General features: G+C 36.8%; 10 protein-coding genes and 1 long non-coding RNA gene across 26 annotated transcripts in view; 6 read left to right on the forward strand and 5 right to left on the reverse strand.

Annotated features, from left to right (window-relative positions):
- Nucleotides 1-3,662, forward strand: part of LOC127503988 (uncharacterized) — an 8,174-nt gene extending 4,512 nt beyond the window's left edge. Inside the window, exons 1-5 of one of the 3 annotated variants that reach the window (XR_007927269.1) lie at nt 1-165; nt 596-753; nt 1,142-1,184; nt 1,308-1,598; nt 1,705-3,662. The exon at nt 1-165 is cut by the window's left edge and continues 4,512 nt beyond it. This is a non-coding gene — a long non-coding RNA (uncharacterized LOC127503988). Of the gene's footprint in view, nt 754-1,141; nt 1,185-1,307; nt 1,599-1,704 lie in introns of all 3 variants that reach the window. The other 2 variants (XR_007927270.1, XR_007927268.1) reach the window with 2 other exon arrangements.
- scamp1 (secretory carrier membrane protein 1) overlaps nt 1-15,861 on the reverse strand; it is a 31,127-nt gene extending 15,266 nt beyond the window's left edge. For both annotated transcript variants that reach the window (XR_007927263.1, XM_051878275.1), the window contains exons 1-3: nt 15,677-15,861; nt 5,379-5,456; nt 3,682-3,792 (exon numbers count right to left, since the gene is read on the reverse strand). Coding sequence is in view for 1 of the 2 variants with exons in the window: in XM_051878275.1 (XP_051734235.1) it covers nt 3,682-3,792; nt 5,379-5,456; nt 15,677-15,733 (246 nt within the window). In the remaining variant the exon portion in view is untranslated. The remainder of the gene's footprint in view (nt 1-3,681; nt 3,793-5,378; nt 5,457-15,676) is intronic.
- Nucleotides 15,862-18,044: 2,183 nt separating this feature from the next.
- tor1 (torsin family 1) lies at nt 18,045-23,650 on the forward strand. 2 transcript variants are annotated; one of them, XM_051878277.1, is made up of 5 exons: nt 18,045-18,420; nt 19,267-19,532; nt 19,650-19,825; nt 21,302-21,429; nt 22,538-23,650. In XM_051878277.1, the coding sequence occupies exons 1-5, from the start codon at nt 18,234-18,236 to the stop codon at nt 22,780-22,782; spliced, it is 1,002 nt and encodes a 333-aa protein (XP_051734237.1). In that variant the 5' UTR covers nt 18,045-18,233; the 3' UTR covers nt 22,783-23,650. The 2 variants fall into 2 exon arrangements, with proteins under 2 accessions (XP_051734237.1, XP_051734236.1); XM_051878276.1 differs by lacking the exon at nt 18,045-18,420 and adding an exon at nt 18,663-18,962.
- A 2,611-nt stretch (nt 23,651-26,261) lies between these two features.
- Nucleotides 26,262-31,067, reverse strand: nsa2 (NSA2 ribosome biogenesis homolog (S. cerevisiae)). The gene is made up of 6 exons (XM_051878280.1): nt 30,891-31,067; nt 29,327-29,514; nt 29,093-29,243; nt 27,603-27,782; nt 26,636-26,828; nt 26,262-26,550 (listed from the first exon to the last, which is right to left on the reverse strand). The coding sequence occupies exons 1-6, from the start codon at nt 30,891-30,893 to the stop codon at nt 26,483-26,485; spliced, it is 783 nt and encodes a 260-aa protein (XP_051734240.1). The 5' UTR covers nt 30,894-31,067; the 3' UTR covers nt 26,262-26,482.
- Nucleotides 31,068-31,228: 161 nt separating this feature from the next.
- On the forward strand, nt 31,229-39,795 carry spout1 (SPOUT domain containing methyltransferase 1). Its single transcript, XM_051878273.1, has 12 exons — nt 31,229-31,337; nt 31,507-31,546; nt 32,193-32,318; nt 32,746-32,905; nt 34,801-34,890; nt 34,970-35,019; nt 35,095-35,225; nt 35,292-35,364; nt 37,285-37,383; nt 37,477-37,579; nt 38,530-38,677; nt 39,519-39,795. Exons 1-12 carry the CDS (start codon nt 31,281-31,283, stop codon nt 39,591-39,593), a joined length of 1,152 nt encoding a protein of 383 aa, XP_051734233.1. The 5' UTR covers nt 31,229-31,280; the 3' UTR covers nt 39,594-39,795.
- Nucleotides 39,796-39,850: 55 nt separating this feature from the next.
- Nucleotides 39,851-55,658, reverse strand: st6galnac6 (ST6 (alpha-N-acetyl-neuraminyl-2,3-beta-galactosyl-1,3)-N-acetylgalactosaminide alpha-2,6-sialyltransferase 6). Of its 6 annotated transcripts, none has more exons than XR_007927266.1 (9): nt 55,523-55,658; nt 55,360-55,441; nt 54,874-54,929; nt 47,344-47,541; nt 44,450-44,859; nt 43,771-43,878; nt 43,556-43,667; nt 43,238-43,457; nt 39,851-43,132 (listed from the first exon to the last, which is right to left on the reverse strand). XR_007927266.1 is itself a non-coding variant. In XM_051878278.1 (7 exons), exons 3-7 carry the CDS (start codon nt 54,889-54,891, stop codon nt 42,946-42,948), a joined length of 921 nt encoding a protein of 306 aa, XP_051734238.1. In that variant the 5' UTR covers nt 54,892-54,929; nt 55,360-55,441; nt 55,523-55,658; the 3' UTR covers nt 39,851-42,945. The 6 variants fall into 6 exon arrangements, 2 of the variants coding, with proteins under 2 accessions (XP_051734238.1, XP_051734239.1); XR_007927265.1 differs by having other exon boundaries at nt 43,238-43,460; XR_007927264.1 differs by having other exon boundaries at nt 43,238-43,667.
- Nucleotides 55,659-57,366: 1,708 nt separating this feature from the next.
- On the reverse strand, nt 57,367-64,246 carry st6galnac4 (ST6 (alpha-N-acetyl-neuraminyl-2,3-beta-galactosyl-1,3)-N-acetylgalactosaminide alpha-2,6-sialyltransferase 4). Of its 2 annotated transcripts, none has more exons than XM_051878643.1 (6): nt 64,171-64,246; nt 63,757-63,828; nt 63,520-63,660; nt 63,014-63,423; nt 62,821-62,928; nt 57,367-60,086 (listed from the first exon to the last, which is right to left on the reverse strand). In XM_051878643.1, the coding sequence occupies exons 2-6, from the start codon at nt 63,766-63,768 to the stop codon at nt 59,900-59,902; spliced, it is 858 nt and encodes a 285-aa protein (XP_051734603.1). In that variant the 5' UTR covers nt 63,769-63,828; nt 64,171-64,246; the 3' UTR covers nt 57,367-59,899. The 2 variants fall into 2 exon arrangements, with proteins under 2 accessions (XP_051734603.1, XP_051734602.1); XM_051878642.1 differs by having other exon boundaries at nt 64,086-64,236.
- A 694-nt stretch (nt 64,247-64,940) lies between these two features.
- miga2 (mitoguardin 2) lies at nt 64,941-82,716 on the forward strand. Of its 3 annotated transcripts, none has more exons than XM_051877401.1 (16): nt 64,941-64,991; nt 65,857-66,132; nt 67,428-67,635; nt 67,958-68,073; nt 68,175-68,295; nt 69,880-70,010; nt 70,149-70,266; nt 71,270-71,376; nt 71,460-71,572; nt 73,237-73,309; nt 73,396-73,482; nt 74,300-74,398; nt 74,758-74,892; nt 75,293-75,346; nt 75,504-75,620; nt 78,520-82,716. In XM_051877401.1, the coding sequence occupies exons 2-16, from the start codon at nt 66,037-66,039 to the stop codon at nt 78,742-78,744; spliced, it is 1,800 nt and encodes a 599-aa protein (XP_051733361.1). In that variant the 5' UTR covers nt 64,941-64,991; nt 65,857-66,036; the 3' UTR covers nt 78,745-82,716. The 3 variants fall into 3 exon arrangements, with proteins under 3 accessions (XP_051733361.1, XP_051733360.1, XP_051733362.1); XM_051877400.1 differs by having other exon boundaries at nt 64,980-65,039; XM_051877402.1 differs by having other exon boundaries at nt 64,980-65,039; nt 71,300-71,376.
- Nucleotides 82,717-85,214: 2,498 nt separating this feature from the next.
- dolpp1 (dolichyldiphosphatase 1) lies at nt 85,215-98,713 on the forward strand. The gene is made up of 8 exons (XM_051877403.1): nt 85,215-85,624; nt 88,827-88,927; nt 89,050-89,134; nt 90,845-90,944; nt 94,048-94,146; nt 94,408-94,536; nt 94,655-94,744; nt 96,695-98,713. Exons 1-8 carry the CDS (start codon nt 85,549-85,551, stop codon nt 96,729-96,731), a joined length of 717 nt encoding a protein of 238 aa, XP_051733363.1. The 5' UTR covers nt 85,215-85,548; the 3' UTR covers nt 96,732-98,713.
- Nucleotides 98,714-100,825: 2,112 nt separating this feature from the next.
- setx (senataxin) lies at nt 100,826-121,064 on the forward strand. The gene is made up of 26 exons (XM_051878853.1): nt 100,826-101,041; nt 103,903-104,103; nt 108,169-108,376; nt 109,293-109,402; nt 109,511-109,730; nt 110,115-110,225; nt 110,325-110,499; nt 110,937-111,030; nt 111,183-114,701; nt 114,836-114,932; nt 115,071-115,241; nt 115,321-115,544; nt 115,886-116,038; nt 116,159-116,315; nt 116,410-116,511; nt 116,608-116,720; nt 116,917-116,988; nt 117,071-117,220; nt 117,559-117,666; nt 117,896-118,071; nt 118,185-118,277; nt 119,375-119,467; nt 119,550-119,708; nt 119,913-120,008; nt 120,094-120,186; nt 121,040-121,064. The coding sequence occupies exons 2-26, from the start codon at nt 103,909-103,911 to the stop codon at nt 121,062-121,064; spliced, it is 6,714 nt and encodes a 2,237-aa protein (XP_051734813.1). The 5' UTR covers nt 100,826-101,041; nt 103,903-103,908.
- Nucleotides 121,065-126,369: 5,305 nt separating this feature from the next.
- Nucleotides 126,370-206,523, reverse strand: ntng2b (netrin g2b). Of its 4 annotated transcripts, none has more exons than XM_051878043.1 (8): nt 206,210-206,523; nt 203,675-204,392; nt 186,448-187,091; nt 157,288-157,460; nt 154,939-154,974; nt 137,043-137,210; nt 133,925-134,059; nt 126,370-127,533 (listed from the first exon to the last, which is right to left on the reverse strand). In XM_051878043.1, exons 2-8 carry the CDS (start codon nt 203,894-203,896, stop codon nt 127,316-127,318), a joined length of 1,596 nt encoding a protein of 531 aa, XP_051734003.1. In that variant the 5' UTR covers nt 203,897-204,392; nt 206,210-206,523; the 3' UTR covers nt 126,370-127,315. The 4 variants fall into 4 exon arrangements, with proteins under 4 accessions (XP_051734003.1, XP_051734004.1, XP_051734006.1 ...); XM_051878044.1 differs by lacking the exon at nt 206,210-206,523 and adding an exon at nt 205,851-206,195; XM_051878046.1 differs by lacking the exon at nt 206,210-206,523 and adding an exon at nt 205,765-206,195.
- Nucleotides 206,524-258,419: the final 51,896 nt, after the last annotated feature.

Consider the following 258,419-nt stretch of genomic DNA (forward strand, 5'->3'; position numbering starts at 1 on the left):
TATGCCACCTACAGCTAATAAACGGACAAAATCTTTTTCATCTTTGATCTAAGCATTGTTATGTGGATCTCGATTGTTTACGCTGACGAGCAACACTCCAATCTGCAAACAAAGAGCTGAGGAAGATGATGATGACGGTCCTGCATACACGAGAAGAAAGAGCAGGTTTGTTTGTTTGGTTTTTAGTTTCCACACTTATATAGGTTTTATAAATGCAATTGTAATAAGCAAAAGTTGTTTTATTCCATGTTTCTTCAAGAAGGTGAGTGAAGAGGATTTGTTTATAGCCTACTATCATAGAAGATCATTGTTTTCAAATAACCTCAATTAACTAAATACATAAGCTAGTTTGACTGATTTTTTTGTTATGATGAGAATGTACTGCAATCCTATGCATTAGTATGTCTGAGATCATCTTCAGTTGCAGATTTTACATTTACAGATGCTCATGACTGCTAAAACATGGACAACACAAACACAGCATCACAGCTTTTGTTGCTACTAGCTGCTTCTTCACTCAGCATGTTAAGACGCAAAGGAATAAGTGATTATTTCTCATAACATAAATTGCTTTTAATATTTCTCTGTTTTGTAGTAATCAAGAGAAATGTTATCATTGCTGAAGAAATGGCAGATTTTAATGCCCAGACACTGAGCAGTGCAAGCCCTGAAGAAATAAGACTATGGACATCATCTTTATTCTACTTCTCTGACTGAACTAGTAAGGAGCTGTTGGAGCCAATGAGAAAGCTGGTAAGTTAATGATTATTTCTAAGTTTACTGAGCGATGTATTTACTGAGTGATGCATCCACATCACATCATTGCCCTAACTGACATTACCAGAAGAATCCTTTCAGCGTGGCAGATATTCGCAAGCGTCTGGTGCGAACTTATGTAATTAAAGCAAAACATTTCCGATTTTTTTTTTTCTTATTTGCTTTTGTAAGGATATCTTAATGAAGAAAATGTTAGCTACCATTTTTTCCCGTCATCGCAGTCCTACATTTTATAAGTGTGTTTCTGCTTTTTGTTAAGCGCACTGATCTGAGAAATGTGATTTTATTCCTACATTCATGTGAATAAACTAGCAGTAGCTTTATCTACGATTAGTAAACCTTTACAATCTTTCTTTATTTGCAGGCTGAACTGTATGCTTACTGAAGAGTGAGCCTCAAAACTTAAGGTAACTTCAGTTGAGTTGAAATGCAAGTTGTGTGATGTCTCCTCAGATAACTGGACACAGACTTGACTTTCTCTTTTCTTCATCCACTGTTAGTTATACACTTGTGTGGTTTTGGTTTTCTAGGTTTGTACAAAGTTACTCCATATCGCTGAAAATGGCACACATCAAGATTTCAGAGACTCTGCGTGACATTTTAAATGTTTATGATCTTCAGGCGAGTTGAAATTTGTCAACAGTAACTACTTCCATCACTGTCTTCACTGTATATAAAATTAAGTTGGCTTGCTTGTTTAACATGTTAATTTTTGCTTGAGTTTGAAGGGTGTGCATGATGTCAGCATGAAATGCACTGTAGCCCTCCATGCTCCTCAGTTTACCTGTGAGGAGGACCCACAATTCTTCAAGACTTGAAGTGTAAGTATTCAATGCATTAACAGAATTGCTAGTGTCTGTGAATGTAACTGTCTACGTTTAGTCTACTAAGTGAAACTTACAGTTGGGCCCTCTATGTTTATTTCAGGAGGTGTTGGGAGAGCCAGACATCACTGATTTTGTCATTGTGGTCAACGAAAGAACAAGTCCTTCAAGCACTGCAGTTGTTATAGAAGATGATCTTTAGTTTTAGCATGTTCGGAAGCACTTCTTCACAGTCACAGGGTTTTAAAAATAAAAGACTAATCTTCAAAAAAAAATCTTCAATTGTACAGCTTAAGGTTTATTTTATTTATTTTAGTCTTTTTGTTACTGTTGTTTGTTTGTTTTTTTAGTTAGTATTTTTAAGTAATAAAGTACTGCAGAGGTGCCCGATCCTGTTCCTGGAGATCAACCAGATTGCAGAGTTCAGCTAAGTTATTCAGCTAATTATTTTGCTAAGTACAAAATGTGTTTAACAGCAAAACTTTTTCCATTTAACAATGTGTTTAAAACATTTTTTTTTTTTTTAAGTATGCCTATACTTATTAAATTTTACAGTCTGTGTATAAGTAAATACTGGTGTATAATTTTTCAAAATGTGGTAAATATTTTATTTACAGTAATTGTATAACAACTGCTGTTATTTGATGTAATATAGTTTTGTAATTGTTTTGTAAATAAAACGTCTTCATGCCAACCAGATCAAGTGAGTTCTTTACAAATGGACATATATTTGCTTTCATAATAATGTGATGTTTGTATAGATTTAAGTAATGTTATTTATGTATTATAATTTATATAATTAAAATGTAAGTAAATGTTTTGGCTGGGTATCAAATTTAAATGAAAAATGTATGAACAGTATGGTAAACGGGGCTGGGCCGTGCCTGGCGTGCTGTGCGCATTAGTGACGGCCCGATACCGGCTTGATTGAGGCAGTGTTGGCAAGGTAACGGCTGCCGTGTCTGGCCCGATTGATTCAGGCCGGAATCGGGCAGTGAGTACACAAGCATCCGGCCCGATCACTGCAGACAGAAGCGGGGCGAGTGGTAAGTCTCCGGCAGGCGAGAATCTAACCGAAACTGGGCAGAGTGTATTTTGCTATCTGGGATTGTTTACAGGCTGTTTTATTGATGTCTTTGAGCGATGACATGAGACATGATGCAGATTTCGGTAAGTTGTACTCTATCTTTAAACATACCTTCTGATGTTCATTCATGTTTATTTTGTGTTGTAACTAGTAAAGCAGAATAGATAATCAGGTCAAGTGCCACTTCTTTTTAACTGAGGCGCTACAGCGATCTGTCACGCCACATTAAACAGCGCCAAAACGGTAATTATTTTTTTAATTTTGAAATAAAATTGACATAATTTGAAATCTGAGACATTGTTTCATTTCAAAAGTAACAAAGCACAAAGATTATTGCGATTTATTGGATGGGATGAGCGCTACAATGTTCCGTTCATTCATTAACTGAAAACAGGATAGACTAATCGATTCTTGGGATTTAAGAATCGATATCAGTTCATGAAAATGAGAATCGATTAAAATCAAGAAATCTATATTTTTACCCAGCCCTACAACTAGGGCTGCATGATCAGTGGAAATAAGTTGCAAAATGGCTTAGTGAGATCATGAAATCACAAAGACTGTGATTTAATTAAACACATGCACTGCATGTTTCACTGTGTTCTTTTACACGTGAGCTGCTCAGTTTTTTCAGTCTTCCACAGTGGTCTGATTTTTAATATATGCTGCTCCATGAACAATCTCTGCATTTGAGTTGCTTATAACGTGCAAAACAAGCAGTGCAAACCAGGAGAAAAATACATTTAAAATCACAATTAGATTTTTCCCCAAATCGTACAGCCCTAACATAGCAATATCAGGAAGGGACATGATGCAACTTTCTATAAAGCACTGTTCATCCCCTGAGGACATTAGTGCCATCTCAAACGGATGATTTAAACTTTTACAAGAATGCAAGCTTCACATTTCTACTTTTACACCCTTTTAGCTGCTACACTTCCATATTGAGTGTGTTAAGTTAATGAATTAGAAAAAAAAACGGGTTGCATGTACCTGTGTCTGCTGAGGTTGAGTGTAAGCTGGCGGTTCTTCAGTAGGTTTCATGATGGCCGGCTGTGTGTTGGCTGTGGGCGGGACTGATTTAGGGGCGGAGCCTGGCGGGACCTACAATGCCACAAAATAAAATGTGAGACACAAAACGTCTTACAAAACACCACACAATTTCATCTCAATCACAACACACACAATAACAACTTAACATCTTTTCCTTTCATTCATAAATCCAGACTGACTGAATGTGTTTGCCGGTGTTTTGAATGTTCTGGATCATTCAGAAATGAAGCAATTTCTGTGCACAATTAAAGAAAGAGAAAGTAAATGTAGTTTGTATGTATCTTCAGTCGACTGACGGGTTTGTGCGAGTGTGGGCTGTTCTGGGCAGCGAGCCCTACGCTGGTACAGCTTCACTAGTTATACCACACTGTGAATGATGTTTTTTGTTGGTACTGTATGTATGCTTGTTTGTTTCCTTGTCTGCATCTCTCTCTTTCTGTTTCTGGCTTTGTTCAGAAAAAATATACTATTCATCTACTAATTTTGAAATATGCAATATGTACACAGCACACCGTATACACACATTTGGATAACCTACTACACTTGGCAAAATGTACAGTATAAAACCGAGCACACCGCATGGAATGCTATATCCCACAATGCAATGTGCTCGACCTTCCATTACCAGCATGATGAAAGAAATGAACATCAGCCACATTCTCTGTTTTAGCGTTGTCAAAACAAAGTACCAACCACAATACCAAGTCAGTACTGAAATTTTAAAAATGTGATGCTTTGAGCACTGTTGAGCGGACACCTCTGATTGGCCATTGTGTTCACGAGCTCAACAGATATGTCTATCATAGACACCTGCTTTTAAACGCTCCCGTGTGTATCTGTGTAAGCGCTCGGTGAAGAGCGTCATTGATATCTATTTACAACATGTTTTTGAAGCGTTAATCATTGTAGCCAATCACAGACATATCTGATGAGTGCGTGAACACAAAGGCCAATCAGAGGTGTTTACGAATCCATCTAATAGCGCTCAAAGCGTCACATTTTTAAAAATTCAGTACTGACTTGGTATCGTGGTTGGTACTTTTGACAACACTACTCTGTATTGACTCATAGTTTGATTGCACAGAAGAAAAAAAAAAAATCAGACACTTTCACGCAAAAATTGGATTATAAATGCAAAGCAACTATACTGAAAAAACTGGGTGCAGAAACTGCTAGTAGATTTCACAAATAATGACAAAGCAAGTAACACGTTGAATTAAATGTGACATTTTGAAGCAGAAAGACTGAAACAGTATTTTCTTGTAAAATATACTCCAATAATTTAATTTACAAAATCCATTATAGAGTGTGTATTTATTTTTGAGATGGATATGTGAAAACAATGAGTTGACAACACTGTAGCAATATACTGTTTGAGATCTTTATTGCTGCATAATGCAAACTCTATTTTCAAAAAAAAAAAAAAAAAAGTAAAGTAGTATATAATGTGCAGTACGTACAAAAAAAAGCACTTCTAAACACAGATGCAGATGGCCAGCCAGAGTGCACTGGCAGATGGGATTTCCAACCTATTCTAATTATTACTGTCCTTAGAAAACTTGCACACAATAAGTTGTACATCTGAAGACAAAATTTACAGCATCTCATAAGTGTCAGTACACAATTGGGCATCTCACCGGCTTTGAGTCTGTGAAAGGGTTATACTCCTCCAAGCCAGGTGGGGCAGTCCGCGTTACTTGTGTCACCGATGGATCCTGCAGAGAACACAGAGGAAACAGCCTTTAAGTATTTGTCTGTTCAAAAAGAAGGAATTTTTAATAGGATTTTTTTTTATACACAATATGCACCAGTGTTGGGGGTAACGCATTACAAGTAACTTGAGTTATGTAATCGGATTACTTCAAGTAAAATTACTTTTAAACTGATATGCACACACTTGTAAAGGTTTTTGTTTACTCTTGTTGATTTTTACTAGTAAGCTTTAAATATGATTGTCAACCTGGTACTTTGCAAACGGACTGATAAAATAAACCTGTAAATTCGGCCAATCAGATCAGCGCTTACTAGATTGAGAAAGCACTCTACTGTTCTGCATGCAAAATGCATGAGACGTTTAGTGCACGGACTGTGGGCGGTCCATGGGTTTGCCGTCTGAGGCTCAGACGAGGCTTTGTGAGACTACTTGTTATGCATCTTCCTGCATATTTATGCAAGTGCTCAGAGTTCCTGTAAACCAAAACAAATTCCTTGTGTGTGAGATCGAATTTAGCAAATAAAGCGCTTTCTGATGTTTGGTTTGGCTTTATGAAACTGAAGAGTGTAGTTACAGTAGATAAAAATACTTTTATTTCCATGCTAACTGTACAGTTGTTTGGCTCATGTTATTTACACACATCAGCTGCAGGGTAAAAGAACTTCAAAGCAAGACCAACTCTTTCAGAAACCATTAGGATTATGACATAACATATGACCACCTACATAAACACTATTCAACTTTGATACAACAAACAGCTTAACTGCTGCTGTAAAACAACCATAAAACCTAGATCTAAATAACCGGCACTACACAAACTCAAACTTTGCCGTCACGTGATGCTGATAAGGGCACGATTATCTTGACTAATGTCACACAGATGTTGGAGAACCTCGGAGAACTCCAGAGCGAGCCAAACTAATCCTGACACCCAGTGCTGAGTCTGCATCAGATTAAAGCACAGAACAACAGAGAGAAAGCAAACACATGAGCTGAGCAACTCATTATGTCATGCTTCACTGAGGAAATACTACACATTCTGTCCTCCGTTTCCACAGCCCAGAACATCAGGAATATCAGACGGAACCTGTAATTTTCTCTTGCCTGATTCCAGTAATTTACGCAGAGCAAAAAGCTATAAATAGATGAGTGGGAGAGACCAACCCTGGTTCAGAGCAAAGATTACGAGAGATCGACCAATATTGCCTCTCTATAACCGATACCAATTATTTTTAAATATATATATCTAGGGGGTCTCGCAATATTAAAATGTGACGAGATTTCTCGTTGAGTGAAAAGCTGTCTTGTGATATCACCATGACGGAGCATGAGGGTGAAATTAGCAGCATAGAATATGCCACCGCTACGTTTACATTACATTACAGTGCCCACTGCGGCACCGCCTCCACTGTCGTTTTGATTTTTTTATAGAAATAAAAACCATTTAATTCAGTTGGATAATGGTTGCTTCAATTGTAAACTATTGTAAACGTCTGCTCTGCTCATCCAGCATGAGCTGCAGAGTTGCACACAGTGCAGCAGGAATCACAGCTCATTGATCACGTGACGAGAGTAAGGCGAGATGACTGACAAGACCATGGCGGAGGATTCGCCCAAGCATCTGATGAATCTTGTAGAATGCGTGCTCAGCACCGCCGTCCCCTATTCACACAGTACGTGTGATCGCAAATTCGAAAGAGAAAGTAAAACGCGAGCTCCCTGATGCACGTTTCACTCGTTATTGGCCAGCTCCTGCGTCAGTATCACATGTATATGTTGTGCTGCTCACGTGTACAGCGTTGGCCAATACTCGGTCAGCGTTCTGACATAGAAAACAGAAGTGATGCACTGTTTGCTACGTCAGCAGCGTAGGAGACTGAGGCCCTGTCCACATGAACACGGGTATCTTCAAAACCGCATTTCCTATGCGGTTTGGCCGTTCGTCCAAAAGCACATGATGTTGCTGCCTATGTGTGGTTCAGAAACCCTCGGATTTCATCAAAAATATCTTAATTTGTGTTCCAAAGATGAACGAAGGTCTTACGGGTTTCGGACGACAAGAGGGTGAGTCTGTATGTCTCCTTGTCAATTATTGTTTTTTATCATTGTCTACTTGTATTATCTCTTCCTTGATAATTGTACATTGTAAAGCGTCCTTGAGCCCTGGAAAGGCGCTATATAAATAAAACTTATTATTATTATTAATTAATGACAGAAATTTCATTTTTGGGTGAACTAACCCTTTAATTTCAAACACAGCAGAGAAGAGACCTTATTAAACTCCTGTTTCTCTATAGAGAGTTCACCACTTCCCCACTAACTAAACCAGAGATTCATTTAAAGCACAAGGTCCAAAGAGCGTTAACTACAATACCACACACACACACACACACACACACTAAAACAGCCCCTTGTTTCCATAGCAGCCCCAGTATGCAGCGCTCAGGTCCTGAGGCGGATCCGTTTCATACGGCTGGTGAACTGTCAGGACTCCAGAGCCATGAATATTTCAGTCTGTTTAATGATAAATGTTTAATGGGACAGTCATGCACACAAATACACATTTGTAGTAGCAGAATAACACTGTATCTGTGTCTTCAGTAATCTATTATCATATACACACACACTGTGAGACAGTGACGTCACACTCTATGATCACCTGACGCGAATCTGGCATGTTCCCCCTCTGTGGCTGTCTCTCAAAACCTAGTGAGCTGCCTACCTAGAAAGCATTTTAAGTGTGTCTGAACATTCAGACGCACACAGGAATACTATCTAGATAAGCAACACACTAGTGCTTTGCATACTCAAGATATAGTTTATAATATTAAAATAAAATATAACACAAAACTATAAATAGTAGGCTATAAAATAAAATAAAACGTTGAATAAAAATGTCTTTTAAATATATGCACCTAACAGAAAAGTAATAATTGATTTTTTTGGTAATCAATTAAGCTCATGCTGACATCAAAGTGGTTTGTGGTGTCATTTATCAATTTTATGATGTATGCATGACCTAATAGTGGTGTAGTCTAACGTATACACTTTCATCATCACCAACGAAGCACATACTTTTAGTGCATCACAAAAGTAAGCAAATTGGGACGGAGCCAAAGATAAGTTTGAACCAGTTGTTTTGTTTACCTGATTGTATGACACATTAATCTGTTAATCTGTTGATGATGCGCTTTACCCTGTAACCCAAACTGTGAAGATAAACTATTGAAAATGAACATTTACGTCACATCACTCTATATGCGGCTGCCCACATTCGCCGACCCGATTCTAAAGCGGGAAACTCAACCCCAGCAATGCGTTTGGGTTTGAGCTCCTTCAGTGCTGCGTTCTTTCAGGACTACAGATGATTTCAGGATGTATATGGGAGCTCGACACGCAAAGCAATCAAGTATTCACACAAATGAAAGCTTATTTTAGACAGTAACAAGATTAGGGTTGAATATAGCCGAGATGAAAATGGTGCAAATCAGATTAACGCAAACATAACCACTGCAAACTTTCCTGAGAAGATGCAGAATAAACCCAAGGTGTTAGGCTGGTTTGACATGACTGTGGTTTATGTGGAGAAGACTGTCTAAACAAGAGTTTATTTGTGTTGTAAAGGCCATCTGAACACTGACTGTATTGAGGATGTTCACTTTTAAGGTCAAATGTTGTTTTGGAAAGGACAGACAAAAGAAAGCAGGCTTGCGTGGGCTATAAGACATGTGAAACCTAAAATGTCACCTTACGGATTTGCACAAGTAAAAGCTACAAGACCACAAGTACGTGAAAATAATGTGATTTACAAAAAACAAAAAAAACAATATATAAACTGTAGTGTAAAATTGTAAAAAAAAAAAAAAAAAAAAAAGTACTAAGTAATAACCATGAAAATTAAAATGAATTATTATTATTAAAAAATTATTAATAATATGATAAAGATAAGCTAAAAGTAAAAGAATAAAATAGAACGCATAGCATTTGGGACAGGGCCTATATGATATGGATGATATGCAGATTAGTATGCCGTTTTCATGTTCTCCTATCTATCTCACAGGTTATGGTTTAGTAAAATATATTTCAGAAAACCTGTGTCCAAGTATCGCTGAAAGCAAATTGCAGAAACAAATCCGTCCGCCCACTCTATCGGACAAGAAAGTGACAAGACATCTTGATGCTGAGACACAAGGGCTCCTGACCGAAACTTAGTGAGCTGCTTACCCAGGGCTCCAGATTGCGCCTAAAAGGTCGCATTTGCGACTAAAAATATTAATTTGCGAGTGATATTTTTGCTGAGGACCATACAAACTCACACGTTATGACTGTAAAATTTACATGTTATTTGTGTGTTCTGTGACCAGTAGCCTATCACATCATTTGTTGTGATGACATAATTAAATGAGATGCTGCGTGTGAAAGTTTCACTGAGTTAGAGCGCCAAAATATGAATGGGTAGGGAAAAATATCACACACCAAACCGACGCCAAAGAGCTAGAGCTGATGAAAGCAGACTGTGGTATAACAAGAGTACTAATGATCATTTTAAGGCGTCTTATATTTTGTGGATGGAAAAACAAATCGCGATACTCCCTAATGTGATGATTAACATTAATTTCATTAAACAAATGTGAGTGCTGCACATTTTAAAGTCAAAAGATGGCGCTGTTGTGCGTTCTTCAGGCTCTCGCAACAACAGTGCTTCAGAGCAGCTCACGATCAATCATTAGTGCACATTTGTCAACCGATTGCTTATGAACTAATGATGATCAATTATCACAAATTTTACTTTATATTATTTATATTATAATGTGTTGTAAACGGTTGTAACAATGTAATTTTTTTACCTTCCTCATCTGAACTTGAATGAGCAGCAAAAGTAAAGCACAGACATTTCAAAATAAGAGTCCCGCTGTATTTCGGCCTGTTTATTAATCAACAAAGTCAAGTAGTATGTATATCAATTTCCCGTTTGTTATTTGGTTACACAAACCAAATGTAATATATTTATTTTCATTTGATTCAAAGTAAACTGTTGTAGCTTTAGGAAGGAAAGACTAAGAACATTATTTGACACATTATTCAATATAAAGATTTTACTAGCATTAGGGTTATTATAGTTAACTAAAACCATTAAAAAACATTTTTTCATTGCTTGAAATAAATGTTAATACTGAAATAATGAATACAAACTAAACAGACAAAAAATAAAACTAAAAACAAAACAAAAAACGTAATGAAAAATGAAAGCAGAAAATATAAAAATCTAATCGGATTCAAAATATTAACAAAAACTATAATAGTAATAAGTGAAAATAGTGACATTCATTTCCCAGAAAAATCACAAGATGAAAATGCTGAAACTGTAAAGGGGATATAAACAACAGGATGAGTAAAAGTACGTGATTAAAAAATTTAAGTTCCTAGCTGTGGGGCTCTTAAAAAAAATTATTTGGCGCCTGTTTCCCCCCCCATAGGAGCCAATGGCTCCTTTAATGAATTTTTTTGTCTGGAGCCCTGTTACCTGTCCTGAACAACATAAGGCATTATATAACCTGTATCTATTATATAAATATAAGCTCTGAAACTCTCATTCAGTGAAACCACCTCTGTGTCCCGTGACAATAACATTCCACCACTGATGACGGGAGTGACTAAGAAACTAAAATAAAATGACTTCTTAGTCACCACTCCCTCAGCAAACACTGTGAATGAAGGCAAACACACACACACGCACACACACAGTGACAGTGGCTCACTGTAATAGGTTCCCCTGCATCTGCAGAGCGGCCCAGATCTCCAGAAACATCCATCTAATCAGATCATTAGAGTTTTCTCTCTCTCTTCTCGTGTTCTCATTACGACCACTGAGTGACGGACAGAATCAGACGGACCTAGTCTACTTCCTTATGACAGTGGCACTGTACACACACATACAGCTAACTAGTTTTATGAGTCTGACAGTTGCTGCATTATGAAACCACTGTAATAAGGTAAAATCTGCTCCGTCAGAGCCACATGCATGCATGCGTTCAGTTTGTCTCAAGCACACACCCCGTGCACTAGTTCTGCAACATCCTGCAGCACGCCTACTTGTTGATGAGGCTGCATCATTTCAGACTGTTTCGGCATGACGCGAGACTCGTTCTACAAGGATCTCATCCAGGATAAAGACTATTTACTTTGTGGTTTAAATTCAAACTGCCTTCATAGTCACAAATGTTTAACCTAATGATTACCAAACAGCAAACTCTGGTGAAGAATGCTTCATCCTCCAAAGAGTTTGTGTTTTCTGAAGAACAAATGAAAACTGTCATCATTTGCATGCCGAGGAGAGCTAAGGTGGATGTTTTGATTAAATTAAATTGTGTTTCTCACACAAAGCTGTTGTATTACAAAATCATTACTTTATGATTTCATGGTGCTTGTGTAGTAGTGTTGGGTAAACTCTCTATTTTCAGTAGAGGCTGACCAATTGATCGGTTTTGCTGATTAATCAGCACCGATAACTGCTCGCTGGAACACTTGGTTATCGGCAAAAATCGATACTGATAGTTTTTCCGGGTTGCGTCCATTGTTGGAGTGGCTGAGAAAGGTCCACTGTCACAGTACGAGATCGGCCTCTAGAAGTGAAACAACTGACGCCTTGTGGAGTTTGTTTTGACACAGGAGTCTGTACGCTGCACACAGCAGGACAATTCAGACACGGATTTAAAACATAGACGGTGTGAATATACAGTACACGTTTTCATATCATTATAGTAATTAATTTGTTGACTAGATGCTGCATTAGTGAAGAAAGAACAGCAGTATGTTTGCCGTCAAGGCTGAGACGTAGTACACAATGTCCTACATTATAATGCATAGTACGTCATGTCATTGTGTACTACATCATGGAAGTTAACAATTTTGGACGTACGTCGATTAATGTGTATGGCTGTTGCGCCGGTAGCTCGTTATTTTACTTTATAAAATTTTAAATAAGTATATTTGTCTCACACAAACGCATTGATTCGCTTCAGAAGGCCTTTATTAACCCCCCTTAGCCACGTGGAGTACATTTTATGTTCGACGGATGCACTTTTTTGGACTTCAAAATCTCATCCTCCAATCACTCCCATTATAAAGCTTGAACGAGCCAGGGGATATTTTTTTATATATAACTCTGATTGTGTTTGGCTGAAAGAAGAAAGTGGGCGTAACCGCAGAAATACAGAACTTCTAACCAAAGTAATTTTCTCAAGTCGGTTATTCGAACCCCGAAGTGAGATCACTTTCACTTGCATCTTAACTAAACTTTGTCAATTGTAGGTGTTTTAAGGCTTGCCAGTTTGAACATTAAAGCGATTTTAGACCATTGGATGTGTATCATATTGAGCTACTGCACTGATGCATTGTGACACACGAACACTCATACAGACAGAAGCTGCACATAAATGTTCTGAACTAATTCCACCAAAATCTGGTATCATCACAGCAGGATTCAACCGAGCTTCTATACTTAAATGAAGGTGCCACTATCTGCATGATGATTGGCTAGGATGGAGCAAACATCTAACAGGTTTCCTGTCAATCAAACATGAGTTCTCGAAGCAAAAACCAGCAAATTAATCAACATCTACAAGCTCATTTCTAGCAAGACAGTCTATATGCACTGAAGACGTGAGTCAGAAACACAATGCAATCAGAAAGACGCATGAATTATTGAGACATGTGCCGCTACAGTCGGTCGACTACCGGTGTTGAGTTACCACGGCAACCCCATGACAGACTGCATACCATTACTGCTGATCACTTAACGAAATATCACGTCTGACCAGTTGAGTTTAATGATGACTTAAGAGGTATGCTTTAATAGAAACACTTCTGAGGAGGCAAAACTGCTGCTGTTACTGATGTGTGTGAGTGCAAACGTTTGTGTGGGTGGTTTGGTATCGGAAATGAGAAAGAGAGATCTGGGTGACCAAAAGAGGTCTAAATGATCATGTCCTATCCGGTCGAACAAAAGCCACAATCTGCTGTGCATGAATTTGCATTTGTCCCCCTGCACCTCCAGGACAGGTCCGATCTCACCTGTGAGTCTACAACACCTGTAATGTCAAACATACAGATTCTCCCCGGAGACTACAAGGGAAAGGAAAACAGCGGAGGACAAACTCCAGACAGATGGTATAAAATGTGTATAAAAGCCTGGCATATGAAATAATAATAGTCAGAAAAATCTAATTTCTTTACAAGAACAATCTATTGAACCTTTAGACAAAATGTATGCATATGTGACCCTGAACCACAAAACCAGTCATAAGGGTCTTTTTTTTTTTTAATTATACATAATCTGAAAGCTGAATAAATAAGCTTTCCATTGATATAAGGATATGACAATATTTGGCCGAGATACAACTGTTTGAAAATCTGGAATCTGAGGGTACAAAAAAATCTAAATATTGAGAAAATCACCTTTAAAGTTGTCCAAATGAAGTCCTTAGCAATGCATATTACTTACAAAAATATATTTTTGATATATTTACAGGTAGGACATCTTCATGGAACATGATGTTTTTGGCATAAAAGAAAAATCGATAATTTTGACCCATACAATGTATTGTTGGCTATTGCTACAAATAAACCTGTGCAGCTTATGACTGGTTTTGTGGTCCAGGGTCACATATGTGTGGGGGTTTTTTTCTTAATTGATTAATATTTGATAAATTTTCTGGTTCATATAGTGAGAATATGGACATCATATCAAAGGCCCAAACTGAGAAAAAAATACGCAATTTGGTGCAGATGTTGACATCTATATGGACAATAAGTAAGATGAAATTCTGATGCTTATAATGTAAATCAATGAGATCTTTATAACATTATAGCAGATACTTACATAAAATGCATATAAATATCAGGAGTCACTCTATATATGCCAATAATGTCTTGGTAAGACGATATTAAATGCTTAGTTTTAGTAGTTTTAAAACATCTAATGCAATGCAATACAATGATTGATTGAGAGATAACAAGTAAACCTTCCTCAAAAGCCTGATGATCATATTTGATACTCACATTTGAACATGAAACCTAAGTTGCTTCAGTCCAATTCAGTCATAACAAAATATACTAACAACATAAAAGTTATTCTTACGTTTACTTCATCAAAATCAGTAAAGACTTCACAGCAAATAGACATGTAAACCATAACCTGAGGGTGGACATTTTTACAACTACACTAAAAGGCTTTTACTTGCCAAAAAGAAAAAAAAGTGTAAACTATCAATCAGACGACTGAAGGCGTGTCATAGATTGTGTGCAACAGGTTTTTCAGAAAACTTTTGATCATGTTAGTATTCAGTAATGTAGACGGCTTAGAAATGAATGCATCAAATATATCAGAGCAGGCTTGATAGGGTTAACACATTTAGAAAGTGGTGTTATTTCTACAGAATTCACTAGTTTTGATGCATTGAGGTGCGACAATGTTTGGATCATTGTAGCTGCACAAAATGAAAAACAAAACAGGCTGCAGGGATCTAATTCCCTCAGCTGACCAGAGCCGCAAACACACAGTCATATCACTGATCAAAACAGGGCGGCCTACATCCATCCATCTATCCCAGCAGCCCAAACACACACACATCATCCTTTATTGACCCTAAACATCATTATTCAGAACCATTTAAATGTGCACAGACTTTAAAGGGACCATATTCATTTCAGACACTGACAGCTTCAATAACAATAGATAATTCACTAGTTAACAGACACTACATAAATATAATATAAAGCCCAAAACATGCCAAATAAAGCCCAGGTTAGAAACTAAACCTAGCCTCTGTCATCTTAATATATTAATAACAAAAATAAAGCCGTAAGCGATGAAATGTTGATATAGTCAAATGTAATTAATAGTTCATTAAAGTCTTGTTTTGGGCAGAATTCAGCTCATAATCCGAATCAGAAACCCAGTAGTAGTAATAATAAAGGTATTTCGATTATAATAAAAGCTAACAAACAAAACCAAAGACCCAAAAAATGGCATATTTTTACACAACCGACTGCTGAACAACAGGTTCGGTCTTTACACTGAATATATACGGATTAAATTACTTTATTTTACATAAAGGTAATCGAAATGTCTAGAAAATGTATTGACTCTATATGTAAAAACCACACAAAAACCTGGACACCGAATCACTATAATAAAAACAGGCAGTGTTGGGACGTTACCTGAAACGGGTTGCTGAAGTCCGGGTCCGCGAAGGGGTTGCTGTCAAAATCTGACATTTTTCCGGTTGAATTGGGCTGTAATGTTAGACTAAATTAACGGTATTCGGTAAGAAACGCACCAGCAGCTCAAGACTGATCCGCAACCGCAAAATGGCAGAACCGGAAATGACGTCATGCGTCAGCCGCACGTCTCACAATTCAGTGCGATTAAATACATGATTAAAATTATTTTCATTATTATTTTGAGCTTTTATGATTATTTTATTGCTTTATACTTTATTACACAAATTAAATCTTAATTACCCTTCATATAATTTGTTTCCATAATATTATTATTATTATTATTATTATTATTATTATTTCTTTCGTCATGCTGTACACCTTTATCTTATTATATATCTTTTTTTCAAGTCATTGGACAGTCAAAAATGCAGAAAAGAAAACGTTCATTTCACAATATATTGACATTTCTGCCACCTAGAGTGCATACATAATCATTACATCTAAGTATATTATTTATCCATCCATTCTTAAACGTTTCCTAAACATAAATAGTACTTCATATAAGAGGTTATAATGGGTTGAATATGAATTTCTAGAACAGCTTTTCATTTATTTATCCATTAAAATGAAGAGGTCATGATTTGGTTCCTTGGGTTTTGTATGATTTACCTAAAGTATGAGCAAAATATAAGATATAAAATATTATCCGGGAATTTGCTCTCAGTTAAATTGTGAATAAAGGATATTAATATTTTGGCACATCTACTAAACACAGCTGTATCCGTCAGACTCCAGTATCAGTCAGAGTAGCAGGTGTTTGAGTGACAGATGTCAACAATAGTTAGCATCAAAATATCTATTTTTAGGCATAATTTAATCTGTCTTCGCCGTTAGGGTCCCAGTCCCCCTCTGGGTGTTACTGTCTTAATTCTGTACAATTGTGCAACTATTGGTGAAATCTAGTTGCTGCCTGGTGATATATTTTCAGTATAGATGTCAATTTAATCTCTCATATATGGCATATATATATATACACGTCAGATGGTCCAAAGGGAAAAAAAATATTTTAAACTTTACCAGTTTTTAATAAAAATTGTGGATATTTTGGATACCTTTGGTGTTTCTGTCATACAAAATATGTATATAATAATCTTAATTTGACATAATGTAATGATAAAATATAACTAAAATATTTTTCATAAATAATCTAAATAAAATTGTTATATGCTTCTTATGCACCAAACATGATATAAATGTCAAAACCATTTTCCCCCATATGTCTCATGATATTTTAATTATTCAATAGCAGTGGAAAATTTAGAAACATGATATTTATCTTAGTGAAACCTGCCACTTTTCTTATTTTTTTAGTAAAGTAAAATAAACAGATTTTTCAGTTTCAATTGTTCAAGAGTAAAGAATTTGAGAATTTTATGTATAAAAATTATTATATAATCTACAATGATGAAATTGACAACATATTTCAACGACATATCAGGAGTGTAATTATAATAACTATTCTTTGAGAATGAGGACCGGATATTTTCTATTCATACACATGGAGACAGATTTTTATTTATTTATATTATCATAATAATATTTTTTGTTTTTAAAGATTTACAAACACAGACAGGGAATACATTTGGATCAATAATAATAATAATAATAATAATAAATTAAATCAAATGAGAGAAATAAACATAAAAAGTTATATAAAAACAAATATTTTAAAAATAAATGTGTAATTAAAATAAAGAACAATAAAGTTTTTTAACTGAAATAAATGTTTACAAATATTAATATAATTTTTTTTTTGTTTGATTTTTTTTTTAATTAATGCTTGAATGACATAACAAGACATAACATTGCCAAGGGAATGCATACACATACACACCAAATAATAATAATAATAATATAAATAAATAAATTCTACATAATACCCCCACACACACACATCTTACAACAAATTGAAAATAATTAAAATTTAATAAAAAATAAATAAAAATCTAAAAGCTGTAACAATATAACCAAAACATAAGTTGCAAAATGACAAGAACACAGACACTACAATTGTATTAATACAACAACATACACAGACACTGACACACTATGAAAGCTTCTAAATACATGGATTTTCTTTAAATAGCCTATTTTTTGTCATAATATTTAAGAAATCTTGTTTTGCTGTTCTGCTTATTAATTTGCAACATACTCCAGGGGTCTATTTAGCTAATTAATAATAAAAAATAATGTCTTTTAAACTGAAAGAGAGTGTAACTGCAACCAGCGCAACACAAATACAGATGTACAAATACAAATATTAGCTTTCTTATATTTCAAAGGTAATATTTTTGTATCATAATTAGCCTAGCATTTCATTCGGAGTACAATGACGCCACAGTGTGGAACTCCTCGCAGCGCGTGCTTGGTCTCAGCGGACTCTTTTGACTCTCGACACGGAAGTCGCTCATTATTATTTACTAAACCGCATTAGGACGATATCGATCTGCTGTTGATTTAGATCAACAGTTCCTCTCCAGTGTCACACTGCAGAATGCGGTTGACATGTTGGCTGGTGTTCGCTGGCTGTCTCTCGATCACGGCGGCGATAGAGCCGATCAGCACCAGCATCGCTGTCGGGATGGCCGCGGCTCTCACCGGGTTTCTGGCCAGTTATCAGAACGTGCTCTATTACTTTCACGAGTGCTGCAGACCGGAGTGGATCTCATACAACAAAACAGGTGTGTAAGGGATGCTTTGTCTTCACTGCTAGTTCTAGGAAGCAATATAGATGTGCGTATGTTGCAATGTTGGTCATATGGTAACCTATAAATCCACATTATATTAAAATGAATTAAATCCACATTTATCTTTTACATTAATCAATTCCCTGCGCTTGAATGCAAAACAAATAGGCAGCCAGAACATATGTATATTATCGAACCGGACGCTGCGCGCATGCGCTATCCGTCGCACGCAATTGGCGTCACTTTTCCCAAGTAGGAAGTGCGGGCTGTGAGTGAGTTGGAGCCTTCGTTTTGTTTTTTTTCCCCGTTTTCAATTAAAAGCATTGATGATTTATGTAGTAAAATGAAAGTTCGGCCGCCTCGCGCGTGGACAACCTTATTGCACTGCATTCTGGTCTCGGGGCTGATCGTGGAGGCCATAGAGCCCGTGTCCACCTCACTGCTGGTCGGGACAGGAGCTGCTTATCTGGGCAGAAAACTCTATCGCTATGTATATGAAACTTGTCATGAGAACTGGGTCAACTTTAATGCAACAGGTGAAAATGTGATCAACATGTGTATTATGGTTTGATTTGATCATCTTCTGATCATGGTTTTGTTCATTGTGTCCCGTAAAAGCACCAAAAAGCCACTTATCCCGTTTATTATGATTCTATTGATTTTTATAGTTTTTTTTTAAATACTGATAATAATTATTATTTTTAAAATATTGCAGCTAAATTGTATGTTTATTTTTAAATTATCATTGTAAACAAAGAAACTTGATGCATGTATCTATTTGAAGTGCAGATGTTACATATAAAGCATATGGTTACTGTGAATCTGTCCTCTCGTCCTCAGGACTGAAGTATGACCTTGACACCAAGCTGTACGGGCAGCACGTTGCTGCTCAGGTCATCCTGAAAGCCGTCACAGGCTTCATGAACAATGAAAACCCAAAGAAACCGCTGGTTCTGTCCCTCCACGGCTGGACCGGGACTGGGAAGAACTTCGTGAGCCAGCTCATAGCCGAAAATATATACGCGAAAGGAATGTCAAGCAGTTTTGTTCATCTGTTTACAGCAACGGCACACTTTCCTCACGAGATTCACATTGACACATACAAGGTAATGTTTGTTTATATATGCAAATGCATGGAAATGATATTATGTGTTTACTGCACCAACAAAATGCAAGTGTTTTATAGGCACATCTGTACAAAATGTATGTTTGCGATTGTTTAGTCCCAGTTACAGGAGTGGGTGAAGGGGAATGTTTCCATCTGCGCACGTTCCATGTTCATCTTTGATGAAATGGATAAAATGCATCCAGGGCTGATCGATAGTATAAAACCTTACCTGGACTTCTATGACAATCTGAACGGAGTGTCGTACAGACAGGCCATCTTCATTTTCCTCAGGTCAGTGTTTGCGTACTTAAGTAAACATAGAAAATTTCAATTTGTAAATCAGTAATTGAAAGATTAGTTCACTTTTGAATGATAATTTACTCACCTCCATGTCATCCAAGATGTTTATGTCTTTCTTTCTTCAGTCGAAAAGAAATTAAATTAAGGTTTTTGAGGAAAACATTCCAGGATTTTTCTCCATATAGTGGACTTCACTGGGGTTCAACGGGTTGAAGGTCCAAATGTCAGTTTCAGTGCAGCTTCAAAGAGCTCTACACGATCCCAGACGAGGAATAAGGGTCTTATCTAGTGAAACGATCGGTCATTTTCTAAAAAAAAAAAAGAAAAATTATATACTTTTTAACCACAAAGGCTCGTCTTGCACTGCTCTGCGATGCGCAATGCATTACGTAATCACGTTGGAAATGTCACACGTGATGTAGGCAGAAGTACCAATCCAATGTTTACAAAGCGAACGTGCAAAGACTAAACACCCTTTAAAAAGAAAGGTAAAACAACGATATTGGACGATTTTGTAGTTGGAGGAGAAAATTAGATGTTTTAGTTTTTCGCCCTACCACGGTACTTCCACCTAAGTCACGCGTGACCTTTCCAACATGATTACGTAATGCGTGGCGCATCGCAGAGCAGGGCAAGATTAGCATTTGTGGTTAAAAAGTATATACATTTTTATTTTTTAGAAAATGACTGATCATTTCTCTAGATAAGACCCTTATTCCTCGTCTGGGATCATGTAGAGCTCTTTGAAGCTGCACTGAAACTGACATTTGGACCTTCAACCCGTTGAACCCCAGTGAAGTCCACTATATGGAGAAAAATCCTGGAATGTTTTCCTCAAAAACTTTCATTTCTTCTCAACTGAAGAAAGACAGACATAAACATCTTAGATGACATGGGGGTGAGTAAATTATCAGGAAATTTTAAGTCTAAAGTGAACTAATCCTTTAATGCAATTGGTCATCATTGTACCGCCCATCAAGCACACTAAACAGACGACAAAATCTATTATGTGTATATATATGTATTTATTTGATCAAAAATACAGTAAAAATGGTAATATTGTAAAATATTATTACAGTTATAAGAACTGTTCTCTATCAGTTTTACGCAGAAAAACTGTTTTCAACATTAATGATGATAGTAATAAGAACCATTATTACTAATGAGCACCAATAATAATTGAGCAAATCATCATATTAGAATGATTTCTGAAGGATCATGTGACACTGAAGACTTTTATACAATATATTTAAATAAAAACAATCATTTCAAATTGTAATATTTTCAAGTATTTCTGATCAAATAAAAGCAGCATTGGTGAGTAGAAGAGACATTTAAAAAAAGTAATTATTCCAAACTTTTGACCGGTATGTATTTCCTTTGAAATGGCATAAAGGCTTCTTTTTTTTTTTCTTTTTTTTTGGAATCAGAAGACCCTTTTATACCCAGTTGTTTTTGTTTTTATAGTAATGCCGGTGGTGAGAACATCGTTCAGGTGGCTCTGGATTTCTGGAAGGACGGCAGAGAACGAGAGGAGATCCAGCTGAAGGATCTAGAGACGGCACTGTCACTGTCCGTCTTCAACAACAAAAACAGTAAGTGCTGAGGAAGACCCGGAGCTGAAATTTATGCTAATGGGAGTTTCATTTCCGACATGTGCTGTAAGTGGTAGACCAATCACAACAGACCGGGCCGTCTGACCAATCAGAGTAGAATAGGATCATGGAATAGAGGGTATGCACGTGACGTCACCGTCAGCCGTTATGACTGCGGTTACGCCCACTGAGTGGCAGCATTGGTTTTCAGCGTGAATGCCGCACACAAAACACACAAAACACACCCAAAACGGGAAAGAGCTTTGCGACTGACTGTACAAATAGATTTGACACAAAATCTGAGGTATATTTTTACAGACTGCTGAAAGCTACAGAAAAAAGAAGCAAATAGGTTCAATTCACAGAAACAGCTGGACTCCAGGCAGAGAAACATGTTTTGCAGTTATCATTTTGTGTCAAAATGTTGGATTTTGGGGTAAAATCATACCCTATATATTGTATTGTTATATATTGTGTTGACAATAACTCATCAATTAAATATTTACCATCTTATATTCTGCATAATTGGGTGTTTTTAAATAAACGCTGACAATTTTTGGGCTGGTTGATATGACGAAATATATAACATTGATATAAGTGATCACTCCGATTTACCTGTATTGTATTTATATAAAGCGTTCACAGCCAGATTTGCTTTATGTATTTCCCCGGCGTCGAAATCAGACACATATAAATGTCAGGAAACACGATTCCTAACTGCATGTCAATATCCATGGATTATGTTTCTTTGACATGTCATAATGAACACTTTCGAGGCCAACCTTTAGTGTAATCGTTTATTTTACTCGCGTTTTCGCAGTTTCCCCTATTAAATCCAGTCATGCTACAGGTTCTTTTGCCACTCAGTCCAGCTGAGGGAGCGTGTCTTCGCATACCCTCTATAGAGAGGTTTAGAGAGATTGAATCGTTGAACGAACCATTTTCAGACTCTTTGAGAAATGCTGCAATGTATATTATGAGAAAAATTCAAGTGTTTTTGACCTTGAATGCATGTAAATCTACTGTAGGAGACTGTAGGAACCTTTAAAATAGCATAATGGGGCACTTTAAACATTTACACATTTGTTTTTCTTCTCTCCATCCGCAGGTGGTTTCTGGCACACTAGTTTAATTGATAAGAACCTGGTGGATTTCTTCGTGCCGTTCCTTCCTCTGGAGTACAAGCACATCATTCAATGCGGTTTGGCCGAGATGGTCACCAAGGGTCACGCCCCGGATAAAGAAGTGGTTGAAGCGATGGCCCACGACCTGAACTACTTCCCTAAAGAGGAGCGCGTCTTCTCCATGCAGGGCTGCAAGGTCATCCCCAGCAGGCTGGACTTCTATGTTTGAACGAGAGGGAACAAAGAAAGACTCAAAAACAGCAAACTGGTTATCGCTTGTGTGCTTTTTTCACAGAAATCCCTTCTGTTCTTCTGCAGTAGAAAGAACTGGAGCAGAATTGCTCCTCAGACATTACTGCATTACATGATCTCTCTAAAGAGGGATGTTTTTTATTCAGTCACAAGTGTTTAATACGCTAATGGACTGTTTTATTGTTGTCAGATCAGCTGCTTTAAGTCCTTGTTTTCAAGGGCGTTTCTGTTGAAATGAAGTAGCAGAGGAACTTTTTTAAATGACTTTGCACATTGTGGAGCTACAAAAAAAGAAAACACTGGCTGTCGGCGATTTTATGTGTTGATCTGTATTAATTGTTATCATGAGAGAAAAAAATTGCCTTTATCTTGAAATATCACACACGTTTATTAATGCCATTTTATAATAAAAACAATGAGTTGGAACGTTTGGGATGAAGACGATCGTTAGCTAGAAGATATTTGTAGCTTAACCCAAATCTCATTTTTGCCTTTGAAACGTAATGGTCATTTGCTTTTCCAATTTGTCATTGTCAGGATTCAGATTTGTGTTGTCGATTTTAACTTGCAATGTCACAAAGTCTCTAATGCCACTGGTTCTGATTGAAGGTTTTGTTGAGTAAATCACAGTGCCTGGTTATCTTACAAGAATACAGTTTTTTTTTGTTTTTTTTTTAATCTATTATAGGCACTCATCATTATTAGATTTTTCTGGTTTAAACATAATTTCACATTTGAAACGTTTATGAAACTTGTTTTTGAGATGCACCAAGATAAAATGGGAAAAATACTTGAAAGATTCAATCTACACATTGATTTTGATAAAGCTTTATGACCTGAACGTACTCGATTGGTCTTGAGAATTTTATTTTTGTGCATGTTGGCAAGTTAATTTCTATTACTTTTTTATTGAGCCTCGCAGTGGTCCATGATAACTGGATAAGAAGTTTTAACATCATTACAGAGTCGCAGACATTGCTGGAATTTACTTTTTGTGGATCAGATAATCACAATCCTGGAAATGAACGGAGTGAAACAACGTCTCCAGGAAAACTAGACTAAGGGGCAGTTTACGCGACACCATTTTCAACTAAAAACGGAAAACTTATGCGTTTTGGCCGTTCATTTTCACGACAGCAGTGTTTTGGGGGCCTGGAAACGTAAACATTTGAAATCTATATCATCTCCGTGTAAACTACAGAAAAGCGAATTTGTGAAGACGGTGGCGTCCCTGACCTTTTGGGGCCTGAAAACGCAAACATTTGAAAACGGGTTTCAAAGTGTAAGTTTGTGAAAACTATAGTTATTGTCTTGTTGTTAACTACAGAAACGTGTATTTATGAAGACGGTGACGTTCCTGACTTGTGTGAACGGGGAAGGTTTTTAATAACGTTGTCTGTGAAAAACGAAAAAAAAAAAAAAAATACTTAAACGTACCCTACGTTTTCACTAGAACTTCCTGCCAATAAAGTACTTAGACCAGATCAAAGCTATAAAAATGTATTTATAAAAATCACAATTTCAAAATTCCCTGATATTTGTCAAATTAACAGGGTTTTCACAGAAGGCCATACTATTTAAACTGAGGGGCTGTTTACACGACACCGTTTTTAATTAAAAACGTAAAGCTTTTTTTCTATTCGTTTTGGCCGTTCATTTACACGACAACAGCATTTTGGTGACCTGAAAATGGGTTTCAAAGTGCAAGTTTTTGAAAACAATACATTTCCATGCAAACTGCAAAAACGCGAATCTGTGAAAACGGTGACGTCATGCACATATGCGTATTACGTTTTTAGTCTGTCCACCTTATTTTTCAGCATGTTTTCTGTGAATGTGCGAGACTTCCGATTTATTAGCCGCTATAGGAAAATGAGAAGAATATCAAAGTGCAGTAAACTGTAAAAATAAGGTGGATAGGCATGCGCATTTGATGCAAGTGCTCTGTAAAAGAATGCGTATATGCGCAGGCGCATAGTCTTTCTTTACAAAGTGACATCGCCAACTAATTGTCTGGCTTGCATTATACAGCGTTTTCATTTTCGCGGATCCGTGTGAACGGGATAGTTTTGATAACGTTGTCATAGAAAATGTTGTCAAGAAAAAACGTTTCCGTACATAATTTAGTACATAATTGTTGTGTAAACGTACCCAAATCGAAGTTTTTGAAAACGATAGTTATTATTGTCTCCATGTAAACTACAAATTTGTGAAAATGGTGACGGAAATGGTGACGTCCCTGACATGGATAATACGTTTTTAATCGTTTTCGCGGATCCGTGTAAACAGGGATCATTTTGATAACGTCGCCTACATGTGAAAAATGCAACAACAACAAAAAAAACTTAAATGTACCCTACATTTTCACTACAAATTCTAGCCCATAAAGTACTTAGAGCAGATCAAAGCTATAAAAATGTATTTATGAAAATCACAATTTCAAAATTCTCTGATATTTGTACAATTAAGCGTGTTTCCACAATCTGATGTGTAATTATGTTGGTTTGAGAAGGCCAACATACTATTTAAACTAATTCTTCTAAACGTCTTCCGTTTCTCAACGTAACTCTTCCTAGAGCTTTCAAGCTACAACCACCAAACTTGGCAGTGACAGGTCTAAACTACAAAATACTTCCATTCAGGGTGTGAAAACGTTTTCTAGCAATGACTCGTTTCGGGCATCTCCACCAAACTCGGCATACTTCTTCAGGCTGATCTGTGTGATCATGGTGTAATATTTCAAACCCGCTGGATTTAGAGATGATTCTGCAAAATTAAGGCGCAGCTCGATGGCGCCTTGATTTTGTGGAATCATCTCTAAATCCAGCGGGATTTTCGCCTTTGTTTTGAATAAGCGACCTCTAGCGGTGAAAACTTACATACTGTGCCTTTAACTGTCAAAACTCACACGCACAAGGCCTTAAAGTGTTAGTTCACCCAAAAATGAAAATTCTGCCATCATTTACTCACCCTCATATTGTTCCAAATCTGTATAAGTTGACAACTTCTGTTGAACACAAAAGAAAATATTTTAAAGATTGTTGGTAAGCAGGCGGTAGCCATTGACTTCCATATTATTATTTTTCTACTATGGAAGTCAATGGTACCGTCAACTGTTTGATTGCCAACATTCTTTGAAATATATTCTTTGTGTTCAAAAGAACAAAGAAACTCATTCATTTTTGGGTGAACTATCCCTTTAAGAACCCATTTCTCTCCCTCCCCCTCTCTTAAATGCCACGTCTGTAAATGATTACTTCGTTTCTTAATATGTTTATGGCATGCGATTGATAAATGGCAGGTGAGAAGTTCCCAGGACACCACATAAATACAGCTGTATCACTGTCTGATTAAATCAGTCTCATGGTACCACCATAATAAAATATAACAAAATTAAATATCAGCTCTCTTAACACAGAATGCAGAAACAATGAAAAAATAATAAATGCAAAGAGAAACAGCTGAAAATTTTATTTGAAAATAAACAGCACTTTATTTCTGATCCACGTGTTTTTGTGAGTCCAGATGAGAAGACAAAACTCCAACTGTCAGCAAATCATCCAGTCTTGTGATTTCAAGATCTCCGGTATTCTGACAATGACAACAGTATCCACGCAAGAGCCGTTCCCGGCTGTACTCAAGAGTCACAGTTCCATGTTAAACGCTTCAGGTTTCCATTATACAAGCAGCACGGCATTAATACAGCCATCATTTTCTGGGTTATTCGTCACCTGGGCGAATTTACCTGAAACACAACATCACATTTTATTTTTCATTCTGTGAAACATAAGTATTGCATAGCCAAAAAGTAAAGAGCCAATCAGACTGACCCCAGATGACCTTCCCGCCCTGCGTGACCAATCCGAGCTCACTGACGTTGACCTCAATGACTGTTCCCTTGGTGATGACGCCCAGCGTAGTGTACAGGGAGGAGGAAGGGTTCTTCTTCACCCCCAGGATGGGCAAACAGAACGTGGCCTTCAGTTCGGGATGAGTGACGTGTGCCTTCTTAAACCTCAGACCCTGGAGACATTTACAATTCACAACTCCGTTAATATAAACATCAAAATATTTGGTAACACTTTACAGTAAAGTTCCATTTGTGCTGATCTGTTTAATAATCTTGTTTATTTCAACATTTACTTATACATTACTAAAATCAAAAGTTGCATCTGTTAATATTATTTAATGGACTTGAAAACACTGAACTAATGTTAACAAACATTAACAAATAATGTAAAAAATGCTAATTGTTAATTAATTTTAGTTAATGCATTAACTAACGTTAACTTAATGGACCTTACTGTAAAGTGTTAACAAACATTTACCTATTTGTTGCATTTATTGTGTAATATGGCTTCTATTATACATATATATATATATATATACACACACACATACACATATACATGTATAGAATATGAACTAGAATATATATTAATATTATATAATATATATAAATAATAAATATTTGTTAGGTAAATATAGGATATATATATATAGGGTAAATAAAACAATGCTAATGTGTTTATTAATGTTAATTTTTGGGACCTTATTGTAAAGTGTAAAATATTTACGTATTTGTTGCATTTAGTGTTAATATGGCTTATATATGTGTGTATATATATATATATATATATATATATATATATACATATATGGTAATTAATATATTCACTCACACACACACATATATATATATAATATTAATGAATTTTTATTTGGCATTTCTATTCTCACAACTCACTCAATATATTATTTTTATCCATATCCAAGAGTGCATGTGTGATATTTTACCATAGGTCTGATGAAGCGCTCATATTTGGGCGGTTTTCGTGTGAAACCGTCTCCTACGAAACAGACTTTGGTCACCATTCTCTTCCAGGCCTTTTTCTGTCTTTTTCCTGTGCGGATGACTTTCAGAACCTCAGTTTCACCCTGGGCTCGGACCTTCGGTAAAGGAACCTCCCACTTTCCCTAAAAAAACACAGCAAACAAACCTTATATTTATAGCATGGGCACCTCACAGAAAGGGAAAAAACATGAAATGGCAGTTATACCTCTGTGATATGACACACTTCTAAATGAAACAGGATATTAAAGGAGAAAAAAAATAAATGAAGGATGTGACTTACAACTGACTGGATTGGTCTAAATTTATGTTTATTTTAATTTATATTTTTCTCTTGCAAGTTCCTTTGAACATCATCAAAAGATAAAGCAGAACCTTCTAGCTTTCACAATAGTTTCATATATTTGCTCCAAAGCTTTTTGCTCAGGTGCAAGTTGGTTATTATTGTTAACTAAAACTATTAACATTTCTGTTAATTGAAATAAAACTGAAATAAAATGATATATAAATATTAGTTGAAAAACTTTAAGCGAAAATTAGAAACGTTGCCTTGGCAAAAAATTAACTGGAAATAAATGAAACTAAAACTGAAATAAAAATAAACCTAATAGTAATATTTAAAAAAAAAAAAATTAACATGAAACTAAAAATCTAAAAATAAAAGATAATTCAAAATATTAATAAAACTAAAATAAAAACTTAAATAACACTGGGTACAACAGGACCAACTTTTAAAGCCCCCGTGCAGTCAATAATTTTATCCCTTGAAACTCAAATTTAATAATCAAAATGGCATATTTAAATGTTTTTTTTCCCTGTGAAAATAATTTATTCATGCCTTTAAACAGCTTGAATGTAACTCTACACCCTTGCTTCATTTAGTATACATGGAATCATGAATATGCAAATTAGTCTCCGCCTCCACTCATTCACACTACCTGATTCACTCGGTCAACTGTGGTAAACGCTGCACAATAGCAAGTGTAAATATTGGTTTAATTCAGCCATATATGTTTGAACCATAAACTGATTCAGAAGAAGACAAGGAAGAGTGAATTATACAGGCTCGTCTACAAGTCGATGTATCAGAATGGTAATGCGTTTTATGTATCGCTCTCTACAACACCGGACACATAACGTTAATTCACATGATTAGCCTTTTTGCTTGACTACGTTATCAAACAGTTAATAATGTGTGGCTAATGTTACACAAACCATGTTCCCGTTCGCCATCTCAGAGTCAGACAGCTGCCTTCTAAAAATCAGCATCCTTACAAACGCTTTGAACATCATAGAAAGTAAGTGAATAAAAACTCCGTCCCACTTGTGACAGGATTGGTTACAACATGTTTGTGACGGCAGAAAAAAGGTATGGTTTTCAAACCACTGCAGTTTTAAGGAGAAAATACTCAGCAATGTCTGATTGGATACTTACAGCCTTCTCTTTCCTCTTCTGTTTGATCATATTTGAGAGAACTTTGGCGCGTGATTGGCCCTCTCTGTCCAGCAGGTAAGCTGGCACCGCCCCTTCTGGTGTCTTGTCATCGTCCTTCTGCTTGCTCTTCCTCTGCTCGTGCATCTTAAGGCTGTAACGCAAATAAATATGCCACAGGTCATCAAAACATTATATTTTAGCCTATATCTATATCTGATGGTAAGTAAAGCTTACGTCTTCTTCATCTGGATCTTCTCAGCGTGTCTCTGTTTGTGGTAGAGTTTGGCTTTGAGGCCGATCATCTTTCTGGCTTTGTGTGAGCGCTCGTGTGCCTCACGGCTTTCCTTCTTCCTCTTCCTCTCGTGGTGGTCCAGGCGATAGCCATGACGCTTGCGGTGTAACTCGATGTGCTCGTTCTGCGGCTGTAGACAAACACAGGGAGTTCAACTACATTTTGTCTGTGGGGTTATAATAGTGATTATTAAATGTTTTCCCAAATATGAATCTACATCCATGTGATCATAACTGATCTTACTGATTCCACTTTTCTCCATCTATATTGAATGTGACAAGTATTACGCATCAAATCAAAGTGCAAGCAAATAGCCAGATATAAACACATAAAGATAACATGATACAAATCAACTGAGCTCTTCAATGCTGTGACTCACTGGGGGTTGTAATAACAATATCAGAGGAATCACAAATATTATAAGCTCCGCCTTTATAGTAATGAGCCACAGTTCTTGCATAATGTCACTAAAGCATTATGGTATTAACATATAAACAGAGGGAAAAATAGACCATAGAACAATTGGCTATATATATATAGACAGAGCTGGGTAGTAACGGATTACATGTAATCTGGATTATGTAATCAGATTCCAAAAATCAAGTACTTGTAATTAGAGTAAACTACTTTTTAAAATACTCGTAATCAGACTACAGTTACTTTTTTATGGATTACATGATTACATATTATTTACACAATGGCAGTAAGTTGTTCACAATTCACTGATTCTACTAATTTTTCATTTTTTTTTAATGTTTATTTTTTTTCATAATAAACCTGCCGCTTATATACATTCGTGATTCTTCGAGTTTTTCCGGCGGTGAGGGGGAAGGGTGTGGAATCGTGCACAGAAATCAGCAACAACAAGAATATTTGTTTTTATAATGTTGCTATCAGCAAACACTAACAGGTACATTAGTGTTAGTATTTTGAAGTATTAACTGTCCATACATTGCATTTTAAAAAGAATCTGTTGAGGCTGTTGTTGGTGAATAGAATATATTTTTTCTTTGTATCTGTCAAAATATTATCCTACAATATATGTGACATCAAATAAGGGTTAGCACAAAAGTAATCTAAATGTAATCCAAAAGTAGTCAGATTACTTTACCAAAAATGTGTAATCTAAGAGATTATATTACTGATTACCAATTTTGTCAAGTAATTTGCAATCAGTAACTGATTAAAATTCATAAGTAATCAACCCAGCTCTGTATATATATCTTTGATATTAAGTTTTATATATATATACATATAAATTTAATATAAAAATATATATAATTTAAACACATATAGGGAGTCATAACAAAAAAAAAATAGATTTTTAATAACAAAAAACATGCTGTTCTGTAGTTGGTATAGTATGTAGTTACGTATAAAATATATGTTAAATATTACGCACAGAAACGACTCAAACGAAACATAAACACACAGACAGCCACATGTCAGCCAGACTCGCACTAAACAAACACATTTACACGACACTGGCAGAATTTTTCTTCTCACCATGATGTGATCTGTGGTGTTGAAGTGTTTATAGAGCTCTCAAGTGTTGTTTAATCCGCTGTTTGGTGTCTAGCTCTGATATTTTGATGGTTTTATTTAAGACTCGAGTTCGCGATGTTCTTCACTCAGAGTCTGTTCTATAGAGGAAGCGCGTCTGTAAAAAAGCCTCCGGTCACAACATCCTCCTCATTCACAGCAATGCCTGCAAACATACGCCTGTTTTGAGTATTAACCACTCTTGATATATATTCTGAAAAGAGATATATTAAATATATGTTTCAGTTAATGTCCGTGGTGCTGAATAAACAATAATTCAGAAACATTAGGAACCAAATATTTGAGTCTTTGTTCTCTCTAGGATCATTGTAGACGTAACACACATAGGACAGCATGGCTGATGAACCTCCTGAGAAGAAAATTAAACCAAATAAACTCTCAAATAATGAGGTTTGAACTTTTTTTTTTTGTTTTACATTATTGTGCTTGTTATACATTTGAAGCTATAAAAATGAAGTTCATTATCAAGCTGTTTTGTGTCACATTAATGATTTAAAACTAGTAAATTCTCTGTTTATGTCAGTTTAATGTCACGTGTTTATAATATTTCCATTTGTAGGGTGAAGAGAGAATAAACTGGAGGAAACGGAAAGAACAAAGTAAGTGACAGCTTGAAAATATTCTACATTTAAAGAACAGTTTTTGACATCAAGCTGGGATTTCTGTTTCGTATAAAAGACGCATTAATAATAGTCAGGAAAAAAATATTTTTTGAAATAAAGCTGTTTATCAAACCTTTCGACTAAATATAAATGTTTGCATATGTGTTATGTTTTGTATAATATTTGATCCATCAAGACTTTTATGGCTCATATAGTACGGGTAGTATGGAGCTCATATTCACGGAGGAATAAAACACAGTTTTATTCAGAGGCTCAAACTGAGCAAAAATATTCAATTTGTTGCAGATGCTGATATTTATATTTACAAAAAGTAAGATAAAATTCCGATGATTCTATTGTAATTCAATGAGATCTTTATAACATACATAAAATGCATATAAATATCAGTCATCACTCCATATCTGCCAATAATATGTCTTAGTAAGATGATATTTAAATGCTTAGTTTTATGATCAAAGCTCTGCTGTTTTAAAACCTATAATGCAATGCAAAACAATGATGATTGAGAGATGAACAAATAAACCTTGTTCATATTTGATGCTCATATTTCAACAGTGTTCACCTTGAACTCTCACGATCACATTACACATGATGTGTGCTGAATCTGTGTCTTCATCCCCAGAGAAAGAGGAGAAGAGACGAAGGAAAGAGGGCAAACTCATCCAGCAGCTGGAGAAACAGGAGCAGAAACAGAAGAAAGAGGAGGAAAACAAGCAGCAGCTTCAGCAGAAAGAGAAGGAAAGTAAAGGTGAGCAACACTGCAGAGCTTTGGTATGTTAGAAATTGCATACTACCACTACTACATTGTGTACATCCCACTATAATGTGTACTATACCAGGGGTTTTCAATCTTTTAGCTGCCATACTGACTCTCAGAGATGATCATCCTCGTGCAAAGGACCCCGTGCTAAAATTTAAATAGCAGCATTATATTAAAAACCCAATTTAAACTGTGAATGAATAATATTATAAATGTCTAAATTTATTTTTATTGTTACATTATTATTTTTTTTCTATTTACGATAGTACTATATAATGCACTGTTTGTTTATTTATTTCAATTTTATTATAGTATTTGTTCTTTTTTCACCATTTTGCTCTAAACTTTTCCCTGGCCCCAGTTTGAACTATATAGTACTATAACAGAGTAAAACCGTCCTTATTTGTCTTGTCAGGTCGAGTGTATACGTTGAGCGTGGCTCTGCCAGGCTCAGTGATGGATAACGCTCAGTCACCAGAGCTGCGGACGTACCTGGCGGGTCAGATCGCCCGGGCGTGTGGTGTGTTCTGTGTGGATGAGGTGGTCATATTTGACGAGCTGGGCGAGAACGCGAAGTGAGTCGCTACTTTTATATTTTTTGTCATTGATTTACATAGCACTGCATCTAGACAACAAATTCTGTGATTTGGCCTAAAATAATTACCTAATTTGATTATGCGGAGTCCAAAAATATCAACAAAAGTCATTACGTACAGTTTACATCACAGTTGGAATTTTAAGAATGAAGATATTTCAACGTATTTATCATATGTATGTAAAGTATAAGTTTATGTGTGTGTGTGTGTATATATATATATATATATATATATATATATAAGTTTATCAAAATAACAGAAGGAGTCAAAGGTTTCGGTTTTAATTACAAAAAGACGTATTGAAAAAAAGTATCATTTAGATTATAATCTGCAAAATATTTTCAGTTTTAAAGGGGACCTATTATGCAAAATTCACTTTTATAAGGTGTTTGAACACAGATGTGTCCACAGTGTGTATAAACAACCAGCCTGTAATGGTAAAAATCACCCACTCCTTTTTTATAATCCCCATAATCATAAACAGTCTCTTCAAACACACGGTTCCAGATTTCCTCCTACACTTACCAAAGCCCCGCCCATGACTGGAGGCCGCCATTTCTGTTTACTCACTGTAGCTGCTGGAGATATACAATGTCTGTGCCAAAAAAACATTACAAATGTTTTGTTAATGGATGTATCAACAAACATAAGAGTCTCCATAGATCTGCATCTGAGTCATTTATAAATAAAATGTGCCTAAGAAAGTCTGTAAAGTGTTATATATTTGCGCAAATCATTTTACACCGGTGTGATGATTTGTGCTACCCGCTCAGATTTTGCTACCTCCCATTAAAACAGTAGGTAGCACACAATGCGAGTATAGTGTTGGTAGCACAATCTGATAGGTAGCGTTATTGAATCAACTCCACAGCAACTACATAAATTTATCCACTAATCGTTCAGAAACGTCCAGTTTCATTCTAAAAGTTGTAACTTCTTCCTGAGTCTCTCCATCAGTGTCGACTCCGGTTTGAACAATGTAAGGCTGAACACCGTTACTGACAATCCTCATTTTGGCTGCGTGAGATTCTCCAGCTTTGTTGTTGTTGAGCAACCGAAGCACAAGCTGTTAAAGCTCCGCCCTCTTCTGGAAAGTGGGCCGGGAGCAGCAGCTCATTTGCATTTAAAGGGACACACACAAAAACGGCGTGTTTTTGCTCAAATAGGGGCAAATTTGACAAGCTATAACAAATGATCTGTGGGGTATTTTGAGCTGAAACTTCAGACACATTCTGGGGACGCCAGAGACTTATATTACATCTTGTAAAAGGGGCATTATGGGTCCCTTTAATGTCAATTAAATTGCATATAAAATGTCCATTTTAATGTCAAAGAACTTAAATATAAACACAAGGTTATAAATATGCTTTTTTCACAAAATCTGTAATTTTCTGTCACTGTTTGGATGCAATAAAAATCCCAAAGATGTAGCCAAAAACATTGTGCACCTTTTGACGTCCAGAAAGGTAGTAAAACCATCAACGTGACTACAGTGGTGCAAACTTAATATTATGAAGTGACGAGAATACTTTTTGTGCGCAAAAACAAAACAAAATAACGACTTTATTCAACAAATCTGTCTGTCCTCTGTCATTCTGCTATGCTATTTTCATTGCAGAGCTTCCGTGTTTATGTCCAAACGGCAGCTCAGTATTGGCCGACAATAATGAGTCGGCGTAAAGTGTGATGTGCTACAGCAAAACAGGCACTATTTTTGGAATCAGCACCCCAAAATTAGGTAGAAACAAGTATTGGATATCATTCAGCAAATATGATGCAGTGTTATCAGGTGCTGACAATTTAAATGCATAGATATGCAGTTTTGCTTTTTGAATGCATAGTACAAGCTTCAAAACATTATCTTAATATTTCAGGAGCGTTGAGGGAGAGTTCAGAGGCATTGGAAAGAAAGGCCAGGCCTGCGTCCAGCTCGCACGCATCTTGCAATACCTCGAGTGTCCACAGTGAGTGCTGTTGCAATCAGATTTATGTCATATGAATGTGCATGTAGATGTTTAGGCATCATATCTGTGTTGTGTGCAGATATCTGCGGAAATCTTTCTTCCCGAAGCATCCAGACCTGCAGTTTGCTGGTGAGTTTCACATAATCTAATACTGATCCTGTTTTAGATCTGAATGTTTGCATAAGCAGTTTAAATGTGTTTCAGGTCTGTTGAATCCTCTGGACAGCCCGCATCACATGCGCATGGATGAGGAGGCGGAGTTTCGAGAGGGGGTCGTACTCGATCGGCCCAGCAAACCGGGGAAAGGGTCCTTCGTCAACTGCGGGATGAGGAAGGTGTGTGTTTGAAGACATGCAGACTGATCTTTCATTGAACAGGAAATGACCTTATTTTGTCTACAGGAAGTTCAGATCGATAAGCAGCTAAAAACAGGACTGAGAGTGACTGTACAGCTCAACAAGAACCAAAACAAAGGTAAACACACTGCTTACACTATTCACATTTTGAAATGGCTTATATTTTTTATTTTTCAGTTTTATTTTAATTTTACTTTTACTATTTATTAATTGATGAACTTTGAACATTGATACAGTTATTGAAATTAATATTGAACTGATTTGAGCTGAATAATGACACAATTGTCTTCTGTAGAGCTGCTTATCTGCTGAAATTGAATTTGTTTAATAACTGATGAATTTTGCAACTTTAACACAGTTATTTTCCTGTTTATTACAGTGAAACTGCTTTGAAACCATCTGTATTGTATAAAGGGCTAAACAGTATAAAAATGACCTTCAGCTGACTAGTTTTAGTCAACCTGATCTAACTGCAATTCGTACGTATTTTACGAGGTGGCTAATTCATACGAATTTGTATGAGCTCACTCGTATGAATTCGTACGATTTTTACTAAATCGTACGTATTTTATGAGTTGCCAAATTCGTATAAATGACCTACCCCTAACCCCGCCCCTAAACCTACTCGTCACTGGGTTTTAGACAAATCGTACGAATTTGTACCAGTGAGGTCATACGAATTTGTACGAATAAAAGTAAACTCTCTCTCTCTCTCTCTCTCTATATATATATATAAAATCTTAAATACACTGGTTTGTAGCGCAAATAGTTTTACAGTTTTCTGTACTTTATTCCAATAGTTATTTACTTACAGAGTGTAAGTAGACACTTCATTTTCTCCATAGGGAAATTGATTTTGAACACTAACTTTTAAAGACAAACCTACTGTAAGTTATGAGTTTGTTAATCAGTAGTATTTGCTTCTGTTGAAGCCGTCAGCCCTCATTATTTAAACTTGGTTTTAAAATAATCGTGTTTAACAGCAGAATTCGGGGTGAAAAACTACATTACCCATGATGCTGTACAGAAAATCCCACCAATCAGAGAGTCAAAACAAGCAAAACGCACCAAAAGTTCTCTTTAGCTCCGCCCACTACCATGAAGCACTGCGAATGATGTTATTGAGTTGATCTCTCTACACCAATGGGTTTTTACGCCAAGGCCCCCCTCCTCTCCGAATCAATACTGCACAACCCTTTTTTTTTTTCTTCACAAAAACATTTGTATTGTAGTGTTATTACTTTTCAACACCATGTTATTATTTCAAGATAGATTTAAACTATCTTATTTTTTGCAAACATACTTTGCAGACATTCTTTACAACTTAAAAGTACTTACTCTGCTCAGTAACACAGTAACTTAAACAAATAAGCACAAGTCAACCTGCCATACCAAACAAGATCACAGAGAGATACCAAAGGACTGAATTTAAATACTATGCGGATCCATTCAAAATGATTAAACACATATAACACCACTGATCCTCTCAAACTTCACCAAAACACACTTGTCCGGCGAACATCCATTATAAAACACTCACAGTACATTAATTTTGACAACTACGCGAATATTGAACTGAAATATGATGTTATAGCGATCAGTGACTCGAGCGCACGTTTGCGCATAATAATGGACTCGCGCATGCCTTATTAACGACAAATGTTGCACCTATCTGTTTGAACCGCGAGAGGCGTCTAAGCTTACGCTACTCCTACATCTGAGTCATACATCGTTATTTGACACTCTCGTGAACGAGCGGACGGACGTTACCAGTGATTCTAGTTTATAAAGTTATAAATATGGATATTTTTCTTACAGAAATGAATAGCTTTGCTTCGGAAGGCCTTTATTAACCCCCTGGAGCCGTATGGATTACTTTTATGATGGATGAATGCGTTTTTTTTGGGCTTCGAAATCACGCTTACTATTCATTCCCATTATAAAGCTTGGAAGAGCCAGAATATTTTTTAATATAACTCTGATTGTGAAAATAGTTTTCAAATCTGTGACATTTTTTTGAACCCTGTGTGTGTTTCAGAGGGGAGAGTGTATAAAGGTGCAGTTGTGGCTCCTCACGTCCCGAGGACAGAAGGTGGGCTGTACTGGGGCTACAGTGTCCGACTGGCTTCCTGTCTCAGTGAGTTCTTCCCATTTATTCATCTATTTCATCCTTTATTTCCCAGAAGCTAGTAGAACTGAAATTGAGTTCCTTTTATGTGTGTTTCTGTAGGCGCCGTATTCACAGAGTGTCCGTATAAAGGCGGGTATGATCTGACCATTGGCACGTCAGAGAAGGGAAACAACGCAGATCACGTCACTCTATCTCCATTCAAGTGAGTTTTGCATGGCTTTCTGCCGGTGTCTTTTTTTTATGGCTGATTATTAATATATTTAGAACTGTCACTGTCCCACTGGGACGTATTTTTAACAATAATATCTTATTCTAAAACTAAAGTAATCTTGACAAACTGTATATCATTTGAAAGCTTTCAGACTTTAGTTTTTTTAATTAAATTGTGACGAGATATTGGGGCCGTTAAATGAAGTATTAATTCTTAATACATGGCCATTTTTTTAACTCAAACAAGGGAATGAACTAGCAAATATTTATATTTATTTCATTTTTTTTTTTTTATATTTTTTGTCTGTGTGTCGTGCAGGGCTCTGTACGCTTTCAAGCCAAGTGTTCAAAACATCATGTTTAAAATATAAAGAAATATGATAAATTTTACTTTTCTGATCATGTCTTGAGCATGACCTATAATACATATCTGGGTTCTTTCCTCATTTCCTTTTACATATTTGGTAAAGGTTGCATTCAAACCAAATGCTGCGATACAGCCCATACTACTTCTGAATGTGATGTCTACTTCTTAAACGGTCTAAATTCATTGGTTCCTTTCACTACAATCATATGAGATGTGGGTGCATCTTTAAATGGATCATCGGTGGCGCTTGGAGGTCAACTAGTGGGGAAGTTTGGTATTACGCCCAAACAAATTCTTACTAAAAGCTCATTTTTTGAGATATCAACCTCAAATTTGGAACACAGCTTGTTTAGATTTTTAGGTTTTAGCATAAAACACGTTTTATAAAATATATACTTTAATAACTTTATTCACTTATAATCTGCCATGTGTCTGCTTTTCAAACTTCGGTCTCTATTTGCATCTGTAATTATGGCAATTTAAGTTGGAAAAAAGGTTAAAAAAGTTGAACTGACAGGTTTAAATATGCTGTTTTGATTTTCTGAGAAATAAAACTCAACTTCATTCTCTGTCAGGCACATGCTGGTGGTGTTTGGTGGACTTCAGGGGTTGGAGGCCAGTGTTGATGCCGATGAGAATCTGAACATCACTGAACCCAGCGTGCTCTTTGACCTTTACCTCAACACCTGCCCCGGGCAGGGCAGTCGCACCATCCGCACCGAGGTGAGAAAGAAAATGCATTTTTTGTAAAGGGCTCCATAGGGGGGATTAAAATTTCCTGATAATTTACTCACCCCCATGTCATCCAAGATGTTTATGTCTTTCTTTCTTCAGTCGAAAAGAAATTAAGGTTTTTGAGGAAAACATTCCAAGTTTTTTTTTTCCATATAGTGGACTTCACTGGGGTTCAACAGGTTGAAGGCGCATCGCAGAGCAGTGCAAGACGAGCATTTGTGGTTAAAAAGTATATTTTTGTCAGAAAATGGCCGATGGTTTCTCTAGATAAGACCCTTATTCCTCGTCTGGGATCATGTAGAGCTATTTGAAGCTGCACTGAAACTGACATTTGGACCTTCAACCCGTTGAACCCCAGTGAAGTCCACTATATGGAGAAAAATCCTGGAATGTTTTCCTCAAAAACCTTCATTTCTTTTCACCTGGATGACATGGGGGTGAGAAAATTATCAGGAAATTTTAATTCAGAAGTGAACTAATCCTTTAATCTGTTTAATTCAATATTTAATGTATGTTTGAATAAATCCCTAAATGGAGTAGAAGCAGTTATATGTTTAAAAAAGTTATTATAAAAACTGCCTTATGTGCAATTTAAATGTTTGTATACAAATCAATTTCATTTTAACCTTTAATATTACAGTAATGTAGTTGAGAGATTTTTTTTTTTCCTTGTGAAAAAATTACATGTACTGTACCTGATATATATCCAAATGAACCCAGCCCCAGAAAATAAACAATATTTTTTCCCCTTAGAAATGTGTGTTTTGAGCAAAGTTCAGGTTCTTGTTTAACTGCTGCAGTTCATTAAATGTTTTTATCCTTCATGCAGGAGGCCATATTGATCAGTTTATCAGGACTCAGGCAGAAAATCGCAGCTGTATTTCCTGACCTGTCCAAAGGATGACCACAGGAAGTGCATTTAAAGGACTATAACTGTCAGGAAGTGCAGCAACTGGATGAGCTGACCAAGTGTGCACTCATATCTGTAAAATCAAAAGCCTTTGAACTTATGAATTTAAAGTGTAAACAGCTTTTGCATTCTTTATCAATGTACATTTTGTGAATCATTTTGTATTGACTCTTTATTAAAATATTACTTTGTATCAGTGAACTGTCAAATTGGATATGTTAGAACCATAAACAAATTATGAAACTCATAAGTCTGTTTTTAAACGTATACATTTATTTTTTCAAGACAGGCATGTAAAGAACATTCATAATGAGCAATGAGCAAAACAATCCGCTCATATACTGTCATAATACTGCAACCATGAGTAATAATCATCATTATCATAATGGTACATACTGATTTCAGTCTGAAACCCTGTCCAGATCAGTTCATCTTAATACAATGCCCCATTACCCACAATCCCTCTGCTCTTGTGCTTGGGCATTTTAAAGAACGAAATGAAAGAAACAATGAGGTTTCAACATTAAGGGTGATAATTGAGATCATTTCGAGCAGGACTTGAAAATTAAATTTAAAAATTTAACGTTTCGGATGTTTACAGTGAAATTTGTCATTCAAATCTACGAGTTCTTCTCATGCTTGTTGATTATTTTCAAGATCAACTGAATTCTGTATGAACCCGAGCGGTTTTGTTATTTATCAGCTGTTATTTATGGGTCTTGTACAAATCGAAGGCAAGACATTCAAAGCAGCACGTAAGTTACCTGGACTACCTGTTACCAACAACAACTTGAGTTCTCCAATGCACAGTGCCAGAAAAGGCATCGTCCAATGAGAGAAGAGCATTTACAACAGTCATATGAAAATACTCATTTAGAAATAAAGCGATTCGGCGTGATATTTAAACGTGTGTGTTTTTACACTAACAGCTGTAGCCAGGAAAATTCAAACTGTACAACTGATCAATAACATCAGAACTACTTGTTAAAAAGGTCGTCATAAACCGAAAGGCCTCTACACACCGCTGACATCACTTTAAACGCAACACAGTATGTTTGTGATTGTTGGTGTTGATGAATATTTGTATATATTTTTCTTCTTGTTGGTTGAACTTCACAGAGATATGTCCAGGTCATATTTCACCCACAATCAAAAGAAAAGCCAATATTAGGTCCAGTAAGATGTTTTGTGATGCATTTAAAATTAAAATTATGTAATTTGCATTGCGGAAAAATCCCAACATTGTTATTTTAGTATTATTTATATACTATATATATAGCTTTTATTTTTATATTTTCAGTTTAAGATTTTGTTTTATTAATGTTATGTGCTTTTGTTAATTTTAGTTTAAATATTTTACATTTTAAATATAATTTTAGTTTAATATTATTTTAGTTTTAGTAATTTTAGTACTTTAACTTACTTTTTTTCAGTTTTAAATCTACATTTCTCATCTAATACTTTTATTTTATTTCAGCTTTATTTCAATTAATGGAATTTTTAATAGTTTTAGTTGATATTAACACTCCAGCATAATAATACAGTAATGAAAGTCATAATATATGGACACCAATGTTTTTTTGTTTTTTTTTTAATCGGCATATATTACATTTAGTGCAACAAATATGACAATGTATTATTTTTATTTTATTTATTTATTTGTAATTTAATGTGCTTTTGTCAATTTGATTTTAAAAATTATTTGGGTTTAGTTTATTTTAGTTTTAGTAATTTTAGTACTTCAACTTATTTTATTTCTTAATCTACAGATCTTATTTAATACTTTTAATACTTTTATTTTTTTTTTCAGCTTTATTTCAATTAATGGAAATGATTTTTTAATAGTTTTAGTTGATATTAACACTCCAGCATAATAAAAATCATAATAAATAAATAAAATAATAAATTTTTTAATCAGCATATATTACTTTCAGTGCAACAAATATGACAATGATGTATATATATATATATATATATATATATATATATATATATATAGTTAGATTTAATAATTTTATGTGCTTTTGCCAATTTTAGCTTAAAAAATATTTGGGTTTAATTTAGTTTTAGTAATTTTTTGTTTTAAATATTTTATGTGATTTTGTCAATTTTATTTTTAAAAAATTATTTGGGTTTAATTTATTTTAGTTTTCATAATTTTAGTACTTCAACTTATTTTATTTATTTATTTTTTTAAATCTACATTTCTCATCTAATACTTTTATTTTATTTCAGCTTTATTTCAATTATAGGAAATGATTTTTAATAGTTTTAGTTGATATTAACACTCCAGCATAGTAATACAGTAATGAAAATCATAATATATGGACACCAATGTTTTAAATTTGTTTTTAAATCAGCATATATTACTTACAAAAAATATGACAATGATGTATAATTTACATCATGTACACATACTGTACAATTGAAATCAATTTCCACATTTCAGTATTGAAATTGTCATAATGCAAAACATGAATGCTTCTAGATACTGTAGGCCCGGGATTCATAGATTTTCTTAGTTTTTCTTTGATTATGTGGCAAAAAATGACCCAGACATGTTCTTGTAGTGGATGTTTTAATCGTTATCGTTACTATATCGTTTTTTTAGATATAAAGGCATAAACAACTCCATTCCAACAGCTTCCCAAAAAAATACACAAAATGTGCCGTTCATCTGAAAACGATGTGATTTAAAAGGACCTTTTACTTGGTTGTTTAAAAGGTGTTTTTTAATAGTTTATGGTAATACTGTTTTGTTTAGGGCATTTTAAAACCATATAAACTTGTAAAAATATTTTTTGTTTGTTTTGGAATAATAATAATTTACATAGTTCTTATTTACAAAATAAAACAATCTTGTAAAGTTCTTTCAATTCTCATTCCTATACTCTGATACTTTTACATTCAACATTCAAATGTGTTGATTGTACCACAAGATGTAACTGAATCTTTCATTTGGCAACTGATACAAAGCATTTCTCATTCCAAAAGGCATCCATTCTCTGAGAAATTATGGATTATGGGTGAAAACCTGTGTAAGAGAAGGTGTACTTTATGGCAGTAATAGGTAGATGTCATGCTCAAGACAATTAAAGTTCAATCTGTTCATTTTCCAAAAGAAAACAAAGATTGTCCACCCATGTTCCTGGATCCCTGAATGGCCTCAATTTTGGCTCAGTTTCTAATCCAGATCAAAGAGCAGCCATACTGGATATGTTTCTGAGCAGGCAATGTGTTTGAAATGGTAGCCATTTTGGATCAGAAGGTCACCGAGGTACAAAAGGCGCCATGTTGGATCCAACTCACCAGGCTGGATGTGCTGGATTGTTTTCTCACGTGTTGTTCACCACGTTGGGTGGGCGTAGCTGATGTTGTACTGCTTGGCCCAGTGTGCAAACACCTGTTTCTCAGTGATGAAGCGATGGTGTGATCCCCAGCGCCCTCTCTCGTGCTGCAGGTACGTTACACACTCGTCTGGACCTCTGGGTTTGTAATAGTGATAGGGCATTCGTTTGGGCTGAGGGTGTTTCCTATAGGAAAAACAATTCAGGAAAATATATTTTATTGATTTAGTATTCTTAGATTAACATTTTTTATTGTTTTTGCCTTTATAGAGAGCAACAGTGCCCGCCCACTTTTTCATAAGCCATGAAGCAAGCCAATCAGCTACGAGGTGAATCACATTGCAAACTTCTTTGATTTAACTTTGAGAGCGTAGGGAGACCAACTCGATTACATCATTCACGGTTCTTCGTGGGAGTGGGTGGAGCTACAGAGATATTTTGATTTTCACAACTCTGATTGGTGGAATTTTCTGTACAGCATCATGGGTAATGTAGTTTTTCACCGCAGATTCTGCTGTTAAACACAATTATTTTAAAAATAAGTTAGCTCAGAGTAGGGCTGTCTTTAAAGGTTCACAAATTATCATTAAAAATCAACAGTATAGAGACCTGACAGGAAGTGAAGTGGGAGAGAGAGGGGGACAGGATTGAGAAAGGTCCCCCAGGCCGGGACTCGAACTCGGGTCACTTGAAGTTCAACCGCGCTACATATCGCCTCCGACTTAGATTAAAGTACGTTTTTTTTAATAATAAATATTTTTCACAGTGATACAATGAAATTTACTCTTGCCCAACTCAACACTAGAGTGAAACTTTCATCTTACCCACAATGGTTTGGCGGTACCATCCCATAAACCTTGATGTTATCACACATCTCAATTGCAATCACCATGGTAAACCAGCCCGTGCTTAACCAGGACTGAGACTTTTTTCTGTGAAAACAGGAAATGATAACAATCACTGAAAAATGTTTAATTAATGCAACAGAAAACAAATTGGGGTTGGGCGATATTATTATTTTAATTAATATTATACAATCAAGATATTTTTTTGAACCATGTTGTAATGCAGCAGGGTTATTATAGTTAACTTAAACTAAAACTGTAAAAAGAAATTCATTACTTGAAACATTACAACTGAAATAAAATAAAATATATATATAAAAAAAAGATTTTATTTCAGGCAACATTTCTCAGTTTAGTTTATGAAGTACTATCATAACCAAAACTAAATAAACTAAAAATTAAAACTATACAGACATTAAAATAATAGTAGTAAAAATGACAAAAACACAACAAAATTACTAAAATTATAATGAAAACAAGAAAATGTAAAAATAAAATCCTTCCCATTTAATGGTGTGAAATGAATATTGTGATACATTTCAAAAACAATATATATGGAAAAAAATATATTTAATATTATATAATTTTTGTAACAGCTACATTAAAACAATAAAACATGTTAAAAGTGCAGTACACATCTGGATCTGAAGGTGTTCACCTGTCTCGGCCGGTCTCTTTCTGAAAGAGCGTGTCAAACTTCTGCATTTTGCTGGGCGAGATGATGAAGAAGGACAGGTTACTGTAGGTCATACTGACTCTCTGGATCAGCCGGTACAGAGTTCCCTTCGAGTCATGTCCGATCTTTGACGACGGGCCCCAGAATATGATGGCGGAGATTTCTGAGCGATTGAGGAACTCCGCAGGTTTGCGGATGACCCGGAATACGCTGGAATGAGCCACGACGCGCACACTGGTCCGGTTCCCCACGTCTGATGCATACCCAGAGGTCGGAGCGTCATTCATGCGGATGACGCACTCCGTGCGGTCGATCTCATCTCCAGCGTGAGTCCCCAACATGTGACTAGAGCTGGTCACTAATGCACACTGATGGCAGTGCAGGTTCATGCTCTGAAACAACAATTCACCACACTGAGCAACTCTTATTATATGGGCAACTTTTATTATATCATTTCAAGTGACAACACTGAAGAAATGACACTTTGCTACAATGTAAAGTAGTGAGTGTACAGCTTGTAGAACAGTGTAAATTTGCTGTCCCCTCAAAATAACTCAACACACAGCCATTAATGTCTAAACCGCTGGACACAAAAGTGAGTACACCCCTAAGTGAAAATGTCCAAATTGGGCCCAAAGTGTCAATATTTTGTGTGGCCACCATTATTTTCCAGCACTGCCTTAACCCTCTTGGGCATGGAGTTCACCAGAGCTTCACAGGTTGCCACTGGAGTCCTCTTCCACTCCTCCATGACGACATCCCAGAGCTGGTGGATGTTAGAGACCTTGTGCTCCTCCACCTTCCGTTTGAGGATGCCCCACAGATGCTCAATAGGGTTTAGGTCTGGAGACATTCTTTAGCAATGCAGTGGTCGTCTTGGAGGTGTGTTTGGGGTCGTTATCATGTTGGAATACTGCCCTGCGGCCCAGTCTATGAAGGGAGGGGATCATGCTCTGCTCCAGTATGTCACAGTACATGTTGGCATTCATGGTTCCCTCAATGAACTGTAGCTCCCCAGTGCCGGCAGCACTCATGCAGCCCCAGACCATGACACTCCCACCACCATGCTCGACTGTAGGCAAGACACACTTGTCTTTGTACTCCTCACCTGGTTGCTACCACACCATCTGAACCAAACAAGTTTATCTTGGTCTCATCAGACCACAGGACATGGTTCCAGTAATCCATGTCCTTAGTCTGCTTGTCTTCAGCAAACTGTTTGTGGGCTTTCTTGTGCATCATCTTTAGAAGAGGCTTCCTTCTGGGACGACAGCCATGCAGACCAATTTGATGCAGTGTGCGGCGTATGGTCTGAGCACTGACAGGCTGACCCCCCCACCCCTTCAACCTCTGCAGCAATGCTGGCAGCACTCATACGTCTATTTCCCAAACACAACCTCTGGATATGACGCTGAGCACTCAACTTCTTTGGTAGACCATGGCGAGGCCTGTTCTGAGTGGAACCTGTCCTGTTAAACCGCTGTATGGTCTTGGCCACCGTGCTGCAGCTCAGTTTCAGGTCTTGGCAATCTTCTTATAGCCTACGCCATCTTTATGTAGAGCAACAATTCTTTTTTTCAGATCCTCAGAGAGTTCTTTGCCATGAGGTGCCATGTTGAACTTCCAGTGACCAGTATGAGAGAGTGAGAGCAATAACACCAAATTTAACACACCTGCTCCCCAGTCACACCTGAGACCTTACAACACTAACAAGTCACATGACACTGGGGAGAGAAAATGGCTAATTGGGCCCAATTTGGACATTTTCACTTAGGGGTGTACTCACTTTTGTGTCCAGCGGTTTAGACATTAATGGCTGTGTGTTGAGTTATTTTGAGGGGACAGCAAATTTACACTGTTACACAAGCTGTACACTCACTACTTTACATTGTAGCAAAGTGTCATTTCTTCAGTGTTGTCACTTGAAAAGATATAATATTTACAAAAATGTGAGGGGTGTACTCACTTCTGTGAGATACTGTATATATAATTTTTTTTTTTTTTTTTCATTTGTATTTTAACATTAGAAAATATAAAAAATGGTAATATAGATGGTCAAATATTTATATAAAAATGTATATTCCCTCATATATTTTTATACATTTTCGATGTAAATATATTTATATTGTCTAAAATATCTGAAAAAAATTACATTTTTCATTTATCCAAACTGTATCTTAAGATATATACAAAAATGCTACAAAAATTCCATCCAACAAAAAATATTTTAATTAATTTATTTATTTATTATATTTAATATTTAAAAATACACAAAAATGCTAATATAGATGTTAAAATATATTTATATAAAATGTTTTAATTAGTTTACTTGCTTATATTTACTCACATATTTTTGGCCGTTTTTATATATATATATATATATATATATTTTATCAATGTAAATATATTTATATTGTCTAAAATACATATTTTTAAAAATATATATATTTTGCATTCACCCAAATGTATTTTAAGATTAGAAAATATACAAGAATGCTACAAAAATTCCATCCAGCAAAAAATATATGCAAATGCTAATATAGATAAATATATTTATATATGTTTATATATTGTCCAAAATATTTTTATTTACATTTTGCATTCACCCAAAATCTATTTTAAGATTAGAAATGTATTTTCTTATATTTTCGCAGCATATTTTGGCATTTGAAGATTTAAGTTTTTTAAAGGTTTATGATTTTCAGTTATTCTACTTCATAAATACAATGTAACTTGCTGTTTCTTTGTAATTGTTTGCCAAAATTTTCTAGCAATTTCTGAGTGAAAATTCTAGCTACACCCATTTATATATACATATATATATATATATATATATATATATAAAAATGTATGCCATATAAACAGGAATTTCACACCTTGTTGCCGTAAACAGGAAGGTATCCCTCCTTCCCAGCCCATTTCTTGAGGTTGGTGTTTTTGACCTTGTGATGAAACTCACTGACTTTAAAGGAGCTGTAAAGATCAGCTGAGCTGTTCGAGCTGTAGAGGATGAGGAGGGTCGTGATGAGGAAGACCGTCCCGTAAATCACCATCCGCTGCCCCTGCTGCCATTGCTGAGTAAAACACAGACACATACAAACTCGACATTATTATAGACTTCTCCATAGGTTTATATAATACATGTAAAGTTCCTTGAACTTCAACTATAGCACTAGATGTTTTATAATGATTACTAATTGCTGAAAACTACATGCTGTGGGGCATCACCACACAGCCTGGTTTCTCCCAAGGTTTTTTTTTCTCTCCATTTTAACACCTGTTTGCCACCTGTTGGAGTTTGGGTTCCTTGCTGCTGTCGCCTTCGGCTTGCTTAGTTGGGGACACTTGACATTTGATATTCAACAGTGCTTTGCATCCGCCTGCATTGACACCATTTTCTTTAGAGCTGCTGTGCAGCCAAAATTATATACCAGTTATCACTGTAAAGCTGCTTTGACACAATCTGCATTGTAAAAAGTGCTATATAAATAAAGGTGGCACTATCTTGGTCACGGGCCACTTCCTCTGTAACTCAATTCCTGTAAAAGGTTTACTTTTATAGATTCAGGAGGAGTCGGGTAGGCTTATAATATTCTCTTCTTGTTTATATTATCTCAGGGTCTAGTCTGATCACTACCGTACCCCCTAAACCTAATGGACGGAGACAATATGCTGTTACACGTGCTGTTCACATTCACATAACCAACGCAAATATATGGCAAGACGGGCATTTTGACATAACTGTGTGTGTATTTGAACGTTTATGTGTAATAAACCGTGAAAATCTGACACTCGCGAGAGGCGGCTATCAGAGAGCGCGCACAGTTTTTTTTTCCCTAGGACATAGCTTACATTTTACCGTAATGTTCTTGCCTACCTGTGTCAAAAGTGAAGTAATTGGATTATTTCCATTCTGCAAAACACCCACTCGCTTCTGCCGACATCTTCATACAGCGACTACACAGCCAACTGGTGCGAAGTTGCGAACTCACGCGCAACCTGCACTACAGCTAACGATTTTAAAGAGACAGCGACGACAAATTTAGATTTTAAATTCAATATTGATTTAAACAGAACTGTTGAACTAATTTACAGTTTGTAATGCAATTACATTATAAGTAACTGTTATTAAATTACCTAAAAATGAACAGTAATCCCTTACTTTACTTTTTCAGTGGATAAGTAATTTAAAATAACAAGACGTGTCACTGGTATTCTTTTGAATGGGAGAATGTGCAACGCGCTATATGGCGGAATAAGTCCCACCTTTTAAATAAGAGCCAATCGCAGATTGGTAAAGTCATCGCATCACTGCAGTGGCCGTTAGAAGCTCCGGTTCCTATAGAAACAGTCAGACGCGCGCTTCCTAATACAGTTAGGACTGTGCATGCGCATTAGCTTGATCTAGCCTGAAAAAATGCCTTTTTTTGTCATGATTCAAGCGTTCAGAAACAAAATTTATGAGACAGCTGTTGTTAGATTTCATTGGTGATTTCAAATATTAAATTTAATCGAAAGCTTGGCAAACAGCTTTAGAGAATTTGATGTTTCCCCATTCAAAGAGATAGGAGCTACACTTGCATGCCCGAGAGGCGTTTCAAAGATGGCCGCTGAGTGAAATGATTTGTCTTAAAGGGACTTTGATTACAGTAATGCGTTACTTAGTAACGCGTTACACCCAACACTAGCAATAACATGGTTCTGTATTGTAGAGGTTTAGACACACAAAAGATAGATATAAACAAAAAATCACCACAAATGTTGGACGTGATCCTCCTTATGTTATGAAGAGGAGCGATTTTTCTACTGAATTGAAAGACTTTCCTGCCATCGAGACGGTAGATATAGAGAATGTGAAGCTGCCGTAACGTCATGTTCAGTTCTAGTCTTGTTTGTTTACATCGCGCTGCCTTTCTGCTAATGAGTTCAGGGCAGTATTTTGTTGTCATGATTGTGAAAAATGTCGCCACTGTAGGTCATTCATGCTGAATCGAGAATTGCAATAGGAACTCACATCATCGTTCAGGGAAAAAACTGGATGGTTTAATACAATTTTCACTTTTTCTATGTGTAAAAAAAACACTAAGGGAAGCAGGTTGAGGAGGTGTCACTGACTGAACCCACTGCCATTTACTCAAATATTCTCATATTCTCTAAGTGTTTTTGAAAGTTTTGTATTTTGTTTGGTTTAATAATTAACATTGCATTTGCGAGTATGACTCTCACTCGGCTTGTGAATGAGTATAACTTGCACGCAGCCACTTCAAAAATGTTCACGAGCTTCTATGGGTTTGATTTTGGTTGTCATATGTTGAATGATGAGGGTGAAGAGAAGATTAATGTTTATGTTTTAAAGGTGCACTATGTAGTTTTTCCATCCGCTAGGGGGCGCCTATTCAAAACAAAGGCGTAGCTTGATGACGCTAATTTTGAGCGCGGAATCTTGGGACATGTGGTCTTCACCTCACAGCCGGTGGAAATAAATCGGGATAGGACTTGGGAAGAAATCATGTTCATGGATGCGATTATTAACGTTACTGTAGTATGAAGCAGAGCAAGACCGAGTGTTGTGGGAGCTGAACGAGGCCGCTGGAGCGATTGTTGATGAGAGACGAACGCAACACACAGAACTTTTATTATGCCTCAGTCGCCGCTTCCACTTCTTCTGGTCATGAGTATGAGCAAAGAACTTATACTGACAAGAAGTGAAACTCAATAGAACGCAACACCAGCGCCCAGCAGCAGCCCTACGCTTCCGCCATTTTGGGGATGAAAGTGACTCGGCAGTCCACTAGCTTCTATGGCAATATCAGCTGCTTTGTTAAAAAAAACGGACATTAAAGCTGAAATCCAACCTGAATTATCACAACACAGAATAACATACAATCACTAGTGATCATCAAATCCTTTTAACAGTTTATTTTACAGACTTTGTGTTTGTCTTCCACTTTTTTTCACAAAACCTTTGTTCTCTAGAAACCCAGTCAGGATGCATCAGAAAAATTGGGAATGTTGGACAATAAATATATAACAGCTTGACAGTAATCTCTTTTTGTAGTGTTATCTTATATTAATGTCCGTTAAAGCAAGACTATGTAAACAAAAAAACACAGCCACTGTGTCCAAATGTGGGAATTATGGGATAACAGACAGCAATGCATCATGTTCTATAAAATTATTAAAACGTACAATATATATTTCAGACCTAGTGGAGTAATTTACTATTACTATTAGCCTACTCCACTAGGTCTGAAATATATATTGTACGTTTTAATCCCCTGGATCACGCTACAAACATGATGATCTTAACTTTATTAATTATTAATTTACTATTAATAGTAAATATGTAAAGTTGCATAAAATGGAAATACTCAATAAAGTAGGATAACTACGTTACCTCAGATGTGTAATGGTTGGGTTCCAAAACTGATAACATAAAACATATAGGCTAAGACAATACAACATTTACTGTAGGTGTCATAAAATTTACTGAATTTGAGAAATTTTCTATTGCATTTCTTGATTTGCCTGTGAGATTCGCTGATTTTGGGTGCGTAAGACGTGATGGATTCTGTTGTCCAGTTAGCATTTTCACCCCAAAATGGCTGCCGCGCTACCGAAGCGCCACCTAGTGGCTGTTACCCCAAAAGCATCAGAGTTTCGCCTCTTGGGGTAAAGCGGCTCTGTTTATCATATTAGATACATATGAGTGTGTTGAAAATGATGTTATAACGTTACTCTGAGCGTTCGCTCGGCGGCTGTTATGAGACACTTGTTGCACACTGCAGTAAGCTAGATCGATATTAGAATATCATATTAATAAATGCTGGATGGCTTGTCCTGATAAATGATGGAGATTCTGTATGATGGAGAAAATGCTCTATTACTGTTACTAAAAATAAAGCTGCATCTGATTATGCTATGTTAGCTACAAAATAGTGTTTTTCTCTGAGGCATGGTACTCGCAAAAAAAAATTAGATTTAAACAATAAGACTAAACGTGTTGAGCTATATAACAATTAGTTTTCTGTCTATAAATGTAACCAAACAGTTGTTCCCTTGTCTATTAAAACATGTAATATATTAAAGTGTCTTTATTGTTTCCATGTTTCTACAAAATAAAAATGGAAACCGAGGGTAACACGGGTATGACGCAATTGACAGGCGACTCCTCACACGTCCCGGAGCCTTGGTTAAAATTGCAATTTTCTTACGATTTACAAATAGTTGGAAACATTTGGGATATTGTAAGTACTCAACTGAACAAAATATATAACACTGGCCTAGTGGTTTTTGGATATTTTACCGCAAAAATTTTACATATTGCAGCTTTAACTTCTTAATTATATTTTTATAGAAATCATATATTTTTGAGTGAAGATTTAAAATGCAGATGTTTTTCTTGATTATAATCAATCATTTAATCAGTTATATTGTAATCATTTATCGTTTTATGATTTTATGGCAAATATACACTGTTTTTGTAAGTCTGCTGCAGTCGCATATGCACACAGTGTCTGAAAGTTTCCATTGGCTTATGTAAATACAAGGGTGATAAAGTACATATATTTTTAAAAGGCCGTGTCTGCAGAAGTAGACGTGCATGGGCCAAAGAGTACATTTTAACAGGTCTTTGTTTTCACAGATGTATCTGATTTCCAAGAAAAGGGGAACCGATACGTTATTTCTCATGTCTAGTACTACGGTCAGACTGTACTTTGGACCTGCAAAATGCTGTGACTCAATTGTATTATTTTTGATTCGCTTTAATAGCTCTTTAATAGTGGTTTACTGGTGCCCAAAAGAGGAACTCGCTGATGTCTAGCTTTAAGGTATAAAAAGGTCCCAATTTCCTGTATGTCTTAGTCTCTTCTCAGTCGTGACTCAATTTCTTGCTCTTTGCACTGACGAGATCTCGTCAAACTTTATTCTTCATAGGCAAGATCATTTCACTCAGACTTATAGATTATACTTAGATTTTTGATTAAGATTATATTTAGATTGGGTTAAGATCTTCGATAATACTTGTATTTTGGACTTCAATATTTCAGAGATATTGGAAGTTGATTGATAACTGTTTGTATTATTCTGTCATGATCATTTTCATTTATTAAATTTACATTTTTATCATTCCAAATGAATATGTTTATCATTTATTTTCTGATTATATTTTGACAAGCAATAAAAATCAATTTAATCATCCGACCTTGGATCTCCTAATTGCATCAGTTAAATGTTGAAATAAATACAAAAAATACAGTGTATCGTGTCTGTCTGCTCAATGTGACCCACCAATTCTCCTCCGTGGCCATATGGGAAAGTGAATATTTAAAAAGACATTAAAACTACTGTTACATTTACACCCTTCCCTTACACCCTCGACTTCTGTCAGCTTGTTGAACACATTGTTTTTGTGGACATTTCATACCATATGACGGCTGAAGCAGCAGCGCATGACACTGTTTCCACGGTAACCAGATTAACATTGTGAATGGAATTCTACAAAACTGAAGTGAAAACACCAAATGATCATGCAATGGGATAAAATAGCTTCTCTTCCCTGCAAACGAAAGAATGAAGAAATGAAGAATGTGAATATTTAACCAAGTCAAAAGCAGTATCCATATTAATTTCGGCAGCGGCTATTTGCACTAAGTGTAAATAGCAATTAGATGCTATTTACACTAAGTAAAAATAGAACATTTTCTTAGCGATAGATGCTATGTACACTAAGTGCAAATAGCTGTAGATGCTATTTACATTAAGTGAAAATAGCAATATATTCTATTTACACTAAGTGACAATAGCAGCATTTTCTTAGCGATATGCTATTTACACCATGTAAAAGTATCAGTTCTTTGCAATAAGAGTAAAGATACTTTATATCTGCAGATACTATTTGCACCTCATCATTTTTGTACATTAACAGGATGCAATAATATCATAGAGTGTAAATGATTATATTTATTAAAATTATTAAATGGATGCTGCCTTATTGGGAGAATAAAAACCGTCCCCACACCTTCCCCAAACCCTAACCAATAAACACTTAGCAGTTTATTTCCACTTTTAGAACATTATTTTAATTTTTATGGGATTCAAACCTGCGTCGATCACGCTAAAAGCCAGGTCTGCGAGCCCCACTGAAGACGTTCCGCGCGTCTTTTGTAAAACTTGAGTGGCCCAACCAGACATTAGTGGGCGGAGCTAATGTAAATAGCGTTTGCCAACAAGGGACGCTATTTGCACTTAGTGTAAATAGACACTCCGATTAATTTCAGTATCAGCAGACGCAAAACGCTATTAAAGGCAACAACTTTTAAAGTTAAAAAACGATAAAAGTTACGTAAATGATACGTTGGTTTGATGGATTTAAGCGACCATAAACAAAGCAAAACATAGGCAACAGATAGCGATTCCTATATAGAAAAATCACTTCCTGCTCTCCAGCCGCATTTCGCGCCACAGCAATGATGTCATGTGCAAATAATCTATTGCATTTTAAAGTTTACCCTCTTCTCTACTCAGTATACATTCTCTGTAAGAAATTCAGGTGTCTCATTTGATGGGATGTGGAACTGGCTTCCACTTGCTGCTTGCTTGTATGCTCTCTTTCTCTCCAAAAGAGAAACTACACCAGAGAGCTCTAAGGGCCCCTGTTTTTGTATTCACTTTTGACGCACATTATCTCTTCATTTACTTCTACACTGTATTTTCATGATTTGTTATCAAAACCTTTTTTCTTATGTCAAATCAACTTAATGTGGTTCAGATAACATAATATTTTGAGTTTCTGTTGATCACCTTCATTGTATTAACTCAAATTTTTAATTCCAATGAACTCAAAATTTTAAGGCAATTTAACTTACTTTTTTTAAGTTAAACCAACCATTCTTTTTTACAGTGTACTTGCGTTAACATATTACCTGCGTGCATCGATTGCTATGTTACTTGTGTCTATCACCTTATTTACTTGCATCAATACATTTCCTGTTTGTGTCAATGGCTTTAGCAATACACACATTTTGTATTGTACATTTTATCAGATTTCTACCTTGCTAGACATTTATTTCCTGTCCTGTCCCCAGAACTCATGTTCACATTCAAAAATGATTCAACGCACATCATCTTTACAGGATGTGGTATACTCTACACTTAAGTACACAGCATGTGTGTGTGATTTTACTGTATATATGCTTATGTAAACTTCAAGGCACCTAGAGATTTTCCAAGATCAACACTTTTCTGCTTTTTTGTTATATCTTTCCTCATGATTTAAATCTTTATCAAATTGTTTGGAAGAGAAAACTCATTTTTTCTTGACAATGCAATAATCAATATGCCCTTCCCCTCACTAAAATCATTACATCTCTGAAATACAAACTTTTAAGGGTTTTTCTACTCACTTTATCTACAAGCCTCATTCTCCTGCTTCCCTTCTATTAGGTTTCAGTTATCATGCCTAGAGAGAGAGAGAGAGAGAGAGAAACGTGAAATCAGAAAAATCAGTTTTCTGTGCCGTGACATGCACACCACCAAGCCTGTGTGTAAACAATATACCAATTCAATTCAAAATTATGTACAGAAATAACATGCACTGCTGATGCAGATATTTTCATAACCCATTTTCCATAATACAAACCACATGGCCAGAGAAAGACACAAGCCATGATGATTTAATCTGACAGGAGACACACACACACATTAAATTACATTATCCTTTAGGAACCTGACCTGTTCATTTAAATATGGATAAGACTATAATGGTATAAGATAAGCATTGAACAGCATTATGCAAAAATATTTTAAAATCTGTCATACCTCCAAGGGCCTCTTTTACCAGAAATAAACAGTACAAAATTACAGTATTATTATCAAGATGATGTTCATACATTGATGAAAGCCGTGTGTTTCCGCCGCTGGTGCGCACGAGCCCATGTAATCTGGTTTGATCATCAGGATAAAGCGTCTGATCTGCAGAATAAACCGATTCACGGCTCGTCACACCTGTGCGCTTATAGAGAATCAACGATGATGTTTGAACGCGATTCTTACCGATGCGTCAGGGTTTTATTCTGGATGTTGTTGTATCCGCGCAGCATCACCATCATCATCATTCCTACCGCTTGCTCAGGATCATCTCCGCTGAAGGAGCATGTGCGCATGCGCCGCACACCCGAAGACGCTACGAGCCAGAACGCTCATAACGTCAGCACCAAATCGACCAATAAAAATGCTCCCATACGCTCGCTTGTGTGATACCGTAGACTGAAACAGAAGCGTGATGCATGACCACTTACTGTAAATCCGTTTTCTACCGTGTATTTCCATTTTATGTTAAAAATATTATTCTATTTATATTAGGGTCAATGACCATGTCCAGAGGCCTTAATAATAATAAAAAACAAAGATATGACATCCAAAGTATGTAAGGTAGTACAACTAGATCTCTTTTATTAAATCCAAAATGTTTTAATTATATTTTGCTACATATAAAGGTATTTTAAAGATTTCGAAGTGTCAAAAGGTCATTCGGTTTAAACGTCCAAAGGCCAATACAGCCATTTTATTTGTGATTAAAATATCTTAAAATGTATATATTTTTTATTCTGGCATGATTTTATAGCATCATATATCAACAGTGCAAAATTGTATTAAAATTATGTGTAGAAGTCGTTGCTTTGTTATGAGAAAGAATGTCCGGAAAAATGAATTTAATTGATGTCATTCGGAGTAACCAATATAAAGGGGCCATTTTGGATCAAGTCATGCGGTCAATATCATGTGACATCATTCAGACACCTGCAAAGGACCACATGGTCATGAAGCAAAGTAACTAACTCTCTTTTAACTATTTGAAAAATTCATGTTTTCACTTGCTCATACGCATGTCCCGAAACATCAGGTCATTCGGTACAACCGCTATAAAACATGGAAAATGTTGTAATATTTTAAAAACTTGTACTAAATATAAAATATTTGATTGTCCTTTTGCTAGCTAGATAGCAAGCTAACTAGCTAGCTACCTAGATATCAGCCTGTTAGCATTGTTTGAAAATATCGTCATTCGGTATAACCAAAAGCGTCATTCAGTAAAACCGATATTTTAGTTAAACTGAATGATTTTTTTGGTGACAAATTTTGTCCAACTTGTAAAAAATGACAAAAGCAGTTTTAACTGATTATAAAAACAACATAATCTTATTGTTAACACTTAATAAAAAAAATGAATTATATCTCCATTATGTTTTTTTACACTTTTAAAAAACATATTCATCAATAACCCATTATTAGAATGTATATATTGATGCACCGATACTGAATTTCTCCAAAGATACTGATTATTCATAGTGATATCTGCCGATACTGATAGTTTGGGGGCTCTGCCTTTTATAGCTTCTTTTAAATTAATGATTATTTCATTATAATTAATCATTATATTTTAAAAAAAATGAAAATAAAAACTTTATTCTCTCCATTTCATAAACAAACACATTACTCAAATTAATATTAACACAAGTTAACTACATTCTGAAGATTAAATTAATATTTTGTAACTTTCTGAATGTTATTAATTCATATAACTACTATTAATATTGAACATCAAACTGGTTTCTTAGCATTTTCTTTACACAAAGCACAAATTCAGTGCATTTTACTGCCCTCTTTTGATTGACAGGATATATCGGCCCTATTGGCTGTTTTTAAACTATCGATAGTGTGAAAATTTGCTTTTATCATCTGATACCGATTATTGGCCGATATATCGGTGCATCTATAATATTATAGATATAATACATTCATTTATTATTAATATTTTTATATATTATTATACTATTACTATTAATGTCTTGATCAATTAAAATATATAAGGCAATACAAACCAGATACACATTAGATCACAATACTGAATAGTTTAATAACTGCAAATGTAAATGTCAGATATATATCAAGACAAACCTAAACTTTAGCCTGATTCATCACAGAATGACTTCAGCTGAATCACATATAAATAGCTGAAACTCCTGTGTGCAAGAATCTCTTAAATTTAAAAAGAGTAATGTAGTAGAAAAAAATGACAACGTAAAAAAAAATACACAGTAAACTCAATATCATTTTATGATATTAATTCATAATATGACCTTGTTATATAATAATTTACAAATCATACAGTTATATTCTCTGTGGTTAATACATGAAATAGATAAACATTGATAAGACAAGCACTAAGGACAGTCTTCAGAGAACATACGCATGCAGTACTGGAATACTGAAAATAGTACCATATGGATCCGCAGTAACATTTTGCAACTTTCAACTTTGACTAAATACAAAAATAAACTTATATAATCATAAAAACATGGTAACCTTTTCTTTCAGCTTTACAGAAAATAAAAATTGAGATAAACACAATTGGGTTAGTGTTGTGATCGTGGCAAATGATAAAATAGTTGAAATGACTTGCAGACAGTATTTATGCACACAGAGATGAACCTACCTGTACATACAGCCGCCATAACAGCTGATGTTCAGGAAAAATCAACATTTTAGTGGCTGAACAAGCACATTCCCTATGAACACACACACACACACACACACACACACGTATATGTGGTTTATGGGGACACTCCATAGGCATAATGGTTTTTATACTGTACAAACTGTATATTCTATTGCCTTACACTAACCCTACCCCTAAACCTATGGAAGCTTGTTTTCGCCTTGAAATAAAAAATAAAAAAGGTAATTGCAACTTTTTATCTCACAGTTCTGACTTTTCTTCTCAGAATTGCAATATAAAGTCAGAATTGCAAGTTATAAAGTTAGAATTGTGAGGTATAAATTCGCAATTGCGTGTTATAACATCCAATTGTGAGGGAAAAAAGACTGACGTTTTTTCTCAGAATTGCAAGTTTAGAACGAGCTCAATTCTGACTTTATATCTCACAATTCCGACTTTATAACACACAATTCCTACTTTATAACACGCAATTCTGACTTTATATCACACAATTCGACTTTATATCACAATTCAGACTTTATAACTCGCAATTCCGACTTTATAACACACAATTCCTACTTTATAACACGCAATTCTGACTTTATAACACGCAATTCTGACTTTATATCACACAATTCGACTTTATATCACAATTCAGACTTTATAACTCGCAATTCCGACTTTATAACACACAATTCCTACTTTATAACACGCAATTCTGACTTTATAACTCGCAATTCTGACTTTATATCACGCAATTCCGACTTTATAACTCGCAATTCCGACTTTATAACTCGCAATTCCGACTTTATATCTCGCAATTCCGACTTTATAACTCGCAATTCCGACTTTATATCTCGCAATTCCGACTTTATAACTCGCAATTCCGACTTTATAACTTGCAATTCCGACTTTATATCTCACAATTCTGACTTTATAACTCGCAATTCCGAGTTAAACGCATACAAACATTTTTGAACTGTCAAAAATGGCATAAAATGCAACAAATTTTGCTAAAGACATTTCACTAATAATTCCAATCTATGTGTAAAAATAAAATCATGATGCTGCCATCACTCTAAAATCATTTTACCCCCTGTAATTTGGCTGCAAAACTGTCATTTAATGGCATGGCAATTAATATTTTTGCTTTCATCACTCTTTCTTCAGAACAAATATGAAAAACATAAAAAATTTAAACCAGGGAAGTTTCTGAAATTTGGTTGAATTGAAATGAAATATTAAGAAATCACAGTGTTTATAATAAAAACATTGGTGTCAGTGTTGTGCAAGATTCTTACTAATAAATAGATAACTTAATAATACTTAAAATAAATTTATAAATGACTATTAGTCATCCTGACTACTGTTAAATGAGCTTCAGTAGTCTACAGTAGTAGTCTTGTTAAAGCAGATCAATGCATAGATTCATTCATGATTCTGCATGTATGATCAACGCAATGTAGAAATAATTCGATTATTTACATTTGATAGAAAGAGGTATTATGTGAACTGTGAAGTAAAGGTCATTTGTCTGCCATCATGAATATTCCTGATCCTGAATTCACACTATGAATTCAGATCCTCTCACACAGATGAGTTTAGCTAGTTCAGTTTACCAAAGATCAGACTAACATACAAAAGACAAACTGACATTCACATCTGTGACACTCTCAGTCTCAATAATATAAACATTACTGAAATACAAAAGGCTCATTATGAATACTATGCAAAATGAAGCTTAACACTGAAGGAATAAAATAAAACTACATAAAACAAAAATAAAAGCAGCATGATTTAAAAGCCAAACTGATTTACACACTAAAAGCACCACAGTGTTTTTTGATACGAGTATTTACATTGCGAAGAGAAATGTTTGCTGAAGACCGACCTACACCTTTACACAAAACCAGACTTGGTTCCTGATGTTACTATGGTGACCAGGGTGGGTAAACAAACCGTAGTTTCCCCTGAGAGGCCCAGCGGCTGTAAATGACTTTCTCTGTGATGAAGCGATGGCCGCCCCTCTTCGCATGTTCATGAACGCGGTACATCCGGCACTCATCCAGACGGGACGGCTCGTAGTAGTGGTACGGCACGGACGAGTGGTTAGCGAGACTGTAATCAAGCCAAAGCAGAGAACTTAGTGGACTGCAGTGCATTATGATGAGAAATATAATAAAAAAGGCCTGCAAGAATGCAGGAAAGCTTAGATATTTTGTTGACATGGTCCTATTCAAGCCCACGGGATGCTGAATTGGAAGTTTGTGGAAAAAATATACATAAATACGCTAGCAGCCAAAAGTTTGGAATAATTACAATGTGTTTTTGGAAGAAGTTCACACCAAGGACGATAATTATAATGATAACGATAAATAAATAGTTCTTAAAATCATTCTAAATATATAAGAATAGCAGAGTCCACACACCACAACTGTAACGACAACAACACAGAGGAACGATATCATTGGGATCTCTTTCAGAACGTTTTTTTCTGGCTGATTAACAATAAAAAACATTGACAGCCAATCAGAATCCATCCTGCTTTAAAGAGCTCGAGCATTTAAAGAGAGACGACAAAACTGCAGCACTTACAATAAACAGAATGATATCGTCCGCTGGTGTGAATGTGAATATAGAGTTATCATTCTTGGTGTGAACGGGCCTTTATGCTCATTAAGGCTGCATTTATTTGATCGAAAATACAGTAAAATCAGTAAGATTGTTAAATATTATTACAATTTAACAAAACCATTTTCATTGTGAATTTATTTTAACATGTAATTTATTCCAGATGCAAAGCTAAAAGCTAAAGCTTATTAACATAGCTCATTATATTAATTTTTACTGTTTATATATTAATTTATTAATTATATATATATATATATATATATATATATATATATACACACACACAATACTTAATTAAATCAATAATCACGTCAAAATATGAATCTGTCACATAATATATTGTATAAATACAGAAGTGTAAACATTTAAAAAGAATTGTACAGTACATTAATCCTGTAAATTGTTTATTATACTTTTTATATACTTTATAATTATATATATATATATATAATTATATATACTTCATAATTCATGTAATTTATTCCTGATGCAAAGCCGATCCTTATTAACATGACTCATTATATTAATTTAATTTTTATTGTTTATTATATTAATTTATTAATTTTATATAGTTGTGCCTACTTATATACAGTACTATATACACACACACACACACACACACACACAAATATACATTACAGTACTTGATTAAGTTAATAATCATGTCAAAATATGAATCTGTCACATAATATATTGGACTATAAAAACATATACAAATACATAAATACAGAAGTGTAAACATTTAAAAAAAATTCAACAGTACATTAATTCTGTAAATTGTTTATTATACTTTTTTATATATTTTATAATGATATATATATATACTTCATAATTCAATTAATATTCACTATGAATCTATCAATTACATAGTATATTGAGCTATAAATAATTATTGCTATTACAATAATTAAAAAAAAATCTGTCTAAATATATACAGTATATATAATATATATATATATATATATATATATATACACTACCGGTCAAAAGTTTGGAATTGGTAAGATTTTTTATGTTTTTAAAAGAAGTTTCGTCTGCTCACCAAGACTGCATTTATTTAATTAAAAATACAGTAAAAACAGTAATATTGTGAAATATTATTACAATTTAAAAGAACTGTTTTCTGTTTGAATATATTTTATAAAGTAATTTATTCCTGTGATCAAAGCTGAATTTTCAGCATCATTACTCCAGTCTTCAGTGTCACATGATCCTTCAGAAATCATTCTAATATGCTGATCTGCTGCTCAAGAAACATTTATTGTGTAAAATTGTACAAAATATTTGTGTACAATATTTTTTTTTCAGGATTCTTTGATGAATAGGAAGTTCAAAAGAACAGCATTTATTTGAAATATAATCTTTTGTAACATTATAAATGTCTTTACTGTCACTTTTGATCGATTTAATGCATCCTTGCTGAATAAAAATATTAATTTCTTTAATTTCTTTTCAAAAAAATAAAAATAAAAACCCCTCAAACTTTTGAACGGTAGTGTATAATGTTGCAAAAGCTTTGTATTTCAGATAAATGCTGTTCTTTTGAACTTTCTATTCATCAAGGAATCCTGAAAAAAAAGTACACAACTGTTTTCAACATTGATAGTAATTAGAAATGTTTCTTGAGCAGCAAATCAGCATATTAGAATGATTTCTGAAGGATCATGTGACACTGAAGACTGGAGTAATGATGCTGAAAATTCAGCTTTGATCACAGGAATAAATTACATTATAAAATATATTCAAACAGAAAACAGTTCTTTTAAATTGTAATAATATTTCACAATATTACTGTTTTTACTGTATTTTTAATTAAATAAATGCAGTCTTGGTGAGCAGACGAAACTTCTTTTAAAAACATTAAAAATCTTACCAATTCCAAACTTTTGACCGATAGTGTGTATATATATATATATATATGTATATATATATATATATATATATATATATATATATAATACTTCATAATTTATATTCACTATGAACCTATCGATTACATAATATATTGAACTTTAAATGCACAAGTATAAAAAAACTGTAAACAAGTTTAAAAATTCTACAGTGCAGCAATTCTGTAAAATTGGTTTCTGTACAGGTGAGATGCAATTCTCTCTCTCTCTCTCTCTCTCTCTCTATATATATATATATATATTGAATGAAATGACCCTACCTGTTGGTCTTTTATTTTTATTTCCCTACAATGAAACCCACAAGAACTCACCTGCAGTAAGAGCCGTCAATCATTCCGTAAACCAGAACACTGTCACACAGCTCCAGAGCCAAAATCATCGTAAAAAACCCGGTACTGAGAAAAGCCCCGGATTTCATCCTGACAGACACAAAGAAATCATGTCATTTTATAATCTGAAAATCCAATTAATTTTTTTACATGATATGCTAGAGAAAAAAATGACCTGTTTTTGCCTGTTTCGTTTTGAAACACACTGTCACAGTACTGAACCTTTTCTCTGGTGACGGTGTAAATGTGTGTATGTGGATACTTCTTGGCCAGCATCACTAGTGCATTGAAGATTTTCCCCTTTCCATCCTGCCTCATGTTTTTCTCAGGGCCCCAAACGACGTATCTAGTTCCCGCCTCTGGTCCGAAGAAGTATCCCTGCTGGCGTAGCAGGTGTGGCACGCTGGTGTGGGAGACGACACGCAGGCTGGTCCTGTTCCCCACATCAGCCCCGTATCCCACAGTGGGCGCAGCGTTCATCCGGATCACACAGTCCTGCTGGTCGATCTCGTGACCCCGTCCACCGCCCAGCATCTGCCCGGAACTGGACACCACGGCACAGCGGCCGCAGCGGAAGTCCAGCAACTGAAGTGTAAATAAAAATACATTATATGAACAAAAGTAAGTGTGTACAGTTTAAAACTGAATTGTATATCGGTTCAAAGGTGGAATGCAACTTACATACAAACTTGAGCGAGTCTTGGGATGAACCCTTACGTAACCACGGAGGCCTGTTTTCCTGGCAAGTCCAGTCCTGATCATATGATTGTACCATAGCAACAGACACACAGAGAGGAGGAGGAGGCAGATCCAATGAATATTCTGAGGGATGAAGGACATGAGAGAGTCATTCAGAGTCGATAATACACTATTTTCTGACACATTTCCCAGTCATACTATGGGATATGAAAGCAATACCAGGGATTTCATGTCCTATTGAGGCTGAAGCTCCAACCCAGGTGCTCAACTGGGGAGGAAACACTCATTTTCCTGAGAAAATATGGAAGAAAAAGTACTCTAATTCAATCAATCATTCAATGACAGTGTGCAAATAAAAACACTAGCACATACTATATATATATATATATATATATATATATGCTCAGTACTGTAATAACTTGATTTGATCAATAACAGTTTATTACTGTAAGAAACTTGCTGACACCATGAGAAACTTATATCACAGCGGAACGACAATAAACACATCAATAATCACATACAGCCCTTTATATAATGATTTTATTTACCTTAAATGTAATCGGTAATCAATATATGGAGAGTGTGAAAATCAATAGATAACCACATAATTAGCTGTAAGATTAGCCTTCTCACATTTTTCCTTGGCACGCTGATATTTACGTTCCGACAGGGAAACGCTGCTGTAACTTTAGTTCCGCTTCTGAGTGTGACGCTGGAGGAATAATAATAATAATATATTATATATGGAGGAATTAATAACAAAAAATAAATAAATAAAAGCGTAGATAACTTAACTTGGAAAAAATGGGAAAAAATTTGAATACATTTTATTTGAAAGATATATATATATATATATATATATATATATATATATATATAAACTTTTTTAACGAGAATAGAAACGAGACATTAATACGTTTAAATAACTTTACATTTTTAAAATTTATCTTGAAATATGAAACAACTATCTCAAATTTTAGATAAAAAAAAATCACCGTTATCAGTTTATCATAATCATACCCCTTTTTTTCATGATAACTGCAAAAATACTATATTACTACGGGCATTTTTAAAATTAATAAAATACCGCCTTGTTATTTTGTGTTATTGCCACTTTTTATGACTGTCGACCAAGTTCTTCATACTTTATCATACAATGTACATTAAACGTAATCGTAATATTTTTTGTTATTAATAATATTAATTAATTATTATTATATAAATAATAATAATAATAATAATAATAATAATAATATTATTATGTGCTCGATACAGTCAGACGTCAGTTCATGGAGAGGCAAGAGTCGCATCGCGACTGTTGATATCATTGGATAATCAACGCTTTACGTATCTCCCTCCTCTTTCCCGATTGGTTTCCGCTGAGCCATCTAAAGCCGTTATACGTTTTTCCAGCTGTCGCTCAAAACTCTGCCCCGCCTACCAGGAAATCACAGGTTAGTGTGTGAATGCGGAATGAAAATGTCCTTCCAAGCCAGGAGAAAGTGAGTGCGGGCTGCTTTTCAGTATTTCACTTTTAATATTGCAATTGAATCTGCTACTGGTGTCTGATTTTATCTCCGGTTCAAGCATATAAACATGTTTATATGACGGAGACACCACCTAAAAGAGCCTGGTGTATGTGTGTTGAGCTAAGCTAAGGACACATGGAAGCTCAGTTTATTTATGAATCAGTATAAATACAATAAGAATGATCAAATAATAATAAAATAAATCACCTTAAAATAAACAGGTCTATGTGGTTTTTGTTGTTGCCAGTGACTTCTGATATTCATGTAATGTAGTTGCAGGTAAATATGTTGTATTGTCAACATAAACCTTTATATTTCTGAGAAAAATGATTCCTCAAGAACCACTATTACTCTGCAGCAGCAGCAGCAGCAATGTTATAATTCATAAAATTATGTCTTGAACGGTCAGAAATGACTGAAGAAGGGGCGTGTGATATGCTTAGGTCTATCTATCCCCCCATTTTATTTAAATATTAGAAATAGGCTTCATTTTCTTCATGCAAAATATAATTTATTCCTTCCTTGTGTATATGAACCACGCATATTCCTGACAAGTTTTGTGAGATTCACCTTATTATATAGAGGCAGATTATTATATTAGATTTTTATAGGTCAAATTAAGCTTTTATTGTAGCGTGAGAATGCCATAATATGAGGTTTCCATCTAACTACATGTCACTGTGCCAGTATTGACACATATTTTGAATATGGTCTGTTTGAATCTGTTTATATAAGCAAAGCTTCTAATCTAAACCACTAAAATGATATGAAATGTTTTTTGGTCTCCAAGGCAATGAAAATGCGGAACGCTGCAACACTGAGACGTGGAACTCGAAGCTCTGTTTGTGGATGAGTCCTGCTGATCTCCAGTCAGTGTCACGTCCAGCCTAGAGGCCAGAACTGAGCTCCGGGATACGTTTGGAGCGACTCGGATGTGAAAGCATCTGCAGGAGGGAGGGGCGGAGCTGAGATGTCATTCAGAAGTGCCGAGGGCATGTCCATCATGCAGGCCTTAGCCATGACCGTGGCTGAGATCCCTGTGTTCCTGTATTCTACCTTTGGACAGGTACACAGCAGAACACGCCTCTGTATATCTGATCATACGCCACACAACTGCTCGATACATACACAACTACTATATATACCACAGTGGTCTTGGACTTTACATTGTCTGCTAACAAATAAAAGTGAAAAAAACGACAATATGTCTGAGGGAGTTTGCGAAGGCATTACTACAGCCCAGGTATAGTTGTAACAATGCTATCTTCTTCTTCAAAAAAATGTAAATATCTATTTTTTTCCTGTCCTTTACAGAATTTGACAAAATCTGATTTTGAAGGGTCTAAAAAGAGTTGATTATATATATTTTACGCAGAGCTGTCAACTATAAATGAAAGTTTTGCTGCTCTGATGACATTTAATAAAGAATAAAATTAAGCATGTAAAATGTAATAATATTGAAACTACCATATTTGGTACGTTTTAAAAATAAAAAATCTCCATTTTGAATAATCAGTTGCTGATTGATTCACATTATACAATTGTGGATTTCAACCAGTGTTATTTTAGTATTATTTATATACTATTATAGTATTTGTTAATAATTTGAATTATCTTCTAATTTTTATTATATTTTCAGTTTTCTTTTTAGTTTATGTTTTAGTATTTGTGTTTTGTGCTTTTGTCATTTTTATTAGTTTTTGCTTTTTTAGTAATTTTAACACTTTGTTGCACTTAATGAAACAAAGTAAAAATAAAAAGATGAATTTACGCAATTATTCAATTTATGCATATATTTTTTCTAATTTTTTAAAAATATTTTCGATGTAAATATATTTATATTTTCCAAAATCTTTGTAAAAAAAAAAAAAAAATAAAATTCATTCACCCAAAATGTATTTTAATATATATACAGAAATTCCATCCAGCAAAAATATAAATTTCAAAATATACAAAAATGCTAATATAGATGTTAAAATATATTTATAAAAAATGTTTTAATTAGTTTACGTGCATACTCTCATATTTTTGTCCATTTTTAAAAAAAATATTTTATATAATATATTTTAATATATTTTCAATGTAAATATATATTAAAATATTATTAAAAATGTTTATATATTTTTATATGTTTATTTTTATATATTTATATATGTTTATATAAACAAAATATGTTTTTCTTTCAGAAACTTTTGGACTTTTCAGCAATTTGTTTAAATAGTTTTTTTTTTTTTTTTTTTTTAAATAATGAATGCAAAGCGAAAACATCAAATAACTGATTCCTGTTTTTTTTCCCTCCTTTTCCCTTTTTCCATTCTGGCATTCCTCATTTCTGACTCAATCTCTCTGTTTCTCTCTCAGTCTATTTTCTCTCAGCTGAAGCTGAGTCCTAGTCTGAAGAAGGTGCTGTTCGCCACGGCACTGGGCAGCGTCGCTCTGGCACTGACCGCACATCAGTTAAAGAGGCGGGGCAGGAAGAGGAAGCAGGTGGCCAGTAAAGAAGCACAGAAACCTGTGGGCATCCCAGAACAGCTGCTCCGAACCAGCCGGCCGGCCTCGCTCAAGAGAGGTGAGCATATCCATGTATTTTGCTTTAATGTTATACAATTTTATAGTATTTAAATTTTTTTGTATGTTCATAATTTTATATTATAACATAACTTTCTCATTTAACACAATAATGACTTTAAAAGATCTTTTGGGGGTAATTTCTCAGCCAAATTTAATGTGCAGTTAATTTGCGATTAATTAATCGGCACATCATGTAATGGAATATATAAGAAAAAATATATATACAGTTTTTCATGATATGTCACCTGTAAATGCTATATACAAAAAAACATGGATCTCATATTCCTATTGTTTTTGTTTGTTCATTTGTCTGTGTTCAGGTCCGGTTCCAGGGCGGCAGATGATGAGTCCCAGCACCCGCAGTAATGACACGTTCAGCGGCGTCTCGTCTCTCGCACAAAGCAAACACTCCAGCTCTTCGCACAGCATCGCCTCTGTACGTAAATCTCACATTGTCTACCTGTTTATTTGTCAACAAATCTGCTGTTAAAAGGCTTAACTAACAGTTTTTAACCGTTTTGTTTGGATCTGCCTCAGATGCGAGTCCCCTCCTCTCCCAACCAATCAGTAAACACTGGGATGCCGTGGGAGGCGGAGCCAGTGGCGGAGGAGGCGGGAGTTGGAGAGGATGCCAATGCTGAGAACCTGTATCTCATGGGTAATGTAGTTTAGTGTTGTGATCTATTGTATTGTCTTCCATACTACATACTGTTCAAAAGTTTGAAGTAAGATTTTTATTTTTTTAAATTCAGCAAGGATGCATTAAATACATCAAAATTGACAGTAAAGACATTTATAATGTTACAAAAGATTTCTGTTTCATAAAAATGCTGTTCTTTTAAACTTTCTGTTCATGGTTTTCACAAAAATATTCTGCAGCACAACTGTTTTCAACACTGATAATAATAAGAAATGTTTTTTTGAGCAGCAAATCAGCATATCAGAATGATTTATGAAGGATCATGTGACACTGAAGACTGGAGTAATGATGTTGAAAATTCAGCTTTGATCACAGGAATAATTTACATTTTAACATATATGACCCATGCTGGCAAAATGAGTCGCAATGAGCAAATTGTCAAAAATTTGTTATTGTTATTTTCACAATCTCTATTAAATGATGTATGATTTGTTAAAATGACACCTGTTTGAAGTCAGTAAAGTCAAAAATACTATAGTAAATTATAGTAAATACTATAGTGTTTTTGAACCATACTATAGTAAAGTATTTCAATTAATTTGTTGTGGTAATTCTACAGTTGCTGTGGTTATATAACAACTATAGTAATATAAACAATTTTTATCCAATACTGTACTAAGTTTTCCACAACTATAGGGTATATACACTACAATACACTCCAGTTTACTGTACTAAAAACTAAAGTATACTACAGTATTTATTACAGTTTATCAGTTCACTATAGTTAATACTACGGTATGCTGTAGCATTCATTAACAAAGTGTTGTAAATACTATAATATATACAGTATACTACAATATACTATAGTATGGTTCAAAAACACTAACTCCTAATTTGGCGCACACACCTCGTCAAAACCAAATATATATATTCAACTTTTTTTTCAATATTTTACTTAAATATTTTGAAGTACTGTTTCTGTTTATATGTGTATATCGGGATCGCGCGCTGTCTGAGGCGTCTTTGTTCGCGCGCTTCGGATCTGTCAAGTCAGCGCGACTAAGATCGATTTGTTTACATCAGTATGAGTTTGAAAATCACATTTTATTGGTTTAGACTCATGCCATCGAGAATTCGCTATGAATATTCACAAAGTTGGAATAATGCGCTTTAAAACGATACCAAACTTGGACTAATGAGGAATTGTTGAGGGGGGAGCGCGAGAGGTGGGGGGAGCAGAGAAAAAACGGCATTTTTCTTGGACAAAGGAAAGGTACTCCTCTCAGAAAGCATACAAATAATGATATATTTAGATGTTTAATTGCTATTTGAAGCATTTGGATCGTTAGATGAGGGCTTAATGAACTAATTTTTGTGAAAACCCCAAATTGACATTTTTGACTTGTTTTGCCTGTAGCTCGTAATGCCAACACGGGTCACATATATTACAATAGAAAACCAGTTATTTTAAATTGTGATAAAATTTCACATTATAACTGTTTTTACTGTATTTTTATCAAATAAATGCAGCCTTGGTGAGCAGAAGAGACTTCCATAAGTGTAGAGATGTGTGCAGCTGATGGAGGTTTTTTCCTCCTGCAGGTATGGAGCTTTTTGAGGAAGCTCTTCGGAAGTGGGAACTGGCTTTAAACATCAGACACAAAGCTCACTCCGGTGCATCGGGCTCTAGCAGTCTCGCCCCGCAAGGATCAGAACTCGTTGAGCGTCATTCGGTAAATATCTCTTATTCATAAGCATCACTACAGAAGCAGCTGCTAAGTAAAAATACCAAGAGTCATGTGTTCATCTAACTCTTTTGAGAGTCCTTCTTTCTCTGTGTGATTTCTGTTCAACTGCAATTTGATTTTCAGCCTGAACTTCAGAATCATCAGTTTGCGGAGAAGCTGGAATCTCTGCTGCACCGAGCCTACCATCTACAGGAAGACTTCGGCAGCACCATCCCTCCTGACAGCCTGCTCGCTGATCTGGGTCAGACGCGCACCAACGCATGCTTATGCAGGGTTGCCAAATGTCTTTTGAGGTGCTGTCTCATGCTCTTACACCAAATAAAAAGACAGCTTAAAATAGAATTATCACACCAGCATGGGACTTGATTTGTTCAAAACATTTTTTAATCATATGAAGCGCCATACTAACCATTCAGAAACGTCCAGTTTCATTCTAAAAGTTGTAACTTCTTCCTGAGTCTCTCCATCAGTGTCGACTCCGGTTTGAACAATGTAAGGTTGAACACCGTTACTGACAATCCTCATTTTCGGCTGCGTGAGATTCTCCAGCTTTGTTGTTGTTGAGCAACCGAAGCGCGAGCTGTTAAAGCTCCGCCCTCTTCTGGAAAGGGGTCCGGGAGCAGCAGCTCATTTGCATTTAAAGGGATACACGCAAAAACGGCGTGTTTTTGCTCACACCCAAATAGGGGTAAATTTGACAAGCTATAATAAATGATCTGTGGGGGATTTTGAGCTGAAACTTCATAGACACATTTTGGGGACACCAGAGACTTATATTACAGCTAGTAAAAGGGGTATTATAGGTCCCCTTTAATAAAAAGATTAATTTTCTATCAATAATTAGTGGTGTAGTGGTTTAAAGATTAGTATGATTTAAAACTGCATTTCTGATTTCCAGCTGTGGACAAACAAGCCTTATGCAGTTTATATTGTAGCATAGGTTAGGTAACACTTTACACTAGAGCTGCACGATTAAAGGGTTATTTCACCCCAAAAATGAAATTTCTGTCATTAATTACTCACCCTAATGTCGTTCCAAACCCGTAAGAACTTCGTTCATCTTCAGAACACAAATTAAGATATTTTTATCCCCCAATAAAAAATTTAATTATTGGATCATAATGGGGACGTGACCGATTCAGTCATCAAAATCTCCCTCCAGCCAGGCAACCAAAGTTGGCAACCCTGGGATATGTCACCAGTGTGTTGTTTGTAACTTCCTTAACGAAGTAGTTTGTGTGCAGAGAGTGAAGGAACGCTGATTCTGCCCACAGTGGGAAGCTCTTATCCAATCCAAGACGACGATGCCACGACAGTCACGTCGGACGACTCGTTTTTCTCCGCCGCTGAGGTCAGGACACACACACGGTGTAAACAGACACGTGCAAGTTCTTCTGCAGGTATATGATGTCACTTCCCACTTTGTCTCTATAGTTGTTTGAGACGTTCTCACTAGAGGACACGTATCATCCGCTGAAGCCGGCAGCTCTGTACGAAGAAGCCCTGAGTTTAGTGAGAGATGGAGACGTGGCCTGCAGATCACTGAGGTAGTGCATACTACACACTGCATACTGACACCCTTCATGCTGCACGCTACATATTGACACCATAAATATTATATACTGGGACCCTTATCCTTAAAATACATAAATTTGGATATATATTATATCCCACTTTATCTGCGTACTATGGAAGCTTGTTTCCGTCATGAAATAAATTCGCAACCTTTTTTATTTTTTTTATCTCACAATTCTGACTTTTTTTCTCAGAATTGCGTGATATAAAGTTTATATCGCAATTCTGACTTTATATCTCACATTTCTGACTTTATAACAGTTCTGACTTTATATCTCGCAATTCTTCACTTTATATCACGCAATTCTGACTTTATATCACGCAATTCTGACTTTATATCTCGCAATTTTGACTTTATATCTCGCAATTCTGACTTTATATCTTGCAATTCTGACTTTATATCTCGCATTTCTGACTTTATATCAAGCAATTCTGACTTTATATCTTGTAATTTTGACTTTATATCTCGCAATTCTGACTTTATAAGACGCAATTGCAAGTTTATATCATGCAATTCTGAGAAAAAAGTCAGAATTGTGAGATAAAAAGTCACAATTACCTTTTTTATGTAAAGTGATATAAACTATATAACAAATATCAACTGCTTGACTTTTATTGCAAAATGTAACTGCGTCATCACCAGCTCTTTATATAGCTGTATATATATGTTCAAATTTATCCGCATACATACAATATACTCACATAAAGCGATATAATATAATATAATAAATATATATATATATATATATAATATATACTGTATATCAAATTTTAATTGCTTGTATCCTCACAAAACTATATTATTGCCCAACTTTAATCTGCTAACGCTATGAAGTGATTAAGTACTTGTGAACTTACTAGAGTAAATAAAGAACTGGTTGTTTCAGAAAGTACTGTACATGCTTCCTTTACTCTTTACTTTAAAAACTATGTCTTTAAAGGGTTATATTTTATGTATGTGAGGTCTGAGATGTGGGATGGGAGAAGATTGAGAGGGCAAACAGTTTGCAGTTTAGCTCAGTATTGCTGTCTAAGCAGCCAATATTGTCTTAAATAGCCTGCATAGCACTTCATCTTTTATAACATGAGATTTTGACCAAATGTATTCAATCTTGATTCAATTTGAAAATTGAAAATGTTGCAACAAAATGTTTTTTTTTTTGTTTTTTTTTCGTGAAAAATTACAGTTTTGGACATATAAGGTATTAATAATAATAATAATCCCTTAAAGTAACTACAAATGAGCAAGTAAAGCAGATATCTTTAAAAAAATACACAATGTTCACACCTTTTTTTCCCCTTACCTGTTTTCATCGCTGTAATTAAAAAAAATTGAAAATTACACCAGAAACAGCCTGTAACAGAGGCCTTTGAGTCAAAAAGTTTGAGAACTGCTGTCCTACACAATACATGCTAATGAATGAATAAAACAATGAATATTAATATCCTAAACCCTACACTCCACTCCATTAGCACTGTTTCTAAGATGAGATGAGACCATGTGTACGACTGCACATACTGTGCAGATGTTCCCCTCACGCATTCTCCTCTGGGATTTGAGGATTTCCATATTAGGTCAGGAAGCAAAGGCTGATGGGAACACACTCAGTGTCATTTTTGTGCCTCTGTTTTACAGAACTGAACTCCTGGAGTGTTACAGCGATCAGGACTTCCTTGCCAAACTGCACTGCGTTCGACAGGCCTTCCAGGTCAGCACACTCTCACACATGATTACACACACACACATGGGAACAGGGCTGTTGGTAAAATCTGTATGTGTTTGTTGTATCTGTAGGTGCTGCTGCTGGATGAGAGACACAGAATATTCTTCATGGAAACAGGGAAGCGGATGATATCTGGACTCCTGGCCAAAGCCAACAAGGTGCTTTAAAAATGACTTACAAATACAGATTTAACTTAAACCTTAACTTAAAGAGGACCTATTCTGCTTTTTGTACATGTTCAATCACCTCGTTTAAATAATTCCCGCCCAAGGCATATGCAAAATAAAGGGGCGGGGCCTGGTTGAGTTGAGTTAGTTTGTTGAAACTCGCGGCTGTGATAAGGGGCGGGACATTTCCCAAACACGCTCAAAGCGGTTGACCAATCTTGACACACTGCTCCAGCTGACCAATCAGAGCACATTGTGCTTTTCAGAAGGAGGGGCTTCATAGAGACAGGAACTAAACAGAGCGTTACTGACAGACTGCATTGTCATATGACAAATATGAGAAAATAATGCATTTTTTGAACAATCAAGCATGAAAATCTGTTCTTGTCGACCCAAAAACAAAATCAAGACTCTGTAAAAGGGCATAATATGTCCTATTTAAGTGGAATGTGACATTTCTGAATATACAGTGGTTAATAATGTATGCAGGACTGTATTATACATGAGAAGTATGGTGTGATATTATTGGTTAATAATAGTATTATTATTATTAACCATTTAACAGGAAGGAATGTTGTTTCAGAGGTGGAGAAAGTTACTACATTTTGATGAAAAATTATATACAATTTTATATATATTATATATATTTTTTCCCCATAAAATAACACGCATTAATGAATTGTGCTTAATAAAACCTGAGACTGTAAATAATAATATGAAAACAGTCATTTTAAAATTTTATGTCTGGATTTTTTGATTGAAATTATGGTTTTGTCATCTGCTTTTGAATGTGTGTGTGAATGTTTAGAGTCCAAAGGCGTTTCTGGAGAGTTATGATGACATGTTGCAGTACACGCAGAAAGAGGAGACGTGGCCGGTCACCAAGATGGAGCTGGAAGGACGAGGGGTGTGTACTATTTTGTCTTATTTATCTGTCTGTTTCGTTCCTAAACAATATTCTGTGTGTTCAAGTCGAATTTCAAGCAGCTATTCTTGACTGTCCCAGTGTTGTTATTGTTAACTAAAACCAAAACTATTAAAAAGCATTTTCATTATTTAAATAAAGATTACATGAAATAAAATATCAAATTACAAAACACATAACAAAATTACCAAAACAAACTATAATATAAAAATAAAAGCTAATTCTAAATATTAATAAATACTACAATAGTTTATAAATAATATTTAAAAAAAAAAAGTGACTTCCTAGCTCTTTCTTTAGACTTACAGAATTTAGATTTTTGACCTTTGATTGTGCTATAGGTGGTCTGTATGAACTTCTTTGACATTGTGCTGGACTTTATCCTGATGGATGCGTTTGAAGATCTGGAAAGTCCTCCGTCTTCAGTGGTCGCGGTTCTGAGGAACCGATGGCTCTCGGATAGTTTCAAGGAGACGGTAAGAAAACGTACTTGAGTCCAAACGTATTGGATCTACACAACTGAAAATAAAGGTTTCGTTTAGAACCAAAAAGGAGCGTGGGATAAATTCTTAAGTGCCACAGAGAAGATTTTATTCTCTAGTTCTTCAGGGACTATCTATGTTCTGGTGTTTTACAGAGCCCAGAATACAAAACCCTGATCTGAACAACCTAAAAAGAACCATATAGCAACCCAAGAATCCTTAAAAGTCAAACACTGGTTCTTGATAAGAAAGGTTATTTGCTAAAACAATGAGAAGCCTTTATTTTGAAGATCAAATATTGGTAAATTATATACATTCTATACTTTTTATGGTCTGTAATTTCTATGTCTTTGTATTTGTTTTATCTTTTTGTGTCTCTCTCTGTTTAAATAAGGCATTGGCTACAGCCTGTTGGTCTGTCTTAAAAGCCAAAAGGAGACTGCTAATGGTGAGTGTGAAAAACTGCAAACACATCTGATCTACATTGCTTGATTTGAGGAATCATATCTGTAGCACAAACTGTGAGGGTTGGATGAGTTACGTTTGTTAGGGGTTTCATTGATTCTGATTGTAATAGTATCTCTTGTTTTGTGTTTGTTGCTCAGGTCCCTGACGGTTTCATTGCCCATTTCTATGCCATCTCCGAACATGTGAGTCCAGTATTGGCTTTCGGGTTTCTGGGCCCCCGACAGCACCTCAGTGAGGTGTGCACCATATTCAAGGTAAGATGTTCTCAGTATTCTCCACACTCCTCCATTACACGTGAGACAAACCTCCAAGTAATCCAGAAAGAAGTGTAATCCAGATCAGCACATAATCTGATGCTAATCTGACCTCTGTGACACACTGATGTCTGCGATCAGATCATAAACCCTGTGTGTGTGTGTGTGTGTGTGTGTATATATATATATATATATATATACACAGTACATATGTATATTAGGGGTGTAATGGTACACGTATTCGTACCAAACGGTTCACAAGGAAAAATTCCAAATGGAAGTGATCATCCCTGTGTGAGCAGGGCACGCGCGTGCCGTATGTAGCAGTTTGGAATGCACTTGGGAAAGGGAGCGGCGTAATTTCCTCATTATCTTCAGCTGGGATGTTCCCGTGACAACGCAGCACAGTGTCCGTCAGCAGATGTCACTGTTTTAACGGCATAATTCTTTTTTCTTTTTTTAGCCTAACTGTTGCAAATAAAAAAACATACATTTTATATTTTAAATAGTTTTTAAAATACGCTATATAATATATAAAAAGTTATATATATATATATATATATGGCTTCCTTTGCCAAGGTCAAGGTCACGCACATGCCCTGCTCACATAAAGATGATCACATAGGGCGTAGGGATGATCACTTCCATTTGGAACTTGCCCCGTGAACCGTTCGATACGAATACACGTACCGTTACACCCCTAATAAATATATATGTGTATGTTCAACAGTAAAATTATTAAATCATATTAATTTTTGAAAATCGATAATCAGGGTAGTCTCTCTTACAACTGAAAACATACCTCAGAGAGCTACCAAGTGAAACTCCAAACAAAACAGAGTATTTATTCAGTTAAATCATACACATTCATTTTTCAGCAAACAAAGACTTTCAAAATCGATTGGATAAACAAATGAGTAAATTATCATAAGGCCTCCTACTTCCTTTTATCATATAAGTACATTTTCCGGTTTATCGACATCCCATAATAATCACCAACATCCCATGATAGTTGTGCCCACCTGACGTGCATAAATATTTTTAATTGGAAACATCTTATCTAACTCCCTAAACTTCTTCCCAGATAACTGACCTTGACTGCAGAAAGAGTCATTATTCTCACAGAAACTGTAGATTAGCTTTGACACATCAGAGAGAGAGAAAAACATAAAAAACAATATATCACTAAATGTATGACAGAGCCCATGATGTGACCCAATGCTTAGACATTAAAATAAAAAGGTAATATATGTATATCTCCATGCTCATCAATCAAAATCTAACCCTTACATGTTCGGCATAACCTCCGTTGGGCAGCGACCTGCTTGAAACCTTCGGTTCATCCCTTTACATTCTTAAACAGCACTCTTTTGAAACTCCCTCTGTCAGAAACAACATATCTTAGAAAACAATAAAGGTAGAAAATCTGTGCTGTGCTTACACACATATATCTATATGTCAAAAAACAAATTACATTTTCTAATGATTTAAAAGTTATGTAAGGATTATGTAAGGAAATCTATGTAACTCATATAAGATTAACAAAATTGATCATGTAAAAGCTACAACATTGATTGAATACACATAAGAAATAATATTTCTCTTGCAGAGGACATCAGCATGTCCTTATAATGTTGGGGGTGTGGCTTTTGATCACTTTTTAACAAATTAAAGCATCCTTGCTGAATAAAAGTATTAATTTCCTTAAATACATACACACTCACACACACACATATATATATATAAATAAATAAATATATATATATATATATATATATGAGAGAGAGAGAGAGAGATAGATAGATAGATAGATAGATAGATAGATAGATAGATAGATAGATAGATAGATGTATATAGATATATAGAGAGAGAATTTTTAGTGTTAATATAAACACTGAAAATTCTCTGAATGTCATTGCATTACATATGAAATGATCAAAACAAGTGTCATTTATTTTACATAAAGATGCACAAACATATCTTACATGCAAAACATTTGACAAAAATAAGTTTGTCTGATTGGAAATGTTAAAATAAAGCAATAAGCCCTCCGCTCCACGTCGTGCCTAACAAAGCCCCTTAGCTGTGATAAATTCACTGTAAACTACGGCTTCACGGGGCTTATTACTTTTATAAAATGGTTACCACACAATACAAATATTAAAGGCAAAAAATATGTATCAATGCAACTTTCATGAAGTAAAATAACTAAAAGCCTTCCATCCGCTGGAAAAAATAGTCCCTGACTGTGAACAGCAACAGAAAAAGACTGTCTTCATGACCGAGTTACTCGAGTTACTAGTCGCTATACAAGAAGCAAAAGGACAAATGCTTTGACTAGCACTGTCAGTGTCAGCAGGATACGGGAAAACCCATTAACTCTTAAAAGGACAAGATCGCAGCGTAAATTCAAACAGATTTTTTATTATGAACATGAAGGAAAATGCTAAATCTGAATGCATGTAATAAACTCGCTCACTCGATCCCTTTCTCACAATACTCTTCTACGTAATACAGTAAGCTTCAATGAACAATATCCATTGAGAACAAACAGTTTACGTTGCTAAGAGTGGCTGCTAAGGGTGTTGTGTACTGATACACAGAACCGTTGGGTGAAGCGGTCATAGCCGTGTTTTATCGTGAATAAAACACAGCTATTGACCAATCAGATAAAGGACTGGAACTAATCATTTTATAACATTAGTTTTGAACATGAATACAGTCAGTATTGTGTTTGTTTGTCATTAGTGAAATTCAGACACCGTTGTGAACTCGAGGAGAACTGACTTCATATATCCATTGAAAATCACCAATACACTAGTCAATTCAATACACACTGGCCCTTCAAACACGATGAAGTCAAGTTATTCCTAAATTCATTCTCCTTTGATCTCCACAGCAACAGATCGTGCAGTATCTGAAGGACATGTTTGACCATGATAAGGTGCGTTTCACATCCGTCCCGTCTCTGGCCGAAGACATCCTCAGTCTGTCCCACAGACGGGCGGATATCCTAGTGGGTTACCTGGGCATTGACAGTCTACCTGAGACCAATGGAGCTCTACCCAAGAGCCCTTGCCAAGACAACAGCGGTCATCCGGACGTCAGTGGACAGCAAGACTGAGGTGCAGAATGCTTGATGACCTAATCTAGTTTTAAAAAAGCCCAGGTCTCATTTAGCTATTCGTCACCGCCGACCAATCAGCATGACTGTAAAGAGTTCACAGAACTGCATTCGCTTAAATGGCGTTACAGCTACAGTCCCACTTCATCCAATATTTAGAGAGACTGACTCATCTGAGGTCTTTTCTTGATTGGCTTCTGCAAATTTGCGTTTGCCACTGAAAAAAATCCAGTGCTGCTATCTAGACACCTGAATTTTATGAACCGGGATTTGCCCAGATTGACGAATGCTTTGGAAATGGATTCTTTCTGAAACCACTGAGGAACTCGCCATGATCTGAAGGAACTGAATAAAAACCAAACTTGGTTTTAGCCAAACGTTCAGCCTCGTTTTGAGTTGCAGCTCTTCTGAATCGAACCCACATGCCTCTTTCGTCAAAAAACTAGCTTTTGTTTGTTTTACAGGCCGTTAGTGTGTTGTTGAGCGTTTATTTTTTGTGCCAATGGCCAAATAAAGTCTTGCACTGAACACAATGAAGAGGGAGAATCAAGACAGATTTATGAACTTTAGTGTAAATCTATCAGCACATTTTAGATGTGAAGGCAGTTTAAGAGATTTCAAAGAGAGACTCACACAGGAAGTGCGTCATTAAAACAGGATGTAGCGGTCCAGATCACATTAACTGAGCTCAATTGTGTCCTCTGAGAGTTGCTGTAGCCCTTGTGGTTTGTGCTGTTGGTTTATTCTCACCCTCACAATATATCAGTTACAGTGTTCATCAGAGCGTAATCCTCGGATATTTAAGTCAATGAAATGTAGTTGTTGGTGTGTTATATTTTCTGTCATCATATGTCATTCTTGATTTAAACACCTTGTTTTGTTCATCAATATTCAGGCGTGCTCATGGACTAAAATGGCTGATTATCTACTATTCTATTATATAGATATTCATTATGTATTATAAATTTAATACATTAGTGGTATTGGGTCAAATATGTCACAAATGTAGAGCCGTCACTATTAGGTGAGTAGGAATGATCAACTTCATATATGTGGCAAATAAATGTGCTTTATTTTTTTTTTTAGTGAGTTCAAACCTTCAAGCTCTGGTTCCTAAACACTATGAACTGCATCTGTGCCATTACGATAATTTCAACCACTACTTGATTTTGTGAATATAAACAAAAAGATGCGTTTACATATTGTGCGTATACACATTTGAAATATATGCTAAAGTGGATTTTTTGTTTGTTTTTGAGGGACATATACTATTTAATTGTTTATGTTTTTATATATATATATATATATATATATATATGCATATGCATATGTGTGTGTATATAAACATAAACAATTAAATAGTAAACCTAAACAATGGCACAGATGCTGTCGATTAGTTCAAAAACAAACAACAAAACACATTTGCTAGCGTCCTGCAGGTCTTTTGATTGGTCTGTTATATGGTAATAAATTTTACCTGCAATAACGTATAATATAGTCAAGCAAAACGTGTTAATTAAAGTTCTAATAATTTTAGAAAATAAGGCCAGTTCTGGTCATTTTAAACAGAATACTCATGAAATGTCTAAAACAATCCTCAAAGTCACTGAGCCTTGACAAAACTTGACCATGTTCCTTAAAGGATTAGTTCACTTCAGAATTAAAATTTCCTGATAATTTACTCACCCCCATGTCATCCAAGATGTTTATGTCTTTCTTTCTTCAGTCAAAAAGAAATGAAGGTTTTTGAGGAAAACATTCCAGGATTTTTCTCCATATAGCGGACTTCACTGGGGTTCAACGGGTTGAAGGTCCAAATGTCAGTTTCAGTGCAGCTTCAAAGAGCTCTACATGATCCCAGACGAGGAATAAGGGTCTTATCTAGAGAAACGATTGGTCATTTTCTAAAAAAAAATAAAAATGATATACTTTTTAACCACAAATGCTCATCTTGCACTGCTCTGCGATGCGCCATGCATTACATAATCATGTTGGAAAGATCACACGTGACAGAGGCGGAAGTACCGCGGTAGGGCGAAAAACTCCATCTCATTTTCTCTTCCAACTTCAAAATCGTCCGGCATCATTGATTTACCTTTTTTTTTTTTTTTTTTTTTTGGTAAAGACCGTTTGACTTAGTCTTCGCACGTTTGCTTTGTAGACACTTGCTCAGTACTTCCGCCTACGTCACGCGTGACCTTTCCAACATGATTATGTAATGCGTGGCGCATCACAGAACTAGTTCAAGATGAGAATTTGTGGTTAAAATGTATAAAATTTTTATATTTTTTTTAGAAAATGGCTGATGGTTTCTCTAGATAAGACCCTTATTCCTCGTCTGGGATCATGTAGAGCTCTTTGAAGCTGCACTGAAACTGACATTTGGACCTTCAACCCGTTGAACCCCAGTGAAGTCCACTATATGGAGAAAAATCCTGGAATGTTTTCCTTCTTTTCGACTGAAGAAAGAAAGACATGAACATCTTGAATGACATGGGGGTGAGTAAATGATCAGGAAATTTGAATTCTGAAGTGAACTAATCCTTTAATTGTGCACAGGAGGCATTTGAGAAATTAGATATTAGAATCATTATAGTGTTTCTTTTGTCCTCGTATTGACTATTTAAAACTGGCCTCGCCAGTGTTGGGTGTATTGCACTTTATTTGTTAAAAAAAAGAGAGATACAGATGTCCATTTTCTTTGTTTTTATCAAAATATACAGTGGTTAACTACCTTATATGTAGAGTATTTTTTAATTTTTTTCTGTTTTGCTATTGAATTTAATCTTGTTGGACAGATGTATAATTTATATGAACTGAAATGAAAAGGTATTTAAAACGTGAATGGATATGGGTTTTTCTCATTTAAAAATCGGTAAAAGACCTTGTTTCTATATAGTATAAAAGAAGACGTTGAATGACATACTTGAGCTTGAGCAACAGTCAGAATCAAGGTTATGAGTGTTGTCTTGTGCCTCTGTTTTGATTGATATATTCTTCTTTGTCTTTATGAAAAACACACTTTTAGATCTCTGCACTGCTTAAATTAAAATCGTACTTTTTTGTGATTCAAAACCATTTCCACCAACTTAGATGCAAAGATATAATTCTTAATAAACTTGCCAAACACATCTTTATTCCTCTGATCGATATTAATTATTGTTAATTGGATAACCAAGATTGTGCACCTGAAATTTCACTTAAATCATAAACAGGTTTTTCTAGAAAAACCGAAGGTTAATTTTTATTTTTAGTGTTCTAATGTGTTTAAAATAGACAGGCCAGACTGAAGGTATAAGTGAGGTTGTAAATGTTCATATCATTCCAAGGGGTTTCAGTGAATAAACTTTCCAACACGCTGTTTAATCTGCTGCATGAGTTTTGGGAGAAGACATCATGAAATAATGTTTTGACCTGTGCTGCTATATTGCTATTCTTTTTACTTTTTAAAGCTCTGAAGCAGTCACTTGTGTCCCATTTTGGAAGCATTGGTCCTTCTAAAGATTATTGATATTTGATGTAATTATTAAAGATTCACCAGTGTGCTAAAAGAGTTACTGACTGACAGTAACCGATTTTTATATTAGTTCCTGAATGCTCAAATAGATGTGCCGTTTCTCATAATAACCGAATCAAAACAAAGCACCAAGTAGAAGAAAGATAAAGGTGTCTATATGGAATTGTATGGGAATGTTTTCATTGAACGGAGTTGTTATTTCACTCCACAGCTGCTGTACCCAGATAATTCACTGTCTAAAATGTTAGAAATGTGTCTAATGATGGCCAAAGAGGACGAACCGGGGTGGTGGAAACAACTTTGAAAGTCTTTATTTCTTTGAAACTTTTTGGTGTGTGTATTTGTGTTCTTCAAATGCCTTTTTGTTCTTACAAATTAATGACGTTTCAATCATTGTATTGGTTTACTGTGTCATTTTTGCCTTCCCTAGCCAACATAAAGTCTTTCTTTTTTTCTATCTGTCTTTAAAACGTGTCATTATTGACAATTCATACCCTATTTATTAGGGATGCACCGATAGCAGTATCGGTATCAGCCCGATACCAAGCTCGTGTACTTGTACTCGCAAAAATCAAAGTCCCTTTAAGACAAGTTATTTCATTCGGCGGCCATCTTTGAAACGCCTCTCGGGCATGCAAGTGCAGCTCCTATCTCTTTGAATGGGGAAACATCAAATTCTCCAAAGCTGTTTGCCAAGCTTTCGATTAAATTTTATATTTGAAATCTGACAACAACGGTTTCATAAATTTTGTTTCTAAACGCTCGAATCATGACAAAAAAAAACTATTTTTCTGGCTGGATCAAGCTAATGCGCATGCGCAGTCCTAAAGCGCGCGTCTCTTGTCTTGTCACCTTAGCTTCTAACGGCTGCTGCAGTGACGCGATGACTTTACCAATCGGCGATTGGCTCTTATTTAGAAGGCGGGACTTATTCCGCCATATCGCGCGATGCACTTTCTCCCATTCAAAACAATACAAGACGATACCTCACGTAACGTAACTCAGAATTTTCTGACCGGCGGCAGCAGCAGAAACAATGTCAGCCTCAGGGGCGTGGAAATACTTCAAAATTAATGATGACAACCTACACTTTGCGAACTGCATGCTTTCAATCACCGTTATCAATTTCAATTCGTTATCGATTAGTGAAGGCGGGATAGGCGGAAGCGCGCTCTCTCTCTTTCTTCTTTTGATCAGTTCTTCTCGCGCCTGAATGGTCAAATGCACACGTAGTTGTCAAAATGTCCATCGTGTGGAGTATCTCTCGTAAATACGATGTAAACAGGTGGGTGAAAACAGGATATGTGTCAGTATCCGTGGATTCGGTCTTAAAGGGACAGTAGCCTATTAATGTTAATAAAACAAGATGTTAAATAAATGCATACATGGTAAATAAACATACTGTATCTGAAAAACAAGTTTATTTAATTTGTATCACTATAGTATTTGTTGTATTGTTAGTAATTTGTAAATTTCTTTTTATATAACAATTATCCACCTTATTCCTACGCCCCATGACGCTTTGCGCGAATTATGGGTGTAACTTCCGTTAAGCTGTAAACAGTCAGTGAAAGGCTCGCTCTATGAACGCAATAATATGTTTTTTTTTTTAAAACTGGGTGCAATGAGATAACATTATTTTACTCACCCTTCAACCAACGAACATTAAAAGGACATTTAAAAATGTAAAAGCATCAACAAGGTACTTTCAACAGGCCATGAAAAAGCGCGATTCTTTCCTCAGCAATAACGGACGGGTTAAATATAACTACAGTGATATATATCTGTATTATGTAATATACGTTGCCTTAATAAAAAATGTTCATGAACTTCAGCATTGTGTGATACTATTTCAGAGTGATTTCCATCATTTTTACAGATAATAAATTGTATTTACCTGTGAAAACAAACCTGGAAAGAGACGTGAGGCTTTGAGGAGAAAAACGAGAGATTCTTCGTGCATTCCAGTGAATTATTAATGGGATATATATCGTAAATTATATCGGGAGAACAGACCACAAATGTGCAGTATATGTTGTCCTTTTTCATACTATTACAGCGGTATGCAAAGGGACAAAAGAAAATCACGAAAATAGAAAGCAGCGACTGAAAAGAGCTCTTGTCATAGTCAAAGCTTTATTTGTAGGGCAAACTTACGATTTAAAACAATTCGTTTCAGTCTTTTTAAATGGAAGTTCCCCAAACCAGAAGTGCAACCCATAATTCAAAATGCAGTAGGCTAGTCAGGAATAAGGTGGATACATATTAGTAATTATGCCCTTTGAAGGTTATTAAACACTGCGAAATTTTTGTTCTTTAAGTTTGTGACAAGCACATAAAAATTTTACTTTTTTCATTATAGTAATAATGAAGAAGCTGTCCTACATTCATTAGTCTCACTGTGTTGTGCTTGGAAAACTGCCACATCACCAAAAGAAATTTAAAAAAAAGAAATAAATAAATGTATAGGCATCAGTATCAGCGAGTACCAGAAAAAAAAAATATCAGTGCTCGTTCTCTGCCCTTAAAAAATGGTATCGGTGCATCCCGACTATTTATTTATTGACCCCTTCTGCAACAGTGGTCACTAGAAGAAACCTACTGAATATGATTTTTTGGCCCATTTTAGTACCTTTTAATTATATTTTTTGTGCCTGAAAGGACTACAACGTGGTAAACTCACATCCTTGTGATATTTAGCAGCTTAAAAATGTACATTTGAGTTATGACTAGGTGTACTTTGTTGATGTAGAATAAAATGTAATGATAACCATAGACCTTATTTTACTCAAATACAAAAACAATATTCTAATAAAAACCCATAGAAAAATCTTGAGGAAACACTAACAAATTTTGTTTATTTCAATGTTGAAATGAAGGGGAAAAAATCCTTGAATTTTGCATATATATTTATTTATTATTGATTTTTTTTTTTTTTTTTTTTAAGTTTTTCAACATGTAATCGGCCAGAGTGAGCGTGTGGCGCTAGTTGCCTTCACATAGTAGTTGATATCAATTGAAGAGGATCTCCCCATTCACTTAATTTTTCTTCTTTCATTTGAATAAATCCAATTTTCATTTGTCCAGCCAAACGTCTTTGGATTGGTCCATTTTCTTAACCACCCGCCTCTGATTGGACGGCTGTTCCCGTGCAGATTTTTTTCCTTTGAGAGTGCGCTTGGTGAATGGCCGCGCGTCGTAGCAGCGTCCGGTGAATCTGATTGGTCGAACGCATCGGGGCGTTTCATTCTGATTGGTCGACGACTGATGCCCGGTGTCCGGGTAAGATGGCGTCGGAAGAGCAGTGCTCGGCACCACCTCGATGGCGGTCGATATCCTTAACCCACGTAGAGTATCCGGCTGGTAAGAGCATTTTTAAATTGTTGTTTTCCCCGCAAAGCAGTTCGTATCATCATACGCCACTTTATTCGGGCAGCGGCTTCTGTGGAACATCGCGCAGCTGAATGGACACGGCCAGGGCTGGGTTGCCAAATACTGCGCTCGCTCCGTAGAGAACGGAACGCCTGCTGCCAAATAGTGCGCTTGTTTTGTGCGCATGCGCTGTGCTCCTGTACGCTCACTAGTACACCACACTGGGAGACCCTTATTCAGTTTCTCAGTAATATTGACGGCTTATTAGTAAAACATTAATCTAATTCAGTGTCGAATCGATAATCCAGTGATCAGTACTAGCATTATAGGCAGGTGACTGCGTCTAATGGAAGCACATAAGAGCCAACTGCTCCTGTAAGTTTCATGAAAGACTCGTGGCTCAGTTGGGTTAATCCAGTTCATTCCCGGTTGCATCACACCCTTTCTGGGTCCTTTCGTTTGTGAGGGTCTCCCTGGGTTTGGAAATATATAAACTGACCCCAAAACGCTGGAATATGTTAAAGCAAGTCGAAAATGTACTATGCTAATGCCAAACACAGAGAAATGATGCGGAACATGAAGAAAACCACGAACATCTTCCGTGTTTTAAACTCCTGTCACATAGTTTGATGTGTTTGCATATGAAATTGTCATGCATGATGCATCATGAGGTGTAAAACATGCTAAGTATGCACGAGATAAAGCAAGACTGAAAGTACAGTTTGGCAAATACTTGTATGATTTTATATATATATATATATATATATATATATATATATATATATATATATATATATATATATATATATAAAACATAAACATTGCATTTGCCAAACTGCACATTTAGGCTTGCTTTATCTCAGTTTTGAAATGGCCTGCTTTTAATGCTTTATGCACAGGAATTTGTTTTTAAATATTAATTCTTTGCCATGCATGGAATAATCTTTAGTATAGTTCATTAGAAATGTCCATTAGCTCATGGTTGTGATGTCATAATCATTTTTGAATGAGTTTGCGGCATTACGAGATTCCAACTTTTAAAAAGCATTCACGTCATGGTTGAACTCTTAATTACAACTTGAACAATTCTCCCAGAGCTCTGACTTGTCATGCGTTAACACTTAAAATGCTAAGCAATTAATTCTTAAAGGGATAGTTCACCCAAATATTAAAATTTTCCCATGATTTACTCACCCTCAAGCCATCCTAGGTGTATATGACTATCTTCTTTCAGATGAACACAATCGGAGATATATTAAAAAATATTCTGGTTCTTCCAAGCTTTATAATGGTAGTTATCGACGCTCATGATTTTGAAGCCCAAAAAAGTGCATCCATCCATGATAAAAGTAACCTATACATCTCCAGGGCGTTAATAAAGGTCATCTGAAGCAAAGCGATGCGTTTTTGTAAGAAAAGTATCCATATTTAAAACTTTATAAACTACTATAGTAACTAGCTTCTGGAAAATGGCTGTAAGCATCGAGTTATAGTGGAAGTGTAACTTCTGACATGACGAATGGCGTATTGAAGAATGTGGAAGCTCTAAAAATCTCTAGTAGTAACTCTGCTACTAGATTTATTTATGGCGAATTAAAAAAAAACAAAAAACCTGTGTTTGGGTTTGGCTGAGATTTCAATGTTGTAACGGAAAGGGAGAAGCTTATTGGTTGGTTCTTGTCACATGATCTGCAGTGCGCTTGCAGTATTCTGCAAAGTTGGGATTTTTTCATCAGACTGGAAAAAACGACGGCGTCACCCTGTATTGAGAGCGCACTTGTTGTGCATCTGCATTTAAAATAACAAACTTGAGTGCGCAAAAGTTGTGATGTGAACAGTCCCTAAAGATTACAGGAGTCCTGCATATGTCACCGGAAAGAAGTCTGTCGTTTTCACGGGAAAATCCAGTAATGATGTTTTGATTAAATATTGAGGTCAAAATGAAAGAAAGAAAAGAAACATATGCATCGATGAATTGTTCACAGGCATTTAGTAGGGTGAAATTTCATTTCATGTCGACTTTAATAGTGTTATAGCTATTATAACGCATAAATCACAGTCTAATGATATGAACTACGTAGTATTAAGTTTTTAGTTTCATTGAGTGATAGGCTTGCTGTGATAGTCAATGTTATGCAATGTTCAGCCGCAACACCGATTACATCACTTGCCCACTGTTCCCACTGCTGTTTTGATTTTTTTTTTTTTTTTTTTAATGGCAATAAAAATAATTTAAGTTAGAGAATAGAGCTGCATGATTCTGGATAAAATGAGAATCATGATTTTTTGGTTTCAAATAGAGATCACGATTCTCCCACGATTCTGAATATACAACCAAACAAAATAACATGTAATTTACTAAAGGTTCTGACAAAATATAAATTGCTGACTCTAATTGCTGGAAAATGTTTGAATGAATTATTTAAAAAATGGTTTGAATTCAATGACTCATTAATAAATACTTGTTTCATTGCTGGATGAATCAGTGTTTTTGAACAAATCTTTTGAATGAACGATTCAATGACAAATACATTTTTTAACAGTCAGTTGTCGCCACCTAGTGTAATTGATACAACCGTTATTTGGTGTGTCAAGTTTGTTTCGAAAGGTAGTTTGCTCTATTTTGATCGCTATCGTAGAGATCGGTGTTTAAATACTAACTTAAAACTTGTATCTCAGTACTTCTGTGATAATGTGAATAATTGTAACAGAAATAACTAATATGTGATTCAAAATGGCTCTGGCTCTGGCGTTGTCGTTAATAAAGTAAGATCGCGTGGGTGCTTGAATCGAGATTGTGATCTTTTTACGATTAATCGTGCAGCTCTATTAAAGAACATTGTAGCCAAGCACAGCTGTATCTGTTGAGCGCGTGAACACAATGGCCAATCAGAGGTGTTTAAGAAACCACACAACAGTGCTCAAAATGCTAAGGGGGAAATTCTGGTATTGTCACATTTTTAAAATTTCAGTACTGACTTTTTGGTACTTTTGACAACACTACTATTGAGTAGTCCATTTCTCATCTTATCATCTCGAAAAGAAAACATTTTAATTCAAGTTGTAAATATGTCTAACCTTAACAAGTCTATATAGAGATTGCATACTGCAGAGTAGTAAGGCAATACGCTATTCTGAACAGTCTGGCTCAGTGTGCAAAGAAGGAGGACTCTTAATCTGTTTGTTTGTCCAGGTGATCTGACGGGGCAGGTATTGGCCTGCATGAGTCTGCTGCCCATAGCGATCCTCGTCGGATTTGTCACTCTGATCGTCTTTAAGAGAGAACTACATACGGTGAGTCACATGATGTCACAAACCAGCAGGGTATTGGGTCAAATCCCAAACCACAGCACATACCACCGTTTTCTCCATTACGCTTTTCATCACTTGTGTGTTTTTCTCTCTCTCTCTCTCAGATCTCTTTTTTTGGGGGGTTGATCATGAATGAGGGGCTAAACTGGCTTCTCAAACACATTCTACAGGAGCCTCGACCGTGTGGGGGTGAGTAATGTCAGTGTGTCGTCTGTTTAAGTTATCAGTTTAATGAACATGGTCTTTTGACACTTAGATCTTAGCATCTGGTACCATGAAAACTGAATGTTAACCTTATAAAGCCTGTTGTATCGTTTTTAATATGCAAAATTCTATGGCCTAAAAATTAACAACATGATCAAAACTTTGCTGAAAAACCTGTTGCACACAATCTTCTACAGTCCTTTAGTCATCTGATTGATAGCTTGTACTTTTTTTAGCAAGTAAAAGCCTTTTAGTGTAATTGTAAAAACGTCCACCTTCTGCTCATGGTCTCTTTGCTGTGAATTCTTTACTGATTTTTATAAACTTAAGAATAACTTTTATATTGTTAGTAATATTTAAGGGTGAACATTTACTGGACTGAAGCAACTTGGGTATACTTGATTATCCATAAATCATTTATTAAAAAAATCAAATGTGAGGATCAAATATGATCATCAGGCTTCTGAGGAAGGTTTATTTGTTCATCTCTCAATCATCATTGTATTGCATTGCATTATATGTTTTAAAACTACAGAGCTTTGATCATAAAACTAATTTAAATATCATCTTACTGAGACACATTATTGGCAGATAAAGAGTGACGACTGATATTTATATGCAGAAATTTGGGCAAAAATTGAGGTGTTTTTTCTTCAAGTATGAGCTCCATATTCTCAATATATCATACTAGATGATATAGTGAGAATATAATATATAGTCTATTCATTAGGCTTTGATGGCTCAACAAAAAACACCATATTTTGTCGAAAGGTTAAATAAACTGTACCATTTGTGAAAAATTATATTTTTTTGACTATTGTTTCATATGTCAGGCTTTACACAGGGTTGATATAGAAAGATCTGGTAATCTGCAGAACAGTCACAATAAGAGTTTAGTTTGTGGCTGTGTAGACTGCCATGTGAGTTTTTTTCCACCACAAAACGGCATGTAAAAACAAAACTAACGGTGCTTTATTGATTTACATGTCGGCCAGACGGTCTGAGTAGGCGGTTCTTGGCCAGAATAGTCTGAAAAACTGGACCAGACTTTATACCAATAGAATTAAGTCTGATTATATGAGACCGTGCTCAAAGATGCAATGGGTAGTTCATGGGCCAACCCTTGGGCTTGACCTGCAGCCTTTTAGTTACCAGCCCAGGGGCCTGATGTATAAACGTTGCATGCGAACAAAACGTATTGTAATATGCGTATGCAAAAAGTTAACGGTTGCGAGTGAAGTAATGACGTAAACAAAATAATTTAAAACTGTTTTCCATTTTATACACATTTTATATTAAATATGTCACTCTCATTAATGTAGTCAAGCACTCAAATGACATTAAATCATTATCCAGAAGTTAAGAAATATTTAAATAGAATATATTTGTGGTCAACACACTGCTTTTTAACACTTTTCCTGTGGAATGCTACGTTTTAATGTTTTAATATTTGATTTTATTTCAGTTAATGTTAAATTTTTTTTTAAATGGTTTTAGTTTTAGTTAATGATATTAACCCTGGCTTGTGACTGAGATTCTTATAGCTATTCTCACTTATTATGAGTGCAGGGATGTTTGACTAACTCTTCATTACTTGACAAGTTGGTACATAACTAGTACCCAGCTAGTCGATTGCTTGTGCACGTGCCTAATGTTTTGTGAGTTACTGAATTCTCTGTTGTGTGTCATTAACAGGAGGTCACAGCTCAGTCACGACAGAGTATGGGATGCCTTCCAGTCACTCTCAGTTCATCTGGTTTTTTGTTGTATACTTTTTTCTTTTTCTTTATTTAAGGTAAGAAATTCAAATTGTTATTTATAACATTTTACTAAAATGAAAAGAAAAGTATTGACACGGAAAAAGAGAACCACACATTACTAGAAAAACACTGTTAAAAAGTTTGGGATCAGCCAATTTTTTTTTTTAATTGTTTTGAATAAATAGTCTCTTTTGCACACCAAGGCTTTATTTATTTGATAAAACATACAGTAAAACTGTAATATTGTGAAATATTATTGCAGTTCAAAATAACGGTTTTCTATTTGAATATATATTAAAATGTAATTTATTCCTTTGATCAAAGCTGAATTTTCAGCATCATTACTCCAGTCTTCAGTGTCACATGATCCTTCAGAAATCATTGTATGTATATGTGTATGTATGTATATCTGTGTATATACAAGTTATTAGTACAAGCAGCCAGCCTTAAAGGCTTAGTTCACTTTCAAATGAAAATTAGCCCAAGATTTACTCACCCTCAAGCCATCCTAGGTGTATATGACTTTCTTCTTTCTGATGAACACAATCGTAGAAATATTAATCAATATCCTGATGCATTTGAGCTTTATAATGGCAGTATGCGTAACCAAACGAGTATGAGCTGAAGAAAGTGTCTCCATCCACATCCATCCATCATAAACATGTACTCCTCACAGCTCCAGAGGGTTAATAAAGGTCTTCTGAAGCGAAGCGATGCGTTTGTGTAAAAAAAAAAAAAAAAAAATCCTTATTTAACAAGTTAAATATATGTAATATCTAGCTTTCACCAGACCGCCTTCCGTATTCTTCAAAAAGCTTACGAAGTACATCCTGTGCCTTCCCTATTCAACTTACTGAATTGACGTGACAGTAGTTCTGTTTTTTCCGTAATTTGAATATGGAAGGCAGTCTGGTGGAAGCTATATATTTTACTTCATAACTTGTTAAATATGGATTTTTTTTTTTTTTTTTTTTTTTTTTTTACACAAACGCAACGCTTCGCTTCAGAAGGCCTTTATTAACCCCTCCGGAGCCGTGTGGAGTACATTTATGATAGATGGGTGTGGATGGAGACATTTTCTTCGGCTCATACTCGTTTGGTAATGCATATTGCCATTATAAATCTCGTTTGTGTCAGGATGTTTATTAATATTTCTACGATTGTGTTCGTCAGAAAGAAGAAAGTCATATACACCTAGGATGGCTTAAGGGTGAGTAAAGCTTTGGGTAATTTTCATTTGAAAGTGAACTAATCCTTTAATAACTGTTGACATGTTATATGTGTGAAAGGAAAAAAACACTTGGCCTTTCTAACAAGAAATATTTACACCAAAGATAACACACTGAACACTTTCTTTGTTCAGCTCAGTGTTGGGGAGTGTTGCTTGTAAATGGCAGGGCTCCAGACTGCGACCAAATGGTCCCATTTTGTGACCTGTTTTTCCTGCCAGTGCAACTAAATTTTGTTAGAGGTTGCACCACATTGCCAAACCGTTGCATATGAAAAACATCAAAAGGCAAACAAATCAAAAGCTGAACGTTTATCGGCTCAGCCCAGTAATGAATAGCTGCAGTGCGAGCTCAGTTTACACACGGGGCCGAACTTTGATCACATGTCATCGTTACTATAAAGTGCCACAGTATTAATAACATCGCTGCGAGATCTAGTGAGAAGCATTCAAATTCGGCACAGAATTCTCTGGTATAAACCATATCAGATCAAACCGCGCTGACGTGGAAACCAGTAGAAACATTGTGCCATGAACGAACAAGTTATAGAAGGCTTTTCAATCCACAAATCACCAATATTCACCATGGATTTAATGTGGTAACGCTATCTATAATTATGGTATTGTGGCAGAAACAGTGGAATGTTTTCAGAGTTCATACAACCTTTTGAGAGTGAAATTCAAGCACTTTTCAAAGACTTTCAAGCAGGGTTGTGCCGATGGATGATATCATCGTCCATCGTGATGGCTGACCGATATCACGATGGAGAGACGTGGCAAAAAAGCGTGCTGGCTAGCTTTTTTGCTAGGCCCAGCACGTGCAGGCAAGGTGGCATATTCTGCTGGATGGCGAACACGCAAGTGGTCATGAAGATTGGTCGTCTGCCCATCTTTTGCGCGGATCACACATGAGCAGATCTTGCACACAACTTCAGTCAGGTCCCTTCAGCTGCCCACTCTCATCAGGTCTAAATCCAAAAAATTGCCATATAGGCGAAGTAGTACCCTTTTAGCAACCAATACCAACGCCATTTTATCAACTCTTTAAGTGGAAGGACGCTACTTTTTTTTTTCCTCTCACGTGCAACTTATTGGAAAGCCTGGATGACGAAATTATAGTTTTTAAGAAGAAAAAAATATTAATGTAAAGAGAGATATTAAAATAAAAAGTGCTTAAAAGTGCACAACTCTTCTTAAGTGGAAGAAAGCTACTTTTTCCCCTTACATGCAACCTATTGGAAAGCCCGGATGAGTCATTAGTTGGGTTAGTAAAATAACAAAATTATAGCTTTTAAGTAGAAAATAGTATTTATGTAAAGAAATATATTAAAATAAAAAGTGCACAATTCTTCTTAAGTGGAAGGAAGCTACTTTTTCCCCCCTCATGTGCAACCTATTGGAAAGTGCGGATGAGTCATTAGTTGGGAAATAAAATAAATAAAGTAAAATAACGAATAATAATTATATAATAACGAAAATTAAAATAATTTTACTGTAAACATTGTCTACTGCCAATTTAGGGGACATCGCCCAACCCTACTTTCAAGTGCTTTACACAACTTTTTCAAGCACTTCAAAGCTCTAAATGTGAATAATTACAATGCAGGCCGATTTATGGTGCGCCTCAATTTTCTGCTTGTGCTCCTAAAATTTTCAGTAATGGGCTACAGTGCTTCTAGTAAAAAGTTGGTCTGGATACCTGTATGCGTTACTGTGTTAGTCTTGAGAAAAGTAACTAATTATTGTACTTTGTTGCTTCATGTGGAAAGTTTTTTGTATTTGTGTATGCCACAATGGTAGCAGTATTTTTTATTGTGCATTTTACCACAATGTAACGCATAGCTGAATCTCTTGAAATTGTAATCAGATCAAAATAAAAGAATGTGTCTGATTTGGTTTCTTTTTCCCAGAATGCATCAGACGAACAATGCCAGGTGTGTTGAATTGTTATGGCGGCATATACTGTCCATCATTCTACTGGCCGTGGCTCTGTCCGTTTCATACAGCAGGTAAACTGTTTTAATACATTTTATATCAATTTGTATTCTCTACTTAACTGTTTTAATGCGTTTATATCAATCTTTTAATTCTTATGTATTTGTTTCCGATTTTTTGTAAAGCCATTTGAATTACCACTGTGTATGAAATGTGCTATATAAATAAACTTGCCTTGCCTAATGTGTGTTTGTTTTTAAAGTGAGTGCAGGATCTTTATCCTTTGTAGTGTTGGATTATTGATGCATTGCAAATGTTGTCCCATGTGTTCATAGAGTCTACCTCCTGTACCACACCTGGAGTCAGGTGATTTATGGGGGCGTGGCTGGTATGGTGATGGGAGTGGTTTGGTTTTTTATCACCCAAGAGGTGCTAACGCCACTCTTTCCCAAGATAGCAGCCTGGTAATGATGCAAGCACACATACAGATGTTCACCAATCATTATCCTGAATAAATCAAACCCACTTATACACACAGAGCTCTGTTTCACCATCATAATGTGTTTCTCTTTCTCTTCTCAGGCCCATCTCAGAGTTTTTTCTGGTGAGAGATACAAGTCTCATTCCTAACATCCTGTGGTTTGAATACACAGTAACCAGATCAGAAGCCAGGTAAACTCACCTGCAGCACCACCAAATATCAGTTCAAGGGCCTTTCTGGCACTTTCCATGAAAGAAGACTTAAAAGTCTAAAAAAATGAATTCAGTGTTTTCAACATGGATAATAATCAGAAATGTTTGACCTGCAAATCAGCATATTAGAATGATTTCTGAAGGATCATGTGACACTGAAGACTGGAGTAATATTAAAATAAAAACAGCTATTTTAAATTGTAGTAATATTTCACAATATTACTGTTTTATTGTATTTTTGATCAAATAAAAAGACCCTTAATGATCGTAAGAGACTTCATTTAAAAAAATCTCACCAACCCATAACTTTTAAACAGTATTGTAATTTATAAAATAATAAAATAACATTTTAAAAACTGCAAAAAGGGGTAACAATTGGGTGCTAATTTAATCTAAATGATGTTAGTAGGGTCTGTTTGGGACTAAAAGTTATTAATAAACTTCAGTTCACTTCAGAATTAAAATTTCCTGATAATTTACTCACCCCCATGTCATCTAAGATGTTTATGTCTGTCTTTCTTCAGTTGAGAAGAAATTAAGGTTTTTGAGGAAAACATTCCAGGATTTTTCTTCATATAGTGGACTTCAGTGGGGTACAACAGGTTGAAGGTCCAAATGTCAGTTTCAGTGCAGCTTCAAACAGCTCTACATGATCCCAGACGAGGAATAAGAGTCTTATCTAGTGAAACGATCGGTCATTTTCTAAAAAAAAAATACAAATTTATATACTTTAACTACAAATGCTCGTCTTGCACTGCTCTGCGATGTGCCACACGTTACATAATCATGTTGGAAAGGTCAATGCCCTGTCCAAATACCCACACTTGCAGTCTTTGCACTTTCCACTTGTCTACTTACATGACGTATTTCCTGTATTTGGCTCAAGTGTTCAAGTGGGCGTGAAGACTGCAAGTGTGTGTAGAACTTTTGGGACACACTTATAGTCTTGCAAAAAATGCAAGTGTTTACAGCTTTTTGTTTTTATTTTTTTTTTTCAATACTTTGCATTTTAAAATACACTTCCAAATGCCTGTTCAGTGGTCGCTATGTAACTAACAGAAGACACGATTTTAAAATTGTGGTGCTTCTTTAAGTGATGATAAGCAGTTGCAAATGATGTACAAAATACACATAGCCTACTCATCTTTGCATCAATAAAATGTGCAACACATATTTTACTACCAAATTAAATGTAATATATAATTAATTTAACTCAGTCGAATGTTTTCCTTGACATCTCGCGATTTCGGGGGAAGTGAGTTCCCGAACATAATGCATGATTAGCCTCGAGTACCGCTCTGAAGTGGTACTCAAGATAGTATGGGTTTAGTGTGCATTAAGGGCACTGCACTTTCAAGACATGGGACAGTCTTGCGCATTTACTTCCTGTCGCGTGCACATGCTCTCAAGTGGCAAAGACCGCAATTTTGGGTATTTGGACAGGGCAAACGTGCGAAGACTAAGTCAAACACCCTTTACAAAAAAAGTTAAGACAGCGATGTCGGAGAATTTTGAAAATGAAATGGAGTTTTTCGCCTTACCGCGTTACTTCTGCCTACGTCACGCGTGACCTTTCCATTACGTCATGCGTGGCGCATCGCAGAGCAGTGCAAGACGAGCATTTGTGGTTAAAAAGTATATAATTTTTTTATTTTTTTATTTTAGAAAATGACCAATCGTTTCTCTCGATAAGACTCTTATTCCTCATCTGGGATCGTGTAGACCTCTTTGAAGCTGCACTGAAACTGACATTTGGACCTTCAACCCATTGAACCCCAGTGAAGTCCACTATATGGAGAAAAATCCTGGAAACTAATTTGCGTTAGTAGTTTATCTAGTAGTTTTACACCTTTATTACTTTATCCTATTTGTGGAAAATGCCTTGTAAACCTTTGACTTATATTTTTATTTTGTCATCTTCTCATACAGAAACAGACAACGAAAGCTGGGAACGAAGCTTCAGTGATTTGCAGCAAAACCCCAGTGAAAACTGACCAGACACACAGACACACACACACACACACACACACACACACACACACACACACACACACACGCTCAAACACACTGGAGTTTCATAGTCTGGACTGTTCTGGTTGATGTGAAAGCGCAGAACAGTGTACTTGTGGACCAAAGGAGCGAGTCTGTATCGCAGACGTGACCGTTATTATCACATGACCCAACCGTTCGCACGACAACATGGCCTTCTCCTCCCCCCGTCCTTAGGCTGCCCCTGCGTTCCTAATGCATGCAGACCGTGCAAGAGACAAAGCTATTTAATGACAAATGTAATATATATTTTATTCATTAACGTTCACAGGGACGATCTTAACGGCGACGTGAAGGGGGGGAAGAGGTGGAAGTGAGTGAAAGAACGTTTTACGACGTGGCAAACCTATCAGCATGGCATTACTTTTATTTAAACCACACGTTAAAGGACCAGGGAAAGGAAAGTGAGAATTTAAGGCTGGGTAGTAAAAACAGGAGAGGAGGAGGAGGAGGGGAGGAATGCAGAAACAAATGCCGCATTGAAAACAGACGAGGGGGGTGGGGGAAAGAAAATAGCTTTTGCTCATTTGTATATCCCAGTAGAAAGAAATCTTTCAGGTGAATATCGCAAAAATATGTCCAAGTCACATTCTACCCCAAAATATATATATATATATATATATATATATATATATATTATATAATTTTTTTTTTTTTTTGCATTCACCAAGTTCTCAGTAACGTGTGTAGACGTTTTGCATTTTTTTATTCTCATTACTGTCATTTATACTGCATATTGCATTACAGAATGTGCTTTCTTGTCATGAAAATTGTTGCAACGTAAAAACTCATAATGGTCCAAAAATAGGCTTAATTTTCTTTAAGCAAAATTTCTTTATTTTGATGTTTGGGGTGAAACACATGTTCTTGACAGGCTTTGCGAGATTCACCTTGGATTCCTGTCAAAAAGTGTAATGTAAACTGAAACAATTTGCACTTTGTCAATTCGAAAGACTTAAAAAAAAAAAAAAAAAAAAAAAAAAGTCATATTAACACTAGTTTTTTGTAGAGGCAAGGATTCTTGCATTTCTGCTCTTTGCTGGTCCTTTTTGTTTTAAAGTTTGTCCACTGACAGATGGTCACCCAAGCAGCGCTTTTGCTTTTTCCTCCAGATGTCCGTGAGCAGGATTTGCTAAATGTCTTGAGCATAAAGGCATTTCAGAACATGGAGATGTTACAACTAGTTCCAGATTCATTTCAAGTGGTGCTGGGAACAAAATTAGGTCATGGGAACAAAATTAGTGCCTGTGTTTGGTCAGAATGATGTAGTATTTCTGTTTCAACCCTATTTACGTTATGTTGTGTTGTACTTGCAAAATGTGTTTCATTCTGCAACATCACATATCACGTTTTTCAGATTTATTGGGCCTTAATTCAGCAGATGGCTCCATTGCATAATGTTTGTTTCAGTGTGCAGATGAGTGTCCTTTTTTATTAATACAATCAACATCTCAAAGGATGCATTTTGACAGTGCAGGAAAAATAATTTTCAGCTTTTTAATATTAACACATTTTTTTTTTCTTTCAATTTCTGACCCATTTTTCCCCTGATGTGGGCCGTTTTCTCACCTGACATATCTGCTCTAATTTCCGCTTAAGACATTCCCATAAAACCACTTTTGAGTATTTAAGGACGGCTTTGCAACTGCTACAACAGGAAAAGATTACATGTCAAATGGAAATATGAAAAAGGACATAATAAAAATCTGAACCCAATCCTCAGGTGAACTCTAGCATGTACCGAGGCCTCTGTTCTTTTAGGATGATGTAGAAACTGTCTGTGACGGGGTGTTTATATAAAGGGAAGGGAGGTTATTATTGCATAACTCTAAGATGATCCTCTCTTTTATCATGTGTAATTCATATCAGGCTGAATAAAAAACAAAATATGTTTATGTATTAACTGTTGCAGTTATTAGTGCTGGTCTGAGCAAATGTGCATGTTGATTACTTGTGTAATAGCAAAAGATTTATTAATTTAATGTGTATCATAAGTTCCTAACGTCTACAAACATGCAAACTAGTTATTTAATCTGCATATTCACTCTCAGTGTTTACTTATCATAATTCCCATTCATTTCCAGCATTCGTTTGACCCTTTGCAAAGACCCATCCCCCTTAGTTACACAGAGTGAAAAATACATTGTAGAGCAAAGAGGACACCGATAACTATGGAAGCTTGTTTCCGCCATGAAATAAAAAAATAAAAAAGGTAATTGCAACTTTTTATCTCACAGTTCTGACTTTTTTCTCAGAATTGTGAGATATAAACTCACAATTGCAAGTAAAAAAGTCAGAATTGCGTGATATAAAGATATAAAGTTTATATCTTGCAATTCTGACTCTCGCAATTCTGACTTTTTCTCACAATTGAGAGAAAAAAAGCCAGAATTGCAACTTTATATCACACAATTGTGAGAAAAAAAGTTGCAATTACCTTCTTTTTTTATTCAGTGACGGAAACAAGCTTCCATAGACGGCCCAACAGACAAGACTATTGAAGCTTGTTTCCACCGCTAAATAAAAAAAAACGCGATTGCGACTTTCTCACAATTCTGACGTTTCTTCTCAGAATTGCGAGATATAAACTCGCCATTGCGAGTTATAATGTCAGAATTGCGAGAAATAAAGTAGCAAGTTATAAACTAGATATAACTCGCAATTCTGACTTTTTTCTCACAATTGCGAGTTTATATCTCGCAATTCTGACTTCTTTTCTCAGAACTGTGAGATATAAACTCGCAATTGCGAGTTATAAAGTTCAATTCTGATTAAGAAAGACTAAAAAAGTCAGAATTCGTGTACTGTTAAGTAGGTACTACGTTTGAATTTAAATTTACTTAACGACCGTTAAAAAAGTATGTTCTATATAGTACGAAAGCGTGTAGTATGGATGAATTCGGACATACTACAGCCGCCATGTTGTTACTGTCACATGACCTACCAGCGTCAGTTACATCCCTTCAATTCATTGACAAATCCTCTCCCATGGCCTTATGGGATAGTAAAGTGTCCATCGTAATTCATCCGGGTACTTTTCGCATACTGTTTTTCGCGTACTATATAGTAGAGAAGTATTCGATTTCTGACGCGACTGACTTTTTTTTCCCCTCAGAATTGCGAGTTTACATTTCACAATTCTGAATTTATATCTCGCAATTGCCTGTTATAAAGCCAGAAGTGCATGTTATAAACCTAGAATTGCGCGAAACAAACTTGCAATTCTGACTTTCAAATTTTGTCATTTTTTTAAAGAAATTCAACCGTTTTGTGGCTCTTTAGTCGTGACAAATCGCTGTAATGTCTCAGTTCAAGCGGCATGTGAACCATTATCTCTTCCTACCCGTAATTAACATGAATTAACATTAGAAGGTACATTATATGTTGTTTCAACTGCAGAAACACATCAATACACACCATTTTTTAAGTTCAAGTCCACCAACGTTAATTGTATTAACTTACCTGTGTTTGTTTGTCGGACAAAATGGCTGATTCAGCGTCATGATTGATCGTCTGTCAAACTCCAAGTCAAGGCTTCAGTTTAACTGAATTATTTTTTAAATTTCCCCAGCTGTAGCAAATCTATGTAATGTTTATTAACTACAAAACTATAGTTTGGGTATACATTTAAATTATTTTAATATTTTTAAATTATTAAAGTACAAGTACATTTATGATTTATTTAATTGCTCTTCAGTTTAACTGAATTATTTTTTACATTTCACTATAGCAGATCGATGGAATATATTTTTAACTACAAAACTATAGTTTCGGTATACACTGAAATTAATATTTTTTTTTTTTTTAATTATTAAAGTACTTTTTTTTTTTTTTTTAGGAAAATGTAGTTTATATAAACAAACGCTAACCTACTCCTTGAACAATTATTGCATAATTATCTTCCTTGTGCACATTATTTCACAACTTTAATCACGCGTTTTACTAATTGTCCAGAAGGCCATTTCAATAACATACGCCCTTTATATTCGTGAAGCCCGCGTTGTGGTGCTGCGCAGGCGCAATGGGCCTCACAGTCCGTACCCTTACGTCAGCGCAGCGCGACTCTGTAGCAGGCGTGTTTTCAGTGGAGAGCAAAATCGAGCGGAAAATAGAGACCATGTAAAACATACTATTGAGTGGACATAAGGTATTTACAACCGTGTCACTGTGGGGAAGCGATGAAACAACCCTGAAAGACTCAAAGTTTCCTCCGTTGGAGCTTTGTGGGTAAGCTGTTTTTGAATGCATTCCTCATGTTTACATTTGATTTAGTGTGTATTAGAGTCTTCCTCCTGCAGAGACCTCATGGTTTATGGCTCTGACATGCCTTATGTTAAAAAGTAAATGCTCTGTTTTGTGTGTATTCAATTGTAGCACGTCTTTTGCTAGCGCTTTCTGATATACTTTAAGTCTAGCTTATACTTTCTCGTACTGTAAACCTTTGTGTTAATCCCCCCCCCCCCCTCCTCCCCCTCCTCTATGGTGGTTTTCGAAACTTATCACTGATAAGTTTCGTTTCTTTATATTCTGTTAATTTGCATGCCTTATTTTAGGTTAATTCAAATAAGGCAACCAAAGGACATTTATATCCACTGATCTGATCATCAGAAATATAGTTTCTAATTTAATAAATTATATTCACATGTTTGCAAAGAACACAATATGTAGCTGCAGCTACTAGTTAACACACCCTTGTTTTATTGTATACTTACAATCATTGTACAACATAAAATGGATGCTGCAGAGCAGGGTGTATTCTTAACCTTGATTTGTGTACATATTAGTCCTCTGTGGGGACAAGTGTTTCTTCTTATCTGCTAAATGTTATGTCTGTTCACACTTTATCGGCCATTCCATCATTGTTAGTGATTTGAGCCTTCTTTTTTTATTATTATTTTTAGTCTGATTCCTTGGTTTTTGTACCATTTTTCTTTAAATCTGCTCATGATTATAAAAGGGTGATTATTCAGATTAATACAAACGAAACGGTGTTGCAGAAAAAGTTTAAATAGTTGTACAGAAAGGTTCACCGGATATTAATTAACTGGTTCAGATTACAAAAAAATACATCTGTTATGATAGTAATATCATGTTACTATCAGAAAAGGTTATTTCTGAAGTCCATGGTCAGGAATGTGTTTGACTGATATGATGAATGTTTGTGTAATCAACTTGCATAATGATCATACTACTGCAAAAAAGATTTTGGAGAAATGAGGAGAGAAGAATGCGTTTTTACCATGGAGCAAGTTTTAGGGCTGGGAAATATGACTATATATAACCATGATACAAGTGCATTTTAGATTAGCTATATTGCATTTCTAGTGTTGTGTAGCACATATATCAGTGTTGCAGTGATCTGTGCACACGCTTGAGTGTTCAAAGGCAATTAAAAGTTTTAAAATTTGACGGTTTGGTGCAAAGCAAGAGTACGCGATCTTCTAATTATTAATGGAAGTAAGATCAGATGTAGTAGGTGAGAAGTCTGATGCTCGGGAGGAAGTAATTAAGAAATTTTAGAGGTGTAACAATATATTATGTCACAATATATTGCAATACAAAAATGCAACAATATTGTATTGTGGATAGTGACAATGAAAAAGTACTAGGTGGGGTGAGGGGAGGGGGGGAATTCAAGTTTACAGAGATTTAGTGTCAGTACGACATTAAACTACTCTAGATAATGTTGAATATAATGTATAATAATGCAGTGGGGGAATATTTGTGGGTCCTGATAATGCCAAATGTCTCATGTTACAAGTAAAAAGTGGCCTACATTATTATATTTTAAATGTATCTAGTCAGTGACAGAGTGCAAACATATTCATCTAAAATCAGTCTGTGTTTCAGTGTCAGAATCTTGAATATCTTTATTCTGGTGTCACCATTGTCCTGTGCATTGGTTTACCAGCACCAAGTCCAAGCTTGTTCATTTCCACTCCCAAGCATTTTAATCAACAGTACTTTTTTTTTTTTTTTTTTTTTTTTTTTGTTGTTGTTGTTGTTGTTGTTTTATCATCCTTTTACCATATGTCTTGGAGTATCGCAATAGTGTTGCATCATGAGTTAATTATCGTAATATGTATCGAATCGTGACATGAGGGTATTGTTACACCCCTATGAGATTTTTTTTTGTAAGCAAAAGTAAACATTTCTCAGAAAGCATCATTAAAGAGCTGATACGTTCAGTTGTGATTTTAACATTTTCCAAATGTATTTAGCATGCATTTAAGCGACATTGTTGAGAAATAAAGTGCATGGCCTCTATTTTAGTTAGTAAAGTTTCTGATTTCAGACAGAATTACTATAATAAAAAGGCAGCGGCTATTTACACTAGGTGAAAATGGCAATAGATTCTATTTACACCATGTAAAAAGTATCAGTTCTTTGCAATAAGATTAAATAGTAATTAGATGCTATCTATAATTTATATCTGCAGACACTATTTGCACCTCAGTATTTTTGTACATTAACAGGATGCAATAATATCAGAGAGTGTAAATGATTATATTTATTAAAATTATTAAATGGATGCTGCCTTATTGAGAGAATAAAAACCCTCTCAACACCTTCCCCTAACCAATAAATACTTTTAATATTATTAAACACTCGTTCGAAATTTATTTCCACTTTTAGAACATTATTTTAATTTTTATTGAAAATAAATGCGAGCTCGGCAAAAGGTGGATTCAAACCCGCGTCTGCGAGTCTTACTCACTGCTGCGCCACTGAAGATGTTGAATTCCATGCATCATTATTTTTTTAACTTTTTTTTTTTTTTTTTTTTTAAACTTGAGTGGCCCAACCAGACATTGGTGGGCGGAGCTCGTGTAAATAGCCTTTGCCAGCAAGAGACGCTATTTGCACTTAGTGTAATTAGACACTCCATAATGTAAATGCATGAAACTATGGTAGTAAAACTACAAAAGAGTGTGCAGAGACTGTCGCTGGAATTTCTCCGTGAACCAACTCGACTTTGATGATAAAGTTTGTCTTTTGACATCAAAACACTCAGTTTTGTCACACAGAGAAGATTCCCAGACACTTCAAGAACGTACTAAGCTATCCATGTGTCTGTGTATGCACAGGCGATCATGGAGAAGTGCCTGTGGTGTACCAAGGCCCTGGAGGCGGAGGGAGATGTGGCGATAGTTGCCATCTTGCATCGCTACAGTTCAGGGCAGCTGTCTGCGAAGATGATGGACTCTCTGAATGAGGACCTCAACTGCTGTATGGAGTGTGTGATGGAGTATCATCGAGCCAGAGACAAGGTCCCTGAACTGCACAAGGTATGCAAACAATGCAAAATTTACAATGCAAAGGTGGCACAGGTATTTATTTTATTTACTTGTTTATTTGCACTTGGTGGCATGAATGCAATTGCACAGCAGTTAGAACTCTATACATTCACACTAGGAGGTGGGTCAGAGCAGGCATAATTTATGGTGTGCTTTGACTTAGCAGATTTGGTTCAATTACAATGAACTCTGGTGCGATTGCTCTGTTAGTGTGGATCATTTGAATCAGCGTTGCCATCCGAACCCTGGTGTGCACCAAATAAGCAGACCGACATATGTTTTCAGGGGGTCTCGGTCTACTTTCAAACAAACTCTGGTGTGGTTCAACTGGAGTTTAAATGCAACACAGACCAAAGACATCTAAAAGAACCAAAACCAGGATTGATGTCACAAGATGTGACCCTAAAAAGGACCGAAAGCTCAAGCATACTCTGGGGTCAGTTGTAAAACATAGCCGCTAAGTTAAGAATGTCGGCTTTGTCAGTTGCGTCTCTTCACTGCCCTTCATAAATTCTCTCCCGTGGACTCATGGGATGGTGAAGCATCCATGGAATGCTCACTTCAGAATCTTTTTTTTTTTTTTTTTTTTTGCTAAATCCAACAGCCAACATGTTTGTTGGTGTTGCTGCCATTTGTCTGTGCAGTGAGAATTGGCTTAAAACACAACTGCCCTCATGTTGTGCTGCAGGACGGCAATTGCGACAACATTTTCTTTTTAAAAAATCGTCCCGCTGTTTTTAGTGATTGAAATCACTGCAGGTGCTGTATATGGATCACAAGTGCCCAAATCATGTTGCATCTTGTTCACATATTTTTGTTTTTAAGATGGAACATTGACAGGCTTGTGCTGCAGTTACATGGCTGTTATGCCCTCCAGGGCTCCGCAACAGTCACGTGACTGAAAACTATGAGTAGTCTTTGTGAAGCTTGCAGCCTCTGTGAAACTATCATTAATGAATAAGTCTCTTCCTTGAGGGTATTAAGGTGATGATACACAGGGCAACTTTTTGAGCAATGTTGCCAAAAGATGTTGCTTGGGCACTTTCCCATTGAGAATGGACAACAAATTTCTATCTGGATATCTTGAGAGAATTTTTGTTGCCCATTCATAATGGGAAAGTGCCCACAACAACATCGCTTGGCAAAATTGCCTGGCAACATTGCTCAAAAAGTTGCCCTGTGTATCATCACCTTTAGGGCTATTCTCTCAACTTGAATGTTATATTATGTGTATGAAACTCAAAATTCACCTCAAATTAATCAATTCAGGATACTTTTACAAAAAAAGTATAATAGAAATGTATAGAAAATATGCTTGAAAGTTTGACAACTAGTTCAACCATTTTGCATTTAATGTCTTATGTTTTGAGGGGTAAGACTATTCAACAGAGAACCAGTATAATATATTTTGATCAACATGACATAAGCAATTGATAATGTAGGAAACTGCAGACAATTGGACCTAATCAATTGCATGAATGTGCCAAAGCATTTGCAATTTGTTGGGATGAGAAACTGCTTTTATGATGTGCACAACTGACTAGATGTTGTGGAGGTTGAACAAGTGGTTTTGAGTTGTGATCTGAAAAATGCACCAAAGCAACTAAGAGAAACTGTAGGCCTAATTGCTAATTTAAACATTCGTAATTCAAGATCAGTCAAATAAAATCAGTCCTATAAAGAATGAATAAGCTTTCAATGTTAATAACTGTTTGCATGTAGGTGCGCTCTAAAACATTAAACTGGTGTTGTGCTGGAAACCCTGCAACAATTTAATTTAGAATTTACATCAATACGTACAATATCAATTTGTACATTCATTTAGAAGCCATATGGCTAGTACTGGTTAACACCGAGAACACAGAACGGTGTTGTTAGTCTTAATGTTAAAGTACAATGCTGCTGATAAGAACTGATATTTGAAAAATTGCGATCTGATCTAGATCATGATGACAGTCTGACATATCCTTCAGCCACAAAGTTCTTGCAGACATAAAAGCAGAATGTTAAAAAGTGAAATTACTGTAAAGAAAAGTGAACTTAGAACAAAAATTGAGATCTGATCTAGATATTTATGACGATCCATCCAACATTCTTCTTTGTTTTTCTGGTGTGTTTTACTCCTTCGCCCCTTGTTCTTCTTCAAGGCCTCCCATTTTCCTACAAGGTCTTCGAACTTCTTCACAGCTTGCTGAAAAGGCCTTTAGGAGATTGTGGGCCTTTTCCCCAAAAGTCTTAGAACTCCTTCATGGTCTGCACTGCTGCTTCATGCTTCACTATACCCTTTTTTCCCCATTCGGTGAAGATATACTCGAAGAACATTGACAATGAAAGGGGAAAGTGACATGTGAAGGCCAAGTATGGTAACTCATACTTGGAATTTGTCCTCTGTGTTTAAGTTGCACACACATTAGGTTTGCAGTATGTGTGCACTACTTACTGCAAACCGTAGACACCCAGAGTAGTGGGCAGCCATTATGCTGTGGCACTTGGGGAGCGATTAGGGGTTAGGCTAAATAACCTCAGTTATTTTCCTGCCCGTGCTGGAATCGAACCAACAACCTTTGGGTTACCTGTCAGACACGCTAACCATTAGGCCATGACTGCCCCCATGGAAAATTCTTGCTTTCAAGCAAGTATACTTCATCCTGCTTATGCAAAGTGGCCATCTGATATCAGAAACAGTCAAAATTTTAACAGTGAATGAAACCTTCACTAATATCACCAATCAGATATCAAGTACCTGTTGATAAAAAGATGCATGTTTTGAGCATACCCTAAATGATCAATTATCTGGATGAAATTTTGCATACATTACATACTTTTAGTGGAGAAACAAATGAGGGGGTGAGAGGTTAACATTTCCCACAAAAAAATGTTACCCCCCCAGTAAGGGCCACCCTACCCCCCGCCCCCCAAGGATGGCCCTGGTTACATTATAATATTCTTTCACAGCCCTGAAACTCAAACCATTTTCCGATATCACTCTTTCAACTTATTTACACTTTGCTCAACCAATGGTCATTTGTTGGGTTATCCACTCTTAAAGCAGAGGAAGATAGCAGGTGCTTATCTTAATCTTTCCTGGTTAAATAAAGGTTTAATAATAATAATAAAATAATAATAATAATAAATATTATTATTATTATTATTATTATTATTATTATTATTATTATTATTATTATAATAATATAATTATTATTATTATTATTATAATAATATAATAATAATAAATAACCTAAGGCCTTTTCTGAGTTTTCCATTGTAGACTGAGAAAAGAAATGCATCCTATATGTTTGATAAAAGTACACTTTAAGAATTTTTTTTTTTTTTTTTTTTTTTTTTTTAATTAGTTGAAGTTTGATGTTCTTGAGTTATATGCTCATGTGCGTAATCCAAAATGCAGAAGTGTAAAGTGCATACTCCCGGAAGGTCATTTCTTATTTGCATGCACAATCATGATATACATTCAAGAGAGATTGAATGGGATAGTCCAGAGTAGAAGACCGAAACCACATGTTGGTTACGTTCATAACTGACTGTGCTTACGAGAATACTTGCTGAGACAGGTATTTTGGCATAATTTTGTGTGTATGTGTCCATTCGAGAGCAAGGAGATGCGAAAGAGGAATCAATTCGGTGTTCGCGCACCCGTGTGTGTGTCTGCGCGCACCATGGATGTGTGCTGCAGTGTGAATACTGAATTGAGTTCTCTTTTGCCGCCTCTTGTACTGGAATGGTTTAAAATCACTTGAGTGTGTAAATTGGTAATCTTTCACTCTATGATGGTTAATTAATCCGCAAATCACATGCGTGCAGAACCGTGGAGCCTGGTCCATACCGATCATAGATCAACTACGATCCATTTAACACCTAGAAATCTCACTTACATTTATGCATTTACCAAAGCAACTTGCATTTCATTCATGGTATACTGTACATTTTAACAGTTCGTGCAGTCCCTGAGGATTTGATTGAAAACTATGCTGTTGCTCCACGTTGTACGGTTTCATCTTGCATGTCCACATAGAGAGACAAATTCTCAATCTCTTACAGCGTTTGTGGGAAAAAGAAAAGGCTCGACTCCTGCACATTTTGGGACTCTATCTGGACAAGGAACTGGAAGAGGATGATCTATTTATCATTGAAGATGATCACGAAAAGCCGGTGTCAATGATCTCTCCTGCAGAATTCCATGACCGTCTCCGCTGCCCTCTGTTTGAAGTTTTGAAGTATCCGTACCTGCTTTGCTACCGTGATCTGTGTAAGTCATGTTTCTATAACCAACATCATCCCTTGTAGAAATTAAAAATAAGGACTGAAAACTGGAAGGTTGCAGGTGTGATTTCCTCAAGGTGCAAACCAGGTTACCCACAATTCTAGCCATGTGGCTTGATATTTTCCTAGTGTGTAAAATTTAAAAACTGCAAGATTTACAATGTTAAAATGCCCCATTATGCTATTTTAAAGATTCCTAATTTTGTGTTGGACAATAGGTTGACATGCATCCACGATAAAATAAAAAATAAATAAAAAAATAAAAAAACACTTTAATTTTCTTATAATATACATTGCACATCACCTCAAAGGCACTGCTTACACCTGGTATTAAGATGCGTTTTGGTCGAACGGATCACTAGTGTAACGCACAATCACCTTGTTCGGTGTGGTATTTTGGCTGTCAGAGCAGAAACGAAAGCTGCTGCTCTCCGTATGTTAAAACACCAGGTGTAAACGGGAATGCGTCTCCCTCATCCATTTGTGATCCGATTGACCAAAACACATCTTAATATCAGGTTTAAACAAACGGTTTGTCTGAAGATCAGTCTCCCTAATCCCCTCCTTTCTGTGAGCCTACTCTACTCTGATTGGTCAGACTGCCCAGTCTTGGTTGACCGCTTACAGTGCGTATTGAAAATGAAGCACATATTACCGTATCTGAATTTAAGATCTTTAAAACTTTGTAGACATTTTACATTCACAAACAGCAATATTATGCACTGCATGAAACGTAACATTTGAAAAAGCAGAATAGGGGCACTTTAAGAACTGTGGATATGTCATCACAGCCTTTGAAAAGGGTCCATTGACCAAACAGAATCAAACGAAAAAGCATGGCTGATCTGATGTGCAAGGAATGTGTTTGCCGCTTTTCAACATATTCTCTTCTTTCTCTACAGGTGATTTGGTGGTAAAGGCCTTGTGTAAGTTGCAGGATATGAATAGTTCTTTAATTGTGTTTGAGAAGTATCAAGGAACATATCTGCTTCTGGTTCATCCCAATGAACAGGTAATTCAGTCAAAAAGCCATGTAAGAGAATAGACTGGTCCTCTTCTGGTCCTTTACTCTTTACATTTTGGTCATTTTCCTTGTTCTTACTCCAACTTCCCATTCCAGGTGCGCCGTTGGGCCATTGAAGCTGCAAAGACATCGAAGAGTGTGGACAGGGACAGCTTCTATGACCTTCAAGAGATTTTCACTTGCATGTTTTATGTCATTGAGCTTGGAATATCTTTGGATTTTCCAGACTTGGATCCTGAGGCTTATGCAGGGGGCACTGTAAAAATGCTGCCGTCTCACCTCTATGATTCGCAAAATAAGAAGAATTACTGGCTAGGTCTGTTTGTTAGTTTTCTAGAAATCCTCTTTTCTTAATGGCCTTTCCTTACTTACTTCCTTCTGTTACTAAACTTGTTAAATTATTTAAGTAAAAAATTAAGTTTGACAAAGATTTCACCATCCTGTAGTTAGTATAAAAACTGGATCTTTAGAAGAAAAGTATGGGGATCAAAAATTCAGGGGCCTGGATGGATTTCTCTGGTGTCTACTGTGTACCTACAGTATAATAAGCGTGGCACTGTGTCCTAACCAGATACATGTGTTGCGCTTGAATAGGACATGGTGTCAGGTTGACCTGGAATTGGCAAATGGTTTTTAATCGCTCATGTCTTGGTAAGTGTAATATCATCTCTTTGAAATCATTCTCTTTTGTGCCCTATAGGCATCTGTATGTTGCTAACGCAGCTCAGCGCTGAGGCAATGGACTCTCTGTTCATGGGAGAGTTTAACATCCCACTTTGCATACTCCACACAATGGATAGGTTGAAAAATGGTATGTCATGTCATTTTCTTCTATGTTTTTAATGTGATGAGATACAATAGATGTGGCTGGTATTAAAATTTATCCACTTAAAAAGTGTGTATTTTTCAGAGGATAACCCAGCTTCTGACCCATTCTGGCCAGCCCTCCACTGTTTTATGGTAATTCTGGACCGACTTGGTTCTAAGATCTGGGGTCAGGTTGACCCTAGTATGGCTTTCCAGACCATCACTGGAGCAGCCAGCTATGATGCGGAAATAAGAAGCATCCAGCAAAAAACCATAGGGTAAGAAAGTCTGGCATCTATTGAAGAGAATTCATGCAGTCATTGCTTAGGAACCATATTAAATGCAATACATTCCTTGCATCTTAAATTAAAAATTTGCCAGTCAAAAACCTACTAAAATAAAAAAAAGTGTAATGATTCCATTTCATTGTGGCATCAGTTCTCTTCCATTGCATTGCCCCAGGGTTTCAAAATGAGATGTTTAATTGCTGCTAAATGTGAGACATTAACAGGGAACACCAACAGATACTGTTAAAAACAGTACTCTTTAGTTTCTGCTTTACCTTTACTGAACCTGCCCAATATTTGATAAAGCAAATGTGATAAAGTAGTGCCTTTTGCACAGTAAATGGTTATTTTTGAAATGCCATGTTTGGTGGAAGTAGTGTTGGCTGAAAGTAACGTGGGGTTATTTAATATTTTTTTTTAATTAAAAGCAGGATGGTTAAAGAAGAGCCAGAATATGATGACAATGTGGTGACTTGCAGTCAGATGGTGTACGACTGTTATGCCTCAGAAAAAATGAACCAAGTAAGATTTCTCTTTTATTGCTCATCTGCACCACAGCATATTTTCTTTATGTAACAAAGATTTACTACACTATTGGTAGTCTTTGCTTTAATGTTGTTAGGAAAAATCTGAATATTCTTCCCCCCCCCCCCCTCCTTCTGTTCGTCATGTAGGCATCTGGTTCAACATCCAACAGTGGTATTTGCAGTAACTATGTGATCTATGAGGATATGCAGTCCTTGGTCAAAGTGCTTGATTCTGAAATGGGCCGGAGTATGCGTGTATATGGAAGCACTTTTCTGTGGTTTATTCCATTTGTGCGTTCCATAATGGAACTTCCAGAGCTCAATGCTTCATATATTAGTGAAGTCATTCACTTTCTATGTGATAAAATACTAGCTAATCGACACGTACTGACCGGACAGACAAGTGCGTGCGATAAAGTGACAGAATTCTTCACCCGTATCCTCATTCAGATTGTTGAGCTGCACTCTACAGAAGGACGTATGGGAATACTTTCTCGCTGTGCCCCCAAGTGGGTGGAAGTGATTGTCATGTGCATCGTCCTATCGGATGAACCACATGGACCACCAGACAAGATGGGTGGGATTCACAGCGTCAGTTCAACCTCGTACAATCTTGGGATAGTAGGGAGACTACCTACATCTGGAGGTGGTATTGGTGCCATAATTCTAGGCTGTATGACACTGATTCGACTGCTGCTAAAAGAAGGTATAAAGACAGGATCTGTCCCACACGCTACCCATTTTTTGAATTTGCTTAACAAGCAGCTGCGTGGAGCTACAAACAAACGATGGAATCTAACACATTCTGAATCTATTGAGCTTCAAAAGTGTTTAAAAAGTGTTGTCCGGTCGATGCAAGAAAGACCTGCTTCTGCATCCTCTGTTGTTCCATCCCCATCTACATCAACATTAGAGGCAGCTACAAACACCGTTATTTCCAGAAAATCAATGCCAACCCTGAAACAACAACATGAGGACCAGGAGGCAGGTCCAAGCAGAGCCTGTGGCTCCTCTTTTATTAAAGAGGAGCCACTTTGGAATGATGAAAATTGCTTCTTTGATAAAGATTTCTGCAGCGGTCTTGAGAACATCATGAAGGCTAAAAAGGAACCTCCTGCCCCCATGTTAATTTCAGAGCTGAGACCTGCTGTTGAGTCGGCACAAATTAAACCAGATCTGGGTATGCTGCAGGAAATTCGATCCAAATTAAATAAACAGAATTTGTCAAAGATCGAAGCCATTACCAAAAGAAGGCCGAGTGAGTCCTTAAAACCTGTTCACTTGGCATCAGCTAAGGAGGATCTTGGTTTTAGAGCTGTTGAGGTGGATGATGATGATGATGAGGATGATGAACCCCTCGATGTCAGACGAGCCCGATTGATGAAATCCTCTAGCTACAAGCTTGAATCTAGTGACTCTGAAGTTGACTCTAGTGATGTTGGAAAAACACATACCAGGTCCACGGGCAACTCTAAGGAAAATGTAAAGTCCAGTACCATTGTTATTTCTGATGATGAAGATTCTGACAATGATGAAAGGCCAAATAGCATCCTGAGGTCTATTGACAAGGAATGTACAAAGAAAAATAAATCTCCAGAACATCCTGTTTTGCCTGATAGTCCAGGGCGTGATTATGATGATCTCAGTGAATCACAAGTGTTTGAGTTTGAGACCCAGCAATATGTGGCATCTGCCTGGGATCATTCAGATTTTGATGCGTCAGTCTTGATGAAGAAATCAGACGAAACACCCAAACCACAGGTGGAAAAAGCTCCTCGTGAAGCGTCTCCATGTAGTTCAGATACTGAAATGATTCCAGATGAGGACATTGAGAGGGCCTGTCAGCAAGCAGAAGAAAAGATCCGACAACAACAGCAGCTACAAGAGCCAGCAGATTCGTGTACATTGTCCAAAGCATCCAGTACTGCAGAAAGCTGGGATAAATTTGTCAAACCAAAACCTCTGCAGGTTAAAAGCACAAAAACAATTCCAACTGAGAAGAGAGACATTTTACAGCATAAAAAGCCATTGATAATTGATGCCCTTGCTCAAAAAGTCAGGCGCAACCCATGGAAACGCAGCTCCACAGTTCTGGACATAGAAGAACCTTCCTCGTCAACTACTCCATCATCATCATCATCATCATCATCATCTGGTATGCAATCTTCCTCTCCATCCTCCAGCTCAGTTTCCTCTCCTTATTTTTCTGCTTCCACCTCACGTGGCACCCCTGCCATTGTTCCTCCAAAGAAGGTGCGTAAAGCTGTTGAGCCAGAATCAACAGCGGAGCGTTTGGGATTAAAAAAGAAAGAAAGAAAAGCCTTTGAGCTTTCTCAGCGTTCCCTGGATTGTGTGGCTAAGCTGAGGTGCCATGGCCAGAAAGTGCAGGTGAAACCACAACAGAAGACAAAACGAGTGTGTCGAACCACTAAGACCTCTCCACAGAAACGTATAGTAAAAGGCAACAAGAAACTTCTAGGATCTCAAGATATTCAGTTTTTCAGGCAAAGCCGTGAGAAGCATCAGAGGCCAGCAACAGGAGCGAACACAACATTAGCTCCCAAACCAGCAAAGACAAATCAGCCAGGTGAAGTACCCTTATCAAAATCTACAGTTGCAAGCAATGGGGATGGGGATATCTTTACCCGCTTTCAACCAGATCCTGACCAGCAGCAGGATAATGAAAAGACTGCATCAGAATCCAGTGATTCTAGAGATGATGGGGTTGGAAGTAACAGGACAATAATAGAATCCAAGTACTTTCAAACCAGTGAGCCTGCTGATGTCAACATGGAAGAAGAAAAAGCCACCCACACTTCAAATGAGGAGGCTGATGAAGAATGGATGTTCCTCACTCAGATGGAACCCACCGACATGGAACTGTGCTCTCAAATGGAGCAGATTGAGGATGAAAATGAAGAACTCTTTCTTACCCAGAGAGATCCTGTTGACATGGACCTTGATACAGATAGTGAGTCAGATATTCCAGGTCAACCAGTGTTGACCCATAAACCTTTACAGACTCCTCATGCCCCTCTTTCGATTACCATGTGTAATGATGAAAAAGTTGCTGATCATTTGTTCTTGAAGCCTGGCATGCCACCAATGTCTCAGAAAAAGGCCAAACCTTCTACCACAAAAATATACAACCCCAGCTCCCGCAGTGCCTCACTAGTCCTTGAAATGGAAAAAGGAGCTAAGCCTCCTCTTGCTGCTAAAGTTGCAAAAGCGAAGATTCCCCGACCGCCCCCAGCTATGCCGCCCCCAGCTGTGCCACCCCCCAAAACATTAAAGCCTGTGCCTCCTCCACAATTCCCAAAGCCATTTCCTTCACAACAAACTCCTCTGCCTCTGGGCCCCAAGTTGGTCACTAGTACTAAAATAAGCTCTACTTCAGAGCCACCATCTTACAAGGTATACCAAAGACCTGAGGCTCCAGTTCATAAACCAGCACCCACGATGGATCAAAGTCCAAAGTTTGACCTTTCTGACTTGACCCAAGCAATCCTTAAATGGGAATATGGAATGCTTGACAATTACAAATCATTTGGGAGTCCAAAAGATCTATGCCAACTGCCGCTGAAGAATGTGCCAGTTAAGTTCCCTAGCTACCTGGAGTACTACAACACCTTGTACCCCCTGCTGCTAATTAATGCATTTGAAGAGGTGGGTCTACATCTTATTTCTGTAATGCCTAAATCTTTTAGATGTAATAGATTGCTGCATAGCATTCTATTCCAAGCATAAGATTTGGACCATGTATCAGTGTTAATGGTGTTAATCAATTCCATTTTCAATAGATGGCTAGTGAATGGCTCAAAGAGGGCAGACTCAAGCTTAACCTAAAGGTCCAGGGAATAGAATACAGTAATCGCACAGCTAGCGCCAGCTTCACAGGTACGTCCAGCTATGTAGGGCAGATCATCTTCTGATGTTCAGTTAAAGTGTATTCTAATACAAGGTCAATTAAATGTTAGTTAGCGAAGTATACTTTCAAGTATCAACCGTTTCATAATGTTGTACCTATGTTTGTAGCGAGCATTTCTCAGGAAAGTGATATGAAGCAACAGTATCCAAAAGAAGATGACCTTGTGCTGCTTTGGCTGCCAGACAACACTGGGGCATATGCCCATGATGAACCATATTTCCATGAACCACATCCTCATTTCGGTTATGTGTCCCGGTCCAATGTTTCCAGAGGTCCAGGTGTGTGACTTGTACACAATCCTGATTAATGATATAGCACATTTATGTGCACCGTCTCATTGCGTTTATCTTTCCTCAGGTTCCATGTCAACCCTAAACTTGACAATTCAGACCCGTGGTAATGTATCTTCGGTGAATGCCCAACCTGTGCTCTGTGAAGTTATTGGATCTTTGATCAGCATATTTCGGGAGTTCCGTGCACTGTGTTTACTGCGAAATGGACCAATGTTGCGTCCTGTTCTTGCTCCACATGTGTCTTATTTCACACACACTCCGCATAGCCCACCGGATCTGGATGTACCAGTGAGTTTGGGTTTATCTGAAGCAGTGGTTTCTTATCTTGATCCCAGGACTTACAGCATTGCACATTTTGTATGTCTCCATTTAATACACCTGATTCAAATCATGAACTGACCTGGGTGTGTCAGACAAAGGAGATAAATAGTTATAAGCATTTTCTTCCATACTCCTAGAGTGTCTTGGGCCAAAATTGAACCCTAGACAACTGTTCTTGTTTATGTTTGAGCTTTAGTACCTTTAGAGTGATGCATGTTTATGTCCAATAGGTAAAATCTAATATGTTGCTTTTGTAATATTCCTTTATAATGGGTTCTGACTTCTCTCTCTTTCTCTTTGTATTCCAGGAGTACAACAGGGACCAGGCAAGAGCAATATCCTGTGGTCTTGCCATGATGCAGAGAAAGGAGAAGACCCCAAAATTTCTCCTTATTCATGGTCCTCCAGGAACTGGGAAGAGTAAAACCATTGGTGGCCTGTTGTACAAACTACTGTCTTCGGTATTTATCTTTATGCCTGAATACTGTGCATGTTCACAAGAACACCATACTGCAACTTTCAAGATACAGTTTTGCTGTGTGTGTGTGTGTGTGTGTGTGTGTGTGTGTTTCTCTGGTTAGGGTAATAACAGTGTCGCTTCTGTGGGGAACCTTCACTCCAAGACTCGAAGGACACGCGTTCTTCTCTGTGCACCCTCTAACGCTGCCATCGACAATCTGATGAAGAAAGTCATTGTGATCTTCAAAGAAAAATGCAGAAACATCAACGCTCCTCAAGGTTTCCAAGCTTGCACGTGCATTGACAGCTGAAAAAAGCATGCATGCTATATATTGTCACATTAAAGCATGTGACTCAACACTTTTGTGTACAGGTAACTGCGGTGACATAAACTTGGTAAGACTGGGAAGTGAAAGGACCATCTCAAAATCACTAAAACCTTTCAGCCTCGACCAGCAGACTAAAGCTAGAGCACGTGAGAGACAAATTAACACCACCTCTATATGCATAATTTCATGAATTGTAAATGTATAAGCTGTGTGTGTGTGTGTGTGTGTGTGTGTCTATATAGTGCGAGCCCAGCAAGTTGTAGAAGCTGACGTACAAAGGCGGAAGGAGCAACTGGACCAGAATATTGACAATATCTCCCAGCGATGTGCAAAGACACCGAAGGATTCTACTGATGTAATGCATCCTCCACAAACACAATTTATGGTTTCTAAAAGACAAAGAATATAGACTATGTTCCGAATATGCTAGCGTACTGATTCATACATACTGAATATATCCTACTACTTAAAAATAAATGTGATTTATTAATATACAATTATATTATTTTAATACGGTCTTAAATTTTGTAACCTCATGGGTTGGATGACAGTTCAAGAGGTTGATGGATAGGAAGAGGGAGCTTCTGAAGGAGAGAGAAGGACTGAGTCGGCAGAGTAAAGAGGTAAACAAGCACGTTCTTTAACATTCATGTTTCACAATACTTATATTACTACAAACAAACATATATCTTGTATTTTTCTTAGTGTCGCAGTAGGCGTCAAGAGAGTCAAGCATTTGTGTTGCAGAACGCTCATGTGATCTGCTGCACTCTCAGCACCAGTGGAAGTATTGTCCTCGAGAATGCATTCCGTCGACTGGGACATGAACCATTTACCTGTGTTATCATTGATGAGGTGCTCAAATCTCTTATAGTTTGTGATTCCATTAAATGTTTTTGTTTGTGTGTGTCCCCCCCCATTGTTGTTGATTTGTTTTTGCTTTAGACAAATACTATAGTAAGATTATAAATACTCTTACCATCTATTGACATCTCCAATGAATCCCTTACTGCTAGTACAACAGTTAAGACCACACAATCAAGACTAATTAATGTTTTTAATATCATTCGTTTCATTTGGCTTTTGTCATAGTGCATATTTAGCAATGATATAAACCTTATATTTGGTAAATTAACATTCTAAACATACTAATGCTCCCAACCAATAGCCACTTTGTCTTTGCACATTTGTAGGCTAGTCAGGCTAAAGAAACTGAGACGCTGATTCCCATGCTTTACCGAAGTCCTTCCATAATCCTTGTTGGTGATCCCAACCAGCTTCCACCAACGGTTGTCTCCCAGGTAACCCACCATTATTAGCAATAGAGCATTTGAATTACCAGCATATAAACCCATACATTTATTCATAAAATTTATTTTTTGCTTTGCCTTGTTGTAAATTATGGCATTAAATATAAATTACAGTAAATGAAATGTGCAGAAAAACTTTGTATTTTGTGCAAGATATGAGTCTATGATGGTTTTTTTTTTTTTTTTTTCTTCCTCTTTTCGTGTGTTTGTGTTTGAACAGAGAGCAAAGGAGTTGGGCTACGACCAATCTCTTATGGCAAGATTATGCAAAAATCTTCATCCATCAAACCCGCAACTCTCGCCCATCCTCCTCCTCAGCATGCAGTACCGCATGCACCCGGACATCTGTGAATTCCCCTCCAAGTACATCTACAACAGTGCTCTTAAGAATGACTGGTATGCACACACGTCTCTTTGTTTGGGAAGTTTACCCTCAAGGCATTTTGTAGGGAGGGAGAGAGATGAGAATGCTCTGAAATCGGACTACTCACCATGTTTATGATGTGTAGGCAGGGGCAGTGCAGGGAGTATGATCAGGAGCAGTGGACTATAACCAAGTCTGAATTAAGACTCCTAAGGTCATTGAGAGGACCGTGCATGTGGTGAGTGCTCAACACAATGAGCAGCTAACTGCACGCTAAACTGGGACCCTGCAGACCTCAAGTGTTCCAGTGACATGGATGTTGGCATCCTATTTGTGCTTGACTCCCACTTTGCTGTGAAGGCCTATTCATACTGATAATACAATGAAGAAAGGTCTATTCACCAAGAGCCACATGAAAAAGCACTACAATTATTCACATGCTTTATCAAAGGTGAAGTGTGCTGCACAAAAATTGAAACCAATGCTGTAGACTCGCTCTATTTTGTGGACATGCAGAGTGTCTTTCGCACATTTGACACCGTTTCAATATCGATTGAACTGTGCTATTGTGAAGCAACCCATATTGCGAAGTTGCTGGCGAAACCTACCACTATTATTTAGTGATGGTGTGATATAGACCTTATGTAGCCCCGCCCCTTTTCAGCGCTGCGCTCATTGTCTTTAGACTTCCGGATTGTATTTCCACAACGATCTTATGTATTTATGAAAGAACTGCTCATTTTAAAGTCTTCCCGGCCTACTGACATTTGTTAAGACATCTGCTTTAAACATAACAATGCTCATGATAGCTTTCATTAACTCTACAACAGGTAAATCCACTTCACCAGCTAATTATTCTTCAACAGCGATGCCATAGAAATATACAGAGCTACCGCAAAAACGGAAGTTCAAAGACAATATTCTAAAGATGGCGGCGCGCTTGTTTCTCTGGTAAATAAGGTCTATAGGATTATTCAGTATGACCATGTCAATAATAGGTTTACTTTTTCATTCCTGGAATGAATGCATGGTGGGTTTTTTTTTTTTTTTTTGTTGTTGTTGTTGTTGTTGTTGTTTGAAAAATATAAAAATAAATCTCTTAGTGTGACTAACTTACAAGTTTTGCAGCTTTATTAACAATATTAATTATTTACAATCTCAAAGGGACACTTTAGTTGTGCCAAAAACATCTTAATGCCATTACTGGGTAGAATTTATTTACCCATCCCCCCCCAAATTAATCTGCATTGCGAGGTGTGCCAAAAAGTAACGTCTGCACGCAAAGGTCATCAAATAGAAATGAGGGCTTCTGATTTGTGTACCTCTGTCCCACAGTGAGACCGCTCAGAAACGCTGTTCCTTCACCTGGCCCTTCAAGCCCTACAAAGTGTTCGATGTGACGGATGGGAGAGAGGTGAAGGAGAGAGAGTAAGAAATGGAGGATTGTGGGTGGGACTTTACTGCCTCTTCTGTCTGAACACTTAACTTACTGTGTTTCTTTATTGGTCAGTTCATTTATGAACCCAAAAGAGGTCCGTTTGGTCTTGCTGCTGTTGAAGCTGCTGGGCGAGAAGCAGTCAGTGCGAGTGGGTGTCATCACGCCCTACAACGCCCAGAAACAACTCATACTGGAGGCCATTAGGGGTTCAGGCATCAACAAACAACTTCAGTGAGTGCAGATTTTCTTACGAAGAGAAAAAAAAATTGTTTTCATAGTCTATAAGTGTAACTTTTTCCCATTTTACTACAGCATGCCACAAGAAATAATTCAGTCTTGCATTTTTGCACAATAACTTTTTTTAAAATGTGCTCTTGAAAATATATACTTTGATTTTAATGTAGTTGTATTATAACATGCGTACCTGTGTTTTAGGGTGGAAATAGATACTGTCGATGGCTTTCAGGGCAGAGAAATGGACTGCATCATTGTGTCTTGTGTAAGAGCTAGCAGTGAAATGGGTTCCATTGGGTAAGTGTGTGTAACATCATTGTGACATACTGAAATGTTCATGTTTCTGGTTCAAACATTACAGTATTTTTTTTTTTTTTTTTAGGTTTGTTGGAAATCGGCAGAGGATGAATGTAACCATTACCAGAGCCAGATTTAGTCTCTTCATACTGGGACATCTACGCACACTCAGGGTAACGTACAGATTTATACACTCGCTTGTCTTGACCCACCAGAAGAGGTGCCGTTGCGTACTTCTAAAGGCCTGTTCAACGATAACTATAAAGATATAGTTTTAAAAATCGCTCTAAATATAAAAGAATAGCACTGTCCACACCACAGCTATAACGATATAGAGAAACCATATCGTTGGGATCACTTTCAGAACTTTTTTTTTTTTTTTTTTTTCCCAGCTGTTGAACGATAAAACACTGACAGCCATTCAGAATCCGTTCTAATTTAAGCGCTCGCGCATTTAAAAAGGCAGATGACACTGCGGAGAAGTTAATCGCCAAGGTCCAGAAAAATCCACCACTGCTTGACAAGTCAAACCCCCTTTTCAAGGATACTTTTAAAGAAAATGGAAATATGGAAAACAATCGGTCATATCCTCGGAATAAATGGTGAGAAGTATTAACGATGAGATCATTGCTCCAGGCTAGCAAACAGTGTAACACAAAATGACCTCAGGTATCTAGCGCTAGTTTCGACAACATTGTCTTGATTGCTTTGAAGAAGAAAGAAAGAAGAAAAAAGACCAGGAGTTGTTTTTATTCCACTTCTTCAGCTAAATTCACTGTTAGATTAGATTGATTACACTAGCTATTCACTCCAAACATAGCATGCTGAGGACATCTGCTGGTTAAAGCCATGTAAATGCAACAAGAGCAGCAAAAACATGTTGTACATACTTTGAAACACAGCGCGCGAGCTTAGAATAAACAGACCGTTATCATTCATTGGTGTGAACGCAGATATAGTTGTCGTTCTTGGTGTGAACAGGGCTTAAGAGCTTTTAATGATGTTTTAATGAAATCAACACATTTCTGCAGGAACAAAGTGATTGGGGAGCGTTGATTGAGGATGCTGGGAGACGGGAAACTATAATCAAAACAACGCAAAGAGATTTCGAAAGTGACGTCAAGAAGATTCTTAAACGAGATCAGCCGACTCGCAGTCTCTCTCATCCCCCTCTTGGGAGATCAAGCACTGTGACCTCACCTGTTCCGCATTCTCCTATGGAAATAGAGCCCGGCCCCGCGCCACACTCCCACCGTGACGTGAGCAGCGGTCAGGCACAGCAGCCTATGCCACGTCTAATACCATTGGAATGCCCTAAAGACCCACGGAACAGTGACAGGCCTACAGATCCACGGTTTACAGAGCAGCGGCCAATCAGAGAACGGGGACGGGACAGGCGGGGCTTACCAGCGCCACGCCTCCCAACACACAGAGCTAATTCATATGATGCTGACTCTCAAAGTACTGGCCAATCTTCCAGATACTCTTCAAAACACCGCGGTTTCTCACCACCAAGACGACACAGGAGATAAATTCATTATCCCTGTTTTTATGTGTCATTAAAGCTTCACAGCAATGCATTAAGAGAGATGTTTCTTCCTCATGTCCTCCTCTGTTTTGAAAGCCCACCATGCACAAAGAGTCTGTATTAACTCTTTCTCAGGCAAAGGCAATTAGCTTGATGAATTCGTTTGATGGCAGTGCTTCCTCCTAATCATGCTCTGCTGCTAAACACACATTGAATAACTATTTTATTCATTAAGAGGGATTTGTTCCCTACAACAGATTTAGTTTTTTGGACCTTGTGCTCGTCTCCAAAAAAAAAAAAGAAAAAAAAAAGAAAAAAGTATTAATGCAATAACTGCACTTTCTTAAGCTGTTGGACTTGTTCAAAAATATCCAAATTTTGGTTTGTATAGTTTGTCACTTATTTGAATGTAGCTTTGCTTTAAGGTTTGTTGCAGGGAAGGATTTGCTGTGCAAGTGTGGTGTGCATGAATGCAGGGCCATTTGTATTTGGATGTTTTATACTGACTTTTAACATACAGGATGTGGTGATGAGGTGTTTTCTGTTAAACCTGGATTATATTTGATAGAGCCAACTGTTAGAATAGATTGTACAGGTAATTTTGATTACAGTCATTATTCAGGAGGAGTTGAAGAAGGCCAATAACAGAACCAGAGGAAATCTTCCTTAACATTTTAATTTCAAACATAAGATGTCATGTGTTTGAGTTGTAAATGAGAGTTAAGTTTAAAATTGTACAGTTGAAGTATATCAGCCAGACACCTGGAGATTGAGAAATCGACTACTGTGGTGTTTTTCTTGAGTTTTATCTTTTGTGTGACCAGTTTTACAAAAGTGTACGAATGCCTTTGTTTTGTACCAATGCACTTTTTGTAGACAGGAAATTAAAAAGTTTCCCTTTTTTGTATTTTATTTTATTTTATTTTACTTTGTATTATGAGAATCACTGCACTAATTGATTCCTGAAGCCGTGCAGCTATTCATGTTAGTGGTCTGAGTGATCCACTGAATCATATCATGGTAATCTATTTTTCCCACTAGGAATCTATATTTTTTAAATACACTGAAATGGATGAATACTTTGGTGTATATGAATATTGATCAATCAATATGTCGACCTCATTTTCCCTTCCCTCAGGTCTCTTAATATGCATTTTGTTTGTCCTTGTAACCTATGCTTTACTGAAGCAATAAGCCGCTCGAGGCTATGGTTTTATTTTACTGTGGTAAAATTACTGTAGTGCATGATTTCCATTGGCTTATTCTATATGACAACATTCTAATGATAAAATATACAAATTCTAAATGTATTAACAGTAATATTACTTATATCAAGGAACGGTTAGTCGGCCACGCTATATTTATATTAAAACTTGTGAAAAAATATTGTACAGAACCAATACAGATTAGGCTACTCACCATTGGCGAAATCCAAAACTCGGAAATCGGAAGAGTTTGGGCACACAGGGCTGTCGATTTACAAGTTTAAATTTGTCAGCACAAGACACTCACATAAGCTAATTTGCTTAATGGAATTTGGAGCAATTACTTGTACTATCAACTCTGCGTCAAGCCTTTTGGTTTAAATCTGCCAAGCGCGCGCTGCACAAAGACGCTGACAGGAATTGGCGCGAATTTCTGAGGTGAGGCACTTTTACCAACTTCACTATGACTTCTGTTATCATAACGTTAAGATTAATTATTTTGTGAAAAATTACAATTGTTATTGAGGTTTTTCATATCATGTTCTCCTCAACAGGATGTCCTTTATTTTTTGCAGACATTTAATATTTTACATTTTCATAAATTTATTTCTCAGCCTGCGTATATTTGAATCCGGTGGAACAAAAAAAGGCAACTTTAGAAGAGGGAATAATACATTTTTAAATTGAAGGTGGCAGCAGCGGAAAAACGTGCGAGTGTCTCTTTCACCACTAGGTGGCGTAACGCTTCTAGGTTTATACCAGTTTGTCATGCCCCAGTTTTAAGCCCAAGCAACATTATACTTTCTAAAGGTCTGTGCAGGCCCACATAAACTGTGTTTATAAACCTCAGTAGAAAGCTTCACAGATTTCTGCAGCAAATTTTACAACCCAAATTTCAACCATCTATAGAACACTTCAGTTGTGTTCAGCCTTATTATCGTGTGGTGTTTTGTTGCCATTAGTGTTTTTAGAAGACATTATGGTGGAACCATGATACAGATATGTATTTGCCATTGTTCAAAGATAACCCGAATCATTGTAAAGTACCACTTGTGTTTAGAATAGCTGGAGGTTTATGATATGACTTATACTGCAAACAATTATGAAAAGCTCAAACCTGTAGATGACCCACGCTCATTCCCATTAACACCTATTAGGACCTGTTTGTATGTGCATCATCTTTTTAATCATGTTTCTACCTGAAGGAGGAAGCTTTGGATTCATAAGGAGCCATTTTGATGTGTTCTTCCTGTGTGTGGTATTGATATTCTGGGGAAGGTAATCAATGCTCGCTGACTAAGGTAAAAGCTGGATCCTCTCAGGTGCAGGACACTTTGCTACTGTGATGTGACGCTGCATTTTTCGCTCATCAGAAAGATGCCGGGTCAGCAAGGCCTCTGGAATCTTGCTTTTGTTGTAATTTTACATTATTGGAGCAGCATCCTGTTTGTTGTCTCACTGGCTCGGGTGTCATTTTCAGATATTTCATAAAGTCCGATGACCAAATATAAAACTCTCTCTGGGTTCCTGTACGACTGTTATATAAGACCCAGTAAAAGATTTGATTGGGTCACTGTTATTATGTCTTAATATACTGGATGAAATAATAAACTCACAATTTTTAAAGTTCAAAGAAAACATATTACTACATACTTTATGTAGTCATACTATTATAATGAAGTGAATTTTAAATCATTTTAATTTTTTTGGGGTAAGTGCATGTTGAAATGTTTGTCATGTTCCAGGTGCTGCACTAATGTGTAAAATAATAAACTGACAATTTTTTTTCTTCCTTTTTGAAATCAAATTATTACAATGCAAACAAAACATTTTCTTGAATGTTGTTTTAATTGTAATCAGTTATAGGTGTTTACTTTTTCCTCAATGTCACTTTCCATAATACTCTTAGTCTTTCGTAAAATTATTTTAACTAGCAAATGCTGTTTCCTAAATGACATTATCCTACAGGAAGTGACATCATTTTGGAGGGAAAACTACAGCGCAAACACCAGTAAGTATTAATAATAGATTTGATGGATTCTTTGGTGTTTTGTGGTATTAGTTGGTTTGGCTCACTTTAAAACATCCTATTTGATGAAATCAGAGAAATCTGTACACTGTAAAAAAAATATTTTTCAAAGTCAAAACAGACTATTTCAGTCTTTCTACATCAAAATATCACATTTAATTCATGATGTTACTTACTGATTCTTTGTAATCATTTATTTACTGAAATTTACTAGCAATTTCTGAGTGAAAATTGTTTCTACACCAATTTTTATTTCAGGTGTACTCAGTTACAACCTCATGTAAGTTATGTTCTAGTATATTTTTTATAAGACATTTCAGATATATTTTTATCTGATATATATTTACACTGTGATTTACACCGTTTGTCTCCCTTTAGCTGAACTTGACATGAACTTGCACCTGCATAATGATAGTAACCTCTTCTTTTGGCCTTCAAGATATGGGTAACAAAGCCTGCACTATAACACTGTAGGCTTCACCCTAGCTGAACTTGAACCTGCATATGCCACTATTAGGGAGAAGCTAAAAGTTTTGATAAAAACTGTAGATGAGCTGATTAAAAGAGAAGGTACCCAACTGTATGTTTTTGGGCAGACTGTCTGAAGATGAAGTGGCAAACACCTGTAAATGAGGTCATTGGTCAAAAACAGTATAAAAATGAGTAAATATTTTATAGAAATATTTCTATATACTGAAAGGGGTTCTTGATTATGATTTCACTTTTTAACTTTAGTTAGTGTGTAATGTTGCTTTTTGAGCATAAACAACATCTGCAAAGTTACGACACTCAAAGTTCAATGCAAAGGGAGAGATTTTCTTTTTATGGACTACAACAAACGGCTGGTAGGGACTACAATGAGCTTCTTCCTGGGTTGGTGACATCACAAACCCCAAAATTTACATAAACCCCGCCCCCGAGAACACGCAACAAAGGGGGTCATTTTACACCGGACTGCTTCACAAACGAGGGTCAATTCAACGCTGGATTTGCACAAAAGATTAACATGACGACACATACTAGTCGATGAGTTGAATCAACTCCACAGCAACTACATAAATTTATCCACTAACCATTCAGAAACGTCCAGTTTCATTCTAAAAGTTGTAACTTCTTCCTGAGTCTCTCCATCAGTGTCGACTCCGGTTTGAACAATGTAAGGCTGAACACCGTTGCTGACAATTCTCATTTTGGCTGCGTGAGATTCTCCAGCTTTGTTGTTGTTGAGCAACCGAAGCACAAGCTGTTAAAGCTCCGCCCTCTTCTGGAAAGGGGGCCGGGAGCAGCAGCTCATTTGCATTTAAAGGGACACACACAAAAACGGCGTGTTTTTGCTCACACCCAAATAGGGGCAAATTTGACAAGCTATAATAAATGATCTGTGGGGGATTTTGAGCTGAAACTTCACAGACACATTCTGGAGACACCAGAGACTTATATTACATCTTGTGAAAAAGGGCACAATAGGTCCCCTTTAACACCAGCATATTTGTGTTTTAACAGTTACAGTTCAAAAGGTGTGTGTGTGTTTTATTGTTACAAAATGTGATTTTTATGTGGTGCTGAAGAAATGACCAACACAGAAACAACTCAAACATGGCCAAGTAACAGTCACATTTACTGTAATGTTTACAGTGTCATAAAATTTCATTCAGTTCTTTTAGTTTTGTAAATAAAGCCTATCCCATACATTTCAGTAGAGTTTGCCATTGAATAAATTCTGCTTGGTACATTTAGTGCGTAAATTCATCCTCGGTAATACCTGACTGTAATGTGTACAGTGTAAACTCTACGTTATAGATTCTTCTTGTACTATAATATCTTGTGTGCTGTAAAGTTTACAGTGTAATAAATCCTTTTTGCCTCTTCCGTAGGCTAGATCCAAAACAAAAATATTCTCTACCAAAAATAGTCAAATAGTGTGGGTTTATAATAATTCCATTTGATTAGATATCTTCTCTTACAAGTTGGATAGCGTGTTTGTGTCCTGAATACTTCGTAAATATCAATGATCTCTAACTGTGGCGACAAACATTCCTATAACAACCAGCGGTACAGTGCCTAAAATCTTAATAGTCATGATATAACAAATATCACAATAATATTCATACTCTTTGCTTTTAGCGAATAACAGTGAGCGCTCATTACATACATCTGAATATTAAAAACTGCAGCGAGGGAGTGTAAAAAAAACGTGAAGCTGGGCCTTTCCTGTCTTTCTGTGAAAACAACCTACAGTCTCCGATCGCTGTGAGGACACGCCCCTACATTGAGCCAATCAGAGTGAAGGAAGTGGGGTCAGTATTGAATTTCGCAGATATTGCACAAGAAACTCACTTCATGTTGATTTTGTATGTGTGTGTGTTTGTGTGTTTTTGGTATTATTCCTCCTCCGCGTATTCGTGAGGCGCACATTTTTATTTCCATTGATTTCCAGCTCTAACAGAGTCTTTTTGCTTCTTGTTCTCGACGTTCTGCACCCTGTAGAGGGCGATGGTGAGCATCTGGCCCTCTCGGTGCCCGCTGCTGGTGAAGCAGGAGAATCTCAGGAGGCAGCGGAGCTCAGCAGGGTGGCGAGGAGCGGGCAGAGCAGAAGTGCCAGGCTCAGAGTGAGCGCGCTGGCATGGTTGCACTTTTTGCCTCCTTCGCAGCGTGACTGTTGGCACAAAACACCCTTAAAGTCAGGCGGACAGCTACAGCGCTGATTCTGAACGCACGTCCCCCCGTTCTGGCACAAGAGTAACTCCTCGTCACACACGTTTGCTGTGGAAAACATAGGGAAAAGGTTAATGTACAATTTTTACAATGTTTTGCTTTAAAAAAGTAACATAATTACGCAAATATACACTGTAATTAAACAGTAATATTGTAAAATATTATTACAATCGAAAATATTCATTCAGCATCATTACTCCAGTCTTCAGTGTCACATGATCCTTCAGAAATTATTCTAATATGATGATTTGCTGCTCAAGAAACATTTCAAACAATGTTGAAAACTGTTTTTACTACAAATGTTTTCAACAAATCAGCATTAGAATGATTTCTGAAGGATCATGTGACACTGAAGACTGGAGTAATGATGCTGAAAATTCAGCTTTGATCACAGGAATAAATGACATTTTAATTTATATTCACATAGAAAACAGTTATCCGAGTTTTTAAATTGTAAAAATATTTCACGTTTTTAATGTATTTTTGATCAAATAAATGTAACCTTGGCTCTCTCTCTCTCTCTCTCTCACACACACACACACACACACACACACACACACACACACACACACACAGGCATAATCATTAGCTTGGTGGCTTGTATCTGTGTCATATTCAACATGGGCGTCTGGTGATGTTAAAAAGCCACAGCGGGTCACAGGAGTCTGGGTACTAATGAGACCAGGTGCTACACACCTGACCCCAAACTGTCTCTGCAGTGAACAATGAGTATGTGTGTGTGTGTCTGTGTGTGTGTGTGTGTGTGTAAGAGAGAGAGAAAGGACAGAAAATGATAAAGAGGAGCATGACTATTGCTATGTTCAGAATAGCCTAATGCAATATGTTTTTTCTGCAGTATATGCTATGCATGGAATACCTGTGATGACCTACTACTACAATACGACCAGAGCATACTGCGCTGAACACTGTTTCCCAGAATGCAACACCATTAATTCATCACACTGGAAATGAAAGGTTAAGTTGAGGGTAAGTAATATCAGTTGTAGTTTTACATGGAATTAAATAAAAAAAAAATAAAAAAAATGATATGGAAGTAAACATGCATGTGATCAGAACATGTGACAACAATGTAGAATATAGAGCACAATAGTTGGATTCTGGAAGTAAAAATCATTTTAATTTTCTCCACAGGGGAATTTATTCTGAATGATACCTTATAAACTTTTAAAGACAAACATACTGTGAGCTACAGAGTTGTTAATCGATTGTATATGCTTTTGTTGAAGCCATCAGTCTGTGTTATATCAACATAATCATGTTTAGTTTAACAGTGGAATTCCGGGTGAAAAACTACATTACCCATGATTCTGCAAATCTCCTCCAATCAGACAATCAAAACAAGCAAATTGCATAAAAAGAAGCGCACGGCTACTCCCATGAAGCACTGCAAGGTATATGTGTGTGTGTGTATATATATATATATATAATGTGTGTGTGAGATAATATATATCATTAGTTTTTATTTTTAATTTATATAATTCACAATGCTTCATGTGCTTTTCAAATACTTTTTAATGATTGTCATGATATTCACCTTGTAGCTGGTTGGTTTGGTTTATGGCTTAAAACTCCCTAATGAAGACTTTTTTAAAAATCCTATGGGAAAAATGAATGGGAAAAATACTTCCGGAAGCAAGGCCACTGAAAAAGTGTGAGGCCACTAATGCACTCTATTACTACTCCAAGTCATTACATGATGCATTCTGTTTCACATAGTTTTTAAAGAAATAGTACGTAGTGTATAGTGTATACGGCACAAGTATGCATTCTGAACATATCCTATAAAAAAGACTGTCTATGTGAAGGATTAAATTTTTTTGCAGTGCTGAAATGGTCACACTAAATAAAATTTAGTAAATTTTACTATTAATTACAAAGAAAACAGCAAGAAATGTATTCAATTAAACATGAAATGTTTAAGTAGAAAACCTGAAATAGTATTTTCTCTAATAGTCTTTGTTTTATGTACAAATGAGTTTTTGGAGTGCATGATATTTTACAAATGTAATACAAAAAGCTCTAAAAAACTTATACCATTAACCAAACGGCTCATCCAGTGCATTTACTAGAACCAATAAATACTGGCTGTATGCAGATCCACTTAACCCTAGAACAAAACAAATCTATTTGAAGAAAAGGACTAATCCAGCTCCGGAAGTGTGTCCCTAATGGATTCTCCCCTGTTCTCTCTCCTCGCAGAGCTGGCGGTTCTGGCCGTGGGCCTGTTTCATCTTAAAGATGGATCACAGGGAAAACGCTGTGCGCAGGGGTTCTAAAATCACCATGGGAATCCAAGTACAAATGTGATCATTACCCCACAAACCAGTTTCCAATGAAAAAGGGCTTCTTAGAATGTGCAGATAGCAGGAATACAAGCCAAACCCATTATACACCAGTAATATGCTGTTTTGATGTCTGGTAATGTCTAATGCATTGTGACTCAGCCTGCTGTCAAATCAAATGAATCCCGCCCTCTTCATTATGAGACCACACCCCTTTTTTGTGCAACACAACTTGGCACCAATCCCAATGTTTAAATCATAAGCCATACAACGTTTTGGTCACTACGCTCTTAAAAAAATGGTAATACTTTATTTCGATAGTCCACTCTAGACATTCTACTAACTTTGCAACTACATGTAAACTACCAGTCAGAGTATTAGTAGACTGTCAGCTTAATATCTGCTAACACTTTATTTTAGCCGCTTTTTCACTTGGTGTGGTTTGACCGCAGGGACCAGGGTCTGAATGAAGTTCCAGGTGAAAATTTCCCCCTCAGAAAGTCCCTGCTCATGAGGTAGTACTTTTTCAAAGTTCAGGAATTTTCGGGGGTGGGACTTAGGCACTGAACATGCTGATTGGTTGAGTTCACGCTGCATTTTGATTGGTTGACTACACGCAGAACTGGAAAATCTTTTCCAGTTCGTTCTCTTCTCTAGTCCGTAGAAGTCAGACGTCCGAGAGTGAAAACATGAACACTGGAGAGCTGCTTTATAGTAGAAAACGAAGTTGTACTTCTGATGAAATGAGAGACTGACACTGTTGTTCGTGTTTAATACGGTAAAGCTACTTGATTTTCAGCAATCTATTTTATAAAGTGTTATAATATTATAAACGCGACGTGACTTTACTGGAGTGTCGAATTACAGAGCTCGTGCAAACAAACATATCCACGTTGCCATGATCAGATGCCTTTCTTATGCTTTATTAAAAAATCCTTGCTAGTTTCTCAATTTTGCTGTGTTTATTTTGTTACTGAGAGGAAAACGTGCAACATTTTTACATATTCCTCTAACCGTCGCTCTCAGCAGTGTGGGCGGCGTCAGATGTTCGATAACAGTATATAGCTGCTCATGTATTTCGAACTTCGTTTTACCCCTAAATGAAGAACGAAAAAGAATTTCGCTTGAAGTATATTGAGACCTTTATTAAGCTCATATGCAGAGGATGAAATCCAGCGGGAACTGGAAAGTCACACGCAGTCCTATGTCACCGGACTAAACTTCACGGTACTTTAGATCGCGATGGAAATGCAGACATCAATAGGTCTGGAGGAGAAAAAAAAATTTGTTCCGGATAATTTTGGTGGAAAAGCGGCTTCTGATGCTCCCTAACAGACATTCTACTGACTATAGGTGACTTTGCAAGAACATGTCAACTTATTCTACTAACACAAACCCTAATCTAACAGTATAATAATACTCTAATGAGATTTAGTTGACATGTAGTTGCAAAGTTACCACAAAGAATCTTTAACATCCATGGAACCTTTCTATTACACAAAAATGGCTCTTTATATTGGGAAAAACACTGAAAGGTTCTTTGGGGAGCAAAATGGTTCCTCTATGGCATCGCTGAGAAAACTCTCTTTTGAAACCTTTATTTTTAAGAGTAATGGATGTTAAAGTTTCTCACAGAACCATCAGTGCCAATAAAGAACCTTTATTTTTAAAAGCGCAGCCCAGTGGCAAAGTGTGCAACAATAATCACTTCCGTTTGTGAGGGGTATGCAGTACTAAAAAGATGGTACAGAAGCCGCCTCTCAAGCAACATATACACCAATGAGCCAAAACATTATGACCACCTTCCTAATATGCTGTTGGTCCTTTGCGTGCAGCGCCGACCCGCCAAGGCATGGATTCTACAAGATCCCTGAAGGTGTGCTGTGGTATCTGGCACCAAGACATTAGCAGCAGATCCTGTAGGTTGCGAGGTGGAGCCAAAGTGGATTGAACTTGTTGGTCCAGCACATCCCACAGATGCTTAATTGGATTGAGATCTGGGGAATCCGGAGGCCTTGAACTCTTCATCATGCTCCTAAAACCATTCCTGAACAATGTGTGCAGTGTGGCAAGATGCGAAAAAATGAAAGAGGACACTTCCACCAGGGAACACCACTGTCATGAAGGGCTGTACCTGGTCTGCAACAATTTTTAGGTAGTTGGCATGTGTCAAATTTATGTCCATATGAATGGCCAGACCCAGGGTTACCCAGTATACCATTGCCCAGAGCATCACGCTCCCTCCGCCGGCTTGTTGTCGTCCCATCGTGTATCCTTGTGCCATCACTTCCCCAGGTAAACAGCGCAAATGTACACGGCTGTCCACGGAGCCCATCGGACCAGGTGAACTTCTTCCACTGCTCCAAGGTCCAGTTCTGACACTCACGTACCCATTGTAGGTGTTTTCAACGGTGGACAGGGTTTGTCATAGACACTCTGATTGTTCCGCAGCCCCATACGCAGCAGAGTGTGGTGCACTGTGTTGTGACACTTTTCTCCTATATCCATCATTGAAATTTTGTGTGACTTGTGCCACAGTAGTCATTCTTTTGGCTCGGGATAGCCTTCATTGCCCTCGTGCATCGATGAGCCTTGGGCGCCCAACACCCTGTCGCCTATTTTTGGTTTGTCCCTCCTTGGACCACTGTTAATTAATTCTCACCACTGCTGACCGGGAGCAACACAAAGCCTTGTCGTTTCAGAGTTACTCTGAACCAGTCGCCTTGCCATAACAATTTGGCCCTTGTCAAAGTTTCTCAGATCTTTATTCCAGCCCATTTCTGCAGCATCCAACATGTTGATTACGAGAACTGATTGTTTGCTTACCATCTGATCTACCTAGACCTTAAAGGGTTAGTTCACCCAAAAATGAAAATTCTGTCATTAATTACTCAACCTCTTGACGTTCCACACCTGTAAGACCTTCATTCATCTTCAGAACACAAATTAAGATATTTTTGATAAAATCCGATGGCTCAGTGAGGCCTCCATTGACAGCAAGATCATTTCCTTTTTCAATGACCTGAAAGGTACTAAAAACATATTTAAAACAGTTCATGTGACTATAGTGGTTCAACCTTAATATTATAAAGCGACGAGAATACTTTTTGTGTGCCAAAAAAACTAAATAACGACTTTATTCAACAATATCTAGTGATGGGCGATTTCAAAACACTGCTTCATGAAGCTTCGAAGCTTTACGAATCTTTTGTTTCGAATCAGTGGTTCGGAGCGCCAAAATCACATGATTTCAGTAAACGAGGCTTCGTTACATCATAAGTGTTTCAAAATTTCAATAGTTCATGTGACTTTGGCAATTTGATACGCGCTCTGAACCACTGATTTGAAACAAAAGATTTGTAAAGCTTCGAAGCTTCATGAAGCAGTGTTTTGAAATCGCCCATCACTCGATATTGTTGAATAAAGTCACTACTTTGTTTTGTTTTTTGGCGCACAAAAAGTATTCTCGTTGCTTTATAATATTAAGGTTGAACCACTGTAGTCACATGAACTGTTTTAAATATGTCTTCATTAGCTTTCTGGGCATCTGAAAGTGTTAATTGTCTTGCTGGTAATGCAGGCCTCACTGAGCCATCAGATTTTATAAAAAATATCTTAATTTGTGTTCAGAAGATGAACGAAGGTCTTACGGGTGTAGAACGACATGAGGGTGAGTAATTAATGACAGAATTTTCATTTTTGGGTGAACTAACCCTTTAATATGTGGCCTTGTTATGAAATGATCAACGATATTCGCTTCATGTGATTGGTCATAACGTTTTGGCTCATCAGTGTATACTAGTAGTTTAACTGGTTAACCCCTGCTGGTAGTTGGCGTTAACGACACCATTAAAGCATCTTTCTCATTTCTCAGCCATTCAGAAGTTGAATTAACTCTGCTTTAACTTCACTATGTGAAGACGAATGACTGCAAGCTAGAACTAGTAATTATTTACCCTGTTACTTTTATTTCAGATGGCTTTGGGAAACTAAAGTCTTGTAAAGGTCTGTGTCAATTAATATCTGATTTAAACCTGAAATTGGCTGAGGAGCAGGGAAAGGCGACTGCACACTTTGACATTGATTTGTTAATTAGATGGGAGAGTTGAATGAAGTCTGATTGGGAAGGTACTTACGGAAACAGCCTTGTTTCCAATAGTAACCGGGGAGACATTCATCACATTTGACTCCGGTTGTGCCCTCTTTACACTGACAGAAGCCGGTACCGTTACAGCGGTCATGCAGTGAACCCATCGTATTACAGTTACACTCTGAAAAGAAAGAGAGAGGATTAGTCACAGGAAAAGGGTTGAACTTGTACAGCTTATTTCTGAAAATTTATGTTAATAACATTGAGTGTTGAGTGTCAAAATGGCTTGATAGTTTTTCTAGTTGATTGGCAGTTTTAATTCAGTTCAACACCCAAGTTTGTTTGCTCTGCATAAATATTTGCATGGAATTATCTTGCATGCACTTTTGGCCATTATATTCATTCACAAAAAAGGAATCTTAGTGCATACTTAAGCTTTATTTGCATTTTCTATAGTTGCTTTTTGTAGGATACTCTTGAAAATTTCTTAAAACAATTTGCTTCAGAGTTTTCTGTTTTAATTGTGAATGTTGATGGTGCAGTTTAGTTTGTAGGCATTTTGTGTACGTTTTACAAAGAACGGTGACAAAGTATGCAAGAAAACACTCATTTAGCTGGTTTATGAGGAGAAAGACTTGATCAAACTGCATTTCCCATCATTCTGTGTATAGAGTGTTGCAGGGATGCTGTATTTTTGAACACAAGCTCAAGATATTTTCATGTTGATACATAAAATACATCAGTAATACCCCGTTGTGTGTGTTTTTTAAAACTTTTACTTGTCTTGAAAAAGGCGGTTGTTGTCAAGTGTCTAAATGGGACTTTAGAGGTTGTCGGATATTAACTCAAACTCATCTACTGACTATAATATGCTTTCACATCCTTGTTGTGTTTATAATCACACTCTTGCCAACTCAAACTTTCAGGGAAAATGTTTTTTAAATAAAAACTGAAAGAGTTGTTTTAATATTTTTAGAAACTATCCTCTGATATTTTTATACACATCAGTATATTGCATTGGGCTGCAGCCAACTCTATTAGAGTAAATTGCTGCACTTCTGTGAGAAATCCTGAAAATAGACTCTATAGACTCTATTGCTATTGTGAACTCAGGATGAGGTAAATGTTCTCCTCATGGAGATCCTGGTGTTGACCCTGTGCCATGTTGGCACCTGGCACATACCTGATGAGGGCGAGCTTATTTGTGCTGACTTCACAGCACACTTTCATTTACCCCGCGCCCTGCCTCCTCGTGTGGCAGATGGACTCCCTTCTCCATCCTGGTACTCTCAGCGTCGGGTTGGAAGCAGCCGCTGATTTAAGAGCTGTGACATCCGGGTTTATTTCTGGAAGTTTATTTGAGGACCGCTGGGAATCTCTAATATGACGCTCCCAGGTAGATAATGTTGCAGTTTAACTTTGTTGACTGTGGGTTTATCTTTCCTCATCCAATTGTCTTTTTATTAATTTCTCCTGATTACATCCATAGTATTTTCTCCAACAATATAATTTTTGTTTCAATTATGAGGATTTCCTGGCTCTGTTTGCTGGAAGATTTTTTGATGCAGATTTCTGACTGCTGGATGCACACTTCAGTGAAGTCCACACTGCTGGGACTCTTTAAAGATTTACTCCTAGGCCCTTAATAATCGGTATCTTAATAATTGGTATTAAGATGCATTTTTGTCGATTGTAGACGAGTAGACAAGGGAGACATTCCCGTTTACACCTGGTGTTTTAATCCGTCTCTTTTGTCCACTTTCAACCACTTCTGTCCTGATTTCTTCGAGGGGAGGGTGTATGGGTATCGTTTTTTCAGATCATTCAATCTAATGGACGAAATAAGCTTGCACAATTTACATATGAACGTGACCAGGGACAACCGAAAAACACATGGAGAGTATCAGCTTTCGTTTCTGCTTTGACAGTCGTAAGATCAAGCCAAACACGGCGAGTGTGTGTTAGAAATCAGGAATGGTGAGAGAACATTGCGTTGGATACGTTTTTCGTCAACAAACCAAACTTGGGTCTTCAGCCGACAAATTTTAAATCCGCAATCTACCAAGAGGAGCGCAAATTAGCGTCTGGTTTAAGACATGCTTCTTTGGGTGGTAAATAATGGCGCAAATGCCAGTAAATTGACTAGCGCAAACCTTAGTAAATCACCTTGCATGATTAATTTAATAATCTCCTCTTATAAATTTTGCGTCTGAAAGGGAAACTCTTTAGTAAATCCTGACAGTAGTTTGTTAACGCTAAAAGAGGGTTTGCGCTGGTGCCCTAAAACTGAAAAAAAAAAAGTCAACCACCAAAGACTGGCCTCCTCAGTTTTACAGCCTTAGCAGAGTCATAAATATTGTAATTTTGTGCATTGCAAATGTAAATATTGTAATTTTTGCTGACTCCGCAGTAGATGACAATAATGAATGCTGCACTGCAAATATGTTAAGATGATGACGTACAACAGCTTATAGCAGGGCCTAATGAAATCAGTTATATTTTCCCAAATTCTGTTTTAATTTTTCTAGATTTCTGGATTCTATTTTAATGGTTAAATTAAATTTTAGTAATCAAAAAGCATGTCTAATTCATTGAAATCATGCTCTTTTGCACTTTAATATTAACAGACTCTAGTCCATATCGCGATTTGATTAATTGTACAGCCCTACTTTTTTATTTATTCATCCAAAATTTGCTGAATTCCGTGACATTCCACATTTCATTTTTATGACTGGATGCCATGATTCCGTCTGCGTTTTCAGCATTGTGGAAATCACAGGACCCTATTATAGTCAGCTAGTATAAAGCTAATGACTTGGTTAATTCAGATGAATTATTTATTGGTGACATACCAAATATAAATCATATAGTTTGTATAAAAGTTATATTGGTGTATTCAATTATGCTCGTCTCAGCTTTTGTCAGATTGTCCATTGTTTGTGTTTGTGTTTTGGTTTGAAGATTTGTGTATTTGAGAAAATATAGTGCATTCAAGATGTACATTTTATCAGTTCATGCATTTTCTGGGAATCGAACCCATGACCTTGCCGTTGCTAGCGCCATGCTCTACTGTTTGAGCCAGTGACATCATCTAATCATTTATTTTGCCTTTCGCAAAATGCATGTATAGTATTCTAGATAGAAAACCGCACACTGTTACTCACCGATACACACATTCTCGTCGTCGGGCTCCGCAGAGGTGTTTTTGTAGAAGCCCATGCGGCAGTGCTCGCAGTTCTGACCACGCGTGTTGTGTTTGCAGCTCACGCACGTGACTATGTTCAGGAAGTCGATGTAACTGCAGCGATTCGAGTGTCCGTTACATTCACAATCTGAGAACGAGAGAGAAAAAGGCAAAGTCAGCAACACTAGATTAAAGTAAAGAAGTGTTAAAAGAGAGAGAAGAGTAAAGAAAGAGATATGGATAGCCCAAAGATAATACACTGTAAAAAATGTATTAAGTGATTTTTCAAAGTTGTAAATAAAACAAGGATTACTGGAGTACGTTTTACAAGAAAATAATATTTCAGTCTTTGTACTTCACAATTTCATGTTTAATTCAATGTGTTTCCTGTCATTTCTTTGTAATTTTACTAGCAATTTATTGTAGAAAATTGTTTCTACACCAATTGTTTTTTTGTTTTGTTTTTCCCAGTATGTGATGGAATGGGATGCAAAATGCCATCAAAGTCCCTTTAAGACAAGTCAATTCACTTGGCGGCCATCTTTGAACGCCTCTCGGGCATGCAAGTGCAGCTCTTATCTCTTTGAATGGAGAAACATCAAGTTCTCCAAAACTGTTCACCAAGCTTACGATTAAATAAAATATTTAAAATCACCAATGACATCTGAAAACAACTGTCTCATACATTTTGTTTCTAAACGCTCGAATCATGACAAAACCCCCCCGCATTTTTTAGGCTGGACCAAGCTAATGCGCATGCGCGGTCCTAAGTGCGCGTCTAAAAATACTGACAGTTTCTATAGGAACCGGAGCTTGTAACGGTGTCATGAGAAATCGAGTCCCCTCCAGGAATCGGGTCTCCTTTAGCACCCAGGGGGTAATGCCTGATTAAAAGTTGTTGTCGTGATGTCTTGACTAATTATAACCTATTTCACTATGGATGATGTTTATTACATGCACAAACAACATGCTTGAAATATAAAATGAATGCCTATGTATTGCATAACAAAACAAACTGGAAACAGATATTGGAAGCAAAAAACATACCTAATATAATATAAGCTAAGCTAGCAGGCTAATTGGATATACGTTTGCTATGCTAGCACATAAGCTAACTAAAAAACCTATAGCTTCAGTTATATACTAGTATATAAACCGTGTAATTTAAAAGACATTAATTGTCATTATAACGCGTTTTAAACTATATAAACCATAACGTGATTTTGAAGGAATTCTAATCAGGTGCTAAAAATACTACCCATTAAACCAATGGGATCCTAAAGGAGACCCGATTCCTGGGGAGACTCAATTTGCTGACGCAGTGACTTTACTAATCTGCCATTGGCTCTTTTATTTAGAAGGCGGGACTTATTCCGCCATGTTGCGTGTTGCACTTTCTCCCATTCATAAAAATACGAGTGCACCGTCTTTCTGTATATAAAGTATTTGATGTCGTTCAAGTCCAAGGTGTTGATATGTAAATGTGGGCGGTCATATGTTAATGAGCTCATGACATCATAAGATGATTCCAAAAATGATTTCACTTTTCTGCAGTTTAGTTTAAATAAATGTTCTGCGTGGACTAAGAAGCTTTGCGTTGTGAATGTTAGAGTACGTCTACAAACTACATCAGTCTCGATGCTGAATCAATAAAGAGCTATTGACTCTTTTTTTTGCATCACTTTGTGTCTTTCCTGCTGCACCCACCCACAGTACTGACAGCTGAAATGAAGATTTGTGTGCGTGTGTGTGTTGCTGACAGGGCGATATCTCACGCACTCTTACGGGAGTCTTGCCCACTCCTCATGCACGTGAGTGTGGCGTTTGTGAGGGTGTGTGTGTGTGTGTGCTCTAGGGATGTTGGGAAATCTGATGACAGATGTTTTCTCTAAAACAGCTGTTTCTTCGTCTTCTGAAGCAGATATTTTTGTCAAACTGCTGGGCTTCTCCCAGTTCCCATTCACACCTGTCCTGTATCTTTCTCTCAGGTCTGTTTCTTTCTGTCACTGACAGAGAATCAATGTGCACTGCGTTAATGAAGCACGTTTAGTGTCGCCCCTTTTTTGGAACTTGAATCAGTGCATTCACTTGATTTGCATCAGAGTGTCCTCTCAATGCAAGCAACACATTACACTTTGACCTCCATCTGACAGGTACAAGGTTTTAGGTAAATAGAAAGTGCATGGTGGGGTACACTTTTATTCAGCAAGGATGCATCAAATTGATCACAAGTGACAGTAAAGAAAATCATAATGTTACAAAAGGTTCTATTTCAAATAAATGCTGTTCTTTTAAACTTTCTATTCATCAAAGAATCCTGAAAAATCACCTTTTCCAAAAGAATATGAAGCAGCACAACTGTTTTAACACTGATAATAATAAGAAAATTGTATCGAGCAGCAAATTAGCAGCCTATTAGAATGATTTCTGAAGGATCATGTGACACTGAAGACTAGTAATGATGCTGAAAATTCAGCTTTGATCACAGGAATAAATTACGTACTCAAAATACTGTATATTCACATAGAAAATGGCTATTTTAAATTGGAATATAATCACAATATTATTGTTTTTACTGTATTCTTGATCAAAGAAATGCAGCCTTGGTGAGCAGAAGAGACTTATTTAAAAAAAAAAAAAAACTTACTGGCCCCCACATTTTGAATGGTAAGTGTGTATATATATATATATATATATATAGAGAGAGAGAGAGAGAGAGAGAGAGAGAAAGTAAATTAATATCATAGGGAGTAATTTTTTAAGTATCTTTGTTATACATTCGATGTTACTGGTTCAGTATTTCTTCCATTTGGTTTTTGATTTGATTGGCTACACTTTGAAGTTGAGCAGCAATCAATGTGAAAGTTCAAATAATTTGCATAAGGGTTGCATTACAATGCTTGAGATAATGCTGTAGCTTGATGCTTTGCTTCACAGAGTTCAGTGTATTGGGCAACACTGATGTGAATCCTGTGAAAGAATTTTGTCAACTCCAAAAAGGAATCTAAGGAAGTTTATAATGTGTTTGGATCATGAATATGATAGTCAGACGTGTGGGACATTTCACCAGCATTTAAACATAGCAAATAATTAAAATTGTATAGCTTAATCTAATGTTGCACTTGCTGTATGTCTGTTTTTTGTACAGGCACAACTGTAATCTAATGATATTTAATATTGCAGTAAACTTATACAAATGCATATAAACCAGACCAATTAATCCGCTTTACGAATTCTTAGCTATTTCAGAATTTTTATCACCTCAGAAGTTTCTTTCAAATATTTATGCACACTTTAAAAGGGACAGAGAGCGAGATCTCAGAACAGAGCCTGTCTCAGCACATAGGAACAGGCAAATCAATGAAATATAAATGAGTCACACACACATTACACACAACACACTTACCTTATATATCACAAATAATAGAGAAAAAAAAGGGATGAAGGGATTGATGAGAGTTAGAAAGGAGACAGGAAGTGACATGTAGAGAAACATCAACAAACTTAGCAAGACTTCAGCTTTTGAACTCTCAACGTGACGTGTTCTTGATGCAGTACTAGTCATTAATTCACATCACCACTGTAACATGTTCTAGAACTCTTCACTGTTACCTGTACCTCTACTGATCTAAAGCCCAAGTCAGGGTAGACACCATATTGAATTTTACACAAATGAAAATGTCTTTACAATGGCATGTGTTGTAAAGGTCCTCAATCACATGTAATTTCCACACTGTGGGGAGTTTTTGTCTACTGAAAGTCTTTTGGAAAGATGTTTGGTCATTCCTGTCAAAAATTATGGTAACACTTTGGTATGGGGAACACATATTCACTATTAACTATGACTTTTGCCTCAATAAAGTCTTAATTTTCTGCTTATTAATAGTTAGTAAAGTAGTTGCTGTAGCAGTTAAGTTTAGGTATCAGGTAGGATTCAGGGATATATAATATGGTCATGCAGAATAAGGCATTAACAGCCTATATGCAAGCTAATAAGCAACTAGTTTAAATTGAGAATTGTTCCCCATACTAATGTGTTAGCAAAATTATATATGGCACTGACTATTCAAAAACACTCATGTGTTCTTGAACTCTAGATACAGTAAGTAAAAGGGAACAGTCAGAGGTTCTAGAATCTAGACCATGCTACAGTGTTTACGAGTTGTAAGGAACTAAGGTGAGTTCTAGAACACATTACAGCATTTGAGTAGAAGAGAACAATTGGAGATTCTAGAATCTAGAACATGTTACAGTGTTTGAGTTGTGAGTTCTAGAACACATTAGTGTTTATAAGTAGAAGGGAACAGTTGAAGGTTCTAGAATCTACAACCTTACTGTTCCCTTCCACTTATAAACACTGTAATGTGTTTTAGAACATTCCCTCATTCTTGTGAATAATGTGATGTTGTACTTTGAGATCTCTGTTTTCATTTTCTCTTCTCACTATCATGTCTTTCTCACCTTGAAAATCGTCATATATGATGCCTTTTAGCTGGACAGTCTGTTGCCCTCCAGATAGTAAGAACTTCAGAAGAGCTTCGGAGAATGAAAAGTCTGATTTTACATGTTCATCTAGAAACATTGCGATCGAGTCTACGGCAAGCACATCTGCAGCTATCAGCTATCGGTTACGGGAGGGGTGGGTTGTCTAACGCAGAACAGAATCGTTGTGACATTTAACAGGCCCAAAGATTCTCTACCAAGCATGTGTACTACAATATATACAACCTAAAAAGTGTCAGACTACAGAAGCTAACGCAGTTTATTGTATATGTGGGTTATCATGTCTATGCATTCGCAGTTATAAACTTCACTACTCGCAATGCACTCCTACTCTACCTCACAACAAGGATACCTTTTTTATTCTCTTCATCTTTGTCCTCCATTTTTTCTTCTCTCTCCCACTTATGGGTGGGCTTTCCTTCACCCTCTTTTGAGTGTTTGTGTGGCTCTAGATGAGCAAAGATAAAGACTGAGCAATCCACAGATCAAATAATAATGTTTGAATCACTCACAAGGCCACCATGAAGAAAATGGCCACTTATGAATTTATCAGACAGTGACATTTTTACTTGTCAAACTGTGTAATAGTCATCTACAAAATGTTTAAAATGAAATGAGCTTTAATGAAGTCTACAAAATTCAAAGATGTCATTTACCACTCAAGAGACTAAAAACCACTTGCCACTGATTTCTATTGAGTTCTAAATCAATTCTACATTTTATACTACAGGCTGTTTGAGACTACCAGCTGAGCCATACCTTCAACATGTGTGTGTTTATGAGACCCTTCCTCCTCCTCCTCCTCTTCATGTGGCACATGTATTGATGAAATCATCTCTACTTTTGGTTCAGCAGATTCTGATATCGGCCATAAAGACTCCATTACATTTGGGGCAGACTCCTTTATTGGCCTGACAGAGTGCAGCAATGGTGGGATAGATTCTGGTTTTGGCTTAGACTCTGGGTTTGGCAGCACAGATTCATGCGTCGTCTTGACAGACTCTGATATTGGCTCATGAGACTCCACTTTTGGCTCAATGGGTATGTGTCCATGATGTTGTTTATGTATTGACTCATGAAGTTTCACTATTGGCTCATGTGGATTATGCATTGACTCATGAGGATTCACTATTGGCTCATGAGGTTTATGCATTGACTCATGAGGATTCACTATTGGCTCATGAGGTTTATGCATTGACTCATGAGGATTTACTATTGGCTCATGAGGTTTATTCATTGACTCATGAGGTTTATGCATTGACTCATGAGGATTCACTATTGGCTCATGAGGTTTATGCATTGACTCATGAGGATTCACTATTGGCTCATGAGGATTATGCATTGACTCATGAGGTTTATGCATTGACTCATGAGGATTCACTATTGGCTCATGAGGTTTATGCATTGACTCATGAAGTTTATGCATTGACTCATGAGGATTCACTATTGGCTCATGAGGTTTATGCATTGACTCATGAGGATTCACTATTGGCTCATGAGGTTTATGCATTGACTCATGAGGATTCACTACTGGCTCATTAGGTTTATGCATTGACTCATGAGGATTCACTATTGGCTCATGAGGATTCACTATTGGCTCATGAGGTTTATGCATTGACTCATGAGGATTCACTATTGCCACATGAGGTTTATGCATTGACTCATGAGGTTTATGCATTGACTCATGAGGTTTATGCATTGATGCATGAGGATTCACTACTGGCTCATGAGGTTTATGCATTGACTCATGAGGTTTATGCATTGACTCATGAGGATTCACTACTGACTCATGAGGTTTATGCATTGACTCATGTGGATTCACTACTGGCTCATGAGGATTATGCATTGACTCATGAGGTTTATGCATTGACTCATGAGGATTCACTACTGACTCATGAGGTTTATGCATTGACTCATGAGGATTCACTACTGACTCATGAGGTTTATGCATTGACTCATGTGGATTCACTACTGGCTCATGAGGTTTATGCATTGGCTCATGAGGTTTATGCATTGACTCATGAGGATTCACTACTGGCTCATGAGGTTTATGCATTGGCTCATGAGGTTTATGCATTGACTCATGAGGATTCACTACTGGCTCATGAGGTTTATGCATTGACTCATGAGGATTCACTATTGACTCATGAGGTTTATGCATTGACTCATGAGGATTCACTACTGACTCATGAGGTTTATGCATTGACTCATGAGGATTCACTACTGACTCATGAGGTTTATGCATTGACTCATGTGGATTCACTACTGACTCATGAGGTTTATGCATTGACTCATGAGGATTCACTACTGGCTCATGAGGTTTATGCATTGACTCATGAGGATTCACTATTGGCTCATGAGGTTTATGCATTGACTCATGAGGATTCACTATTGGCTCATGAGGTTTATGCATTGACTCATGTGGATTCACTATTGGCTCATGAGGTTTATGCATTGACTCATGAGGATTCACTACTGACTCATGAGGTTTATGCATTGACTCATGTGGATTCACTACTGACTCATGAGGTTTATGTATTGACTCATGAGGATTCACTATTGGCTCATGAGGTTTATGCATTGACTCATGAGGATTCACTATTGGCTCATGAGGTTTATGCATTGACTCATGTGGATTCACTATTGGCTCATGAGGTTTATGCATTGACTCATGAGGATTCACTATTGGCTCATGAGGTTTATGCATTGACTCATGTGGATTCACTATTGGCTCATGAGGTTTATGCATTGACTCATGAGGATTCACTACTGGCTCATGAGGTTTATGCATTGACTCATGAGGATTCACTACTGGCTCATGAGGTTTATGCATTGACTCATGAGGATTCACTATTGGCTCATGAGGTTTATGCATTGACTCGTGAGGATTCACTATTGGCTGATGAGGTTTATGCATTGATGCATGAGGATTCACTATTGGCTGATGAGGTTTATGCATTGACTCGTGAGGATTCACTATTGGCTCATGAGGTTTATGCATTGACTCATGAGGATTCACTATTGGCTCATGAGGTTTATGCATTGACTCATGTGGATTCACTATTGGCTCATGAGGTTTATGCATTGACTCATGAGGATTCACTATTGGCTCATGAGGTTTATGCATTGACTCATGAGGATTCACTACTGGCTCATGAGGTTTATGCATTGACTCATGAGGATTCACTATTGGCTCATGAGGTTTATGCATTGACTCATGAGGATTCACTACTGGCTCATGAGGTTTATGCATTGACTCATGAGGTTTATGCATTGACTCATGAGGATTCACTATTGGCTCATGAGGTTTATGCATTGACTCGTGAGGATTCACTATTGGCTGATGAGGTTTATGCATTGATGCATGAGGATTTACTATTGGCTGATGAGGTTTATGCATTGACTCGTGAGGATTCACTATTGGCTGATGAGGTTTATGCATTGATGCATGAGGATTTACTATTGGCTCATGAGGTTTATGCATTGACTTGTGAGGATTCACTATTGGCTGATGAGGTTTATGCATTGATGCATGAGGATTTACTATTGGCTCATGAGGTTTATGCATTGACTCGTGAGGATTCACTATTGGCTCATGAGTTTTATGTATCGGCTCAAAAAGATTCACTATTGACTCATGCGGTTTCACTATTGGATCATGAGGTTTATACATTGGCTCATGAGGATTCACTTTTGGCTCATGATGTTTATGCATTGGCTGATGAGGTTTTACTATTAGCTCATGAGATTCTGGTAATGGCTCTTTATTTTCCTGTATTGACTCGTGTGATTTCTGTATTGGTTCATGAGATTCTGGTATTGACTCATGAAAATGAGGTTTATACACTGGCTCATGTAATTCCAATATTGGCTTGACAGGCTCTGGAATTGACTCTGCAGATTTCGGCATTGACTCGACAGACTCTGGCTCTGATTCAGCAGGTTCAGGTGCACTGGTGACTAATAAGATGATTCAGAGATTGAAACATACAGCAGATAAACAGTGGAATAAAAAACACATTGAGACACTTCATACCAGTTTCTTCCCTGTGTCTGTTATGCTCCAGAACACTCTCCACTCTCTTTACTTCTTCTTCAATTACTTCATGTTTCCCAGAAGTCTTCTCTTTCTTCTCAGAAATCTCCTCACCCTTCCAAGAATCCTCCACTCGTGGTGCTGTAGGGATTGCTTGGATGCAATCATTCGGATAATCACAATGTTGGTTCATACACACAGACACATACACCATGTTGTGCTCTATAAACAGCCATTGAACGGCCTGCACACTAGCCAGAAACAACAACCTGAACATCAATCATAAGATTTTCACACTATACATTCTATATATCAGTCTCCTCTGTGGTACACTTTTCAGTGTCAACCACAGATTAGGGAAATGTCACTAAAACCACATCCACCACAATACTAGAACTCTTGCTGGACGCCTAACAATACCTTCCACAATCTGTTTCTCAGTTTCTCTGTGGTGTGTCCTCTTTTTTTCAACAGGAATCATGTTTTGTCCTGGATGCTTGGTTTGGGGATTATGTCTGTGAGATGCTGCAGTTTATCAGAAAGAGGGAAATGTCATTTTGGCCTTTCAGGGCTTTTAAAATATGTATCAAACACAGAATGACAAAATATTAATCAATAGCACATCTCAATGAAATAATTGAAATTACGTATTACCTTCTTTTTGTATGTGTTCATTAGACGTGCCTGTATACAGTAATATGATATATCACGATAATAAACAGGCGTGATATTGTTATCGTGGGCACTTCAAAATAAGGTGAATAATTATTTATTATGAATTATTCAGATTTTTAGAATACGTTTTAAGAATACTTTACCCATCAACTGTTTAAAATGCACAAAACCGCTGTATGCTGCATCAAAGGGACACGCGCACTCATATGTAAACGAGCCCAACACGCATGAGCAGTGCATGGTGGAACGAGTGAAGGAGACGCGCTGAATGAAAATGCATATTCACTCTCTGACAGCAGAGGGTGCTGATGGAACAGCAGAAATGCAGCGGTTACCCCGGTAACACTCGTAAACAAAACAGGTGCGCTACCTTTTATTATTTAAATGTTTCAAACAGCCATTCAGATTTTTGTATTCGCAATGGTGTTCATCACAGCACCAAATATTTAAAGACTTAAAGATAATTATTTTCAAATTTAAACATTTTTATATTTTAATCTGGACTACAACATGCCCTAGGTTTTGTTTGCATATGTTCTGATTCTGTTCAGTCACACTTTACAATCTAGCTTCATTAGTTAACATTAGTTAATTCATTAGTTAACATAAACTGACAATGAACAATACTTCTAATTAATCTTAGTTAATGTTAATTTCAACATTTAATAACACATTATTAAAATCAAAAGTTGTAACTGTATTTAATGGTGCTGAGCTAACATGAAAAAACAGTTATTAAACCTTTTATAATATGACAACACTTTTTTTTTGGCAAATTATTTCAATATCGTGATAATACCATATAACGATACCGTATGATAGAATGAATCAGCTGTGCACTGGAGTGCAACTACAGTTTCTGTTCAATTGGTTTTGCTTGTTGTGTCTGAGCTTTATTGATGTGATTCTTAATTTGAATGTAGTTGAACTAAAGTGACTGCCCTATGTGGTTTGCTATGTGGTTGCAAGGGTGTATTCACTACTTTAATACATGAAAAGTGGCATATGACATTAAACAGACAAACCAAACTGCAATTAATCTCGAACGACAGATTGGTGTTGTTTGAGGTACACAAACGCTCCTGCATGTACACAACGACCATGCTGTAATTTCATCAACACACGTACGCGTTATGCTACTGGGAATCTCAAAGTTCTCCACCTTTATTAAATCCATCCGAGGAGCTGCTCTGTCTCACGTCTCAGCTGAGTGGTTTATTCTTCCCTCTCTTTTTTCACGCCAGCTTGACGTTTTCTGATCTGAGCTCAAGCTGGAGTTCTCGTTCACTCGTTAAACGTCATGCAGTATTCATTCCTCGGGTGCGTATGTGCGCTTCGATCAATGAGTGTGTATGTGTGCGGTGGTTCTTTGTTATATATATTCACAGGCTGCCCTAATCCGCTTTGTGCTGAAAGATGCAAAGTCACTCTATATTTTGACAGAGGAAAACACTGTCTAATTGAGCATTGATTTCCCACAGTGCACATGCTTTGGAGCCGTTACCCACAATCCTCTAGGGGTACGTTTGAGTAGATGACTTACTGGCAGCAAAGTCGCTGAGCTCTTGGCTTGGCTACAATGCTCTGACTGCCAAAACAAGTCTTTGAAAGATGCTTCTATAGCATACTAGTAACACTAGCACACACACACACTAAACTAGTGCCCTTACCTTTGCTCTCTATATGTCTGTGAACAGGCCCCTCCTCCAGGGGTGTGGCTTTGTGGGGTGTGTCCTCTGTGAGAATATGAGAAGGGGGTGGTGTGACAGGGGGCAGGGCTTCTGTGGGGGAATTAGGGTCTATTTTAGCTGGTGGGAAGTGGTTTGCAGTATCTACGTGCACTGGAGGAGCATCTAATGGGATTTGAGGGAGAGTGTAATAGAAACGGGTTAGAGAAACCAGAGTCAGCATGGAATACGCGCACACATACAAAGTGCTGAGCTTAACAAAACCTCTTGCATTTTAAATCTTGTAGTTTGGTTCTTGCAGTTGCTTTCAATGCACATGGGGGGCGCCAGTGTCAAGTAGAATCCCATTCTGCACTGCAGAGGCAGAATTCATTCCATGTTCAAATGGTGTAGTAAAATATTCAGAATGGAATACTAGCATACTGCTTACTCTGCAGTGTATACTGACCAGGGTTGTGCAAAATTCAGAACTGAATGATCAACTGTAAAACCGAACAGTGAAATTAATTAAAAGAAATGAGTTCGTTTCACTCAAATAATAATGAAAGTTCATTGTACTTAACAGAAAAAAGTTGTGTGAACTCAACATTTGATTGTAGTAAACTTATTGAGTTTTACAGTGCTCCTGTTCTGTCATCATTGCTTTGTACCAATGTTAGTTTTTGCTTAGTCTTATGTAACTTTATTACTTTGAGTTTGATGAACTTAAACCATTTAAAGCAGTTGGTTTCCTCAAACCATTTAAACTCTATAGTTGTTAAGACAAACTGAATGAGTGGAATAAACTTAAAATCTTTAAATTGAGTTTACTCTAATGATTGACTAAACCAACACTAATATATAAGTGAATTTAACTTAATGTATATGAGTTTACAGTACTCATACTTATTGGTTTTAAAACTTAAAGTGGTGGTTGATTATGATTTCACTTTTTTAACTTTAGTTAGTGTGTAATGTTGCTGTTTGAGCATAAACAACATCTGCAAAGTTACAGCGCTCAAAGTTCAATGCAAAGGGAGATATTTTAATTTTCAAATCTCTTTTTAAGGACTACCATGTTGGGCTGCTTTAGAGAAGAGGAAGAGTTGTTGTAGTAGAGTGTTGTTGCCATGCCGTCATTTTATGCCGGACTGCTTCACAAACGAGGGTCAATTCAACACTGGATTTGCACAAAAGATTAACATGACGACACATGCTAGTCAATGAGTTGAATCAACTCCACAGCAACTACATAAATTTATCCACTAACCATTCAGAAACGTCCGGTTTCATTCTAAAAGTTGTAACTTCTTCCTGAGTCTCTCCATCAGTGTCGACTCCGGTTTGAACAATGTAAGGCTGAACACCGTTACTGACAATCCTCATTTTGGCTGCGTGAGATTCTCTAGCTTTGTTGTTGTTGAGCAACCGAAGCAGCAAGCTGTTAAAGCTCTGCCCTCTTCTGGAAAGGGGGCCGGGAGCAGCAGCTCATTTGCATTTAAAGGGACACACACAAAAACGGCGTGTTTTTGCTCACACCCAAATAGGGGCAAATTCGACAAGCTATAATAAATGATTTGTATTTTGAGCTGAAACTTCACAGACGCATTTTGGGGACATCAGAGAGTCGGGTTTTACAGGAACAGGAATTTACTGAATTGCAATTAAAAGTAATACAACACATGTTCAATCTGCTAAAAGAAGTGTTCCATTTTCTCCATTTACATTTATTGTCTGTCTGTCCATAAGGCCTATAAATCTTCAAACTTAAAGGCTTTTAAAACCTTTTTTTTTTTTTTTCCAAAATTTTTGAACCTCTTTTAAACAATTTTTAAAAACATTCCAAGTTTGTCTTTGCTTTTCTTGCGATTGAAATCACTTTAAAATTTGAATTGCAATTCATTCTGTTCGCTACATCAAATCAAATTCAAAAACTGAATTGGAATTTAAAAGTAATTTTCAGTTCAGTTCTGAATGGTGCACAACCCTGATATTGCCAACTATTTTTTTTTTAAATGTGATGCAGTATGTAACAAAATTTTAAAACAATCAATTTGTTATTGTGTTAAATCAACACGTGCCATTTAATTCTCATAAATACTAGGGCTGGGACAATAAATCGATTCATCTCAATTTGTGGATCGATTCTGTGATTTTACAAATGCATCGTGATTCTCTTTTGAATTGATTCTGAGCTTAGTTTTTAACAGCAGACGGCGTATAGGCTATTTTTTAACCGCACACTCAAATGCTCACAAAGAAGAGCGCTCGTGCGTTCGCCTGAGTCTGAGAATGTACTTGCACCTCAGAATTTTATAGAAGTTTTAAGTGGTGTGTAAGGAATTGGAAGCAAGCAGAGTATGTCTGTTTCTAAAGCACACAGTGCCATCTGCTGTTAAAAATTGAGCTCAGAATCAATTTGAGAGAGAATCGCAATACATTCGGAAAACATCAGAATCAATCCAGAATCATTTCTTGATTTATTGCAACGATTTATTGTCCCAGCCCTAATAAATACAGTGATTTATTTCAGATAACTGTCTTCATGTTTGCCAGTCCAATGCAACAAGTCAAGAAAGAGACGGACTTGTGGTTGATATTGCATGTGCATACTGCAGAATCCAGTGCGTCATTGGTTTATCTGACCAGAGCACATTTGTAATAGTAAGGTCTTAAGTGAGATGCTGTTAGATTGTGAAGCTGCGGTTTAATGCAGATTGTCAGTATGCATGTGTTTGTGCATGTGTGTTTGTGCGCGTGTGCGCTTATGGAGTTGCAGATGGTGCTCTGTTGGATTAAGGCACATTACATCATCATTAAGCTCTGCTAGTAAGGCAGCAACTAGTGTAGTCTATGTATATTACTCTAGATATGTTATATTCAGGGCTTACTCGGTTTCTTTTTTTATCAGATCTCCTACCTCATATATATGTTTCATAAAACAATCAAGAGTAATAATTGTTTTCATTTGGATTGCACTGTGAAAAGTAGCAGTAGCATTTGTTTTAAATGCGTTTTAAATGTCATGCCACATATGCACATGAATGCAAGGTGGCTGAGCTGAAAAGTTACCCTAATTCACGGTTGTTTTTAGAAGAATTATTATTATTTGTACTCTCAAGTTATATTTCTAGATCTGAATCTCTACAGTCTATGCAGATGCTATGCATAATTTCTAGCTTTTTTCCCTCTTTAAGCCAGGTAACTACGGGAGCCTTTGAGGGTCACTCTGTCCCACCTGTGTTCAAATCTGGCAATTCTGTTATAGCTGTAGTGAAATCTTCAGCTGAAGTGTCAGTCACTGTTGGCATTAAAGATGAACAATAGCAAATTAATAAGCACTTGAAAACAACACCTGCAGGCCTTTAACTGAAACTACAGTAACAGGAGAACAGTGATACATTTTTTTGTTTAGAATTCTTTGATGAATACGTTTAAAAGAGCAGCATTTAATTAAAACAGAACCTTTTGTAACATTAAAAATGTCTTTACTGTCATTTTTGATTAATTTTATGCATCCTTGCTGAATAAAAGAAATAAAAACATAATACTGACCCCACACTTTTGAACAGTATAGTATACAAAACAAATACTGACTGATTTATTTCCAAGATGTTTGACTCCTTAATGCATTTCATTCACCTAAATTAACGTTTATTTGAATTATGCTAATTTTCCTAAATGAAAGAGAATGTTTATCATTTATTTACTGTCTTCCTGTCATTTCCTGTGGTGTTTGTGTGTATTGGTTTGTTCTGCGTCTTGTGGCTATTTGCTCAACTGACCAACCAGCACCCAGAGGATCAGACTCGCCGCTCTGACCTCGTAATCCCTGTCTGAACACACACACACTGACCGTATAATCCCTGTGTGTGTGTGTGTGTGCAGAAGGACATTCATCCCACACGCATTAATACGAACACACACACTGGCCTACATGTCATCTCCCCACCTTCTTGCACATTTGAGCGTGTGTGTTTGTGTTAGTGTGGTGTGTGCATGTTATTTGCTTGTGTGTGTGTGTTGTTCCCCCTGTGTGGGAGACCTGTAGACCTTTAGACTACAGGGGAGAGAAAACACAGACATGATCTATGAGTTTGATTTCTCTAGGCCATATGCTACACACACACACACACAACCCAAAAAGAGCCATGTGTAGTTTGCCTTACACACAAACAAACACTCTGTCTGTTATGCTGCTTCCGTGACATCACAGTCAATTTAAAGGGATAGTTCACATAAAAATGTAAATTTTTTCCCATGATTTACTCACCCTCAAGCCATCCTAGGTGTTTATGACTTTCTTCTTTCAGACAAACACAATCAGAGTTATATTTAAAAATATCCTGGCTCTTTCAAGCTTTATAATGTGAGTGAATGACACTCACGAAAAAAAAGTGCATCCATCCATCATAAAAGTAATCCATACGACTCCAGGCGGTTAATAAAGGCCTTCTGAAGCGAAGCAATGGGTTTTTCTAAGAAAAATATCCATATATAAAACTTTATAAACTAAAATAACTAGCTTCTGGCAGACGACCGTACACATCGAGTTACGGCAGAAGCGTAACACTGGACCCTGACGCATGACGTAATGATGAACGCGGGAGCGCAGAGGATGGAGCAAAACAAAACACCTGTCACGAATTAGAAGTCTAATATGAGAATTTTTAAAGAGAAATGTCAGAGGAGCTTGAGTTTGTCACCTAGCCCTATTTGTTTGAACCGAGAGGGTCGTCTAAGCTTATGCTACTGTGTCATACATCGCGTCACGGGTTACTCTTGTGGCGCAAGTCAACTTGCACAGTATGTGTATAGTCGTCTGCTGGAAGCTAGTTATTATAGTTTATAAAGTTATAAATATGAATATTTTTCTTACAAAAACCCATTGCTTCGCTTCAGAAGGCCTTTATTAACCCCCTGGAGTCGTATGGATTACTTTTATGATGGATGGATGCGCTTTTTCGGGCTTCAAAATCGTAAGTGCCATTCACTACCATTATAAAGGTTGGAGGAGCCAGAATATTTTTAAAAATAACTCAGATTGTGTCTGAAAGAAGATAGTCATATACACCTAGGATGGCTTAACGGTGAGTAAATCATGGGATAATTTTCAATTTAGGGTGAACTATCCCTTTAAGAGAGTCAGGACTGCATTCTAAATTCTAATGTGGCTCCAGTGACATCATTTCCTGTTGATTCCCACAGTTAATTTTCTTGAATGGCCGCTCAGATGCACCAGCATCATGTCACTGGAAGGCAGTTTAAAGCTTTACGACGTTACACAATTGCTCTTAAATTCCTGACATCACACAGTCCCGGGCTCCACTTCCACTAAGTGCTTTTCCACAGGAACACAGACCGTTTTAAAATTAGACTATGACTACGGCGACAGGATCTACTCAGCTTCATTTAAACATGCTCCACCACAACGCATAAAGTCAAGCGAGTTTGAGAAAAGTTTCTGACAGAGTTAAACCACATGTGTTTTGTAAACCGTTCTGCAGTTATAAGTGCTTAGAGATCTGCCTCCACCTTCATGTAGCTACACCCAGGGTCTAACACTCGCTAAGCAGCAATTGACCAGTTAATCACTATTTTTAAGACTTTAAACAGCAACTGGCATGGGATGGGCTGCTTCAGCTGATAAAGGGATAGTTCATTAACCTCTTTTTGTGAAATAACAATGGTCATCTAATCTAAAAGTTAAAGTCATGGAGGAAATCAATTGTAGAGGTATCCTTTAGAAACATTTCCTCATGGTAACCACAGTTCCTGTGAAAATATCATATTTAATATAATTATTGTTACTGTAAAACCAGTTTAAATGAATACAGGAAGTTTTCTTTTTGTTTTCTGTAATTTTCTGTAAATGTCCTTTTTTTACCTCTTACTGCATGACAACAGTTGTCTCATTTGTGCTTATTTTTTACTGTAAAGAATATAATAAATATATATAATATATAAAAATAATAAAATGATCATTTGAAAATATTAAGCTTTTAAATATTAAACTATTAAAAATAGTTAATATGCTTAATTAAGCTTTAAAAAAAATAATAGAATATAAATAATGTATAATATAATAATTTCCATGTTTTTATAGAATTATTTATATATTTTTATGGTATTTTTTTAAATATTTTAAATTAGCCTTTATTTTTATATTTTCAGTTTTCATTCTGATTTTAGTTTTAGTAATTTTGTTATGTGCTTTTTTAATTTCTATTAGTTTTATTTTTCAAATATTTCTGATTTTAGTTTTAGTAATTTTAGTCCCTTTGAAACTAACTGAAATAAAAATAAAAAAGTGTAAGCAGAAGTTTTTCAACTAATATTTTATTTGATTTCATTTTTATTTCAGTTAACGAAAACTTTTTTTATTTTGATTGATGATTTTCTAATAGTTAATAGTTAACTACAACAACACCAACTTACCACAGTGTTATTGTTATAACAATAACTCCAGTAAATATAGTATTTGATATTTTAAACATGGTATTTTAGTGGGAACTATGGTTACCATGGTGAATTTCTGCAGGGGTGTGTCTGGGAGCGAACCACCAGCTGTACTGTTGTTTTCTGGGAAATCCCTTTTTAGATGTTGGCTGAGATTCTGTACTTGTGTGTGTGTGTGTTTAGTTCATGTGATGATGTAGGCGTGTCCTCAGAGCGAATCTCTAGTTTCTCATATTCTCTTTGAACCCTCAAGGAATCACGTCATCTTTCCTGCTTCTCTATGTTCCTTCCTCTGCGTCTCCCTTTATCTTTCTTTCTCCTGCTCTCTGATGTTAGGCTGAATTGCGGCTAGATTTGGTGGTTTGACGATGATGAAAGCTATGGGACGGGCGGCCCATGAAAAATGAAGAAGACATAACGAGGGATGGAGCACAGAGACAATGAAGAAAGAGAGAGGGAGGGATGACTGACATATCAGAGAGAGAAAGAGAGGATGAAAGACTCGTCCTCTCGATTCTTGAGGGTTCTGTACTTACTGGAACCAGAAGAAGAGCCAGCCAGAGCCTGAGAACCTGAGAGAGAGAGAGAGAGAGAGAGAGAGAGAAAGTGTGTGTCAGTTGCTTTGTTCTAAAACCTACTGAGTTGCTTTCTACATAGACAGCTTCCTTCTAAGACAGCATCCGAACTGAAATGGAACATCATGAGTGACTGATTTGGAACATTCTGCATCAGAGACACTGCAAGACGTAAATAACATCCAAGCTTGATCTATTATCTAAATGTAAAAGAACAGCAGAGTCCACAACACAACTATAACAATAACGGCACAGAGGAACGATATCGTCGGAACAATTCAGAACAATTTTGTCCTGCCGATGAATCATATAAACATTATCAGCCAATCAGAATCCATCCTGCTTTAAAGCGACAAACAAGACAACAAAACTGCAGTGCACGCATAGAATAAGAACGATATCGTCTGCTGATTTGGACGCTAATATAGTTATGGTTATAGTAATCTTTATAGTTACTGTTCTTGGTGTGAACAGGCCTTTAGTGTCATATCATAGTACAAAAATGTAAATCTCACAATTCTGACTTTATACCACAGTTCTCACTTTATAACTCGCAGTTCTGACTTTATATCTTGAAATTCTGACTTTATAATTCGCAATTCTGACTTTATAATTCGCAATTCTGACTTTATATCTCGCAATTCTGACTTTATATCTCACAATTTTGACTTTATAACTCACAATTCTGACTTTATAACTCACAATTCTGACTTTATAATTCGCAATTCTGACTTTATATCTCGCAATTCTGACTTTATAACTCGCAATTCTGACTTTATATCTCACAATTCTGACTTTATAACTCGCAATTTTGACTTTATAACTCACAATTCTGACTTTATAACACAATTCTGACTTTATAACTCGCAATTCTGATTTTATAACGAAATTCTCACTTTATATCTCGCAATTCTGACTTTATAACTCGCAATTCTGACTTTATAACGAAATTCTCACTTTATATCAGGCAGTTCTGACTTTATACCTCGTAATTGTGAGTTTATATCTTGCAACTGCGAGAAAAAAGTCAGAATTGTGAGATACAAAGTCGCAAATACCTTTTTTATGTCATGACGGAAACAAGCTTCCATATGTTCCCCATGTACGTACTATGTACTTATTTTAGTAATTACAATAAATGGGTAATAACTATGTACTAACCCTAAACCTAACCTTAACTCATGTAGTTACCATCACCCAGTACTTTCTTAGGTAAGTACATTGTAAGTACATGTAAGTGCGCATACTGTAAAATAAATTGCAACCAAAAAATGTGGACAAATGCTGCATAATTAAGTCTTTAGATGCTATCTAGGCAGGCAGCTCACTAGGTTTTGGAACAGAGCTAGTGTTTCTTGTTCAGACAGTGATTAGTGCAGATTTGGGACGCTTTCTCCACAGAGGAACCTGTGCGTGTGTGTTTCTTGTGGAGCGCATTTGGGAACATTTTGTAGGCTGGGAAGGCAGTATGGCGGTGTGCGTCTGCGCTCTTCTCTTCTCTGTTCTCTGGGAATTGGGCCGCCACACCAGCAGTCTTGATCTTACTGTGAGCTGACAGGTCTGTGAAGTCTAAAAGGCTCTGCAGCGCTCGGGTGTGTAAGGGAAGTGAGTTGAGATCTGCAGTCTGCTGAATTCATCTGTGTGTGTGTGTGTTTGTGTGTGTGTGTGATGCCCTAGATTATTATTTTATCATGCGTGCTGCTGGTAAAATGGAGGGATGTTGTGTTCTAAAGGATCTCCCTTTGGATACTGTACAGAAGGGAGGAAAAATAAAATTTGTTTTCATTTTCACTTTATCTCTTTTCGCTGTGTCCTTATCTTCCTTTTTTCTTTGTCTTGCTTTTGTTTTATCTCTCATTTCAGTCCCTACTGATCGTTTTGTCCACATTTTCTGGGATAAATCAGATCCAGGCCGGTGGATAACCGTCCGTCTGGTTTCTCTGTGTGTGTCGGAGTGTAAAGATCCCTGAAGCTCAGAGGAATTCTGGTCGAGGAATTCTGAACCCAGAAAATAATGAGCAAATTTCAGTTTGACGGGCTTAGATATGCGAGACCTGTAGTGTAGGATGATTTTGGAGATAATTAATTCCCTTTTATAGTAGAATAGAATATTATAAAATGGACTGATCTGGCTCAAATCTGATTATTGTGAGTGCCTGAAATTGATTTTCAAGAAATTTTTATTCACAACAGAAACTAGCAACCAGGAACAACCTTTAACGAGTGTTTTGTCTTTAATTGTAAGTTTGTCTGTGTGGTTAAGAACAGTATCTATATTGTTGCATTTGGCCGGGTGTGTATTTTACTCACACGTGTTGGGGGATCCGTTCGGTGTTGGTAAATAAGATCCTGATTTCCAGGTCTTGGCTTTGTATCCTTTTTTGCAGCGCTGGCAGTCCTGTCCGGTCGTGTTGTGTTCACATTGACACTGTAAGTTGCCGTCCACATACACACACTGAGATGCGTGGAGATTACACTTGCACCTGAATGACAGAAAGATGGAGAGACATTATTAGACATTTATTGCATTTTTTTTCATGCTTTTTACATGCCATTGCTTTAGCTGTACTGTATTACAGACCTGCCAATACAGCAAATCTGATGAATTTGATGTGCATTTGAATGTGAATTTAAATTTTACAGGGGACCTATAATGTCCCTTTTCACAAGATGTAATATAAGTCTCTGGTGTCCCCAGAATGTGTCTGTGAAGTTTCAGCTCAAAATCCCCCACAGATCATTTATTATAGCTTGTCAAATTTGCCCCTATTTGGGTGTGAGCAAAAACACGCCGTTTTTGTGTGTGTCCCTTTAAATTCAAATGAGCTTCAGCTTTCCAGAAGAGGGCGGAGCTTTAACATCTCACGCTTCGGTTGCTCAACAACAACAAAGCTGGAGAATCTCACGCAGCCAAAATGAGGATTGTCAGTAACGGTGTTCAGCCTTACATTGTTCAAACCGGAGTCGACACTGATGGAGAGACTCAGGAAGAAGTTACAACTTTTAGAATGAAACTGGACGTTTCTGAATGGTTAGTGGATAAATTTATGTAGTTGCTGTGGAGTTGATTCAACTCATCGACTAGCATGTGCCGTCATGTTAATCTTTTGTGCAAATCCAGCATTGAATTGACCCTCGTTTGTGAGTAAACAATATTTGATATTTTAGTTTTTATTAACAATAATGACACTGGTTAATGTGAATGTGAATTTGATTTAAATTGTAATGTCAAAATTTTGAATTTGAATGTGAACATAAATGTGAATTTTTATATTAATGTGCATGTAAATTTGCATCTGAATTTCATTCTGCATAGCTTATTTTCCACACCATTTCAAGGAAAAAGGCAGGATAGAAGTATTTGAGACAGTTTGACATTGTGGTTTTTAATGATTTAATGTGCCAAAGTCATTAAGAAATGAATGAATACGGTATGAAGGCCAGTAAAGCATTTCAAACCTCCTCTATAAGTTGCACTCAAGCAGGGCCGAGTGCTTTCAGAGATATAAATTACAGGTGTGAGTGTGTGTTGGCAGGTGGAAATGCATAAAGAGGAATGAACACAGGTGTGCTGCTGTAGATTGGGCCCAGTAAAGCAGAAATGAGCGTTTGTGTAAGACCAAATGGCCCTGATCCTAAATGAGACTTTTCCACCTGAGCAGCACAGTGTGTGTGTGTGTGTGTGTGTGTGTGTGTGTGTGTTACTGTCGAGCTTCAATCCAGTTTGTTCCGCTGGAGTGAACAAGGATCCATCAGCATCAAATATTCACAACATCATCCTGTACCTTGAGCCAACCCTCATCTATCTCTCTCACACTCTTTTTTTCTCGCTTTTTCTTTTCCATTGCCTGTGAACATTTTTTCCCCCCTCTTTCTCCTTCCCTCCATCTCCTTTAACCTCGTTCTCTGACACCATTGCTCTTCCAAGATGCGGTTTAGTGTGTATTGAAGTGGTCTGACTGAAGCTGTCTGGCGGTCTGTAGTGTGATGTGTTACTTGATTTATCATAACTTACCGTGTGCGTCAATATGCACTTTAAAAAAATAAAAGCTCCAATTAGGGTTTAGCCAAAAAAAGGGGTTTATAATCTAATGCCATACATGGTGATCTGGTGCTTTAAAGAACCCAGAAATCAAAACAATGATAAATGAATGCACATATGTGATATGTAAATGTAGGCGGGTCATATGTTAATGTAATTGTAATGTCATAAGTTATTCAGCAAGTTATAAAATGAGCAAGAACAATCCTGTTGTCCATGTTATGACCTCTTTAAGCATCTAGAGAGTATGGACAAACATTTTCCATGTTTTATAGCGGTTGTACCGAATGACCTGATGTTTTGGGACATGCGTATGAGCAAGTGAAAACATGAATTTTTCAAATAGTTAAGAGAGAGTTAGTTACTTTGCTTCATGTGGTCCTTTGCAGGTGTTTAAATGATGTCACATCCTGTCACATGATATTGACCACATGACTTGATCCAAAAATGGTCCCTTTATATTGGTTACTCCGAATGACATCAATGAAATTTATTTTTCCGGACAAGAAAAAGTTTGTTGTGGTGTATGTGGGTCTAATGTGCGGTTGTCCCCTCTGAGAGGCAGCTCCCCTGAGCGCAGGGGTCCTGCTGGGATAAGGATGCTTCTGTAGTGCCCTGTACGAGCAGCTGGGACAGCAGAATTACTCCCACCATCTGCTGCCCCTCACCTCTAACATATGTATACAAATGCTGCGCTCACATTCACAGATTTTGTTCATATCAGCTCAGAATGCAAAACACACTCCAGTGCACTTTAAAGCCTACCCTATAAAGCCTACTGTATCATACTTGATGCGTTTCTAAGTTTCTAAAGCCACTAAATGATCAAACTTTGCTGAAAAACCTGTTGCACACAATCTACATGCCTTCTGTCATCTGATTGACAGTTCATACTTTATAGCAAGTAAAAGGCCTTTTAGTATAATATGATATAATACTGATATTTATATGCATTTTATGCAAGTAGTCTGTTATACAGTTATAAAGATCTCAGTGATTTACATTGCAAGCATCAGAATTTCATCTTACTTACTTTCAGCATCTGCACCAAATTGCATATTTTTACTCAGTTTGGGCCTCTAAATAAAACTGAAATATTTTTTCCTCCTCAAGTATGAGCTCTCACTATATATAATACTATATGAGCCATAAAAGCCTTGATGTATCAAACAAAAACACATTTTGTCTAAAGGTTCAATAAACTGTTCAAATAAAATGCAGCCTTTTTGAAATGTAGCCACTAGTTAATGCAATAATTTAATTTAATGGTTCCTTCAATAACAGTAAGTAAAAATGTTTCCATTGGGATACGTGCAGATGCTCTGGAGGATAAACTTGTCCTTCAGTCTCCACAACCTGGTCACTTTCCTGGCTCCAAGGTCAAGCACAGATTTCCCACGCCTTTAAAATTCCATTACTTTTCCAAGTTTTTTGTCCTTTGTGATTATCGGATAAGTATTTTTTTTAAATAAATTGCACTCACAAAGAGCATTTCTAGCCGACTGAATATTTTATAGCAGAGTGTAACTAGAAAAACTGAAATTCACTACAGAAATTCCCATACCTTTTCAATATTTTATTTCTTACGATTTTTTTTCAGGTCTGCAAATCGCAATATTAAAATTCCCTAGCATTTCCATGTTTTCCATGACCATGAGAACCCTGTTAATTAATTATGGCCTGATTCCCCGGACAATATTTTCATCCTCCCTACAATCAACTGCATTCACGTACGACTCTCTTCTGGTCTCTAGTCTTTTCTTCTCCACCTGTTTTTGTCTGACCCTGCTGACCAAACGAGCGTTTTGCTGTCCACTGGTCATGCCTTAACTTTGCAATTTATTGCATTAGTATTGCATCCTTTTCATGGGCGTTTAACAATTATATATCACTTATATATGATTAAGTACAAAATTAATAGTATTTATTAAGATTGATGTGGTTTGGAATTTGTAAAAAGTGCTTGGAAAAAAATATAAGAAAATCAACTTGCCTAGAAATTCTGCACACGGTGTCCCCATTTACAGTCCCCATTACATTTTTCTCAATTAATATTTTGTACAATGAATACTTGTGTTTGGAAAAATAAAGTTTCTTAGTTAGTTCTTAAGTTCAGATGAAAGCTTGTTTCTGCCAAATAAAAAAGGTCATTGTGACTTTTTCTCACAATTCTGAATTTTTTTTTCTCAGAATTGCGAGATTTAAACTCACAATTGTGATATAAAGTCAGAATTGCAAGTTATAAAGTCAGAATTGCGTGACATAAAGTCAGAATTGTGTGTTATAAAGACAGAGTTGCGATATAAAGTCAGAATTACATGATATAAAGTCAGAATTGTGAGAAATAAAGTCAGAATTGCATGTTAAAAAGTCAGAATTGCGAGTTATAATCAGAATTGCGAGTTATAAAGTCAGAATTGACCGTTCACAAAGACCCGCCCCCTTTAGTTACTGTTGCTATGTCCGATAAGCCATGCCGATATCTCGCCATACATCATGTTCTCACGCAGTGAATAATACATTGCGGAGCAAAGAGGACACTGACAACACGTCGACAGACAAGACAGAGCAGGTTACTTTTGATATGAAACAAAGTCTCAAATTTCGAATGTTGTCATTTTCAAAGAAATTTAAACAATAAATACCGTTTTGTGGCTCTTTAATGTGTCGTGACAGATCGCTGTGTCGCCTCAGTTCAAGTGGCTTGTAAACCGATCATCTCTTCCTACTAGTTCATTTATAGCATCAAATAAACATGAATGAACATCAGAAGGTATGTTGTTTCAACCACGGAAAGATGTCAGTACACACAATTTTTCAAGTTCAAGTCCACTGAAATTATTTTGCTAACTCCCCTGACTGCTTTGTCGGACAAAATGACAGATTCGGCGTTATGATTGGTTAGATCGCTTGTCAATCAAACTCCTGGCGAAGGGTCAATTGCGATATAAAGTCAGAATTGCGAGTTATAAAGTCAGAATTGTGATATAAAGTCAGAATTGCGCGATATAAAGTTATAAAGTTATAAAGTTGCAATTCTGACTTTTTTCTCGCAGTTGCAAGTTTTTATCATGCAATTCTGACTTTATAACTTGCAAATTCTGACTTTATAACTTGCAATTCTGACTTTATATCATGCAATTGTGAGAGAAAAATTCAGAATTGTGAGATAAAAAGTCGCAATTACCTTTTTTATTTTTTATTTCATGGTGGAAACAAGCTTCCATACAGAACAGATACATTATTCTTAAAAAAAAAACATTTTTGGCCGTATAGTATATAATACTATAATATATAATTGAGGGGGACAATTTGGCCATAATATATTCTTGCTATAGTTAATTGGATAAAAAAAAGGTCATGAAGTTTCTTTATAGGATCTTCAGGTGTATGTTTAGGTTTTCTTAAGAACTAGAGAATCAAAAGTTCTTTTTAGTTTTGAAAAGGTTCTACTATGACATCACAACGTAAAAGCCTTTTTGAATCTAATTGGAATCAGAATTCCAATCGGAACTAGCTCTGACTGTCTTTCTCTGTGAGTTATGGATTATGTGAGCGGTTTTACGATGAGCAAATCAAACAAACAAAACAAACATGAATCCACACTGAGACTCAGGAGAAGCCAGGAACTCTCTCATTCTCTGATTTTCTGTGTCTGTATTCTGTCTCTTCTTTTTCCTCTGTTCATTAGATGACAGAGTGCCACCAGATCTCTGTTTCTCACTCACACGCTTTTCCTGCAATTTATTATGAGCAATTCATTCCCTCTGAGACACTCCAGAGCAGAAAGAGATGAAGGTATATAAAGAGCAGTTGGTGAAATCTAATAAAGTAAACTGACCCTTTTCTTGTGCTCTGTTCTGACAGAAATAATAAATAATTAATTTGTTTGTTACAGTATGTGATTGTTGTGTAGCACATCGTTAGCTTTACAAAAAGCTATTGTAAATTTCTATTAGATTCAATTGACTCTTTGCTAAGCTCTGCCCCCATTGGTTAAAGTTGAAGCTTTAAATCTCACATAACCTTTCTGGGGATGTCTTCAAAGATAAAAATGATCCATAAATCATGTCAGTGTTCTTCAAGTTCTCTGTTAGAGGTAGGGTTTGAGTTCAAGGACGTTTATTGCAATTATATTTAGCTTTATTTCAAAATAACAGTCTGTGATATGTTCACACTTGTACAGCATGTGTACGGGTCACATCCTATCTGTGTTTTCTATAACTGGACATGATTAAGTTTAATTTGAGTATTATAAATGTATTTATCTAAACTGACTAAATACACATGCTCTTCTGTGTCTTTCTCTTCAGTCTTCCATATTTAATCTTGTTTCAATCAATGTTATTTTAGTACTTTTTATATAGCATTGGTAATACTTTATTTTTCAGTGTCCTTATTACACTACATGTAATGTGTAATAACTCTAAATTATGCATAATGACATGCAACTAACCCCAAACCAAACAAAAAAGTACATATAGTTTATTATTATTACTCAGTACTTAAATGTATATAATTACACACGGATACCTTAAAATAAAGTGTAACCATACACTCTAAAAAATGCTGGGAAAATGGACAACCCCAGCGAATGGGTTGTTTTAACCCAGCGGTTGGGTTAAATGTTTGTCCAACCTGCTGGATAGTTTTATTTAACTCAACTATTGAAAAATACTATATGTCTGGCTTAAAATGAACCCAAAATCAGGCACATCATTACTAGAGGCAACAATAATAATCAACCCAATCGCTGGGTTTGTCCATTTTCAACCCAACTTGGGTTATTTTTAACCCAGCATTTTTTAGAGTGTAGTATTTATTAATATTTTGAATTAGCTTGTGCATTTGTCATATATATATATATATATATATATATATATATGTCTTGAACATTGAGGGGGACCAATTTTTTATAAAGCATAAAGACAGAACAGTGAAAGAAATTCTAGGTCTAAATCTAGTTGAGAAATAATCATTTTGAACTATTTGCAAATAATAGTTGCATTAATTTGCATTAAAATATGCACACATGTAGTTTTATTGTTTCTTGTCTCGTCATGTTAGGAATTACATGAATCAGATAAATGCATATTTTCAATTCAAAACGGCCATATTTGAGAAAAAAATAGAGTAGTTTGCATTACTGGATGTTACTGTCAGTCGTTTAACATTTCTATCGCAAAACAGTTTACATATTAGATGTTCGCTATTTATCTTATCTCACTCTCTTTCAACGTTAAACTAATTTTTCCCGCCAGGAATTTACGCTCGGCTTCTGTGAACAGTAAGCCCCGCCTACTTTGGTTTGATTGGCCATCTCAATCATTTTGACATTGACGAGCGCTGTTAGACCGCTGAGGCAGACCAGACTAAAAATTTACCTTTTAAACCTTTTTGTCATCCTAACAACATACAGACTGCTGTGTAATGAAGTGCAGCAGAGCAGTGCAAGAATTTCAAATATTGAGGGGGACAATTTGGCCATTTCTAATTATTGCAGCAGACTTGTCCCCCTCAATGTCTATGGTGGTTACGGCCCTGATATAGCTTTTCATCATTTTAGTACTTCAGATTAATCTTATTCATGTAGTTACCAAAGCAATATTTCTCATTTTTGGCAAAAAGTTAGTTTTTTTTTTAGTTTACATATTTAATCTAATATTTGTGTTTTATTTTCTGCAGTGTTTCAATAACCTTTTTTTTTTTTTTTTTAAGTTTTAGTTTTAAATTACAGTAACAACACTAGTTTCAATAACAGACTAAAACATTCATTCATCTCAATCACCATAATCACATATTTTGATGTAATCGTTACTTTTTGTTTCATTCCACAAAAATCAATAGTATTCTCAGTGTTAGCACTGCTTTTCACACTCTAAACTCTCTCTCAGTCGGTCTATCTGCTTTGCTCTTCAGTCACGCTTCAGTGAGAGTGGTATTCCCTCCGCGATTCCTTCCAACTCCCACTCATTCAAACTCTGGCTCGTTCCTCTCCTCCTCAAGCCACAGTCATTCCCATCTTTCCATCTGTCTATCCACACATTTTTCCCATTCAGCGTAGTTACTAACTTAAGCACATTTTTCAGTAGTGTGTATTCAGTACATGACATGTGGTCTTGTGTTAGTGTGGCAGTAACACAGTCAGTACTCAAGGGGGTGATTGAGTTTCTTTCAAATGCCTGTTATTAAACTGGATGTGTTATTATTCAGGTAACTGCAGTGAACATGTCGACTGTAACTAATTGTGGATTCTCCTCAAATAGTTGCTCCGCAATGTGAGTAGTTGAACTGAAAGAGAAACTGAATGTAAAAGAGTTTATGCAAATGCTTTTGTAGTGTTTCAGAAAGCAACAACGCACAAAATTGAGCATGTTTAGCAAGAAGAATTTGCATTCAAATAGCGTATATGTTGCATAGCATGTTTTGAGACTAATAAAATATTCCATTGCTGGTTTTCATGTCAATTAATGGTCATATATATATATATATATATATATATATATGAGATGTTTTTTGTTCACCAAGGCTGCATTTATTTGATCAAAAATACAGTAAAAACAGTAATATTGTGAAAAGTTATTACAATTTAAAAGAACCATTTTCTAATTGAATATATTGTAAAATGTAATTTATTCCTGCGATCAAAGCTGAATTTTCAGCATCATTACTCCAGTCTTCAGTGTCACATGATCCTTCAGGAATCATTCTAATATGATGATTTGCTGTTTAAGAAACATTTCTGATTATTATCAGTGTTGTAAACAGTTGTGCTGCTTCATAATTTTGTGGAAACTGTGAATAGAAAGTTCAAAAGAATAATATTTGTTTGAAATAGAAATCTTTTGTGACATTATAAATGTTTTTACTGTCACTTCTGATCAATGTAATGCATCCTTGCTGAATAAAAGTATTAATTTCTTTCAAAACAAAAATCTGACTGACCCCAAACTTTTGAACAGTATAGTGTACATATGGTAGTTATACATTTTATAATGAAGTCAAAATTAAACCTATACATTTTAAATAAACGTTTCTGGTTTCATCATGAATTTTTTTACTTTACCCTTTCATTACAATTTAATAATTTTCTTCGTCTCACAATTTTTCTTCTTTTTCCAGGTCACATAACCAATCCTTAATATTTTTCCCTCTTACATCATACAGAGACCGTTTTTCATCTAGTCTCACCCAAATTGTATTATCAAAATATCCGGTTTTACTCCAAAATGTCATATTTTGAAATCAAAGTGGGCTTTAAACAGCATTTCATACTGACTTTAAATAGTTATTTTTAGTTTTCTTTTTATTTGTGGCTAGCTTAAATGTAATTTAACAATGACTACAAGTATGAGTAGCTTAGCAGGCTAGTTTCTAGGTAGTTTCCCCTTGACTACTGTATTTGTGTGTGTATATAAACAAACCCCCACCTAAGACCCAGCCATTACCCATAATGACATACGATAAAAGCATTAAGGTCACAGGGTCACTGGGCATGCTCAGACCCCAGAGGAGTTCAGACAGAGCTTTTAGAGATGACCTTCAACCGAACACAACTGAGTGTGTGTATATGTGTGTTAAAAGGTTAAAAGTGTTCTGCTTTTTTTTTTTTAAATCTTTTTTTAATATTTTACCTGTAACCGGTAATGATGTATTGGCTACAGTGGGGATTTGTGTATTTTTGTGAATACTATAGTATGTATTACTTCTGCATGTGTTCTGCATGTCGCAGCGTGTGGTTTCTGTGGGGCGTCTTACTGCACAGCAGAAAGTGAATAATTTACATAGACTGCAGCAAAAAAGCATGTGTATCTGTGTGTGTTTGTGTACGCCAGAGATCCAAGCTAGGAATTCAGTGCAGAAACTAGGTTTTTAAGTGCGTGTAGAGGAAAATAGATTACAAACAGAGAAAACACGGCCTTGTACACACACACACACACACAACCAGAATGTCTCCTCAAAGCTTCCTCAACACGCAAAGACTGAGAGCGAGATGGAGGGAAGGAGGGAGGTGAAGGGGAGAAATGCAGCAGGAGATGCAGGGATCAGACTGAAGTTTACACTCTTAAAAATAAAGGCTTTTTATTGGCATTGATGGTTCCATGGAATCTTTCCATTGCTCAGAAGGTTCTTTATAGTGGAAAAAATTAGTATTGTAATCAGTTTGAGAGGGGTAGGATAAACCTTTCTATAAGCTGAACAAAATAAAAATTATGCCATGTAAATGCGTTACTTTGCGTATACGTCATCACGTGGTCATCAAGAGGTCGGGGTCATCAGAATGCACAATGGCGGCGGCAAAATTAAACTGGAGTAAAACTGAAACAACACATTTATTAAATACACTGAAGGAACTCCGTGTATCATTACTACGGACCTTCATCCACACGCTTCTGCTTTTCGGAGGAGGGAGGGGTAGTATTGAGATGCTCCAAGATGCACAGCCACCGAAATGGTCCGCTTCCTGCGCCCGTCTTTTCCTCATACCTTCCTGCAGTAATATGCTACAAACTCAAGCTGTTGCTTGATTAAGAGCAACACTTTACATAAAAATAGCGCGCATAAGAAATAATGGATCTCCATGTTGACAGGAGTAAAAGGCGGCAAACAGGACATAAGCTAATGTGCGCAGTCACAAAGTCATTCCGATTGAAAGCGCCGGCACATGTAAACACCATATCGGATTAGATAACGTCTCATGTAAACAGTCCACCGAATCTTTCAGTTGGAATGATTTTAATCGGAATGACAATAAAGTGTACATGTAAATGTGGCTACTGATGACAAAATATTGATTTTTGGAGTGAACATACTTTCTAAGGAAATATAACATCATATTTAATGATCAATAGAGAGAGAGAGAGAGAGAGAGACTGGATGGACGGACGGACGGACGGATTGATAGATAGATAGATAGATAGATACTGGGCTTGATTTTTTAGGGCTGATAAAGATGAAGATCTTAGCATGGTTCAGTAGTTCTCTCATTTTTTTCACACATGCAAACTGTTTACTGCTTTTTTCATAGTATATACAATGCAATAAAATGTTATTAAATTCTGGACTCTTCTTCACTATGTTTCTTTCCCAGTCATTGCATTAAAAGTAACTCATACATACATTTAGGAAACAAACAAACACACACACACACACTTTTTATATTACAGCTTAAGTACATAGGCATTAAATTCAGAGGGAGAGACCTAATAATTCAATGTTCAATACCTACATCTAACATTCATTTTCTCTTTATCATCCTCTTTCTGTTTGCTAAAATTGATTGAGTTTTTTTGTCTTCCAATATAAAACTGTAATTTCACTCTAGTTTATACTACATGCAGTGGATACGGTAAGTATTCAGACCCCCTTAAATTTTTCACTCTTTGTTATATTGCAGCCATTTGCTAAAATCATTTAAGTTCATTTTTTTTCCTCATTAATGTACACACAGCACCCCATATTGACAGAAAAACACAGAATTGTTGACATTTTTGCAGATTTATTAAAAAAGAAAAACTGAAATATCACATGGTCCTAAGTATTCAGACCCTTTGTTCAGTATTTAGTAGAAGCACCCTTTTGATCTAATACAGCCATGAGTCTTTTTGGGAAAGATGCAACAAGTTTTTCACACCTGGATTTGGGGATCCTCTGCCATTCCTCCTTGCAGATCCTCTCCAGTTCTGTCAGGTTGGATGGTAAACGTTGGTGGACAGCCATTTTTAGGTCTCTCCAAAGATGCTCAATTGGGTTTAAGTCAGGGCTCCGGCTGGGCCATTCAAGAACAGTCACGGAGTTGTTGTGAAGCCACTCCTTCGTTATTTTAGCTGTGTGCTTAGGGTCATTGTCTTGTTGGAAGGTAAACCTTCGGCCCAGTCTGAGGTCCTGAGCACTCTGGAGAAGGTTTTCGTCCAGGATATCCCTGTACTTGGCCGCATTCATCTTTCCCTCGATTGCAACCAGTCGTCCTGTCCCTGCAGCTGAAAAACATCCCCACAGCATGATGCTGCCACCACCATGCTTCACTGTTGAGACTGTATTGGACAGGTGATGAGCAGTGCCTGGTTTTCTCCACACATACCGCTTAGAATTAAGGCCAAAAAGTTCTATCTTGGTCTCATCAGACCAGAGAATCTTATTTCTCACCATCTTGGAGTCCTCCATGCGGGCTTTCATGTGTCTTGCACTGAGGAGAGGCTTCCGTCGGGCCACTCTGCCATAAAGACCCGACTGGTGGAGGGCTGCAGTGATGGTTGACTTTCTACAACTTTCTCCCATCTCCCGACTTCATCTCACAGTGATCTCTGGGTTCTTCTTTACCTCTCTCACCAAGGCTCTTCTCCCCCGATAGCTCAGTTTGGCCGGACGGCCAGCTCTAGGAAGGGTTCTGGTCGTCCCAAACGTCTTCCATTTAAGGATTATGGAGGCCACTGTGCTCTTAGGAACCTTAAGTGCAGCAGAAATTTTTTTGTAACCTTGGCCAGATCTGTGCCTTGCCACAATTCTGTCTCTGAGCTCTTCAGGCAGTTCCTTTGACCTCATGATTCTCATTTGCTCTGACATGCACTGTGAGCTGTAAGGTCTTATATAGACAGGTGTGTGGCTTTCCTAATCAAGTCCAATCAGTATAATCAAACACAGCTGGACTCAAATGTAGGTGCAGAACCATCTCAAGGATGATCAGAAGAAACGGACAGCACCTGAGTTAAATATATGAGTGTCACAGCAAAGAGTCTGAATACTTAGGACCATGTGATATTTCAGTTTTTCTTTTTTAATAAATCTGCAAAAATGTCAACAATTCTGTGTTTTTCTGTCAATATGGGGTGCTGTGTGTACATTAATGAGGAAAAAAAATGAACTTAAATGATTTTAGCAAATGGCTGCAATATGACAAAGAGTGAAAAATTTAAGGGGGTCTGAATACTTTCCGTACCCACTGTATATATATATATATATATATATATATATATATATATATATACATTGCACTCTACCTTCAGTGTAGATAGATAGATAGACATATTTTTCCAATGCGATTCCAATTCAAATTACATTTCAACTTCCTGTGTGGTGCCAGTTCAATTCAAATTCACACTTGTGAACAGAACATGATACAATTTTTCTGTTTCTATTCAATTATTCTATTATTTGCACATTCTTGTGATGTATAGTAACTGTGTGTTTATAGTAACAGGCTGTATAGTGCCAGCGCTTTAGAAATACACTGCTGAGGAGTGTGAAAGCTTTGAGTATGCTAATGTTTTAGCATCTGTGAAAATAGACTCTTTCCAAGGACATCCTCACACCTTCCTTCCCTCTCTTTTTCTCTCTCTCTCTCTCTGAGTGGTTCTCTTGAGAAATAAACAGTAAATATGGGGATTGCTAAAGAGAAGGAGGCATGCAGAGATGTAGAGATGGAAAATGAGACATGAGACTCAAAGCTCATTTGTTTGTTTTACTTTGTTTGTTCATTTACACATTGAAGGAGTTCTCTTCGGTAAAATAACCACATTAAAAAAAGAAACAGGGAGGATGAGGAAAAGATTTGAGAAAAATGCTGACAGTGAGTTTGGAGACAGCGGAGGCAGAATACACTGATTATCAAATCAGCCGTCTATGTGGGAGCATAAATCACTCCGTCTGCACTGACACCTCTCTCCTCTCTCCTCACTTTTTTTTTCCTCCTTTGAAGCACCTTTGAAGACGTGAGGATGTGCTGCTCTATCTGAATTATCACTGATTTAAACATACTACAGTCTCTCTGAAGTTGTTAGATATTAGGAAGTGTAGTCCAGTGATGGGCTGGGAGTAAAAAACAGTCCAGGGACTGTTATATATATATATATATATATATATTTCTTTTAATTATTATTTAAAATAATTTTTAAATAATAATATACTAATGCAAAAATGACTAAAATCATTACTAAATTAAATAAATGTATTCAAAATAATAATTAAAGTGTAACCCATTGTTTTATGGTTTTCTTTTAGTTTTAGTAAACGATAATAACCCCTGATATATGCACATATTACCTGCTTTATATTCAATATACTTAAATAAATCAGAAAGATGCTTATGTCATTTTTATATCGCAAATGCAGCACAATTAAATACACACAATCAGCAAAAAAAATCTTCAAGATTGCTAAACACTTAGATGGTTACGAGGTAAAAGACATGCAATAAAATCCCGGAGACCCAGGGGAGTCACAGCTCAGGGGAGCTTACTTTGTTTGTTCAGGAAAGTAAGTAGCAGCGGTGCTTATTTTGTGATTTTTACTCACTTGAGCTGTACTGAATGATGCCGCTAACATAACATCTATCCTCCAGTATCACTGACTTACAGCAGTAGCAGATGAAGACATGCATCATCTGACAGATAGATAGCAGAAGTGGCATGGGGCGGCCGATGGGAAGTATAGCACAGCTAGCTGCTCGGAAAAACTTCCTTGCAAGGACACAGAACATTTTGAATGAGAGGAGTGAGAGCAATCCTGCAACTGCTGCTTAATGTCACGGCTGGCTGTAATAAAGCGCACAAAGATGGAATGGAGAAACAAAAACAGTCTTTAATGATAAGTCCAAAAAGGGAACACTCAGGAGAATCTCACGAAATATAATTCACAACCAAACGTTGATGATACCGGACACTAAAGAAACTGAATGAACAGAGGGTTTAAATACACTGAGATAATTAACGTATCCAGAAACATGTGCAAAACTAATTAGGGAACAGAAGACAGGCAAAGCAGAATAGGGAATGAAAATGAAACCAAAACACACGTTACACTTATAAAGATGTGGGTCTTTTTATATTTTATATAAAATTATATTTTGCTTAAAGAAAATTAAACCACTTTTTTGTATTTTGACATTATTTTCATGACAATTAAGCATATTTCTCATATTTCTCATCACTGTAATGTGTTTTTTCTATGTATATTTTATTTATAAGTATAAAATAATATATACATTTAAGAAAAATTCACATTACAGTAATCAGCATTACATTTAAATATATATATATATATATTTTACTATTTTTATATATTAATATTAAATTAAATATTAAATTAAATTAATTAAATATTTTATATAATTTTATTTCATTATGAATTAAAAAAACGATTATATTTTAATTATACTATTTTAATTTTAATATATATATATATATATATATATTTATATATTTTACATTTTTATTTTATATAATCAGTAAAAAATAATTTTATATAATTTAGTTTAGTAATTTGTATATTAATTTTACATTGAATTTATTTTATATTGGTTGTATTTGTTGTAGTTCCTTTAATTTCTACTGCAGTAATAAAAATCAATTAAAGGCACAATATGTAAGATTTTTGGATTAAAATATACAAAAACCACTAGAACAGTGTTATATATTTTGTTGACTTGTGAAATCCAGATTAAATCCAGAGAAATAAGCAATTTTAACCAGGATTTATTTAGCAAAATGCTCCTCTTTTGATTTTTTTTTCTATTTGGCTAATGAGTTTATGGCTTTCCTGAGGTAAATGTAACGACACGGCTTCAACGATCTGACACGTTACATTTAAAGAGCGTCAAAATGACGTTTATTGTTTGAATTTCATTATAAAACTGACAGATTATGAAAGCCGAGACTTTGTTTCATTTCAAAAGTAATAAAGCACAAAGCTTACTGTGATTATAATGTCTACAAATAATGTTTAGTGAAGCTTTGTTCACACATCAACTGAATACAGCATTGACTAAAAGATCAGTTCAGCGAAACAAAGATCAGAAATCGATATCATCAACCCAACCCTAGAGTCCACATAGCTGACATTTTAGCTTATCCACGAAATACACACTGACACAGTCAAAACGCGGCATTGGAGGAGCGCTAAGTAAACGTCACCATTTCGTTCAGCCCAGAACTGTTTCAGCCAAAACTGAAAATGCATTTTCGGCCGAATATTTTTCAGTGCATCAGTAAATAATGAAAAGATTGTGCCAGCAACGAAATGGAGATTCAAGCAAACTGACAAAAACGTTCAAGATCCAGTTGAATTATCAAGTAGTTTACAATGCAGAAGTTCTGCTAAATATTTCAAGGCCCAACACTTGATGCAGTCGCAGCTACAATGTATATAAGAGCGGAGTGTGACAGCTACAGGTCGCCAATGAATAATCTGCACTCTCAAAGCTCTGGAGGGCTGACTGGTGTCAGTACATGAGAGATCTCACACACACACTGCAGCTGCTACAGGCGTAACGCGGTGTGACTTTGTGAAAAGCCAGGATGTCTGTCTCTCTGAGTTATAACTATAGCTCTGTGTCCTCCTCCCCCCCGAAGGGCATGAGAAGAGGGAGCGTGTTGAGATTGTGTTAACTGTGTGTGGTCGACCCCTGGAGAGACTGTATTAAAGAATTCTCTCAGGAACCACTGCGGATTCCAATAGACAGGGATTGATAGAGTTGTAGAGGAAACTCAAACATCACAACTTTACAGAGACTGCAGCAAACAACCATGAGACACATTTCAGCATGTCCAGGTCACACTTCACCCCAAAATCCAAGAAAAAATTAGCAAATTATATTTTGCATAAAGAAAATGAAGCCTATTTTTAATAATATTAATAATGTTTTTTTGTATTTTGACATTATTCTAATGGTAATTAAACACATTTCCCCTGAAAACGAACTTAATGTGTCCAGATTGTGTGGAATTCTCAATCAGATTAAAGTCACAATATGTAATTTTTCGCCACTAGAGGTCACTTATTCAAAACAAAGGCTTAGCTTGATGATGCCGAGAATCATGGGAGGTGTCGTCTTCACCTCAAAGCCAGTGGAAAAGAATCGGGACGGGACTCGGGCAGAAATCATGTTCATGGATGAGATTATTACCGTTACTGTAGTATGAAGCAGAGCAGGACCGAGTGTTGTGGGAGTTGGAGCGATTGCTAACGAGAGACGAGCGCGACACATGCCTCGCGAGCAGCGCAACTTTTATTATGCCACAGTCGTCGCTTCCGCTTCTTCCGGTCAAGCGTATGTGGGTAAAGCAGCGCTGTTTATCATATTAGGTACATTTGAGTGTGTTGAAAATGATGTTATAGCGTTACTCTGAGTGTCCGCTCACCGGCTGCTATGAGACACTTGTTGCACACTGCAGTAAGCTAGATCGATATCTGAATGGCTTGTGTTGCTAAATGGCATGCAATTAATTTGAAAACATTTTGTATGACAGAGAAAATGCTGTATTACTGTTATGCTGTGTTCACACCGAACGCGTCTGGGGTGTCTGATTTACATGTTAAGTCAATGTAAATGCGCATCTAGACATCCTGCGGCGTGAATCAAGCGTCTAGCGAGGCGCAAATCGGCCGTTGACGCGCAAATGGCGCGGCGCGAATTGAGCGTTCACGCGTCTGACGCGCAAATCGAGCGCCTGACGCCCTAGTCGCCCGAGTTGAAAAATCTGAACTTTGACGAAAATTCGCACCACGTTAACCAATCAGGAGCTTGCTCTAGTAGTGCATGACGTAGCGAGCTGAGGCATTTGAGCTATATATATACATATATATACATATTGAGACTACAAGCTAGCTAAAGCTGGCAAATTGATCTTATTCACTGTAATTTACAACTATTTTCCCGCTGACGAGTTGTGTTTATTCAGAAGAAGTGTGCAGAAAGAAGTGGAAGAGTCTGGGACACATAAAGAGCGGGAGAGCCCCTCTAATGACGTGAATTCGCGTCTGTTGTGAAGTCAATTTGACGCGCGAATGAAGCGAATGTCACGCGCGAATGAAGCAAGTAAACTCAAAATGTTCAAGCGTCCAACTAGACGCGTCTGACGCGAATTTGACGCGCGATTCACGTTCGGTGTGAATGCAGCCATACTAAAAATAAAGCTGCATCTGATTATGCTATGTTAAGCCGGGTGCACACTGTGCGATTTATAATAGTCCTTTACGATGGTTGCTTGTCAGACTGTACGAACGTGATCCTCATGTCACACTGTGGGATCTCAGCTGTCATTTATGTCAGACTGTCCGACAATCAAGACACGTTTTTTTTACATCATCAACCCACACACGTTCGATGACAGTGAGCTGCATTACACGCGGGACTGAAATGGTGGCTAACAAAGACATCTCTATCGTTAATTTTGATCACGGCTTGTCTTGAAAAACGAAGACAATTTGACGTTCGTCGTAGGAGAAGTCACACTGGAGGATTGTACGCCAAATCTTCTTCGTCGGAGGTAAAATTTGATCGCAATGATCATTAACCGGCTGTCTGTGAACATGTCAAACTAGCGATCAAAGACGACAGTTTTTAGGCTAGGATTATAGGAATCTTTTAGGATTTGCAAAATTTGTCTCAGATGACCAAATCGTGGCCAAAATCGCACATGGTATATCATGGTACTCACGGTAAATCAAGAAAACTAGATTCAAACAAAGACTTACTGTCACGGTTCATGGATTCACTTACTCACCCTCGTGTGTTGTTGTGTGTGTGTGTGTGTGTGTGTGTGTGTGTGTGTGTGTGTTGGGTGTGAGTGAATGATTGTGTGGGCGTCACCCATTATGGTCTGATTGCGATCTGTTGCCAGCCGTGTCTTGTTAGTGGTTGTTATATATTGTGCATGTCTTTATGTGTCTTTGTCAGTTCGTTGCAGGCTGTTCCCGGTGTCGTGTTCTCTGTGTGTTTCTTCCTGGTTTTTGGATTCTGGACTTTCGTCGTGTGCCCTGTTTTCTGGGTTGGATTATCCTTGTTCTCTGATACCCGCTGTAGCCCTGCGCCACCCAGTGCCTCGCCACTCTGCACGCCACAGCCTCTGCCTCGACTGACCCTTGGAGTGAAGTTATTGTACAGCATTTTCCTGTCAATAAATATTGTTATTCTTGCACTTGGATCCTCTGTCTGTGTTCATTCCCTGACAGAACGAACTGACCACTTATGGATCCAGCAAGGTCGTCGGATCTTCAGGAGTATTTGAGCAGGAGTGCTCAACGGATGGATCATCAGGACGAGCAAGTGGTGGCCACTGCTCGTGCCGTTCAGGCGTTGGTGGCGCAGGTGGCTGAGTTATCTACCCAGGTTCAACATCTTTCATCTCCCACTGCGCCAGCTCCACCGTCTGTTCCCCACCCATCCGCCAACGTCAGCAGTCAACAAGAGCCGCGTATTCCTGCACCAGAGAGGTATGCTGGAGAACCAGATGTTTGTAGAGCCTTTCTAACGAAGTGCTCTATTTATTTCTCTTTGCAACCTAACACGTTTTCTTCTGAGGAATCTAAAGTCGCGTTGGTCATGACGCTTCTGACGGGACGCGCAGCGTTGTGGGGAACAGCGGTGTGGGAGAACAAACATCAGTGCTGCTCCTCATTCCACACCCTGTCGCAGGAGATGAGACGGGTCTTCGACCGTTCGGTGGCGGGACGGGAGGCCGCGCGCAAACTCGCGGATCTGCGGCAGGGAATCCAACCAGTGTCTGATTACGCCATCAAATTCCGCACCCTGGCAGCGGAATGCAAGTGGAACGAGGAGGCGCAGTGGGATATGTTCCTGCATGGGTTGGCCGACCGTGTTCAGCAGGAGATTTACCAGCTGGATCTACCCACCAGTCTCGACGGTCTCATTGAGCTCGCGCTGCGGGTGGACGCTCGCTTGCAAGAACGCGCGGCGCGTAAGAGGCCCGTAGCGCGCTTCGAGGAAATGGAGGAGAGCGGTGCCAGCGGAGTTAACACGGTCGGTCCCCCGTTCGATCCTGAACCCATGCAGGTGGGTAGAGCTCGGCTCTCCCGGGAGGAGAGATTACACCGGAGAGAGATGGGACTGTGTTTGTACTGTGGAGGGGCGGGGCATTTTCTTAGGGAGTGTCCCGTAAAAGGCAGAGCCCGACAGTAGTACCGAGGTTATTGTCGGGTGGTCTTTCCTTGGATAAATCCTCATCTGCGACACTCCTCCCGGTGAGACTACAGTGGGTATCGGGGCATCACACCTGCCAGGCTCTGGTCGACTCGGGGGCGGAGGGCAGCATCATGGACTATGATCTGGTCACGCGTTTGCACATACCCATTCACCCTTTGGAACATGCCATAACTGTCATCGCCCTTAATGGACAGAAGCTACCCACCATCACACACGCCACGGAGCCCTTAACCGTCATCACTTCCGGTAATCACACTGAACAGTTGCCATTTTTTATTTCTAGATCTACTACTCATCCGGTCGTCTTGGGTCATCCGTGGTTGCTCAAACACAAGCCCAGGATCGAGTGGGGTCAGGGGTCCGTGGCAGAATGGAGCAACCAGTGTCATGCGTCTTGTTTGTTGTCTGCCTGTTCTTCTGTGTCTCGTTCTGTGTTACAGGAGTCGTCGGTGAATCTGTCAAACGTGCCAGAGGAGTACCTTGACCTGAAGGAAGTGTTCAGTAAGTCCCGGGCTGCTTCTCTTCCTCCGCATCGTCCCTACGACTGTGCCATAGACTTAGTACCAGGGTCTTCTCCGCCTAAAGGCAAGTTATATTCACTTTCTAATCCTGAAAGGGAGGTCATGGAGAAATACATTTCTGATTCTCTGGCAGCTGGGATCATCCGCCCTTCCTCGTCTCCCGCGGGGGCGGGTTTTTTTTTCGTGGGTAAGAAGGACGGGTCGCTGCGGCCGTGCATTGATTACAGAGGACTGAACAACATCACGGTAAAGAATACTTATCCTTTGCCGTTGATGTCTTCTGCCTTTGAACGGCTGCAGGGCGCGTCTCTTTTCACGAAATTGGACCTGCGCAACGCTTATCATTTGGTTCGCATTAGGGAGGGGGATGAGTGGAAGACGGCATTTAACACCCCTAGAGGGCACTTTGAATACTTGGTTATGCCTTTCGGCCTTTCCAACTCGCCCGCCGTGTTTCAAGCACTCGTTAATGACGTGTTGAGAGACATGATCGATCAGTTCATTTATGTCTACCTGGACGACATATTGATATTTTCTTCTTCTCTCCAGGAACATGTGCAACACGTCAGACGAGTGCTCCAGAGGCTGCTAGAGAATGGGCTTTTTGTCAAGGCGGAGAAGTGCGTTTTTCATGCACAGTCAGTTCCATTTTTAGGGTATATCGTGTCGTCTGAGGGGGTGCGCATGGATCCTGACAAGGTTAAGGCTGTGGTGGATTGGCCAATCCCAGATTCCCGTAAGGCCCTGCAGAGGTTTTTGGGATTCGCCAATTTTTACCGGCGTTTTATTCGCAACTTCAGCCAACTAGCCGCTCCTCTGACCGCCTTAACCTCCACCGCAACGGCGTTCAGGTGGTCTAATACAGCTGAGGCTGCATTTTCCAATCTGAAGAGCCGCTTTGTTTCGGCTCCCATTCTTGTCGCCCCTGATCCTTCACGTCAGTTTGTGGTGGAGGTTGATGCTTCAGAGGTGGGGGTAGGGGCAGTTCTTTCCCAGCGCGCCGCCACGGACGATAAGATGCATCCTTGCGCGTTTTTTTCTCATCGCTTATCCGCCGCCGAACGGAATTACGACATTGGTAACAGGGAGCTGCTGGCGGTCAAATTAGCTTTGGAAGAATGGCGTCACTGGTTGGAGGGGTCGGGGGTACCTTTCATCGTCTGGACCGATCATAAGAATTTAGAATACATCAGATCCGCTAAAAGACTAAACTCTAGGCAGGCTCGGTGGGCTCTGTTTTTCGGTCGTTTCGATTTTTCTCTATCATATCGTCCCGGGTCTAAGAACATCAAGCCCGATGCTTTATCTCGTATTTTTGATCGTTCCGAGCGCCCGTCCACTCCCGAGTGTATTTTACCTGAGAGACTCATTGTCTCTTCACTCACATGGGAGGTCGAGTCGAAGGTCCACACGGCCTTAGAAGGGGTAACGCCTCCGCCCGGGTGCCCACCGAGTCGATTATTTGTACCTAAGAGGTTACGTCCAGACGTTATCCGATGGGGCCATGATTCCAATCTGGCTTGTCATCCAGGGGTTAGTCGTACCATGTTTTTGGTTAAGCAACGATTCTGGTGGCCCTGCATGGCTCGCGATGTTCGCAATTTTGTTTTGGCTTGCTCTGTCTGCGCTCGTGGTAAGATTTCTAATCGTTCCCCAGATGGGCTTCTTCAACCGCTGTCTGTCCCTTCAAGACCCTGGTCCCACATAGCGCTAGATTTCGTAACAGGCCTCCCTCCTTCACAGGGCAATACGGTGATTTTGACCGTAGTGGACCGGTTCTCGAAGGCGGCACATTTCATCCCCTTGCCCAAATTACCCTCTGCCAAGGAGACAGCGGTTACTGTCATTAATCACGTCTTTCGTATTCATGGCCTCCCGGTAGACGTGGTTTCTGACAGGGGATCCCAGTTTACCTCCAGATTCTGGAAGGAGTTTTGCAGATTACTGGGAGCGACTGTTAGTTTGTCATCTGGGTTCCATCCCCAGAGTAACGGGCAAGCTGAGAGAGCCAACCAGGATTTGGGGAGAACGTTGCGATGTCGGGTAGCTCAGAATCCTTCATCCTGGAGTCAGCAGCTTCCTTGGGTGGAGTACGCGCACAACTCGTTACCAGTGTCGGCTACGGGCCTGTCGCCTTTCCAGTGTAGTCTAGGTTACCAGCCACCTATCTTTCCTAGTCTGGAATCCGAAGTCGCGGTCCCCTCCGCTCACGCCTTCGTCCAGAGGTGTCGTCACACGTGGAGAAGAGCCCGAGAGACTCTTATTCAGGTGGGAGCGCGCACCAAGGCCCAGGCCGATCGCCACCGGCTGAAGCCTCCCGTATACGTCGTCGGACAAAAAGTGTGGCTTTCTTCCAGGAACATTCCGCTCCGCTCCGTATGTAATAAGTTGGCACCTAAATTCATTGGCCCGTTTACTGTCACCAAGATTCTTAGTCCGGTGACAGTCCGCCTCAAATTCCCCCCAGCGTACCGTAGAATTCACCCCGTATTCCACGTATCTAAAATCAAACCTGTTTTTCATGCTAACATTAATCCGCCGGTTCCGGTTCCCCCCCCGCCGCGTCTCGTAGATGGGGAACCCGTTTATTCGGTTCGTCGTATTTTGGACGCTAGGCGAAGGGGACGCGGATTCCAGTACTTGGTGGACTGGGAGGGTTACGGTCCGGAGGAGAGGAGTTGGGTTCCTGCCAGGGACATCCTGGATCACTCTCTTATTGATGATTACTATCAACAGGTAGGCTCTCCTGGGAGCGCCAGGAGGCGCTCATAGGAGAGGGGGTACTGTCACGGTTCATGGATTCACTTACTCACCCTCGTGTGTTGTTGTGTGTGTGTGTGTGTGTGTGTGTGTGTGTGTGTGTGTTGGGTGTGAGTGAATGATTGTGTGGGCGTCACCCATTATGGTCTGATTGCGATCTGTTGCCAGCCGTGTCTTGTTAGTGGTTGTTATATATTGTGCATGTCTTTATGTGTCTTTGTCAGTTCGTTGCAGGCTGTTCCCGGTGTCGTGTTCTCTGTGTGTTTCTTCCTGGTTTTTGGATTCTGGACTTTCGTCGTGTGCCCTGTTTTCTGGGTTGGATTATCCTTGTTCTCTGATACCCGCTGTAGCCCTGCGCCACCCAGTGCCTCGCCACTCTGCACGCCACAGCCTCTGCCTCGACTGACCCTTGGAGTGAAGTTATTGTACAGCATTTTCCTGTCAATAAATATTGTTATTCTTGCACTTGGATCCTCTGTCTGTGTTCATTCCCTGACACTTACTGTGTTGAGCTATATAACATGATTAGTTTTGGTGCATCGCTAGCATTTTAAATGTAATATTTCTGTTATTTTTGTTTAATAAAAGTTTGATGCACTATATGACATGCTATGTGAAAAACTCTATCTATAGTTCATCCAGATGATTTATTAAAGCTAAACCCATTCTGAAATGTTCATAATTATGGCGTCCCAATATGACCACATACATTTACATATTAATATCTCACATTTACATTCTGAATTTACCCACTGTGATGATTAACTGTGTCAACTACACTGGTAAAGCAGAGGTTAGAGGTCTTAAAGGTACAGTAGCAAAACAGCCTGTTTAATTCTAAGAGTCAGAGGGAAATCATGACAAGCTAAAATGTGATTCTGGTGCTAGAAACTCTGAGTGACATACAGTAACTAGACTTCAGGGGACAAAAAATGCTGTGTAAGACAATATTTCAGGGAAAAGTGTAGGATATGTCACTTTAAGATAATATTTGCACTCTTCTATTCCATCACAAGCTTTTGAAGGTCACTGCAGCTTCATCTAAATCCTCTGGTCTCCTCCTCATTACAGACATTCCACATTTTCTGACAGTTCTCTGTAGAAAATTATGTTTTTATTGTAATTTGTTTGCTATTATGATGGAATACTGAATTCTGATTGGTCAATCATAGCATGCCAAATCTGCTGCCAAATGTTAATGTATAATGACGCTAAACGGTATAATTTAACTGAATTCCTACACAGCTGTGGTAGATTCACGTCTCCTATTGTTTCATACGTTCTTTATTCTTGCATAATAAAATCATTTAAACTCAAATCAATATTTCAATTGCATTTATCTATATTTATTTGATAAGCATCCATGTAACAAGCCATGTAACTTTTGTTTGTTATATTTAGTTTTAGTAAACGATAATAACCCTGCATGGTCATGAAACAGTCATTCTTCCAGATGTTAACAAATCTGTATTTCAGGAAGCAAAAAAAAAAGCATGTCCAAGATTATTAAAAAAGGGGGAAAAAAATCTCTTAAAATATCTAGATCAAAACGCAAATGCCAAATTCCTAGTAATCTTTGTATTCACTTGCACATTTACATGTCTGTGTGACATCGTATCCCATCCAGTCTGTTTCTAGAGCTTTAATTATGGTGTCAAACACACAAACTCTGAATTTAAAGCAAAATTTCACCCAATGGAAACTCATCATTTATTCTCCCTCATGTCGTTCAAAACTAGCTTGAATTTCTTCTGTAGATCCCAAAATCTATCCTGACCGCTTTTTTTCTCATAAAATGATTGGGGGCTGAGGCTCCAAAATGAAAAAAAAAAAAAAAACCCTTAATGTTATGAATTGACGAGAAGCGATGAGAATACTTTTTGTGCGCCAAAAAACCAAATAACTTTATTCAACAATGTCTAGTGATGGGCGATTTCATGAAGCTTCGAAGCTTTACGAATCTTTTGTTTCGAATCAATGGTTCGGAGCGTGTATCAAACTGCCAAAGTCACACCCCCCAGTGGTGAACCACTGAAATTTCGAAACACTTATGGCATAACGAAGCCTCGTTTACTGAAATCACGTGACTTTAGCAGTTTGATTTGCGCTCCGAAGTCACTGATACGAAACAAAAGATTCGTAAGGCTTCGAAGCTTCATGAAGCAGTGTTTTGAAATCGCCCAACACTAGATATTGTTAAATAAAGTTGTTATTTTGGCGCACAAAAAGTATTCTCATCGCTTCATAACATTAAGGTTGAACCACTGTAGTCACATGGACTGTTTTAAATATAACTTTAGTAGCTTTCTGGGCATCTGAAAGTTAATTATCTTGCTGGCAATGGAGCCATCGGATTTTATTAAAAATATCTTAATTTGTGTTCCGAAGATGAGCGAAGGTCTTATGGGTGTAGAACGACATGAGGGTGAGTAATAAATGACAGAATTTTCATTTTTGGGTGAACTAACCCTTTAAGATTGGAGTATGTTTAATAAGAAAATACTGTACTTTTTCTGTTTTTCTGAGTGTTACTTGCCATTTCTTTGTAGTTGTTTGTAAATTTACTAGAAATTTCTGAGAGAAAATTGTTTCTTCACCAAATTCAGTGTATAACATCTACTCACTAACACAAAATACACTCACTCATGTACACATTCACTACGGTCTGCTTCAGGAAACACAACACACACTCACTCACACACACACACACACTTGTTGTGATCGATCGAGAGCCATCAGCTGTATCTTACCCAGTCTCAGCCTAAGAATAACTTATTGATCATCAGATTGTGTTACCAAGGGTGTGTGTGTGTGTGTGTGTGTGTGTGTGTGTGTGTGTGTGTGTGTGTGTGTGTGTGCATCGATGTGTTTAAACAGCTCTATTTATGACTAAATACTACAGGAAATGACTCACCAATGACACACACACACATGTCATCATAACTGTCATGTAGAACTGCACATATCGGGATTAAACTTTATAAATTCAGCTGTATGTGTGTGTCTTTAAATGCAACTGTATGTCAAATTAATCACAGCGCGTTGCAACCTCAGCAGCCGTCCATACAGAAACAGGTACTGTATGTCATAGCAAAAGATGATTGTGTGTGTGTGCGTGTATGTGTGTATGTGTGTGTGTGTGTGTGTGTTCGTGGTCACGCTTGATAATATGAGTGAAAGTGCAGTGAAGTGTATCTTAATACAGATGTCTAAATCCTCTCTCAGAGCATAAATGACAATCCATAAATCTTACAATAAACACGTTCTCTCAGTATTCATGTACTCATCATATATACTGAGATTGTAATATAATAAACATGAGTGTGATCTACTGTAACACAATCTCACACTCATATAGATGGCCCACATGGACGCTTTCATGTTCATTTATTGAATATTTTATGTTTTCAGCTACTAATAAGATTAAAGTTGGCACATTCCATGAACAGGTTACAAAATTATGATAGTTCTCCTTTAAAACAAAATCATAACTGACAGGAGATGCTTAACTTTCAGAAAATGGTCATATTATTCTGTATGAGTATTGTTTTCTGCTGGTAATTAATGATAAACATATTTTCCTTGTAAGAATAATGACGATAATAATCATGCACAATGTTTTACATCTTCTTCTGACACTTTCATGTTCATTTATGAAATATTTTGGCTAATATATGAATACATTTTCAGCTTATTTATTTATTTATTTATACTTGTAACATGGTAAATAATAATAACTATTATTATTATTATGTAATATTATTTATATTAATATTCTAATAATATATAATCATATACATATTATTATTATTATTTTAAACTTTTTTTTTTTAACAAAAACTTTTGTAACAGGGTTGAATGCCTAAGATTGATTAAATCAGTCAACAGTTTGTATAAAAATAAAGAAAAATTAAATGAGATTATTTGTTTTTCTGTCATGAAAGTGTCCACATTATGTCAGTGTTGTGTTTTGCGGTAATTAAAATTGGTTAAAAACGGTCAACTGAATATCAATTCAACAGAATATGTAAATTATGATTATGGTTGGACAGACCACAATCTGCATTGACAAGGGGATACAGACATATGATGTGTTTAAAACGAGTCATTTGTCATCCTACAGTATGTTACATTTATGTTATAATTATCTAGTAGTTTAACAAACATATCAAATACAACAAAAATTCGATTTGATGTGTGAATTGAGCCTCTAATCATGCTTTAAAAGTGCCCTATTCACAGAAAGCATCAGTACTCTCAGTTCTGATTTACACATTTTGACCATAATTAAACCCAGTCCACAGATTTTACCCCAACATCAGTGCAGGAAACAGGAAAAGTGTGCGGTTTCCATCTGGGCTGCCCATAGGCATCTCTTTGTGCCTCTGTGATCTCTGACACATGCTCGCGTTCAAGCTTCACTACTTTCTTCAGCTCACTTTCTACAGTCATTATGTTCACTGTTGTCTGTCTGTGATATGGTTTCTTATCTTATACGTCAAACATAGGGAATGTGTATTTCTACAGTTTTCTAGCATTTTATGGCCTGAAGTCCACTTATAATTAGTTGAGACTTTTTGCAATCAATCATAATTTAGTTTTGCATTAACATTTTCCAGCCCTTAAAACTTAAGTTAATGACCTCTGTTGTGGTGGGCGAATATTTCATGAATATATGTTTATAATATTAATTGATTGGCAAAATCTGTGTGCAGATATTGTGAGTAAATGATGACAGAATGTTATGATTTGTAGGCGAACTATTCCTTTAACGCAGTAGCTGTCATGTCATGATTGGTTAGGAAAGAAAAGGTTATTGTTAACAGGCTGTCAGTCACTGCAGTTATAGACCAGAGCTGTGATAGACCCCAGTGTCTCATTTATTCCATTATGACAGTCAATATCTGTACAAGTAATGACTCGAGCATTATTGCAGATCATTTGTGTGCCTCCTGATAGTTGTAATAGTTATTGGTTATGATAACGTGCATTATGATAACAAGCATCTGTTTGCCTCTATAATTATACACAGCACAATCTGATTAGATGAGTTGCTCCAAATGGTTTATGGATAATAATTGGCCTGACTCAGTAGAGTCGCTTTACTCACAATGATGGCATGGGGTAGATTAGCCATCATCTAATACCGAGTAAGTGAACAAAGAGTAATTATTTCTGTGCAAAGTTGTTGGGGATAGTGGGATACATCAAGATATTTATATACACACACACATATATTTAACCATATATTGAATAATTAAGATATTATTAACAGGTAAATATATAATACATATATTTAGTCAAATACTCCCTCCAGAGTTCATTTCTAACATGCTGTGGACACTAAATGACTTGCCTGAGGTAAATGTAATGCTACGTGAGATATTATTCTCAAGCTGTGATGTCTTTCCGTGGTTGAAACACTGGTTGAGAGGTTACATGTAAACATATCTATGCATAGATCGTCTGTTCTTATTCTTCTGCGCTTTTTCCTGTTGTAGCAAACAGCGTTGCATTACCGTGTGCGCCCCCTTCTGGATTGGAGTGTGGATCGCCTGTGACTGACTGTATTCGTCGTCTGACTGCATGAAACGAAGCGTGACGTCCGTACCGTGACGGTTCGAAATTGTTCAAGTTGTTTAATATATATTTTTATATACATTAGATATATAATAGGTATAGAAAATTAAAGAAATTTTATATTATTTATATTATTATTATATTATTTTTTCAAATAATGTAACATTCATGTAAAGGCGAAGTATGAAATTGAAGTATGTACTTCTTAGTTTCTAGTCTAATGCCTGTGTTTATTTCTTAATCTTGGAGAAAATCTTGACTCTTCAGTAACTGAAATGATCTGGGTTGCATTTCCCAGCCAACCAAAGGCTTCTATGAAGAAGTGAACAATCAAGGGCTGTGTTTCCTGAAAACATTGTGAGCCTAAGTATATCGTAGAGGTCTTTAGTTCAGTTGGCTTATGATCAACACACAATGCTTTTGGGAGTCAAGATTTTCTCCGTAATTACAAAATAAACACAGGCATTGAACTAGACAACTTGCTACCATCCACTGGGTGTCTAGGTGTCATCAACCTAGAATCTGATGATTCCACACTTGATGACGCATTTATTTATTTTTAATTTCCGCAGGTTTGGGCCTCCATATATAACGCTGGTAGTTTGCTGCTGTAGTTTGTGTGTTCTTACCTGGCTAGCACCTCCACGTTAGAAATGGCGTAGAAGTATTTGAGCAGGTTGTCTCTCTGGACGTACGTTCCTCCGAGAGCGGGCTTAAGGAGACGGAGCCTGAGATTGGTGAACGTGAAGAAATCTCGTAAACCCTTCATGCTCTCCATCCGCGTGTACAAGCCCTCCATGTTCAGCAGCCTCGGGCCGGCGAAGATGGCGAAGCGCGAGCGCACCTCAAACCGCACCACCTTCTCGTTCTTCGAGCCGACCCAGCGGGAGTACTGCTCCGTGCAGATGACACGCGTGGCGTTGGCTGCGTTCAGGTCGCGCACGCGTCTCGGCGGCATGTTGAACGTGTCCATGCAGTCATCGGCGTAGTACTGGTAGGGCTGCCACGTGCGGCCGAAATTCAGCGACTTCTCTAGCACCATGATGGTGGGTCGGCCATACTCGAAGGTGATTTGAATGTCGTCCGTGAGTTCGAGGGTCTTGTTCCAGGACAGGGTGATGTTGGCCTGAAGAGGCTGGGGATACCGCCGCCACGTGACCGTCTGCCAGTAGGTGATCAGGCCGCTGCGCTCTCGATCCTGCATCAGCTGCGGCGGGTGAGCCAGGTCAGGGTTAGACGCATCACATTCATCACTGCAGAGGTATGGATTCTCCTGCAGACCGAGAGTGAGAGACACAGAAACAGTCAGTACACTTTAGCAGACTTTTAATGGAAATAATCTACTTTAAAAGACACACTTGAATGTAATATGTTCATACACTTAATTGCATGCTAATTGCAATTAAATGAATATGTATTATAGTTTAAATGCATATTAAATGATTTTAAGTAAACTACAAGTGCACATTTAATACAATTAAGCACACTTATTTTTGACAGTGTTCGTTCATAAAGGAGATATGATAGAGATAGAGAGTGATTGATTGATAGACAAAAAGAAATAGAGACGGATAAAAAGTGTGTGTGTGATACACAGAAAAGGGAGGGGTAGATAATGTGAGTGAGACAGATTGTAAACTCACACACACACTTGTCATGGTAAAACTACAGAGAACTCGTGGGCCTTTATTAAAAGCAAAGACTGCAGGGAGTGTTGATCTGTGAGCACAAACTCCTGCTGTACACACACATACACAAGCACATCATTAAAAATCTGGGTCAATTCTATCAGCTTTCGTTATAGCATCACACAGTAGATGATCATCTAACTATAGTGCATGCTCAGACAGCTGTGTTCAGGTATGATGGCTTTGAATCTGTCTATTGAGCATGTATTCAGGATCCGTGTGTGTCGATATATCACACGCACACCTCGACAGAGAAATACACGCTCACACACAAGCCTCATAAGAGAAGCTTGTACAGCGCAGTGCATCTTGGGAAATACATCATCTGATTTATGAAGTCAGGCACACGGAGAATAAAAAATAAATTAAAGGGGAGATAAAACAAAGTGCTTGTATGTAAGAGAAAGACAGAGAGAGAGTAAAGAGGGGCTGTAAAATGATAAAGCGTCCCTGAATCTAGGTTTACTCGAACTCACAAAACTCACAAGTCCCCCTGTGGTGAAAATCAAGTTTTTAATGTTGTTTATATGTCTATGTGGTGTTTTTAATATGCTTTCAGACAAACCATGTACAAATTCATGTCAATACCATTGCTGAGTATTTTCTCTTTAAAAACTGCAGTGATCTAAAGACAGTCTCAAAAACGTGCTTTGAAATCGCTGGTGTCTGTGACGTCACAAACCAATCACGTCATCATGTAGATTTAGCAATATAGCGGGTATATGATGTATATTACAATGTTATGATAAACTATACGCCTTTCTCCACTGACGTTCAAAGCATTTGTTTAGAAGGCAGTGGTCTGAAGTATAACATTAGCAACACATTAATAGCTGCTGATAATGTAGTCAAGCAGAAGACTAATCATATTAATTACCGTTATGTGTCCGACGTTGTAAAAAGTGATAGCATTGTGCAGCGTTTACCTCAGTAAGTTGACTGAGTGGATCTCTGAGCTCGCGAGACTGAGTGGAGGCGGGGCTAATTAGCATATAGATCCATGTATACTAAATGAAGCAGGTTGTACATTCAAGGTGTTGTATAAGTTACATTCAAGCTATTTTCAGGCATGAAATATTTTTTTTTCCAGGAAAAAAAAACGTTTAAATGTCATTTTGGTCATCAAAGATGAGTTTTAAGGGATTAAATTATTGAATACAGGGGGACTTTAACTGTTATTCATACTTTTCATATTGAGTTTGCAGATAATTGGTACCATTTGAAAGGTCCCTAAAAAACAGGACCCAACAACAGGATTCGCAGGTAAAGTGACTCAATTAATGTATCGTTTGGATAATTATTCAACTTTTTACATAACAGACATTCGTTCTCAAGTAAGAAATATACAATACAGCTTAATTAGACAGTTTATTAATTTACAACAAAATGCTGTTGCGTAAATAATAACTTTGCAAAAGATTACACAAATATGACATAAACATAATAAATTATATTAATAGTTATTAAGCTATTTATTTCTTTTATATATATATATATATATATATATATACTGTATTGATAAATAGATATAGATATCTATATCTTATAATAACAATATAATTATAAGCTATTTCATATATATATATATATATATATATACTTTATAGATAGATATAGATATAAATATAATATTATTATTATGTCATATTTATCAAATTCACAATCACAATATTATTCACAATTACACACAATCATATTATTATAAATATTATTATTTATGTCACACTGTTCCAGGTCAAGTTTTTTTTTTTAAGAAATTCTGATTTTTATTTAGCAAGGACACAAATTAATAAAAAGTGACAGTAAAAACATTCATAATGTCACAAAAGATTTATATTTCTAATAAATACTGAAAAAAAAAAAAATCTTTTCAGCTTACTATACATCAAAAATATTAGGTAGTACAACTGTTTGACTCGCTGCTAATATCCTCTTGAATATTTTTCAAAGATTTTATGTAAATTTTGGAAAATGCAGTGATGATAGTTCCTCGAAAGCTCTCATTTTAGCAACCTGGTACCTCAACTTTCCTGTTGGACAGTGCGTTTGGAGTTGTGCAGCATCCAATTGGATCAGAACTTTTGTTAGCCTTTTTTATGCAACACGCATGAGCCTGGAATTTACAGTCTAGCAGCTTCTGCTTGACCAATTCCAGTATGTAATGTGCAATGCTTGGCACTGGGTGTAGTTCTGTCAGCTACTGTATATTGCATTATCCCATTAAGTTGCTAGTGTCTACAACAAAAGGCATTTGATGTCACAGACCTTGTGCAGTTTGGAAAATTCAGTGAATAGTTATTCCTCTGAACTTGTACAGGTCAAATTGTACATCTTAATCCCTTCAGACACACATTCTACAGTACTCTAATTCCATTCTGACGGATCGTCTGACTCTATTTGCTCCCTCCAGTAAAGGGGTTTAATGTTACCCTCTTCCCCAAGATCACATTACACCTCTGTTCTTACTGCCACTCATTTCTGCTCAACGTAATTCTATTTCCTCAAGACGCACCCCTCTATCTCTCCTTTAATCCATTGTTTCTTCTCTCTCCTCTTCTTTTCTCTGTAATGATGTTAGAGTGAAAACCTCTGCAGACAGACAGGATCAGACACCATCATAAGACCTGACTGCAACATCTGCACACATGCATGCACGCATTCAAGCAAGCAAACACATTCTGACCCCTGACACGCTAAAACTATAGTTGGATTAAGGAAGAGAATGTTACACAGAAACCTTCAACCCCCAAATCCACTGAAACCCAACCCTCTGACACACTTAGTGGAGCGTTAGTGGGCTTACGGTGTGTATTGTGCGACTGACAACAAGATGTGTGTATCTGCTGTGTGTGCGTGGCTCAGCTTTTGTTTATATTGTAGGGACCAAATGTCCCAGAATGACAGTAAAACCCCAAATCACCTACATTCTGAGGATCTGCCAACGGCTCTCATGAGGGAAACGGCTTAATTAACATGCTAAATAATGAAAATGTAAAAACGTAGAACATTTAGTTTAGAGTAGGGTATAAAAATATCATTAGCTCATATTTCATTAGTACTATTTTTATGAAATTGTTGGATTTGCTTAAAAAAAGCAGTGTCAAGTGGTTCCACGCAACTATTTTGAGTAATTTGTACATATAACAATTTAGTTGTATGAACAAAAGAAATTCAAGTAGAGCTGACAAAATGACTTTGAGTAAATGCAAATCATTCATTACATTATATTTATATGTGCAGTTTACTTAATGTTATGTTTATTACGTAAGGCGAACACATTTAATGACTTAAATTACCTTATTAAATTAACTATTTGCTACAAAATGCAATCAAAAAATAAATCATTGAACATCATAAAAACACATAAAATAACACTTTAATCCCTAAATTTACTCTCCTAATGCATGCTGAGAAATAAGGATCCACTGTCCAGTTGGTTATGTCAACATTAATTTGTGCGTTTCACTCAGCAATGTTAAGTTGACTGTACAAACAATTATTAAGTAAAGCTGACAATACTCAATTTTAGTAGAAACAACTCAGTTAAATTAAGTTCATGTAGTTACATGAGTTTTTTAAGTAATGTGAACAAGGATAGTTTGATTCTGAATGTGATAGAAAAGTACAGTAAATGATGTGTGAGTGTGCTTGCATGCATGTGCGTGCATGTATATTTTTATCAATATGTGCATGTTTGGGTTTTCGCATGCTTGTCTGCATGTATTGGCAATGCTTGTGTGTATATGTGCATGTATTAACATGCTTGTATTGTTGTTTTTGATTGCTTGAGTGTGCCTGTACAGTATGCATGCATGTGCTTTCATGCATATGTATATCTGCATTTGTGTGTGCGTGTATATTTGCATGCTTGCAAATGTGCATGTGTGTGCTTGTGTGTTTGTGTATGCATGTTTGTGCTTGTGTTGAATGCATGCACGTTTCTGCTGTCTAAACACTTTTAAGAGACACAGCTCTTATATTATAATAGAAGATCAGGTTTTATCACTAATGAATTTTGTACATGTCTTTGCCATGACCTTGGCCCAATAATGCATGTGGCAAAGATGCAAAACTCTTTCCAGACAATCCCATCCTCCTGCCCCATATAAACACACACACATACACGGCCAACTGTTCCGGCAGGTGGCCCACATCACTAAGCTCCTAGAGCAATTATCCGCGCTGGAATCCCGTCGCTGCGACAACAATCAGCATGGAGCTAGATCCCTGTCACAGCGTCCATATAGCAGCCTGTTAAACCAACCAACTGGGACATTACATCACCGTTAAACTGGAAGTTTACCTAGCACCAAACACATCGCACGCAATCAGTTAGAGTGCAACATCAGTATTGTAAAATCGGTTAATCTGTCTCTCTCTTTGTTGTCTCTGTGGATTTATATACCTTTAGACCTTCTTATTGTAAGTGTGTGTGTGTGAGAGAGTGAGTTATAGTGGTCTTTAAGAAACTGAGAACACAATGTGAGCCCCATTTGGTTTACGAGAACATCACTAAGAATACAACACTCTGAGGAATACACTCGGAAGTGTACGTCTGTTCCAAAGCCTAGTCTGTTCTCCATGACTGTAGTCAACATAGGCAGCTTCCTTCTAAGGCAGCATCCTGACTGAATTGGAACGTTATAAGATCCCCAGATGGACTTTTTTTTTGTATTTTCTGTGCTTTTCAGGGAGATAAAATGTGTTAAATGGAGTTGACAGCACTGCAGTCTTATTGATGGCTGAAAGCATAATGAAATTATTACATTAGACAAAATATTTAATAAATATGCAAGGGGCGTGGGATGTGAACTTGCATAAATATCACATAACATTATCTTAGAAGGCAGAATCATTTTTTGCTTACTATTTAGAGCAACCTGCATGCTAAGAGCACAGTTATGATTTCTTAAAATGTTGTCTAGTTAGGCAGCTCACTAGGATTTCTAACAGAGCTTAAAGGTGATGTGTTAAATGTTAAAACTGTTTCCTGCACTGCTGAATCTTAACAATTATTAAAATTATTAAAAAAAAATTCCCGAGCTAAATGTGAGTTTGCTGTTTGAAAGCATTGTATTGTCTTTCTATTGATTCTTCATGAACAAATGATTCTTTTGAGCTTTTAATGAATCATTTACAAAGACTCACAGACTCATAGAAGTTACTGAATATATATATATATATATATATATATATAAAATATTTTTGTATTTCATTTCTTTATTGATGTGATGATGTGAGTGTGAAGCAGGACTATTATTTTTGCAGTGTTGTTTGGTATGAAGTATAGAAATATACGGTACAGGTATCTGATTTAAATAAAGAGCATACCAAACAATAAAAGTAATGAAGAAGCAAACAGAACTGCTAACAGCGGCGCTCACCTGGTGTTTCGGCACAGGTGCGTGTCGTGATTAAGTGTAAATTTAGCCAAAGGAAAATCCCCTGCAACCACATTTCATGACAAAATCCACAAGATGGCAAAACCTAAAAAGGCTGGTTTTTAATAAAAGTTCTGGAGCGTCGGAAAGGGCTTGCAAACACATTCGTCTTCTCGAAATGAAAAACTATGAGGTCAAAGCTTTGGTAACTTTCTTTATAAGTTCTTCACGTTAGTATTGTGGGTATTAAAATGAACAGTACTAGTAATCTCGTACAACCTAACATGTCATAAATCTTTTTTTTTTTTTTTTTTAGTTATAGATATTATGAAATTCAGGGATGACAGACTGAATATGTGATTGGAACATTTCTGCAGTCCAGAGAAAGCTGTTTTATGCTCTGATTTGTGCTATGAATTAAATGTTGATTATTTTTATTACATTTATTTATTGAACAATGGTGTTTTGTATCATGTTGCAGTTGAGGCAGTGCGTTGTAGTGCTTCCTTTTAGTTGCTTATTGCATTAAACTGCATTAGTTTAGAACAAAGAATATGGAAAATGTATTGCATAGAATACATTTCCATATTTTCTATATCAAATGTCCACAATCCTTTTTTCTAGATCTCCAGAACTCTTAAAAGTGTTCTCTCTGCTTTCTTGTTTAGTTTTTAGAAAGATATATTGGGTCAAACTTTATGGCTGTGCGCTGACATCATTGAGATCAGGCTGAGGCGACAGATTCATCCTATTAAAGTAGTACACCAGCCGCCAGCTGTCTATTGTCTTTCTCTGTCCATCTCAAGCTGTTTTCACTCAGTTCTTTTCATCTTTCCCTTTGTTTCTGTACTACTCTCTTTCTACAGTATGTAGTATGTTTACTATGCACAGTAAGCACAATTTCTGTGTGCACAAAATACCCAAATGACTACTTTTGCCCAAATATGCAGTATACAACAGTACACACTCTTAGAAAAAAAGGTTCAGTGGGGTTCTTGGCTCAATTTTAAAGAACCCTTTATGTCAAAAAGATTCTATATTAAGGATAAATGACTTTTTCTAGTGATAAAGTATGTAATGAGCTGTTCATACAATTTAATTAACATTAAAAAACAAAACTAAATAAATTAAAACTAAATCCATAAAATGGTCCCATGATGGGAACCCCTAAAAGGTTCTATATATGAAGTGCCTGAAAGAAACCTTTAAGGTTCTATAGAACCTTTTTTTTTCTATGAGTGACATGTGACATGTGGTGTGTCCAAAATTGCATACTGTCTGAGTAGGTACTACATTTAAATTTGAACTTACTTCACGACTGTTAAAAATGTTCTATACACTGTAAAATTTAACGGTGATTCTAACTAACACTTTTAGTTAACTTTACTTAATGTCTTTAAGTACTATTGTACTTAACTGAAAAAATAGTAATCTGTACTATTCACATACTATGCCTTTTTTAACTCAGAAAACCCAAGTTAAGATTAATTGATTAATTAACCAATTAATTGGTTTGAGTACCATTTTGTCAAGCAAAAAAAAAAGTTTTTGAGGTGGGGCAATTCTTAATACACTGTAAAAAACAATAAGTAAAATTTACTCAATTTTTCTTTTGCAAGTTTTTGCACACATATTTTTAAGTACATTTCAAATATGGAATTAAGTTACTCTACTTAACTAAGTTAAGTAAAATTAATAAAGAAAATAAGTAATTTTAACTTGGCCAGTAAAAGGTTGAGTAATTTCTACTTAGTTGAAGTTTCTTTTGCAATACATTTTACTCAAACAGTATAACACTGAATTAAACCATGCTTTTAAAGTGTATGTTTTACTTAGAAACATCTAAGTAAATAATACAATAGATATTGTGTAGACACCATACCTACATATTAGAAGTAACGCGGTAACGCACCTGAACACAGAGACCTCAATACTTGGTACATAATACACAATGACGATAACATTCGATGGATCGTTTTTTGAGTGTGAATGTGCCATTTTGAGTAGAAAATGAACTCCAAATGTCACAAAATGGCAAGTTACTAAACATAACCACAAAAGCAATGATAAAACAGTGTAAAAACAGCTGGAAAACAGCGAAAAATTTACCTCATTAATTATTCAAGGCCCAGTGCAGTATCAGAAAAGTTGAGTAGTTTTACTTAATTTTATAATGTTGATATTTACACTTTAATTTCTACAAGCTTAAATTGAGTACTACTATAGAATTTACTTAGTTTTTTCATTCTTGCCTGAACTAACTTTTTCATGTAAAAATTACATTTGTTTTTTTTTTTTGTAGTATTTACTTCACCATAAAATCATTTTTTACAGTGTAGACTTTTCACTAATTTCCTCCAATTCTGCAGTTATCTTTTCTCTGTTTGCATTCACTGATCTCCCAAAGTCATCTTAAATGTTCAATTGTCAATACAACTGAAAAAATCGAGAGAACATCACATAAGCCGACTTCCTAAATTGATGTTGATTTTCCTAAAATGTTTTTGTTTGAACTCACCATTATGGCGATCAGTGTTCCCTTAATAAACTGATGTTGATTTTCCTAAAATGTTTTGGTTTAAACTCACCATTATGGCGATCAGTGTTCCCTTAATAAATTGATGTTGATTTTCCTAAAATGTTTTGGTTTAAACTCACCATTATGGCGATCAGTGTTCCCTTAATAAACTGATGTTGATTTTCCTAAAATGTTTTGGTTTGAACTCACCATTATGGCGATCAGTGTTCCCTTAATAAACTGATGTTGATTTTCCTTAAATGTTTTTGTTTGAACTCACCATTATGACGATCAGTGTTCCCTTTGTGAACTATACTAACTAAGCATTTGTCAGTACAACATACTATTTCTATTGCATGTAGTTTTTTTAAGGCAGTCGGTTTGCATGTTTTTTTAAAGTAAGTCTAACTAATTCGATTTTACAGTGTAGTATAAATATGGTAGCATGAATGAAATTCGGACGTACTACATCCGACATGTTGTTACTGTCATGTGACCTATGGCGTCAACTGCATCACTTAACTCTCCCATGGTCTTATGGGATAGTAAAGTGTTCATTGAATGCGCACTTCAAAATCTCATGGAAGTAGTAGGTCATCCGGCTACATTTTCGCCTACTGAATACTATTTATTTGGAAATTCTGCTCTGCTGTTGTACTGTTTTTTTGCATACTATAGGGAAGTATTTGATTTTGAACTCAGCGATGTATTGCAAAATGCAATGTGCTCAACTTAACTTTTTGAGCATTATTTAATGGTAGAAAATAGCTGATAACTGGACACTGAATTAATCATGCAACATAGTGAGATTACGTGAAGCATACTACTTTGTGAAATGGGATATTGTATACTGTTTCACTTACTATTTTTAAAAAGTAGGCAGTATACAGTATGTGCAGAAAGTAATAGGTTAGTATTCTATTCTGAACTTAAGCAGTGTTTCATTGTTTTCTATATTCTGTCATATCTCTTCTCCCTTCTTCCTGTTTCCTCCCCCTCTTTCTTCTTTACTTCCCGCTTCTCTGTCTCTCTCTTATTTCTATTTATAGCATTGGCTCATTTGTGCCTCTAAATCAGAGAGTGCTGTTGGGTAGCACAGGGTTTTTTTACTTTCATACACACATGACATATGTTCACACATTAACACGTCTCATTGTTTCATGTGCATTGTGGTTGTGCACTTTCAGAGAGGTGTATGCATGAACAACACATGCTTATTTAGTGTGTGTGTGTGTGTGTGTGTGTGTGCGTGTGCGCGCTCCCTTTTTCCGCTGTACTAAGCTGTGATTCCCCCATCATTAGGGATCTCTCTCTCATTCTCTTGTTCTCTCTCTCTCCTTTTTTCTTTCCAGATAATATGAACCAACTTAGAAACCACTTGAAAACAATCTGTGCCACAGGGGCCAAATTTAAACTTTTGTCACGTCAGTTAATGGTGGGTGATTTGAGAGATTTTAGCAATAAATATCTATTACTTGCCATTAAACTGTATTTTGCATTATTTTATTACAAATAATACATTTTTGTACCTATGACAGTGTACTTATTTAGCTGTTTTCCATGCATTATTGTCATTATCTCATTTGCCGGCATTATATACTCTATAAAACAAGCCAGATGTCACGTTAACATGAAGGGACATTTTGATTTTTTTTTTCCTTGTTTTGATTTCGATGGCTTCATGTATTTGTCACCACAAATAAAAAAATATATAAATTAAAAAAAATAGGATTTATATATAAATTTACACTGGTAAAAATGTTTTGAGTCATTACAGATGTTTTCTTTAGTAGACAGATTGATTTGTGTGCATTATATTGCAGTTTAAGTTACCAGTCAACTGAGGAGAAACCCTGAAAAGGACATTTTTACTCACATATACAGCTCAGTGAGTGTTAATTTTGGACCCTGGTCAGAAAATGCACAAACTGGGACACACTCACACACACACACACATCAAGCATGCAACCACAGCAATGGACACAAAACACACACTAACTCACACAGACTAGAAAAAGAGTAGCTTCTGTGAGATGCGAAATATTATTGCAATCAGCATGAAATAACATTTGCAACTCATTTGTGTAATCTGACATATTTCTGAGTGAACTGGATATGCTGTGTCAAGAGAAAAAATGTAGGGCAGGACTTCTAATCAATGGGAACTGAATGGATGGTGTTTAGTTTCTTTATATGACAGGTGGTTATAAAATACTAGTACTCAGGCCATTTTTACAATCCCTCTTTTCATGACTTTTCTTTATTTTACTCTAATAATAGTGTTTTTATAGTCTTACTTCCTTCTTGTGGGTGTGTGGGCCAGGTTTCTGAACAATAAATAGGCGCCATTATACGTGTCCTAGCTACACGCGATATGATAAGATTCTACAACAGACAAAAACCACAGCCAATCAGAAGAGCGCGGGCTCTCTTGGGAAGCGCGCTGCGCGGTACATAATCAAATTCATAAATATTACACAATTTAAACATTATTTAAAGTACATCCTGAGTGACTGAAACAATCTTTGTCATATAATACACTTGTTTGTTCACAATGAGTTGACAGTTTGAACGTCCTTGTGCCCATTTACTTATTTTCACGATCTGAGGTGAATTATCCACAACTACTTTCAGTACGGCTACAAAGCTGAGAACACAAAATGATATTCAATCGGAAATTAGACGATTTTAACAATAAATAAAGCACATAAACAGTACCTGAGATTATCATTGCCATACCTTGTGTTGTTGTTCCAGCCGCGACGTCGCAGAAAAATAGAAACCGTTGCTAAAAACGAACCTGTCGCGGATGATGAGGACAAAAGTAGAAGATCGATTCGTCACGGCATGACCTCTTGGCTTAATTAAAAAATATATATTTTTGCAGTAAAGTCGAGAAGGTTTTATATTTTCACATTTTGAATGTATTACTATATATGTTGAATTCATGTTTATAAAAAAAAAAGACGCTGCAGACCGTGACGTCATATCACGACCGTTGCAACATCCGATAAAAAGTCTAGTGTGACTGCGGCATAACATGGAAAAGATACCTTCTGTCGCGTCGCGTGTAGTTAGGACACGGTGTTGATGTGTAAACGTGGACAGGCATGTGTTGATAAGCTCATTTAGCTGAAGTCAGAAAGTTGTGAAAGTTTAGAACAAGACATTTTTGAGTTTTAGTAAAAAATGCTTTTTTTTTAGACTGGACAAGTACTCACAGTACTGAAACTTAATTTATGTTTCATAACACAAACTGTATTTCAAAAGATCCCCTTTTGTAAAGTTTAATGCAGTAATTTTAACCAGACTGTCGGTTAACAGTTTCCACCCCGCTTTTCTGTTATCTGTGTTTGTCATTTTCTTGGAAGGAGAGATGCTAAGGAGGATCCCGTCTGTTGTAAAGTGCTGACTGTGCCAGCCTGCCCGACCTCGTCATGTCTAGAATGTAAAAGGAAAATGTTCGGGCGCGCTGTGGATGTCTGCTTGCGGGACCATTAAGGGCCCCATCAATATTAAAGAGATTGGGACGACCTGAGGAACATTCCAGAGGCCAGTCCATTAACGGACGACTCCAGCACAACAATTCGAGGCTCAGAGGTTTGTGTAAATGTGTGAGAGTGTGTGTGTTAGCTTTCCAGTCAAGTTTTAAGTAAGAATATGAATTTTCACTTTGCATGCCACAATATTCAAACGAATCCATCTAGGGGGGTTTAAAGGGATAGTTGAGAATCTGTAATGATTTACATACAATAAAACACAAAAGCAGATGTTTTGCAGAATGTTCACGCTGTTCTTTTCCATGCAATGACAGTAAATGTGGACATAAGATGTCAAGCTTAGTCCATAGTCATAAAAGAGTTTGAGCACTATATTTCAAGTCGTGCAAGTTTGGAACAACATGATGGTCAGTAAATGACGACAAAATGGACTATCCCTTTATATTGTGTATGTGTGACTGTGTGTGTGTTGGCATTTCCAGCCCAGGTTTAAATAAGAATCCAAATTTTCAAAGTTTGCATGCCACAATATATATATATATATATATATATAAATAAAAAAAATCCATCTAGGGTTTAAAGGGATAGTTCACCCAAAAATGATAATTCTGTCATGATTTACATACCAAAAAACACAAGAAGATGTTTTGCAGAATGTTTACACTGTTCTTTTCCATGCAATGACAGTAAATTGGGACAAATGCTATCAGTATTTTAAAAAAATTACCAAAAAGCATCATAAAAATATCATAAAAGAAGTCATACATACAATAAGAGCACCATATTCCAACTCATGCGAGTTTCAAACAGTATGGGGGTCAGTAGATGATGACAGAATTATGATTTTTGGGTGAACTATCCCTTTAGTTTTGTTTGTGTAAATGTGTGAGTGTGTATTTTAGCTTTTCCAGTCCTGGTTTAAGTAAGAATCCAAATTTTCAGAGTAACTTTGCATGCCACAATATTCAAACAAATCCATCTAGGGGGTTTAAAGGGGTAGTTCACCCAAAAATCATGATTCTGTCATGATTTACACAAAAGGAGATGTTTTGCAAAATGTTCACACTGTTCTTCTCCATGCAATGAAAGAGAGATTCTGTCAACCTTTAAAAAATGACCCAAAAAAAGCTTAAAAAGCACCCTAAAAGTAGTCATTCATACAATTTAAGGACCATATTCCAAGGATAAGTGAATGATGACAGAATTGTGATTTTTAGGTGAACTATCCCTTTAAGTTGTGTGTGAGAGAGAGAGAGACAGAGAGTGAGTATGAGAAAATGGGTTCTCCTTAAACCTAACATTAAACAGATCATTAACTGTTAAGTGTGTGAGAGCTTCGTCCATTTCCGGCTCTCATGCGAGACCAATAACTGTCTGTTTTTTTTTCTGCAGAGTCCCATCAGCAGCTTCATTGAGAAGAGTCTCAATTTTTTCGTAATCATCTGTAGTGAACAAAGTTTGTGTGTGTGTGTCTGTGTGTCTGTGTACGACATTGCGGTGTCTGGATAATTTGATCAGTGTTGTATTACCTCTTTTCCCTTGACACTAGTATTTGTTTATGCTCTTGTTTCTTCGTGTCTGGCACTAGAAACCACCCAGAACAACTGCATAGCAACACCTTGGCAACCACCCGCAATATACAGCACTGTGCACAGGCAAACACCAATCACATTTTCTTTTACTTTCTTTTATAAAAAAGAATGCATTGACTGATGGAATATCTTTTCATTCTGTTTTCATCATCATCTCAGTTTATATTACCCAAGGTGCACCATGTGACCTTCTGCCTTTGAGAATAACCTGCTGACCCTGCTGTTAGGGAAGCAAAATTCGACACCCTCCCGGTCTTCTGTTCCTGTGAGCCTAACTCTGCCAACTAACCCACGTGGGTAAACAACACCTCGGCTTTCTGCTCTCCACGCATGCTGACCTCAGCTGCATTCTTTTCTGCTGTGGTCGGTGACCTGCATGGCAGATCCTGCTCAAATTAACGCTGCTTCAAAACCTCCGCCCCCATGATGGGCGCAGGTTGGCACCGTTCTGCAAGCCCTGCTTAGTCTGCACAGGCCACGTGGTTGGTGGTCAAAAAAATGGATGGGGGAACAAACCGGAAACAACTGCCTGAGGTCTGTCCCATCCCAGGTACTGAGGCCACATTTACATTACATGGTTCAAGATTTTTTCCTCCCATGTGGCACAGATCGGATATGACCAACAAACATGAAAGCAGGAAAAAATCACATGGATTCCGATATTCTCATATCAATTTCAGGCCTCATTCATTCACTCTAAAAAATGCTGGGTTAAAAACAACCCAAGTTTGGTTAAATATGGACAAACCCAGCGATTGGGTTAAATGTTTGACAAACTCAGCTATTGATTAAAAATTACCATTTGTCTGAATGAAAAATAGGTTGGAAATTAAAAATCAGACACATAATTACTAGAGGCAACAGTAATAATCAAAAGGTGAACATTTATTATTAAATAAATGTTTATTATTTAATTATTATTTATTAAACTTATTAATAAATGTTAATTTCCAACCTATTTTGGGTACATTTTAAGTGAGCAATATAGTATTTTTTAACCCTCTTAACCCACGTTTATTATGAAAAATGCACAGAAATACTATTTTAAAATTTTATATGAAATATATTTTTTTGAAAAACACATTTTACTCTAAAACTGCAAGAAAATCACAGCCATAAATCTAAACAAATTGTGTTCCAAATTTGAGCTTGATATCTCAAAAAATGAGCTTTCGGTAAGATTTTGTTTGGCCGCAATACCAAAAGTTTTCACTAGATGAAATTCGTCTCCCATTCATTTCCAATTTGACCATTTTTGACCGTGAGCAGCACAAGTGTGACTATTTTTTTTCAGGACCATTTAACCTTTTCAAATCATGTCTATGATTTTTTTGTATGTGTGTGAATGCGGCCTAATTGACACTTTGATTAGTGCACTACTTCTTTATGTATAGATCGTGTAATCAGTTAGTCAACCCCACACAATTTTTAGGCAATAATTATTATATTTAAAGAGTTTTATTTTAAAACAAAGCTTTAAGACTAAGCAGAAGCCTATGCAGACTCAATGAATTAGCAGTTAATCAAATAAATCAGTGCAACTGGTAAGCAGTAATCTTAACATGGCGAGCGCCCACTTACTAGCTTAAAGTCAGTTACGGCTACTGGGAAAATGTTATGTCACTTAATTAATTGTCTTTGTCAGGCTAATGAGCAGAAAAAGCATGCAGGAAGAAACACATCACTGTCAAGCCTGCTGACCATGTGACACATAAACTTTGAACTTCTGGTTGTGAGAAGCAGGAATTAGCATGCTGTGTATTTACATCACACCCTACTTCCATATTTCACACACTATCTGTCCTAAATAGTATGCAAGATTAGAATTAGTATGTTCCCCGATCATGGCATGTTGACAAAAGCAGGCCAAAGTTGCCCGGGTGGTGTACAAATTCTGGTTGTTTTCAATATGTGAATCTGACATTTTTTGGGGGTAATATTGATATAATGTATGGGCTGTTTTCTTAAAGGAGTCCTTGATTATAATTTCCCTTTTTTAACTTCAGTTAGTGTGTAATGTTGCTGTTTGAGCATAAACAACATCTGCAAAGATACAACGCTCAAAGTTCAACGCTGGATTTGCACAAAAGATTAACATCGATGAGTTGATGAGTTGAATCAACTCCACAGCAACTACATAAATTTATCCACTAACCATTCAGAAACGTCCAGTTTCATTCTAAAAGTTGTAACTTCTTCCTGAGTCTCTCCATTAGTGTCGACTCCGGTTTGAACAATGTAAGGCTGAACACCGTTACTGACAATCCTCATTTTGGCTGTGTGAGATTCTCCAACTTTGTTGTTGTTGAGCAAACAAAGCGTGAGCTGCTAAAGCTCCGCCCTCTTCTGGAGCAGCAGCTCATTTGCATTTAAAGGGACACACACAAAAACGGCGTGTTTTTGCTCACACTCAAATGGGGCAAATTTGACAAGCTATAATAAATGATCTGTGGAGTATTTTGAGCTGAAACTTCACAGACACATTCTGGAGACACCAGAGACTTGTATTACATCCTGTAAAAGGGGCATTATAGGTCCCTTTAACACTTTTTTGTGTTTGATTTCTCAGAACACCTACACTACCATTCATAAGTCTGAGGTCTGTAAGGTTTTTTAAATGTTTTTAAAGAAATCTCTTCTGCTCACCAAGGCTGCATTTATTTGATCAAAAATACAGTAAGAACAGTAAAATTGTGAAATATTATTACAATTTAAAATAACTGTTTTCTATTTGAATATATTGTGAAATGTAATTTATTCCTGTGATCAAAGCTGAATTTTCAGCATCATTACTCCAGTCTTCAGTGTCACATGATCCTTCAGAAACCATTCTAATATGCTGATTTGCTGCACGAGAAACATTTCTGATTATTATCAATGTTGAAAACAGCTGTGCTGCTTCATATTTTTCTGGAATCCGTGATACGTTTTTTTTTTTTGGGGGGGGGGGGGGGGGGGATGAATAGAATAGATGAATATTCTCTGATGAATAGAAAGTTCAAAAGAACAACATTTATTTGAAATAGAATCTTTTGACCAATTCAATGCATCCTTGCTGAATAAAAATATTCATTTCTGTATATTTGTCAAGGGAAATTTTATGTGTCGCATTCCACTGCATTTTTAACCATTGTTACCTATACATTATTAACAGCATTATATTTTGTGAGGACTCACCAGAGTGCAGAATCTCTCCGGCGGGTTCCCACAGGTGATGCCCGGCGGCTCGACGAGGATGCGCATGTACTCCTTCATGAACTGGGCTTTGGGTTGGCACGCGTAATGCTCCCACACGGCGCCTTCGTCCGTGCTCACGAGGGACTTGCACAGGTCGTACTGGCCTCGGGCTCTCGCCAGCACGTGCACCAGCAGGTAGAGGAGTCCCGCGCGTACCCGCATGACAGGCGCGTGACAGAGAGGGGATTTCCGAAGGTCCGGAGAAACGGGAAAGGGACCACCGTGGGTTCAGAGGTGGGACGTGTTAACATGGAACAGCAGCACCGGTGGTCAGGTTAAAACATCCCATAACTTCGCCACAGGCATGCTTTCATTTACTCCAAGAGGAAAAAGTCAGATCAATAGCAAAAATAAATGTGTTTTGTTGTTATGAGATTGAGGGAAATTCTCGTAGAGCAAGTTTATTGGTCTGTGTATTGTTAGCACTGAGAGGGCAAGTCTTACTTGTGTGTGTTTGGACACTGTCCTGATGTGTTGGGTCAAAGGTGCTGATGCTTGGATTTACATCCATAGCAGCTCCTGGACTGCGTCACCACAGAGCATATTTATGTGCTGTAGGTCCGTGTCCCACACATGAAGTGTGCGTATCCCCCTTTCCAAACTCAGAAATATCTGCCTGATCTCATCTTTCAGACTTCAGCAGCTGCTGTCCATGGTCCTGAAAACAAACACCACACAGTTTAGTGCTTTACTTCACTGCTGTTTTCTTCACTCGCACACAAGCACTTGATGTCAGCCTGTTTTTTCTAGCAATGCTTTCTGCTGATGGTCTAATTTGCCAACCCTCCCCCTAAACAGACGTTGCATGTCATCCTGTGAACCGCCACCAGTCCGGACAGATGGCTGATCTCGCATACAACACGAGTCTAGAGTGAGGAACATGCGTGGTACATGCACACACACACACATTTAACAGACAGAAATTATATAAGTCAGGACTTCAAGGAACAGCAGAGAAGGGGATGTGCATGATATATCATGCAGATACTGATATTGTATGTTAAATAGTTTCCTGAATGGACCACGTTTCATTTCCATTGGGAAAAGGGAGGAGTGAGGAAAGATCTCACATGTGCAGATACGCACATAGTGATGGCATTAGTTTCAAAAATTGCAAATGCAATGCATGTCCGTACAATCAGGTAACATAACCATTGAATAAACTGGTTTTATTCAAGTGAAAAATATTTGATATGACTGAATCAACCTGATTATATTAAGACCGAGCCTAGAAAACATATTTTAACAGACAATTCATGCAATTTTACTGTAAATAACTTGGTTTTTATTTCATATTTTTATATTATATTCAACTCTGTAATGCATACATATTTTTTTAGGTAAAACATTGTTTAAATATTTTACAAATAAAAAGAATTCCCTGCACAAAGCATTTTACATTTGTTTAGGTTTTATTTTAAAAGTTTGAATGTATGTATCAATTTAATGTTGACTAGTCAATGTTTTATTTTGTATTTTACAAATACTGTAGGTTGGTTAGGCTAATGTATTATATATTTTTATAATATATTTTTGATATATTTTTACTAGTGGGTGTAGGACACTATAGTTCATTTATGTAAGTGAAGATAGTAAAATAAAGTAAACTGTGACATTTAAGCTGATAAAAAAAAATTGGAACCAAAAATTTTTCAGACACTTTGACCTGACCATGTTTTGCTTAAGTGTTATCTGACATAATTAAGATTATTTTTTTTACTGTAACAGTTTAACAGTTTATATATATATATATATATATATATATATATATATATATAAACTACAATATTTAGCCTTACCGTAATGATTGCAATATCGTCACCGTGGCAACCCCAACTACAGTACCAGTTTTTACCTCAAATTTAACATATTTACAGTGCAGAGTAGTACATAACGTCAAAATCTAATTCCTGTTGTTTTTAATTCTTCATTCACCACCAGTCTGATCATTACAGAGATTAATTTTGTATAGAAAAGTAATTAAAACTGTTAGATATTATATTTTCGTTTTGCCTCACGTAAAAACGTACAAGTTCCACTCGCTGACAGAACAGGCTACTCCTCCATACTGTACTGTAAAACATCTCAAACAAGCATCGATATTCCTCGTACACACCCTGGAGGTAATCCAACATCCGTACTGTGACACAAAACGTGACTAAAGTTGATAACTGTGGTAGTTTAGCATCAGATAACAGTTTTAAATCGTCTTCCCTCTGCAGAGCGGACGGCAACGCACGGGGTGTGTCGCGCGCGCGTCCCGCCTGTAAAGATGAGGAACTGCGAGACGGAGCTCCGATAAAACACATTCCGCGGTACAACTCGGTAAGAGAGCTGCTTTTACGTTTAAACTCGAGCAGAAACAACTTTTTGGGGTTTCAAAACATTAATCAAAAGTGAGACGCTTTGACAGACTCGTTTCTGAAACGGGAGCTGCGTTCATCCGGGTTGCTGAAGTAGTTGAGATGGACTCACCGAGCGCTCGAAACAGCATCGCCTCCCGCAGCGAGGATGCGGTTCTTCCGTGTTTGTTTGTTTTTTTTTTTATTATTATTATTCCTCCCTGCCGGAGAGTTTTTTTAATGCACACTCTGTCGGTTCGTCACGGGAGGACGGTGCCCTACTTCTGCAGGAGATGCTGAATTACTGGAGGAGGGTGTGTGTGCGTGTGTGCGAAGTCTCCAAAAGTGAGAATATGAAGTTGTAGTGCGCGTGCTGTCTACTTTACTGGATCAGATTTGCCCTGTGTGTTCAAGGGCAGAAAGCTTCATGGCAAATCTCCCTCCCCTCTCTCTCCCTCTCCCTCCCTCTCTCTCTAATCCATTTAACCATCACTCTCAATCACTATCTGCGGGTTTGAGTCAGGCTGGCCCGGCTTGTTCTACTGTCTTCAGAGGGGCTGAAACTAAACCGCCCCACTCTTGAGGCACAAGGGAATCCGCATTTTTACGCACTCCAGACCTCCCTGCTTGGGGAAGCCTCTGACAGTTCACAGTTGTCCTTTTTTTAAATGGATAATCTCAGTTTCCTTGGACTTTCATTCAGAAATGCTGATAGAGCAACTCAGTGCAATATTTGCTGTTCATTGCTCAGTGTTGGTAGGTTACTAAGCAACTTAAAAAAATATCCAAAGAACCGCATAGAACCTTAAATACCCTTTATAGTCACGTGTTTTTGATACACTCTTAAAATGAAGGATCTTTATTGGCCTTCATGGTTCCATTAAGAACCTTTAACATCAATGGAATCTTTCCATTCCACAAAAGGTTCTTTATAGTTTAAAAAGGCTCTTTAGATTTTTTAAAATGTTCTTTACACTAAGAAAACGATAGTTCTTTTAAGAACTGATCTCTGAAACTTTCTTTGGGGAACCCAAAATGATTATTCTATGGCATCACTGCAAAAATACCCTTTTGGAACCATTATTTTTAAGAGTGTATCTAAAATGCTGCAAAGAACTATTGAAGAAACTTTGCTGTATTGATCACAGAGTTTGAATTTCCAATACATACAGTGTGTAAATGTACAGTTAGAGTTCCCAAAAAGTACACTTAAGAAACATGTCAATGCCACTGCATTAGATATAAAAATATCAAACCAAGTGTTTTATTTTTTAAAAAGATAGCAGAAGTTCAAGCAACAGAAAGGTTTGTGGGTTTGAAATGATAAAACGCTATATGGAAAATAAGGACATTTTGGGTTGTTTGAAGTTAGTGGAACATGTTGATAGTTCATGTGATGAACTTCACCTGTGGTTCTTCTATAGGACACCTGCGTGAATTGACTTCATACATACACTAAAAATCACTAAAACACCAGTTTCCTGAAAGACATTGAGAAAAAATGATGAGGAAATCAAAGATTCTACAGGATTTGAGACACGCATGTATAGCCACTTGCTTTGGAATTTTGTTATTTATGCAATTAATATGTGCCCCATGCAGTGCACCTTAAAGCGCCAAACTTTTTGGGGTCACTGTGTGTTCTGTAAATTTTCAAATTTGGGTGTGAGCAAAAACACACCATTTTTGTGTGTGTCCCTTTAAATGCAAATGAGCTGCTGCTCCCGGCCCCCTTTCCAGAAGAGGGCGGAGCTTTAACAGCTTGTGCTTCGGTTGCTCAACAACAACAAAACCGGAGAATCTCATGCAGCCAAAATAAGGATTGTCAGTAAAGGTGTTCAGCCTTACATTGTTCAAACCGGTCGACACTGATGGAGAGACTCAGGAAGAAGTTACAACTTTTAGAATGAAACTGGACATTTCTGAATGGTTAGTGGATAAATTTATGTAGTTGCTGTGGAGTTGATTCAACTCATCGACTAGCATGTGCCGTCATGTTAATCTTTTGTGCAAATCCAGTGTTGAATTGACCCTCATTTGTGAAGCAGTCCGGCGTAAAATGATGGCATGACAACACTCTACTACAACAACTCTTCCTCTTCTCTAAAGCAGCCCAACATGGCCTCACCCCCTTTGTTGCATGTTCTCGGGGGCGGGGTTTATGTAAATTTTAGGGTTTGTGAAGTCACTAACCTGGGAAGAAGCTCGTTGTAGTCCCTACCAGCCATTTGTTGTAGTCCTTAAAAAGTGAGTTCTGTAAAAGAAAATCTCTCCCTTTGCATTGAACTTTGAGTGTCGTAACTTTGCAGATGTTGTTTATGCTCAAACAGCAACATCACACACTAACTAAAGTTAAAAAAGTGAAATCATAATCAAGGACCCCTTTTAATTATTCTCAATGTTGATTCTCATTACAGCAGTAAAAGTACTAAAATACAATGTTTAGGCTATTATTATTTTTTTATTTAAATTGTCATAAAATAAATATATAAATACATAACTATATTATATTTTATTATTATTTGTTGTTTTGTTTCATTTTTCATAATAAGAACTGTGGAGGTGTGTTTAATTTTCTCGAAAACACTGATATAATGCAAAAATTCTAAATTATCCTAAAATAAGCTACATTTTATTTATGCAAAATATAATTTCAAATTTTTTCTTTTGATTTTGCTGTGAAATACAAACCGGATATGTTCTTTGACAGGATTTGTGAGATTCGCCTTTACACATCGCAGAATAGAATACTTTATGGAATTCTTGTGGAAATCTGTAGCTTGTTATTATCTCAATATATGAATTTTTTAAAGTATGTGTGATGTTAAAGAGAGCAGAACAGCGAGAAAGAGAGAGTTTGTGTGATTCTGTGCTCTGGATGGTCTGCGTTGACAGGAGTGCAGATCAGATCGATAGTTTGTCCTTGCTGTGTCTCAACGGAAAGATTTCCGCATCTCTCTCTCTCTCTCTCTCTCTCTCAGAGCTGACTTGACTTTCCCCTTCTTGACACATACCCAGCCTCTCTATTACCACTAAAAAAGCAATTTATAAAAATGATACTGTACATTAAAAGCCAATGATTGCTTCAAAAGGGAAAGCAATGTCATTTACAAATGATTCCAGTTAATCCTCATCTGAATGGTTTGACCTGAAACGCACAAACAGGATTATCCATCTTCAATTAAACGTGAAAAAGGAAACTCCATTATCCCTGTAATGACGTCACAGTCTGCCGAACTTTGCTGGGGTTGAGCGTCTGCTTGGCACGTCTGCTGGATGAATAAGAGGAAGTGCGTAATCCACTGGCACCTGTCACAATGTTGACATATCATGTCTTAATAAGCCATAGATTAGGGATTGTAATCAGTGAAGTCAGGCAAGAGCTTATGAAACTTCCTCACCTGTGACGTATTTAAAGGTCACGAACTGCTTGTGACCTATAAAAAAGAAACCGATGACAAGCAGCACAATTTGGTACTTTTCTACACTAATGGTTGAACTGGATATCTCTAAGTAATGTTTATGCTCTTTCAAAAAAATATTTGGAAAAACATGGCTTTGATACTCTGCATCTTATTTTTGTGCTCCACAGGAGGAAGAATGTCATGTGGTTCTGGAACGACATCAGGGTGAGTAAATGATGACAGATTTTTTGGATGAACCTCCCCTTTTTAGAGTTTGGAGCCCTCCAAAAGAGAAGAAAAGAAGAAAATCCTCCCCTGCATTGGCGTCTGTTTGTGTTCAGCGTAGGAAGCTTTAGAAGTCATTTACACATGCACTTTTCATCCAGACGCCGCCTGTATCAGGCCGTACGCTTGGCGTCATTCACACGCCCACGACACACTCATCCACTCAACCAGAAGGAAAAAAACCTGCTGGGCTAATTCATAGATGCATGAGTTTAGGAGGAAATGTCACTTTAGTCATGCCGTTGTGTTAATTCTGGTCCAGACATTCACAGTTTTTGGCATGAATAAGCATCCACATAATATATGAGAGACCTGTTTATAGACTGACCTAAAATGGCATCATTTAAAAAGACAGGTAAGAAAACAAGTGTTTTTTTATTTGTTGTGTTGAATTCCAACTGTATATAGTTTGAGTACTTAAGCAGTTTGTAGAGATGTTTGCGATTGAAGGTTACACCAGCCTTGTATACTGTAGACTGAAAATGTTGTGACTAGTGTTTGCTAGTGTAGATAGATAGATAGATAGATAGATAGATAGATAGATAGATAGATAGACGAGGAAGAACAGGAAGAGAAAAAACGGCAATGGATGGATGGATGATGGATAGATAGATAGATAGATAGATAGATAGATAGATAGATAGATAGACAATGATGATAGATAGATAGATAGATAGATAGATAGATGGATGGATAGATAGATAGATAGATAGATAGATAGATAGATAGATAGATAGACGAGGAAGAACAGGAAGAGAAAAAATGGCGATGGATGGATGATGGATAGATAGATAGATAGATAGATAGATAGATAGATAGATAGACAGACAATGATGAGAGATAGATAGACAATGATGATAGATAGATAGATAGATAGATAGATAGATAGATAGATAGACAATGATGATAGATAGATAGATAGATAGATAGATAGATAGATAGATAGACAATGGATAGATAGATAGATAGATAGATAGATAGATAGATAGATAGATAGATAGATAGATAGATAGATAGATAGATGGATGGATGGATAGATAGACGATGGATGATAGATAGATAGATTGATGGATGGATAGATTGATGGATGGATGGATAGATAGATAGATAGATAGATAGATAGATAGATAGACAATGGATAGATAGATAGATAGATAGATAGACAATGATGATAGATAGATAGATAGATAGATAGATAGATAGACAATGATGATAGATAGATAGATAGATAGATAGATAGATAGATGGATGGATAGATAGATAGATAGATAGATAGATAGATAGATAGATAGATAGATAGACAATGGATAGATAGATAGATAGATAGATAGATAGATAGATAGATAGATAGATAGATAGATAGATAGATAGATGGATGGATGGATGGATGGATGGATGATAGATAGATAGATAGACGATGGATGATAGATAGATAGATTGATGGATGGATGGATGGATGGATGGATGGATAGATTGATGGATGGATAGATAGATAGATAGATAGATAGATAGATAGATAGATAGATAGATAGACGATGGATGGATGATAGATAGATAGATAGATAGATAGATAGATGGGTGGATAGAAAGAAAGAAAGAAAGAAAGAAAGAAAGAAAGAAAAATGGATGGATGGATGGATGGATAGCTGCACTAAAATAACTACAATTCTGCAATTGACAATTTTTTCCTGTTAAATGCAGAGAGTGAAAGCTGATGATTAATGTGGAAAGTTTGGCTGTGTGTGTGTGTGTGTGTGTGTGTGTGTGTGTGTGTGTGTGTGTGTGGCCTGTTTGGCAGACCTTCATGAAGGTATACCCTTCACAAGCACACCCCACTGTGGCCTGACTCTGTTCATCTCTCTCTCACACACATTAGAAGATTGACAAAAAGCAAGAGAGCAGACTCCAATGCAGCAAGACTAGAATGCCGTATATAAATCAGTATTTTATGCAGGTAAGAGTCTTGGGCTTTAGTGCGTGACCTGCAATGTCTTGCTTGAACTTCCGGGACTCCCATCTCAAAGTGTAACACACACACACTCCTTTGTTCAGGACTGTGGATGTAGATTCTCAGATGAAGTGTTGACTCAGGATGTGACACAGCATTATACAAACATCTCGACATTGACATTCTGGCCTCGTACTGCAGCGTGTAGTGTGCGTTTGTGCAAGAGAACAAGAGAGATTTTACATTTTCTAAAGAATATGTGAGTGGTGCAACCTAGCTACAATGCTGGGGTGTTGTGTGCGGTTGCCAGTGTGTTGCAATACGGTGTCTAAGTTGTTCTGAGTGGTTGTCAGCATGTTGTTATATCGGTTGCTGGAGTCTTCTGGATAGTTGCGTACTGCCTCAAAAGAGCCCAACAAAATGTAAATCTGATCAGTTAGACGTCATTAAAGTCAGTAGCCCAATTATTTTAATACATATGGCTTTGGGCAGGTCTAAATCATTAACCTTAAATCTGAGAAATAGTAATTATACTTACCCATTATTAATTGACTACAGTATATTAGGGCTGCATGAATAATCGATATAAAATCGATGTGTGTTTCACAATGTGTGCAGCACTAGCCTATTTATTTTTATTTTGACCAAAACTTGTTTTAGCTCAACCATTCGAAACATCAACATCGACACACATCATTTGCAGAGCAAGCTCTGAATTAGAGGCTTAAAGTAATAAAAGAGACTTATTTCTGTTTGAAACGTAAAGAGTTTTATTGCAGTCATCACAGTGTTTTTACATCAGCAGATTTTAGTCCACAAGGACAACATCATCAAACTGAGGAGCTGATCTCCTCTCTTTTGCTTCACAATAACTGTGTTTTCAAATTCACGTCAATTTTTATGAGGCGTGATGGAGCTTTGCTAATATCCTTACTGAGCGTTTTGTCTAGTTTTAATGGGATGTCAGGATTTGCTTTTGACCCGTGTGAACTCAAGAGACTTCTAAGGGTCAATACTGAAATATGAGCTGTTTTGTCTGTAATTTGACATCTTTATTGAGTTTGCTATCATGGAGGCTAAAGAATGGATGTTAAGGTGATCATATTTAGGCAGTCTAATTATGTACATGTCATAAACATCTTTATTTTAGTTATACATTTTTGTACTGTAGTATCTTTAGAGTAATCCTTACCCTCCTGCTTTTGTAATAAATTTCAGGGTTATTATAGGTAAGAAAAACTAAAATTGAAACCATAAAAACATTTTTGTTACTTGATATAATATATAAACATTAACTGAAACAAAATAAAATATTTTAAAAAGTTAATTTATTTTATTTCAGCTAGTTGCCAAGAAAACATTTCTTGTTTTAATTTAGTTTTGTACTAAACTTGATGTACTAAAATTACGAAAACTAAAACTGAAATAATGATTCAATGATTAAAACCTACATAGACATGTTTTTTTTTTTTAAATAAATAAATAAATGAATGACAAAGCACAACAAAACACAAAATTGCTAAACCTTTAACTAAGATTAAAATAAAAATGAACAATACTGTATATAAAAAAAACTTGTAGCTGCGAGCAGCAATTATCGGGGTTCAAACACTTTAAGGCCTTTAAGCACATGTGTAAAAAGGTATCATGCTTTATTTAGCAAGCCTGTAACCATCTCAATCATAGATGAAAAAGACCATTTAGAGCTAATACAGTCAATTTACCATAGGAAATATACAGTATCTCACAGAAGTGAGTACACCCCTCACATTTTTGTAAATATTTTATTATATCATTTCAAGTGACAACACTGAAGAAATGACACTTTGCTACAATGTAAAGTAGTGAGTGTACAGCTTGTGTAACAGTGTAAATTTGCTGTCCCCTCAAAATAACTCAACACACAGCCATTAATGTCTAAACCGCTGGCCACAAAAGTGAGTACACCCCTAAGTGAAAATGTCCAAATTGGGCCCAATTAGCCATTTTCTCTTCCCGGTGTCAGGTGACTCGTTAGTGTTACAAGGTCTCAGGTGTGAATGAGGAGCAGGTGTGTTAAATTTGGTGTTATTGCTCTCACTCTCTCATACTGGTCACTGGAAGTTCAACATGGCACCTCATGGCAAAGAACTCTCTGAGGATCTGAAAAAAAGAATTGTTGCTCTACATAAAGATGGCGTAGGCTATAAGAAGATTGCCAAGATCCTGAAACTGAGCTGCAGCACGGTGGCCAAGACCATACAGCGATTTAACAGGACAGGTTCCACTCAGAACAGGCCTCGCCATGGTCGACCAAAGAAGTTGAGTGCACGTGCTCAGCGTCACATCCAGAGGTTGTGTTTGGGAAATAGACGTATGAGTGCTGCCAGCATTGCTGCAGAGGTTGAAGGGTGGGGGTTCAGCCTGTCAGTGCTCAGACCATACGCCGCACACTGCATCAAATTGGTCTGCATGGCTGTCGTCCCAGAAGGAAGCCTGTTATAAAGATGATGCACAAGAAAGCCTGCAAACAGTTTGCTGAAGACAAGCAGACTAAGGACATGATTACTGGAACCTTATTTGGTTCAGATTGTGTCAAGCGTGTGTCGCGGCAACCAGGTGAGGAGTACAAAGACAAGTGTGTCTTGCCTACAGTCAAGCATGGTGGTGGGAGTGTCATGGTCTGGGGCTGCATGAGTGCTGTCGGCACTGGGGTGCTGCAGTTCATTGAGGGAACATACTGTGACATACTGACATACTGACATACTCATCATGTGACATACTGAAGCAGAGCATGATCCCCTCCCTTCGGAGACTGGGCCGCAGGGCAGTATTCCAACATGATAACGACCCCAAACACACCTCCAAGGTTTTTAATATACAGTAGATATTGAGGTTGAGCCAAAAACCTAGGACTAGTTCGCAAAAGTAGGTTTTTGAAATAATTTCCAATATTTAACGAATGGTTCGATTGACAGCAGTGGGCCTAGAGGCAAAGTTGCTCAGAATGAGGACTTCTTGTCAGGGTTCTGTCACCTCGGTCTAGTGTGTTTCTTGGTTTTGCAACAGAGCCCTGACACTCCTGTATTCTCCTGTCTTTGTCTGTTCTTTGTTCTGTGTAAGCTCATGGCTAGCGATTGGTTATCACTGGTCATGTGCTTGTGTGTGATTTTCATGTTTGATGTGAGCACATGGTTTGCCTTGTTATGCTTCCTTGTGCCATGTGCTCTCCTGTCTATTGTCTGACTCCGCCCATCTTGTTACCTGATTATTGGTTCAGTTTCCCCACCTGTCCTCCCTCGTTACCTGCCTTGTTTGCTGTCCTATTTATTCCCCTTGTGTTTGCTGACCTGTGCCAGTTCGTTGTCGCACATCGATTTATGCTGTCGCATGTTGTCTTTACCCTGCCTGTCTGATGATTCCTGTCGTTGTTCCTGCCAAGTCAAGTCTAGTCTGCAATGCAGTATGTTTCCTGCCTAGTCAAGTCTAGCCTATAGTTTTTTCTGTTTGTGTTTTGTTTTACTTTTATATTAATAAAGCCCATATTCCTCTGTATCCTTGAGTCCTCACTTCAACCATTACCTCAACCCGTGACACTTCTACCATATGGTATGAATGTCGTGGGCGTGTGCGAAAAATCACGTGGTATACAATCCTTTACGAACATGAAAAACACAAAGGCGCTCCCTGGTGACTGATTTCTTTCAAATTTCTCACAGGCCTCTAGGGCGATGAGTCAAACAGGCCCAGTGAGTTTCGTTCCAATCGGCCTCCATTAACCTTGTTTGATAGGTGCTCAAACTTCATTTGCCAACGGCGGCCATGTTTTTCAAGATAAGCAAATGTCCTCATAGACAATCGCGCACCTTGGACCAAGACACCGCATGCCAGTTTTCAAGTCAGTCGGACTGACTGTTGCGTAGCTATAGCCGTTTTCATGCTTTTTTTCATTATATAGCGCCACCAAGTGGCCAGTCGCCACATCCTTCTTCATGCGACCACAGACCGAGCCCTTACATAGGTGTACCAAGTTTGGTGAAATTATCTCATTCCGTTCAAGAAGGAAAGCCATTTTAGTAAAAGTGGCCATGCCCACTTCAAACATTTTGGCGTCTCGCCACGGATGTCAATCGAAATTTCGACTTTTTTGATAATTATTGTCAATCAGACTACAGAGAATCTTTCTGTACTGGTTTAGTTCTGATCGGGCAAAAAAACAAAAAAATTATTTTTTTAAAATAAAATCCAATATTTAACAAGCGGTTCTATGGACAGAGGTGGTCCCAGAGGCAAAGTTGCTCAGAATGAGGAGTTCTACCATGTGGCATGAATGTTGTGGGTGTGTGCAAAAAAAATTGCATAATATACAATCCTTTACGCACGTGAAAAACAGAAAGATGCCCCCTGGTGGCCGATTTCATTCAAATTTCTCACAGTCCTCTAGGGCCGTGAGTCAAACAGGGCCAGTGAGTTTCGTTCCGATCGGCCTCCGTTAACCTTGTCTAATAGGTGCTCAAACTTCATTGGCCAACGGCGGCCATGTTTTTAGAGATGCGCGAATGTCCTCATAAACAATCGCGGCACCTTGGACCAAGACACCGCATGCCAGTTTTCAAGTCAATCGGACTGACTGTTGCATAGCTATAGCCATATTTTTTTCATTATATAGCGCCACTAAGTGGCCAGTCGCCGCATCCTTTTTCACGCGACCACAGACCAAGCCCATACATAGGTGTACCGAGTTTGGTGAAATTATCTCATTCCGTAGTAAAAGTGGCCACGCCCACTTCAAAAGTTTTGGCGTCCCGCCACGGACGTCAATCGAAATTTCTACTTTTTTTGATAATTATTGACAATCAGATTCCAGAGAATCTTCCTGCACTGGTTTGGTTCCGATCAGGCGAAAAACCTAGGACTGGTTTGCAAAAGTCCAAAATATCTGAAAAGTTCGTCTCGAGCCAAGGATTCCAACGATATAAGCCACTTGAGCCTGTGATGAAAGGTTTAGGAGTTATAAGTCATTACATACTTTGATCGCTGTAGCGCCACCATCAGGCCGATTGGGGCGAGCCCTGGTGACGTAGATGCACTTGAACACCTAAAAAACTAGAATAGTATCTCAATGGTCTCAATAACACTGGCCAAATGTATTTGTTCATGGGAAAACATCTTTGAAAATTTGCTTACTTTTTTAATATAACAACTTCAATTTCGATCTGTTTACGCACAAAACTGTTGTATAGCCGCAGAAGACTTGGAAAGTACTATCACGCTTATGCCATAGAGCAAATCAGAGAGAGCCAGGGGAAGTGTTGGCATCACCGTGGTTACCATGCTAAACAGACTTATAATTATGGGATGTAGAGCCCCGGGGGCTGCAATGTAAAAATAATTTATGCATCACAGATGCATTGTTCTTCTGAAAAGACAGAGGGCAAAAGAGGGAGGAAGGCAAGAGGTTTGGGGAAAATGCCTAGAGAATAAGAAAGAGACAGAGAAGAACGACTGTAACATATAAACTAGGTTTAGAAATGTAGATTATTTTGTATAATAAAATAAAGTAAGTGATGTTTAACTATGTATAGGCATTACTATGAAGTTCCTCAGGTGTTCTGACTGGTTGTTTACATGTTCCTGTGCTGTTGTTTTATGTGGTTTCTTGGATGTTATTAGGTGGTTGCTTATTGGCTGAAGTTAGAGTTCATTAACGATGACATATTTAGATGTTTGTTCATTTTTCTGATTGTTCATCACAGTTGACTTGGACCTTGTACAGTCCATAAACAGTAAATGACCCAATACTCTCTCTAAAGTCCACTTCTTCCACTCGGCTGAATTTGGCTGAGGTAATCGGCATGACGACCTTGCGTTTCACCAATCGATTTGAACATTTAGAGGTGCCTTTCAAAAACTCCAGTGTTTGTGAGTGTGTGTTTGAGCATGCATAAATGTGTGTTGTGTTTAATTATGTGCATGTGTTTGCATTGTTTAGAGGGTCTTTGTATTTGTTTAGTTTATGTGTCTCTAGGGTTGTGTTTGTGCGTGTGGTAGTTTTTGCTTACTCAGAGAGATATAAATGGATCAGTGCCTGTCCTCGTATGATTGATCGGTTGCCTTTTCCCCAGACCCTGACCATTTCACACTTTCTTTAACCACAGACCCCCAATGCACACACATTTCCTCAGAATGATCTTTACCTCATGTTCCTGATATTAATATGCATTTGAAATGCAGTATATGAACACTCGTTCATCAGGAAACCTGTAGTACGACACACTGATCTCCACTGTAAATCTGCAAGATGGTTCTGGTCAATTCCATCTTGCTTAGGTGCGTCACAATTCGCCTACTTATGCACTATTCCATGACATTTTTATGTACAAATAGTGCGAGTAGTGCGTTTCCAAATTCCAAAAGAAAAAGTGCACTTTAAATACCCGGATGATGCACTAAATTAACGGAAAAAATGAAGTGTGGAATGTTGGACACTTCATGCACTCAACTGTCACAGCTTTAATTAAATTCTTTTTTTATAATGAGCTCCCAAACTTGGAAATGAGCTCCCAATTTTTATTTTATTTTATTTTATTTTATTTTATTTTATTTTTTTATTGGGCCAAAAACAATATTTTAAATCTAAAAAACTGACGCATTGGTTTTCCCAATAAACATTAGGTTGGTAAATCTAAGAAAATAAGTTAATTAATAATTTATTTATCTATTTTCTATTTTCCTTTTTTTATGAGCTCCAAATCTTGGAAATATTTTATTTTATTTTATTTTTTTTATTTTATTTTATTTTATTGGGCCAAAAACAATATTTTAAATCTAAAAAATTGACGCATTGGTTTTCCCAATAAACATCAGGTGGGTAAATCTAAGAAAATAAGTTAATTAATAATTTATTTATCTATTTTCTATTTTCCTTTTTTTATAAGCTCCAAATCTTGGAAATATTTTATTTTATTTTATTTTATTTTATTTTATTTTATTTTATTTTATTTTATTTTATTTTATTTTATTTTATTTTATTTCGCACTGCTAATGAAAGATGGCAGATTTTTCATTAACATGTCTAGCATCACTGCAAATTTACATTCTTTTTTTTATAATGAGCTCCCAAACATGGAAATGAGCTCCCAATTTTTATTTTATTTTATTTTATTTGACTTTATTTTATTTTTTATTTTTTTATTTTTTATTTTATTTTATGCCAAAAACAATATTTTAAATCTAAAAAAATTTGACACTTTGGTTTTGAACTGTTGATGCTGATCAAATTTAATTAGACACTGTGACATCATCTGTGGGTGGAGCTCAAACTCATGAACCGAGGGGGCGCCGCTAATTAGGGTTTAACTGAGACGTTACCATAGTAACCATGTTCAAGAAATGCATATTATGTAATATTATCTGTTTTATGTTGTTTGGCCGCCAGTGATAAGTCAAGTAATTGGTTTATCGTTTCTTTCAACAGAGCAAGATGAAACTGTGTTTCACACCATTAGCAAAAGTCAGCAAACGTCTCTCTCATTAACATGACCAGCATCACTGTAAGTTTACTCCTCGGGACAGATCTTTTTGAATAATGAGCTCCCAATCTTGGAGATATTTAAAATGTTTAGTTGGATGACATTTGCTGCTTGTTTTATTCTTATTTGTTTCTTTTGCAGCATAGACACAAAAAACAGAGGAAAAAAAAACTTTGAAGCAATATTCACTCAGAAATTGCTAGTAAATGAACAAACAATTTACATTCTGAAATCAATTTTTACAGTGCAGAAAAAAAAACACATGATAATAAGGTACATTTTAATTTTAAAATAGACTTTGATTTCATGATTTAGTGTTTAAAGTGCTCCTATTGTGCTTTTTTGGATATTATAATCCAAAATTACCCATCAGACCAATCAGAGCACAGTGGACCAATCACAACAGACTGGACCATCTGACCAATCAGAGCAGAGCATTTCAGTCATTGGGAAAAAAGGTTTTTGACCTTGGATGCATGTAAACCTGTTGTAGGAGACCTGTAAAACAAAATTAGCTGTCTTCAGAATACCATAATAGCTCCGTTCAGTTCGGGATAATTTTGTGCTGATGCTCCATTGGGTCACTGATCACGTAAGCGGTCGCTGGAGGTGAGAGGCGGAGTTTCCTGGCAGAGATCTGATCCGTGTGCAGGGAACATCAGAGCAGCTGCTGCAGCCGTGCGTCGCAGAGAGGGAGTCAGAGCCAAGTGACGCTTTCTCTCTGGAACAGTTGTTCTTTTTATCCTTCCTTATGTGACAGATGAGCAGAATCGTCCCTGAAGGCCTCCATCAGTACAGCTTATCCATTTATCTCTCTGTCTCACTCTCTTCGGCCCCCTTTTTCTGTCTCACTATCTGTCACGATCATCTTGTACTTCTGTTTGGTGTCATTTTCAGCATAACTAGTAACACACACATAAGCTTCTGCCCTTGCTGGAAGGGTCTTGTGTACAGCTGTCTGATTATTACGCTGTGTGACAGGACGCCGGTATGATCACTAGATTTTATTCACTCTCTCTATCGTTGCGTATCTGTTCCAGTCCTGTGAGCTGTCTATGTAGGCAGCATTTTAAGGCATTATAAGCATTAAGATGGGATTTCTAAATAACACTGGAGTTACATTAACACCGGACATCTGTCATTGTCTGGATGCATGTATCAAAAACCTGTGTGCGACAACCTAAATCTTTTAAACAATTATTCAATGGAAGATGATTTTTCTTTATTGTTTAACAAACTTTCAACTTTAACATTCAACATTCAGTCTTCTGTCAGATTCTGAGGGGAAATTACAGCGTATTTTGTTGGCCTTCTCTATTATTACTCATGTTTGTTGTTACTGTGCGATTATTTCATTTGAACTTTAAAGTGAAACTCATGACGCTGCACTACAATTCTGAGCAGTTTGTGAACGAACTCTCCCTGTTAATTTAATTTTCTTTCCTTGTTAATTTTCTTGTTATATATGGATAGATAGACAGACATATAGACAGACAAACAAACAGATAGATGGACAGACGGATGGATGGACGTCCAGATAGATAGATAGATAGATAGATAGACAGATGGATGGATGGACAGACAGATGGACGGATAGATAGACAGATAGACGGATGGATGGATGGATGGATGGATGGATGAGTGGATGGATAGATAACCGGATGGATGGATGGATGGATGGATAAGTGGATGAATAGACAGATAACTGGATGGATGGATGGATGGATGGACAGAGATAGACAGACAGATAGACGGATGGATGGATGGATGGATGGATGGATGGATGGATGGATGAGTGGATGGATAGACAGATAACCGGATGGATGGATGGATGGATGGATGAGTGGATGAATAGACAGATAACCGGATGGATGGATGGATGGACAGAGATAGACAGACAGATGGATGGATAGATAGATAGACAGATGGATGGATGGATGGATGAATGGATGGATGGACATCCAGATAGATAGATAGATAGATAGACGGATGGATGGATGGATGGATGGATGAGTGGATGGATAGACAGATAACCGGAAGGATGGATGGATGGATGGATGGGTGGATGGATGGCCAGATAGATAGATAGATAGACAGACGAATGGATGGATGGATGGATAGATAGACAGATGGATGGATAGATAGACAGATAAACGGATGGATGATGGATGGATGGACAGAGAGACAGACGGACGGAGATAGATAGACGGATGGATGGATGGACGATGGATGGATAGATAGACAGATAAACGGATGGACGGACAGATAGATAGATATATAAATAGACGGATGGATGGATGATGGATGGATGGATGGAAGGATGGATGGATGATGGATGGATGGATGGACAGAGAGACAGACGGACGGACGGATGGAGATAGACAAATAGACGGATGGATAGATGGATGAGTGGATGGACAGACATAAACGGATGGATGGATGGACGATGGATGGATAGACAGATAAACGGATGGACGGAAGGACAAACAGACAGACAGATAGATAGATAGATAGATAGATGGATGGATAGATGGATGGATGGACAGAGAGACAGACAGATGGATGGATGGATAGACAGATAAACGGATGGATGGATGGATGGATGGATGGACAGACAGATGGATGGATGGATGGATGGATGGATGGATGGATGGACGGATAGACAGACAGATGGATGGATGGATGGATAGATGGATGGATGGATGGACAGACAGATGGATGGATGGATGGACAGACGATGGATGGATGGATGGATGGATGGATGGATGGATGGATGGATGGACAGACAGATGGATGGATGGATAGATAGACAGACAGATGGATAGATAGATAGATAGATAGATAGATAGATAGATAGACGGATGGATGGATGGATGGATGGATGGACAGACAGATGGATGGATGGATGGATGGATGGATAGATAGATAGATAGACAGACAGATGGATGGATAGATAGACAGATGGATGGATGGATGGATGGATGTATGAGTGGATGGATAGACAGATAACCGGATGGATGGATGGATGGATGGATAGATGGACAGAGATAGACAGATAGACAGATAAATGGATAGATAGACAGATAGATAGATAGATAGATAGATAGATAGATAGATAGATAGATAGACAGATAGATAGATAGACAGATAGATAGATAGATAGATGGATAGATAGATCATCAAGGCAGCTCAGCAGGTATTGGAGCAGATCCGCTCTGTGTTTCTGACCCCTGTTAAGTCATCTGCATTTCTCAAGTCTTTTATCAATCATGTTCCCTGCTGTTCAGACACAACACACACTCCATCACTGTCACTTACTGTGAGTGTGTGTGAGTGTGACATCATATCACCATGGTTCAGTTTATTGTGATTAACAATCAGGCTTTACGGTGTGTGTGAGATTGCTAACTGCCCAGGGCTTAACGCTGTCGTTTGGGGAGTGTTCAGGCTGTTAAAGCGCCTGTTTAACCACAGCGTGTGTGTGTGTGTGTGTGTGTGTGTGTGATCGCTGTATCAAGACATCACGCTCAGCCCTCCGGCTGTTCCTGTAGACACAGGAGATCCCAGCGCACCTGCTCTAGTGCCAAAACACACACGTGCGTGCGTTCTTACTCTCTCTCTCACACACACACACCTTTTTCTCTGTCTCTTGTCTCCTTTTATAATGTCCATAATGCCAGTAACTTCACGGATATCAAAAACATGCTGTTGTTTATGAAAGACAATCATTTCAAACTCAGTTTGAGTTGCATTTACAATATTGCACTTTCAGTAAAATGCATCACAATGCATGCATTATAAGTGTAAACATACCAGAAAGGGATGCAACTATCTGCAAAATACTGTTGACATGGAGCATGAATGATTAATGAATCTATAGTGCCTTATACAAGACATTCACAAACAAAACAGTTCAATTTTACTTTAAATAAAATGAGTTTATTTAGAACAGTCACAAGTAAAAGAAAGTTTTAGACACTTTACTGCTCAAATGACAAACATTTATGAATGGAAGAAATAATATAAGTGCTTTAACTAAAAAACAAGCTTCATATTTCTGCTTTGAAAACCTCCAGACTGTCATTATAAGTGCATTTCTGTGAATGTGATTCAATTATTCTTTTGTGATCAACAGCAGTTTAATTGAACTGGAATATTCCTTTAAAGAAGAACAAAAGCGAGACAAATTCTGATGTGTGACGGCCTAAATCTGTTAAACATTTGTTTAAGGGTTGATATTCTATGATTTTTCTGTTTTACAAAATATGCTTGAATATTATTAATAGTACTTCTGTTTAGTCTAACATTGTTCAAAGGAGACGTTTGATCTTTCGTTGAATTCTGAGGGGAATTTACAGTGGGTTTTTGCCCATGTTTTTTTGTAATTACTCACCATATTTGTTTTTTGGCTTCTTTTCTCCGACTATAAACCTCTTCAATCCTTTCCTGAGATCATAAACAAAGACTTTGAGTGATTTTTGTCTTCTGGCAGGTGTTGATAAGTGTCATTGTGTCACCGCTTCAAAAATGACTTGGGAATTAAAAGTTCTTTTGCTATTTTTCTTCAACGCTCTCCTTTATTTGTAAGAGCTCTGAACTGCAAACTACCGTGAGAAGTTCACCAGTTAAAAGTTTGTCATGTGCATATTCTGTTTCCTGTGGGTGTGAAGAAAGGCTGTTGATGTGTGTGTGATTGACGTTGACATTGATTCAGTGAGACAGCAGCATCTAGCAATCTGAAAACCAGCAGCAATTAGGCCTGAGAAATACTGACTATTGATTTGTGATGATTTTGTTGGCTTTGCTCTTTTTATTTGGACATTAGTTTTCCTAAACATCTTAAAATGTTTTAATAGCATTTAAACATCAATCCGAAATCTGTTCACACTATGTGTTTCAAAGAACTGAATCAATGATTCATTTGTATCATTAATCAAATATAATTATATGATCAGCAAGTTATGGCAACTTTGTTTTGTTTTTACATTTCTTTAAGCAATTATTTTATAAGTTATACAAGATTCAACTCAAAGTCAGTTTAATATAATTACAAATTTAAGGCAGCAACTGAACTTAAGTTTTTAAGTTGAAAGGCAGACATTTTTTACAGTTTACAGAAGTGTTTCATTTAGTTAAAAAAAAAAAAAAACTATGGGAGCTTGTTTCCACAATTCTGACTTTATAACTCGCAATTCTGACTTTATATCTCGCAATTCTGACTTTATAACTCGCAATTCTGACTTTATAACTCGCAATTCTGACTTTATATCTCGCAATTCTGACTTTACAACTCGCAATTCTGACTTTACAACTCACAATTCTGACTTTATAACTCGCAATTCTGACTTTATAACTCGCAATTCTGACTTTACATCTCGCAATTCTGACTTTACAACTCGCAATTCTGACTTTACAACTCGCAATTCTGACTTTACAACTCGCAATTCTGACTTTACATCTCGCAATTCTGACTTTATAACTCACAATTCTGACTTTATAACTCACAATTCTGACTTTATATCTCACAATTCTGACTTTACAACTCACAATTCTGACTTTACAACTCACAATTCTGACTTTATAACTCGCAATTCTGACTTTATAACTCGCAATTCTGACTTTATAACTCACAATTCTGACTTTATAACTCGCAATTCTGACTTTATAACTCGCAATTCTGACTTTATAACTCGCAATTCTGACTTTATAACTCGCAATTCTGACTTTATATCTCGCAATTCTGACTTTATAACTCACAATTCTGACTTTATATCTCGCAATTCTGACTTTATAACTCGCAATTCTGACTTTATAACTCGCAATTCTGACTTTATAACTCGCAATTCTGACTTTATATCTCGCAATTCTGACTTTATATCTCGCAATTCTGACTTTATATCTCGCAATTCTGACTTTATAACTCGCAATTCTGACTTTATAACTCGCAATTCTGACTTTATAACTCGCAATTCTGACTTTATATCTCGCAATTCTGACTTTATATCTCGCAATTCTGACTTTATAACTCACAATTCTGACTTTATATCTCGCAATTCTGACTTTATAACTCGCAATTCTGACTTTATAACTCACAATTCTGACTTTATAACTCACAATTCTGACTTTATATCTCGCAATTCTGACTTTATAACTCGCAATTCTGACTTTATATCTCGCAATTCTGATGGAAACAAGCTTCCATAAAAACACTTTCATTATGGTTAAAGTTTTGTTTGTTTGTTTGTGTGTGTGTGTGTGTGTGTTTTAGTTTTTTTAGATTTAGAATCTCTGTAAATTTCCATTTTAAGCCATTTCAGAGTAAATGCGTACAAATATCGAGATATAATCTTGATATATGATATCTCATATATAATATCTCAATAGTTTGTAAAAATATTGCTATAAAATTTTAGCTATATTGCCCAGCCCTACTAGCTTTATTCTTCATGCATATTGTATGTGAATTTCCTTGGTAACACTTTATTTTGATGGTCCACTTTAGACATTCTACTAACTATATAACTTTGCAACTACATGTTTAATGCTTAATATCTGCTAAAACTTTATTTTGATGCTCCTCAACAGACTTTCTACTGACTATAAGTAACTTTGCAACTACATGTCAACTTCTTCTACTAACTCTAACCCTAACCTAACAGTACTAATACTCTAATGAGAGTTAGTTGACATGTAGTTGCAAAGTTACTTATAATTTGTAGAATGTCTAAAGTGGACCATCGAAATAAAATGTAACCTTTTCCTTTTATATGTTTGTGTTTTCCAGGCAGTAAACACTCATTAGTGGTGAAAGCAGTCCACAGGGCTCGTTCAATCAGTCGGCCAGATGTTTGCTGCTCTCTTTACAACGAGAAACCCAACCCACACAACATGCTCACTCACAGGTACAAAAGCACAGAATGATTTTCAGCTCAAATACATTTTCAAAAGACGTCAAAGTCATAACACAAAGGAGAAGTCTGAAGCAAAAGCATTCTAAAAATGAAGACTCCAATTAGAACACAAAAGGGTTTTATGGTTTGAGAAGAACTTTTTTAAGCAACTTTTTGTGAGCAAATTTCTGTACTGGTGCTCTGAAGGCACCAGTAGGAAGTCTGGATGTGTATTAGTCACTCAGATCTGTGGAAATGATAGAAATATGATCTAAGATTGGCATAAAGAGGTTCTCTGTGGTTTGGAGCTGCTCTTATTGTGGAACAGTGACAGATCAGTTGAGTGTCTCTCTAATGGCTGATGGATTCGCTTTGATTGAGCAGTTCTGGATCAGTTTTGTTTCGCTTTATGAGAACACATTAGCTAGATGTGATTAGATCGCCCAGAGGAAAATGTTATTGCTCAGAGGTTGCTCTTTTATAGCTCAAGGTTCTCAGATGTGCTGCATTTGAGTATCAGCTGTGTTTTAAAGTTGATTCTGATGGATAAAAATAGACAGTTCGACACATCATATATGTATCATAATATTTCTTCATTCATTGCAGAGTATTTATACATCATGCTAGTATGTTTATGCAAACACAAAATTGTTTTACTTTTTTTTTTTACTGTGTACACTTTTAGAAAGTTTTATTTGCATTCTTGACTCAATTATAAAGAACACTTTATGCCAAAATGTTTCTATGTCTTACAAACCTGATTCCAAAAAAGTTGGGACACTGTACAAATTGTGAATAAAAAAGGAATGCAATGATGTGGAAGTTTCAAATTTCAATATTTTATTCAGAATACAACATAGATGACATATCAAATGTTTAAACTGAGAAAATGTATCATTTTAAGGGAAAAATAAGTTGATTTTAAATTTCATGGTATCAACTAATCTAAAAAAAGTTGGGACAAGGCCATGTTTACCACTGTGTGGCATCCCCTCTTCTTTTTATAACAGTCTGCAAACGTCTGGGGACTGAGGAGACAAGTTGCTCAAGTTTAGGAATAGGAATGTTGTCCCATTCTTGTCTAATACAGGCTTCTAGTTGCTCAACTGTCTTAGGTCTTCTTTGTCGCATCTTCCTCTTTATGATGCACCAAATGTTTTCTATGGGTGAAAGATCTGGACTGCAGGCTGGCCATTTCAATACCCGGATCCTTCTTCTATGCAGCCATGATGTTGTAATTGATGCAGTATGTGGTCTGGCATTGTCATGATGGAAAATGCAAGGTCTTCCCTGAAAGAGATGACGTCTGGATGGGAGCATATGTTGTTCTAAAACTTGGATATACCTTTCAGCATTGATGGTGCCTTTCCAGATGTGTAAGCTGCCCATGCCACACGCACTCATGCAACCCCATACCATCAGAGATGCAGGCTTCTGAACGGAGCGCTGATAACAACTTGGGTTGTCCTTGTCCTCTTTAGTCCGGATGACATGGCGTCCCAGTTTTCCAAAAAGAACTTCAAATTTTGATTCGTCGGACCACAGAACAGTTTTCCACTTTGCCACAGTCCATGTTAAATGAGCCTTGGCCCAGAGAAAACGCCTGCGCTTCTGGATCATGTTTAGATATGGCTTCTTTTTTGACCTATAGAGTTTTAGCCGGCAACGGCGAATGGCACAGTGGATGGTGTTCACCGACAATGTTTTCTGGAAGTATTCCTGAGCCCATGTTGTGATTTTCATTACAGTAGCATTCCTGTATGTGATGCAGTGCCGTCTAAGGGCCCGAAGATCACGGGCATCCAGTATGGTTTTCCGGCCTTGACCCTTACGCACAGAGATTGTTCCAGATTCTCTGAATCTTTGGATGATATTATGCACTGTAGATGATGATAACTTCAAACTCTTTGCAATTTTTCTCTGAGAAACTCCTTTCTGATATTGCTCCACTATTTTTCGCCGCAGCATTGGGGGAATTGGTGATCCTCTACCCATCTTGACTTCTGAGAGACACTGCCACTCTGAGAGGCTCTTTTTATACCCAATCATGTTGCCAATTGACCTAATAAGTTGCAAATTGGTCCTCCAGCTGTTCCTTATATGTACATTTAACTTTTCCGGCCTCTTATTGCTACCTGTCCCAACTTTTTTGGAATGTGTAGCTCTCATGAAATCCAAAATGAGCCAATATTTGGCATGACATTTCAAAATGTCTCACTTTCAACATTTGATATGTTATCTATATTCTATTGTGAATAAAATATAAGTTTATGAGATTTGTAAATTATTGCATTCCTTTTTTATTCACAATTTGTACAGTGTCCCAACTTTTTTGGAATCGGGTTTGTACATTATTGCATAATACTTACATTTTTAACAAGCTATTTCAATTTTTTCTAGTGATAAAATTTGTTTATGAGCTGTTTAATTCATTACATTTTATTAAAATGAAAAATAAATTAAATAAATCCATCAAATGATCCCATGATGGGAACCCCTAATATGTGACCCTGGAGCACAAAACCAGTCATAAGGGTCAGTTATTTTGATATTTATACATCTGAAAGCTAAATAAATAAGCTTTCCATTGATGTATGGTTTGTTAGGATAGGACAATATTTGGCCGAGAGATACAACTATTAGAAAGTCTGGAATCTGAGGGTGCGAAAAAATCAAAATATTGAGAAAATCGCCTTTAAAGTTGTCCAAATGAAGTCCTTAGCAACGCATATTACTTACAAAAATAATTTTTTTTATATATTTACGGTAGGAAATTTACAAAATATCTTCATGGAACATGATCTTTACTTAATGTCCTAATAATTTTTGGAATAAAAGAAAAATCTGTACTTTTGACCCATACAATGTATTGTTGGCTATTGCTACAAATATACCCGTGCGTCCAGGATCACATATATGAAGCACCTGAAAGAACCCTTTACAGTTCTAGAAGGTTCTTTTAAGGTTCTATCAAGAGTGTAGCAGACAGAATTGAGATAATAAAGATCTCATTTATTCTCTTTCTTAGACAGGAGGATTCTGGTCAAGGATTCAGTCTGATCTGCTAATGCAGTCCAGGAGCTCGTATGAATAAAGTATGTAAGAGAAAGAGTGCTGAACCCGCGCTCACCTGAGAATGATGGATTATTCCTCCAGTACACAGCCCTGTGTGCATGTGTGTGAGTGTGTGTGTGTTAGTCTGATGGGAACAGAAAGAACTGATGTGACATGAACCAGAACAAACAAGAGTGTTATGCACTCAACGGCCCAGTTCAATGTGTGTGTGTGTGTGTGTGTGTGTGTGTGTGTGTGAGAGAGAGAGAGAGAATAAGATTTAGATGGTGATTGTGTTGTCAGTGTCATTGTGATGCACAGTACATGCTCAGCATTTTACATATATGCACACTTACATACTAAAACCCACAGTTATTGTCTTCTGTCTAATTAATGCATGTGTTGTGTTCTTTTAGGCCTGTATGGACAAGCAAATATGTGAACACAAAAGATTCTTTCTACACAAGTGGAGCGTTTGATGGATAGCAGTGCATAAGATCAATTTTCAGGGTGGGGAAAGAGACCGGTGAGTTTGAAATCAAGCAAAAAATACGGTGAATTAAATGCAATTAATTACATAATATGCGTATGCTTTCCTCTATGTCCTTGTGGGATTTTTTTCTTGGTGCTTTTAAAGCAGTTAATACTTTTATTCATCAAGGATACATTAAATTGATCAAAAGTGACAGAAAAGGCATTTATAATGTTACAAAAGATTTTTATTTCAAATAAATGCTGTTCTTTTGAACTTTCTATTCATCAAAGAATCCTGAAATAAAAATGTATCACGGTTTCCACCAAAATATTAAAGGGTGGTTGATTATGATTTCACTTTTTTAACTTTAGTTAGTGTGTAATGTTGCTGTTTGAGCATAAACAACATCTGCAAAGTTCAAGCTCGAAGTTCAATGCAAAGGGAGATATTTTCTTTCACAGAATTCGCTTTTTAAGGACTACAACAAATGGCTGGTAGGGACTACAACGAGCTTCTTCCCAGGTTAGTGACATCACAAACCCTAAAATTCACATAAACCCCGCCCCCGAGAACACACAACAAAGGGGGTGAGGCCATGTTGGGCTGCTTTAGAGAAAAGGAAGAGCTGTTGTAGTAGAGTGTTGTTGTCATGCCGTCATTTTACGGCGGACTGCTTCACAAATGAGGGTCAATTCAACGCTGGATTTGCACAAAAGATTAACATGACGGCACATGCTAGTCGATGAGTTGAATCAACTCCACAGCAACTACATAAATTTATCCACTAACTATTCAGAAACATCCAGTTTCATTCTGAAAGGTGTAACTTCTTCCTGAGTCTCTCCATCAGTGTCGGTTTGAACAATGTAAGGCTGAACACCGTTACTGACAATCCTCATTTTGGCTGCGTGAGATTCTCCAGCTTTGTTGTTGTTGAGCAACCGAAGCGCGAGCTGTTAAAGCTCCGCCCTCTTCTGGAAAGGGGGTGGAGAGCAGCAGCTCATTTGCATTTAAAGGGACACACACAAAAAAAGGCGTGTGTTTGCTCACATCCAAAAAGGGGCAAATTTGACAAGCTATAATAAATGATCTGTGGGTCATGCAACCTTGGTGAGCAGAAGAGACTTCTTTGAAAAACATTAAAAAAAACTTACCTTGATCAGAAAGATTCTTTTCAAACTGTTGTTAAGCTTAATGTTCATGCAAATGCTAATGTCTTGTGTCCACGCTGAGACTGCAACACATTCTTGCAAGGTGTTATGTATTTCAAACACAACGAGACATAAAAATGAACTAGTGTAACTCAAAACCCTTGTGTTCACATGTTTGCATGCTTTTGCATTCTTTCACGTCTGTCTGCTTTAGTTTTTGGCTTTAGAAATAATATCACTAACCGTCCCTGTCTCTCTTTCTCTCTCTTTCTCTCTCTGCCTGTCTCTCGTTCATTTAAAATGGGAGCAGTTTCAAATAGTTGCCTCATCCCTGAATGACTACACAGAGAACCTGTCCTTAAATAATCTCTCGTTCTCCCACAAACACACGCCCTGCCTTTTCTTTTTATCCTTCCACACCATCCTCTTTATCATTTCATCTTTTTCTTCTGTCACTCTTTCTGGAGTTTAATGATTTCACTCACGGTAGCGTTTAGATTTCAGAGCGTGTGTTTCCTCTGGAAGATTCCTTCACTTCCACACACACACACACACACACACACACACACACACAGAGAGCTCATTAGTTTTGGGCCTGAGCTGCTGTTAATTAAATAAATTCTGGGTTATAGTGTGTGTGTGTGTGTGTAGAGGATTGTGTAATGTAGAGGGCGTCCCTGCCTGCGGAGAAAAGCGAATCATTACACACACACACTCACACATGGTCTGTCTCTGCTTGCAGTTCAGGGCTGATAATTAGCGCAGGAGGAGGAATATTTTACATCTGTTGGCAAACACGCACACACAAACTTTCGTAAAGGCCTCTAAATTGGCCGGGATCAAACATTCCCTTGGTTTAAACAGACTTTCCACAACAAAACAAGCTGCACACACACAAATACAGTAGCGGTTTGCCAGTGGATGCCAGTTGATGTGGGAGGTGACAGTTTTCTACAGACAGATAGATTTTCATCTCATACACACACACATAACAGTGTTTAGTCGCAGTGATATTTTAATTGCAGTGAGACACACGTGTGTGTACAGTATTCAGATCCCCTGAAGGTGTGTGTGCCTTTAAACTCACCTAAAATACATTTTAAACTTACCTAAAATGCATTAGATCTTATGAGTTACTATGGGGATAAAGTGCATTATTATTATGGGATATCAGAACTGTAAACCCAGCTAACAGGGAACTTTCTCAGAACGTTCTGACAAACATTCTTCCACTAATGTTACAGTTTTTCTCAATTGCTTTGGCACATTTTGTGAAACAGTCTCGGAACATCAGAACTCACCCAAAACATTCAATTCATGCTTCAGAACCTAGTTTTTGTGTCACCAAAATAAAAAGTGTTTTTGTCATCGTGTGAGCCATGATGTTTAGATGTTTTTTCATCATGCAATATTTGTGATATACAAATTGCATGTGTTTTCTACTTTTCAGTTGACACTGTTTTCTACATGATACAAGAATTTCAGTTTTGTCTAGCTGAATGCTCTTGTGTCTCACACTGAGCTTTTTAAATGCAGATTTCAGCAGTAAGTAAAGATTTCACTGTAAAAAAAATTGTTGGTTTAACTAAAAAAAAAGTAAGTTACCTTTTTGCCTTAAAATTTCAAGTTCATTGAAATTGAAAAATTTGAGTTACTGTAGTACAAAGTAGTTTTAATATAAAGTGGGACTGAACATTTGTGTTTATACAGTACATTTATTTTTGTAGAAATGTGTTACATGTAAACTTAAAATTCATATTTTTACACACTCTGTCTTCCCCAAACATCACCAACAACAAGCTCTTTCACAACAAGCAACTGTGTATTTTCAGTTTACATGTAACACATTTCTACAAAAATAAGCTGCTTGCTGTTTAGGGATTTAGATGTTCCTGCATGTTCAAAAATGGTAGTGATTGTGCTCCATATAACCTACTGTAAGCTTCCAAACTTGATTGGTAAGATTGGGATTCCTATTTCATAGCAATGGCAGGCCATTTGCCAATTTAGCAGTGCGATGTTAGCAGATTGCAGATTTTGCATGCCATGGCTCACATGATGAAAGTGAAAGTAGAAAGTTGTGAAGAGTTTGACAGTTTCACTGAGAATCAACAAGCCATGTGCATTGTGCAAAGTGTAGTGTATTGTCAAATTGCCAAAAACTGTAATAAAACATTCGTTCAAAGTTATCGGGTCTAATGTTCTCAAAAAGTTAGTTTAAAAACATCATTCATGGAAAATTTTTATCTGAAACATTTTAGTTGGATGTTCGCCTAACAGTTTTTGAATGTTAGCCTATTATTTCAGAGAACATTCAAAAGTAATATTTCTGTAGTGTTTACAAAAGGACTGTTCCCTTAAAGGGAACCCCTGGTGTTAAGACTTGTATGGCTTAATATAACATAAATGATGTCTCTTACTGAAATATGTAAGGGAAAACCCATGAAAGATTTATGTTATTTAAAAAATCTATGACATATTTGGACAATGGGGGCGCCATTTTGTTTAGGTGCACAGTCGATGATGTCAAATGGTTGCACTCGGTGAGCTACTGACGCTATTTTTACCCCAACACAACTCGGAATATAATATACGATGCCACATTGTGCGGCTGTTGGATGTAATTTTCAGTCGATGAGCCACAAGAGAAGCGATGTAAGTCTAAACTGCTTTACTCGCGATAAGAAGAGGAGAAAAGAATGGGAAGTTGTGAAGAATATGGACAAATAAAATGTCCTAAAGATCCGCGTCTTTGTTCCCTCCACTTTAGCCCTGATGCCTTTGAGGCTTTTAGTAGACCACAGCTGAAAGAGCTTACAGTTGGTGATGGATATAAGTGTATGCTTTAACCAAATGCCGCGCCTGTTGTGGAGACTGACGAAGGTAAGCCTATAACACATCTGGATTGAGACAGACTGCCTTAAAGCGCGTGTGCTGTGATGCATGAGATATCTGTAATCACATTAACAGTAGCATCTCAGCACGTTTAACTGTGTGTAATGCATTCAGATGATCAGACGATTTTAACACGTCAGTCATACAACAGTTAGTATACATTGCACAGCTTCGATGTTTTCATCCTCACTAATTTTGCGCTCTGGTTCAAATCAAAAAGGCTGATCGGGTTTTAAAAGGAACCCCGCAGCACTGTAAACCCGAATAAGTTGGGCTAACTCAAAAAATTTGAGGTAATCAGTTACATAAAATTTTTTGAGTTATGATGTTCCCAATTTTAAGTAAGCAGAACTATCAAGTTTTGAGTTTGTAGTACTCATGCATGATAATTGCTCCTAACTTGAAGTACTGAGTTAAAGTATACATTTTGATAGCAATTAACATAAAATATTTAGTTTATTAACTTTTCTTGCAAATCAAATGAGTTATTTACTTCCAAAAATGCCAACTTGCTAATTTGCTAACATGTTAACAATAGCATGGTATAGCTCTTACTGAATGAGTACAGCAACTTAAAACATAACTTGTCTGCGGTCAAACCAAGCCGCATGTGCCACTTGTCACCATGATGGTAACTCTCTAAAAACCCACATTAACAGAAACTCTTCGAAATTAGCATAACAAAACATTGTTCATTACTAAATCTCCCTTACCATTAATCTTGCACAAAAAACATTATATAACACTTAATTTGAGCATTTACTCTCCCTTTCGAGTGCCATGGGCAAAGCATGCTGGGAAATAGAAATCCTAGTCCAGTTTCGGTCAAACTTAAGTTAGTCAAAATTAAAAGAAATGAGTTCATACAACTCAAAACAATGAAAAAGTTCAGTTTACTTGAAATATGTCAGTGCTGTGAACTCAAAAGAAAAAGAACGTTCTAAATACTCATAGCAATTAATTTAACTAATTTGTTCAATTTAAGTTTGTCCTACTCAAACCAATGAAGTATTTTGAGCATTAGGGTTTACAGTGAGGTATTAAGACTTGTATGCATTGCTAAATTACCGTTGCACCAAAACATACAGATGAAAAGTATCAAAGGCATCAGGGCTAAAGTGGAGAGAACAAAGACACAGTTAGGAAGTTTTATTCGTCTATATTCTGCACAACTTCCCATTCTTTTCTCCTCTTATTGCTAGTAAAGCAGTTTAGACTTACATCGCTTCTCTTGTGGCTCATCGACTGAAAATTACAACCAAAAGCTGCACAATGTGGCGTCGTATATTATATTCTGAGTTGTGTTGAGGTAAAAATATCAACAGGGCAGTGTCAGTAGCTCACCGAGTGCAACCATTTGACGTCATCGACATGACACTGTGCACCTAAACAAACTGGTGCCTCCATTGTCCAAATATGTCATGGATTTTTTAAAATAACGTAAATCTTTCATGGGTTTTCTACTACATATTTCAGTAAGAGACATCATTTACGTTATATTAAGCCATACACGTCTTAACACCAGGGGTTCCCTTTAAAGTTTACATAACCAAGAAAATTTTAAAAAAAATTGACATTTTGAACATATAGTGAGCATTCAGAAATAATGTTTTCTTAACTTAATGGGAATGTTAGCAAAATGAATAATCTCTCTGCCTCTCATTGCAAGTGTTGTTTTATTCTTCATTTCTATCTTTTGGTAAACAGTATCGAAATCCATAATTTTTTCTATATATTGAGCTGATCTGTTTGATCAGGTGAACCACAACACACACACACACACACACACACTCACGTTTGGCTATAGAGGAGATGAGTGTGCTGACTTTATGATGGGGTGAATGTCAGTGCAAGGTCAAACTCTGCTGTAAGTGTGTTGAGGAAACTGGAAGTAAGTGATGAATATACATCAAATGTTGATGATAACATTTTCACTCATGGTGATATGTGGAGAGAAACTCAAGCTTGAATCGACAGTAAGACAGACCACATCTGTCCCAGATGACAATTTGTGCAAAAGAGATGAAATTTTAGCTTGCATAAGCTGCATTACGGTTTTGCTTATTATATTATATTATATTATATTATATTATATTATATTACATTATATTATATTATATTGTATTATATCATATACCAGTTGAATAAATGGCTTTGAAATATTGATTTTAGTGTAAATTATTTTATTTATTTATTTATTTTTTGTGAGAAGAAAACACAAATATACATTGTTTCCAGCACTGATAATAAGAAATGTTTCTTGACCAGCAAATTAGTTTATTTTAAAATGTAATCATATTTTATGATATTATTTTTACTGTATTTTTGAGTAAATAAATGCAGCCAAAATTTTGGTAGTGTAAAAAATGAATAGGCTAAATATTACAAAATTACATGATTAATAAATAAAAATATAGTTCTTCCATTAAAATGTCTTTTTATTGTAATAAATTATTATGTTAAGAATATTCAATATTTATTTTTGTAACTCTGTGATTGCACATTTTTCTATCAAATCCTTCTCTTCACCTCAGTCCATGATTTAACTTTCCACAAGTTTTTTTTATGTCATGTGAAAACACATCATGATGGTAAATTCAGATCTTTTGAAGTTTTGTCAGTGGAATCATGGCCTGTCATCTTCTCCGGACGGGCAGCTCTCTGTCCCTCTACACACATTTTCTCTCTTTTGTCTTTTTCTTCAGCAGACGAGATGATTGATCAGGGTGGAGAGAGACAGAGAGAGTATCAGATTCTCTGTAGCAGAGGTTTGACAGCAAACACCGCAGGCACAAACACTCGCTCTCATTTCAATCACTCACACACACAGACGATGGCCAAGTGGTACGACTTTCATCAGACGATTCATCATGTGTGTGTGTGAGAGAGAGAGTTCATGTTTCGTGACACACTGTGATAACCAAGGTCATCCCGACAGGCCTGCTGGGAATGCCCTCCGTGAGTGTGTGTGTCCTTGTAGGACAGATCCGGAGGTGGGCATGTCAGGACGTTTCTGATCTGAGAGGAAGTCAGGCGATCTTTTGTGCCCGTGTGTGTCAGGAGAGATCACCTGATTGTCAGGTACGTGGAGCATGAGAGATGATAACGAGGTGGTGATGATGTCAGTGTGTCTGTTGAGTTTATTCAGCTGTCCGTCTCGTCAGCACACATGTGAAACACACGCTGAAACACTCATGGAACTTCCGTGAGGACCGGATGTGCTGCAACTCTTCCAACTTTTCCCATGGTCAGTATTTTTCCCATAAGTTATCATTAACTCTTTCCCCGCCAGAGTTTTTTTTTTGCCAGCCAGCGCTAGCATTTTTGATCATTTTCACAAACTTTCATGGCCACCAGAATATTTTGTTGTATGAATATCTGAACATGCAATGTCAAAAGAAGGAACAGAGTCTCTGCTTTTACGACGAAAAACAAAAACGATTTATTCTAGCTTTATGCATTCTTTTTATTATCAAAACATTTCATTTAAAAAAGCTGAGAAAATTTAGTTTTTTCAAAGACTACAATGTTCATAACAATGCTTTTATCACTTTTATCACTTGTTTCTGTGTTTTGATCTGGAGATTCTGTACTCTTTCAAAAGATGCATAATAGCGCCCCCTACCGTATAACGGTGAATACACAGAAATCCGGAAAATTCCGTAAATGGTGGAAAAAGCTTTAACTAATACGGAACCTCGCACATGACATGCAGGAAAAAAATAGTAGGCTAAATCGTGCACACAATTTACTAATTTGTTCCCTCGATTTACTAAATTGCGCATAGGATTTATAAATAGAGGGAACGAAATAGTAAATCATGCTCACGATTTAGCAAATCGAGGGAACAAAATAATAAATCATGCGCACAATTTAGCAAATCGAAGGAACGAAATAGTAAATAGTGCACACAGTTTAGCAAATTGAGGGAACAAAATAATAAATCATGTGCACGATTTAGCAAATCGAGGGAACGAATTAGTAAATCATGCGCACGATTTAGCAAATTGAAGGAACGAAATAGTAAATAATGCGCACGATTTATCAAATCGAGGAAACAAATAGTAAATTGTGCGCACGGTTTTCTTTTTTTTCACGATTTTCTTTTTTTTTGCATGTCATGTGCGGGGCTCCGTAAACTAAAACTAAAACTTTTAAAAACATTTTTGTTAATTGAAATAAAGCTGAAATATAAATATTAGGTGGAAAACTAAATGAAAATTCGAAATGTTTCCTTGGCAAATAACTGAAATTTGAAATCACCAATGAAATCGGACAACAACTGTATCATAAATGTAGTTTCTAAACAAATCATGACAAAAAAATGCATTTTTCACGCTGGACCAGCCAATGCGCATGTGCAGTCATAAGCGCGCATCCCAGAACTGTAGCTGTGTTTCCATCACCCTGTTTTTATGCGCACTGAAGTATCACATTAGAAACAAGTGATAGAAACACCAAATTTCGAAAAAAAAGTTTTTATGCTTGCTTGAGGTGGTTTTTGACTTAATGTGAATAATGGGAGATGGAAATGCATTTGCTGATAAATTCTGACTTAGCAAACATTAAACCCACGTGACTAATCGTCTGTTTCTGCTGATGGTGTTAATATGATTGCACCATCTTTGTGTTTCTAAAGTCTTTGATCACATTCAGTGTCTTGTACATTATGTGCGCACAAGTGCGAGCACGAGCAATAAATTGCTGGCTCCTGTTCACTTAACAGCCACTGGTGTCGCTAATAACAAGGGTTTCTGAATTCTACATATAGCCCACATTTTAAAGGAATATATTAAAATATAATGAATTATAGTATAGTATTAGGCTGATAATTACTATTAAGAATAATGAGTATTAAAAAAATAAATAAAAATAAAAAATAAAGTCACAATATGTAATGTCCTACTGCAAAATATAATTTCATATTTTTTCTTTTTGATTTTGAGGTGAAAAATTGCTTGGAAACACTTAAATAAACTAAAATATTCCTTTTAAGTTTATGACTAAATCTGTTGTGTTTCGTTCAGCCTGATAAACCTGAACCTAAACAACCTGGAGGTTTTTTGAGGCCTGAATCTTCTGTTTTTCACTGATTTGTAAGCGTTACAGGCAGAGACGTCACTGACATGACACGCGTCACACTCGCGTCACATCTGTCACCCCCATTAAATGCCCCCTGTTTGAAAGCTCTGTGACGAACTTTGGGCAGATTTCTAAACGGTCCTGCTGGTTTTTATTTGTCTGTTATTTGTCTGCATTCACAGTTCAGTCTTTCATTCTCTTATATAAGGCTGTATGTGTGTGATCTGTGAGAGACTGGAGATTAGGACTGAGATTATGCACCGCTGGATTAATCTGACCCCGATGCTGCAGTGACCATGTGATCATGAGAGAATAAATGACGTACTATCATATTAATACATGGCATACTACAAACTCTTCCCTGACCCTGATTTGAATGGCCAAAAGTTATTTTTAATGCACAATAACCATATTTATTTATTATATCATGATGTTTATATCTATATCTATCTATATATATATATATATAAAATAATAATTACTATTTTCTGAAATCTGATACTATTTGTGTGTTGTTATTGTTAACTAAACTATTAGTTACTATTGAAATAAGGCTGACATTTAAATAAATAAGTAAATAAAATAAAATAAAAGCTAATTCTAAATATTAATAAATACTATAATACTAAAATAACAAGGATTTTTTGAGTTCTGAATCTTTTTATAGCCTCGTATATATCAAAAGATCAGTGAACAAATTATTTCTCAAATTCATGACCCGTAAGTCTCCAGAAATTTTAATATTTAAATAAAATATAAATATGTGTACATTGTATTGGAAACTCTCCGGAATTCCTCGCTAAGAAAGTTTGATCAGTTGTAAAAATGCTAATGTTTGATCATAGACAGGAGAGACCCGTGGTGGCGCCCTCTTGTGGATTCTAATGGATTCAGAATTAAACTCCAGAAAAAGATGCAGATAAAGTTACTGTATAAAGCCTTTTACAGCCAGAGTCCTTGTCCTAGTGGTCACATGACCATCTTTCTCTCTCTGTATTGAGTTTGGCATTAGTGTATCGCACACATGTCGTACAGTAAGAACTGACCTCCTGGAAACTGTGTGTCTCTGACACTCTGTCTTTTGTTTCTGCTGACACAGATCTATATGTGCCAAACACCACATCTGTGTGTGTGTGTGCATGTTTGATCAGGACAGCAGTAAACTCACCCCTGTCATTGATAGCATTGATAAATCAAAGACAGATTTGCTTCCATGGTAACAGTCTCGTCCGGTCAGACACATTGACAGATGCCACACACTGACGAATGAAAATGTCTCACACACACACACACACACACACACACACACACATAGGGTTTGAGGTGTAAAATGCTGAAGTCTCCTGCTAGTCTCCTAATAGACTCACATGCAACATTTGACCAGGCAACATTTCTAATTTTTTCTTTAGATAAGTTTAAAACACTGGGTTAAATCAACCCAATTTGGGTTGTTTTCAACACAAGGGCTGGGTAAATATAGGACAGAACACATGTTGGGTTAATATACCCAGCAAACTGGGTTGTTTATTTAACCCAGCATAATGGGTTGATTCATTTTTACTATAATACTATCTCTCTCTCTCTCTTTTTTTTTTTTTTTTTTTTTTTACTTCATACATGAATTAATGTTTACGGATTAAATTAAATCCTCTAAACTTTTTTTTTAAATAGGATTAAAAATCTACACAACCACTGGTTTGCATGATAATTCCTTTAATTTTCGATCATATTTTATAGTATAGCATATTTTATATAGTTTTTAATACATATTGCCTACATTTAAGCTATTTTATCAAATATTAGAAGTAAAAATGAAACATTTAGAAGTAATTCATGTGTAATCGGACAGTCTCTGTTTTACCGTTTCCGACTCACGTTCGTTGGGGGAACTAATAACTTCAGACCGCCGCCTGCGTTTCACTCGTAGCTGAAAAATGCTGTGACTGACTCCATAACCTGTCCATAAATAATCAGTGTACAGTTCCGAGAACATATTTTAACACCCTAAGTATTTATATTTATGTATCTTTTTGAATAAAATCATAAAATTTTATGCAAGGCATCAGGCATTTCCATCACGCAAAAAGATCAAGACGACACTCGTTTAGGTGACTCACATCGCGCCCCTGTATGTTGCTTTGCATAAAATTAAATGATATACAGAACAATAACAAATTTTTAGATAAACTAAAATGTACACAAACCTGTATTTTACTGAAGACATCACCAATCTGCCGTGCTCTCTCCTGAAGAGGTCGCCAAAAAAAAAAAAAAACGTGATAAATAACCCAACCTGGGTTATTACATCTGCCCCAGGAGCTGTGTAACACAAAATCTACCCAAATACTGGAAAATAACCCCCCAAAAATGTACTTTGGTAAAAAAAAAAAACCCTTTTTTTTTTTAGAGTGTAATAATTTATTATATTTAAGCTTTATTTAAAAAAAAAAAAAATGTAATAGTTTTAGTTTTAGACAACAACATGAACATAAACATTTCCCATCAAATGATCTGAGCTGATCTCCACATTCATTTTATAGCTCTATACTATATAGAAAAGATAACTTAAATAAATGAGTAAATAACTTAAATAAATGACTTAAATAAATGAGTACATAAATGAGAACATTAAGTCCCCTGAACTATAAAATAACAAGAGACTCAAACTAACGTGTGTGTGTGTGTGTGTGTGTGTGTGTGTGTGTAACTGGGATATTCAGTATGAATGAGCCCTCAGGCCCTCAGATGGTGTGTGTTTGTCAAGGTCAAGATAATGTATTTAACGAGGCATCACCATCTTAATGACCTGCCGTTAATTAACTCTTTTCACAGATTCACTCTCATTCTCTGTCTTTTTGTCTTTCTCTCCCTATATCCCTACTACATAGTGTGCAAAACTGAAATGAGTGCATTCTAAATCATAAGTTTACCTGGATGGTGTGCTGTTTCCCTTTATTCTGTGAAGGGTTTCCTCTCTTTTTCTTTCAAGGTACACTACTTTTTTATTTAAATAATGAGTCAATACGTCATCAATCCTTCTTCCAAAATGTGTTTTTGCCTTTCCCTGATTCACTGTGTTAAGCCTATTATAAGTGTTAATATTTTAGACCTGTCAGGACGGGTTTCTTGGGAAATTGCATACATGTGTCACTTCCATGAATAGAGAACAGTTGCTCTTACTTTGTTACTTTGAGGCGTGTCTGGGGTGGGAGTGGCATAAGTTAGTTGTCACAATGAGCGAGAAAGGTTGAGACGGAGACGCTAAATCTCCAACCTCTGGGGAATCACCTGTTTTAAACAAACGACAAACAGAGGAGAGTCTGCTGGCAAAAAGAGAATGCCACAGAGCTCGTAATAAAACAAGAATCAACATTGGATTGGTTTTTCAGAGATGGTGAGAACTGAGGGATTTGAAATTGTAAAAGCGACAGAGATGGCGTTTTTATTACTCAGCAGATAAGTAAGGTATTTTATTGAACAGATAAATTGCCATATGCTTTACGATGAGTTCACTGTAAAGCAATATCTGTTGTGAAGGGTCATATTCATCCACAGTTGTGCAAAGCTGAAGCACAACCAAAACAATGTTCTTCTGGAAAATGCATGCAGTTTTGTTTTTAAACAGCTAAAGGGCCAAAAGTTACATAGTCTACCTTTAAAGCTGAATTGTGTGTAATTTATTAGTGAATGATTCGTTCATTGTACAACCCGAATTCCGGAAAAGTTGGGATGTTTTTTAAATTTGAATAAAATGAAAACTAAAAGACTTTCAAATCACATGAGCCAATATTTTATTCACAATAGAACATAGATAACATAACAAATGTTTAAACTGAGAAATTTTACAATTTTATGCACAAAATGAGCTCATTTCAAATTTGATGCCTGCTACAGGCCTCAAAATAGTTGGGACGGGGGCATGTTTACCATGGTGTAGCATCTCCTCTTCTTTTCAAAACAGTTTGAAGCAACTGGGCATCGAGGTTATGAGTTTCTGGAGTTTTGGTGTTGGAATTTGGTCCCATTCTTGACTGATATAGGTTTCCAGCTGTTGAAGAGTTCGTGGTTGTCTTTGACGTATTTTTCATTTAATGTTGCTCTAAAACCTTTATATACCTTTCAGCATTCATAGTGCTTTCCAAAACATGCAAGCTGCCCATACCATATGCACTTATGCACCCCCATACCATCAGAGATGCTGGCTTTTGAACTGAACGCTGATAACACACTGGAAGGTCTCCCTCCTCTTTAGCCCAGAGGACACAGCGTCCGTGATTTCCAACAAGAATGTCAAATTTGGACTCGTCTGACCATAGAACACTTTTCCACTTTGAAACAGTCCATTTTAAATGAGCCTTGGCCCACAGGACACGACGGCGCTTCTGGACCATGTTCACATATGGCTTCCTTTTTGCATGATAGAGCTTTAGTTGGCATCTGCAGATGGCACGGCAGATTGTGTTTACCAACAGTGGTTTCTGGAAGTATTCCTGGGCCCATTGTACCTTTAAAGCTGAATTGTGTGTAATTTATTAGTGAATGATTCATTCATTGTATCTGTCACATGACACAGAAGGTAATGTTTCTTATAATTTATCTTTGGCTGCATGATGATCTTCTAATGTAGAATATGATGTGGACATAACATTTTAATCTGCTCAAATGAACAAGATATTTTGAATACAGATTAGTTCATTTGGCTGAATAAGATTCAAGAGTCAGTAAAACGATCTGATCTTCCAATCACTACTTTGTACGGGTAAGGTTACACACAACATAACTTGTATAAAGATAGATTATTTTATGTATAATCAAATGTGTAGCAACTATTATAATCAATGCTGGGGCTTTATTTAAAAAAAAAAAAAAAACCTTTAAGCGAACACAGACAATGTGATTTGTATGGAAGCTTGTTTCCGCCATGAAATAAAAAATAAAAAAGGTAATTGCGACTTTTATCTCACAATTCTGCCTTTTTATCTCACAATTCTGACTTTATAAGACGCAATTGCGAGTTTATATCATGCAATTCTGACTTTATATCACAAAGTTCTGACTTTATAACTTGCAGTTGTGAGTTTATATCTTATAGTCAGAATTGCGTGATTAAAAACTCACAACTGTGAGGAAAAAAAAGTCAGAATTGTGACTTTATATCTCACAATGGCTCTATAACTGACTTTATAACTCACAAATGTGAGATTAAATCTTGCAACTCTGAGAAAAAAAGTCAGAATTGTGAGATAAAAAGTTACTTTTTTAAATTTTTTAATTTAGTGGCGGAAACAAGCTTCTGTAGAAACAAGCTTTTGAAACATTCATGAATGACCCATTATTTATGAGCCTCTAGCATCACCAAATGAAATTGCAAAAATAATGTCTGTTTTCAAACAGGTTTCCCAACATGGAACACTTCCCCATCTGCCATTGGCCACACAGTCAGATAGTCCCACCCCAAAGACACGCCATTGGTTGTTTAAATGTTGCTGTTGTTTTGTGACAAACAGTAAAATTCTTAAATCATGGTAATGTCATTAAGCAGGACAAGTTAGAAAATACACAAAAATTCAGTTTTGCATCACAGGAATGCATTTTTAAATATATTCAAATAGAAAACAGCACCTTTAAATTTTAATATTTCACAGTTTTACTGTAGCTTTCATCAAATAAATGCAGCCTTGGTGAACATAAGAGACATTCACAAATATTAAATAATCTTTCCGACCCCAAACTTTTTAGTGTACATGAAGATCACCTGTTCAAGATGTTTAACATCACAATGTCATATCGGTAAGCGTGTGTGTGTCTGTCTGAGGGGTTTAAAGTGATTGATTAGTCCACGTTAAACACGTGCCATTCTAATTAGCTCACAGATTTTATCGAGCACTAAACGTCGATCAGCTATTGACAAGACGTTTCAGCTGCAGCTTTACACATGCACACCATTCATTAAAGGAACTGCAGATGAAAGAGAAATGCATAGATGAGTGTTATCTGTAAGACCGACAGAGGTTTCTCTTTGAGAATGTGCTAAAAGCTGCTGTAAGGTCAGAGGCTCTTTATTGACCCTGAGGACACATCTTTAGCTGTCCTTTCTGCTCTGTGTGTGTGTACTCAGTCTAAATGAATTATTCTTTATGAAATCATAAATCCATTTCACATAGTATTGATCAGAAGTCATTGGTTAAGGTGTCCCATGTTACGAACCTCTCTCTAAGGTTACTCGTGCTGTTCTTTCTTCAAAATGAGATGTTTAACAGGATGTTCACATTGCTCTTTTAAAAGTATTAATTTCTTTTTTAATTAAAAACCTGCCCCCAGACCTGTCAGTTTCACACCTTGTACTGAGTATTGTATGTGCCGTATAATTGCATTGTGAGTTGTGCAATGAAAGTCTTTAGGGTTTGTGGTAGTAACTGAATATCTGAAGTCAAATGACGGAGGTCGCACAGGCTGAATGTGTGTGAGAGAAAGAGGGAGAATTGAGTGGGTGTGTGTCAGTGTGTGGAGGGGAATCAAAGCAGGGCTTCAAAGCTGATCAGGGGTCTCATGGGTAATCTGCCATCCTGCACTGCACTAGTTCAAAGCGCCGCACTGTGAATGCCAGTTAAGAGTGAGAGAGCGATGGAAAATTAAAGAGAAATGGAGGGAGTGGGTTGTGTGTCTGTGACTGTTAGTGTGCCTGTTCGTCGAAGCATGTCTTGTTTATGTGTGTGTTGGCAATAAATGCTCAGGGAACATTTTGAGATGCGACTGCCTTTGAAACAAACGTGTACGCTTCAGCAGAGATGGTGATAGAGGGAAGATGTGTTGGAAATTCATCAAAAGTCATTGCTGAGTATTTGTAAACTCATAATACACCACATAACTTCATAAAACAGACAGTTACAGCTCTAAAAAGATTGGATTAGCCACATTAGAATTTAATGAACACTCCACATCAGTTAAATTGTATTAATATACATATATTATAGCATTCAAAAGTTTGGGGTCGGTAACACCGTGTCCTAACCAGATGCGACGCGATAAAAGGTAGCTTTTTTATGTTAGTCAGAGTTTTTGTTCTCCTAACTAACCGCGACGGCGACACGCGATGGTTCTATTTTAGAAACGGTTTTTATTTTTCTACGACGTCGCGGCTAGAACAACAATGCAAAGTATGAGAATGATTATCTCAGGTACTGTTTATGTGATTTGTTATGTTAAAAGCGTCTAACGTGAGTTTGAATATCATTTTGTGTCTTTTTTATAGCCGTACTGAAAGCAGCAATGGACAATTTACCTCAGATCTTCAAAATAAATAAAAAGAAACAAGAACGTTCAAACTGTCAACTCATTGTGAACAGACAAGTGTATAATATGACAAAGATTGTTTCAGTAACTCAGTATGTGTTTTTAATCATATTAAAATTGTGTAATATTTATGAATTTGATTATGTACTTATCCATTTCGTTGCGAGTACCGGGAGCTTGCCGAGAGTCTCCGCCCACGCGCTCTTCTGATTGGCTGTTATTTTTGATTGACTTCATGGTCGGGTCGCGTCTGGTGTGGACAGACAAATTGTTTGTCGCTGGAATCTTATCGCATCGCATCTTTTTTTTTTTTCTTTTTTTTTTATATGTTTTTGATCACGAATACAGTTAAAACTTTTATTTTTACTTTTTTATATATACTTTTATTTTAATTTATTTTTTTAAATTCCTGACAGGCAGGGTTTTTTTTTAATACAGCCTACAGTTAGACTTAAGATCTGTTACTTGTTTGGGAAAATTGTTTATTGTGATAATTATTAATAAATTGAACTGTTGTTAGCTGTTGCAGCCATTTTAATAAAATCAGTAATCCACAAATGGTCATGTATTACAGTGATTTTACCATGGTTGAATGATTCTTAGGCACTTCGTGGCTCCATGTTGTACCTCACAATACTTCTTAATGTTGAAATCACTTTGAGTGACTTAAATTGTTTAGATGTACTTTATGATTACAGACATACTGAATGTGTGTATTTTCACTTTGAGTGAAATGCATAGAAATGCAAACATGGATCTTTTTTACATTAAAAATGATTTGCTTTATTTATGAATTGTTTTTTCCAACTGAGGACATCCTTGCACGTCTCCAAAGGAAAGTTTTGTCAGTTTTGTTCCCTAATTATAGCTAACTAAACCCACACACACATCTTTGTAGGTCATTCAGTATGAACTCACATGAGACCTCACCATATCTACTGGATTTACATAAACATACATTAATATATTCACAGAAAATGCACAAGTCAACATTGCATGGAAGTTCAGATGAAAGGATATGCTGGTACTGTGTTCGTTCAGTTAATGAAGAACGATATTAATGATCAAACAGGCGCATTTATACATTGGCATTATCGAGTGACGCCCACTGAGATTTAATATCAACGCACGAACACCTCCTCTCGCTCTGTCATTGTTTCACTCCTTTCTCTCTCATCTTTTGAACAGATTTTTAATCTAACACCCCCGCCAACCCCAAACACCCTCCACACACATACACACGCTTCTCTTGAGTCTCTTGGGTCCTGGATCTTCCGTTCTCTGTTTAGCGTTTTGTTAAAGTTTTGTCATGAAGTACAAAAATATTCAGTCTTTTATCCTCAGCAGAACAGCTGCAGAATTCAGATGAGCGTCAGTATCGATGAAACACTTTTTCTATCACTCTTTTGTTTTGCATAATTCAGTTCATCTTTAGAATCAACTGCACAGTCCTGTCAGAGAACAGCTAGTGATACACCTAAAAGTTTTAATAATGATGCATTGAAAATACTTTCATAATGCATTATATACACAGGGTAAAGCAGGGCGCTATGGTGCATTATATATTAATGCATTTACATGCTTTATTTTGATGCTTGCATCACAAAGCCATTAAAATAATAAATAATAATTTGCATACTTGTTTATTACATTCTTAAATGTAACTTAATGGGATAGTTCACTCTCCCTCATGTCATTCCAAACCTGTTTGCATTTATTTCTTCTTCTGAACACAAAAGAAGATATTTTGAAGAATGTTAATAACAAAAGAGTTTTGATTCCCGTTGACTTCCACTGCATTTTTTGATGAGTGAATGAGTAAATGATTTCACTTTAACATTGTATTTTGTATTTCACACATCTTTATTTTTTCCAAAAAGTAGTTTGAGATCGAACAATAAATAGCAAAGCTCCTACTGAAGACCCATGGACCGATGTAAATACAAGTACACTTCTTACCGCATGGCTTTTGCCTTTTTTGAGTCATGTAATCATACTCTGTTGACTATGGAAGCTTGTTTCTGCTATGAAATAAAAAAATAAAAAAGGTAATTGAGACTTTTTATCTCACAATTCTGACTTTTTTTCTCAGAACTGCAAGATATAAACTCACAATTGTGAGTTATAAAGTCAGAATTACGAGTTATAAAGTCAGAATTGCGTGATATAAACTCCCAATTGCATGTTATAAAGTCAGAATTGTTAGATATAAACTCACAATTCTGAGAAAAAAAGTAAATTCTGACTTTATAACACGCAATTCTGTGTTTATATCACGCAATTCTGACTTTATAAGATGCGATTGCAAGTTTATATCAAGCAATTCTGACTTTATAACACGCAATTCTGACTTTTTTCATAATTGCGTGTTATAAAGTCAGAATTGCTTGATATAAACTCACAACTCGCATTGTGAAATGCAAACTCGCAATTGCGAGAAGTCAGAATTGTGAGATAGAAAGTCGCAATTACCTTTTTTAATTTTCTTTATTTAGTGGCGGAAACAAGCTTCCATAGTTGACTGGCTCTTGAGCTGTCAGTCATGTGACATCATCTTTAATTGGCGCAAACAGGTGATTTTGATTCTGATTATGACTCTGTCACCATGGTGACACAAGAACCTGTTTGTGCAAATTAAAGATGATGTCATATGACTGACAGCTCGACATATGGGTGTGTTCTAGTGTCTCCATAGTGACAAAGTGTGAATGAAGAAGTCGTGTTAGTGATGGGAACATGACAGACGTGTGAATGCACCTGAACATACAGACTCAGTTCATCAAATTCAAGTTCACTGGAGGATCAAACTGACCCTGAGGGTACATGTGCTACAGGACAGGGCTTTCTCAGGGCCTCCATCATAAAAAGTCAAATTTAATCTTCAACTGTGATTCCTAAACATTTTATTTTCTAGCATATGGTGCACATTTGAATCTGTTTCTTTGGCCCATCATTTATTGTCCTCTTTATCAAAAAAATGAAATGTGTTATAACTTAGACACAGATTTGAACATCTGTACTTCATCAGACAGTTTTCAGAGATAGAGTAATATTTCATAAAGGCATGTCATGAAGAGAGAGGAAGAGATCTGTGACTGTCCCAGGAGGAGATCTCTTTAGGTTTTTTATTTATCCAGTTTAATATTTTGTTAAGGGATAGAAAGACAGATGTGTGCCTGAAGCTTGTATTTTTAATTTTGTTAATTAGTTTATTTAGCATTTAATGTGTTTGTGTGTTGTGGATTTGACTCTTCCACATCTAAACCTCTCTCTTCACGTGTAATTCACAGAGAAATACTTGTATAACCAAATACTGCATCTATATCATGTATTTGTGTTTTGTTTTTTAAAGAGGAATCTGATGAGAAATATTCATATTGATCAGATGCATGCAAATCTGAGCACAGTCTGAGACATTGTTGAGATCTCTTGTAGGGTTGCCAACTGTCCTGTATTAGCTAGGACGTCCCATAGCCTATATTGGGCCTAATTGATTTGACCCGTACATGACCTCCCTTGTCCAGTTTATTGACTGCTACACTGATCTAACGTCCACTTACTTTCATGTATTTCAGGAGAAGTGGAGGAATTGACGTGTTGTAAATCTTCTCGAAGCGGAAGTCGTCATAGTTGGGTAAAATTCTATGGCGATGAATACATTAAGTATATTTTTTGTGTCCCCATTTTCTCAAATAGCAAAAGAAAAACTCAATAACATGTTTTTACAACTTTCAAAAAGAGGAAAAAAATAGAGATTGATAACGGCAGTCAGAAGAGAGAAATATGTCAACTTTACCATCACTCACATAGCTGCTGTATTAGAAACACCCTCAGCGTTAACTAGTTTTTTGTAATTTGATGAAAAGGTAATACAATACAAAAAAAATGAAAATATCAAAAACTTTGCAAGATTTACGATGCTGATGACTGTTAAAACGCGTCATCACGGTCTGTGAAAAGGGTCCATTTTCTGAATTGCGTTGCAAACTAACATGGCGGCGCCCATCGCGCATCGTAGATCAGCTAACATGATCATTATAAAGGTTTTTAAATGACAAAACACATTCACTTACACGTATTTGAGAATCGGAATATCAGGTAGTTGATGACACAGCTAACAAGTTTCTGAATATTTTGAATAGAAAAGGAAAAATGGAATAAAAGCGATCTGACATACAGCGGAGTTTCACGTGACAAGCATGACGCGTCGCCAGGGAAATAATAAGACTAATAATAAAAACACTTACGCTGGGGGGTCAGCTAGAATATTTTAAAACTTACGTGTGAAACGTGGTAATAATTTGGCTTTCTTCATTTGTGTTTGTCTTTCTTCAGAACAAATATTAATAGTTTGATTAATATGGTTGGAATAATGGGTTGATTTGACACGGAACGATCCAAATGTGTTTGGGTCATTGACGAATAAGGTTTTTAAAAGTGTAAAAAAACATAATGGAGATATAATTTTGAAGTTTTATTAAGTGTTCACAATGAGATTATGTGGTATTTATAATCAATTATCACTGCTTTTGTTATTTTTTACAAGATGGACAAAATTTGTCACCAAAAAAGTCATTTGGTTAAACCAAAAATTTGGTTTTGCCGAATGACACTTTTGGTTATACCGAATGACGATATTTTCAAACAATGCTAACAGACATCTAGCTAGCTTGCAAAAGGACAATCAAAAATTTTATATTTAGTACAAGTTTTTAAAATATTACAACATTTTCCATGTTTTATAGCAGTTGTACCGAATGACCTGATGTTTCGGGACATGCATATGAGTGAGTGAAAACATGAATTTTCAAATAGTTAAGAGAGAGTTAGTTACTTTGCGTCATGATCATGTGGTCCTTTGCAGGTGTCTGAATGATGTCACATCCTGTCACATGATATTGACCGCATGACTTGATCCAAAATGGCCCCTTTATATTGGTTACTCCGAATGACATCAATGAAATTCATTTTTCCAGACATTCTTTCTCATAACAAAGCAACGACTTCTACACATAATTTTAATACCATTTTGCACTGTTGATATATGATGTTATAAAATCATGCCAGAATAAAAAATATATACATTTTAAGATATTTTAATCACAAATGAAATGGCTGTATTGGCCTTTGGATGGTTAAACAGAATGACCTTTTGACACTTCAAAATCTTTAAAATACCTTTATATGTAGCAAAATATAGTTAAAACCTTTTGGATTCAATAAAAGAGATCTAGTTGTACTACCTTACATACTTTGGATGTCATATCTTTGTTTTTTATAATTATTAAAGCTTTTGGACAAAAAAATGACCCATCACATCATTGACCTGTTTATGTCTAAGAACCTTTTCATCTTTCATACACATAAACTGCAGATACTGAAATGACATACACTGTGTGGTACAGTACAAATATTTTAAGTGTGTGCCTTATTCTGTCCCTTATTTTCCTTTGCTGAAGTTGGCAACCCGAGACACACGTGAGGTTATTGGGTCTTTTAAGGACGTCTGAGAATTACGTCTGTAATCTTGTTGCTGTTGAGGAGAAACAATCGAGAGCGAGCAGAAAGAGCTGTTTGAATATCAAGCTGTGATGACGATGATGTCATCTGGTAATATGTTATTCATGGCTCTATGATTCATGTGTCCCTCAATAACATTTATTCAGTGCTGGAGACAGATGGCTTCGGCTCTGGATGTTGCCAGGAATGCTGCGCGAGTGTTTTTTGGAAATGTTTTGAGGGACGTGTCAGTAGAGCGGTGTTCAACGCTCACAGTCCAGACGCACGGCCATCTGCTCGTCCAGACACGCACGGATCTAGAACCGACCGGATTGGCATTCTCACTGATCTAGAACCAGCCCGGTTAAAAACCGGTGTTAATCTAATCCACACATGTGATAAACTAGAACTCGTGAAGGCCTGGTAAGCAGCGAAGGTTTGTACGTAAATGTAAAGTCATCATGAAATGGAGTTTGCAGTCCTTTTCACTTTTGTAATGTGGCATAAACAGGATATTTTTATAATTAAAAGATTTGTTAATCTGTGGTGTTTCCATGATTTTCACAGTTGTTGAAAAAAAAAAAACTTATAAGGATTACAAGGAGTAATTTATAATTGATTAAATATTTTAAAGTTGCATAACTATAAATGGACTTTTAAATATTTTATTAATTTCCATGACCTTTCCAAACTTTCCACAAAGACTAAAAAGGAAAGTAATTTCTGAGGCTCAGCAAGTTGGTGAAATTTTTTTGGACCAGGAACATGTATAAAGAAAGTAAATCTGAGATTTTAAGTTGATTTTTATATTGTTTTTAAAGGGGACCTATTATGCCCCTTTTCACAAGATGTAAGTCTCTGGTGTCCCCAGAATGTGTCTGAGAAGTTTCAGCTCAAAATACCCCACAGATCATTTATTATAGCTTGTCAAATTTGCCCCTATTTGGGTGTGAGAAAAAACACGCCATTTTTGTGTGTGTCCCTTTAAATGCAAATGAGCTGCTGCTCCCGCCCCCTTTCCATAAGAGGGCAAAGCTTGAACAGCTCACGCTTCGGTTGCTCAACAACAACAAAGCTGGAGAATCTCACGCAGCCAAAATGAGGATTGTCAGTAACGGTGTTCAGCCTTACATTGTTCAAACCGGAGTCGACACTGATGGAGAGACTCAGAAGTGAATGAAACTGGACGTTTCTGAACGGTTAGTGGATAAATTTATGTAGTTGCTAGCGATAATAAATGTCCCTTTTCGATCCTGTTTTTGACCCTCTGAACCCTCCACTTTAAGGGCGTGTCTCCTTTAAGACTTCAATGTATACGCCCACTGCTGATTGGATAACATCTTTGCATATTAAATAAGTAGTGTACATGCAGATCTGTGAAAATGTGAACATTTTTAGTACAATGTCAAAATGTCAAGGAGTCTGTTGGAGTTCCAGTATGTTTCCACATGATTGGGCTTATTTCAAAAGAAGTGAAATGGAAAAGGAAAAATGTTTCTCATGATGTGACATGAGGTTGAGGAAGGTCTGGTCTGTTCCTCAGGAAGTCTTATGATACGATGGTGTTTGTGGCGTAAGGTTTATTGATTGTTGTTCCTCTTGACGTGTGTCGACTGCTGTCCTGTCTGCAGCAGAAATATTCATCTGGTTAATCCATTTGAGTCTCGGATGTGTGTGTGTGTGTGTTAATGCTAACAAGCCGGCCTGATCAATAACTGCTTAATCAGCCGTTCACGCTGTAGCTCAGATCAGGGGGTCGTGAGAAAGTGCAGGTCTGACCCTCGTGCACACAGCTGTCTCTCTCTCTCTCTTTCTCTCAGAGTCTGTCCATCTTTTTCAGAGCGAAAGTTGCTTTTTCTTTTTTTCTTACCTTTTGTAATTTACTACGCTTTTGAGATGTTATATGGCTTGTATTTGGTCTTAATCACATTTTCTTGTAAAATAATGTCAGCTTTTTTTCTGTAAAATTGATCCTCTGACCTGATCCGACAGCACTCCGATGGAAAAGAAAATTAAATCTCGGAAAAAGAAACAAAGTGTATTATTAAAAAATGCTAAAGATCATATGCGCAAGGCTGCCAGTAACATTGCACACACACACACACACACTGAATATGAGTGTGTGTTGAGCTTGATGGAGGCGACACATCAGTCTACATTAAGTACTAATCTGTTTCCTGCCAACAGTCCTGTACGTCACACTGAGGCCGGATTTGAGAAGTACAGTATGTGTGTGTGTTGGATATATGTTAATGTGTTCTGCACTGCTGATATTAACCATTTAGTCTCCTTACAGAAGTTATCAGAGACATTCTATTTCTATACATACTATTTACTATTTCTTTAATATGTAGTATGAATATTAAATATGCAGATTTTTTGTTTATTCATAATTTCTTAATAAATCATTCACTTTTTAAATTGAAAATATAAGGTTTCCTATTCATTACATTTATTTTTATAAAATAAAATAATTTTATTTCTCAATTATAAATGTATATTATAATTTGTTTATTTTTCATGAATTTTTTTTTATTGCATTTTTTACAAAATGTATTTTATTATTATAAATAATTCAAACAATAAATAATAATTATTCAAAATAATAATTCAAAATTTAAAATTAATTTACTATTATTTGTATTTATTTATATACAGTATATAATTTTGAATTATTAAACATTTATTTTTCTTTAACTTATTTTTTTTTCCGATTTAATGTTTTTTATAAAATAAAATCATTTATTTTATCTCTTATTTTGTTTATTAATGATAAAATCTTATTTAATTGTTTAAATATAGATTTTTAGATCAAAGAAAATACTTTATGTAATTAAAATTGCTCACATTTCTGTATTATTTTATCATTCCATCTACCTAATATTTTGGTCAATTTGAAAAAAACAATGGTTTATTCAGTTTTAATTTTCAATTATTAAATTGTTAATCAATTAATGACATTAAAATATTATGCCATTATTATTTAATGATATTAAATGATTAAATTGATCATTATTATTTTATGTAAGTAGTACACTAGTATTCAGTACACTAAAATACCTGCCGTACACTAGAGCGAGAGAGAGAGTTTGAACCTCACACCCCACATCAGCACATGCATACAAACCAGCGCTGGGCCATTAAATATTCCTTTTGATTGGGTTCTAGCTGCATCGATTTAAAATAGCACATGCAAGACTTAACGCACACACACATGCAAGGCTAAAGACAATTCAGTTTCTGCCCCTGATGGAAGATTATTATATTCATAACTAGCTCTGTATTAGTTGTGTTGACTTCAGGGAGTTTTAAAATGAATTACAGTCTTTGTGTTTGTTGTTCTGGATGAGCTTAACGGATGTTGTTTTCTTCTTTAAATGAGTTTCCCTCTGTGATATTTCTAAGTGGGGTTTGGGATAATGGCCACTGCGTGTGTGTGTGTGTGTGTGTGTGCGGTTTTTACAGTAAAGAAACGTTCCTTGGAGCACGTGTAGAATGCCATGATAATCAATTTAACCTTGAATCAATGTTACACACATCACACAAACGCCAATCAACTCATGTGTGTGTGTGTGTGTGTGTTTGTGTGTGTGTGTGCATTTGCACCGCTGGTGTATCCAGCATCAAGGGGTAGCTTCTCTCTCTCACTGCTCATTAAGGAGTGTGGATCAAAGTGCAGGCCTGTCCTCGTCCCGTGTGTGGTGGCGTTCGCGGCTCTGATGTGGCCGTTCTCTGGACTGAATCCCGGGCTCACTCACTGGAACGAAACATGGCAGCAAAATCCCTCTGATATTTGTCCTTTGACTTCATGGCTGTGTTCGGAATAAAATATTGGATATTAATATTCACAGTCAATTTTAAGTGGTTTATTTACATTTTATTTTTTGAATTATTAAACTGTTATTTTTTATTAGCCTAAAGGCCCGTTCACACCAAGAACGATAACTATAACGATAACAATAAAGATATAGTTCTAAAAATCACTGTGGAGAAGTTAATCGTTGAGGTCCAGAAAAAGACACCACTGTTTGACAATTCAAACCTTTCAAGGATACTTTAAAGAAAATGGATATATGGAAAACAATCGATCATACCCTTGGAATAAATGGTGAGAAGTATTAACGATGAGCACATTATTCCAGACTAGCAAACAGCGTAACACAAAATGACCTCAGATATCCAGCGCTAGTTTCGACAACATCGTCATGCTTCCTTTGAAGTCGCAGTGTAAACGCCTAGGCATTGTTTTTATTCCACTATATTGACTTCATCAGCTAAATTCACTGTTAGATTAGATCGATTACACTAGCTATTCACTTGAAACATAGCATGCTGAGGACATCTACTGGTTAAAGCTGTGTAAATGCAACAAGAACAGCAAAAACATGTTGTACACACTTTGAAACTTTGAATAAACAGACCATTATCGTTCGTTGGTGTGGACGCAAATATAGTTATCATTATACTTCTTTATAGTTATAATTCTTGGTGTGAACGGGCCTTAATTCCTTTTTCCTTATTAAATTTATTTGTATAAATAAAATAATTTATTTTATTTCTTATTTTGATTGTTAATTATAACATTAATTTTTATCTTAAATTGTTTAAATATTGATTTTAAGTTTAAAGAAAAACATTTGGCATTGTTTCTAATACTAATTTTAAAAGGATTGTAGGCGGTTTACAGTATACTATGAGCAGTAGACGCTATCTCTATACCAGCTTTATATAAAAAAAAAGTTATGAATGTGTATCACCGTGTCCTAATCAGACGCGACGCGACGACACGCGATAAAAGGTATCTTTTCCATGTTAATCGGAGTTTTTGTCCTACCTACCCGCGACGGCGTCACGTACGCGATAATTCTAGAAACGGTTTCTATTTTTCTGCGACGTCGCGGCTGCAACAACAACACAAAGTATGATAATGATAATCTCATGTACAGTTTATGTGCTTTATATAATGTTAAAAGCGTCTAATGTGAGTTTGAATATCATTTTGTGTTTTTTAATAGCCGTACTCAAAGCAACAATGGACAATTCACCTCAGATCTTCAAAATAAATAAATGAAACAAGAACGTTCAAATTGTCAACTCATTGTGAACTTACAAGTGTATTCTATGACAAAGATTGTTTCAGTAACTCAGTATGTATATTTTAATAATGTTAAAATGCTGTAACATTCAAGAATTTGATTACGTACTTACCCACTTCGTTGCGAGTGGCGGGAGCTTACCGAGAGAGCCCGCCCACGCGCTCTTCTGATTGGCTGTGATTTTTGATTGACTTTATCGCGTCTCAGTCGCGTCGCGTCTGGTGTGGACAAACAAAATGTTTTGTCGCTGGAATCTTATCGCATCGCGCCTGGTTAGGACATAGTGTTGTACTTATACAGATGCTTTCTGTACATTTCGGTCTCACTTTAATGACTCTGATAAAGAACTTAAATGTTTACCTTGATATTTTGTGGTCCTCTACCCAAACCTCAACCTAAAAACACCCATAAAAACGCACTTTCTTCTCTATCGGCCTGTCCTGGACCCCTGAGGTTTCTCTGTAGGCCTACTCTAAATGTCATCCCTTCATCCTTCACTCTTACCCTCCTGTGTATTTTACCTTTGCAGTAGTTTCGTCTTTTATTTTGATTGTATTCAATTTTAATGTCATATTCTTTCTTCATATTGCAGAGCTCTGTGTGTGTAAGCAGTTTTGTATGTGAAGCGAGAACTCAGTCTCCTCTTGACCTTATCTGTGTGTGTGTGTGTGTGTGTGTGTACATGTGTGTCAATGTATATATGTATTTATGTCACTCTTGACGGATCATTCAATCTCTTGTGCAAGTTATTGAACAGGTTAGAAACATGACCTTTGACCTTTCCCACTGTCTCTACTTGCTTTTTTGAGGACATGTGTGTGCATCAGTCAATATGTCATCATGCTGGAGGTCAAAAGACAAAACATTCCTCCATCTGTCTATATATATTTATATACATTTTGATATCTGTAAGCGAAGAGCCTTATTCACGGTTACTGTAGATTCAGCTCCAACCTTCACACTGACAGTCAGGCGGATCAAACGATCCCCGCTGCACTTCTCTGATCTCTCTGAGATATTGACATGAACTGATCAAACTCCCCGCATGGATACACACACTGACAGATGCTGCTCAGATCTCAATACAGTTCAACTCAAGAGATTACAAACATAATATACAGAACAACAAAAGGCTTTGTATATGTATATAACATATTTATGTTGTTTTAGGAGAGCTGTAAGCTCTATACAAACTCATTTGACATTCTCTCTGTTCAAAAGAACATTGAAGTTTACTTCTCCTTGCTGCATAGGGAATAATAATAACATACACACTTATATTGTTGTTGCTTCTTTGAAATAGAAAAGATTTGACGCTGACTGGGTGTTTTCTTCAGGCAAGACAAAATATGGAGTAAATAATTTACAGAAGGTGAAATATTTTGTGTTTTGAGTTCGAGCGCTCCATCTAGCGGTGAGCGAGGTTATTGCAGCGCCACCAAAACGCCTCATCAGTGTCTCTTCGTTAATGAACAATTCAAACTTGTTAAATTCTTTTCGTCTCGAGATACTAACCAATGTTACTCTCTCTCTCTCATGTACACTATAGTCTCATATTTATTTTTATATGACACGGAGACACGTTACTGATCATACCAAAAATCAATGTTGTGATTTCATTATTTATCCGCTAGATGGAAGCAGATCGCCACGCTTCAGATCCTTCAGCGAGTTTTTCTTGAGTACGCTAAAGTGCTCTACTAGGCTTTTTTAATGTCTTGGAAGTAATTTGATTGATTGTAATTTAATAACAATATAAT

The sequence above is a fragment of the Ctenopharyngodon idella genome, chromosome 21, assembly GCF_019924925.1.
Source record: "Ctenopharyngodon idella isolate HZGC_01 chromosome 21, HZGC01, whole genome shotgun sequence".
Classification (NCBI taxonomy): Eukaryota; Metazoa; Chordata; class Actinopteri; order Cypriniformes; family Xenocyprididae; genus Ctenopharyngodon; species Ctenopharyngodon idella.

Coding starts and splice junctions, on each gene's coding strand:
- tor1 (XM_051878276.1), top strand. CDS start 18,770: ATGAAAGTTCGGCCGCCTCGCGCGTGGACAACCTTATTGCACTGCATT. Junction 19,826..21,301: donor GCCATCTTCATTTTCCTCAG/GTCAGTGTTTGC, acceptor TTGTTTTTATAG/TAATGCCGGTGGTGAGAACA. Junction 21,430..22,537: donor CGTCTTCAACAACAAAAACA/GTAAGTGCTGAG, acceptor CTCCATCCGCAG/GTGGTTTCTGGCACACTAGT.
- nsa2 (XM_051878280.1), bottom strand. Junction 26,829..27,602: donor AGCGCTTCATCAGACCTATG/GTAAAATATCAC, acceptor AAATGTCTCCAG/GGTCTGAGGTTTAAGAAGGC. Junction 26,551..26,635: donor GGGCGGGAAGGTCATCTGGG/GTCAGTCTGATT, acceptor GTTGTGTTTCAG/GTAAATTCGCCCAGGTGACG.
- spout1 (XM_051878273.1), top strand. CDS start 31,281: ATGGCTGATGAACCTCCTGAGAAGAAAATTAAACCAAATAAACTCTCA. Junction 35,226..35,291: donor TCAACTGCGGGATGAGGAAG/GTGTGTGTTTGA, acceptor TTTTGTCTACAG/GAAGTTCAGATCGATAAGCA. Junction 38,678..39,518: donor GTCGCACCATCCGCACCGAG/GTGAGAAAGAAA, acceptor TCCTTCATGCAG/GAGGCCATATTGATCAGTTT.
- st6galnac6 (XM_051878278.1), bottom strand. Junction 44,860..47,343: donor TTCCTGTTTACGGCAACAAG/GTGTGAAATTCC, acceptor TTGTTGTTTCAG/AGCATGAACCTGCACTGCCA. Junction 43,133..43,770: donor GTACCGCCAAACCATTGTGG/GTAAGATGAAAG, acceptor TTTTTCCTATAG/GAAACACCCTCAGCCCAAAC.
- st6galnac4 (XM_051878643.1), bottom strand. Junction 63,424..63,519: donor AGACTCGCTCAAGTTTGTAT/GTAAGTTGCATT, acceptor TTTACACTTCAG/TTGCTGGACTTCCGCTGCGG. Junction 60,087..62,820: donor ATTGACGGCTCTTACTGCAG/GTGAGTTCTTGT, acceptor GCTTGATTACAG/TCTCGCTAACCACTCGTCCG.
- miga2 (XM_051877401.1), top strand. CDS start 66,037: ATGTCATTCAGAAGTGCCGAGGGCATGTCCATCATGCAGGCCTTAGCC. Junction 70,011..70,148: donor AACTCGTTGAGCGTCATTCG/GTAAATATCTCT, acceptor TTTGATTTTCAG/CCTGAACTTCAGAATCATCA. Junction 75,621..78,519: donor AGGTGTGCACCATATTCAAG/GTAAGATGTTCT, acceptor TGATCTCCACAG/CAACAGATCGTGCAGTATCT.
- dolpp1 (XM_051877403.1), top strand. CDS start 85,549: ATGGCGTCGGAAGAGCAGTGCTCGGCACCACCTCGATGGCGGTCGATA. Junction 88,928..89,049: donor TTAAGAGAGAACTACATACG/GTGAGTCACATG, acceptor TCTCTCTCTCAG/ATCTCTTTTTTTGGGGGGTT. Junction 94,147..94,407: donor CTGTCCGTTTCATACAGCAG/GTAAACTGTTTT, acceptor ATGTGTTCATAG/AGTCTACCTCCTGTACCACA.
- setx (XM_051878853.1), top strand. CDS start 103,909: ATGGAGAAGTGCCTGTGGTGTACCAAGGCCCTGGAGGCGGAGGGAGAT. Junction 114,702..114,835: donor TAATTAATGCATTTGAAGAG/GTGGGTCTACAT, acceptor CATTTTCAATAG/ATGGCTAGTGAATGGCTCAA. Junction 115,242..115,320: donor CAATGTTTCCAGAGGTCCAG/GTGTGTGACTTG, acceptor ATCTTTCCTCAG/GTTCCATGTCAACCCTAAAC.
- ntng2b (XM_051878043.1), bottom strand. CDS start 203,896: ATGCGGGTACGCGCGGGACTCCTCTACCTGCTGGTGCACGTGCTGGCG. Junction 157,461..186,447: donor AACGTGGAGGTGCTAGCCAG/GTAAGAACACAC, acceptor TCTGTCATTCAG/GTGCAAGTGTAATCTCCACG. Junction 154,975..157,287: donor GAACGGATCCCCCAACACGT/GTGAGTAAAATA, acceptor TCTCTCTCTCAG/GTTCTCAGGCTCTGGCTGGC.